Source organism: Carassius gibelio, chromosome A15 (genome assembly GCF_023724105.1).
Source record: "Carassius gibelio isolate Cgi1373 ecotype wild population from Czech Republic chromosome A15, carGib1.2-hapl.c, whole genome shotgun sequence".
NCBI classification, from domain to species: domain Eukaryota; kingdom Metazoa; phylum Chordata; class Actinopteri; order Cypriniformes; family Cyprinidae; genus Carassius; species Carassius gibelio.
The window spans coordinates 19571379-19859736 of NC_068385.1; the positions used below are offsets into that span (position 1 = coordinate 19571379).

General features: G+C 37.7%; 8 protein-coding genes and 1 long non-coding RNA gene across 10 annotated transcripts; 2 read left to right on the forward strand and 7 right to left on the reverse strand.

Moving 5' to 3' along the window:
• Positions 1-36530: 36530 nt before the first annotated feature.
• LOC128028714 (transforming growth factor beta-1 proprotein) lies at positions 36531-53451 on the reverse strand. The gene is made up of 7 exons (XM_052616031.1): positions 51553-53451; positions 43928-44191; positions 41880-41966; positions 41616-41763; positions 40657-40807; positions 38888-38998; positions 36531-38746 (listed from the first exon to the last, which is right to left on the reverse strand). The coding sequence occupies exons 1-7, from the start codon at positions 51872-51874 to the stop codon at positions 38699-38701; spliced, it is 1131 nt and encodes a 376-aa protein (XP_052471991.1). The 5' UTR covers positions 51875-53451; the 3' UTR covers positions 36531-38698.
• Positions 53452-57268: 3817 nt separating this feature from the next.
• LOC128028880 (cyclin-dependent kinase-like 1) lies at positions 57269-57652 on the forward strand. Its single transcript, XM_052616199.1, has 2 exons — positions 57269-57436; positions 57533-57652. Exons 1-2 carry the CDS (start codon positions 57269-57271, stop codon positions 57650-57652), a joined length of 288 nt encoding a protein of 95 aa, XP_052472159.1.
• A 10518-nt stretch (positions 57653-68170) lies between these two features.
• Positions 68171-157850, forward strand: LOC128028691 (mastermind-like protein 2). Its single transcript, XM_052615980.1, has 6 exons — positions 68171-68635; positions 69664-70089; positions 127907-129160; positions 146248-146415; positions 155672-155780; positions 156352-157850. Exons 2-6 carry the CDS (start codon positions 69688-69690, stop codon positions 157176-157178), a joined length of 2760 nt encoding a protein of 919 aa, XP_052471940.1. The 5' UTR covers positions 68171-68635; positions 69664-69687; the 3' UTR covers positions 157179-157850.
• LOC128028747 (uncharacterized) lies at positions 88148-89725 on the reverse strand. Its single transcript, XR_008187247.1, has 2 exons — positions 89511-89725; positions 88148-88804 (listed from the first exon to the last, which is right to left on the reverse strand). It is a non-coding gene; the product is annotated as an uncharacterized LOC128028747 (long non-coding RNA).
• A 2152-nt stretch (positions 157851-160002) lies between the features above and the next one.
• On the reverse strand, positions 160003-176458 carry LOC128028707 (inactive ubiquitin carboxyl-terminal hydrolase MINDY-4B-like). Its single transcript, XM_052616008.1, has 12 exons — positions 176051-176458; positions 175944-175971; positions 171845-172021; positions 171391-171513; positions 164233-164324; positions 163712-163877; positions 163559-163624; positions 163338-163408; positions 163007-163079; positions 162760-162924; positions 161478-161658; positions 160003-161372 (listed from the first exon to the last, which is right to left on the reverse strand). The coding sequence occupies exons 1-12, from the start codon at positions 176149-176151 to the stop codon at positions 161230-161232; spliced, it is 1386 nt and encodes a 461-aa protein (XP_052471968.1). The 5' UTR covers positions 176152-176458; the 3' UTR covers positions 160003-161229.
• Positions 176459-179735: 3277 nt separating this feature from the next.
• On the reverse strand, positions 179736-187200 carry clrn1 (clarin 1). The gene is made up of 3 exons (XM_052616057.1): positions 186431-187200; positions 184267-184446; positions 179736-181345 (listed from the first exon to the last, which is right to left on the reverse strand). The coding sequence occupies exons 1-3, from the start codon at positions 186681-186683 to the stop codon at positions 181080-181082; spliced, it is 699 nt and encodes a 232-aa protein (XP_052472017.1). The 5' UTR covers positions 186684-187200; the 3' UTR covers positions 179736-181079.
• Positions 187201-187275: 75 nt separating this feature from the next.
• Positions 187276-196273, reverse strand: LOC128028719 (G-protein coupled receptor 171). Of its 2 annotated transcripts, none has more exons than XM_052616042.1 (2): positions 196132-196273; positions 187276-189081 (listed from the first exon to the last, which is right to left on the reverse strand). In XM_052616042.1, exon 2 carries the CDS (start codon positions 188775-188777, stop codon positions 187824-187826), a length of 954 nt encoding a protein of 317 aa, XP_052472002.1. In that variant the 5' UTR covers positions 188778-189081; positions 196132-196273; the 3' UTR covers positions 187276-187823. The 2 variants fall into 2 exon arrangements, with proteins under 2 accessions (XP_052472002.1, XP_052472001.1); XM_052616041.1 differs by lacking the exon at positions 196132-196273 and adding an exon at positions 193232-193911.
• A 1439-nt stretch (positions 196274-197712) lies between these two features.
• LOC128028715 (P2Y purinoceptor 14-like) lies at positions 197713-207319 on the reverse strand. Its single transcript, XM_052616032.1, has 3 exons — positions 207204-207319; positions 199867-200300; positions 197713-198713 (listed from the first exon to the last, which is right to left on the reverse strand). The coding sequence occupies exons 2-3, from the start codon at positions 200298-200300 to the stop codon at positions 198017-198019; spliced, it is 1131 nt and encodes a 376-aa protein (XP_052471992.1). The 5' UTR covers positions 207204-207319; the 3' UTR covers positions 197713-198016.
• A 19019-nt stretch (positions 207320-226338) lies between these two features.
• Positions 226339-255342, reverse strand: LOC128028881 (P2Y purinoceptor 14-like). The gene is made up of 2 exons (XM_052616200.1): positions 255017-255342; positions 226339-226930 (listed from the first exon to the last, which is right to left on the reverse strand). The coding sequence occupies exons 1-2, from the start codon at positions 255244-255246 to the stop codon at positions 226339-226341; spliced, it is 822 nt and encodes a 273-aa protein (XP_052472160.1). The 5' UTR covers positions 255247-255342.
• Between the last annotated feature and the right edge of the window lie 33016 nt (positions 255343-288358).

Here is a 288358-nt window from a genome sequence, read left to right on the forward strand (position 1 = left end):
TTTAGTACAAAGTTCATGTTGCTATACGGCCACAGGCTATACACAGTAAGAACATATTTACTATTTGTATTCATTACTATGCTATACTTTATTATTATACTAGAAGATATATAGAGGATTTCATGTCAGGTCAACTGGGAAACCAATAAGATTGTTGTTGTTGTTTAAGATTGTCATTTTGTGTGTGTGGTGGATGTGGTGGATGTATAGCGTTTCTACACACCTCAAGAATCAACAACCTCCAATAAATTCCTTTCATTCTCTTTCACTATTCCTCACTCTCTCTGGTATTAATTAGAGGCTTTGGGATGGATGGAGGGTTATCTGCAGGAGGTCCCCTGGATGTCTGTCAGGGGCATTTATTGCAACCATATGCGCTTTTGGAGAGAGTGGGCGGAGCTAGATCTAATTTAAAACAGAGACTGAAGATAAGCCAGAGTTAAGTAGAGTACATGTCGGATGTTCCAGATTTGAAGTTTCGCAGGTCTTTCTTCTCTACCTTTATTTGTCCTGTCCCGCTCAAATGGTGTGAATGGGGTGAGATGGGAAGAAAGAGCACCCTGACTGCAGTTTTACATGATAATTACTGTATTTTCTTTTTAATTTGATTTAATTATTTGAGTTAATAAACTATTTTATGATCATTTTATTGAAACATTAATAACAGTTAAGCACATTTAATGCACATAATAACATTCTTTTTTTCAGCCGGACTATTGCTAGAATGAACCACAGTGGCTGGATTCAGTGTGTTGACAAATCTTTCTTCCTAGTGGATTTAGTGGGAGACATATACATACATTCTCTGAAATGGCTCTTCATTAGATACAAGATCACTGGAGTTCTTTATATGTTTGGGACTGATTATGGAATGGAAATGTTTATGTAATGATTATGTGCCTGAAAACATAGTTTGTCTTCGGGCTGAACTGAATGCATAGAGCAGGCAACAGAATGTGTTTATATTCTCTAGAGCTTCTGTTTACGTTGTCCATGGAACTGTTTAAGGCAAAGAAAAGTCTATTTACACTCAGGAGACACACTGAAATTCCCTAAAACTCTAAGGCCTCGTGTCCAGAGAGATTTTCACACATCATAACTGACACACGACCATCACCCTGGGTCTAAAACATACCTATATGTACCTATAAGTAACTATGCGCTCATACAGTACAAGCCAGGTCACCTTTATTTGTATAGCGCTGAACACAATACCGATCGTGCCAAAGCAGCTTCACAGGGATAAACAGGAAAATAACAGAAGCAGTTATGGAAACTCAACTATGGAGACAGGTCAGATTCTGTACAGCAACTCATTATTTAGCTCAAGTTGGTTGAGTTTAGACTAATAAGAGTGTGAAGTTCATCAAATTGGAAACAAGCTCAATGTGGCTATAAACAGACATTGTTATTCAAAATCACTTTATAATAACATGGTGATATTTTAATACATACAGCACTGTATTCTTCTATAGATTTCTTGGAATAGACTATTGTTTATGAATATAGCAATCTTACCCATGCACTAAAAATCCCATCTGCATTCAAATAATTTGTGTTTTACAGAAGTTTTACGTGTTTTTGTTAGTATTTATTTAGTTATTATTATTGACTTTCCATCCATCACAATGAACAACTTCTGACTATTTCATGGATATCAGCTAACTTCAAAAACAAAGCTGACTCTGTCTTAATTAATATATCATAACCTTTGGTCTAAGTCTTTTATTTTTTTATTTTGGATATGCTTTCTGATATTTAAATAACACATTTATTAAGGCCATTTCACACTGCCACAATAAATTCCAACGAAGACAGTTCTCAGGTCAGTGTGTTTAGCATGTTAATGTTTTCTGGGTCAGTGAACTGAATGCTGTGGTTTGTTGGGTCAGTGTGAATTTTCCCAATTATAAGAATCATTCATATTGTCTGAAATACCCAGTCAACAGTGAACAAGAGTGGTGATATTAATTATCCTAAAGAAATTGTAAGTATTACCAACATATTGAATGCAATCTTTAACTGAAAATTGTTTGTATGTTGATGATGCAATGATTATGTTCTTAGTTCAAGAAGTGGCTAATACCAAGTTACCCAGAGTTACCGCATGGATGGCAGATTGTTGTTATGCTCACAAGGGAAGTCTGTGCATTTATGGATGTTTTCCTGGGGTGTTAGGAATCATTCCAGAGCAGAGCACAGTGGACTGCAGTTTCAGGACAGCTGCAGTCTTTGCTGAGGAAATGACTAAGTGTCTTAAATTAGGGCTGTGTTTCATGTCTGGGTCCATTTAGCTTCTCCACCTTGACTCAGCATGTGTGTGTGCATATATCATGTTATATGTATCCTGTATATGTTGGTATCCAACACCATCTAAGATCCAAGATACTGTAATTTTCTTGACCAATAATAAATAAACATTTCTCAACTTGTGTCCACATCCCTTTATAAGAGACACATGTGCTTTTGCTCGGACTGTTTTTGTTTAGCTGACCCTGTGTATGCTCGTTCATATTCACATAACTCTGGGTTTCTGCACTCCGGTTGCAGGAAGTGGGCATCCGGAGTGCCTCAGCCTTTTCGTTTGCCATTACAGCCCCTTCACTCTCAAGGCATGATAACTGCTCTATATAGACCCCAAAAGTGGCCTTCAGTGTCATTTTTTGCTGGTCTCATAAAGGCGGCATCATTGTACCAACTTCAATCTTTGGGTTGGGTAACCAGTTTTTCTACATACATCACTTTGCAACTTCTTGTCAACCATCAGTCATTACAGTATTATCAGACACTGCTTAAAGGAGTAGTTTGCAGCAGTAGTAATGCACATGACGAAGTAGTAGAAAATCTAAATGGTATTTATTAAATCAACCAAGAGAAACACAACCAGTAAACACAGACTAAATTAGTATGTTGTACAATATGTTGTATATATACACAGAATATAGGAGGGAACTAATGAATAAATGAACAGCAGGTGAATGTAATGATTAACTAACCAGAAACTGATAAGGAACTAAAAAAAACGTGACAGTAACATGCAGACAAAATAGCTGTATTATTTGCTTCACTTGAGGGAAAGGAAAATGTGCTTAATCGTCACAAAAATGTTAAATTGCAACAAATTACTGCAATATTAAATGAATGAATCATCCAGAATACATTCCAGGACACCCTTAAGATGTTCAAATATGGACATGTTGGCAAAATTACATGAGCATACATACACTGACATGGAATGTTTGTGTGAACAGTTAAAAGGACAGCCTGGCATGACTGGGAATAGAAAGGAATGTGGTGTCCAGTGAGAGTGGGGGATTCTGAACATCCCTAGAGAGGAGGAGAAGTGATGAAGAGACATGAAGATGGAAAAAAAACTGTCACAACTGTAAAAATGTGCATCCAAACATATTGCAGTTCAGTGAGACTAATAGAAACAAAAGAAACATTACATATGTAACCTTTGTAGCTGATACGACACTCTCAGACATAAGGGCACAAAAGCTGTCACTGTGCACCAGTGACAGCTTTTCAAAAAGTACACTTTTGTTCCTATTAGGTTCTAATATGTACACTTTAAGTACTAATATATACCTTTAAGGTACCAAAATGAACTCTTAAGGTACAAATGTGTACTTTTTGAAAAGGTACTGGCCCAGTGACAACATTTTTATACCATTATTTCTGAGAGCATATGGCACATAAGAAACAGCAGCATTTAAAGCTTTATCCATCCATCCATCATCCATCTATCATCTTTCGCTTATCCGGGGCCGGGTCGCGGGGGCAACAGTCTAAGCAGAGACACCCAGACTTCCCTCTCCCTAGCCACTTCTTCCAGCTCTTCCGGGAGGACCCCGAGGTGTTCCCAGGCCAGCCGGGAGACATAGTCCCTCCAGCGTGTCCTAGGTCTTCCCCGGGGCCTCCTCCCGGTGAGACGTGCCTGGAACACCTCCCTGGGAAGGCGTCCAGGAGGCATCCGAAATAGATGCCCGAGCCACCTCAGTTGGCTCCTCTAGATGTGGAGGAGCAACGGCTCTACTCTGAGCTCCTCCCGAGTGACCGAGCTTCTCACCCTATCTCTAAGGGAGCGCCCAGCCACCCGACGGAGAAAGCTCATTTCGGCCGCCTGTATCCGGGATCTTGTCCTTTCGGTCATGACCCACAGCTCATGACCATAGGTGAGAGTAGGAACGTAGATTGACCGGTAAATCGAGAGCTTTGCCTTACAGCTCAGCTCCTTCTTCACCACGACAGACCGGTACAGCGACCGCATTACTGCAGAAGCTGCACCGATCCGTCTGTCAATCTCACGTTCCATCCTTCCCTCACTCGTGAACAAGACCCCAAGATACCTGAACTCCTCCACTTGAGGCAGGAACTCTCCACCAACCTGAAGTGGGCAATCCACCCTTTTCCGACTGAGAACCATGGCCTCGGACTTGGAGGTGCTGATTCTCATCCCAGCCGATTCACACTCGGCTGCAAACCGTCCCAGTGCACACTGAAGGTCCTGGTCTGAGGAGGCCAACACGACAACATCATCCGCAAAAAGCAGCGACGAAATCGTATGGTCCCCAAACCGGACACTCTCCGGCCCTTGGCTGCGCCTAGAAATTCTGTCCATAAAAATTATGAACAGAACCGGTGACAAAGGGCAGCCCTGCCGGAGTCCAACATGCACCGGGAACAGGTCTGACTTACTGCCGGCAATGCGAACCAAGCTCTTGCTCCGGTCGTACAGGGACCGAACAGCCCTAAGTAGGGAGCCACCGACCCCATACTCCCGGAGCACCCTCCACAGGATGTCGCGAGGAACACGGTCGAATGCCTTCTCCAAGTCCACAAAACACATGTGGACTGGTTGGGCAAACTCCCATGAACCCATGAATCCTCTCCTTGAACTGTCACCTTATCGTGGTGGAGAGGTTTGAGTGCCCGAATGATCCTGGGAGCTATGTTGTCTGGGGCTATATGCTCCTGGTAGGGTCTCCCAAGGCAAACAGGTCCTTGGTGACGGGCCAGACCAAGAACAGTTCACAAAACCCCTTATGCCGAAACTTAAATCAAGGACCGTGACGTCGCCCGGCATGGCGCAGCCGGGGCCCCACCCTGGAGCCAGGCCCGGGGTTGGGGCTCGTATGCGAGCGCCTGGTGGCCGGGCCTTCCCCCATGGGGTCCGGCCGGGCTCAGCCCGAAGGAGTGACGTGGGGCCGCCCTCCTGTGGGCTCACCACCTGCAGGAGGGAGCGTAAGGGGCCGGTGCATAGTGGATCGGGCGACAGTCATAGGCGAGACCCCTTACGACCCGATCTCTGGACACGGAATTAAAGCTTTATGTAATCATAAAATATTGTACTTTGATGGAAACATCAATGAAATAACTCAAAACAACTGGTGGCTCTTTCTATACCACTGTAAATGAACAGGAACCTTGGCTATAAGTCTCCAAAAAGGTTATTATTATTGTACCATACATACCATACATTATATTACTAAAATTTTGACTTCAAGTCTGCTGAGTATTTCTTCAATAATGCATTCTAGAACCACCACTCACCAAGTACTGTATGGAGAAGTCTGTGAAAAGAAGACATATAATCATAAAGCTTTTAAGTGACCGATTAAAGACTAATGTATAGCAAGCAATAATTATATTTCCTTGCATGTTTTTGGTTTAAAATCAATTTGTTTGTGTTGTCTCAGCAGGTTTTTCATGCTCTGCCTCTTCCTGCAAATCAATCAATGAAATTTAATGAATATTGCACATCAGTTGTGTCATGAGTTGCTGGCTGTAATGAACGCACAAAGAAAGGGAGTAACAAATTAACAGTCTTTTAATAGTAATGCAACAGGAGCATGTAGGACACATTCAGAAGAAATAGACAGCCACATAAATCACAAGATAGCACCCAGAACGATGTGGAAACTAAGGGCTTAAATAAAAACAGAACATAATGAATGGAACAAGTGCATTAATTAAGCATCAACCAAGGAAACTAATGATGACTATGAACAAACGTCAAAACGAGCATAAGAAACAAATCAAAAATAGACTACGTACACGACAATTTCGATGTTGTGTATAACAAGAATACCAAATGAAAACAGATATGCAGTAGCAGGAAATTGTGTTGTAAATAGTCATTATGTTGTTAGAGTAATTATGACTTAATCTGATCATTAAGTTAAAATGGGACATTTATGCTATTACTAATGTAATTACTAATAGTTTGGCCTTGCTGGAAGCTTGATTACTCACCCCCAATAAAGTGCACTAGAGAGGGATAATAAACAAGCACACAACCCCACACAGAAACCATGAAGAGACCTCATCCATACCGTGGACTCACTTTCTAAATGACTCAAGCACTATGGCTACATTCACACTATCATTCTTTGTGATTGAAAACTACAGTTACACACAGGTGAGAGTCTTGAAAAGCTCTGTTCTTATAGCTGCTTGCAACTTTCTTTTCATCTTCATATCGAGTCCTGAAAATCTAGTTTGGTTAATAGAATTTGTAAGTCACTGCAGTCAGTACCTGAACTGTGTTAGTTTTCCACGTAACTGTTTTAAGGACTCAAATACTCGACTGGCCACTGTCTGCTGCTGCTGGCTGAATGTGGTGTAGGTCTCATAAAATACATATATTTGAGATTTCTAAGTTTTGGTTTGTTAGTGTGGTTTGCTACTTGTACTTCTGTTATCTGGTGAATATTGGAGGCAGGCGGTGAGTAATGGGGTGATGAAGTTTAGGGTTAAATCTTGCTGAATGTTTGGGGTAATACAGTTCAGAAATGACATTTAGCAGCTTAGGGAAATTCCTGACCCATGTCACAACACTCTCCTGGCTCCTTCCTTCAAACTTTCTCAAATTAGTTTAATGAAACTGTGGGAATGGGTTTTTTATGACTGTCTAATATGCAATTATTCTCCCAACATTTCTACCATATAATGCCTTAAAAATTAAGATTCCAAAGGAAAAGTTTAAGAACCAGAATCTGAAATCATATTATCTTTAAAATGTCATGTGAGCTTGGTTTCTTTAGGTGTATTCAACTTGCAGTAGTGCTGCGCAGACTGTCTGAGTGAAAGCATACAGAGCGATCTGCTCAGCGCAATGCAGCGCCTATTTAAGTCTATACCTTTAAGTTCATCTGTCACATTCTCTTTGGTTCATTTCTGACCTTGTTATCAATTGTTTCTTTTCATTATTTCTTGTTTGATTAGTGCTACTTTGTCATTGGTTGTTTTTGTCACATTCCCATGTTAAAATATTTAAGCCCTAATGCTAGCCGTACGATTGGTTGTCATGCATTGATATTGTAACCTGCTGTCGGTGAGTGTACTCAGTTCTATTTCTGGTCAAGTTTTCATGTTCAAGTCAAAATTCCATGTTTGTGTTATGTTTTAGTCTGTTTGTTTTGTATTTGGTTTACATTTTACTCAAACTGCACTTGGGTTCAGAGTACTTGACCTCAGTGGAATCTGTTACAGTTTCAAAATAAAATGTGTAGTGAGTGGTTCTTAAAATGTTGAGTTTTCCCTGAAACAGATGACTGCAAATGGAGTAACGTTTTGACTGGTTGGTAACTGTACATATTATATCTGTACATATAGTAGATGAGTGGTGCTACCACTTAGAATACACATATGTGTAGTGGAGTGGATTACATATGTAATTTATAGTTTATATTTAAAAAAAAGTTTGTCTTGAGCAAACTTCCCAAAAACAACAACAGCAACAACAACAAGAAAACTACTAAATAAATAGGCTACTGAAGGCTACTCAAGCTATAAGATCAGCCACAGGCATTTTTCTGTGCAGTCACAGCAGCTTCAGTGAGGTGTCTTTAAATGTCATGTGTGTCAATGCATAAAGGAATCTGTGATGATTCAAACATCAAATAGACATGTACTGGTTGGCTGGCCATCCATCATAATATTTACACATAAATTATATTTTGCACAGGTATAAATACTGCACAGGTAAGCAGAGATTCCAGAGCTGGCTGGCAGAGACTGTGGACCATACGAGCTGCCAAATCTCTGGACTATGGATCCTGAAGCACAGGTGAACAGTGGGTGTGTAATGCTTGCACTTTTACACAAAACAGCAGAACACTAGAAGAGTCAAAACGATCTACTGCAGAAAAATATATGTAAGTGGGGAAATAAGCAACAGGTGGAAGAGAATCAGCTCAAGATCTGTGCATTCTCACAAACTCCTAAAATAGGTGCTGCTTCCAGAAGTCATAGAACCTCTTCTGACTATTAATTAATCATTGTCATTAGGATATGTCTCCAAAACCTTAAACTGGCAGTTATGAAGCGTCTCTGTAAAAAAAACACAACTAGACCCCAAGTAACTAATTAATTACAAACCGATCTCAAATCTTCCTTTTCTGTCCAAGATATAGAAAAGGTAGTTTCCTCACAATTATATTCCTTCTTAGATTCCTTAAAATTGGTATATGTGAGGATTTCCAGTCAGGATTTAGACCATATCATAGTACTGAGACTGCTTTCCTTTGAGTTACAAATTACCTGCTTTTATCATCTGATTGTGGTTTTAGCACTAATCTCTCTATTAGTGCGATTGGATCTTAGTGCTGTGTTCAACACTACTGACCACAACATTCTCCTGAATAGACTAGAACACTTTGCTGGCATTAATGGAAGTGCATTAGCATGGTTCAAATTGTACTTATCTGACCGCCATCAATTCATTGCAGTGAATGAAGAGGTATCATATCGATCACAGGTGAAGTATGTAATACCTCAAGGCTCAGTACTAGGCCTGTTACTTTTTCATGTTTTACATGTTACACTTGTGAAATGTAATCAGGAAGCACAGTGTTAGCTTTCACTGTTATGCTGATGATACTCTGCTCTATATTTCTTTGAGGCCCGGAGAAACATACCAAAAATAATTATGGAATGCATAGTCAATATAAAAACCTGGATGAGGAGTAGTTTCTTAATGCTAAATTCTGAAAATAAATAAATTAAAATAAATTAAAAAAAACAGAGGTGTCAATTATAGAACCTACAACTCTTCATGTAATAACCTAGAACGATGTCTAAGAGTTGATGGCTGCTTTGTCAATTCTTTGTCATGAGTTAGGAACCTAGGTGTGATATTTAATAGCAATCTTGCCTTTGAAAGCCACATTTCTAGCATTTGTTAAACTGCAATTTTCCATCTCAAACATATATCAAAATTACGAACTGTGCTCTCAATGTTAAATGCAGAAACATTAATTCATGGGTTCAGGACCTCAAGGTTGGATTATTGCAATGCTTAACTGGGTGGTTGCTCTGTACGCTTAATAAACAAACTCCAGATAGTCCAAAATGCAGCAGCTAGAGTTCTTACTAGAACCACTGCACTGGCTCCCTATCAAACATTGTATAGATTTGAAAATCTTGCGTATTACTTATAAAGCCCTGAATGGTTTAGCACCTCAGTATTTGAACGAGCTCTTATTCCACTATAGTCCTCCACGACCACTGCACAGAAAAATCCCCAGTGTTAATTTAACACTCTGAGTGTGGACACATATTAACACTGAAGCAGTGTTAAAAGTAACACTGAAGCAGAGTTGAAGTTAATGAGATAATTAAGAAGTTAATTGAGTTATGATTGACCATTATTGAAGACACCTGATGTTAACAAGCATAATCACCAACCGAGAAAAATCATAATTAATCATACTTGTCACCATTATAGTGGTCAGTGTTTGCTTTAGTTGGGATCTTGACCCTTCAATTATTAACTATAGATTTTGAGTGGCTGTGGTAACGCATTTATAACATACAGACAGACCAGAACTAAAGCAATCATGTGGTGTTGATTGTGGTTTGGACTAATTGTTATGGAGTGACCTAAATGCCTGAGTTCAGGTTTCTTTACTGTGTACATAAATTAGGTGAAAAAAAAGGTGATCCAGCATTTTTGCCATAATATGACAATTGTTTTTAAAAGTTAGTTCTACATAATGAAAAAGTTCTTTCATTTAGACACACAGACATCAAGAATGAGCCTGATCATCAAAAAAGCATTTTGTAGCCAATAAAAAGTCATCCATGGCTCCCATCATGCATTGCGGCATGAATAAATTATGAGCTGAACTGTCTTTTTAACTTTTTATTCTAACTATATATTTTTTTTTGTTTGCTGTTTTTATGTGAATTTTTTTGTATCTAGTTTTGTGATGTTCAGAGAAGATCTGTTTATCTGAATATGCTGTTTGTCAATGTTGTTGAGATTCATACGCTGATTCTTGTTATCTGTGTGTGCCTAAAATTAAAACTCTTTAATAAAAAATAAAAATCAGAATGGCTTGCAAGAGATGCCTACAAAATTTATAGAAAACTAAAATACTTTCATTGTGGAATCAAAGCTCGTACAACCAATAAAATATTAGAGAAGAGACTCTAAATGAGTTCAGTGATTAAGGTCAAGCAACGATTACATTAAAACATAATCATCAACACCCAATGATTTTTGCTCTTGGCTTGACACACAAATTTTAAATTTAAAAAGTCACAAGCCAAGATCCCAACTAAAGCAAACACTGACCACTATAATGGTGACACACAAATTGTGATTTTCTCGGTTGGTAATTCTACTTGTTAACATGAGGTGTCTTCAATAATGGTCAAAGAGCTACCTCTTTAACCTGGCTTACACATAACACACTAACACATTTCTAATATTCAAATCTGTTAAAGTATTTTTAGGCTGCATCAATTAGGAAAAGCGGGAACCAGGAACACTTCCCATAAAACACAATATACTTGCTACATCGTTAGAAGAATGGCATCTACGCTAATATTAGTCTGTTTCTCTCTTTTTCCGAGCTCACCATAGCCACCAGATCTAGTCTGTATCCAGATCAGATGTTCACTTCAGTTACCCGGATCCAGCCCAGATAGTGGATAAGAACCTATAGAGGACATCTACAGCCCTTAATGTCAGCAGATACCAGGATAACTAGATGAGCCCCAGAGACAGATCCACAGTCAAGACCTTGTCTCCTAGTTGGCCACCGGGACAAGACAGACAAGGAAACAGATAAGTCCTCTGGACAGTCTGACTTTGCTGCAGCCAGGAATTGAACTGCTGGTGTTGTCTGGCCAGAGAATAACTGGCCCCCTGACTGAGCCTGGCTTCTCCCAAGTTCTTTTTTTTCCATTCTGTCACACATGGAGTATTGTTTCCATGCCGCTGTCTTGCTCTGGCTTGCTTAGTTGGGGACACTTAATTTCCAGCGATTTCATCAACTTGATTGCACAGATACTATTTCAACTGAACTGAGCTCGATGAATTCATTGAATTCAGTGATGAACTGCATTTTTGCTTTATGGACACACTATTTTCCTATTTGGTGCTGTACAGTTGCTTTGTTACAATCTATTTTGTTAAAAGCACTATATAAATAAAGGTGACTTTACTTGACTGCAAGATCAGCACTGGTGGCCCAGACCACCAGCTGCCAAAAACACATACAAACAAGACGAGCCAAGATGCTTCTGCTGTCTCCGGAGGACACACCATGACAATGATAAAATTGATCAATGAGATCATGATTCACAATGTCTCGAGGTGGAATCCACCATCTCTCCTCCGGACCATAACCCTCCCAGTCTACCAGATATTGGTGGCCTTTACCCCTACACCTCACATCAGTGAGCTGCCACACAGTATAGGCAGGTGACTCCTCTATGAGCCTAGGAGGTGGAGGGTTAACATCAGGGGCTGAAGGGGGTAGCAAAGGAAAACTGAATAGATCTTCTTCAACAGGGGGTTTAATTTAGGTGCACAGACAGTGGACTGAGTACCTCAGAAATAATAATCGGTCCAACAAATAAAAAAAGTTGACATGATAGAAGTCTGACATAAATGACTTTAGAAGACAACCAGATCTTCTGACCACACATGTAAATTGGGGGCTTAGTGTGATGGTCCCCCGATGCCTTGTTCCTCTCACCAGTCCGAGTGAGGCTTTCTCTGGTGATCCTCCAAGTACGGAGGCATCTCTGAATAAAAGCATGCACATAAGGAACAATGGTATCAGTTTATTGGGAGGGGAATAATGGTGGCTGGTAGTCTAAACAGCACTGGAAGGGCGAAAAACTTGGAGGGAGTTATGCACATACTCAACCATGGATAACCTGGAATTTCAAGATGACAGTTCATCATATGCCATGCAGCTCATAACACTCTCCAAATCCTGGTTGTCACACTCTGCCTGACCGGTCTGGTGATATCCAAAGGATAGACTCACTGTCTTGCCACTAGATGAAGGGAACCCAATAACAAATTCCATCACTGTGTGTGACCAGGGCCATGAAGGGACCGACAACAGCTGGAGTAGCCCTGCTGGAGGTCGATTGGAACCCTTACCCTCAGCTCAAATCAGAAAAGGCCATCACGAACCATCGATCATCAAGTGCCACGGAGGAACACCAAAACTCCACGTATGAGTAGTTGCCAAGTGGAAAGCTAGTTCAGAAGCAAGGGAACAGTAGCGTCACATATCGCCATGCAAACCTTGGACTCCACCCCCCAGTTGACAACCGCTACAACCCATTCCACAGAATAGCCACAGGGAGGGTGGGACTAGCCTCAGCCTCAAAAATCCAAGACGTTGCATTGGGTTTATCATTTTCAGAGTCCAAGCGAAAGGAAATGGTAAACTTAAATCATGCAAAAAATAATTTCCAGTGAGCCTGCCATGAATGTAGTCTCTTAGAGATATGGATATACTCTAAATTCCTGTGATCAGTCCAAACAATAAACGGACAATAAACAATAAACCGCTTCTGAAGTAGATGGAGACAGTCTGCCACCATGGACTCTAGAGACGGTGGGCTGGAGTGAATTCCCGGGGGGACGGACAAGCTCACTGCCTGGGGTGTGGAGGGACGGCTGCCGTCTGTAAGCAAGTGGAAGAATCACCACCGTACACCTGGAGGCCTGAGCCTGCTGGCGTCTGCCATGACTGAGGAGGAGCAGGGAACAGGAGACTCCTGCTAGCTGCCCGACTTTGGAGGAGCCGTCATCGTCCACTGGGTGGCTGAGGAGTGTCCACCGAGGGCTCTCCAGTGCTGCCGGCAGGCACCGCAAAAAAGTTCACTGGAAGAGCACCGGAGGGTATGAAAGCCAGAATGGCATAACCATGGGTTATTCTTCCATTAATCCCTTTCCCTAATACAAACCACGTGATGAGCACTATGCATGTCCAACTTCCTAACGATGGTTGGCCCCTGCAAGATGGAACCACTAAAGCATGTTTAAGATCGGCTGGTTTTGTACCAAAACTAATTGCCGGAACACTATGCTCCAAGGTATCAATTATTATTATTTATTTTTTTATATGAGAGGGAATTATAAAAAACAAAAAAAAAGGTTGGTTTTAATTGAGCAATAATTTAAAGTAGGGCAGGCAATGATATGGGTTCAAAAACACTCCAGATGGGAGTGCAAGGTTTGCAAAGTTTGGAGTGTTAATATTTATTTTGACAGTCTGATGTTGCTGATCAGTGATCTTATTAAGGAAAAATTAGAGTAAGTATTCAGGTGTTAAAGATGATACTATTTGAACTTTTGCATGTGGATTGAGAACCGAGTCAATAATACAAAAAAAGAGACTTAGGTTTATGAAAATTTTGATTACTAATTCCTGAGAAATAATACATTTTAATTAAAACATTTTTAAAAAATTAGATAATGCAACATGCAGAGCTTCAAAGTAAACTTGAGGTTTAGACTTTCTCCATTTATGTAATTTATTTCTCCATCTAGACACTCACCTGCCCTACTCCCATCCCCACGTTGCACATTTTTCCCTGATACAGCCTTGGTCAGCAGCAAGCCACCCCCGTCTCACCGATGTTGCCGGTCGGGGTGTGACACCCATCACGAAGCGAGACCTGTGTGTAGGAAACCAGAGCACTGCGATGGTCCATCCCACGGCCCCCCAAGGGCTACCTGGTTGATCCTGCCAGTAACATATGCTTGCTTCAAAGATTAAGCCATGCTGGTATTAGTACACACGACCGGTACAGGGAAACTGGGAATGGCTCATTAAATCAGTTATGGTCACTTTGATCGCTCCACCCAGTACTTGGATAACTGTGGCAATTCCAGAGTTAATACATGCAAATGAGTGCCAACCCTCCATCGTGGGCAGGAAGACGTGCATTTATCAGATCTAAAACCTGTCGGGGATCCGGGGGTCCCTTTGGTGACTCTAGATAACCTCGGGCTGATCACGTGACCCCCATGGTGGCAAACACTCTTTTGAATGTCTGCCCTATCAACTTTCAATGTTACTTTAGGCCCCTAGCATGATGACCATGGGTAACGGTGTATCAGGGTTCGATTCCAGAGAGGGAGCCTGAGAAATGGCTACCACATCTAAGTAAGGCAGCAGGCATGCAAATTACCCATTTCCGACTCGGAGAATTAGTGATGAAAAATAACAATGCAGGTCTATTTCGAGGCCCTATAATTGAAATGAGTGTATCCTAAACCCATGGGCGAGGACCCATTGGAGGGCAAGTCTGGTGCCAGCAGCCGCGGTAATTCCAGCTCCAATAGTGTATATTAAAGTTGGTGCAGTTAAAAAGCTCACAGTTGGACTTCGGGAGTGAGCCACTGCCTGTCCTGGACCCTGCCTCCCGGCGCCACCCGGATACCCTTAGCTAGGTATCCAGTCACCTCAGGGCCTGGAGTGTTTACTTTGAAAAATGAGAGTTTTCAAAGCAGACTGCCTGTTGTCACTGAATACCACAGATAGGAACAATGAAATTTGACTCCTGTTCTGTTTTGTGGGTTTCTGTAACTCGGGGCCATGATTAAGATGGACGACAAGGGACATTCATATTGTGCTGCTTGAGGTGAAACTTTTGGAAGAAAGTTTTCATTAATCAAGAACGAAAGTCGGAGGTTCGAAGACCATCAGATATCATTGTAGTTCCAACCGTAAACGATGCCAACCCATGGTGTGAGGGAAACCACAAGTCATTAGGTTCCAGGGGGGTATGGTTGCAAAGCTAACCCGTGCGGACCCCTGCCGTTTACCTCTTCATGGTTTCAAGCCATCTTGAACTCTCTCTTCAAAGTTTTTTTCAACTTTCCCCCATGGTACTTGTTGACTATCGGTCTCATGCTGGTATTTAGCCTTAGATGGAGTTTACTACCTACTTTGGGCTGGCATGACCCCGGACAGGCACCTCTCGAGGAAGGGGGGACTTTGAGCCCACAGTCCCGGAGAGGTGAAGCACCGAGGCTGCTGGGCACCTGTTGGGGCCGCCGTCCCCAGAATCGCTCCACCAGTTGGCAAGGGTATGTCGCGGGCCAAGGGTCTCACGCTCTTCAGTTCTGACTCTCATGGACGGAGGACACTCTGGAGCCCCTGGCCTCTGAACCCCTTCGCTGATGGCATTTGCCTATGCCACGGCCAATCTTAATGATGCTTCTGGAGGATCACCTATGGAAACCTTGTTATGACTTTTACTTCCTCTGCTGAAGCACTGATAAGGCTTGTACTACCTTCCCTGAGCTGAATGATTGAAAACCCTGCACAGCTTCTCTGAGAATCCCTTAAAGCAGGCGTGGGGAATGTTGATCCTGGAGGGCCTGTGTCCCTGCAGAGTTTAGCTCTGAAACCCTGACCTGAAAAAAAAACCTACCTGTACCCTGAGCATCTTGTGTGACGATGGGGGGGTTGGGGGGGCGAGAGCCATGGGAACAGAGCGAGGCTGGTGGAGTGATTGGAAATCATCGACACCTGCAACACTCACCGGTCTCGAGTCCCATGGAGGAGATCAGAAGGATACAAAAGAGGACCGACAACAGTGAAGGACGAGAGAGGACCAGGCCTGGACTTTATTTTGTGTTTGGTTTGTTTTTGTGCGTGGCGGTCATCCACGAGGGGATGACGCTGGATGTCACGCTGTTTTGTGAGGGCTGTCGCGCTGTTTTGTGTTTATTTTTATTATTAAAGTTGTTATTTGATTGTCCACTTGCCTCCTTATTCCCATGATTATGGAGTTTGTACATTATTACATCTTAATTAGTTTGTTTAGGTGTGTTTTATTAGGTTTGGAGCTAAACTCTGCAAGGACAAAGGCCCTCCAGGATCAACGTTCCCCAACCCTGCTTTAAAGGAAGAACAGCAGTCATGCTCACTATCCCACATGGCCGTTCCACTCTCTGTTGCCTTACCCACCAAGAGCGTGATGATGAATGCCACCCTGGACTGCTCCATGGAAAAACAGGAAGGCTGGAGAGTAAAAATCAGTGAGCATTGGGACAGGAATGATTGGCATGAGTTGGGCTCAGCATGAGTTCAGCATGGAGAGGAACCGTTCTCTCAGGAGAGGTTGTTACAGCCCGAGCTGCAGGAGGCCTGCAGCTGTTCAAGATGTTCTACTAGCTGGTTGAGTTGGAGAGAGATCTCTGAATAGGTGAGCCAATAGGAATTTGATATCGCTGCCATAAAACATGTTACTATAGCTACAGAGGAAGGAGATACATATCGCCGATGAATGGTTTGAATTTGGATATGTTCCTGACACCAAGCATCAAATGGATACAGAGGATTTGAATTAAAAAGAGATAATTTCATAATCATTTTATTTAATGCTTTTGCATAACAGCATACTAAAAAAAATTATGTGCCCGCACTCTTTATTATAGATCACTGTGTGCCCCATTGTAAACCAAATAAATATTACATGATAATGGTTAAATGATCTCTCTCTATATATCTTTTCATGTAATGATTCTAAGATTATTTGTACCAAGAATTGATTTGCTTAATTTTGAAATGATGTTTCATTCTGTTTTGTCTTGCCATTTCAAAAATGCCATTTAACAATACTACACTTCATTAAAATGTATGTGATCATTTAACCATTATCATGCACTATTGTATTTATCTTGTTTATCATGGGTCAATATCTTGATCTGGGCCACATATCACTCGACTGATCTGGGCCACACTCCTCCAACCAACCATCGACCCTTATATTGTTTGCTGTGATCCACGTCGTGCCATTATTACCACACATAGCCCAGCTCTGGCTGAAACTGTACATGCCATTGTCTACAGGAGGCCAGCAGTACCAGCTTGAGGACACATTTTGGACCAAGTCCATGTGCTATGTGGGCAGAAAACACAAAGGCAGATGCTGCTGACCATACAAGGTGTCAGCCTATGAACTTTGAACTTCCGCCGCAAGATCAGCACTGATTGCCCAGACCACGATCTGCTGAAAAAGACAGGACAGCACAGACAACAAGAGGTGCCGAGAAGGCACCCTGAATCATGACACACTCATTCTGGCGGACGTAGGATATAGTTTAAGGTCCGGTCAAAAGTGATGAATGCTGAAGCACAGTAGAGAGAGCAACATAAAACACTGGCCATGAGTTAGAAGTACAAACAAAGATTAGTACAGACAGTTATTGGAGGATTTTGATATAAAACAAGAGTAGTGTTGGCGCTGCCATCTCAATTAGAGCTAGATAACCATTAATACATGACGAAGGACTTACAACTCAGACATTATCTGGTGTTTAGCCTGCACACCCACACAAGAGAGCAGCGGCCATTTTATTAATGATTGCACACCTGTGTGTGTTACTCCACCCACTTCATGAAAATAGATCACAGTCAATTAGAGAACCATATACAATTACATAAGTCAACACCCCCACTTGTTCTTAAATGGACAGAATAGAACAGTGCGACACATACATGCATTTCCGAATTACAATTAATTCTTCACACTCCAAATAAAAAACACATAAATGTATCCATTTTATCTTTATACACAGCTTTTGTTAAAATGTCTGCCACCATATAAACTGTAGGACAATAATGAAGAATTATTTAGCTGTCATTCAGTACATGTAATACTAGTAACAGTAATACTATGAATGTCATTCAAGTCTGCTGCCCAGTCTGTATCACTATAAGCCACAAGTTTCAGATTTACATCACTTCTTTTATAACATAATTCCAAGTCTGCTGTACCTGTCAAATACCTCAAAACAATCCTGAGCATCATAATCTTACTCACCCTCAAGTTATTTAATAAAATAAAACTTAGGAAATTCACTTTGAAAACAGAATACATATCTCCCAGTGATAATGAAAAGTTTAAAAAGGACAAGAAATTATTTACTGAAGTGAATTTTATTTCAAGTGCAAACTATGAAACTTCAGCAAACTTACAAGCTGTAAAATATGATGAGAGCGCAACGGTTATTCACATCCATCTAACGTTAATGTGTTTAAATAGAAAAGTAACGTCATTGTATATAAAATTTACTTAGAAGCCAGTAATTATATTGGTATGTTGAATCACATTAAATGTTTCATCATTAAAACATACATTTATATCTTCAGAGATAAATAAACATAGTTTTGAGCATCCAAGTCAGCTAATGTGAATCTAGCTAAGTTAACTGCTCGCTACGTTACCTCTTTGTTACACAGGAATATGATAAAATTTCAGACACAAATAGTCGAACGGAACTAAGATAATAATTTATGTAGCCCTCTGGAGTCTATTAACGCGTATACGCATTATGAGTCATTTTCTCCTGATAACCCCGAAAAGAACTTAAATTACACTTTCAGTTTTGATCGTACAGATAAGACCCATACATCAATCGAATCTGTAAAGGGTCTTCTTTTTTTGTATACAGACATAATAACAACAGAACTTTTTGCACTTAAATAAAATAAAGATAACAAACAAGGTGCGCTGTCTGCAGCCTTTGTCTGTACTGACCTTCATTTACAAACACGTCATTAAAATGAACTGTAACTCCGTGAATACACAACGAAAAGAGATATATCTACATGAGAGATATATCTATAGAAAGCCTGACATATCTTCTTTTAAACTAAAGAGGTGCCGCCAAAAACAAATATTCTGTGATAAAGTAATCCATATGAAAACAATGCGATGTTCGTTTTTCACGTCTCCCTTCATGATATCTAATGTGACTCTGCCCCCGCACTGAACGCTCTATTCAGATTCTAATGTTTCACTGAGGCGCGTGGCTTGAATACGCCCACACAGAAGAAAAAGAAGCGTAACTCACCTGAAAAGATGTGTTTGTGCTCACACACGAGTTGAAGCAAGGCACAAAAGTGAAGCTTCACTCCTCGTCTCTCTCAGTCCTCGACTTTTTACAAATGCTGGAAAGAAACTCGCACTATGGAAACTCTCGCGATAGCGCATTTGCCTGTAAGTGACAAGTGATTCAACTTTCGCGATAGTTTCGCAGTCCAAACGTAAGCATTTTGCCATGATCGATCGAGGTCATTTTGATCAAAATCTAAGAAACTATTATTATTATTTATAAAAGATTGCAATTACGATCGGCCACCCCCTAGCTCCGCCCCTGCCAATGTTGTTCTTTTTGTGCCCTTAGATATTGTTACAATGAAGCTCAAATCTGAGCAAGTACTTGTCATCATATAGATTAAACTGCCAATCACTTCTCGATACATTTTTAGGTCAACCATCATTGTGAAATTTTACTTTGATTTCACATGGGGTTGATCTTGGTTTGCAGTGAGTCATCTCAAATCTCTCCAAAAAAATTTAAACGTATCTTTCCTGATTCATTTTTACTGGTTTACTTTGCTAAAGTATGGAAAATTTGTTTCCTTTGCTCCTGTAATCAAAAGTCAGTTCTCGCAAGACTAGCATATTCTAGACCTGCTACGTCTATGACATCCGTCGGAATGAAAGCGTGTACGGCAGTTAGTGTAAGCTAGAGATTATGGTTTACAAAGCTTTAAATATTAATATTTTTATTACAAAACACATTGATTTGCTTCAGGAGACCTTTATTCATCCAATGTTTTTAGTTTTTAACAAAAAATATACTGGCACTTTAAATAACTGGTTGACATATCTTTTAATTGTAGCTTCCCAATACAGGTCAAGACACAAGGAGTAAAGTTTCAGGCAGCTCTAATCAATACCATACACACAGACAAACCCAAATACACATTGACACAATGTAATAATTTAGATAGCCTCCTTTTAATAAAGAAAAATAAATTAATAATAATAACAACAATAATAATAATTATAATAATAAAAATAAAAATAATAACGTGACTAGAATTCGATTCATCTTGTGAAACCATATCCAGGTCATATTTCTAACTCAAAACAGTAATACAAAGTCATTTACTTTAATAACAAAAATTACACATTACAGTAATTGTCTGTGTGTGTGTCTATCCGTCTCTGTGTGTGTGCAGATCTCACATATTACATTCAAAAACATTCCTCCCTCTTGATTCGCTCCTTTGATGTGAAAACTGTGGTTTCCTCTCTCAAAGATCAAAAGAAACAACACTTTGAACGTTAATATAAGAATGCTTAAGATCTTCTATGACCAACACAGTATAGTTACTGTATGTGAGTGAGACAGGCCAATTATTTGATAGACAATAATGGCATGCATACTGTGTTTTTATTTTTAATGGTCATCCAGTGAGCAAGTTTGTGTGTGTGTGTGTGTGTGTGTGTGTGTGGTTTTTTTCTTATTCTCATTTTATATTACTATCTCTATTCCCTTTCTTTGCTCTTCCCCTATCATACAGAGTTATGTTTAGGTGACAAAGAGTTAGGGAACATCTTCAAAGTGGCATTATGATTTGAAAAGAGAAAAAGACATGCTTTGTAAGAAAAGACATGCTTTGCTGTGCTGAATAAGTTTGTGATAGTTATCTTCCAGGTGTGAAAAGAAAGAGAAAAGGGAAGAAGAACCCTCCAGAAGAAAAGTGGATGTGTATGTCAAATTGGATTTGATGTTTGGTACATTTTATAAAGTTTGTTTTATTATAGTTTTTTAATTTTTATTATTATTATGCTAAAGGTGTCGTGTTTTTACCATTGTAAAAATGGATGTACCTTGCAGCAGTTCTGCACAGAAAGAATTTCTAAGATTTTCTAAGAATTGCATTCCATTTAGTACACTGTACAGTACATAACATATGACAATAAAGCTTTGACACTCAGATTCTCAGACAATCCGAAAAATGCTCAAATCCTGTCTAAAAACCAGCAATTTAAAAATGAAAGTTCTTCAATAAAGATACAATACCTTTCTGTTTTGAAATGTGGTCAGTGTATACATCAAGTCCTCTGCACACACATTTCTTCTCATTAACAAGCTTGACATTCTGAGATGCCGGGATGGGCAAGAGTACTTCTCATTTTTAATATGGTTGCTTACTGTGGCATTTTGGGTGGTACCTTGTGGTTTGATTGGTTAGATCTGAGACAGCAACTGAAGAAGAATAGTACACAAACTGAATGATGATACAACACTGTAAGCATGTACCTTGCTTGTATACAGTATATAATCTAGATGTGGTTCATTTTGTTTTAGATTACTCATTGATTGTTGAGTATGAGAATCTCTTGAACTGTATTTACAATGCACATTGTTCCAAAGCAACTTTAGGACAATATAACAATAAGAAGCCAGAAAAATAAATAATTAATCTTGGGAATGAAAAATAATACTTTACGACCCTTTAAATCTCACTGCTTTCAGCCTGGGATTAAAACAGTGAGTCACAGCCTTGAATGTACTCAAAATGAATTGTGATGTAGGAAAGTAGGGTACCTAAATAATTTCAGCATGTTTACTTGAGATTAAAAGGACAAACAAAAAAAAAAAAAAAACTGTTAATCTGTGAATACTTACTGTTAAACTCTGAACATACATGTAAAAGATTTTCTATCCAGAAATGTGTTTGTCTAAGAAGGTTTTTATTTTTTTTTTTTTTTACAATGCAGCAGTGTTTTGGCTGTATCATTCATTTTGCTCTAATGGGTTTGTGAAATGAGGACATACTCCCTTTCTATTCCAGTGAAGTGTCCTCACCACTCTGCTTTTCATTTTCCTCTGTGGCCTGTGATTTAGAATGATGGAACTGTGGGTGTCACATTTCTATAATTAAAAGCAAAGACAAACAACCACATCTTAGCAGGACAAGCACATGTTCACTTTGCGCTTTCTTGTAAAACCAAAACAGTGCAAATGTATTCAGCTGTTAAACATGATTTTTTTGGTCTGTTAGGTTAGTTTTTACAAGCACATGATTTGTTAAACAGAAGGGTGGATTTAAGGACACTTGAAAAAATACTTATTTTTAACTGTTTATTTTTATGAACACTTAAAACAGATCTCTGTTCCTGTACTGTATTTATAAGAAGCGAATGTTACCTGATTTCAAATAGCTTTAAAACAATGCTTGTTGGACCTGACTTATCAACTATAAATAAAACAAACCCCTCTGAAGAGAAGAGATGGTAGGCCTTGCAAGTAATGCAAGTCATGTAATCAATAGCCATAGACTTCCATAGAAGTTTTTTTTTCTATACAATGAAAGTATATGGCTACTAGGGGTGCAACAATACAGTTAGCCCACAGTTCAATACATACCTCTGTTTTGCATTTTTTTTTTTTTTTTTTTTTACCATTGTTTTCAGTTCGGTTCAGTTCCCTTTTAGTGGGTCACGTTCGACGTTACGAATGGGATCTCGCCCGTGAGCCCAATCACCTTCGAGTGGTACAAAACGAGCTAATGGTACACAAAGTACCTTGGTCTGCGGAATTTGCATCGCGAGCTCCGCCCCGCAGAGCGGGTATATAAGGAGAAACGTGAGCAACTCGCATTCAAGCTTTCGCTTCGGAGCCGAGCACATCGCTTGCTGCAATCACCGGAGTGTTTACTAGCAAGAACTGGTGTTGGTGTGACGGCGCGATTCAGCGGTTCGTCTGGGTTTCCTGCGACAGCTCCCGCGTTCCCCTGAGCGTTTCAACACCCCTAAAAGAGCAATTTCTCTCACAAAAGAGATACGGGTCGATTTGCGTCTTTTTAAAGATGTCATTTCGCCCGTGTGTTTCTAGGTGCGGTCGATATATCGCTCCTCGTGACGGTCACGATCGCTGTGTCACGTGTTTGGGCGTTGAGATCGAGACTCGATTACCTTAAAAGGTATAGAGTCCCCTCTGCAACACCCCGTTCTAGCTCTTCTTTTCGTAAGAGGGCTACTTCGGCTGGTGGCCAGGGTGATCTGAGGGTTACTGTGTGGGCTTTCCCGACGAGCGGACCTCCTCGGTCCACACCCCCCTCACATACGCCGCAGCCGGCTGAGTTCCCGGATGAGTTTGCTCATGCAGATCGCCAGCACCCCCCTCTGGTTCCTTTCTTCCCGGAAGTGCACCAGGAAGTAACTAGTTCATGGAAGGCACCTTTAACTGCCCGAAACCATTCTGGTTCTTCCTCCGCCTTCACTGCCCTTGATGGCGGAGCAGCCAAGGGGTATGCTGGGATTCCCCCGGTGGAGCATTCTGTTGCGATGCAACTGTGTCCACAGAGCGCCTCCACTTGGCGTGGTGGTCCCAAGCTGCCCTCCAAAGCCTGAAAGTTCTCATCCACGCTTGTGGCCAAGGCTTACAGAGCTGTGGGCCAGGCCGCTTCTGCCCTGCATGCCATGGCCTCACTGCAGGTCTATCAGGCCAAGCTGCTCCGGCAGCTGCACGAGGGCAGTGCTGACCCAGGGGATTTGCAGGAGGTGCGCACTGCTACCGACCTCACTCTCCGGACGACGAAGGTCACTGCGCGCTCCTTGGGTCAGGTGATGTCCACTTTGGTGGTCCAGGAGCACCACCTATGGCTGAACCTGGCAGACATGAGGGAGTCTGATTGGGCTCAGCTCCTCAACTCCCCGGTCTCCAAGGATGGCCTCTTCAGCGACGTGGTAGAGAGCTTTGCCAAGCAGTTCTCTGCCGCCCAGAAGCAGTCTGAGTCCATTAGACACATCCTGCCCCGGCGGCCAACTGCTGCTTCCACCCCGCCACCGGCGCAACCTCCTCCACTCCCGCTCGGCCACAGCAGCAGCCTTCACCCCGGCCGCAGCGAGGAGATGGCCGCAGAAGGGCGGCGCAACCCGTCTCTGCCCCTAAACCTGCCAAACGCCAGGCCAAGCGGCGTTCCTGAGACGGGCGACCCGGAGTTGGAGACGTCAGCTCATCAGGAGGTGGTAGCAGGACCACTCCTTCCCCTGGAGGAGGGCCGGGGGAGAATCCTTTGTTCTCGTTTTCTTTTTGTTCCGCCACTGGTCCTGCGGCCGGTGGTACCCAAACCTTCACTAAAAGAGCTGTTTCCTCTACCTCCGGGTCCCAAGATGCCGCGAACGGCAGCTGGCGACGTGCTTCCTCGCCGCTCTCGTTCTCCTCTCCTCTTGCCAGTTTACATGCAAAGACGGCTAAAGAACGCTTCGCCTTCTCATGCCCTCTTTGCCACTTGGAGTCAGACGAGTGCTCGCACTAAGCCCCCCCTAAGGGACGCTATGCCTCCCATGCCAGGGCTGTCTGCTCCACCACGCTGCCCCACTGTGCCTGGGTACGTGCCCAAAGTTCCCACCACTCCTTTTAGGGATCAAGTGGTGAACTTGCAAGCACTGCCCACAGAGGAGGCATACCTAGCCCTGGTGCTGCTCTGTCCAGTATGTGCGCTCCGCACCTATGTGGACAGAACTCGGTGCCTTAGGACCTCAGACCAGCTCTTTGTCTGTTACGGAGGCCAGCAGAAGGGAAAGGCTGTCTCCAAGCAGAGGTTATCCCACTGGATAGTGGATGCTATTGTCCTGGTTTATCAGGCTTGAGACCTGCCATGCCCCCTAGGGGTTAGAGCTCACTCAACTAGGAGTGTAGCTTCCTCCTGGGCGCTGGCGCATGGCGCCTCGCTAGCAGATATCTGTAGAGCTGCGGGCTCGGCGACACCTAAGACTTTCGCGAGATTTTATAATCTCCGCGCAGAGCCCGTGTCCTCCCGGGTACTCGCCCCTTCGGGCCAGTAAGAACCTGCTCAGTATCAATCCACTTGCTGCTCCGAGACTGGATGCGTGCGCTATTACCCTCAGGTGAGTTCCTCAGTCAGAACCCTGGGTTCCTCCAGCACTGTTAATGTCCAACACTTGCGTACATGCCCTTTGGTCAGCCATGTGTGGGACTAGGTGCCTCCATGTGTCATGATTCCCCTTTCTGGGTAATCCCACGTGTGTATGTCCACAGTAAGTCTCTCCGCAGCATGTGTCTTTCCCTTGGCAAGCCCCTTGCCAGCTCTGTCGTTGAAACTTCCACCCTGCGGGCTGGGTACCTCAGAGTTCTTATGTATCACCACCTTGGTAGATACCTGCCTTCTGTAAGTCCTCCCACGGGCAGGCAGTCTGCTAGCATACGTCCAGCTGGAATATGCTACCCAGTGTATTCTGTGCGAGCTATAGGCCCTCACTCGTGCTGGCCTCACGACAGGGTGCTATCACTCACACGGGTCGCTGGAAGACAGCCATGTGGCGTTTTGTAAGGGATCCCATTCGTAACATCGAACGTGACCGACTGAAAGGGAACGTCTTGGTTACGTATGTAACCCTCATTCCCTGAAGGAGGGAACGGAGACGTTACGTCCCCTTGCCACATCGCTGTTCTGCTGAATGGCCGGGTCACTGGTTCGGCTCCTCAGCGAAGACTTGAATGCGAGTTGCTCGCTTTGCTCCTTATATACCCGCTCTGCGGGGCGGAGCTCGAGATGCAAATTCCGCAGACCAAGGTACTTTGTGTACCATTGGCTTGGTTTGTACCACTCGAAGGTGATTGGGCTCTCAGGCGAGATCCCATTCGTAATGTCTCCGTTCCCTGAGGGTTACATATGTAACCAAGATGTTCTGTTAACTTGGAACATCGGAGTGTTAATAAAAAAAAAAAAAAGAAAAATGTTTTGTTTTGTCCCCAAAATAGGATGGATTGGCCATTTTCTGAGAGCTAAAAAACACATGTAACATGTTCTGCTATATTTTATGATAAGAAGCCACATCATATCACATGAGGAAGTTATTTCAAACATTCGACTGATGTTGTGGAGTCAAAACATTCTGTTTTGTTGGACAGCAGATTTAGAAACGCTTCTCAATACAAGTCATTACAAGGGAAGATGTTTGGTGTGTGTTGCTTTTTCAAATGCACGTTTAAACGGGGAGACTCACGAACACACAGACAGAGCCAGTTCAGAGAGAAAGAAAACCTTTAAAAAATGTGATTCAAAAGTGCGCATTGAACGATGGATGTCAAACCGAACAGTTTGGTTAACAACATTTTAAAAATATCTTCTTTTGTGATCAGTGTAAGGCAGAATCTGGTGCAGGTTTAGAACAACTTGAGGATGAGTAAATTATGACAGAATTGTCACTTTTGGGTGAACTATCTTCAAAGAAGCCTCCACTAATAACTGATAATTTCAGACAAAGTGTCAGAAAGAGGGTTGAAAAGAATAGTTTTTAATGGTTTTCATGGTTTTCACGTTTAAAACACGTTGAAAAAAACACATATATGCAGTATATATAAATCCATGTCATGGCCCCTTTAAGAAATTTAATACATGGTAGATGAAACACCTGCTTTGGCTTCAATCTGACCTCATCAAAAAGCTAATGCATCACTGGAACATGCCATCTGTGCATATATGAGTATTTCAGATGACAGTGTTAACTCCCCTGAAGCTGTCAACTGCAGTGCAGCTGTTGAATGAAGTTCGTTTGAGAACACAGAATGTTGCGGCTTTATCGGCCCACTGGGGCTCTTATATTAGCAACCTGAAAGATTCACATGACATTTAACAACCATGCCACTCTAGTTTATCATCAGTGGGACTGCGGAAAAAAGCATGTGCACTTCCGTAATGTAATTCAGCAATTTTTTTTTAAGCAAATAGAGCAGGATAGTTTCAAGCGTAACATCTTTCAAAAAGATTAATACTAACTTTGGTCGCAATTGGTCCAGAAACTCGAAAGCAAATAGTTCTTGACTTACCCTAAAGAAGTTTATTCAAGTGTTATTTCTTTTACACTAAAAATAATATACTAAAATAACTTTTTAATGTAATTCTGAAGTTAATTTCCACAACAGAATAAACATAAAAAGGTGATTATGACCTTTTTTTGCAAGTTTATTTTACAATTCAGAATTGAGAGATGTGCAGCAAAAAAAGAAGAAGTAAAAAAAAAAAAGTAAAATAACTTACGAGAGTGTTGCAATAGGGTCTGTTTTAATATAATTTTGACTTGAACATTTTCAAAGTTCTTTCATGCTCTGCAAGCACATTTTGTGCCTTGGCAAAGACAAAAACTAATAGTTTAGTTAATGTGTGCTTGTTAAAAACTCAAGGGGTGGCAGTGAAACAATGGTGTTTGGAGAGAAGGATTAATGTGGGATGCCTCAGAGCCAGAGTTTGATGACAAGAGTATGCAAAAATGTTTGTGAACAAAACAGTGTAGTAGATGATCGAAGCTTTTGGCCATTGCAGTCTGTATTCAGCTAATGTTGTAGTGTGCTGCTCGCAAGTGTGTGCATTCATGGACTTTTCCATGGAGTCATCACTGCAAGTTTTAAGAGCGGGTCTGGACATGCATCAGTTGTTTCCAGAGCCTGAGCAACCACATGTCAGTAATTTCCAGAGGGAAGTGGAGAAAGGACAAAGTAAAAAGGAAAAAGGGAAAGAAAGAAAAAAGAAAATTGCGAAGGACCATATAGTTAAAATGAAAGAGGTCATGACATGGATTTTCTTAGTATTATTTTATGTTCCTTGAGGGTCAATTATAATGTTAATAAATCACACACACACACACACACACACACACAAGATATATATTTGTGATCAATTTTCAACTTGACAGCGTGTGCTTTGGAAACAATTAAATTATTGCCATTTACTGTAGCTCTGAAACTATTCAGTGTTTGAAATTATTATTTTCCCCAATTCATTTTAGGTTTCTACTAGAAGTCTATGGCAGCATCATATTAAGGTAAGGCCATCTTTGACATTTCTCTGGAAGCTATTTCAGTCATGCAATTGCAGCTCCTAACTCTTTGAATTGGGAACTTCAAATTCTTCAAAGCTCTTCACCAAACCTAAAGTTCATATTTGAAAGCACAAATGAAATCTGACAACAACTTGCTCATAAATGTTGCTCAAATAGCTTTAAAAAAGTTTATTTGTAACGCTAGATGAGCCAATGCACATGTGCGGTCCTAGGTCTCAGAACGCTGACTGTTTCTATAGCTTCTGATGACAGCTGCAGTGACGCGATGATGACTTTACCGATTAACAACTAGCTCAGTCATTTCATCGAGCCAGTGAATGTGTTTGGGAAACACTGAAATTAATGAAAATAATAAAATAATTAGTTATTCCATAATTATTCATAACTACCATTTTACTGAAACAGTAAACATTTAGTGGAAAATACTGGTAAATCTTACTTCTCACTAATAATTGTGATCAAAGGCAGAAATCGTGGAGAGGTCAGGACCTACCCATCTAAAAATATAATAAAAAAACCTTGTTGTGTATTGTAGATCATATAATGACATGTACTTCAAATAATTCAGTAAGTAATAAAACAATACAAATGCAAAAAAAAAAAAAAAAAGAAAAAACGGTGTTTTAAGTTTTTTTAATTTATGTAGGAAAAGTAATCGATTAATTTATGACAAGAGTGCACCCTCAAAAATCTAAATTATAACTGGAGTTCTGAATTTTACAGCTATTATTTATACTCTAATAACAACATTACACACTAACTAAAGTTTGAAACATGGGATCACAAAGAACGGGACATTTAATACTACTAACAACTAACATGACGATAAGCCTGCGTGTGAACTGTTATTATAGGCTAATATTGCAGATCTACCCTTGTGTTGGGTTTTGCACAGTATGATGTTAAGTGGCAGATCAGCGAGCTTGCTGCAGTTGAATATCTATGACAGGGGTTCTCAGCTCTGACCCTCGTGGTCCGCTTTCCTGCAGATTTAAGCTTCAACCTTGATCAATGTCACTTGCCAGTAACCCTGTAATAATCCTTGATTAGACTAGATGTATTGTAATTATAGCAAATGGGACAAATGCACTTATACATACCTGGTTTACTGTAAGAAGAGTTGACCTTTGGTGATGTCAGGCTTGTCGTTGACAACTTCTCTGTGAGGAGAAAAGATTAAAGTTACAGTCTTTATAAGGGCATCTAACTTCAAGGTTTCCATTGAATTGTGCAGTGTACCTGTTAATAAAGTGATCCTCCTCAGAACAGCTCTCAGAACAGCTGTATGTCATGTTAACCCACATGACATACAGCTGATCTGGAGTTCTGATGTGAAGTTGGCATAAGTGTACAGTTTAGAGCATAATGTAATTTAAATGTATGTACACAGTCTATGATTTGCCTGCCTGACGGAGACAGGGTTTCAAAGACGGGGCTTAGCTTAAGTCAGGACTTGGCCTTGCATAAATTAGGATATTTAAAAAATATTTTATAAAAAGAACTTTACTGGTGTGAATCTTGAGACACGACAATGGCCCTGACATACTTTAATGTGTCCCAGTACTAGATATTTTCAGTTAAGACAGCTTGAACATGAATTTTAGTCTGAAACTTGTCTGTGAATCTGGGGGATAATGTTTATATAGTGTTAGCTGTGCTCTCTTTTGACAGTTATGTGGACCATACTTACACTTCCATTTCTTCTTCCTTCCAAAACAAGATAGTCATAAGAGGGGTCTGAACCTATAGAAAAGAAGTATAGTCATCTGTTTTTTGTTCTTATACCGTTAATTTACTTTAAACTTACTCTTTCAAACAACAGCCATGTCTTTTTAACGTGGACGTTAAATTATTGCACTCAACATTCTAGCTCCACCATCATCTCTACTCCGCTGCAGTCGCGGCTGCTGTATGAGTAAAATTAACTCACACTCCTCATAAACAACACTGAATGAAAAAGGGAAAGGAAAAGACAAAAATCATCTCAGTCGATCTTGCTGGTCTGGAGTTAAGCATGGTTTCATCTGATTCGGGCATTTGAGAAAACTAACTTGTTAACGGATGAGAAATGATTAGACAAAAAACAATTTTAGCTGATCACAAACAATCTCTCGAAGAAAAGAAAGAGCGAAAAAAAGTAAATGTAATTCACACACAATCACATTACTGTGACAAAATGTTAACGTACTCGCAGCACCAGTGTTAGGATCCGTGGTCATGATATAATCGAAATAATATGAGTTATGGTAACTTTGATATGCTACATTTGTCAAAACAAATATGACTTAGTTGAGCAATTTATCAATATTTTAAACAAAAAAAAATATTACTTGAAAAATAAAACAAATAATGATAAATTTAATTGAAAGACAAATTATTAATTGGATGAAGTATGGAAAACTCCCACGATAGTTGATTGACAAAGGTTAAAAACAGAGCTCATTTTGACAGGGTAAAAAAAGGTGTTTTTTACATTATCATTGAGAAATTTTAACCAAAGTATGTTACAGATTTTCATTAATTCAGTTCAATTCAATTCAAGTTTATTTGTATAGCGCTTTTCACAATACAAATCATTACAAAGCAACTTTACAGAAAATTATGTTTCTACAATATTTAGTTGTAGCTTATAAGTGGTGACTGGTGACAGTTTGTGCACATATGACAGGATTTTTGGAAAAATTAATACAAGACGTAGTCAGCCAGACGATGAACATTATTAATATTATTAATTATTATATGATGCAGTCACACTTGTAGCAATAATTGTTAGCTCTCTTTGTTGATTCAGGGTTAGCATCATCTGGGATTCTCTGAGGGTCAGCATCATCTCTTCTCAGGTGTTCTGGGTCCAGACTGGAGCTTGTGTAAATCCTAGTTACCACGGTATGTAAATCCCAGCAGAAACGGAGAAACAAATAGAGACATCATTAACATAGCTGCTGTTCCAACAAAGTAAAATGAATTTGTTTAACCCAAGCTAATGAATAAGAATGCACGTTTGATCAGATGACACTATTACTCACAATTTAAGAGATACATTATTCAAATTCTTGGCGAAAGAGATGTGTTTTTAATCTAAATTTAAACAGAGAGAGTGTGTCTGAACCCCGAACATTATCAGGAAGGCTATTCCAGAGATTGGGAGCCAAATGTGAGAAAGCTCTACCTCCTTTAGTGGACTTTGCTATCCTAGGAACTACCAAAAGTCCAGCGTTTTGGGACCTTAGGAAGCGTGATAGATTGTAACGTGGTAGAAGGCTAGTTAGGTACGCAGCAGCTAAACCATTTAGGGCCTTATAGGTAAGTAATGATAATTTTGTAACTGATACGGAACTTAATAGGTAGCCAGTGCAGAGACTGTAAAATTGGGGTAATATGATCATATTTTCTTGACCTCGTAAGGACTCTAGCTGCTGCATTTTGGACTACCTGTAGCTTGTTTATTGAAGAAGCAGGACAACCACCTAGAAGTGCATTACAATAGTCCAGTCTAGAGGTCATGAATGCATGAACTAGCTTTTCTGCATCAGAAACAGATAACATGTTTCGTAGCTTGGCAATGTTTCTAAGATGGAAGAATTCAGTTTTTGTAACATGGGAAATATGATTTTCAAACGACAAATTGCTGTCTAATATAACCACCAGATTTCCGACTGAAGAGGAAGTAACAGTAGATCCGTCTAGTTACAGATTGTAATCTACAAGATTTTGTGTAGTGTTTTTTGGTTCAATAATTAATATCTCTGTCTTATCCAAGTTTAATTGGAGAAAATTATTTGTCATCCAATCTTTTACATTTTTAACACACTCTGTTATCTTAGATAATTTAGAAGTTTCATCTGGTAGTATCATCAGCATATGAGTATCATCAGCATAACAGTGGAAGCTAATTCCGTATTTTCTAATAATATTACCAAGGGGCAACATGTATATTGAAAATAGAAGGGGACCTAGGACGGATCCTTGTGGCACTCATATTTTACTGATGCTCAATGAGATGACAGCCCAAGTAAACAAAATGGTAGTGATCAGACAGGTAGGATCTAAACCATCTTAGAGCCTGCCCTTGAATACCTGTATAGTTTTGTAACCTATCTATGAGTATGTCATGCCACCATTTATGAGGTAACACTGAAGCAGAGTTGAAGTTAATTGAGTTATGATTGACCATTATTGAAGACACCTGATGTTAACAAGCAGAATCACCTACTGAGAAAATCACAATTTGTGTGTCACCATCATAGTGGTTAGTGTTTGCTTTAGTTGGGATTTTGACCCTTGAGTTATTAACTTAAGATTTGTGTGGCTGTGGTAACTGAGTTATAACATACAGACAGGCCACAGCAAAGGCAGTCTTATGGTGTTGATTGTGGTTTGGACTAGTTGTCAATAAGTGGTCCTGAATGCCTGAGTTCAGGTTTATTTACTGTGTACATAAATTAGGTGGATAAAAAGTGATACAGCATTTTTGCCATAATATGACATGTTTTTAAAAGTTAGTTCTACATAAAGAAAAAATTATTTAGTTTAGACACACAGAGATCAAGAATCAGTGTGAGCATAACAACAATGGTGACCATCAAAAAAGCATGTTGTAGCCAATAAAAACTCATCCATGGCTCCCATCATGCATTGCGGCTTGAATAAATTATGAGCTGGTCTGTCTTTTTAACTTTTTATTCTAACTATATTTCATTTGTGCTGTTTTTACATTATTTTTTTTTTTATATCTAGTTCTGTGATGTTCAGAGTAGATCTGTTTATCTGAATTTGCTGTTTGTCACCGTTGTTGAGATTCAAACGATGATTCATGTTATCTGTGGGTGCCTAAAATTAAAACTCTTTATAAAAATAAAATAAAAATCTGAGTTACTTGCAAGAGATGCCTACAACATGTATAGAAAATACAGACTTTTCCATTGTGGAATCAAAGCTGTTACGATAATCTTAGTGAAGAGACTACAAACAAGTTCTGTGATTAAGGTCAAACAATGATTACTTTAAAACATAATCATCAACACATGATGTTTTTGGCTCTTGGCTTGATACGCTAATTTGAAAATTAAAGTCACAAGCCAAGATCCCAACTAAAGCAAACACTGACCACAATAATGGTGACACACAAATAGTGATTTTCTTGTTTGGTAATTCTGCTTGTTAAGATCAGGTGTCTTCAATAATGGTCAATCATAACTCAATTAACTTCTTAATTATCTCATTAACTTCAACTCTGCTTCAGTGTTACTTTTAACACTGCTTCAGTGTTTATATGTGTCCACACTCAGAATGTTAAATTAACACTGGGGATTTTGCTGTGTATGCACTAGCTGCAGAAGTTCAAATATTTCAACACAATCAAAGCATATGTACTGTATATAGTCAGGACTCCACGCATCAGAAATAATTGAAAGGTGGCTTATTAATTACACCCTGAGACAAGCATTACTCACTCATTCTCAGTTACAGTGGAAGTATGTGGGAGTGTCAAAACTCTTTTTCAACAGCTCTGGTACTAACACACTTGTTATTGCAAGTTAATATTTTACAGAAGAAACATTATCAACTTTATACTTACCATTTGCAATGTAGCTGCTCTCAGATCAAATACAGTTGGTTGCTTCATCTACAATGTTCCTCAATTACAAAACAGTATACAGTTTGTCTACAGTCTACAACTTGACCCCAAAGAACTAGTTAATTATAGACCGATCTCGAATCTCCCTTTTTTGTACAGTATTTGGAATCAAAGAATAACTATTGACCATGCCAAAAGAGTAGAAACAAAAGCTTTGAGGGAGGAAAAGAAGGGTTCAGTTCTGGCTTTACTGGCAGTGAGCATTAGGTTGCTTCCATCCTTAGAATTTCAAAGACAGCGGTTCAAAAGAACAAGGTCAAGCTGCAGACACTGAGGTCAACAAAGCTACATAAATACGGAACAAAAAAAAGTTATTTTTGATGAAAACCCAGAGCTTTCTGTCCCTCAAGGGTAATACCACAGTCAAGGCACAGGAACACAGTAAAATCATGGTTAAAATGGTCCATGTGACATTAGAGGTTCAACCGTAATTTTACAAAGCTACAATGATCCTTTTTGTGATCAAAGAAAAGAATAAGAATTGTTGAATAAAGGCATTATTTTTGGGAGGGTTTTTTTTCTCACAAAAAGTAGTTTCATTGCTTCATAAAAATACAGTTGAACCACTGATGTCACATGGACCATTTTGCCGTTGTTCTTGGTACCTTTCTGGACCTTGAACGTGGTAGTTACATTGCTGTCTTTGGAGGGTGATAGAGCTCTAGAATTTCATAAAAATAAATCTTCATTTGTGTTCATTTTCGGGTGAACTAACCCTTTAACAACCATAGGATGACGTCAAGTGACCAAAAAAAAAAAAAAAGGCAAATGGCAGCTGGGTGAAGTGCTCAGTGAGGACGGTTCAAAACAGGCTCCTAGGTGCTGGGCAAAGCTAAAAAAATAGTCCCTCCATCAATGAGAAGCAAAGAAGAGCAAGACTGAGGATTGGACCTCCTCTTTTTTCAGCTTTGCCCTAGAAATGGGTGTGGTCCAGTTCACTTTTAGACACAAACTCGAATACTTCCCTAAGCACTTCCCCTCGGGGGAATCCCCGGCACCATTTTAAAGTGCGTTCCACTTTGTCAAGTGGACGAGGGAAGTGTTCTTCCACACACCCTCGACCCTGACCAAGGGAGTGAGTTTGCTTCAGACTAATTTGTAAGGGGAAGAATGTAAACAATAAATCAACTCCATAGTGGATTCAAAGTGATAAAGGTTTAAGATGTTCCAGTTCAGCCCATTGCAAGGGTTCTGCCAGCATTGGGCACTCATGCAACATATTCAATAACATTATCCAAGAAAATGAAAGGGAGCGAAGTTAGCGAGTGAAGGGCCTAACTGGAGAGGCCAACTAGCCACAGTGTCTCGCACCCACTGTGAAATTTAGTGGAGGATCAGTGATGATTTGGGGTGCTTCAGCAAGGCTTTAATTGGGTCCATAGGGCTCATGAATCAAGACAGATACAAGGTTGTCCTGAAAGAAAACCTGCTTCCTTCTGCTCTGACAATGTTCCCCAACACCGATGACTGTTTTTTCCAGCAGGACAATGCTCCATGCCACACAGCCATGTTAATTTTCAGACCTGAACCACATTGAAAACCTCTGGAATATGATAAAGATGAAGATGCATGGTTGCAATTCATCAAACAAAGCCGAGTTGGTTGATTTTTTTGCACAAGGAGTGGCATAAAGTCACCTAATACCATAGAAATATGAAAGACTATAGTGGAGAGTATGCCAAGATGCATGAAAACTGTGATTGAAAATCAGGCTTATTCCACCAAATGTTGATTTTTGAAGTGTTGTTCAAAAATAAATGTATGAACTCTGCATTATTTGAGGTCTGAAAACACTGCAGCCTTTTTAATATTTTGAACAATTTCTGCAAATAAATGCTCTTAATAACAACAAGTGCATTTGGAATTTGGGAGAAATGTTGTGAGTTTACATTAATTGTTTTAAGTGCTGTTGCTTGTAAAGCACATCTTTCTGTAGAAAAGGAGCTGTAACTCCATTATTCCACCTACAAAAGACCTATTTGTATTTAACACTAATTTATACAACTTATTTTTTTTTTGTAAGACTGTTTTGTTGAGGTAAATGTGGAAATTGTATGTAACAAAATGTGTTACAACACTCCCTGCTCTTCCCTACTTAACTTTTGGACAGGATTCTTTACTGTACTACAGTAAAGAGAATGTACGATTCTTTACCAATACAGTATTTGACCATTACAATCTGTCTTTCTGTTAGATACTGAGGACTGACTTGTGAGTTTTGTTTATTGAAACAATTAATGTGTCACAATGGCATAAAATAAATGCAAACAAAGAAATGTAATTATATAATAAAACAATGCATGTATGTGAAATATTTGTCAAATGACTTTTGTTGCAATTTAAAACTGTCAAACTATAAAACAGAGGACATTATGAACAAAGGACTGAAGTATTAACTAGCCAATATTCTTCAGTGAAGAGTGACACTGCCGTTCATTTTGCGAACAGTGTATTCTCAGCCTTGTTGTCTTTTAACTAACACACAGAACATGATTCTCATTACTCAACACCACTGAAGTCTAACAGGGCAGAGAAAAACACGAAGCCTCTATAAATAACACATGTTCCTCATACTGATGTCAGCATGAGGCCAACACAGCTGAAGACTAAACAACTAACATGCACACGCATAGATAGAGACTCACTAACACACAAACATCACATGCACAAACATGGTTGAAATTTCACCAAAAAACTAAAAGTGGGAAAGTGTTTTTTGCATGAAAATCAAGCCTGTTTTTAGGACCAGATTCAGCACATTATTTTTAGCGTTATCAAAATGATTAATTACTTTAATTTAATAATTTAAGAAAGTATTTACTGATCATATATATGAGTTTATTGTACTGTCTTAACATTTACTGTAAAACAATCCTAAATGAATTGACCAGATGAATTACAAGTTGATCAAGGAAGTAATGGGCCTTAAAAACAACATTCACCGTTATTTTGTGAAATCATTTTATTGCATTAATGTGAAATGTGTTCTGGACATGTTTTGCTGAGATTGACCAACAGATCCCTTTAGCAAAGCTGTAGATATTTTTGAGAACTAACAAACCCTGACTACAGGAGGACCTGAAGAGTCAGACATTTTCTTGTGACACACAGTAGTGTGCAATGTGTGGTTAGGGAGCACATGGTAGCTTTGAAATGTTCATCATTCAATACTGTTCCTCTAGTTTTCCTCTTGCTCTTGGTCAATCATACACTGTTCACAGAAACACCTGTTCAGGTTTCAGAGGACAGCTGTGCACAACAATAAATCCCACCCGCACATTAAAAAAGTCTGATACTGTACGTCATGAGTCTTCACCTCCGTCGTCTTTTACGTGTTTACCTTTAATTGACATATGAAATGTTCCTTTGACATCATTTCCTTTATCACACAGCAAAAGCCCCAGTGTTAATTTAACACTCTTGAGTGTGGACTCATATAAACACTGAAGCAGTGTTAAAAGTAACACTGAAGCAGAGTTGAAGTTAATGAGATAATTAAGAAGTTAATTGAGTTATGATTGACCATTATTGAAGACACCTGATGTTAACAAGCAGAATCACCAAACGAGAAAATCACAAGTTGTGTGTCACCATTATAGTGTTCAGTGTTTGCTTTAGTTGGGATCTTGACCCTCCAGTTATTTATTTTAGACTTTGTGTGGCTGTGGTAACTGGTTTATAACATAGAGACAGACCACAGCAAAAGCAATCAAGTGGTATTGATTGTGGTTTGAACTTATTGTCATGGAGTGATCTGAATGCCTGAGATCGGGTATCTTTACCGTATACATAAATAAATACATACAGTTTTGGCATAATATGACATATTTTTTAAAGTAAGTTAGTTCTACAAAAAATAATTTTTAATAGTTTAGACACACAGACATCAAGAATCAGCGTGAGCATCACAACAACGGTGACCATCGAAAAAGCATGTTGTAGCCAATAAAAACTCATCCATGGCTCCCATCATGCATTGCGGCATGAATAAAGTATGAGCTGATCTGTCTTTTTAACTTTTTATTCTAACTATATTTTATTTTTGTTGTTTTTATGTAAAAAAAAATTAGTATCTAGTTTTGTGATGTTCAGAGTAGATCTGTTTATCTGAATATGCTGTTTGTCACCGTTGTTGAGATTCATACGCTGATTCTTGTTATCTGTGTGTGCCTAAAAAAAAAAAAAAAAAAAAAGATTTTTTTTTTTTTTTTTATCAGAATCACTTGCAAAAAGATACCTACAAAGTGTACAGAAAATACAAACTCTTTCATTGAGGAAACAAAGCTGTTACAATCAGTAATGGATGTTTTACTTAGCACAAAGAGTTTAAATGAGCTCAGCAATTCAGGTCAAACAACGATTTCATTAAAACATAATCATCACCACCCGATGACTTTTGCTGTTGGCTTGCCGAACACATTTTAAAAGTAAAAGTCACAAGCCAAGATCCCAACTAAAGCACTGCAATGATGACACACAAATTGTGATTTTCTCGTTTGTGATTCTGCTTGTTAACATCAGGTGTCTTCAATAATGCTCAATCATTAATTAATTAATTTCCTAATTATCTCATTAACTTCAACTCTGCTTCAGTGTTACTTTTAACACTGCTTCAGTGTTTATATGAGTCCACACTCAGAGTGTTAAATTAACACTGGGGATTTTGCTGTGCAGTTCAGCACCATTAGAAATCTTCAATGTACATTTGGCATGCAATGCTATGCACCTGCCTTCATGATACAATCAAATAATGAACTTAGCAAGCACAATAAATTATTAGGAAGTAATATGAAAATAAACGTTAAAAAAGATAACAAAGCATATACTTGGTTTAATATGGAGCTTGTTTTACAAATGTCTTTGTGTGCCATTGTAGAGGGGCATCGCTGAGAAAGTCTGATTGTTTTAGGATAGTTTATTTTCTCCTCTTTCCATTTGCCTCCACTTTTGCCCGAATGTCTTTTCTCTGTCAGTTGCCTCAGCTCCTGATTTTCTTTCCCACTGAGACTTTATGATCATCTCTCCATGCATTTGCTAACTCATCGTCCAGAGAGAGATAAAGCCATGGAGCACATTCTGAAGATAACGTAATGCTGTGCAGTCAGATGAACTCTAACTGCACTTGCAGCTCCTCACCACCATGTTGGACAACTGCTCCACCTAGAAACAGAGCCGAGACAAAGTAAATCATTCGCATTAATAGATTCAGGCGGAGATTCAGATTCAGTGCCTTCTCTGCTGGGATATCTATCCAATGCATGAAGTTGAGAAGTCATTAAAATGATAAAGGTAACCATTTACCTTGTTTTGTCTGCCCACATAGAACATAATGGGCAGAGGGTCGAGGACTGCAGGCACGCAGCATGGCTGAGCAGACGCACCAGGGTTGTGGTGTTTGTATAAGGCTAATATCTATGTGAAAAAAAAAAAAATACAAATACCAATTGATTCTGCAGTGAGACTGAGAAGCAGTGCATGTCTTATTATATTTTTTAGACATGTTTTATATATGTTCGCTCATTCACCTGATCTCATTAGTAGCCTATTAATTGGAAAAGTTTGCATTACATAATGGCTTATTTTAATTTGTGGAATATTAAAATAGCACAGTGAAACACAGCTACAACAGGTGAAACACCAATTAGAAAAGATGGACATAATTACAATTTTGTACATTAATTTATTTTGTTAATCACATTCACTTAAATATAAAAACATCCATTACAAAAATTATAAAATTTCCTAGGAACATCTGCTAATATTTAATTTTAACCATTTCCTACATTGTGACCAAATAACATTCGCAATGACAAAACTTGATCTTCTTCAAATTAGCAGGCCATAGATAGTCCAGCTCTGTGCACTCTGGCACTCTCTCAGACATCTTCATGGGGTGCATCTTTATTGATTTTAAGCAGTAGCAAAGCATTTGTCAAATACGTATGCTGCTTTTTCCTTCACTATCTAGTCCAACTTACCCAACTCTTAAAAATCATTAATACTTTTGTTAGTAAATTCAGTAACACCTTAGATTAGAGAACACATATTACTTATTAGTGAATAGTGTTCTCTAATCTAAAGTGTTACTGGAAATTCACACAGCAGACACACAATTTATATTTGTTTACAAAACTCTTTGCAGACGTTTAAGCATGAGTCTTCATATCACATGGGTTTTGTACTGTTGTTACACTGATCCTGATCTCTCCTCTTCCTAGTACCTCACATGTCCATCTGGATACTATCTGCATTGCAAATGAACTAATGTACTGCCCTGCTGTGCAGGAGAAAGTTTACCCAAAAAGTAAAAACCTATCATATACTTTACCTCATGCAATTCCAAACCTGTATGAGGTTTTTTTTCTTCAACTGAGCACAAAGAAAGCTATTTTGTGAAATATCTCAATGCTTTTGTCCACTCAATGTAAAAAAAAAAAAATAAAAAAAAAACTTCTCAAACCATTCTTTGAATTCTTAAAACTGGTGAAATTTGAAGCACACATAGGTAGAACTCAAAAAGCTAAAAAAGAAAAGCATCACTGTTATAACTTAATATGTAATGACATAAAATGTATGGCTTTTTAGCCCTTGGGGTGACTAGTCATTCAAAACTTGTTTTTGCTAACTTTTGCACTTCTTCCCCTCTATTACCCCTCTGGACAGTCCTGTGAATTGAAATTGAATGTATAGCCCATAACAACAGGTGCAACACTGCATTATCAATATTATGTAGATGCCCTATTCTAATTTGTTGATTGTATCCATTTTTTTTTTTCTAATGTGGGGGCAAGGGGGAAGGAAGTGGGTTATGGGATGTGTGGTATTGCTTTAGCATGCAGACTAAAAAACAACCCGGCAACAGTGTAAACGTAGCCCAATTTAACTGTGCAGAAAAAAAAAATTGCGCAGAAAACCTCAAAAAGTCAAATCCCACTTTGGCCTGGTTATGTTCTGAGATACTGCAGCTTTTGCTACACATACTGTAGACTGGTGAAGTACACAATTTTAAAGATGTGTGACAGCTTCATTGGTCTAATCTCTAATGGGACAGAGGTGAAGCAACACCCTACCTGAGAGTATTTGTTCTCAGCATTCCTGATGTATGTACAGGAGCCCATGCAGTAGTTGGCAAAGTATCCACTGGGCTTGTGAATCCACTTCCAACCCAGATCTTTCCGAAAGTCAATGTAAAGCTTCCTCATACAGCAGGTCTCGGTTTTTCTGTTAGGAAAGAGCGATATTTTTATTTATATTATATTTTTATTATATTATATTTTTGTGTGTTCAGTGGTGCCTTAAGTTACATTTTTACGTCTCGTTATTAGATATAAATAATTGATAGTGGGATTTTGGACATTCACATAATAATCAACATTTTATTTAGTTGCATGAACAGCAGTTCGATTGTCTTTTTTTTCTGGTTGTTTGTAGGACTGTGTGGCAGTCCTGTTGAAAAATATGTCAAAATGTCCATCTTGGTGAGTTTTTACTTAAATGCACTCAGTTATGGCTGAATATTAACAGTTGGGAAAGTAATCGAATGCTTGTCAGTATATTGGGTTTATGCATTGTCTTAATAAACCTGCTACTGTCTTTGTCATTTAAATGTTCTTCACTGAATAATTTTGATAACTTGAAAAACAATCACTCTATATTAAAAGATGTTAAATTACTATTATTTTTAGTAGCCTAAATGTATTATTTAATTTGTATCTTTTCTGTTTCTATTTAATTTGTCATATTGTTTTGAATTTTCTCCTTTTTTTGTCCGTGGACAGTGAAACTGCTCTAAAAGAACAAAAGGTGTCAGGGGTCATTTTGGAGTTTTTATAAATGCTCTGACAAGAGGCCCCCTGAAAAAATAATGTGCTTAGGGGACACAGAAATCTAGAACCAGCACTGCCAATCAGAATCAAGGATTTAACAATGTCACAAAATATAAAAAACATTCAAATTTGGTCCGCATGAGAAGATGACAAGTATTTGTTATCTACAAAACAAAAAAGTGAAAGAGAGCAAATAGACTTACTCATCACAAGTTTCATCAGCACCAACAGCTCGTTTCTTGCGAGCGGATGCAGGGGAGATGCCATTAGTAGGCAAAGATAAAGCCAGAATATAAGGCTTTGCCATCATCCCCGAGAGATTACCAGTGTCACCTCTCTGCTTATCTAGTCCTGAAAATACACACACGTACAGTACACAGAGATAAAGATTACATCAAAGATTATATCAGTTTGGATTCTTCAGGCATACATTTCCAGCACTAGGTTTCAGATTATGATGATCGTACCTGATATAGTGAAGAGGAATTTATCAGTACTCTGCTGGTCTGTCTTACAGCCACAGTATAACCTCAGCTCTAAACGTTCTTCCTCTTCTGTTAAACACACACAAACACACACAAGTTTATTTGGGTTTTGCAGGACTCTTCTGTAAAAGCCATTTAAGACATGCACTAACATCAAAGAAGGAAATAAATTGGTCACATATTTAATAATGAGTTGTGTAGTTGTTTCAGCCAGTTTTTATTAAGATACCATCGTTTATTTAACCTTTCAAATTAAGGAAAGGAAGCTTAGGTTTCCAGATGTTTACTACACTTCTTTGAATAGTGGCCATTGTATTTCTAATAAGACTGAAACACATAAATTCATAACTCTGGATTATAATGGTTATATTAAAATAACCATGACTTCTGTTAAACTGTTTTTTTTTTTTCTGTTTTTGATCTTTGTCACCAGCCAAGACAGGAAATGATTAGTCTCAGCCTCAGACAACAGAGAGCCCACACTCTGTGAGCTAACCGTCTGGTGCATACGGCACACTAAACTGGAGATGCTTTCTCTCAGTCTAAATCTTATTGGCTGACTTTTACAGGATTTCATTGAGACAGTCTGCCGAGAAACTAAACTGTGATTCAGAACAGTCTGCCAAAAGACAAGCAAATGCTTCAAAGGAGCAACAAAAAAAATAAATAAGATAAAAATGATGTCTTACAGCATACTTAAACTTTTAATCCTTTTTAAACATAGATGTGAAAATGCCTCTGAACTGAAGTGGTTGGTTAACTCATGAACGCTTTGGAATACAGACCTAAGGTCTCTTTAGTTTACAGTAAAAAAAATATACTGTCCATTTTTAATTGATCTAAAATAAATATTACGTAAAGTATTTTGGAATCTAAAAAGCCATAAGTCTTACTAAGTTATGTTCCAAATTTGAAGTTGATATCACAAAAATATAAAAAATAAGATTTTGTTTAGGTGCTATACCAAAAATAGACCTCACTGAAGTTTTTATGCATTTTTCTTGTCACAAATGTATACATTTCTGTCACAATATTAATAAAATAAAACAAAATAAAATAAAACAATAAAATAAAATATACCAACCAACAAACAAAGTGCAAAATATGGAACCCTTATATTCAAACTGTTCTAATTATATGTTTTGATAATGTTAGATAAAGTTTTGATTATAAAAAATTGTAGCAAATTTTGTAATACGACACTTACTGAGAGACAAACAGTTAAAAGGCACTTATGTGAAAATGTCAGCCCACAAGATTATGGCAAACTACAATATCTGTTATGAAAAATAATACTCTGAATAAACATACTGAAATTTCCATAGTTACTGGTAGAGTTTTTAATTTTACGAATATAAGTGGTGCTTGTCTGAGCATAAATTGTTTGTCATAATTATAGTGTTCTGAAAAAGCCCACGCTTAAAAATTTTCATTTCATGAAATCACTTTTATGCGTAAGTAACAGTACACCTCTCTGTACTGTATCACAGATTATTCATGTCTGTTGCACAAAGAATGCAAAATAATTTATATGCCAAATTTTCATACTTAGTGTTACAGATTAATTCAAATCCCTAATCATAAGTATGAGGAATAATAATAATAATGCTTTAGCAAACACCACTAATAAAACAGATTTGCTCACTTCCATAACATATATTTTAGTACAGGTAACATTTCATCCAAATTATGGTGCTTACTGTAGTTCTGACTATATTCATAATATAGCAAAGCCTCTTGTTTCTTGTTTATTAAGTATAACGTGCCATCATGATTATCATGTTTCTATCTGTACTGTAGTCTGAAAGTTCTTATTTGTTCTCATTTCGGCGCCAATAGCAGAATTCTGCATTGATGTCTCGCTGAGGTTATGTGAGGTTATCAAAAAGTAGACTGTTTTAACCGATTATGTGGAACATAATTTAGGAATAAATTCTTATGAGCACAAGAGGAAGGTCAATTCAAAATCAGTCATCAATGGCAATTGGGAATCTACAACTGATGTTAGCTGAATGCTGCCATGACGTTACCTGAACCCTGCAGCCATTCTATCATGGTCTGTTTCACGTCAAACGAGATCCAGCGATCGGACAAGTCCTTGGAGATAAAGCGGGTGCCCAGATATCGAGCCCGATCGCCCGTTCCACGATACAGCTCCAGCCTCTGCTCCTGGTCCATTGTAGGGCTCTTAATCCGAAGCCGTAACTCGGCTTGGGACAGCAGCTGGTGATTTGGAATACTCTGTTTCATCTCTGACACGTTAAAAATCAGCTGATGCTTTGTGTCATTCTGAGCTAGAGAGAAAGTGAGAGACAGACAAGTTCATAAATTCATGAATCCATACATTTGGACAACAGACCACTCTTTTGTCAGATGAACCATTAAAGCAAGGTAGTCATGGATTTACCAAGGTTTACCAAATATTAACCAAATCTTTGAAATATATTTAGAGTTTTGTTTGTTTTGATCAGTATTTATTGCATTGCTAGAAATTGTGAAATTATTATGAAAGGTACCTAGTTTTTCTGATAAACCCGTCCCTAAATGATGCAAAAATTGAACAGTGATTTGTTGCTTTCATGTCAGTCAGATGGTGGTTCTTGGCCTGTACAATAATGTCAAGGCAGCATTAGTGTTGTATATCTAAATGAGATGTATGCTGCCCTTGTCTGTATTTTGGCAGTAGCTGTGTAATTTAAAGAGAAAGCCACCATTAACCTGTATTTAGGGTTGCTATAACTGGTTTTACTGATGTTTAACATGGGGCCGAGGCCTATGGTGTGGGATGAGTTCCCTCAGTCTCGTTATGTTTATGGCCACTGATAAGCCAGCCATCTACTACTGGCTAAACTTCAGCTTTACATCAACCATTTTCAACCTGCGGTATAGACCACAACTCCTCTACCACCTAATTTCAGTGTGACGTGTCCCAACCTTTAAGCAAAACGAGCTGAGGCCAGTTGCATTAACATGGCCACTACATTAGGACCGTGTCTTATGAATTAGTGTGACCAACTAGCATTTAGCCATGTCCAAGCCGAACATGCAGAAAACGGGTTAATTCAAGTCCATGGATGGTCGATCGGTGCATTATTGTAACGGACATTACGATGTTACACAAACTGCACAGCAAAAAATCCAGAGTAAAATTAACTCTGCTGGGAGTACATGTGAGACCACACTCAAGAGTGTTAAAGTATTTAAATAGGAGTGTTAAAGTAACACTGAAGCTGAGTTAAAGTTAATGAGATTATTAAGTGATTAATTGAGGGATGATTGACCATTATTGACGAGACCTGATGTTAACATGCAGAATCAACAAAGATGAAAATCACTATTGTTTATGTCACCATTATAGTGGTCAGTGTTTGGTTTAGTTGGGCTCTTGAGCCTTACAAACAAATTTAAAGTGAGATTTGGTTTGGCTGTTACAACTGAATTGTAACAAACAGACAAGAAAAAATCAAATCATGGGCATTTGATCTGAATCACCAAACTCAACTAAAGCCTAAACAGATTTGATTGACCTCATTGATTATAACAACCCTGTGATTGTGCAGTACTTGCTAATTAAAATGATTTCTTGAAAGTTGTTCTGATAATTAAAAAAAAAACAAGAAACTTGTTTTAGGCACACACATACATCAAAGATTAGTGTAGGAATCTCAACAATGGTGACAAACAGCATATTCAGAAAAACAAAAACAACTCTAAACATTAGAAAACAAACTACTAAAAGTAACATAAAAAACATAAATAGAATAGTAAGTATTAAGGAAATTACTGAAACAATTCAGATAATAATTTATTCATGCAGCAATGCATCATGGGAGTCATGAATGAATGTTGATTGGTGGCACCCAGAATGCACTGCAACATGCTTTTTGGATTTTCACCATTGTTGAGATTCACAGGTTGATTCTTGATGTTTGCACGTCTAACGGAAAGACTCTTTTGAAAGATTTTTGAACAAACAACTTTTAAGAAATTCATCAGATTGTATTTAAAATGCTGGAAATACTTTGTTGAAGAATCATAGTGCTGCAATAATCAATGTAACTTCACTTTAATTCAGTAATTACAGTAGTCTTTGCTTGTCTATCAGTTTTATAACTCAGTTATGACATCCAAACAAAAATATACTATACTTTAACATTTTAGGGGTCAAGAGCCCAACTAAACCAAACACTTACCACTATAATGGTGACACCATTAAAATAGTGATTTTTGTCTTTGTTGATTCTGCATGTTAACATCAGGTCTCGTCAATAATGGTCCATCATCACTCAGTTAATCACTTAATTATCTCATTAACTTTAACTCTGCTTCAGTGTTAATTTAACACTCCTATTTTAACACTTTCACACTCTTGAGTGTGGTCTCACATGTACTCCCAGCAGAGTTAATTTCACTCAGATTTTTTTGCTGTGTGCTAAGACTAGTTAACTTTGTAAAAAGATAGATTTGAATCTGAAAACTAAGACTAATTACCTTTTGGATAGTCAAGCTAGTTCTTTAGACATAGTCTTAAAATATAGTAACTAGCCCCAGTATTGATAGAAAGAAAATTATGATTAATTTTTTAAGATTACTCTACTGTTGGATGAAAATTGTTCAATAATATCACACATGTGATTTTCCACATTTTGAAATCACACCATGCTTGTTCATTCAGCCAGAGAAGACTGAGCCTGGTTTAATCCCACTGATGCCATGGCCTTGTCTAGTTGGGGTTTAAAATACACTTAATATTCAATTATGACATTTGAACTAATTTGAGGTAAATGATTACACTATTGTCTTCTATAGAGCTGCTTACTGAATCATTTTCATAATTGATTAACTTTACAAAGTTGATGAACTTGAACTGAACTGAATAATGGCGCATGAATTTCATATTTGATGGAGTTTGTATCACTGATTCTGTTATTTTCCTGTTTGTGAAGCTGCTTTGACACAATCTGCATTGTATAAAGCACTACAGAAATACAGGTGACTTGACTAGACTTGAGAGTATTTATTAATTAGGGTTTCATTTAAATATAATTTGAAATAAAGCCTAATCCTAATATGATTTAGCAAACACTACCAATTACACACACATCAGACAAAAACTTAGTCCACGTTGCAGAAACATTCATCACTAATCCATGATTAGTAGAATATATAAAAGCAATGTTATAACTGAATTTAACGTGCTTAAATAGAACTTAAGGAGAAGGAATAACTAGATGACTTACAGTATTTAAAGAGCTTGTAGGGATAGATTTTAAGTAGCTAGCACTGACTGTGCTGTATGTAGATGCTACCGGGATCAGTTTAACTAGTTCAGTCTGGAAACATGAGATCAATACAATGTTAGTCACACCATCCAGTGTTACATCCAGAGCACCAGGGCACCATCTAATTAACTTCTTAATGTCCATTGTCCCAGGCAACTGATTTCCAACATTCTGTGCTAGTGTCTCTCATATAAATCCAGTCAGATAATAATCTTCAAATCTGTATTTAATATTTATTTTTAGTAATTTAGTATGTATCACATGTTCTGCAGGAAACCAACTACACCAACTCTACACATGACAGCAAAACAAGACTTTATTTTTGACATTTAAAGCTTGCCATTTAAGTGCAATGTTTGTCAGAAAGGGGACTTCCTGTGCTGGAGCTCAGATCAGATGATGACTGAAATCCATCAGAGGTTGCTGGAGGATGTAGGAGGATGGGTGGAACATTCTCTGTGGTTAATTCCACTAACTATCCATCTGCACGCAGAAACTGTCTTCAGTAACAGTTCAGATTAAGGTGCACATATTCAACTAAGAAGCAAACTTTTTTCTTTTTTTTCTCAGCAAACTTTTATTTTTGTTGCTTATTGAGAGAAAAAAAAGTAGTTGTTAAGTTTAGGAATGGTGTGGGATTAAGGGATGTAGGATATAGTTGTATAGTCTTATTAAATAAACACATGGTAAAATATACAGACACATTGCAGTAATGTAAGATTACTATATATATATATATATATATATATATATATATATATATATATATATATATATATATATATATATATATATATATATATAAATAGATTTTCTGTTTTTTCTGATTAGCTTGGTGTTACACATTGGACATGTTCTATTCACTGTTGAGGGATATATTGTGTTGATTTGGAAACTATTTTATTATGGGTCCTGTGTTTCATCACCTGTGGTCATATGAAAGGTGTCAAGGACTGAAGGCACTGCTCTTTGTCGATGGTGTTTGGTGGATCAGATGAGGGTGGAGAGGGATTTCTGTGTGTGTGTGTGTTTACGCAGACTGGCGCTCAGGTAAACCCAGGACAGCTGTCCTAACAGGCATTGAGACAGGCCTATCATTAGTTATGGGTGCAACCAGATTCCAACAGGCTTAAAAATCTGCTTCTCCAACAAACGCTTTACCCTTCTTCTCCTCTTACTATCACCATACCTCTCTCTTTCCACGTCTATCCATCCTACTCCAATCACATTAAGACATGTCATGTTTTCCCTGCAGATGAACTGTGCAGTCAGCACAATCTTTGACATGTGATAACATGAAATAAAACACAGCACACATGCAGCAGAACAGACATGTTAGTCTGAGGAGGACATGGAAACTTGGGCATGGCTGCAGGACATGGCTGTAAATTGAGTGCTCTTGATTTGACAGGATAATTTATGATTACACAACCGCACGGTCACTATTCCCTAGAAGACAATATCTCTTTCTACATCGCTTTCATCTACCTTTAAATAACAGATACTGTCAAGTCTAGAAAGCCAAAAGGAAAAATAAATCTTCCAAATAAAATACAATTTGGCAAACCTGCATTATAGCAAGTTACACATCTACATTATGCTACCGAAAAAAAAAAAGAAAAAAAAAAAATATATATATATATATATTAGATAATGAAAGTACAAAAACAAATGTGTAATCCTGAAAAATATTGCAAAACACACTCATTGCGAAAAGTAGTGGTTTTATCTATTTCAAAATGGATGGTGGAAATTGGTGTTCAACAAGTCAAGAGGATTGTTCTGCTTTTTTGAATGCATTTAAAAGTATTGCAACAATAAAAATCCACAATATAAAACATAAATGATTATAGGGGTTTCCGTAGACAAGCATAGCTATTTCTACTATAAGAACAAACCTTGATCTAACCTTAATTAATGCATTGTGTCTCATAAAGGCTGGAATACATTACACCACTTTTCCCCTGATTTCCAGTCTGGACAAGTTGATGCTATAGTTGCCAAAAGTCAGAATCAGTATGCAGATTTGAGCTGACAGATTTCATAGAATGTTTTTTTTTTCTTTAGCTTCTGACTATGATTCCGTCCAGTAGGAGGATATCAAAAATGTGGTGTAAAGTTACTTTAAAAGTAATGGATTAAAATCTTGATCTACTTTTAGATTTTAAAAGTCGTATAGTGTACTTCAGCCTTAACTCACCCAACAATGTTTATGCTACAGAAATGAATTATACCTCAAATCATAAAATTTTGTTCATAACCACCTAGCAGCATTGCTGAACACTTTAGCAACCACATATAAATGTTCTAAAAATCTTGGCAACTCAATGAAACACCCAGGAAACCACAAACTACACCCTAGCACTGGGGCCGTGACATCTGCTTGGTTTAAGCATGGGCTTAACCATAACGGCTAACGTTAGTTGACATACAGTACTTGCACAGCTACTTTTAATCAACAGAATTTCTAATGTGGACTATCAAAATGAAGATTAACCAAGCACAGCTTTATTCAGCAAATGTAAAAATCTAATTATTAATTTACAATTGTGGCTCCAACTTCACATATACTGTGCGTCAGTTTATTCTTGTGTAATGTAGTCTTGCCGACGTAAGCAATTATTACAGTATCAGACGGTGAATACTGAGCGTGGGAGGCCTTGCACTTGCATCAGGACTTATTTATTAAAATGTCTTCCACCTTAAACAAATGTAAGAAGCCTAACACAAACACAAGAACATAAAGAGGTCTGCTGTCCCAAGAGGGGGAATTCAACTTTGCTATTTGGGACTATTTCCTGTAAACCTTAGTCACACCTCAGAAACAAGCAACCCTCTTTGCTGTCAAATGGCCTGTCAAAAATAGAACAAAATCACAGAATAGACAGCTCAGTTACAGGAAAGCCCCTAACTCCAGAGGAATACACAAAAATAAAACACAATTAGTGAGAAGGACTGCATGTGAATCTGAATGAATGTTTTCATCCTTCGAGCAATCCCCATCTCCACAGAGGTCTTTATTCACTGCACATATCAGATCGCTGGCCTGATCTTTATGTCTGAAGTGTTTGAAGTGTTAAAAAGAGGGAAAGAGCAACAGAGGGTGAGGGATGAAAGCAAAGGGGTGGTAAGCATCAAATGTAAAGTTATTTCCCCATCAGAAAACAGATGTAGCATTAATAACAGATCTAACAGGTACAAGACAAAAAAAAAAGTCTCCAGCTTACTCTAGCAAGGACTTGTTATTAAATCTTTGAGTTTTACAATCTATCATGAAGCCAACAGCAAAAACAACTAGGCTATTAAAATACCACAGATAGTCTGAGGGCAACGCACAGAATCGGAGCAGATGGAGGATGCAATGCTGCCTAGCTCCTCTAGGGTCTGCATGAGGGGATTCAGGGGAACACATGTGACACAGAGCTACTAGAGCATGATTCATCACATTCAGTGTTTACAGAGAACCTAACATTAATTATCTGAACTGGGCATGTTGGTCTGCTTTTCAAAGAGGACTTTTAATACTTGAGTGTCACTGCTGTTTCTTTACCGAAAATACACAAAGGATAATACAAGATTAAAGGGTGAATCGCTATGAAGTATGAATATGAAGAGGTTTATTTTTTGTAATGCCTGAATGACTGTATAATGTTCCAAATTTTCCAAACACCAGTTTGCACATGTAATATTTACAGTATGTACATTTCTGTTTATGAAATAAACTGTCACATGAAGTCAAAACATATTAAACCTATTAGAACAATTTCATAGCCCATTCAAATATGTATGTTTATGTATGTGTAATAAATATTTGGACATATATAACATGCAGATGTTCATATATATATATATATATATATATATATATATATATATATATATATATATATATATATATATATATATATATGATTATATTATATTATATTATATTATGTATCTATGTAAAGCATTATAAGATGTTACTGACATATGAACATATACATTTTACTATTTGAATTTTATATATGTTATAAGCTTAATAAATGTATGAATGGGAAAATTATATAATCTTACAGTTTACATATACAGCAGATTTTCTCTTGATATTGGGCAATATTTATCATATATTACATTTAGATATAAGTAAGTAAATAAATAAATGACATGTAATTTTGGCTTGAAATAAACGGAGTGAAATGAGAGACATGACACTAGCACAGATTTGTAGGAAACTGTTTGCTGGGAAACAGATCAGTTATACAGCAGCCAATTGGAATTATAAATATAAAGGGATTATTATTATTATTATACAAAAATATTTCACCACAGAATGCTGACGTGAATGAACAGGACATTATGTTAGATTAAAGAAGTCCAAAAAGAACTCTTACATTGCTGGATGGTGAACTTGTGCACCTCCTTTCCAAAGTAGTCTTCATCTTCAGTCTGCACAGATACGGGCTTCATCTTCATTTCCTCGCTCAGTTCAACAGTGCTGTTGTACAAAGAAAGCAAGTCATCTGGGATCTTCTGTCCCTCATCAATCTCAGATTTGGGCTCTTTGGCCATGCGCAGTTTGCTGAGGATCTGACCGCGGATGGCCTCTATCCGTTTCTTCTTCACTTCCTCCAGGTCTACAGTTTTGCAAGTGGACATACCTCCTGTTCTTGCCACCATGCACAGGGCCGTCAGTACCAGGCAAAGCAACCTCATGCTGCCAAATCTGAGAGTAAACTGTCTTTAGGGTCTGTGAGTGATGCAGAGCGTTTGGATCAAACAGACACAGCAGTCTTGTTATTATGGAGGTGATGCTACCTGATGATGATTCTGGAAAGCACCTTGAATAATGAAGCCAAGAGAACAGCTGATGCCTGTCTAATAAGGTAAATTTCGGATACCTCACCTGTTTCAGAGGTCTGTCCAAACACAGTTTGGCCAAACAGGGCAAGCACTCCCCCACCTAAACAAGCTTTGAGGCACACAAAGACCATGCGTTCACTAGGCTACACCTGAACGCCTCCACATGCACTTTTACAAATGTATCTTAGCATACATTTCAGTAAGAAACTCCCACCTGCACACACAAACACAAGCTTTTTTTCTTTCCGGCACAGCTTTATCGTCGGCTCACTGCTGGCAGAAACAAGTCCATGTGTCTCTGGACTGTCTATTTTTCTCTCCTCTAGTAATGGATAATTCCTGCTGTGAAAACACGCGGAGGTCAGTGACACGTCTGTAAGCGTGTCTGCTCACTAACTTTCCTTTCTGTTCGCTGCTTCTCTAGTCTTGATGCTCCAGCAGATGGTTTGTCATCTCGCACAAGAACCTTTAAGAAGTCCTGTTAACTATTTGACTAAACCAGACCCCATCCAGCTGCATCCTGGCATTCGTAATGAGACAAAAGGAACGTGTCCAGCTCAGATTTCCTCAAAAGTTTGCTTTTGCCACATTAGGTTTCCCCTGTTGGTCAGACAGATTTCCCGGAAGCATTCAGAGCAATCAGATAACACTAACGGTGACTTGCAGAGTTTGGAAGTTCTTCATTTCAAATGCAAACGTTGTGTTAGTGAAACGAGTTGTTTCCAAAGCTCCGTAAACCACCCAAAACTGGTTAACTCTACAGCAGAGCAACGTCTTCACAGGACATCAGTAAAAATAAGTAACAGTGTTTTGTAGATGGATTTTTAAGGGCTAAAACCTCATTTTCTCTTCAAGCAAGCTTTTCCCACTATAACGACAAGCGGCTAACCAAACACGCTCCTTCCCTCCCAACCATGACACACACACACACTCACACACATTTCAGAGGTGAGGAATTGAAAGGAAAACAGATCCTCTCAGAAAAAACCCTGACGTTTTGGCCCCGATGATGTAATGTGTCAGGAAAATCAAACTAACCACGTCCAACCCACGAGTCTCGAGTGACAGAAGGAGTAAACAAAAAGAGCGAAACAAATGAACCGTCCAAGAGTAGCCAGGCAGTAAACGTGTGAAGCACAGAAGTGACAGCAAAAGTCCTTTTTTTCCTTCCCCGCTTGACTTTGTTCTCTTCAGTTTGTCCACTTTTATGCCTTTTGGCCTCAGTCTGGAGTAAAAAAAAGTCCTTCAGACCCTCCTCCTCTCTCGTGCAGCACTCTTTTTATTAGCTCCCTCTTGTAACACACTCCCTCTCATCGCTTGTCAGAGCTTGCTGGTGACAAAATGGTTTTACGTTCTAATAACTTCTCTCTCCCACTCAAGCTCACTCACTCGCTCTCCTTTCAAGTTGCCGTTGCTTCACTAGAGCCGAAAGCTCTCCGCCCAGGAAATGAGGCTAACAGACTCTCTGAAATCTGTTCTCACACAGTACTTCTCTTATACTGGCCAGGAAGCCCTTAGCAGCTTCTGGAAGAATCACACACACACAGAGAGAGAGTGAAAGGACAGGCAGGTAAATAACATGGGCATAACACTAATGTCTGGCCAAAACAACCACACACCTTTTTAAATGACTGCCAATGTAAGATGATGGCAGACACACTGGAACACTCTCTCAAAACGAACCTGACGAGCTGCACAACAAACAGCTCACTGTTATCAAGACCACATTTATGTCATGCGGTGAGCTGACGTCCACTTGGCTTTTTATTTTCTGGCATCTGTATTGAATGTTTTGATTTTTGAAGCAACCAAGTAGATGCGAGGCAGAAATGTTCCAAATACACATTTGGCTGGATTGAACAAGAAAACTAGTTTTATATATTTTTTTAATAACAATGACTTTACTGTGCCGAGATACCTAAACAGAATTATGTTTAATAAATCAAGCTGCACAACACACCTTAGCAATATTATAGCTACTAGTTATTTGCATGTTCTCATATAAATACGTTGAGTCAAAGGAAATCTACAGTAGGCTATAGTATAATGTGCTGGAAAATAATTCCATCATGCATCATGATCCACAAAGCAGTAAACGTTCTATAAAAGCACTGTTTATACGGTGAACTTCACTTATCAGCATGTTTTTCGTTTGATTTGGCTTGGTTGGTTTCAAACATCAGTAGCACATGAAATTAAACAGATCTCTATATTTCACATATGTTGTGTTTTCTGTGCTATCTCACATATTGTTCTTAGTCTACAGTAGCGAAAGTTTCGATATTGTCTCGGCAGCATCCATTTCTATGTGTTTTTGGCGCCCTCTTGTGAACCAAATGAGAGCTACTACTATTGTATAGCTAATAAACGACCATTAACAGGCATGTACAGTATAGACACAGACTTCAGGATTAAGTGTTTTAACCTCTAAATATTAGATTTACTGCAAACTATTTTATAAGTTTTCGTTGCAGGTCTGCGTCTTCTTTTCAGATATTCAGAATGAAAAAAAAAAAAAAAAAAAAACAGTAGCATCTTCTGTTTTGCAAATACTAAATCCCTTCTGTATCCTATATAAAAGTGAAATAAGTGACCCTGAATGTAATATGATATATCTGAATGTAATCCTTCATTCTTCCTTCAGGTTAACTGTGGGACAGACAATTTGGGTTTGTGGGTACAGCCAACACCACCGGCCTGCAAACTTTCTCACAAACTGAAACCAGGCTCCAAACCAGAGAGATGGCTTGCACCAGCACACACTTCTAGAGGCCACAAACTCAAGCGGCGCTGTGAAGCTGAATACACTGAACATGCTGTCTCAGAACCTGTGTGTGAATATTGTCATTCTCACTAAAGTGTCAAAGCTAGTGCTTACTGGAAGTTTCTTCACCTCTGGCAGCCCTAGTGTTTATTTATTCATTCATTCATTTTTATTTTTTATTTATTAAAGACCTTTAACCTTTGATTAATTATTTGGTAGTTTAACAAATGATATTTAATTAAAGGCTACTGAGTAAGAAACTACATAACACAAGTCAGAGTTAAACTGTATACAGAGATTGTAAAAGGGCAAAACATCATATCAAATTAATAGAAAATATAAAATTTTTTGTCATGTCTAATGTCTCCTTTTTAGTGAACAAAATTTCAAGTTACAGTTAAAGAGAGCTATTTAATCCAATCCCTACAAGTGAGGATCAATTGTAGAGCTTTCTACTGTAATTAAATTGTTACTAGTAAAAAAAAAAAAAAAAAAAACAATTACAGAAGCTGAAAGTAGTTTAAAGGGGTCATATGATGTGATTTAATGTTTTCCTTTCTCTTTGGAGTGTTAAAAGCTCTTGGTGCATAAACATAATCTGTAAAGCTGCAAAGACTAAAGTCTAAAATACAAAGAGATATTCTTTATTAAAGTTAAGAGTCATCCACATCCTCATAAAATGGCACGTTCTAACATGCCCCCACGTCTATACGTCATTATGTGCACTGTAAAAAATTACTGTGATTTTAACGGTAAAAAAATGTGAAAATGCTACAGTACAAACCTGTTAAATGGTTAACGGTAATTTCCTGTAAAATTTACAGTGAAAAAAATTGAACTTACGTACCCAGAATTCTCTGCGTTGCATTTAAAATTTTGTTTTTTCTTTGAAATGTCTATATTTCTTTTTCTGTATAACATCTAAATCTCTATTTATTCATAATAATATTTTTTAGACACATAAAATTCAAACTGTTAAGTAATGCACAAAGTTTGTGGAGATGATTTATCATCTGCTGAGATCTTGAGCCATTTAATATATTTTATTTCAGTTGATTTCTTCTAAGGCTGTGGCTAAAGTCAGTAGTTCTTGTGTTTCTCTTTTCTTCAGTAATTCTGCTTGTTAACATCCAGTGTTCATCACTTATGATCAATCAGCACTTAATTAATCATATAATTATCTCATGAATATTGACACTGCTTTAGTGTCACTTTAACACTCTTTTAGAGTGGGACCATATATGCTCCGAGCAGTGTTAATTATTACACTGTCTCAGTGAGCTCAAAACCCGACCCAGCCCACCTATACTGTTTTATTTCTTCACACAGTCTGCGCGCTAAAACTTTTCTTAAATGCTCGATAAATCGATGCTTGTCCAGTAACGTGTCCATATACCATCCTACCGAAATGACGGCTTATGGTTACTAGGATTCAGCTTTCTGCAAGACAATGCCTCAGGAAAGTGCCAGCAGTGAACTGAAAAAAATACTGCGTGTTTGGTGCTCATGAGGAATATTTGTGATGGTAATAAACATTGAAATGATGTTCACAGCCTGAGGAAGTACTGCTATTCTTTAACATGGAGGAGATGAGAAACTCTTTGGAATTGTAATTGACTCTAGTCGTTCCTCGGGTAAGGTGACCCAGCAACATAGATTGTGCTTTTAATTCAAATTTGGTATGTTCTTTTAACTATTTTGCAATATTGCACTGAATTGCAATTTTTAATGGCATGGTCTTTTAGGTCTTAAGACTAAAATTGGTTTTAGCAAATTTAATTAAAATTACCCATCATACTCGTTAGGTATTCAATAGGCATATTACAAATAAATTAATACATAAAAGCATCATTAAAACACAGTGAAAATGATCACATTTTATTTAGCTTTTTCATAACTTTGCAACTCTGTACTGTAATATACAGCCGCAGTCATTGGAATATTATGAGACTGTCTGCTTAGTTTCTGCTAACACTTTATTTTCATTTCCCCCAAATAGTAATTTTACTGATTAATTTTGCAACTTGGTTAGCATGTAGTGGTAAAATTATTATTATCATCAGAACTGCAGAAGGGGACCATCAAAATAGAATGTTACTGTTGAAATGAATCTTTGCCATTCAATGACATTCTACAGAATGTTGTACTTCAGATTGTTTTCGGAGTCTAACAGTGGGTAGGCTTCTGTTTCAGAATGACATTGAATGCCCTTGGGCACAAAGCGAGGTTCATATAGAAATGATTTGTTGTGTTTGGTGTGGAAGAAGTTGACTCACCTGCACTGTGATCCAGGCCCCATCTCCGTCTGAATTGGAGCAAATCAGTCAAGTTCCAGCATCTTTATTTTTCTGACAGATTCAGTTGTCCATACTAGTTGCCATATACTAGTGTTTCTTCTTAGTTTAAATTTAATTATTGACCTTTTCATTTTTACAGTATGACTGTGTGTGTTTGTTTGTTTGCAGTATGTACCTCTCTGGGAGATGGATAAGTTTGAGAAACTGGCTAAGATCGGCGATTGCTCATATGGAGTGGTGTTCAAATGCAGACACAGGGACACCGGTCACATAGTGGCCATTAAAAATTTAGTTGAGTCTGAAGATGATCTGGTCATCAAGAAGATCACACTGAGAGAAATCCCCATGCTGAAGGTAGATGGTAGATATGGGGATTGTACGCTTACTTATTGCAAATCCTCTATGTATTCGCACGCTAATACATAAACATTTTCATCTGTGTCCATGTAGCAGCTGGAGCATGTGAATCTGGTGAACTTGCTTGAGGTCTTAAGGAGAAAGAGACACCTTCATCTGGTCTTTGACTTCTGTGAGCAAACTGTTCTGAATGAACTGGACCCCAGTGGGTAAATCACATTTCGACTTTTTTTTTGAGAGAGAGAGAATTTACTTATACAATATAAAGGCTACTACTTGACATACAAATGCACCCATAGCAATGTCTACAGTAGAATATTATTTTTTAAATATGTCAAAGGATAAAAAACAAGATTTTTTTAAAGCTATTTTAGCCCTATTCTTCAAATTTTCTTCTTCTTTTTATTTTTTTATTTTATTTTTTCTTTAATTGAACATTTTATACTGGTGTGCTCTTTATGCAATATTAAATTGAAATAGCTATTTTTAAGTTCCTTAAAAAATGGGTTTTGATAGTGTCTATTCAATGCTTTTCTCATTCTCATTTTTTTTTGGGGGGGGGGGGGGGGGGTCAGGATTCATTTGTGGTTTCTTTGAATATTGAGCACGTCATGCAAGTATATTAAAATAGAAATAAAACAATTAACCACTTCACAACCCTATTATATATTATGATTATGCTGTTATCTTTAAAATTAACATGACATTAAAACCAACCCTCTTTATTTTCATCCCTGGTCTTCTCGCAAAAATTCAGTAATCTTCTGTTCAAATGTAATAACTTGTCTCACCCTTGAAACAACTTCACCAATTCCTCTTTCTTTTCAAGCTCTCCTCTCCTATGACTTGGAATGCCCATTTTTCACAGTGCAATCTTCTTGATGGATTTCCTGATTCTTTAATGTTATTTCATGCTGACTTCTGTATTGAGCTGTTGTTTTTTAGAGAAGCTAAACTGGTCAGACCACAAAGGCTGTGGCTGCCCAGCATTCTCTCTCTTTCCCAGAAGGCCTTTCAGTTGTAACCTTAGCTGCTTCTCAAAACAAAGGAACTGGTTGCCAGTGACTAAAGGCCCAGGGATAACGCAGATATATGGAAGCTGCACTGATAATTACAGGCCGTGAAATTCTGTCACAAACACAATGTCAGTATGTCCAGCCTCTCTTTTCCCGTCTACCAGTGTGTGTCACTTATGACTGCTACAGATAATTGTGAAAAGCCACACTATTGAAGAAACACATTTTTGGAATGAGGAGGAGATGGCTAACAATTACAAAAAATTCTTGGAATACAGTTGTTAAAATCTCATGACCTACAGCAGGAGTCACAGAATCAATGACAACGTTTACGTGCACCCTCAAAATGCAAATATAATGAGATTTGGTCAATGTTGCTATTAAATTTTGTCAATATTTCAATCAAACTGATGCAATTAAGCTCATAATCACAGTCAGCATAAATGAAATAAAATATGTGGTGAATGCCAATTTCAATCAGAATAAAAAATATAAATTAGGGTCGGGACTTTAACGCGTTAATTGAGATTAATTAATTACACAAAAAATAACGCGTTAACTAAGATTAATTAATTACAGGAAAAAAAATTCCCGCATTTTTAATAACTTATTTTTGCACCGCGGAACGTTTTTCACTGGATGAGTTTCAGCGGACCGATTATACTGGAGCACCAAGTAGCGTTCGCATATCACGCAGCACATCGAGCCTCAAGTATCACCTAAATGCAAAACATATAGCAGCTAGCGTGGACTTTACACTTTATGTTGAACTATGTATTATTTTGTTGGTGCAACAGTTTATGTTGAACTCTTTATTGTTTTGGCCAAGGTTATTGAGAGTTGGACTTAGTATGTTATGGCCTCTGAAGCAACAGAGAGATGTTTTCTAATAGTCAGTGTTTCCAATGTTCTGAATGTAATTGACAGTATTGTGTTTTACTTAAAAGCACTTTACAGAAGGTTCCAGCACCTATAAGCTTCCTGAATATCTGAAATGTACTATTTCTAAATTGTTTCTAAATATGCTATTGCTACACTTCATGGCAAAAATTGCACTGGTCTGCTAGACTTGGTTGAACAAAAATAAACAATATTTTGTTGCTTAAGCTTATGTATTCAGTCATTATTCAATGGTATACTATAAATCCATGTGAAAAAAAATTACTTATCACTGTTCTCAGGTCAAATATTTATATGCGATTAAAATGCGATTAATTTCGATTAATTAATTACAAAGCCTCTAATTTATTAGATTAATTTTTTTTAATCGAGTCCCGGCCCTAATATAAATATATTCATTTTGGTGCAGAAAAAAAAAAAACATTCAATGGATTCATAAAAGGTCTAGAGATACGTTATTAAAAAGTCAAACTTCTTTTCACTCGAGCATTATGTTTTTAGAATGCTTTTCATGGATGCTGCAAAGGATGCAAACCGTGAATGCAGTGGTCAAACACATCCATCTAGTACAACAAAAAACAACTGAGAATTAGCATTGATGAATGGAAAAATGCATTCTGTGTGAATGTCCCCTAACATTTGAAGAGCTTATTACTGTAAGTGTGAATACCGTATGTGTCATATGAAGGAAATCCAAACAAACTATATGTTGGAATTGTCAGTTGTGCCATTTCTCTGCATTTGCTAATCCTTTCCTGTTGCCTCATGGGACAGTAAAGTGATTTTTTGTGCAAGCAGTAGGTCATCTGGGTATTTTTTGCCTACTATTTTATGAATATTGCAAATTTTCACACAAGGAATGACTTTTACTGATTGAATTGTGTGTACTATGTGTGTGTAGCTACTTATATATGTTTTGGGGACACATTTGTACCCAGATGTGAATTAAAAGAAAAAACCTACGCCATGTCCCTCTGACCTCTACTACTATGCTCTCTATTCCAGTTGGTCTCTGGAACTGCCAGTCTGCAGTTAACAAAGCAGACTTCATTTCCTCTATTGCTACCCATTCCGGCCTCAACCTCATGGCACTGACAGAGACTTGGATCAAACCTGAAGATACTGCCACCCCTGCAGCCTTCTTTACTAATTTCACTTGTTCCCACACTCCTCGTACCACTGGGAGGGGTGGATGTACGGGTCTCCTTATATCCAAAGAATGGAAATTTGAACTTCAGCCATCACCTACAGGTACTGGTTCATTTGAATCACATGCCATTACTGTAACCCACCCTGTTAAAATCCACTTTGTGGTCATTTATCGTCCTCCAGGTCAACTGGAAAACTTCTTGGAGGAGTTGGATGTGCTGCTATCAAACTTTCCTGAAGATGGTACTCCTCTGGTACTGCTTGGCGACTTCAACATCCACTTAGATAAACCCCAGGCTGCTGACTTCAAAACTCTGCTCACCTCATTTGATCTCAAGCTAATGTCCACTACAGCGACTCACAAATCGGGCAACCAACTTGACCTCATCTACACGCGTGGTTGCTCTGTGGACACCTCTTCAGTTGCTCCACTGCACACCTCTGATCACTTCCTCATTACTGCTAACCTAGCACTTACTCCTGAAGTGGCACACACTCCAACGCAGGTCACCTTTCGACGGAACCTACGCTCACTCTCTCCATCTCGCCTATCTGCTGTGGTTTCATCCTCTCTTCCACCATTCTCTCAGTTTTCTGCTCTGGACACGAACAGTGCTACGGACACTCTTTGCTCCACTTTAACATCTTGCTTGGACAACTTTTGCCCACTGTTGTCTAGACCAGCACACACTGCCCCATCTGCCCCCTGGCTGTCCGAGGTTCTCCGTGAACATCGCTCTAAACTCAGGGCTGCAGAGAGGAAATGGCAGAAATCAAAAAACGGATCTCAGTGTGTATCAATCACTCCTCTCTTCCTTCTCTGCAAAGGTCTTAACAGCTAAAACATCCTACTACCACAACAAAATTAACAGCTGCTGTGACGCTTGGACACTATTCAAGACTTTCTCTTCTCTTCTTAATCCGCCGCCTCCACCTCCTCCATCGACTCTTACAGCGGCGACTTTGCAACTTTCTTCACAAATAAGACGAGATCCATCAATGAACAATTCTCCACACCACAGACTGTGGAAAACTTCACAATGACTGATGCACACTCTTTATCCTCCTTCTCCCCACTCTCAGAGATGGACGTCTCCAAAATTCTCCTGTCCAATCATCCTACTACTTGTCCACTTGATCCTATCCCCACTCACCTCCTTCAAGCGATCTCTTCTTCAGTCATACCATCACTTACTCACATTATCAACTCCTCTCTTCAATCTGGAATATTTCCCTTAGCATTCAAGCAGGCTCGGGTAAGCCCACTGCTCAAGAAACCATCTCTAAATCCAGCGCTTCTTGAAAACTACAGACCGGTATCCCTTCTTCCATTCATTGCAAAGACACTTGAGCGGGCTGTGTTCAACCAGCTTTCTATGTTCCTTGGACAGAACAACCTCCTGGACAGCAACCAATCTGGCTTCAAAAGTGGCCACTCAACTGAGACTGCTCTGCTCTCGGTTACTGAAGCCCTGCGACTAGCAAGAGCAGCTTCAAAATCCTCGGTACTCATCTTACTGGACCTGTCTGCTGCTTTTGACACTGTTAATCACCAGATTCTCCTGTCCACCCTTAGAAAGATGGGGATCTCTGGAACTGCTCTCCTGTGGGTTAAGTCCTACCTCTCTGACAGATCCTTCAGTGTGTCTTGGAGGGGTGATGTTTCTAAGTCACACCACCTTGCTACTGGGGTTCCTCAGGGCTCAGTACTTGGACCACTTCTCTTCTCCATCTACATGACATCTTTAGGATCTGTCATTCAGAAGCATGGCTTTTCTTATCACTGCTATGCTGATGACACCCAACTCTACTTCTCATTCCAGCCTGATGACCCGACGGTAGCTGCTCGCATTTCAGCCTGTCTGAGTGACATTTCTAGCTGGATGAATGACCATCACCTTCAGCTTAACCTTACAAAGACTGAACTACTGGTGATTCCAGCTAACCCATTGATTCATCACAACTTCTCTATACAGCTGGGCTCGTCAACCATAACTCCTTCGAGGACAGCCAGAAACCTAGGAGTTGTGATGGATCATCAATTAAGCTTCACTGACCACATTGCTACAACGACCCGGTCCTGCAGGTTTGCCTTATACAACATTAGGAAGATTAGACCCTTCCTGTCAGAGCAAGCAACCCAACTTCTTGTCCAAGCTCTTGTTCTCTCCAGACTGGACTATTGTAATGCTCTCCTGGCGGGCCTTCCTGCATGCACTGTCAAGCCTCTGCAAATGATCCAGAATGCAGCAGCGAGGGTTGTCTTCAATGAGCCAAAAAAAGCTCATGTTACTCCCCTCCTCATCAGGTTACACTGGCTACCAGTAGCTGCTCGCATCAAATTCAAGGTACTGATGCTTGCCTACAAGACAACCACTGGCACGGCACCAACTTACCTAAACTCACTGGTTAAATCCTATGTGCCCTCCAGAAGCTTGCGCTCTGCAAGTGAACAACGCCTTGTGGTGCCATCCCAAAGAAATTCAAAATCACTCTCACGGACCTTTTCCTGGACTGTGCCCAGCTGGTGGAATGACCTCCCAATCTCAATTCGTACAGCGGAGTCTTTACTCATTTTCAAGAAACATCTAAAGACTCATCTTTTTCGCCTGCACTTAACCAGTACATTTCCTTTTCTTGTCTTTTTCATTTAATTGAAAAAAAAAAAAAAAAGTATATACACCTGGCTATGCGTTTTATACTAGACTAACTGAGACTTGTCATGGCACTTGTATTCTGTTGTTGTTCTCTTGTTGACCTGACTGCTTCTATTGTTCTCATTTGTAAGTCTCTTTGGATAAAAGCGTCTGCTAAATGATTAAATGTAAATGTAATGTAAATGTAAAAGTGTCAAAACATCCTTTTGAGGATATCCTCATTTGTATAAATGTGATAAAGTAAACAAAGTTCTAAAAATGCAGAAAATGTTCTGTTAGGGATAGGATGTAGGTTAGGGTTAAACAGCAGAACTCTATGGAAGGTCCCCATTTAGATAGATAAGTAAAACAGTGTGTATTTCTATGTGTGTGTGTGTGTGTGTGTGTGCATGAAACCGCTGGTCCAGGTGATGATTACACTGATTATGTGGCAACACGATGGTATCGGGCCCCAGAACTCTTGGTTGGATATGCTCAGTATGGTTCCCCAGTGGATGTCTGGGCCCTCGGTTGTGTCTTTGCAGAGCTGCTTTCTGGAAATCCTCTTTGGCCGGGACGTTCAGACGTGGATCAGCTGCACCTCATACGACAAACCCTGGGTACTAAAAGTGAAAGAAAGTAGGACGTTTTGTTACTGAAGCTTAAAAGTGACCCATAATGATCCTATTTACAACATGTTAAATAAGTATATGATGTGCCCAGAGTGTGTATGTGAAGTTTTAACTCAAAATACTCCACAAATAATTTGGCACTTTTAGGGTATGAGCAAAAATGCTTAATTTTTTTGTTTGTCCCCTTAAATGCAAATGAGCAGGTGCTCCCGCCTCCCTTTTCAGAAGAGGGTGGAGCTTCAAGATCTCGTGCTCTGGCATACCAGCAATGATACAACAGGACAATATCATGCATTCTGTCTGTGCAGTAAATGCATTGTTTTAATTACACAGACAGGGAGCACAGTATGATAAAAATAAAGACATATCTGGTCTCATTGTATCTTGCTTTTACATTATGAGCTCGACAAATCCAAGTGGTCAACTTCACATTGCTTTTATATGCAATTGTTAACCACCACACTCTAATTTACTATCATTCTGGTAGCACATGAAGGCAGCATCAGTGAAAACAGGCAGAGACAATGGTAGCTTTGGCAACATTAGTCTTCCATAGTGGAACAAATCACTTTAGGAAAACAAATGATGCTGCAGGATGCTTACTTTGTCTGGAGCTGACCTTCATGCATGAAGCATTGGTCTCAATCCATCTTTAAGAAGCAATCTTTCACAAATCCAACTGACCCTCGTTTGTGAGGCAGTCCAGGTCTTTTCCGTTATTTTTTTTTTTTTCTCGGGACATTTCCTTTGAAAATGAAATTTAACCCTTGTGTCCTCAGCAGTCTATGGAGACTCCTAAATAAATAAAAACAGTTACACACTGACTCTTTACCTTTGAACTTTGACCTCAATAGGTGACATGATCCCACGGAATCAGCAGGTGTTTAGTCTCAGGCTGTTGACCCATTGAGTCACTTTAATTAATAATACTAACTAACACCATACATTAGTCTGGGTGAAACCATGTAACCAAACCAGATATGTGGTGATGTCTTATCCATCAGCAAGCAATCAGTATCATCCACATGTCCTCTTGCTGTTTTTGCCACAATAAAAAATACAGCAGCTAAAGATCAACACTGCCAAGCCAAGTGTCAAATTACACAACTAAAGCCAACACTTACCACCATTATGGTGACATCAAATCAAACTATTACTTTAAAACAGACATCAACATCTGAACCTCTGCTTAAATCTTACTTAGAATGTTAGGGGATAATGTTCTAATAATGTTATTAATAAACACTTTTGGAAAGTTTTTAGAGAACGTTATCCTTTCTTTTGAAAGAATGTTCTGGGAATAAAAACAAAACTACCCGCTAAAAACATTGTTAGAACAATGGTAATGTTCTTAGAACATTTTTAGAACAAAACAATTCTAGCTGGTAGGTTCATGCTCTCCTGTAGCGGCAGGCTCAGACTCATCAATTGTGATGGACTCAGGCATCACTGGGCTGGTGGTAGTAGTTGGAGTGCAATTTTATTTCTTACTCTTGCAGATGTTCAGCAACGTAGGTTGTTATTCATCAAAATGCAGAACACTGAAGAAAAGAACAACAGCTAAATACCCATTGTGAACTGACCAGTCAAATAAACAAAACACAGGACTTAAATACACAGGGAAACACCAAACAAGAATTAGCCAGACACAGGTGTAACACATGAGGGCATGAGATCACAGACCTGCCAACAAGCAGCATAGCCAGAAAAGAGACACTGTGAGTGCATCAGAAAAACTGGGGGTGCCAAATATGCTTTCAGATTAATGTAAAAATTAATAAAATGATAAAACCTAACTCTGCATATCACTTATGTTACAAAATAGATGTAACTTACTTTTACACCCAGGATTGAAAACATAGTAATAATACTTTAATAGTGCCTGTAACCATATAGCCTCTGAATGATTGAAAATGCATATTTTAAGTATTTTTATGTCTTTGCTGACGTTGAAAAGACGTCCACTGAGGAGCCAGAATGAAAGTTTTTATGACGTCTTTTTTGACGTCTTCTGTACGTCCGATTTAGACGCTCAGTGAACCTCCTTACATGGTTAAAAACTACTTCAAAGTGGCCAGTAGAAATATTTTCAACATCATTTAAGGTTCATTTAGGCATAATTTATACTGTTTCTGGACCAAATCAACACTCTCAGGATGCGTTAGATTTAGAGTCATGTTAATTCAATGTAATTTCCAGACACCGTGTTTGTCCTAAAATCAAGAAAATAAAATAATCTTTATGAAATAATGAAATAACTGGCAATAGAGCATATGGTAAAATCAACTTCAAATCAAAGACATTACAGAAGATCTCAGCAGAGGAAGATAAAACATCTCCAAAAACAAGGAACCATTATATTGATTTATTTCTGTCAGACATCTAGAGAAGCTCTTATTGAGAATTAACAGAGGTTCAAATGTTGATATTTGATTCATTTGAATTCACCATTGTGGTGGACAGTGTTTGGTTTAGTTGGGAACTTGGTCCAGCTACTTCTTTAATTAGCCTGTCTCTGACTGCTGTAACTCTGTTTTTGTGAAACACTGCAGTAAAGAGAAACTAACTTAAGAGAGCTCAGGTGGTGTCAGTTCTTTGTGATGATGAAAAAGTCATCACATATTAAGTATCTGAGGTTATGAAGTTATCTTTATTTTTATTTCATTTATAACCCCCAAGCCTTTTAAATCAACAGTGCAGAAACCAAGAGCAAAATACTTTCTTATTTTGAAGATGCACAAAATGCATGCAATTTAAATGTTTTGAGTGAAAGCATCATGTACTCAAACACAGACATCGATTCCGGATACGCATCACAACAATGGTGACAATCAAAACCGCTTCATAACACAAACTCATTCTTATTTTCCAGACTTTTTTGTTTTGATTGTCACCATTGATGTGATGCGTATCCAAAATCTTGCATGTTGTAAAAAAGTATGTACATTATTTTTTACAACAAGATTTCTCTCCAAGAAAATAAATATAGTTGTAACAAAACACTAGTATCTTATTTTGCTATAATTTTGTTAGCATTAACAGCAAGACGCTAACACTTGAACTCACTGCCCACTGCCACAACAGGAGTGCTTTATTATACTCAGGATGAGGACCAAGATCCCAACTAAACCAAACACTGAACACCACAATGGTGACTTCAAATGAATCAAATATCAACATTTAAACCTCTGTTAATTCTCAATAAAAGCTTATCTATATGTCCGACAGAAATAAAGTCAATCTAATGAGTGAAGCTGATGAAGCTGTTTGTGGAGATGTTTGATCCTCCTCCGCTGAGATCTTCAGAGATTTAATGTCTTTGATTTGCAGTTGATTTTACCACATGCTCAATCATCAGTTATTTCATTATTTCATAAAGATTATTTTATTTTCTTGATTTTAGGACAAACACAGTGTCTGGAAATTACATTGAAATAACACAAGTCTAAATCCTGAGAGTGTTGATTTGGTCCAGAAACAGTATAAGTTATGCCTAAATGAACCTTAAATGATGTTGAAAATATTTCTACTGGCCACTTTTGAACTAGTTTTTAACCTTGTAAGGAGGTTTTCTGAACGTCTAAATCGAACATACAGAAGACGTCAAAAAAAGACGTCATAAAAACTTTCATTCTGGCTCCTCAGTGGACGTCTTTTCAACGTCAGCAAAGACATAAAAAGACGTCCACTGGACATAACTTTGCCCAGTGGGAAACTTTTGAATGATATAGTGTATAATGTTGCAAATACTTTTTATTTCACATAAATGCTCTATTCATCTATTCATCAAAGAATACTGAAAAAATTTAATCATATGTTTTAAATATTGATAATCAGCAAATCAGCATATTAGAATGATTTCTGAAATATGAGACACTGAAGACTGGAGTAATGATGCTGAAAATTCAGCTTGGATCACAGGAACAAATAACATTTAAAAAAATATTCGAATAGGAAACAGTTATTTTAAATAGTAAAACTATTTCACAATATTACTGCTTTTGCTGTATTCTGGATCAAATAAATGCAGGCTTGGTGAACAGAAGAGACTTCAATCTTACTGTTATAAAACTGTTGACTGCTAGGCTATATAGATTACAGAAATTTTATATGGTAAAGTTTTATATTATATTGTAATGGCAGCAAAATTGATATAGTGTAGGCTATATATATATATATATATATATATATATATAATTTCTCCCTGGTTCTCATAGCATTTTAACTGGAATAAAAGAGTGACTCGCCGGTCTTCTCTAATAAGGTACTGTATATGTAAATGTATCAGAAGGGCTCAGTAGTCAGCTGCTTTCATGTAGTTCACTGCTGGCACCACTAGAGCCTGCAAAAGGACAGCGCACCACTCTCAAGACTGCTTTCGATCGAGAGGGAACCGCTCACACAAGGGGAGTCTGTAGTCAGCCTGGGGTAAGCCAGCCTCTCCGGACGAACCCCGTACGCGCCCGGACTGCTGACAGTCCTCCGCGCGGATAACGCCAGTCCAGTCGCGCGGCAACGCCACTTTTATTTACTTTCTTTGGCAATCTCCACAACGAACCGTTAACAGCCTCTCAAATGACAAGGATGGCAAGTACTCGGACACAGCCTGGACTCTCGGGAAGTTTGCGGATTTATGCCTCCAAGTAAATGGAATATAACTGCATGTATTATTTGTCAGCTGACAGGAACCTTGGGTTTAGGGTATGACCGACTATAACCGCATGCATTACCGTGATTGCGTTTACTGCAGGACTGCGTGAAGCGTTCTGAGAGTACACTGTGGATTTGGTACACCTTGCATGGAGTTGAATGAGCGCACGCGGCGATTTTGGCAAGCTGCAAGACATCCCAGTGCACTGGAAGGTAATGCATTGTAATAATGTTGCGTTATACTGCGTAGACACACAAAAATGAAGTTGTTGATCCTGAAAGCATATTTTAATTTCACAATAGATGCATTTTCACATATGTAGCCTACGTGGATAGAAATGTCCGTAATTTCGCGGGCGTCCATTATGTTTGTATACTTAACAAGTGGATTTATAAAACGTTTCCCAAACATTCAGTTTTGCTGTGAGAACGGCAACATGTTTACGCAATGTAGAAAGAACCATATTTGGCGCACGGTTCCCGAAATCTCTTTATCAACTTTGTAGTAACTAATTAGCACTGACAGTCAGCCTTTGCGCAACCGTTGCCAAAAAAGACATTTGTAACAACTTTTAAAAACCGTTTATCAGGACGCACTTTAATGAAGACGACTTTGCGATCAGGTTACAACATATTGTTTAACAAATCAAACAACGTTGCTTTAAGAACGTTCTCTCTAGGGCCAACTTAAATCAAACAAAAGCATTATTTGGGACGTTTTAACGTCAATCAATTAAAAAAAAATTATGTGGTCTTAACATTGCCTTGCTAAATTTTTGGGATAGCTTATAAGCGCCTGAGCTCTATATCGTTTTTTCAAGATTTTTTTTTCAAGGCAAGCATATATATATATATATATATATATATATATATATATATATATATATATATATATATATATATATAGGTTTGCTGAATATAACACATCAACTGCTTACAAAAATGTAGATGTCCATTAAAGATAGAAGTTCTGCATTAATATCACTGATTTTCACTTAAATAAATAATTTTGTTTAGATTAATATTTATAAAACATATTTTTAGAGGTGGCATGTATCAAGCTATCACAGTATTATTCCTGAGAACAGCTGAGAACATAATCTTTGGTTTCCAGGGTACATTTTTGAGCAAATCGATTAATTCCATGTTAAAAAATGAACAAAGTAAAACGTGTTTTTATTGCCCAAATAAATTAAATAAATTAATAATTCCCCTTGTTTTTCTGGGTGTTGCCATTAAAGGGTTAACAAAGGGAACCAAAGGTCATGGGAGAGGCAGCTCCGACCCAGACCAACCCAAGTGGTTTTGCACCCATGTTGGGAGTCGGGATGGGAGGATCAGTCACACCAATCACCACTTCAAGGGGATCAGCCGTTCCTCAGCTCCACAGTGCCATAGTGGAGCGCTTGCGTGCCAGAATAGAGCTGTGCCGGCGCCATCACTCCACCTGTGAGCACCGCTATGTGCGCGGACAGGCGGAAAGTTTGGACCGGGAACATGAGAGCACACTCCATCTCTTGAGCATCGTCCATCAGGGCCCTGTGAACAGGAAGAACAGGGGCAATAGATCGGCCTCTCAGCAGCCTCCTGGATTCAGCAGAGTGAACGGTGAACATAAAGCCCACAGTTTGTCGGAGGCGGAATCTAAAATTTCTTCTCAAATAGCAGTAAGTATTATGGGTGGCATTAAGTGTGCACACATAATAGATTTTATAATCTAATTCAAATGGGGGCACGTGTCAGAACAATTTCCCAGAGAATGACATCAACACACTGATATGATGTGATTAATATGGGTGTGTAAGGGAGATATGGGGGCGTCTGTTTAATTAAAAAGGGCCCTGCAGGCAGGCACATGATTCTTTAAAGGTCTTTTAAAAAAATAGAACAAAACAAAATTGAACTTAACAAGAGGTGGTGATTCAGTGACATCTGATTTTTCACCAATGCAGATTATACAGTACAGTCCCTCCATTTTCCCTCATAAGTCACATTAGGAAATTATAGAATGCCACTGCATTGGATACAATTGGATAACATACCAAACCACAAAACATTTATTTGAAGAAAGATAGAATACACACAAGTTTCAAGCAAAACATTACATCATTTGCTCACCAATGGAACCTCTGCAGTGAATGGGTGCCGTCAGAAAGAGTACAGACAGCTGATAAAAACATCACAATAATCCACAAGTTATTCAAACTAAGCCAGTCAATCACAGTCCATTAATAGAACATCTTGTGAAGACAAATGTTTAATGTGTGTAATAAACAAATACATCTGTTTGACAATTTTAATCCATTGCTGAAAACTTAAATACAAGTCCTTTATCCATAACATTCCTTTCTCCAGCGAAATATTTTTTTGCCTGATAGTACAAAACGGTTCTAAAAAAATATGGGTGGAACAGGGGATGGGATTTTTTTTTTGCTGGACTAAGTGTCTTTAATGGATTATGGACAGTTTGATGGATTTGTTTCTTACGAACACACAGGTTTTGTCTACTCCAGATGTTAACTGATGGACTAGAGTGGTGTGGATTATTGTGATGTTTTTATCAGCTGTTTGGACTCTCATTCAAAGGTGACTCATTCTGACGGCACCCATTCACTGGAGAAGGTCCACTGGTGAGCAAGTGATGCAATGCTAAATTTCTTCAAATCAGTTTCCAATAAAGAAATAAAATCACCTACATATTGGATGGCCTGAGCACGAGCACATTTTCAGCAAATTTTCATTTTTGGGTGAACTATTCCTCTAATTGTTGCTTAAGTTTCCGAATATTTTATCGTATGCATATTTTCACAAATATTGGTCATTAAGAAAGAAAGTTTCATAGAAAAAAAAAAAAAAAAAAACAGTTTTGTACTGTAGCCTCAGCTTTTGTGACGGACGGAAACACTTGCGGTCAACAGGTCAGTTCTGGGTCTTTGTTCTCCATCCTTATATTTGCCTCTTGGGATTCGACTGTTTAACACCACTTGATGTTGATTCATCTGTTTAGTGTCTTTGCTCATAGACTCAGATGATCGCTTTGCAGTAATTCTGAAACCCTCTGTTAAGAGAGCACATTTTGTAGCCATTTAGGGATATAGCATGATAAATCTGATTTATAGAATGTTTTGGAATTTGTCTTTTTTGTTTATCTAGACAGTTTATGTCTAGTTTATCATAGGGATATTCTTTCAAAATACAAAATCATAAGGTAAGGGGTCAGGTTTTCCTTTCAGCTTTGCCAATTTTGAAAGTGTTCACAGAGCCATTGTTTACTGTCAAGCTGCGCGAAAACACGATCATAATTTATTTTATCATATTGTTTTGCGCAGCTTGTTAGTGAACAACGGCTCTGTGTAGTTGAGTTGCTCCATATGAAAGCGTGCAGGTGATGGAGATTTAACACTGATTACAGAACCGGCTTTACTGACAAGATGCACATTAAATATCGCATGCGATTTATCATGCAGCCCTACCGATGGCACAAGGAGAAATTGATTGATGATGAAATCTTGCAATCACTGCATGAATGGCCTTGTGTTTTGTTCCATACAATGCATTGTTGTCATGCTCTATTATAAAAGGTTTTATAAATTGCTCTCAAAACACCTTCTTGAATGATGGTTTTCCCATAAAGTCGTTTGAAGCGTGCAGCCTGCATCTAAATGTTTAGAGTTATTTAATACATTTCCTGGTTTGGTTTACTTCAATTCAAACAGCCCTTGAAAACACGATTGTCAGAGGAATGGTCAGTAATTAAGTGTTACGAGCTTATGGATGAACAAGTTTTTTCCTAATTTTAGAGTTATGACTGACTTGGGAACATATAGGGGGATTGTGGAACATCCTCTCATGGAAGAGAAAATGAGGTTTTACAGTATGAATGCTCTGTTTGCTTATCTAAAGAGACCAGCCTCTGTTAAGCCCCGTTTATGTCAAGTAGTCTTTAATAGGGGTGGGTGATATACATGACTGACTGGTAGAAATGCATCAACTAGTGGAGATTTTGTCTATAATGTCTATAATGTTTAAATGCTCATGATATGTTGCTGTGCTACTGTATGTGGTCATTAAAACGCACTGTTTTTGTGGTTTAAAAACAAGTGATTTTTAAGCCATAGAAACACAATCAGCAGCAAAAGAGCTCTTATTTGGCTATATATATACGCACGCTGTCTGAGAGACTGTCTGAAAGGTGTGTGCATGAGAAAACAGTGGTCATAGAGAGCGGGTCTTTTATAATAACACACTTTTAGGTGTCAATATGCCCATTTTTGCAAGTATCCTCATAAACGTAGTCATTTAGTTCTGTTGTGAAAGCAAACAGTTGAGAAAGAAAAGTATACTGGATCTGGACAGCTCCTAAACTGACAGCAGTCTAATATTCCTGCTGCCTGTCATTTATGTTAATCAAAAAAGAAAAGAGAGTAAATCTCTCACTGCTCTTGACTGGTGACAATAATTATGAAATTTCTATAGTATCAACATTTTTGATGTCATAAAGACAAAGAAATAATCATATCGTGATGTAAGATTTTGGTCATGTCGCCCAGCCCTAGACTTTAATGATGCACTGTTCATTCAGGACTTCACAATTACGTTTCATCAGTCCCTTTGTGATAAATAAGTGCATTGTATTGAATGCGCACTTGTAGTTTACTTTATATCTTAAAAGTATGTATGAAAAATTGTGCTTTCAGATATTAATATTAATTAAATAAAAGGCCACTTAAATGCACTTAAAGGGATCATATGGCGTTGCTAAAAATAATAATTATATGTGTGTTCGGTGTAATGCATTGTGTTTATGTGGTTTAAAGTAAAAAAAAAAAACAACCTCTCTTGTTTTGTTTTCCAAAACCGTACATTATTGTTTCTTCTATTTTTACAAAGCTCATCGTTCTGAAAGGCGAGGTGTAAACATAAAACCATGTCTGCATTTGTGATTGGAGAAACCACAAACATTGTAGGTTACTCTCAGAGGAAATAGACCTTGTCCTCTGTAAAATGCGCAGCACACATCTGAATATTTGGGTTGAAATGTTCTGGAACAGTGTTTAGTTTCTCTTTCACCATGAAACACACTGCATCTCCACGACATGTCGCCAGCGGCAAAAGAGATAATAAAAGTTACCCCTTCTTTCTTTGCGTGAACATTTGGGTGGCGTTATGCGTTATCTTCCCACATCGGGACGTAGACGTGGTGGCGTGTTAGAATGAGCCGTTTTAGATAGGCGTGGTTGACTCTTAACCTTTATAAAGAATATTTATTTGGATTTGAGACTTTAGTCTTTACAACTTTTCAGATCTTCTTCAAGCACCAAGAGCTTGTAACACTCCCAAGAGAAAGGAGAAATTGCTTCATATGACCCCTTTAAACAGAGACACTTTCATGACAAGGTTTCTTAAATGCATGTTTCATTAAATGTTTTACTTTTTAATTTTCAAGAATTATTTTTTAATAATATTTTGTCGTCCTTATAGAAGTACACTTATTATGATGTTAACTAGCATACTAACGCAAAACACTTAATTGTAACTTTTTTTAATTTTTTTTTTACATTTTAACATTTAAAGTTAATATATTTTACTAAGTTGCATCTTCATCCTTACAAATGTGACCAAAAAAAAAAAAAGTTTTAACAATATAATTTTCTTAATAAGTATCCTTTTTAAAAGTATACTGAAGTATAATTTATTTTAACAGAGAAAGACCAATTTCAGTGTTTGCAAACAGTGATGACCTTTTTTGTGGGGAAAAATTTGGTGGGAAAAAATGATCATTGATATTAAGAAATATCAACTCCTCATTGTTTCTCTTTCCCCCTTCGGCTCAGAATCATGAGTTCATAATCAAACTAATTCTTGCTTTTGAATTTGACTGTGAATTTTGGACAAAAACATTTCTTCAAAACATCTTAAGTGTTAAGTAGAAGATTGAAAGCCATGTGAATTTGGAAAAGCATGATGGTGAGTAAATGATGTATTTATTTTTGAGTGAATTGTCCCTTTAAGCAATGCTTTTTGGAAAGACTAAACCTCTAAAACAATGTTTAAGGATGTAGCAACATAATTGGGCATAATTAAGAATGAGAGGCAGGCATTACTCAATAGGTGGAAGAAGGAAATGCCAACGTGTTTCCTGGTGTTACTTGGCTATATTGAAGCTGAAGGTGGCTTCAATTCACTACACCTGAATGTGGAACAATCAGTCCAGCTCATTGGAGGCCACTTGAAGCCCAGTAAATCTATCTGTGGAATATGAATGGGTCCCTAGACAGTTTTTCCCATGGTTGATATTCATGCTGAAATGACAATGAATTAGATGAGCACACACGTTTGGTCAGAAAGCATAAACAATTGGTTAGAAAGTCAAGGATAGGTACACATTTTTCACTGTCAGCATAAGAACTGTCCACTTTGACAGGACGTGTTTTTCTGACTGACATGTCAATTCAGCAACCAAAGTTTGTTTTGCTTCTGGGGTGATTTTGTGAAACTCTTTAGTGTCTTTTAAAGGGGGGGTGAAATGCTCGTTTTCACTCAATATCCTGTTAATCTTGAGTACCTATAGAGTAGTACTGCATCCTTCGTAACTCCAAAAAGTCTTTAGTTTTATTATGTTCATAAGAGAAAGATAGTCTGTACCGATTTTTCCTGGAAAAACACGAGCGCCTGGAGGCGTGACGTCTGGGCGGAGCTAAAGAATCACGAGCGCGAGTAGGCTTTTGCGTTGAGAGCGTTTGGAAGCTGTGGCATTACCGTGAGGAAAAAACCATCATCATCCAAAACAAACCATGGCTAACAGTCAGATTAAGCGTATATTTATGATCCAGAATCAGATCCAGAGGCTGAAATTTAACAAGAGCAGCGTCAGCAACGACGTCTCTATGTTAGTGCTGTGCAAAAAATCGAATGCGATATTCATGTACATCTCATCAGTAAAGAAGCTCCTGTAATTAGAAGTATGGCCGGTGACACACTGGCTGCGTGGCGTGAGCGCCGCATGTCTGAAGCGTCCCAGAAGCGTGGCGGATTCTGTGTCTTTACACACCAGAAGCGTGCCTGACGCGGCGCTGGCGCGCTGCTGCTGTAGAGGGAGACCGTTGACAGACCAGGCTCATGTCTTCATTACAACAATATATACTTTTTTCTACACACCTACACCTCAGCTACTGATAAAGGACACCGTCAAAAGTATTGACGGCGAAATAGATTATGTTTGACAGGTGCAATATTTGAAAATCGATAATTATTATTATTATTTTTTTATTAGCTTTTTAGCAGGGTTGCCTTGGTAAAATTCGAATTTTGGGGGCTAAATATCACATTATTTGTATTGGGGTCGCTGTGACCCGCGGACATGAAAAACAACCACCACAGACTTGGCAACACTGGTTGGCATTTACTACACAGAGCCGTAATTCACTGACAATCTACACAAAATCGATGTTAAAATCGCAAGCGATTCTTTGTCGATTTTGAAAGCGATTTTGCGTTAGCTGTCGGTAGACTACGGCTCTGTGTAGTAACTGCCGCTCCACCTGAACCAGTGTTGCCAAGTCTGCGGTTGTTTTCATGTCTGCGGTTTGAAGCAATCCCAATACCAATTACGTGATATTTAGCCCCTTTTTACCAGGGAAACCCTTCCCAAAAATGAATATTTTAACCCCGGGAAGCAATTTTTATCGGGGAACCTCCCGGAAACGCGATTGGGCTAGTTTTGGACTAGTTTTAAGAAGCAACTGGGCAGGATTTGTTGTGAAAACCTGGCAACCCTGATCTGAATGCACATGCTGGAGATATACTACTAATCACAGGAGCGTCTTTACTGATCTGAGGTGCATGGAAATCGCATTCGATTTTTTGCACAGCCCTAGTATGTATTGAAACGGTATATATTTGCTTAGCGGTTTTGGAAAATGACTTAAGTTCCACTTTATTTCGTCTTTTTTTTTTTTTTTTTTAAGCTGTACATGTGGAAAGTGCAGTTTGATGACAACATCGTATGTTGTTTACTTGATGTGCTTACACTCCTATAGCTAAGTTATCAACACTAAGATATTTTAATCAGTTTTAATCACCGCCTGCGGTTCCAACACACGATCGTGACCCTTTTTCGTTGGGACTGCATTATCCTTAAGAAATAAACGATGTGCAAATCCGGCGTCAAACTGGGCCTTGTTTGTAAAACAAGCATCTTTGAAATGCAGGGAACAAACAAAAACACTTGCACAACTCCGTTGATGCTCTGTAAAAATAAACTCCATCCACTGGTCCCTTAATGCTGTTTTTTTTTTTTTTTTTGGTAATCTGTGCAGGGTTGTCTTGCCCTGGCAACCAAAAACACACTTCTTTTGTGACATTTCAGTCTCTCGCTCTGATCAGTGAAGTCTGTTGTGCTCTCAGTGCTCTGCTATACGGGAGCGCGCTCTTCCGGCAGAAGTGCCTCAGGACCCATATAAGGAAATTCCGCTCCATCTTACGTCACACAGAGCCATACTCGAAAAAAACTTTCCGAAACTTGTGACAAACCGGAAGAGGTATTTTTGGAACAGAAATACTCCTTCAAACGTACAACTTAATTTTTGAAACTTTGTCCATGTTTAGCATGGGAATCCAACTCTTTAACAGTGTAAAAAACTCAGTATACATGAAATAGCATTTCACCCCCCCCCCCCCTTTAAAGATTTGATATCAATAATCTGGCAATCGCCATCCAAACCAATGAGACAATTCTCAAAAGCACTCATTTTATTTACCTGATACTTCATAAAGATGACATTGTTTCCAGACGGACCGGACCATTTTCTGTGTGTGTCATGCATTCGACAGGCAGCAGATAGATTGCGGTTGAGTATTTTGAAGGATAGAGGGCTTGTTGATCATTTTAATCTCAGTTACGTGCAGCAACAAATGCATTATACGCATTAAATGTGACCTATAAAACAAGATAAAATTATACAAGTGGAAGATTGAGAGATAACTAGAGTTTTTTCAGAAACTCAAGTAGGATTGCTCATGCTTCTTAAATCAAAAGCATTCCCTCCTCATCCACGCTGGCTCTCCTAGTGGTTTCTTTGTGAGGTGCGCCTTGTGTATACCTCATGTTTTATTCACAGTCTGAGACATGACTGGGGCTTTGAAGAGTGCTGAAACCATTCGCCATATACATCCCTACCTCCATTTGCACAACATAATGGCTGTTGGTAAACATCACCCCCTCAGCATGTAGTATCAGCCTCTGTTACCTAAATTCAGAGTTTTATTTTATTATAGTAAAACAAGGGAAACGATTAAACAAAAAACAAAAAAAAAAACTTCTAGGCTGTTGAAAACATGTAAAATATCTAAAAAAAACTATTTAATGACATCTTTTTACCAAGTACTATCAAGGTAAGTTACAGTTACCAAATGTCTGAGGATTAAACTAATAATTATAGCTATTCGCCATATATTTAAAATGCATATATGTGTGTATATATATATATATATATATATATATATATATATATATATATATATGATTTCGGGCAGTAATCTTTTTAAAACGCTAAGAATCGAATGAAATCGCGTATCTATAGCGATTCAATGCTTTCAACATATATACACATTAAATGACTAAAAGCACAAATTATTGGAGACATTGAACAGACAATATTGTCACCACTGGTGAGGAACATATGATAAGTTTTCATGTCTAAATCCTGTGCTGATAATTCTTTTTTTCTCCCAATATTTAAGCAGTATGACTTTCATCACAATTCTGTAAAGCTGAAAGCAACCGATAAACCAAAGACAACTTCATGATGATCATTCAAATGTTAAAAGAAAAAAAGTGTGATATAATCTGCTATCTCAAGCTTGTTATTCAGCAATACACAAATGCTTAAATGTTTGCTGTGAAATAATATTGTAATTGTTTAGAATCATGTTACTTTGAGTTATTAAAAGGGTCAAAAGCCCAACTAAAGCAAACACTTATCTCCATGATGGTGGCATAATTTTAACCAATAAAACATACACAACTGATCCTCTGTAATTCTAAATAACAGCAGGGGTTCATCACTAATGCACAATCATCATTTAATTAGTCACTTAATTATCTCATTAACTTTAACTCTTTGAGGACTTGGGATTTGACTTGAGACTTGCTTGTGACTTGAAAGGAATTAATTGGTTCTCCTCTGATGAAATCAGCTGTTGAGTTCATTGGTGCAATAAACATTTGGCAGGACGAATACTTTCTGACCCCTGGACTACCCACCTCTGTGGTTTATCCAAATTAGGATATACTTCAATTTTATGTTTTTGTTGTTTGTTTTGTTTTGTTTGGCAGCTGCTGCCATTCATTTGACCGTTTTTAAGAAAATAATAAATGAATTAGACAGGCAGTTCTAGTTCCCAGCATGCTTTGCATGGGACTGGATAAGGAAAATAAATGTTGAAATTAAGTGATTTTTTTTTTTGTTTTCATTGGGAAAGGGAAAGACCTATTAGTGTTTAATGCTGTTTTGTTTGACATTTAAAATATTTTTTATAATGCATAAATTTTGTAAGTTTTTGTAGTTACCATTGTGTTTTTGTGGTTACTTTTTTTTGGCCACCATTTACGATTTTGGAGATTTTTCTTTTACTGTTTAATTACAGATTATTTCTGTAATTTTACATACCTTTGTATGTAATTTAAGAAAAAGAAAAAACAAGAAACACTATTTCTCTACAAAAAAAAAAAGAAAAAAAGAAAGAAAATGAATTACTGTAATGTATTGTTAAATTAAATTCATGCATTTAAAAGACACTTTTTATCCAAAGCGACTTTCAGTGCATTCAGGATAACAACTTGTGTTCCCTGGGAATTGGACCCACAACCTTGTGCCACTAATGCAATGCTCTACCACTTGAGCCACAAGAACACTATTGTTACTATTACACTATTATTAATGTAACTTAAAATAACAGCTAATTTGTTAATTTACAGATACTGTTCATTTTACAGAGTTTTGACTACAGTTTAAAATAAAAGAAAACATCATCTTTGAACCACTCAGCAGCAGTGCAGTCCTTTTTGAAGCGAAACGCTTCTGATGCTGTCTGTAGTTCAAGAGTGTCTTGACACAAGGAATGCGAAGCTGAAAACCATGTCTTTCATACGTCTGTGTGTAGTGGTTCTTGAAGCACTGACTCCAGCTGCAGTCCACTCTTTGTGAATCTCCCCCACATTTTTGAATGGGCTTTGTTTCACAATCCTCTCTAGGGTGCGGTTATCCCTATTGCTTTTACACAATGCTTTTTTTTTCTACCACATCTTTTCCTTCACTTCTCCTCTCTATTAATGTGCTTGGACACAGAGCTCTGTGAACAGCCAGCCTCTTTTGCAATGACCTTTTGTGTCTTGTCCTCCTTGTGCAAGGTGTCAATGGTCGTCTTTTGGACAACTGTCAACTCAGCAGTCTTCCCCATGATTGTGTAGTCTACAGAACTAGACTGAGAGACCATTTAAAGGCTCTGCAGGTGTTTTGAGTGAATTAGCTGATTAGAGTGTGGCACCAGGTGTCTTCAATATTCAACCTTTTCACAATAGTCTAATTTTCTGAGACACTGAATTCGGATTTTCCTTAGTTATCAGTTATAAAAATCTAAATTAAAATAAATAATCATTTGAAATATATCAGTCTGTGTGTAATGAATGAATATAATGAATGGATATAATATACAAGTTTTAATTTTTGAAATGGAATTACTGAAATAAATGCACTTGATGATATTCTAATTATATGACCAGCACCTGTGTGTATATATATATATTAGTTGCTGCATACTTAATTTAAGTATTATTATATTTAATAATAATTTATTTCTAATGCAGTGTGGGGAATATTCCTGTCGGAATGCAGAGTGGGGAAGAGCTGTGTTGACTTTTCTTCGCACCAGCAAGTGGTTGTGAATTTGTAAGACACATTTAAGCTTAGTATTTAGCACAGAAAGCACACAGAGCACTCTGATGTCTGTCAGGTTTTTCCTGCCCACCTAAATAAAACAGAGCAGAATAAAGAGGTGAAGTGTTTGAGGGGGTGGTTCACTATATCTTTCGACAAGTCTTGTGCTCTGTAGAACTCACCTGAAATCCAACCCCTGTGGGAAACTGCATCCTCAGGTGTGTATGCAAGGGCCCTGAGTGGATGATAAAAATCTGTGGCTCTTTCCTGCAAAAACAACAACCCACAAAACCCCCAATCCCACAAAATATGTCTTTGTGAATGTTCAGTTCTGCATACAGTACGTGGGAGTTGCATAAATGAACAATATGACTCAAATATCCACAGTCCCCTGTGTAATCACTTACCCTTTCACTTTACATCATTACATAATTTAACTGTAAACAACATCAGATTAAATCTATTATCAAAGTTTTGTCATGCTCTAACCAATAACATCTGCATTTAATGATACATATGCACTAGATAGATATAGAATGATAGATATAGTTAGTGATTTTAAATGGTTTTCACACACAATTGGAGGTAATAGGAGAAAGATTGATGCTATTATTCCTAAACAAAAGGAGAGCTGACAATTATAGATGGTAAAGATTGTCAAACTTTGCCGTTTCTTCCTGTGTTTAGCACCTGCCAATCTGCATGTACTGTAGATCCCTGATCATTTCAATCTGAACAGTTTACATGACAGTTTTCAGATCAAAATTATTTTTTAATGGCGTAGAAATGTAATGCAGCCTTAGCATGGTGCAGTTAAAAATTAAGGGGTCAGCATCCAGTCCAGGAAATAAGAAAGTGGGGTCCTGATGTCAGTGTTGAACCCCTGGGTGGAATGCCAGGTCAGATCCGGGGCTCTCCGGGTAGATCAGAGATCAGACCTGTTTACATTTCAACTCAGGATATTTCTATCAGGCTGGCCAAACTGCTCCACGTTCCCAGGCTCCTCGCTCACAGCCCTGAAAAAGAGCACAAGCCCTGTTTGTTTCTCCTTTCCCTCCATGCTCTTGTCCCTCCCTCCTGCTTCTCTTTCTCCCCCTCGCTGCCTCCCGGGTCAAAGTCAAAGTACAGCTACAGCAGAGAGTGGGGGGCAAAAAGCCTCATTCCTTATATTCAGTATTGCTACGCCCCATCTAGGGTAAAGGTGCAACATGAAAGAGTACAACACAGAAGAATTGTTAAAAAATAAATAAAATGAATTAGCAGTATTTTAACGAGCACAATGGTTTTACAACTAGGGAATTTTAGCTTCAGGAGCCGACGTCCAAAATAACAAACAAAAAACAACTAATTTATACATCTCTAACTACATTTGTTCACAAAATACAATTACTTCCCTATACCTCTCTATCCATAAACAATCAATGAAAGGTTTTTACAAAAACAGCTTCTCCAGAACGTTAAATGTTGAAACATTCGTCAAAGTATTAAAGTTAGTTATTGTAAGATAACTTTTGGACAAAACTGTACTGCTCTGCAACCGGACTTCTGATTTCAGCTCTCATTTCCTGTAAAGAAAACCAACACCACACACTTGCAGTTCATAGATGCTTGTTCTAGTTTTTGTATGATGTTGCATCGATCATGAAACATGGCCTGTCTGTCAATCACAGAACACAATCCCAGTACCTTCATTAAGAGTATCAAAAAGTCCAACATTTTGACCTCTGGTGGCTTCTGCTGTTTTTTTGTTTGTAGTAATATGTCTATGGAGATGCTAATCTGTTTAAAGGCCTACACTGACATTAACCCTCAAAGACCGAGACAGCTGCCCACGGCTAAAGATAACTGTTGTTCTTAGATACTTAAAGGTCCCATGACATGGATTATTTCCTTTTCTTTAAATGCTTTTTAATGATTCCTTAGGTGTATTTATATTGTTAGTATGATTTTTACATTTAAAATTTAGAAATAAAAAGAGTTTTTATATCCTGACATTAGCCCTCTGGCTTGAATGCTCTGTTTGAAGGGGTGTGTCTGCTGTGAGACTCCGAGTAAACCACAACTGTTGTGATTGGCTGACATCTTTGCATTCGAAATGCATATTACATTTCGGAATATATATAATATATTACTAATCACTAATATATATATTACTATTACAGCTGTCGAGATTAACGATTAACGAATCGTGGAAGTGTTGATTATATAATTATTTTTTCGATCTTTTCCCCATCACATGAAAGGCTGCAGTGATGAGCATTGAGTAGACAGAGTCTGTTTATCGCGTGGATGCAGTGATCTCGTCATTATTGCAACACATTTTCTCTCACAAAATGCTTTCACTGCAGCTAACAGCAAACACATGGATACAGTAAGAGCTCCGTTGTGCAGCATAACAGCATCATTCATTGTAACGGCAGTTTGGGCAAGTGTGCAGATATACTCGCGATGTGTAACAGCTCCGGAAAAAAGTGAGCGTTCTTTGATCGCTCTCTGTAGTTAAATCACAATTTAAATAACAGATTTGTTTCATGCTACTAAGAGAAACAACGTGAAGTTGATCGTTTAGTCACTGGCTTGATTCACTGATGCATAAACAGTATAAAACGATTTAGAAAGAAAGTCTGTGTGAACTTGAATGATTAGCTACACATCAGAGATCACTGATCATCGATCAGGCATTAATGAACACTAGGGGTGTAACGGTTCACAAAATTCACATTTCGGTTCGATACGATTCACTGGTGTCTCGGTTCGGTTCGGTACGTTTTAGATACAGCAAAAATAAAAAATTGGCAGATACATTTCCTTGATTTAAAAAATATATATTTATTAAAACTAACAAAGTATGTTTTTTTGTTTTTTTACATTGAACAATGATGGAGCTATTCTTTACCCATCTTCTATGGTGTTTTCTTAGCAACATACTGTATAAAACAAAAAGGTCCTTATAAAAAGAAAATGAAAATGTTATATTGTTGTAGTAGTTATGAACAAATACAAAGATTTAACTTTTTATATGGAACTCTATAACTCTTTATATTGAGTGTGTTTTTACTCAATTGGTTCTCTATAGGGCTTATGTTTTTTGGAACAAAGCAGGAATTACGGTCTGGCTGAAATGGGCTCGTGAAGGAATATTGTAACGAGGCTCAATTACATTAAGCATGTTCTTAAAACCTTGCGCTCGCTCACTCAGTACGCGCTGAAGACTCGTTGCAAAATGGCTAAAGGGTCTTTCACACAGGACGCGGTATGCACGGCGCGGGACCCTGGCTCAGCGTTGCCTTCCAGATACAACGCGATTTGCGCTGCACTATGCCAAGAGCAAAGTAGGTGGAGTTTTCAAAACTGCCCGTGCATACGTTCTAACAGTTCTATCTAATAACGTGCAGGCCTGTTAATTGTATCGTACTGCTCAGGAAATTCCGACACAGTACAGTACTAGTCCATTTTGATTTCCGTGCTTGTTTGGATGCCCCGATCGATTGGTAAAGTGCACCCAAACACCAGACCTGTTGGAGGATCTTCTATTTCTGGTCTGTTAAACGCATTGGCCACCGCGTACCGTGCATGAACTGTTCGCTCACTCAGCGCGTACTGAGTGAGCGAGAGCCTGACTGAGTAGCCTAACATAAACATATAAGTTGGTGTTTTTTTCTTCTTCGGGGGTGTCAGGGGCGTTGCCTGTTACGTCGTTTGGGTTATTGGGCTACCTTGTTGAACGCATATCATTATATTTCACAATTTTTTATTTATTTTCCAAATATAATTAGTTAGTCCAATGAACCGTTCGAACGGTTCAATACGAATACGCGTATCGTTACACCCCTAATGAACACTGTTACTCACTGTTTGTGCCGGTGCTGTCGAATCCATATCATAAAAGTCTGTTTGTAAAGCCTATGGTGACATTGTGACTGAATTATATGTAATTATTTGGGCGGGCAAAGCAGAGAAAGGGGAGGTAACAATTCTCGTTACAACGTCACAACGAGGAGATTCAAGATCAACCCGTTTGAGCTTCCATTTTCTCAAAGGCAGAGAAAGATAGAAAAATCTCAATTTACACCAATTCAAATTTCTAGAAACTTGGGGACCATATACAGGCTAGGGGAACTCATATCAATGTTAAAAAACCTCAGAAAATGAAATTTTCATGTCATAGGACCTTTAATAACTTTTGAACCGCTAATCCTAATTGATTTGAAAAGTGCTGTAAAGCGGAGATTCTCTCTTCTCTCATTTGGATATTCAGAGGCTCCATGTACGTGATTACATCATCACATTTTGACAACATTGATTGGTCAGAAGAAACCAATGCATTTCATTCCTCTGAGCCAAACAGGAATGATTGTTGATGGTTAGTCCCACCCCGTGCCCAGATTGGTTCAAACTGTCCCATATTCAACCAAAAAACATATGTTTTGATCTTTTGAACAGCTTTTTAACATATTTATTTGGAAATATGAATGAACGCAAAGTTAAAGTGAAATTAACTCTGCTGGGAGTACATGTTGAGACCACACTCAAGAGTGTGAAAGTGTTAAAATAGGAGTGTTAAATTAACACTGAAGCAGAGTTTAAGTTAATGAGATAATTAAGTGATTAACTGAGTGATGATTGACCATTATTGACGAGACCTGATGTTAACGTGCAGAATCAACAAAGACGAAAATAACTATTTTTATAGTGACACCATTATAGTGGTCAGTGTTTGCTTTAGTTAGGCTCTTGTCCCCTAAAATGTTAAAGTCAGATTTTAACTGGCTGTTATAACTGAGTTATAAAGCTGATGGACAAGCAAAGACTATTGTTATTCCTGAATTACTGAGTTAAAGTTACAATGTTGATTATTGCAGCCCTATTATTCTTCAACAAAGTATTTCCAGCATTTTAAATACTATCTGAGGAATTTCTTAAAAGTTGTTTGTTCAAAAATCTTTCAAAAGAGTCCTCACGTTAGACGTGCAAACATCAAGAATCAACCTGTGAATCTCAACAATGGTGAAAATAAAAAAAGCATGTTGCAGTGCATTCTGGGTGCCACCTATCAAAATTCATCCATGGCTCCCATGATGCATTGCGGCATGAATAAATTATTAGCTGAATTGTTTCAGTAATTTCCTCTATTCTTACTATTCTATTTTTGTTTTTTACGTTTCTTTTAGTAGTTTGTTTTCTAATGTTTAGAGTTGTTCTGTATTTCTGAATATGCTGTTTGTCACCGTTGTTGAGATTCCTACACTCATTTTTGATGTATGTGTGTGCCTAAAACATGCTTTTTTATATATATAAATATATATAACCAGAACAACTTTCAAGAAACTCTTTTAAATAACTGGTGCTGTACAATCACAGGGTTAGTATAATCAATGAGGTCAATCAAATCTGTTTAGGCTTTAATTAATGGTGGTTTGGTGATTCATGTCAAATGCCCATGTTTTGATTTTTTCTTGTCTATTTGTTACAATTCATTTTGCAACAGCCAAACCAAATCTGATTTTAAAATCTAAGGCTCAAGAGCCCAACTAAAGCAAACACTGACCACTATAATGGTGACATAAAATAGTGATTTCATCTTTGTTGACTCTGCATGTTAACATCAGCTCTAGTCAATAATGGTCAATCATCCCTCAATTAATCACTTAATTATCTCATTAACTTTAACTCTGCTTCAGTGTTAATTTAACACTCCTATTTTAACACTTTCACACTCTTGAGTGTGGTCTCACATGTAGTCCCAGCAGAGTTAATTTCACTCTGGATTTTTGTGCTGTGAAGGCTGTTGTGCGTGCATGAAAACAAACACATATGACCATTGGCTTTATGCATGAGAAAACTTTCTGGAAAAAGCTCAGAAAAACACACGACAGAGTACTTAGACATTAAACAAACGAAAAACAATGATGAAACACTGGTACATGTCTGATAAAGCACTGGAATTTATGACTTCGCGTCACTAGGTGATGTCCCGGTAAAATCAATTATGAAGCAGATTACAGCCAGTGGATCGATCATTTATATTATGTATATGGAGTAAATAATTCTTGTATAGTTCATAAAGATAATTTTCTAAAAAAATTCACTCTGAAGTTTCTCACTCATTTTGTGTGTAATTTGTGAATCAATTGTATTGTTGCAGGAGACAATTTGTGCAATTGTTTTTACTACTTGCTGCATGGTTTGTGTTTATTGTTCATACTCGTATTGAAAATATATTTCTCTGAACAAAAAAAATATATATATATATATTTAATTTTTTGTTTGGTTCCTTCATGTTTTTGGACACATCTCTATTGTTAGTCAACAAAATAGGCCTGTTTTTCACATAAAAGTGCAGATAACAATCTTGTAATAAATGTCTATAATTTGCAAAATTTTATTTGGAAGTGAAAAACACTAACTTTATAAAGAAAAATATCCAAACTTTAGGAGTTTCTGTTTGAGTACACAGTAAAAAAACAAAAAACAAACAATTGTTGCTTGTGTTTCTATTAAAATTTTGTAATTTCATTAATTCTTAGAGAAAACAAAATGAAAATTAGGACTTTAAATTAGTTAGACTTAAACTTCAAGTTCTCCTGTTTTTAATGATATATGGCACTTGATGCTGACTGCTAGAACAGGTCTGAAAAACAAAGAAAAGTGCAGGTGTATCAGGTGCCCCAAACATGTTCTAGGGTTAAAGGGATAGTTCATCCAGGAAATTAGCCTTTAGAAAAAAAAAAAAAAGAATAAAAAAATACATAACAATACTCACCTGAATGTTTTTCAAAATCCAAATGACTTTGTTCCTTATGTGAAACAAAAACGTAAGAGATTTAACAGAATGACCTAGCTGCTCTTTTTCCATACAATTAAAAAAGTAGACTAGAGCAGGGACTGTCAAGGTCCAAAAAGGTATCATAAAAATCATAAAAGGTCTTTGTGCAAATGCAGAAAGGTAAATTTAAGGGCATGTTTGTTTGTCGTCTCTGAATTTTATGCAGCTGTTCTTTTATGCAACAGTTCTCAGCTGTTGACTTGCTGCCAAATACATTTGGGCATTCATAAGATTTGTTAATTTGTTCTGTTGGTTGCATCTAGGAGATATATATATATATATATATATATATGTATGTGTGTATGTATGTATGTGTGTGTTCGTGTGTGTGTGTGTGTGTTTCACTTTGTTGCCCGTTTTAGCATGCCAGAAGTGTGTAGGGCAAAAAAAAAATCTTAAGCATCTCCACTTTGTATCTCACATTCTTAGAAGCCTAAACAGTGATAGCATTTTCCCGCTCCCTTCAGAATGATACACTCTAAAAACTGCTGGGTTGAAAACAACCCAATTTGGGTTATTTTGACAACCCAGCGCTGGGTCAAAAAGGGACGAACCCAGCGCTGGGTTGTTTTAACCCAACCAGTTGGGTTATCATATTTAACCCAGCCTGCTGGGTTGCCTTTTTTATGGTTTAAAATGACTATATTGCAGGGTTTAAAAAAACAGAGCGGGTGTTTTTTTATCACTGTATTTCAGAAGGAAAACTACTGTATTTAGAAAATGTTCGATATCATTTCGCATGTGCTTGATAAGGCAGCGTTTGTGAGCTCAGCACCGCTCTGCAGCCGTTACCGGAGAAACCTACCTCCCGCTCTTAGCGCCTCCTGCTGGCAGAACATAAACTCGCACTCGAGTGCAGCCATGAGGGGAAACAATGCATTTCTACGTTAAAATTAACCCAAATTGAGCTAGGCATTAAACCTACAAATGTTGTTCATTTTAAATATCACTTTTACACACAAATAATAATTACCAAAAGGAAAATATTTATTAAAAACAAGAGAAAAGTCAAAAAGTAACATGTAAGAAGAAATGCAGAAAAGGATGGCATTAACAGCTACAGAGTTCATAAAGCATTGAACATTTGATGAATATAACTTAAGATCAAATTGGACTTTGTTCAATTGTATATATTGTATAAAAATATACGAAAACACATACAATAAATTTACAATTAGTTAGGTTTTTTTCCAACTATTCTGGCATGACAGTACACAAATAAATCACAACATTAACTTTGATATTATAACCTTTAACAGACGCATGTGTGTGTGTGTGTGTGTGTGTGAAAGAATGTGAGCAGATGTATGAATGACAGAGTGTAAACTCTTCTACTAAACAACACAGAAAAAGCATTTAACTTTTTTTTTTTTTTTACAAATTATACACTTACAGTTTGTTTCATAGTCCATGAATACAGATCATGCATAACGGTCAATTTTCATGATCTCTTTAGCATAACTGATGGAGTCATTAAGAAACCCCATCAGCACAGCATGTGACATCTTCTACATCATCCAGGGCAGCGTCCTCCTTTAAAACCACTGCTGTTTAGGGGAAAGAAGATTCTCCTCTCTGACCAGCATTCATCCTAGTCACCGCCTGTTCTTCATCAGTGGCCTAAGAGAAACACATTTGAAAAAATTAAACATTTAATTAAACTATCCATTTTCAGGTAGAGGTGTATTCACATCCGTAAGGATAGGTAAATAATCGGTTTTAAAGTTTCAACACTTTGTGCGGTTGTTTAATGTCTCAGTCCACCACAGCGCTCCAGAATGCTTTAATGGCAGCACTAGTGTGAGGACATGCGATATTGTTTGAATAAATATTGCTTTCAGAAAGCTTCTTTACTGAAACATTAAAACAGACATGACATTCACATACCTCACAATATTCATGTACATGGAGGGCTGCTCTTCAAACCGTTAGTTCAACAAATAATTAAAATGTTTATAATTTACTCTCCCCATGTTTTTCCAGACTCATACAAACTCTGCTCATTTTTTGGAAAACGTATGAATATATTTAATATTCTCTTTTTGTGTCCTCCATTGCTGGTCTGGGAGAGCAGTATTTTATTTTGAACATACATGTTTGCTATCATATAATTTAAGATGTATTCATATATAAATATCAGAATTTACTTCTACAATAACTCTATATTTATGAAGCTTGAAAATACTGATTATCTAAACTATAAATGGATTAACAAATATTATGAGAAAACTAAAAATATATTAATTTATGTTGTAAAGACAGACAAAAGTCTTATAGGTTTGGAATGACTTGAGGGCAAGTAAATGATTCTTTGTGTGAACTTTACCTCTAAGAGCGAAGACCAAGAATAATGACTCTCCAAATCAGACAACGCCAAAGTTGTTTGAGTTCTGCAATAAAAAACACAGACATCAATGGTCTTAATGAAATGAGCACGTAATCACACTGTTGTTGCATCAAAATGTGAAGTAAACTGGCAGGAGACAACAGAAAAATTTATTTTCTAAAAATAACTTACATAAAATCTCAAAGGAATGATGCTCTCCCATGTCTCTTGCTTTTAACACCTACAAAAACAAAAAACAAACATTATTTTACTCTTAGTAAAAAAACAACAACTGATAACATGAAATTATGAAGTTTACTTGCCTTAAACAATCTTTCCCTCTCTTCAGAAGAAGCTGAGAAAACCACCTCCTCACACAAGCAGACTTCTGTGTCCTTAACTCCAGTTAGTTTGAGTTCTGCAAAGAGGGGCATCAATGGTTTCAATAAAATATTAACATATACATACATATATAAAATCACACTGTTTTTGCATCAAAATGTGGGCAACACTTTAGAATAAGGTTCCATTAGTTAATGTTAGTTCACTACCTTCGTTAACATGAACTAAGCAAGAACAATCCTTCTACAGCATTTATAAGTCTTAGTTCATGTTAACTTCAACATTTACTAATGCATTATTTAAATCAAAAGTTGTGCTTGTTAACATTAGTTAATGCACTGTGAATTACCATGAACTAACAATGAATAACTGTATTTTCATTAACTAACATTAACGAATATGAATAAATACAGTAATAAATGTATTATTCATTGTTTGTTCATGTTAATTAATACATTAACTAACATTAACTAATGGAACCTTATTCTAAAGTGTTACCAAAATGTGAAGTTAACAGGCAGGACACAACAGAAACATTAATTTTCTAAAAAAAAAAAGTAATAATAATTTAACTTACATCAGTCTCAAAAGAATGAAGTTATCTTGTCTCTGGATTTCAACATCTAAAAAAAAACACACACATTATTTTAGTCTTAGTAAAAATAAAGATAACTTGATGTTATTCTGAAGTTTACTCTCCTTAAACCGTCTGTCCCTCTCTTCAGAAGAACACCTCCTCCTCATCCTCACACAGGTCTGTGACTCCTCACACAAACAGCTTCTGTGTCTTTAACTCTCGGCGCGAGGACAATGAAGACCGGAGCTCCACAAGTCTGAAATATTACATGTAAAACATACTTTTAACAGTTACCACTTCAACAGCCTCAAAATAATTATGCTAGTCTTTACTACACAATGCCGTTTCCTTTAGGAGACAAACATACATTCAGTTTAACCGCGAAAAAAAAAGACAAATTCACATGAGCGTAACCGTGACCATAACCGTCTGTTAACGCCTCAAAGAGAACAGATAATGTAAAATATTATGTAAATATGACAAAATACATTCACAGACGTTATATTAAAAGTACATCCTCCGTTCAGTAAGGTTACATGAGGCAGTTAAGACCTGTCAGAGGCGAAAACCGCGTCCGTTTTTTTTTATATATATATAACGTTAAGCTCCTTTGTTTCCGCCTTTCATAAAACCTTCCGCCTTTCATACAACCGGGTAAACAATAAAATATAACTTTACATTTTGAATATTTAACGTTACTTACCATAGTCTTTCACTCGCTTCTCACTTCTATCACGCTGAGAAAATGGCGGCTGCTCGCACTGGAGACGTACGATTTTGACGTGACGTGCGTGCTCTCCTTCACGTCCGCGTCCTCAACCCACCCCGCTGGGTTAAAAAAGAGAGTTATTTTCAACCCAAACTTGGGTTAAAACATCCCAAAGTCCTATCCAACGGCTTCAACCCAGCAGTTGGGTTGAAAAAACAACCCAGCGTTTTTTAGAGTGTATGCTGACTAAAGAATGCTCGATGTAGCATGACCCTGCTTTGGCACTGCTCTGCTGATATCCTCATGATACTTTGTGGGAATACATTATATAATTCATTTCAAAGTCATTACAAGAAAATTGTGATCACACGGAGTCAAACCATTGTGTGACTTTCCAAATTTGACATGTAAATTTACTTCGTTATTAAATATCCAGCTCAGCTCTATGACATGTCTGTGAGCCCTGTGAGGTTTCATTGGTAGTGTTTACTAAGGAAGGCATCACTACTACTGAGGACCAAAATCTTATTTCACGGTATGAGACATTTTATTTCCCGATAACGATATATACCTCGATATAGCTGTTTTTATTTTATTTTTTGTTATAAAAATGTAAGAAAAAAAAAGCAATTTACAAGTACAACAGAACAAATAAATATGAAATAGACTTTAAATTTATTCAGCTAGAGTGGGTTAGATTGATTTAAGAAATATTACAGAACCTGAATAGTGTATGAATAAAACACTGCATAGTTTTCAATTTATCAATCAAACATTATTAGCATTAATAATGACAGACAGCAGCAGGTAAATAAGGCTCCTGTCCCTTTAAGACCGACTGCACATACCCAATGTACTCAAATACATCCAGTTTTCACCCAACTGCTTACATTTACACATAATAAACACATAACCAACTGTGTTTACTTGAATACTCCACACGACGGGCATTATGTTATTACTGTGTGCATATTTGACCATTTAAGCACAATAAAAACAGAAAGAGATCAGTTTTTGCGATCACATGCTGTGTGACAGGGGCTTTTAGTGTGCACACTAATCATTGCGAGCAGCTCATTGAGCTTTTTCACTGCTTATTCTACTTGATAAGCTTATTAAACATCATGCATGTCCCAAATACGCGATCGCATCCTGTCTGAGAGAAGCACTTTCTGACGCGTTTCAGAAAGAATGTCGTGGAGACTGTAACAGCTGAAAGTGCATCCTGTTTGTTTTCTTTATTTTACAAAACCACAATCTTTTGGTGATATTGTGAGTGTACACAAATAAAAGTAGACTCTTCACAGATTCAGATTATATATTACACATATATGTACAATCACAAATGGCAGAGCATTTAAAGTTATTTTCATTGTTGTCAGGAAAAAATGCAGGTGATCACACCGACACCTCCACCTCCATCTACCCCGCGGAAAAAGTGAATTTAAAAGGCTTTTCTTTTTTTTTCTTAACTACATTTGTAACTTAATTATATTGACTTTAGTAACTGTAATTAAATTAGATATATTTAAAATGTAATTTGTTACAGTACTGTGTTACCAGAAAAAGTAATTCGATTACAGTAACGTGTTATACCCAACTCTGGTCAGTCAGTGCGAGCACAGTGTTCTTTTTCATTGCATATTGCACTTAATAACTCGATCAAGATTGGGTCACTCTTTATATTCTCATTCATGCATGTTTCCTTATTACTCAATGGGGAATATAACGTTTAAGCAGTATGTTACGCAGATATATTTGCATACTGCAGAGTACACGATATATAGCAAAATCTCTAATGATAGACACTTTATTCAAACTGCCCAGCCATAACTACTGCTACTGCTCATGATTAGGCTTTGGGATTTGAGCAATCTACCGGATTTTTCGGACTATAAGTCGCACCTAACTATAAGTCGCATTTATTTAGAACAAAGAACCAAGAGAAACATTACCGTCTACAGCCCTCTCATGGCTGTAGACGGTAATGTTTTCTCTTGGTTTATTTCTCTTGGTTCATGTCAAATTAATTTTGATAAATAAGTTGCACCTGACTATAAGTCGCAGGACCAGCCAAATTATGAAAAAAAGTGTGACTTATTGTCCGGAAAATACGGTAATAACCCTAAAGTTCTAACTTTTTTCTTACCCATCCTGTGCTGTTTGGGCTATGAACATGAATGATACCTCAAATCATGCATCTCGTTCAGGAGATGTGTGACGTCACTTTTCTAAGAAATGCGAGCCAGAAAACCCTTGCAACTGCAAAGCACCACACTATAAATCACTCAGAACATTAACAGCAGTACCCTGGCAATCACACCAATCATCTTGGATGTTTTGTTGTTGTTGTTTTTTCATAGACAAGCAGTACTCACATTATTATTTTTGTCATATTTTCACATAACATACAGATATCTCATGTGTTATTGCTTAATTCAGTTATTGCTTAATTTCAAGTGTGCAGAATCATACAATGGTTTTATATGAGTCACTGGCCATGTATCAAGACTGAATTCAAATAAAGGATCAGATGACTGGATAATGTAAAAGTTGCACAACCTATTTCCTGTCTTTTACAGGATGTTCAAACCACATTTATTCAACACCGCTTTTCACAAGAATGTCCTAATATATTAAGATGTGGATTTTTATTAAATATGTGAACTCAGGCACGTTTGTTTAAAATGAAGCAATGGTGGTGAATATGTAAGTCACATTTCACCCTACATATCAAACGTGAAAACAAGATTTAGAGTACTTTTACAGCAAAATTGCCGTAGAACAATTTTTTTTTTTAATTTTTTTTTTTTTTAAATAAGCAAAAATTAAAGGTATTTTGACATGCCATAATTATGTATGAACATTTTATGCTTAAAATAATTATAAATACATAATTTTTGGAAAGTCATTAACTAAAATGAGAGTTTGGGGGTGGAAAATGTTTAATTAAATTCAAAATAATGTCAAACAATGTGCAGAAAAAAAAAAAAAAAAAAAAAAAAAAAAAAATATATATATATATATATAATTAAATAAATAAAATAAAAATAAAAAACCTTAAAGAGCAAGAAAGAGAAATGTGGAGTGTGTAGGCTCAGGACTGGTGTTTGTTTTGTGAGGTGACAGTCTTGGCTCCTGTCAGATCTGATTCCTGGCGCCGGGTGCCCTCAGTCTCCCTCTCAGAAACACAGTCCAGCACTGTTTCACTGCAGCTCAGCGGAAGAACACACCTGACTGCGCTCTGTTTCATTGCTCTTCTCCACCTCCTCAGACTGAACCAAAATCTGTATTTCACAACCTCCCATTATTCACATATAAGCTGCATGTGTGCTTTCCAGAAGAGATTGTGCTGGTACTGTAGCTGAGTGAAAATATCAAATGATATAGATGCTTTTGCCATGGTACCATATATATATATAGTACAGACACAAAGATTGGACACAACTTCTCATTCAAAGAGTTTTCTTTATTTTCATGACTATGAAAATTGTAGATTCACACTGATGGCATCAAAACTATGAATTAACACATGTGGAATTATATACATAACAAAAAAGTGTGAAACAACTGAAAATATGTCATATTGTAGGTTCTTCAAAGTAGCCACCTTTTGCTTTAATTACTGCTTTGCACACTCTTGGCATTCTCTTGATGAGCTTCAAGAGGTAGTATGTACTTGTATTAGTAAACTATGGTATTTCTACATTTCTTCCTATGAAAAATATTTTTATAGTAATAATAGTAATTTGTTTGCAAGGGTTATTGTGAATGAACTTACTTACAAAATATAACATGGCATTTCCATTATTTATTTTGAGATATGGTACTGCTAACAATAGCTATACTAGAAGGCACAGGGGGTACAGAAAACAGTCTTTAATAAATCACATTGAATAATCACATTTAGTTGCTTTGCAGCATGAAATGGATGGACACAGTTTTTGTTTTATTCAGCTGTATTCACTCAGTGAGACTTATAACACCCAAGTGAAAAATATAACACAACATGTAACATATAACACACACACAAAACAGATTCACTGAGCAAAGCAACAAAATGTGATCATTTTAAAGTTGGATGATTCTTTCTTATACCCACTGTATATATAGCCTACTATAGTATATAATTTGGTATGGACCTATTTTATTTGATAAAAACAGTAACTGAAATGTACCCTGGTAATACCATAATATATAAGATGGTAATTCTTTAATGTACCTTGGTGTACATGTAAATACCTTGGTATTAGCATGTGATGTCACTTACCATGGTAGCACCAGTGTAAAGTGTTGTAAGCGTGTAGTCTCGCTCCACACTTTTCCGTCCAGCACTAATCACTCTGTATTAATAACCTTTCCAGGTACATTGTGTTTGAGTCTGTGTCGGTGCTGTTCTCAGATCAGCACCAGAAGTGTGTGCACAGTGATAAACGAGTGTGTTCTGCCCTGGGCCTCTTCGGCTACAGCGCCGTGTCAGTTTGACTTGTTGACTCATCAAAAAGAAGAACTTGTTCTGTCTAGTATCTGTCAGGCCTCTTAAATGTGTGAGGAGGAGGCAGTGCAAAGAGTCTGGGAGTCTGTGCATGAGGATCAGCGGCGGCTAAATGAATCATAAAGCTTGTTAAAGTTTCAAAATCCTGTATCTGCTGCTCATACGGTAAATAAGTGCAATGCTACAGTACATTCAACCCATAGTGTTTGTACAGACTCTTGAGTGTGTGTGGAGAGAGAGAATGGAGTGAATAGAGAACATTCCTCTCTCACTCCCACTCTCTCGTCCTCCCCCGCTGTCACCCCACCCCCTGCTTCCTTCCTGTTCTTATTTTAGCATCTATTAGATGTTTTTCCCACATCCGGCAACAAAGAGAAGCTTGTGCCATCTACCAACAGCATGTTCACGCATGGCAAGCGTTCAAGGGCACGATTAAATATTTTCATAAAATTGCTGAAGGTGCCTTTAGTCTTTCTGTGGGTCTCTCGCTCTCTGCATGTGATTGGATCTTCATACAGAAGCCTGGAGGGAGAAATGATTTTCCTATAAAATAATATAAGTACTTATGTAAGTTTTACGGTACTTGGGAAAAGTCTGGAAACATTATGATTTTTACATTTGTTTAATGAAGTCTCAATTGATCAATTTAGTAAAAACACAAAAATTTTGAAATATTACAGTTTTACAAACTGTTTGTAAAAAAAAGTTGGGAATCTGTACAAATTGTGAATATAAACAGAATTCAATGATGTGGAATTTTCAAATGTCAGTATTTTATTCAGAATACAACATAGATGACATATCAAATGTTTAACTGAGAAAATGTGTCATTTTACGAGAAAAATAAGTTGATTTTTAAATTTCATGGCATCAACACATCTCAAAGAAGTTGGGACAAGGCCATGTTAACCACAGTGTGTCATCCCCTCTTCTTTTTATAACAGTCTGCAAACGTCTGGGGACTGAGGAGACAAGTTGCTCAAGTTTAGCAATAGGAATATTGTCCCATTCTTGTCTAATACAGGCTTCTAGTTTCTCAACTGTCTTAGGTCTTCGTTTGTCACATCTTTCTCTTTATGATGCACCAAATGTTTTCTATGGTGAAAGATCTGGACTGCAGGCTGGCCATTTCAGTACCAGGATCATTCTTCTAACAGCCATGATGTTGTTATTGATTCAGTATGTGGTCTGGCATTGTCCTGTTGGAAAATGCAAGGTCTTCCCTGAAAAAGAGACTACGTCTGGATGGGAGCATATGTTGTTCTAGAACTTGGATAAACCTTTCAGCATTGATGGAGCTCATCTTTCCAGATGTGTAAGCTGCTCATGACACACACACTCATGAAACCCCATACCATCAGAGATGCAGGCTTCTGAACTGAGCACTGATAACAACTTGGGTTGTCCTTGTCCTCTTTTGTCCGGATGACATGGTGTCCCAGTTTTCCAAAAATAACTTCAAATTTTGATTCATCTGACCACAGAACAGTTTTCCACTTTGCCACAGTTCATTTTAAATGAGCCTTGGCCCAGAGAAAGCACCTGTGCTTCTGGATCATGTTTAGATATTTCTTCTTTTTTGACCTATAGAGTTTTAGCCGGCAACAGCGAATGGCACAGTGGATTGTGTTCACCAACAGTGTTTTCTGGAAGTATTCCTGAGCCCGTGTTATGATTTCCATTAGAGTAGCATAGGGCTGGGCGATATGGCTTAAAAAAAAAAAATCTCTGAATTTTTCACACCAAACCCGATTTTCGATTTTAATCGTTTTTTTTATTTATTTAATTTAAAAACAAACTACAACTGACAAATAAATTGCTCAAAACAAATTTATTTTGTTCTGATTTTCGCTTATGCAGTTTAATCAAAATTTCCCCTTTGTGCATAAGTGTAACAGGAAACAAGCCTCAAAACATGCTTGTAAACGAGATGGCACGCACTGCCATTGTAAACAGTGAAAATGAAGCTTATCAGTTTTATAATAACTTCAAACTTACAGTGGCACAATGCACCTTCAAAATAAATTAAAATATAAATAAAAAATTAAATTGTGTGTCCCTCTTTGATAAAACACTTTTGGTTAAATAAATGTAACAAAAATGACAAAATTAGATACAAAAATACATACTTGTCACAGTGGTATTCATAAAGTGCAAACAAAACTTTAAACAGTTTTCCTGAATCCCTGAAATTGTAAACAAAATGAAACATCTGCATCCATTACTTTAGTTTCAACATTCTTCTTTTATGCATTTTTAGCCAGGAAGTCTACTATCTCTGGCTTGAGGCATGCCCAGTTACATGTAACAATGCCCCCTCCCACACTGAAAAGCCTCTCTGATGGGGCACTTGTAGCAGGGACAGACAAGTGTTTTTGGGCCAGATTACTGAGCCTTGGGAAGTTTGGTTCATGATGTTTCCACCACTGAAGTGGATCAGTGTCTGGGTCTACCTCAGGGGTCAGTAGGTAAGTTGCCAGCTCTGTCTCTACTTTCACTGCCTCTGATTGGTGAGAAGATGACTCTGGCACATTCTTCTTGAAGAAAGCAGCTAAAGTCATTTTCTTATTGGGCGGAGGCTGTGCTTCTCCTTGGCTCACCTGGACTGCTGGACCAGGCTGCTGTGGTGTACTTTTTTCAGCAGGCAGACTCAGAGATATCAGCTCAGTGACAGCTCTTTTCTTGACTTGTTCCACCTTGTCTGGGTCAATGTAGGTTGTACGTTCCATAAGTGAGGACATGTTCTTCACAGGGTCACTGTATTTGTCATCAAGGTACTGCATTATGTTTCTTTTTATTGTTTTAGTGAGTTCAGTGTCTTCCTCCTCTGGCTGTAGGAGATTGGTTTTGAACAAATGCAGCACCGGTTTAATGTAGGAGACACTGACATAAACCTCCCCGGACAGGGCGTCTGTAAAATCTTGGAGTGGCTTGAAAGCTTTATTTACAGACTCTAAAACCTCAATATCTTGCCAAGTGGGCACAAGATGACGGCTTTTCTTGTCGGACCCCAGGACACGGACTATGGCCTTCTCCTGTTCGAGAAATCTCTCTATCATTTTTTGCCGTGAACCCCATCTGGTCAGGGACTCAGTTACCAGCTGATGAGTGGGTAGACCAAGCTCAGCCTGTACTTCACCCATCTCTAGTCTTTTTTTCCAACTATAGGAAAATGTAGCAACCACCTTTTTACAAACCCCAATGGCACGATCGATTCGTGGGTCCTTCACACCATTCTCTGTACAATAAATAAATAAAGAAAATAATTTTTAGTTTCACTATTGGTCAGTGTCAAAACAAGTCTTTTTCACATTTCCACGTTATTAATAGGGCTGGGCGATATTTCACATGACCTTATTAGGCGCATCTCGTTAGTAAAGCCTGTTCCTTGATTAGTAGTAAATCGCCATCACCTGCTTTCAGATGGAGCGGCATCCACTCCAAAGAGCCGTAGTTAACTGACAAGCTGAGCCATATCGCATTAATATCGCAGGCGATATGTCCGCGATATTAATGCGATATGACTCAGCTTGTCAGTCTGAAGGCAGATGCTTCGCAGAGTCCAGTTTTCAATAAAATGCACAGTTAAACTCATATAGGGCTGCATCGTTCGACTCGACCACAGGTCCGTTGTGGTGGAGTAAAACGACACCCCCTCCAGCTCTCTAGCGATCTTTTCACGAGTACTGTTGTACAGGTGAGGCAAGGCAACTTCAGCAAAATATTGTCCGGTTTGGTAGCACATACCTAGGTTCGAGAACTTTAATCATGTCAATAAACCCCTGGCTTTTCCACAGTGTATATGGGCACCATATCTTTTGCTATATATTTCGCCACTGAATCCGTGATTGCTTTCCACCGGGGCCCTTTCTTGTCATAGGGGTTACAATTCGAAAATCTTTCTGAGATTTTAGTTTGTTTTTTTGCGGGTGTGTGTGAACTGCGTTCTTGTTCTCTTCGTTGAGAGGCACACACCTCTCACTCGGCTGCATGCCTCTGTTTAAGATGCTGGAATAAATTTGTTGTGCTGCTACCTTTGGAAGCAACGGCTTTTAAACACACTTTGCAATGTGGCGTTATTTGTTCTGTGTCTGACACTAAAAAAGCAAACCAATTCCAAACAACGGATGAAACGGTGCCTTTCTTTGGAACGAGCTCTGCGCTGTTAACTGCCATGTTGTTTGTGTGCGGCTGTAAGGAAAGCGGGGGGAGGGCGAGCCCACTCTGAACTACGGAAGCCTAAGGAGAGAGCCGGTGGTGGAAGTTAAAGAGAAAATCGATTTTCATTAAAAACAAATTGCCCTTAACGTTAATCGATAAAATCGATTTATCGCCCAGCCCTACAGTATCATTCCTGTATGTGATGCAGTGCCTTCTAAGAACCGGAGATCACAGCATCCAGTATGGTTTTCCGGCCTTGACCCTTACACACAGAGATTGTTCCAGATTCTCTGAATCTTTGGTTGATATTATGCACTGTAGATGATGATAACTTCTCTGATACTGCTCCACTATTTTTCGCCGCAGCATTGGGGGAATTGGTGATCCTCTGCCCATCTTGACTTCTGATAGACACTGCCACTCTGAGAGGCTCTTTTTATAGCTAATCATGTTGCCAATTGAACTAATAAGTTGCAAACTGGTCCTCCAGCTATTCCTTATACGTACATTTAACTTGAAATGAAATCCAAAATGAGCCAATATTTGACATGACATTTCAAAATGTCTCACTTTCAACATTTGATATGTTATCTATATTCTATTGTGAATAAAATATAAGTTTATGAGATTTGTAAATTATTCCATTCCTTTTTTACTGACAATTTGTACAGTGTCCCAACTTTTTTGGAATCGTGTTTGTATATGTAAATATATTGTAAAATGTAATTTATTCCTGTGATGCGCAGCTGAATTTTTTGCATATTTCGCAGTCTTCAGTGTCACATGATCTTCAGAAATCATTCTAATACGCTGATTTGCTGATCAAGAAACTTCTGATTATTATCAGTGTTGAAAACAGTTGTGCTGCTGAGTATTTATGCAGAAACCATAATATACTTACATTCAAATGTTTTCAGTGTTTGTGTTTAATAGAAATTTATATTTTATTTAGCAAATATTCATTTAATTGATCAAAAGGGACAGTAACAAAAAAAAAGAAAAAATAAACTTTTATAATGTTACAGAAAATTCAGTTTTAAAAAAATGTTCTTTTGAACTTTCTATTCAACAAAGAATACTGGGAAGAAAAAAATGGAGGGGGGGGGGGTGCTTTCTACAATATAGTAAGCAGCAATTACTGTTGATAGTTGATTTTTTTTTATTTTTTTTTTTTTTATCAACAATGATAGTAAGAAGAACCATTATTAATAACTGAGTACCAAAACATTCACAAATCATAAGGTTTCCAAACTTTTGACACTTTGAAGTACTGTATATAAAATACAGCTGGATAAAACAAAAACTGTGTCCGTCTTCATTTCAGGCTCCAAAGCAACAAAATGTGACTATTTTTTAAGGTGGGATTTCTATACCCTCTGTATATTTCGTGCTAGCTTATATTTCATGCTGATTAAGTTCAGCTATACAAAAAGTGCAGATGAGTTTATTTTTATTTCTCCCATGTGAATTTTGTCTATAAATATGTTTTTATATGAAAAAGTCATTCCATTTATTGATAAATGAGTCTCTCTGTGGTTTTGTGTGAGAAACTCGGTCATCTCCGTTGGTGCTTTGGTTCCAATTCCAGTTCTGTTTTCAGAGGATTCGCAAACAAACATATGCACAAAATTTATGTGCATACTGTATTCATACATACAGTATTGTTCAAAATAATAGCAGTACAATGTGACTAACCAGAATAATCAAGGTTTTTCGTATATTTTTTTATTGCTACGTGGCAAACAAGTTACCAGTAGGTTCAGTAGATTCTCAGAAAACAAATGAGACCCAGCATTCATGATATGCACGCTCTTAAGGCTGTGCAATTGGGCAATTAGTTGAATTAGTTGAAAGGGGTGTGTTCAAAAAAATAGCAGTGTGGCATTCAATCACTGAGGTCATCAATTTTGTGAAGAAACAGGTGTGAATCAGGTGGCCCCTATTTAAGGATGAAGCCAACACTTGTTGAACATGCATTTGAAAGCTGAGGAAAATGGGTCGTTCAAGACATTGTTCAGAAGAACAGCGTACTTTGATTAAAAAGTTGATTAGAGAGGGGAAAACCTATAAAGAGGTGCAAAAAATGATAGGCTGTTCAGCTAAAATGATCTCCAATGCCTTAAAATGGAGAGCAAAACCAGAGAGACGTGGAAGAAAACGGAAGACAACCATCAAAATGGATAGAAGAATAACCAGAATGGCAAAGGCTCAGCCAATGATCACCTCCAGGATGATCAAAGACAGTCTGGAGTTACCTGTAAGTACTGTGACAGTTAGAAGACGTCTGTGTGAAGCTAATCTATTTTCAAGAATCCCCCGCAAAGTCCCTCTGTTAAAAAAAAAGGCATGTGCAGAAGAGGTTACAATTTGCCAAAGAACACATCAACTGGCCTAAAGAGAAATGGAGGAACATTTTGTGGACTGATGAGAGTAAAATTGTTCTTTTTGGGTCCAAGGGCCACAGGCAGTTTGTGAGACGACCCCCAAACTCTGAATTCAAGCCACAGTACACAGTGAAGACAGTGAAGCATGGAGGTGCAAGCATCATGATATGGGCATGTTTCTCCTACTATGGTGTTGGGCCTATTTATCGCATACCAGGGATCATGGATCAGTTTGCATATGTTAAAATACTTGAAGAGGTCATGTTGCCCTATGCTGAAGAGGACATGCCCTTGAAATGGTTGTTTCAACAAGACAATGACCCAAAACACACTAGTAAACGGGCAAAGTCTTGGTTCCAAACCAACAAAATTAATGTTATGGAGTGGCCAGCCCAATCTCCAGACCTTAATCCAATTGAGAACTTGTGGGGTGATATCAAAAATGCTGTTTCTGAAGCAAAACCAAGAAATGTGAATGAATTGTGGAATGTTGTTAAAGCATCATGGAGTGGAATAACAGCTGAGAGGTGCCACAAGTTGGTTGACTCCATGCCACACAGATGTCAAGCAGTTTTAAAAAACTGTGGTCATACAACTAAATATTAGTTTAGTGATTCACAGGATTGCTAAATCCCAGAAAAAAAAAAATGTTTGTACAAAATAGTTTTGAGTTTGTACAGTCAAAGGTAGACACTGCTATTTTTTTGAACACACCCCTTTCAACTAATTGCCCAATTGCACAGCCTTAAGAGCGTGCATATCATGAATGCTGGGTCTTGTTTGTTTTCTGACAATCTACTGAACCTACTGGTAACTTGTTTGCCACGTAGCAATAAAAAAATATACTAAAAACCTTGATTATTCTGGTTAGTCACATTGTACTGCTATTATTTTGAACAATACTGTATCACATTGTACTGCTATTATTTTGAACAATACTGTATCTCTATTTGTATGAAAATACAAGTGAGGTCAGTCTGTTAAAGAAGATTAAATGGTATTCTCAAACAATAGATCGCCAGTAAATGTGGAAGATCATTACCAGGTTTTCATGATTTCAGAGCATTTATTAAGTGTTCACAAATATTTAAACACTAGGCAGAAGTCATTTAGACTTTATCAATATTTCATTTTTTTGTGCTATCGAAGTGGAATTTGTCAGCAGAATTTGTTCATATTTAATGTTCTAGTTGCAATCACTGTACAATGTAGATTGTAAATCCCTGTCTTTTGACTCGTTATAACTGTGTTGCCCTGATATTTTTTTTCCCCTTCGACACATATTTACATGAAAACAAACAACACATCTACTCAGATATTGATTGTAAGAATTTTTTTTACAAAAAAAAAAAAAAAAAAAAAAAAATCCCATAATGCGTAAAGGTACATGTTGATGTCTCTAATCCTGAAATTATAACATTTTTATAATTTGTTTTAATAATATATAAACACATGGCTGTGGCATGTAAATGTACTGCATACAGGAATTACATTTTCCCCCCAAACTCCATAATAGCTATAAGGAAGCCATTCTGAACTTTGCCTGACTTGCTGCTAATCGACTGTCCGTGACAGTTCTCAGCGCTTCTTTCAAGGCTGTGGCCTTGTGGGATATATTCTAACCATTTGTGATTAAATAGGAAGTTCCTTAAGTGGTTGGGTCTTTGTTGCAAAACACATGCACACTTCCCTCAGGCATCTAATCCAGAGATGAATGTGTCATACTGTATGAGCACTTGTTTCTGAATGTGCATGCTTACATTATGCTTGTCATGAAGTTTACAGACTTACAGCCCAAGTCATAATTTTAATCACATTCAAGCTGGTCCACACTGATTGCTGGTCAATAATGTGCAACACTCAAGGTCCAGGAGAAGAAAAAAATTCTTGTTAATTTTCTCCAGTGATCAAACCTCTCGCTGATATGTTATTTAATTTTTATTAATGGCTATGGGGAAAATGAATGGGAAAGCTGCTTTACAAAGCGTGCAGTCACTGTAGCAGAGAAGATTGATTTCGGGCAGGATCACATGAATTCTTCTCCACTCCCTGTCACTCTGTTTTCCTTGCTTTCTCTCTCTCTTTCTCTCTCTCTCTCTCTCTCTCTCTCTCTCTCTCTGTCTTTCTTTCAGCTGTACAGTGTACAGACACTTTTGAAAGCTGCTTCACACGCAACCGGCCTCGCATGTACAAACATGCACTGATATGGAGAGTTGCTGCAACCTTGAACTCTCCGTGCAGCTATCAGAGCCTGGCTCCACACAGTAAAGACACAGCTGATGTGCAGTGATAACCCGCGGCATGCCTGCTAAAAGTGCTTTAAAAATAAATAAATAAATAAGTGTACTTAATTGTACTGAATGTGCACTTGTAGAGTACTTCAAATCCTAAACGTGTCTATTTTTAAAAACTATACTTGAAGATAATAGAATATGAAACATAAGTCCACTTAAGTGCACTTAAAGAAAGTTAACTTTCATGACTTCAACGCACTTAACTACACTTGTGATTTGTAATAATGTTGAATTAAAAATGTTTACGTTAAATTACATTTTAAATGATTCCATTTTAGTTTTGTTATGCTTTAAAGAAGTACAGTTATTTCGTTAACATAGTAAAGAACACATTCAAAGAACTTGATTGTAATTTTATTTCAATTATTTTATATATCGTCGGGCCAATGGCGAGCAGCGGTCGGGCTAGTTTGTTTGGTGTGTTCCACTCTTGCCTAATGGCCTAATGGTTAGAGGGTTGGATCCCAATCGAAGGGTTGTGAGTTCTAGTCTCGGGCCGGACGGAATTGTGGGTGGGGGTAGTGCATGTACAGTTCTCTCTCCACCTTCAATACCACGACTTAGGTGCCCTTGAGCAAGGCATCGAACCCCCAACTGCTCCCCGGGCACTGCAGCATAAATGGCTGCCCACTGCTCCGGGTGTGTGCTCACAGTGTGTGTGTGTGTGTGTGTTCACTGCTCTGTATGTGTGCATTTCGGATGGGTTAAATGCAGAGCACAAATTCTGAGTATGGGTCACCATACTTGGCTGAATGTCACTTCACTTTTTCACTTTTTTTTTTAAACCATAGTTGCTAACCTGTTAGGAACTTAGTTGTTTGGCAATGGGAAATTGAATTGCAACCAACAAAGTTGCTAACTTAGTTAGCAACTATGGTTTTGGGAAACGTAGCTCTGATTGGATGTTCAGTTTAACAAACGAGTCAGTGCAGAGAATAAAAAACTAAATTGATTAAAACAAGCATGTGAATGAAGGTGGTACAGACAGAATGCTGTTTAAATGTTACGTGATGTTCCCAATCATTTTAATATGCGGATGTTTTCATTTCAACGTTAAAATTAAAGTAATTAACGTTACTGATATTCAAAATGGTAAGCAAACGCTGCTTTGTTTTTATTTCGTATATCTGCATTTATCTCGTATATGTGTGTTTCGGTTTCTCCTCTTGAATGATGAATATATACTATTTAATAGCTGCTGATATGAACAGCTCGTTCCTCTTAGGCATGTACAGAATGTTAGTTTGCTGTCGGCTGTAGTCTGTGCGGTGTGTTCCAGCGCAGCCTTTTGGTCTAACGCTGCCGATGCGAGGCGACAACACCATCGGCTGTCGTCACCGCTTGTGCTTTGAAGATGGCTTGGTGTGTCCTGGCCTTAAAATTTATATGTTTCCATCCTCATCTTCATTCTCTGTGAAAAATGCTGAATTTCAAAGGACGTAACCCCTTACAGAAATGTCTGTGACTGATCTTCATCCAACAGCAGTATTGCTCTTGTGTTTGATGGACAGACATGAGATGATGATGAGGATGATGATACAGGTTAAGGGCATTGAAGGGAAATCGTGATGTCACGATTCTTCTGATTTCAAATCCGGATGTTTCAGAAAGGTAGAAAAGGATAATCCATATTTTAGTTAGTTTTCAGTTCTGAAACGTGCAGTATGTTTTTTATTGCAGAATAACCTCTCAGTTGTGTATATCTAAAACATTTCGATTTTTCATTAAATGACAACTTTAAGATATAGTTTTCCCCTCCAAAAAAATTAAATAAAAAATAATTGGAAAAGTAGTTGTTTTGAAAACAACTAAAATACTATAATGCTACTAAAAATGTTAGTTTAGTTATTCCTCGGCTACATGCTGTTGTAGTTGATGTAGCCTCCCTAATTTATGTGAACATTTGCCAATGTGTTTTACTTTCACACAAGCTTCAATGATAAACACATGGAGTTTAGGACTCATAAAGCCCTTTTTTTGGTTTCATCAAATCTATCCTCTGCTAAATTCTCACACTTGCTGTCAAAAGAGAGAGGTTTTGGCTGCTTGACAGCACAAAAAACCCAACAATTTTCTAGCCACAATAATGATGGGTCACTACCACTGAATCACTCCAAACACACTATCACTCCGAGCGCAGCTCAGTAAATGGCCGCTTGTTGATAGATGGTGAGGTTAGAAGTTGCTTTGTATGCGTGCCTCTATTTTCCCATGTTCTTGGCTGTGGGACCTCAGCCTGGGTTTGTGCATGCGGCTGCCAATATTGGTCTACAGGCCTTAGTCAGAATGTCAGAAGTGTGTGGGAGTTGAGCAGAGTTCAGTTCCTACTGCGTTCCCTCTCTCTCTCACATTGTGAAATCATCTCATAATGTGCTCCTTTGTTGGGGTTCTTAGCCCATATGTGGTGCACTGAAGGAATTATTGTGCAGTCCTAAAGTCAGTCAACTGCTTGAATCTCGTTTAAAATAGTTGGGAGAGAAGCCAGACTGTACGGTGAGCTGAGTCCACTGTAAACTTCGGCATTATGATAGTAAGCATTTTTAGTTGTGAGGACAAGAAAAGCTCAGGAGAGGATTTTATGGCTGAGATCCGCACGGAGGTGACTCAGACGAAGAGTGTGCACCAAAAATAGCTTGTACTAGTTCTCAGTATTCAGGCTTTTGCATTAAGCACACAAACTTGTTTATCACCCTCTTGTTGGTTATGAAAAGATGTTTTGTTGAATAAGTGATCTTGTTTGATTAAGAGATTTAAACAATGGTGTCTGAGCCCAAAATTAACCCTGCATCCCATGTTCCCACGGGAGATTAACTGCATACAAATTTGAATGAAGTGTTCAGGGAAGCATTATGGGAACTTGAGGCACTTTGAGCAGAATCATAACACGAAAGAAATCCATCATCCCACATTCCCGTTTTGATTACAGCTTCCGGAACTATTTGGAATTTTGAACACAGAATTTACATTCATATTTTGTGTTTGTTAGACAATACTGGAACATGTTCATAATTTGACATTTGATTTTATGTATATAACCATTTGGTTTGAGATAGGTATATGTTTTTTTTTATATATTTCATGTTCACCAAGGCTGCATTATTTGATTAAATATCCAGTCAAAAACAGTATGTAACATGTTTTGTAATATTATAAATTTTAATCTATTGTACATTTTTATGTGATGCAAAGCTGACTTCTCAGCAGACTTTACCCCGAGGTTAAGTGTCACATTTGTTTTGAAGAACAGTGAATATATTTCTTGATTAGAATAATTGAAGTGCATGTTTTATATTGCACTCTGTATAGCCTTTGTGGGCTTTTTGAGATCAGCTATGCAGCGTGTTATTTTTTATTTTTTATTTATTTATTTTTTTTATTTTTTTTGTGGTTTCTGAACGCATTCACATGGGGGCAGCTGATCCTGGATCATCAGCACAACAGAAAACAACCTCAATCAGGATTTTCCCTACATAAATCCTGCTGGGCCGAGCTATATGCCTGAAATCATTTAGTGGTCAACAGCATGGCTTATCTGAGCCATATGAGGCAGCTGTGCTGTTGAGGGAGAGACAGATGTTGAGATGGATAGAGAGAGAGAGAGAGAGAGAGAGAGACCAGGAAACAGCTCGGCATGCCACAGGAGTCGTCTTTAAAAACAGGAAGGCAACCTGTTCCCTGCTTATGGGCCGTTTCCTGTGGCAAGGGACTTTGGGGGTAGGCCAACTGTGGGCTTTGACATTTTACTGAGAAGGTGCATAACTGGAAATGACCATTTATGGGTCAAAGAGGAAGCTGGACTGGCAGCTTTTGCTCCAATAATACCCTTTTCATCAGCAAGTAGCTGTTTTTCTTTACACAGTTTACACAGTTGTTTTTTAACTTGGATTTTGAACAAAACACAGTTATTATTATTTATTTATTTTTTAATGTGTGGCTTTTACAGTGGGAAAACAGCAGCTGTGGTTGTTAGAAATTTACTGTAAAATATGCCCCTTTATACAAGATGTAATATAAGTCTCAGGTGTCCCCAGAATGTGTGTGAAGTTTCTCCATGAAGACGCGTAAATTTCAGCAAAGGATAAATGGATTTGCAGCACAAAAAATCGCTCGCAGTAGCTCTGCTACTAAATTTATTTCAAAATGGCAATCCATATACAACTATGATCAGCTGTTCCTTCATCTTGGCTGAGCTTTCAACGTTGTTATGGGAAAGGATGAAGCTGAATTTTTAGTTCTTGTCACATGACCTGCGGTGCGCTTGCGGCATTCTGAAAAGTTGAGATGTTTTTAACTCGATGCGGTGCTGATGCACCTGGAAACAACGGGCGCGTCGCATCCACTGATATATAGATCAGTGGTCGCACCACGTCGCTTCCATTATGAGCGCGCATACTGCGTGCCTACATTGGAAATAACGATTTTGAGCGCGCAAAAGACGCGATATGTGAACGGCCCCTAAGAACTGCGGTCTTCTACAGTACTTCAAATATGCCGTGGAGAGTCACAGAAAGTGACCGAATTCAGGAACATTGTTGCGGCATCCCTAGACCCTCGGCACAAACATCTCAGGTTTCTCGATGAAAACATGAGAGAAGTAAGAAAAAAAAACTTTGAACATTATCAGAACATTTTCCTTGATGTGAGTGGTGCGGATGCAGCCGCCGCGCGTTTTCTCCGCGGCCGGCCTTACTGTTAACAGACTAAGTAGGTGACTTTCCCCCAATCATGTTTACATGCCCGTATTTCTTAACAAGAACATGTAAAACAATAGAAAAAAAGCTAAAAAGATTTGTTGACAGTTTAAAAGTTTAAAAGTTAAGTGTAGGCTACGTTCTACAATAGCCTAATTGCTGCAGGCTGCTTTAAGTTGTAACTTTTTTTTTAAAATCTGTACTTTTGTTTGTTTGCACGCATTGGTAAAGGTTTTCAGCTACAAAGCTAATGTTCAAGCTTATTGTTTGTAAGCTGGGGACATTAAATTCCCTCACCTCCAATCCCTGCAGCTACCCAGACCCAAACCCGCTACCTTTGGGTTACAAGTCCGACTCTCTAGCCATTAGGCATTAACCATAATGCAATAAGAACTCATTTAACAACATAGTATATATTTTAAAATCTGTTCATAACTGGTAAGATAAAAAATAAGAATAATTTTCAATGAAAAAGCTTAAAATTTGTGCAGGCAATGTTGGTTTGACATTTTTTCATTATAAATTATAAGCTGTCTTTTCATTTAATTTTTTTTTTGTCAATTTAACAGCATTTTACTGTAAAATGACATGAAATGTCCTATTAGATGTAATACTCTATCCCATTGCTGTTTACTTACCATTAACCAATTGTCAGATTTTTTACTGGAGCATTTTTACAGTCTTTTACCATTAAGATTACAGTATTAAAGATAATTTTAGCTAAAATTAAAATAAAGATTATTGGATTACATTTTACGAGAAAATACTGAAAATAGATATTTCATAAAAAGGAAATAGGGCTGTGCAAAAAATTTAATGCAATTTTCATGCGCATCTCATCAGTAAAGACGCTTCTGTAGTTAGTAGTATATCTCCAGCATGTGCTTTCAGATCAGATTTGCCAGGTTTTTACAACAAATCCTGCCCAGTTGTGTCTCAAAACTAGTCCAAAACTAGCCCGATCGTGCTTCCAGGAGGTTATGTGTGTGTGTGTAATTTTTATATATACGATAAAAATTGCATCCTGGGGTTAAAATATATGTTTTTTGGCAGGGTTGCCTTGGTAAAATTTGCATTTTATGGGCTAAATATCACGTTATTGGTATTGGGGTCACTTCAACCCGCTGACTTGAAAAACAACAGAAGACTTGGCAACACTGTTTCAGGTGGAGCGGCATTTACTACACAGAGGCATAGTCCACCGACAAGCTACACATAATCGCTTTCAAAATTCGACAAAGATTAAAAATTTAATTTAAAATTGATTTTTTAAAATTTTAACATTTTTCATGTTCGCGTGTTGAAGCAACCCCAATACCAAAAACGTGATATTTAGCCCCTAACATGTGAATATTACCAAGGCAACCCTGCTAAAAACATGCATTTTTATCGCCCTGAACGAACTGTGCTTGGGCTAGTTTTGGACTAGTTTTGAGAAGCAATTGGGCAGGTTTTATTTTGAAAACCTGGCAACCCTGATCTGAACGCATGTGTTGGAGATATACTACTAATCACAGGAGCGCCTTTACTGATGAGATTCGCATGAAAATCGCATTCGATTTTTTTGCACAGCCCTAAAGAAGAATACAAAAACAAGATAAAGTGTGTTCAAAATTAAGACAAATGGAGCAGCTGTATTTATACATCCTCTTAAGTATGTACAGGCTGCCAAAAAGTGATTCCAGAGAAAAGGATCTGGCATCATTTGTTTATAGATGGCACATATTTTTGCTGTTGAGTAATCTGATACAGTGACATTTTTGTAAGTGTGACTTACGTTTACATTTTCTGAGGCCTCTGTTTCAGGGCAAAAGATCTGGGATAAATAGCTGCACATCTTTTTTTGCTTGTAATTGACATTTCTGCAGTGCATCTTAGAGCCTGGTCAGCAGTAGATTTGGTTTATCAAGTTCTCACTATTGAAAGAGTGAACACAGCTGTTCCTACAGCTTAACAGACGGACTTCTGCTGGCATGGCATGAGCCGTGGGGTTGAGCTTTAGTACAGTAATCTATTATACTTCCTTTCAGGGTGCAGCTTAAAATATGATTTTCATTTCCCCTCCTACACGCTCAGACTGTCTCATCTTGCAGATTCTTTGTCCTCCTGTCTCCCATCTCTGTTCTTCTGCACATGGCTCAGTTACCAGGAGAGTTTCCTACGCCAAGCATAACTTCTAATATTGCTCATTTTAAAGGTTAGGGATTTGGACAAAACCTTCGCTTTCATAAAGTGAACGTTGTCCTAATTCTGAGAATCTAAATATTTAGGGGCGTAAATGGGACGGTTCATCACAACACGATATGATATAGATTCTCATTCCCAGCGATACGATATTTGCAGATACCTCAAAAAATTATACGACGCGATTAAAATATGATTTGATTTAGGAGTGGATGATAGTATGTACCTATTTTAAATAGTCAGTTACATTTTTATTCACAAATGCAACCAAAATATTTAACGTGAACATTTATCTGAAATGTGGGGCATTCGAAATAAATAAATAAATACACGTTATTTTTATAATAAAGTCAAGAAAGTCTTTCAGTCTGTGCTAAATGTGCAATGTGTAAAATATAATTTTTGAGTGTAAATCCTCAATAGGATTCTCATTAATGCAGAAAAGTAAACATAAAAAGAAATAAAAAATTTTTGAGACCTTATTTTTATTTTTTTTGGCGGATTAATCCTTATTACATTGACAAAATTTAGTCAGTCAAGAGCAGTGAGATACTGTGGCTTTCTGTGTGTGCATGCTTCAGATATGAATGTACAGAAAACTTCTCACACAGCGCTTGAATGTTTCGTCAACAGTTTTTTACAATTGCCCTGGGCCTTCAGGCAGTCCTAATTATCGAGCCCAGACAGGGGAGTTTCACTCAGAATGCAGGCATTGGCAGTAATGCATAGATGTGGACAGTTGCAAAATAAAGGTGCCTGTATATACTACATTTTTTTACACACTACATTTAAACATCGTATTATTATACATTTGATTTTTACATTTTAATTAAACACTCCTGAGAATGCTAATCAGTGCCAATCAATGTCTTTGAGATCATTAGAAAGTCACAGGCTGGTGACTGATCAGGGTTGGAGCTAAACTCTGAAGCGCATTGGACCTCCAGGACAAGATTTGAGGAAGGGGGCCATGGGGACATCAGTATCTTTTCAGGAACTTTTGTATGGGCAAATTATGACTAAATTCACACAGTATCTGCACTTTCTAGTTGGCAGACCCACATTAGATGTGGTTTTCACACATTTGTCAGAACCATCTCTGTGCTGGTTAATGAGAGGGAAACGAGACTGTAGAAGAGACTAAACTCTGTTCTCAAGCCTGCTGGGGAGCATTGAGGCAAACGAGCATCCGTGTCGGAGCTGCCACTAAATTAAACCTTTTCAGCCTGAGTGCCTGCCTGACAGATCGCTGTTAGAGAATCAGACGAGAAGAGCTCTGGGAGGTCTTTCTCTCAACAGTTCTTTCCTAATCCGGTGCTCAAAGTCAACCAGAAAGAAGGGCCAGGTTGGGTCTAGGAAAATGGTAGCTGTTGTGTGTGATAGAAACAGTGACATTAAACACCCAGCTAGCACACAAGGGCAGAAATTGCCCACTGAACCTGGAACAGAGGTCTTTTGTAGCAGCTATTGTGAAGGAGATAGCACAGGGCTTTTGTTCAGCACTGCTCAGTCAAGCAGCTCCCAGCCAGCGGCGCAGCACATTGCCTATATTTCACATTTACCGAAGACACAAACCTATCATTAGGAGAGTCAAGCGTTTACTGCTTGTTCACTTGCTTGATTGTAACCCTTCCAATATTGCTTATACACCTTTGATGGTTTATAATGATGGAAAGACTAATTAAAAACGAAATTCTTCAAAAGAAAACCTTACTGAGTGGCATAATTGTTTGCATTTGGTTATAATTATTTTCAACATATTTTGGCCACTAAATCAGAGACATGTGAGGAGCTCTGCACACCCTTATGACTGTGTGTCAGGGTCAACAAGTCTTTAAAAATATAATAATATAATGACTGTGTCAAGTATAAAATGTCATATTGATTCCAAAACTTACAGACATACACAGCAAAATCCCCAGTGTTAATTTAACACTCTGAGTGTGGACTCATATAAACACTGAAGCAGTGTTAAAAGTAACACTGAAGCAGAGTTGAAGTTAATGAGATAATTAAGAAGTTAATTGAGTTATGATTAAGCATTATTGAAGACACCTGATGTTAACAAGCAGAATCACAAACGAGAAAAATCACAATTTGTGTGTCACCATTATAGTGTTCAGTGTTTGCTTTAGTTGGGATCTTGGCTTGTAACTTTTTACTTTTAAAGTTTGTTTGTCAAACCAAGAGCAAAATTCATTGCGTGTTGATGATTATGTTTTAATGTAATCGTTGTTCGACATGAATCACTGAACTCATTTACAGTCTTTTCTCAAAGTAAAACTTCCATTATTGATTGTCACAGCTTTGATTCCACAATGAACAAATCTGTATTTTCTATACATTTTGTAGGTATCTCTTGCAAGTGATTCTGATTTTTTTTTTTTTTATTAAAAAATTCTAATTTTAGGCACACACAGATAACAATAATCAACGTATGAATCTCAACAACGGTGACAAACAACATATTCAGATAAACAGACCAACTCTGAACATCACAAAACTAGATACAAAAAATGAACATAAAAACAGCAAAAATAAAATATAGTTAGAATAAAAAGTTAAAAAGACAGTTCAGCTCATAATTTATTCATGCCGCAATGCATGATGGGAGCCATGGATGAGTTTTTATTGGCTACAACATGCTTTTTTGATGGTCACCGTTGTTGTGATGCTCACGCTGATTCTTGATGTCTGTGTGTCCAAACAAAAGATTACTTTTTTACGCAGAACTAACTATTAAAAACATGTCATACTATGTCAGAAGTTCTGGGTTGCTTACTTTTCTTTTTCACTTAATTTATGTATGCAGTAAAGAAACTTAAACTCAGGCATTCAGGTCACTCTATAACAAAAAGCTCAAATCACAATCAATGGCACACATGATTGCCTTTGCTGTGGTCTGTCTGTATGATATAATTCAGTCACCACAGCCACATAAAATCTAAAGATAATAACTGAAGGGTCAAGATCCCAACTAAAGCAAACACTGAACACTATAATGGTGACACACAAATTGTGATTTTCTTGTTTGGTGATTCTGCTTGTTAACATCAGGTGTCTTCAATAATGGTCAATCATAACTCAATTAACTTCTTAATTATCTCATTAACTTCAACTCTGCTTCAGTGTTACTTTTAACACTGCTTTAGTGTTTATATGAGTCCACACTCAGAGTGTTAAATTAACACTGGGGATTTTGCTGTGTATAATATTATTTGTTAATTCAAGATATTTGTAAACAACACTTTTTAACCTGAAAACACATAATTTTTTTTTGAAAATAACAATTAAGATATGCAAAATTCATATATTCAAGGTGTTAGGATTTTTTTTTTATTGTTTACCTAGTTACACCACTTTTTTTTACTGTCATTTAATGTAATTAATTTAATAATTATTTTATGATACATAAAGGTATTCTACAATTGAAAAACAAAAAACATTAAAACAGTACATTTTTACATTACATTTTATGTACAAAAAATATTAACTCTGAATATGCAAATGGGTTTACTTTTTATATGCTGTATGTGTTTTATACTATAGATTGATTGATTGATTGATTGATTGATTGATTAGATAAATGCTGAAGTGAGTATTGTTTTGAACATAATCACATCAAATAACACTGGTGACCTGATGCTTGGATGTGTGCTTCAGCGCTGGGGGGATTTTTCATCGACTGTCCTTAGAGATGAAGGTGATGTAAAGATTGAGGGTGACAACAGTGTCATATCCGGGGCATGCTAAAAAAATTATAAAACAGCACTAGAGATATGGCCATTGAATGTGACGGCCTGTCACGCTGAGTTTGATGGACTGGTTTTTGGGAGGCTGGTGCCATGACATTGTCTAGCTGTGGGGTTTCGGCATGTTAATGTTTGTGTGTTTCTCTTGGTAGTTCTCATAGAGCATCTCAGATCAACCCACTGCCTTTGTGTACTACAATTTTACATTATACATTCACTTTTAGTATTTGCAGTAGATTAAACTCAGATCTCAGCCCGCTCTGCTCTATGGACAAACTAGTTTTATAACGCAAGATAACAAGTTTCAGTTGTGGAATGTTTTACCAGAAGATTTCGTGAAATACTGTGCGAGGCATAAAAACCCAGCCATTATGGACACATTTGATGGTTAATATACAATTAATATACAGTGTGTGAGATTTAACATTTACACACACAAAAAAATGAAACAAAATTCAGACATTGAAGAAAAGATGACAAACAAAGCAATTTATTATAATTTTGTTATCGTGAAATCATTGCTGAAAACAGCCCTATCCCCAGAGCAGGCCAGCACTGGGAATCCTAATGAGATCTGCACACATTATTTAACATCGTCTTCTCTTTTTCTTCCGTTTTCTGCAATGCAAGTCTGTCAGCTCCAGAGAAAAGAGGTGCTGAGGACACACATATTGCTTTCTTGGCTAGTTAATGTGGTCAGCTCAGCTCTGGATCTCTGGTTCGATGTGATGTGTGGACAGACAGGGGAAATGAGATGCTGTGAGTTACTGTTTAATAACACACGGCCCATAGTACACATAACGGATGCTCGACATCTTCAAAGAGCTGTATTATCAGCCCTCACGTTCTGTCTCTCTTGCTCTCCGAGGCTTCGTGATGGAGCTGCATGCCTCTCTTCTCTCCCCTCCTCTCCCTTTTTCATATGCTGCTGATCTTTCTATTCTTTTCCTCCCTTTTTCTCTCCAGGGAACTGCCTCAGTCTCTGAGAGAGAAGGTTCTGCTCTTTTTGTGCGCTGCTGCAGGCATCTCTCGTGTTTAGTATGCAAACGTACATACCTCACATCGTTTTATCGCAGATTTTCAAACACAAAGGAAAGCAGTGCTACATCTATATCAACCGTGCTTGTCTCTGACAGTCTGTTAAAGGCAAAATTTCACTCAAAAATGAAAAGCCATCTTTTACTCACCCGCAACCCCCAATCCCCAATGATGTTCTCTTTTTCCACAGAACTCAAAAGGAGAACATTTGTTTCCGTGCAATTTCAAAGAAACCTAAAATATATCCTACAATATCATAAAATCATAATATAATTAAATCAATGGTGTGCTGTATCCCATATCTGAGCATGTTTTTGTGAGGAATGGAGCAATATCTGTACTAGCTTTGCTTAATTAGTTTATGTGAGAAGAAGCAATGCCCCATTGTTGAACAGGTTGACAAATGTAGTGTGAATGATTTGTTCACATTCCCAAATTTGATTTATGTGCACTCTTTAAAATAAGGAGAACATCCTTGAACCTTTCAATTACACAAAATGTTATTTCGATTTTTTTTTTTTTTTATGTTCCTTGCACTAAGAAAAACTAAATTGTTCTTATGACATTGCAGCAAAAACCCTCTTTTTAAGAACCTTTATTTTTAAGAGTATGAAGCTATAAAATCAATAGTAGACACACAATCCCAGATGATTTGGTGTTGGAGTTCATTTTGAACTCTTTGACTTTTTGACTGCAGACTTTGGTATCTTGGCAAATCTGAGCACATCTCTTCTGAAATTCTGAACATTTTCTCAAGAGAAACACAAGAGAAACTGGACTACATCTGAAATCTAGAGGCGGTAAAACTCTGACACCTTTGTATTGCTTTTCACACAAATTTCCAGAGTTTTGATTAATAAAGAGTAATTTTTGCACAATTACTTGAAGAACATCATGGTATGACTCAAGACAATGATGGGAGATTTGAAAAATGATGCTTTTGAACGTTCGTATTTAGCTTCATATCTCTGGGTTTTCATGGACTGTAGGTTTGTTCGTTAGCTCACAGAGTAAGGAGATGCACTTGAGAGACGAGGAGATCCCGTGTAACCACGCTTCAACAAAGCAGTTCAAATCAGCCCATAAGGAAGTTCAAATGGCGGAGTTGCATTAACAAATGTGTTTCTTTATATGTTTTGCATTTGTTAACACTATTAGGTAGGTTTAGGGTTGGGTTTGGTGTGGGGCTTATTTCCAACACAATAGACTATTTACTTTTTCCCCAGATATTTGAATTCTGAACCACCGCAATACGTAGCATAAGCAGCATAAGAAAAACACGGCAATATTTACCTATTTCAACATAATAAAATGTGCCAGGGTTGACGAATTGAACCTGTGTTTTAGTGCCACTCAGTGGAAATTAATTTTTGAAACTGCAGCGATACGTGCATTAAGGAACAGTACGTAAAAACGGTGTTAAACAAAAAGTGCACAGAGGTGTGTATTTTTATTAAACCAAGTTGGATATTCCTTTTCTACAGGTTACACGTAGGCTAGTAATGATTAATGATGTTTCAGCATAGTTTGGAGGACATGTTTTGTTTCCATATTTGGTTCAAGAGAATCTGTCAGAGCAATAAAATTATGGCAAGAACAGCGAGCTCCACAAGTAATTTCCACCATGGCAACTCATACAGACCTTAATAACAACAAAGACTCTGGATTAATGTTCTGTTTTCCTCCCTCCATCACTTCTTCATCCACATTCCCAGTGGAATGAAAACATTTTATTTATTTATTTCTTCAATGAGCCAGTTACCAAACATATCTTTCTCTTAATATATATATATATATATATATATATATATATATATATATATATATATATATATACCACCCGCGACAGCGACTCGCGACAATAAGCGACACAAAATTCTATTTTATAAATGCTTTATATTTTCTGTGATGTTGCAGCGGGAACAACATACAAAATACGACAGTAATAATCTTAGATAATGATTATGTTTAAACGTTAAACTTTATTCAGTGTTAAAAGTGGCTAATGTGAGTTTAAATATAATTTTGTGTGATCTTTACAGCCATAGTAAAAGCAACAATAGATATTTTACCTTTAAACTTACAAAATTAAACTAAAAAAACTAAACTAAAGTGAACTTACCTTAAAACTGTGAACTGGACTTCCACACTGGACTTTCTGGATAATAATCAGATTTCCCCACTTTTCTGATGCTCTGCATTACAGCTAATAATGTTGCATATAATGTTTTGTTTCTTGCACAGGACAATCATTTAGCTTCAGAAGACCTCAATATAATATCAGCAGCCACAGGTGTTAATTTTGTGTGTGATTAATTTACCAAAATTTCACTCAGTGAACTGTAGGGGCCTCAGATGATGTAAAAATACACAAAACTGCATTCAGTTGCTTTAAAAGGGATGATTTTAGAGATGCAACTTTCCAGAGAGGGTTTTTCCAGTGAATACTGTCTATACTGTTACTGTAAGCACAGCATACATTGCTTTTTTTTTTCTTTTTTTTTTAAGAGAAATTGAAATCAATAATGAAAGATAACATCTTAAACAAGTCATCCTGATCAAAATAATAACCATATCAAGGGAAATAATCATCAGTTATGATGTTTTTATTATTATTATTGTTATTATTATTATAATTTTTTGCCATAATCATCTGGAATTTAAATGTCACTGTTCTTGAATCAGTATGTGTAGGCTCACTAACTGAGGGAGTGATTAGCATACAGGAACCAAAGCTGTTTGGTTAATAGACTTTATTGTGTTTATTATTCTGTGATAGCGGTTCTCTGCCTCTCTTTTCAGTTTTTGTTTTCCTCTCTCCACTCAGAGGCTGAATGTAATTAGTTCTCATGCACATGTTTGCAGGGAGTTGGGTCTATGAAACACAGGTTTTCAGGGCTCCGATTTCTTGCTTCTCTGTGATTGAAATTCCACCTCTCGGTGCTCTGCTCCCCGTGTAACCGATATAAATATTATGTCTCCCTAGGAACACAATAGTGGTGTTTCTTTCTTTCTTTTTTTATTATTATTTATTTAGGGCATGTTTTTTGCCAGGTTGGATTTGAGATGGTTTCATATTCTCACAGGGGTGGATTACAATATGCCTGAAGGGCCTGTAGAATAGATTAAAGAGCAGGAAAGCATAGACACTCTTGCACACAAAGAGATTTGTTTGTTTGTCAAACAGGCCGCAGCTTTCTCTTTAAATAGACAGTCAGTGGTCTAGAAGCTTTTGATACACAGTTTGAAGAAATCTAAGATTACAGTGAAATCTGCATTTTTTTAAATGGGTCATCGGATGCTACATGCACTTTCATAAGTTGTTTGAACTGAAATGTGTGTTGGCAATGTGTGTGAACACAACCAACCCTATAATGATAAAATGATGATTCTTTTTAGATCATTTACCTTTTCTCAAATAGAGAAAAATAGTCCCTCAGAAAGCAGCTTGGAAGAGAGGGGCGGGCTCAGCAGAGCTCATTAACATTTAAAGGAAAATGCTACAAAACGGCTTGCTCTGAAAAAAGCAGTTTTTGACAGGATAAAAATAGTGTTGTTTTACTCTACCATTGATAAATTTTAACCAAACTTATGTTACAGACTTTTCATTAAGACCCTAAAGAATCATATCAACTTAGGCATCCAATGACCCCTTTAATTCCTACTAAATTATAAGCAATGCAAACTTATGTTTTACATTCTGCACCTTTTCTAGGTCACTTGAAAAAGTACATATGCAACATCCCTTTGAGAAAATACATTCCAGCATACTTAAAAAAAAGTATATTATAAATGTGTTATGGAAATAATAGATTTGTGTGGTTGAGTCAGGTTTATGGTTCTGAAAGATGTTTTATGTATTGCTCTGCAGTTGCTCGGGATGTTTTTTACCCTGTATTTTACACCTTTGTGTTGTGTATTAGAATTGTCCATAAAACTAATGGATTATTAATGTCCTGGCAGAAAATTACAAGTATATTTGCCTTTTTTTTAACAGAGTGTGTGAGTCCTGGGTCATAGTTTATTTTTTTGCTTGTTGGTGAGTAAATTTTACAAAATGACTAATGTTTTGCATTCCATGAAAACTGAAATTTTGTGATATTAGTTATTTTGTAAGAGGTAACAAAAGTACAATAACATTCCCATGATGAGCCTCCACGTAATGCATTACACTCAGTCACTCTTTCATATGAATTCTTTGATGTATACACAGGCAGACACGGAGATAAATACACACAGAGCAGGGCCTGTAGGATGTGCCACAGGTCTGACAGCTGCTTCCAGGACCAGAGCTGTCACATCCTCTTGTTTTGATCATCCTGAGCTTTCTATCAGTCGGACTCAGAATCAGTGTGATGATCCTCTTGCTAGCAGCGCATGTTAGCAGCACACACACATACACACTGTCACCTCGCAGGACAAGATTCCTCTGTTTGGTCAGCGCCAGTGACAGCCGCACACTGAGGCACATAATAACAGATGTGCTGTACACCAGTGTTTCTAAAATGATGGGTCAGGTCTGTTCTGTCCCTAGATAGAAGAAAAACAATGCTAATTATAAAATGCAGCTAACCATTTAATCATGCAATTTTAGGAATGCAAACTGAAAAAACACCTCACATTGGGGATGTTCATACTGACCATTTAACTGTTAACAGAAAGTAAGAATTTTGTTTAATATTACCAGTTTAATGCAATATTTAGGAAAATATTCTATACATATTTGGTTAAGTTACAGGGGCATGTCAATACATGCAGCCACACATGCCTACAGATATATTTCACTGTGCTAGTACCTTCTCCACTTTCATTTAACTGAAGTAATAAAGGCAACACGACAAAAGCATATATTGGATTCATTGTTGTTTTACGATCTCTACACTACTGCACAATTCATCACTTATTTACATCGTCTGTACGTTTATTTATTCTAATGAGAGGACTCGGAGTGTGCACAACTCATAAACACTGAACAAAACTCCTGCTTTATGAGCGGTGAGTGGATTCTGACTAATACACCTCTGATTTGCCATTGCGTTCATGCAATCCACAGATATGTCTGGGATTAAAACTAGACCATTTGTGCACTGTGAGTTAAGCTGTTTGGAGTGATGCATGTTCGGGGGTTTTAGGACAATTTTAGCAACCACATGAAGTATACTTCAAAAGTTGTGTGCATACTGTACACAAAGCATTTCTGTCAAAAGTGAAGTATATTTCAGGTTTTAGCCATAACAAATATATGCACCCCTGTGGCTGCATGATTAATCGCATGCGATTGTCATGCGTGTCTTGTCAGTGAAGCCGGTTCTCTGATTAGCAGTAAATGTCCACCACCTGGTTTCAAATGGAGCGGCATTTCCCAGCTCGAATTATTATTATTATTTTTTTTCTAAAATGTTCTAAGAACATTCCCATGGATTGTTCTAACAATGTTTTTAGTGGGTAGTTTAATTTTGTTCCCAGAACTTTCTCTCAAAAGAAAGGATAACATTCAATAAAAACATTCTAAAATGTTTATCAATAACATTTTTAGAACATTATCCCCTAACATTCTAATTAAGATTCAAGCAGATGTTTAGAAGTTGATGTCTGTTTAAAAGTAATAGTTTAGTCTGATGTCACCATAATGGTGGTAAGTGTTGGCTTTAGTTGTGCAATTTTACACTTGACTTGTCAGTGTTGTTCTTTAGCTGTTGTTATCTTTATTGTGACAAAACAGCAAGAGAACATGTGGTTTGATGGTTTGCTGATTATTGCTGTATCATCATATATGTGGTATAAGCTAATGTGTGGTGTTAGTTAAGTATTATTTATTAAAGTGACTCAATGGGTCAACAGTCTGACACCCAGCTGAATTTAAAGCAGATCATTTCAGGGATGTAAAAAAAAAACTTTGCTTTGTCACACAAACATCAAGATTCAGTGTATGAATCTCAGCAATGGTGACAATGTTCATGCTGCAATGTATTCTGGGTACATCATGCAAAACTCATCCGTGGCACCCAGAATGCATTGCAGCATGAAGCATGTCACCATTGTTGAGATTCCTACACTATTTCTTGAGGTCTCTGGGAAAAAAAAAGTGACATAAATCGGCAGGACCTTGTGCATTGCAACACATCTTCTATAGTTATTAATATTTAATAGCATATAATAGACTCCTGGTAAAACCAGTTGATCAGATTGTTAACTTAACACATTTTTAATGTCAGCAAGTAACCAACATTAACTAATGACATCTTTCTGTCACTGTTTTTGCTGTAACAAATACAATTACAGCAGCTGAAAGAACAATAACACTGAAAAGAGTCATGCTGCCTAAGTACTGATCACCATAATGGTGACGTCAAACTAAACTATTATTTTCAATAAACCATCAATATCTCTGTTAATCTCAATAAGAACTTTTTTACATTTATGACAGAAATAAATCTTGTTTATAATAAGTGAAGCTGGTAATACTGTTTTTGGAGTATTTACGCTAGAGTTTGACACCAAACAGAGGTTGGGTTTTAACCAACATCTGACTTCTGAGCAATGTCAGTCCACATCTAGTGTGATGGGAAGCTGTAGTTCACTGACAAGCTGTGCAATATTGCGTTCATAATTGCAGATAAATCGTATGCGGTTATGAACGCGATATTGAATGATTATTGAGTGATATTAAGTGCGGTTCCATTTGAAAGCAGCTGATGGACATTTATCGCTAATCACATAACCATCTTTACTGACGAGACACGCATGACAATCACATGTGATTAATCGTGCAGCCCTAGCACCCCAGTACTATGCATTTAAAATGTCTAAATCTGAGAATGTAGACAGATTGGTAATATTTATCTATTTGATGGCTTTATTTTTAACTGAACTGAAATTTTATTTGGATCTACTGTAGCTCAATCTGATGGTGTTTAGCTAATCAACGTATTAATGGATTATTAGGTTGCATTTGGGAGATATAAAAATACAATTGGGAACAGAAACAAGTGGGAAAAAAACTTTGAAAAGCTTGAATGTTTAAACTTCAAACCAACAGCTCAACATTTTTTTTAGGTCTACTGCGAAATGGTTTATAGCCATTCATTTCCATTATTCCTAAACAAGAATATCCTTGTCTAATACAACTGTGGCCCAATGGAACGATGTTACTTTACAATATTAATCAGCTGTTGTGTTAATTTTCAGCAAGAGCAGTGTCACACGTGTGATACCTCGAAGCCTTCGCACAGTTTGTGCTGAGAGCCGTTTCTTCTCCTCCCTCCAGGAGTCACTTTCAAAGAGATCCAGAGCTTCTGAGCTCATTAAAGCTTAATCAGAAAATCTATTTTCAGGTCACTTGTAGCTCTGTCAGGAGGATTTCAATGAATAGAGGCCACTGTTTCTTTGCAGCCCCTTGCCAAAATGAACACGCAACTATTATCAGACCATCTGAAGTGTATTTGGCATACAGACAAAAAACATCAGGTTCCTCTCCACCTTAATATGTTACATCTGGTTAGTGACAGTTATCTGTGTCACCATGTGAATATTTTAGAAAAATTACTTATTTAATCTAGCGAGGGACTATTAAAGGGTAGTGACACACATGGTGCTTACTGGGGTCTTCTCTTAAAACGGGACACAGTTCCTCCCTGGATTATGTTTGGCTTTGGGTTTTGAAAATTGAGAGGATAAGATACACAGACAATATTGTACTATTTTGTTTTATTTATAATTGTACAACACTCTTGATGAAATATCAACTTGGGAAATAATCTACTGTTTACATGAAGAAAGGGACATGAAGAAAGTTTCTGGAGTGTTGCAATACTGTTCAGTCCACTAATATAAATACTGTTGAAGGAGGTGGCAAAGAGTTTGTGAAAGCACAGAAAGATTCACTGATGTTGCGTAAAACCCTGGCTGGTGAAGTGCTGTTCTGTGTTGTATCATTTTAGCAATCAACAGTATTGCTCCTACTTATGGTTGAGTGTTACATTTGCATGTAATCTGTCCAGCACTGTGTGTGAATGATGAATGATAGCTCAGTAGTGTGCACTTGCCAGCAAATAAAACAAGTGGAAAAATCTTATGGTCCGTGGAGTAGTGTTGGTTATTCAGTGGCTGATAATAAATTAATATGATGTGGCCATGTCAAAACTAAGTGAACCGAACATGTCCCCTCCCAGTCAATGTACTGTGAAAACAACAAAAAGCACAAATTTGTGAAAACAGTGATGCATATTATGTGTTTAGTCTACAGGAATGCGTATTTGCACAGGTGCGTAAGGTTTCTTTATAAAAAGTGACACTGCCAACTACTGGTCTGGCGTGCATAATACAGCATTTTTAATCATTCTTGTGGGTTTGTTTGAATGGGGATTGTCTTGATGATGTTGTCATCTATACATGAAACATTTGAAGAACGCAAAAGAAAAAACGTTACAATTTTTAGTAAAAAAGTCATGGTTGCGAAAACATACCCTAAGAGCAGCAAACCAACCTTCTTCATGAACCTTCTTCATTCTAAGTCTATGGGATTTGTTTTAGTGGTAGTCCTGTTTGGTACGGTGAGTATGGTAGTTTTTATCCTCGCATACTTTATGAATGGCATGGTATTAGCTTTGGAGTAATGGAAGCGTGCACGCTGAATGCCAGATGGGTGGCTGTGATTTCTTTCTTGGAGACGGCAATGGTGGTTTGTGCCAGCTTTGGAAACAGTTGTTGTAACTGTTGTTAGATGGCAATTATGGTTTGTGCCAGAGTTGGAAAACTGTTGCCGTAGCTGGTACTAGGAGCTGGCTGGTTTTCACTGGCCGGTTTTGAATTACTATTTATGTCTGATGTAAAGTATTGCAAATTTGCACATGATATATTGGGGGGTGTTGAGCCCTTCCGGTATCAACTTGCTACCGGCTAAGCTTATTTATGTTTTAGAACTTTTGTTGAGTTGTTAATAAATGACGTTGACCTGGACAATTTGAGTGGAGAAATCTATGGCTTGTCATAGATAGGCTTTATGTTCTGAGAACATTCCCATGGATTGTTCTAACAATGTTTTTAGCGAGTAGTTTTATTGTTGTTCCCAGAATGTTCTCTCAAAAGATAGCATAACATTATCTAAAAACATTAAGTAAAAATGTTTATTAAAGGGATAGTTCACCCAAAAATGAAAATGTGATGTCTATCTGCTTACCCTCGGGGCATCTAAGATTGAGGTGACTTTGTTTCTTCAGGAGAACACAAGTAAAAATTGATGAATGCACTGTAAGTCATTTTAGATAAAAGTGTCTGCTGTATGCATACATTTCAATTTAATTGTGTGTTACGTCGTTGTAGAGTAAATGCATCCCCAGGTGAAACTGGTCTATCGACTGGTTTTAAGGGGGTTTTGGACAACACATACTTACAGCCTAGAAACCTCATAGGAACCACAAAACAACACACAAGCATTGATGTCCAGCCTAATTCAAATCTTGCTCCATCACAGTGAAGTTGTTTGAACATACACAAATGCATGTCATATGTTATTTGTAACCTGGTTGACAGTGGGAAAATAATTTGATACTGATGTCAACATGCCATTCATAGCTAATTTAAATATCTTACTGGCTATTGAGAGACAGAGATGAGGGAGATGAGTGGTGAAGGCATAAAACATCCCAGCCCAGTAATATTCCCAGTAAATGGAAATGCATCCAATTTGCCGCTACAGCAAAAACTGCACCACACTCACCCGTCCCTGCACTGATGATGAAGTTGGGTTGAACACACATCTCTCTCTGTAGGCAATAATGTCAGATGGTGTTTAAATAACTATGCATATCCATGTGCAGGCAATATTGCAGCTGGGTGGAAATAGTGTTGGTTAGGGTGGATTTGGTCAGCACCTACTTCATGATTATTCTGTCCGATAAATTATATTTATCATTCTTCTTCATAAAACTCAAAATGTGCAGTTGTTGAGACAATTTCCACCTGATTTGAAATTTTGTTGGTGTGACACAATATAGTCATGTTTATTCATTTTTATATATGTGAATATTCCTTATTACATTAGGCTACACCAGAAATACTATATATATATATATATATATATATATATATATATATATATATATATATATATGTGTGTGTGTGTGTGTGTGTGTGTTCATTTTAGTAAATGTTTAAGCTACCTGAGAAAATATGTAACTATAGATTTATGCCTTTAATATAAAGTAAATGTTCATACATTTGCATCTATAACGTTACTTCTGAATTATTGTTCAAGCCTAATTTACATAAAATAAGACTTTAGGAACAAAGGGAACAGTTTCACACAAGGAAAATGCTATCTTTATAACAAACAAGCAGTGGGAAATGTAATTCATGCAAATGAGGGACACAGATAAAGCCTTCTTTTGTCTAACATCAATCTAATGGCTAAATTTATCCACACAGTTAATACCAGGTTTTGAGACAATCGTTCTTGGGAGTATTTTTATTTTATTTTTTGTTCAGCAAATGTTGGCCTGCTGCTAGTAAAACAGGTGGATTACTGAAGATGCAGGGATATTCATGATATGATTTAGATTGGGTCTCATTAACTGTAGTGGTGTACGTACACACATATTTGTGCATAAAACCTCAGAGGAAATATTTCCACACAGAAATTGATTTATCAGTAAGTCTGCAAATGGTAACTAACCAACAAACACAAATGCAAAAATCACTTGTAGTTTAATTAGAAATATGGGATGTGTTAAGAAAATATGTATATGTATGAATAATAGAATAACTAACTGACCATAAAATAGGTGTTGTTCTACAATAACAAAACAGATCATAGCAGTGAAAGGTGCTGCATAAAAATATAGCTGATCACATCAAGTCTAGGTCTCTATAAAAGTTGTTTATTGTATTTCAGCTGGTTTTGAGATTAGCAAAGAATTACTCCGAGATCTTGTTATGCATGCTATCAGGGCAAAAGCACATCTTTAGAGAGCAGTCCGTGATGTGATGAATGGCTGTACAGAAGATGGCTTGTGTATGTACTATACTAAGTACTAACTGTGGGCATGAGCTCCTTACTGTAAATGAATCTACATTAATCTACATTCACAAGGGTATAGTCAAATGTATGTATGTAATCACTTGTTGTGAATCTGGCAAAAAGTAAAATAAAATAATATAAAAAAAAAATGCACATGAGTTTTGTATGTGCACAACTTCCATGGAATAATTAGAAAATTAATCCAAATGTCTAGCACATGCATTCTTAGTAAGTAGGAGTTTAACCTATATCTGTAGATATTACCCTATTAGTGCCATGTGGGAAATTATAAACTTCCTATATTAAATCTAATTTTGAAGGCTAAAGAGTCAACCTGCAAAACTGTATACATTTTCGTAGAGATAATTCCCCCATAAACACATTTGTTATACACTAGTTTTAATTGGTTTGAAACATCAAAGAGTATTTTAATAAGAGTTCATTAATTAGATAGTGATGGTCTTGTTGCATTATGTGCTCTTGTCTCCCAGTTGAGAAGAACGTAAGTATATATAGGCTGTAGAAAGTAATGCTTTTGAAGAATTATTTTGATCAAATCTGTAGAGCTGTACACCTTTAATTGTCAATCAAACATATATACCTGTGTGTATATGTGTGTATATATATATATATATATATATATATATATATATATATATATATATATATATATATATATATATATATATATATAACCTGACTTATAAAACAATTGTTGAATAAAATTGACTTTCTATTCTTTGCATTTTCAGCAGGGACTGAGGAGAAAGATTGAAGCGCAGTCTCCTGGGTATACATCCAAGCAGAATGGCCTCTCCTGTGGGGCATCGGGGTCCGACTTCAAGCGCCTCCGCATGGAACCCAGCTCTTTTCGACCTGGTTCCTGTGCTTTGGCATCAGGGCAGACGCAAAGATTGGTAGGGGATGCCACCCAGGGTAACAGCCTTCGAAGAAAGGACACCTTCATGATGCCTCACGGAATCAGCAGTGATTTATTCAACATAACTCTAAGGGATATGAAGAAAGAACCAACTGAAGTTCAGACCTGTGGCCAGTCGTCCACAAATCTTTCGACGTTGACATTTGATTTCAAAGATGAAATAAGTGGACAGATTGACCCAGAGCTCCAGGATTTGTTCGATGAGCTCACCAAGACCGTGCCATCACTCAATGATCTAGAGCTGGAGAAGATGCTAAAGCAAGACGATAACTTTGTTCTAGATCTGGGTCGACCCAATTCAGCTGGTGAGGCCCCTCCTTGTATTCACCTGGATAAGCCAATCAAGACAGAGTACTCACCAGATTTTAGCCAGGCAGCTAGAAGCTCTCCGCAACTAAGACCAGCCTCTGCCGGACCTTCCTTCTCCATGGCCAACAACACTTTATCAACCTCATCCATCACTTCAGGACACCATGGACCTACTGGCGGTTCCTCTCAAGGTCTTCCAGCATGGCCTGAGATGTCACATGCTGAGCAGCTAAAGCAAATGGCTGCTAACCAACAGCAGACCACCTCAATGCTCCACAACCACCAGCAGACTCAAGCAGGAGGGGTTAGGAACTGGTCTTCTCCCTCGGGTGTCCACCGAGCCCCTGGCTCTTTTAATCAGGAGACTCTTTCAGGTAACGCTTCCCTTTCTCAGCAGAGACTCAGCGCTCAGAATGCTAGTCAGGCCAAAGTCATGTCCAACTGTTTTCTCAAGCCCAATGAATTCAACCCATCCCATCACATGGACACAAAGGTTCTCAACACTAAGCCGATGCTGCATTTCAGCCCTAAAGCACCACCTTCCACCACGGCCCAACAAATACCCATCATGGCTGTGCCACCAAACAAAACAACCATGCAACAGCAGCCATCTACAGCAGGCCAGGGCATGCACTTTCAGAATTGTCAACGGCCCATGCAGCCATCTGCTTGCCTACAAACTAAGCCTCTAAGTCAAAGGCCTCAAAGCAGTCAACATGGTGCTGGAATCCATTTCAAAATGGCACATCAGCGACAGGTAAGAAGTGTTTATTATTATTTTAACAGCTGTTGCTTGTCAAACTGTACGATATGTTCCCAGTGACTTCTTGGGTAATAGCCATGACACACTGGGACTCATTCCCTAACTGTTAAGGGTGTAATTATTAGGAATGGGAATTGAAAATCGATTCTGATTGCACAATCTGATACTTAAGGTCAGGAATCGGATACTTGTTGTCAAATTAAAATTTTCGCCTATCGATTCCTATGTGTTTTTTTCTTTTTTTTTTTAAAGCGATCTGCCAGGAGCTTGCTCACTAATCTAAGCCCTTCAAAGTTTTGCTACATTTGCGGTTAGAAGCCAAAAAAATAAATATGTTACAAGAGAGGTGTCACTACCAACATGAGAAAGCACTTTGATTTAATAGATCATTAAAGATCTACAATAATGTACAGTATTTGAAAAATATTGTGTTTTGATCATTAAAGCATGTCAACAGATTCTGTTACGCCAAATGCACAAAATATTGATCTTTAAAATAGCTTCATATGACCCCTTTAAAGAGTCCAGTTTTTTTATGTAGCATGTTGATTTTTTTTTCATGGTATTTAGCTCCAGTAAATGGTTTGAAAAAAAGAAACACATGAAAAATGTTTAATATCATTATTCAATCACATCAGAATCTATAAAATTAAAACAAAACCCAAACCTAATCTTGAGTGAGTCATTGAATAATTCATCCATAAATTATATGTGATTTTTTTTTAGTTGTCCAATGTTTTTTCTTCAGAATCATTAGAGAACCACAACTTCCATTGGAGGGGATAAAGCAGTGGATTTTTTTTTTCATAATTATGCAGTTCTATTTTCCACACAAACAGCTCTTAAAGATTCCAGTTTTTTTGTTGCATGTTGATTTTTGTTCATGGTATTCAGCTTCAATAGAATCAATTTAAAGGGGTCATATATTATGCGATTTCAATTCTTCCAAAATGTCTCTTTGGAGTGTTACAAGCTCTTGGTGCATAATGAAGATCTGTAAAATGACAAAAGTTAAAGTCTGAAATCCAAAGAGATTTTCTTTATCAAAGTAAATACTCTGCCATGCCCCCCAAAACACCTTGTTTAAACACGCCCCCACGTCTTTGTCCCTATTTGGAAATATTAGCATAATGCTGCCAAAATATTCACGCAAAGAAAGAAGGTGTGGTTTTAGTTACCGCAGTTAGTGTTGAAGCAGCCATGTCAGGCAGATGCTGTGTTTATCTAGAAGAAAGCTAGAGCACTTTATTTGGCCTTTGATGCATTTAGGAATCTTTAAGATTACTTACAACCTAGGAGAGGAGGTAATTTTGACTTTGCTACAACAATCTGGTGCTTCTGAATCAGCGAATGTAAGTATGTTTTCTTATTAGTTTAAATATTAGCTATGACTGTGCAAATGCAGAGTCTCTTTCGGGCTTTAACTGATGGTAAAACTAAGGATATTAATAACTGTCTTTACATTTATTTTGAAAGAAGAAGCTTGTGATTATGGAAAGGGTTGTTATATTTGAAACGAGTGCTTGCGGTGATCGACCAATCACAATGCACTGGGTCAGTTGGCCAATCAGAGTAGTCAGTAGTAGTTACACCAAAATAATGATCTTTAAAAAAGCATCATATGACCATTTTAAAATGCTAGAAATTGAATGAGACAAATTTCATCGAAGTATTATTTAATACATTAAAATATATTAAAATATAAACATAACGGTCACTGACCATCACATGAGCATATGACAGCTCTTTCACAACAGCTTTAGTGTTGAATCAAATGTGAAAAAAACATTGACTGCATGGCCACTACTATTGAAATAAAATGCTTGCATTGTGCAAACTAAATTTTATATTTACTTGAATCAAATTTCTTAGTTAATCAGATCGAATTGATTTAAATAATAAATTAAAAAATCATTCCTAAGCAAAATCTAAAATGTGAAAAGTGAATTGAATCGATTCATCTATCTGCCCTACTAACTATGCATACATACATTTTTGTGTAAATATCTGTGTATGAATGTTTTCATGTTTTATTGATTCACCAATAATTGTACATTAAATTTAATTCTGAATTTGATCATCCAACTAAAACCACAAATCTAAAAATCTAGTGGCCTAAATATATATATGAGGATGCAGTTGCTCAATGATCTTGCTGGACATACTCTCAGGCTAAAGCTCATCTATAGGAATTTTCATGCTCTGTTAGTGACGAATTGTTGAGAAATTGGGCACAATTTTTACTGAAAGATACTATGATATGTCAAATCTTCAGTCAAATAATTAGCTTATAAATAAATAATTTTCCATTTAACACTCGATCACATTTTCTCTGTACAGGGCTGGTTGTTCTTGACACAATGGAGTCATAGTGTCAAAACCACACACCCTGCTTTCTTTCCATCTGTCAGTGTGTTGTGTTAGCCGTTAGCATTCTGCCAAATGCTTTAAACTCATCGGCGCTACACTTTGCTGTAGGCCTGTTTTTCCTTTTTGTTTTTCAAGATTGTTGTTTGTGTCTAGGCGGGTGCAGGGTGCCTTGAATTTGTATATTCCCTCAAAGCAGTTTGACGGTAGCCCCGACTTGTTGGAGCATGGTGGATTAACATGCAAAACTTCTAATTTTTCTGCCTGTCACAGTCACTTGCTGTCAGGGCATATATGCACACAGAGGGATTTGCTAATTGGAGGTTGTTAGCTGCAAGGGACAAGTTACAGTAATCTGCTTAGCCCAGTGCCAGAGGTTTATCCACTGATTTGTTATGATTTGGGAGCTTTAGAACATCCCCTTTTTCAGTTTCATACAAACAGTATCTCTTGACTCTCTATGTGGGAACCGATAACAAGAACCACACAAGAGGAGTCATCCTTAGCCTCCCCAGAAGAAGGGGGAGAGCGTGGAAAGACATGCTTGATTTTGACATAAAGATATCTCTTTTTGCAGCCATTGATGGGAGAGTTGTTAAGGTTTAAGGTCCCAATTTCCCAATGGACAATAATCTGTGTACCCACAGTACAGAATAGGCTACCACTGTTTGGAAGTTGTTGTTTTTTTAGCTAGTTTTTGCATATCAAAACAATGACTGCAGTCACGTTTGCATTGTTGGGGAATCTATTCAAAAAGTGTAGCTAACTGAGCTAACAACTAGTCTTGAGATTAGTTAAACTGACAGCTACTGTGTAATAAACCCTTGTGAAAAAAGTGCACTTAATTGTGTTTAGTTTTGTGTTACTTGTTATGTACTTCAAATCTTAAAAGTAGTTTTTAAGCTTGCAGGTGATGTATTATTAATGAAATAAAAAGCCACTTAAAGGGATAGTTCTCCCAAAAATCAAAATTTTATGTTTATCTGCTTACCCCCAGGGCATCCAAGAGGCAGGTGACTTTGTTTCTTCAGTAGAACACAAAGATTTTAAATTTGTAAAGACAAAACGATCATTCTGTGCAAGAAACTGAACAGTATTTATATCCCTTTTTACCTCTGATTCACGCAATGTCTGAACTACTAGAACTCTCATAAGCGTCTCTTCCTGAGCGCGTTCTCAGCAGCAGGTGCATGAGAAGAAGAAGATGCCTCACACACCTGCTTCAGAACGTGCTCAGGAAAACATGCTCAGGAAAGTTCTAAAATGTTCGGGCAGTGTGTGAATCAGACGTAATTTTTTTTTTTTACATAAATACTGTTCAGTTTCTTGAACAGACCAATCATTTTGTGTCTTTACAAATCAATGTTTCGCCACGAGCCACACGGTTTAATTTGGTTTTGTTTGTGTATGTCTGTTTGTTTGTTTTATTGTATGTTTAAGCTGGGATTCCCATTCACATCCATTACAAGACTGACAGACTGCAACATTTTGAGTAAACCTCTGTTTGTGTTCTACTGAGGAATTGAAGTCACCTACAGTACATCTTGGATGCTCTGGGGTTAAGCAGATAAACATCAAATCTTCATTTTGGAGTGAACTATCCCTTTAAGTGTGAAGAGTAAAATTTTAAGTATAACATACACTGTGATGAAGTCAAATTCAACTCTTTAATAATCATTTAAATTAGACTTATTTTTGTGCTGATTAACATACTGAAGCACATGCAGAGTATTTGATAAAAAATGTTACTATAATGTGTTCTTTGATATTGCATATAAAGTTAATACATTTTAAAAATTAACAATTAATTCATTGTAAATTTATCATTAAAAATGTGTAATTACAAATATGTTTAAATACATGATATACATTCGTTATGATCTCCGTACAACTGGGGGGTGGGGGGGGGGGGGTGGGATCTACTATGTTCACGTTCAAGTTAAGCTTTATTGTCATACCCAGGGGGCAAGGAACTCGACCGGAAGTTGAAGTCGGGTGGGGGCTGCCATTTTTCGGCAGAACTTCACTTGCGTTAGCATTCCCATTGACTCCCATTCATTTTGGCGTCACTTTGACAGCGAATAACTTTACATCTGAGGCGTTTAAAGACTCCGTTTGTCCATTATTTATTTCTAAAGATACACGACAATGTATAAAGGGCTCCATTACCTTCTATGTTACATTATGGCCCCGTATAAACAGTTTTTGTAAAAAATAGGCTAACGATTGCGTCATAACCACTCGTCTCTCTGTCGCATTACCGTACAGACAGGAGGAGAAGCTCGCAGGCAATTAACTTAATATGGCGTACTGGCGTTACAAAATACTATACAAAATAATTAATCAGAATACTTACTCCTGCTCACTCAGGAAAAAGAACTCCCCGCTCAAGCTCGCCGTCTCTGCAAGATTAACGATGGCAGTTTGCACGCACAGCTACTAGAAGATTTACATCTGTCAGACAGGTTGCTGACGTCGTCAAGCTTCGTTTGAGTCTGCGCGTCAGAAACGGAAGTGCTAAAAAACGCAAAAAATGGACTTCACTTGTCTCGATTGAGTTCCAATAGGGATGCTGTGTCCATTTCTTTTACTGTCTATGGTCATTCCGCTACTAGGGCTGGGACAACGCGTCGAGGTCATCGATGACGTCGACGTATTTTTATTTCTCTAAAAAACGTTTGCAAAACATTTACCTTATGTGCGCTGAATATACACGATGGCCGGATCAACATTCTGTCCAACGTTATAGAACCAATCCAGGGGTTTTTCTGCATTGATCTTTTTTTTGGTGGCTGTCAAAGCCTTATTTGATCGGTGAGTGATGCCTGACAGGGCACGAACGAGAGAGAGCCCCGGCTGTGCGCGCACTCACAGTCTTCAAACAACACGAGCACTTCTTGCTCTCTCTCTCTCCCTTGTGCATATTAATCAAAATCATTAAACAGATAGAAAAAGGGCGAAACACCAAAGTTTCACGCGTGCTCGCGCACTCACAGTCTTCAAACTACACGAGCGCTGTCTTGCTCTCTCTCTCTCTATCTCTATCTCTCTCTCTCTCTCTCCCTCGTGCATATTAACCAAAATCATTAGACACGATGGAAAACGGGCGGAACGCCAAAGTTTCACGTGGAGCATTCTGAGATTTTTTTTTCTCCATGACAGGCTGCTGGCTCCCACTGTTATTTTTATTTTTTTTTTATTTTTTGGAAAAGCACTCTCTGTATTAGCTTAAAGCCCTCAAGTTTACATTGGTTACTGTATTCTTTCAATTGCTCTAAACAAGTATTTTGGGTGACCTTTTTTATTGAATCATCAAGTTATTTTTGTTATTTTCATCTGAAAGAAGAACTTTTTTCAGTAAGCTATGTGTTCAGTAAGCTTGTTTCAGTAAGCTATGTGTTTTCAAGGCTTCAAGGTTTTATTTAATGCTATCACTATACAAGTGCAAAGTAATGCATTCTTAGTCAGTCTTTTATTTTGTAATTTTAAGAGCAATAAACATATATTGCAATGTTAAGGAATTCATGTTTTTTTCATTCAGATATGTAAATCAACATGTATAAATTGTCAGTAGTCAATTAATGGGGAGATAATCGAAATCAAATCAGTCTGAAAAAATTAATCGTTAGATTAATCGATGCATCGGAAAAATAATCGCTAGATTAATCGTTTAAAAAATAATAGTTTATCCCAGCCCTATCCGCTACATGTGTGGACAAACAATGGAACAAAATGTTGTGACTTACAGGACCACAGTGCTACATAAATACAGACGAACAACAATGAAGTAAAACAATATAAACCTATACACAACTTACATGCTGGCAGATTATATATATATATATATATATATATATATATATATATATATGTTTACCTATACATAAATAAAAAATACAAACCATACGAATGCTTCACAGCTTCACAGGGGTTGGAGAAGGTGCGATGGTCCATGATACAGGAGGTAGTGAGTTTGCGTGGGGTTTCAGATGAGGGCAGGGTTATTTGAGTTCATTGCAGCAGTGTGCAGCTGAGGGTCTTGCGGTCTGATGCACTACAGTTCCCGTACCAGACAGTGATGCAGCTAGTCAGCATGCTCTCGATGGTGTAGAATGTGGTGAGGATGGGTGGAGGGAGACTTGCTCTGTTCAGCTGGCAGAGAAAGTGTAGGTGCTGTTGTGCCTTCTTGAAGAGTGACATGGTGTTGGTGGTCCAGATCGAGGGTGTTTGGGAGGCTGGTTTTGATATTGTCAAGTCAAGTCACCTTTATTTATATAGTGCTTTAAACAAAATACATTGCGTCAAAGCAACTGAACAACATTCATTAGGAAAACAGTGTGTCAATAATGCAAAATGATAGTTAAAGGTATCATCATTGAATTCAGTGATGTCATATCTGTTCAGTTAAATAGTGTCTGTGCATTTATTTGCAATCAAGTCAACGATATCACTGTAGATGAAGTGACCCCAACTAAGCAAGCCAGAGGCGACAGCGGCAAGGAACCGAAACTCCATCGGTGACAGAATGGAGAAAAAAACCTTGGGAGAAACCAGGGTCATCTGAGACAAGGTCTTTACAAGGGATCTGGATCTGGGGCTCTAGTTGTCCTGGTCTCCGCTGTCTTTCAGGGGTGGTCTTTTCTAGGTCCTTTTTCTAGATTTTTTTAGGTCCTTTCTAGGTGCTGATCCATAAGTACTGGATCCGGATGACTGCAGTGACCCTCTGATCTGGATACAGACTGGATCTGGTGGCTACGGTGACCTCGGAATAAGAGAGAAACAGACTAATATTAGCGTAGATGCCATTCTTCTAATGATGTAGCAAGTACATCGGGTGTTATGGGAAGTGTTTCCGGTTCCGGTTTACCTATGTTGTGCATGACTAACCTCTCAAAGCACTTCATCATGATTTGAGTCAGTGATATGGGATGGTAGTCATTTAGACAGGACACAGGTGATTTCTTTGGTACTGGTAAGATTGAATGTGAATTTGAGACATATGGGGACAACTGCCTGGTTCAGCGAGGTGTTGAAGATATCTGTTAGGAACTCTGTCAGCTGTGCAGTACAGTCTTTCAGTACACGGCCATGTATGTTGTCAGGACCAGCAGCCTTGCATGGGTTAATCCTAGAGAGGGTCTTTCTTACTTAATCTGGAGACAGACAGAGCGCCTGGTCGTTTTTCTGAAGATGTGTCATTCTGCATGTCAAACCGTGAATAAAAGTGGTTGAGTGCATCCGGGAGGGATGTGTCGTCAGTCTGTGCACTGAAAGCAGTCCTGTAGGGTTGAGATAGCATCATCTGGCCAAACGGTGATTTTCATTCAGAATTAGCATAACAGAGATGTGATCCATGTACCCAAGGTGGGGGCAGGTGTGTCCAGTAGGGCTGAACAACATATCGTTATCGTATCTATATCTAGTTATGAACTTTCAAGATATTACTATCAAAAAAAAGCAACAATATAGACAATGTAGATTTCCCCTCTCCGCGCTCGCCCTGCATACAACTCTGACAGTCACAACAAACATCAGTTTTACGAGTGCCCTTGAATGCAGCGCTAAAGCCAGCGCGGACACACTACCAGGGACGTGGGAACTATATTGTGAGGGGGGAGGGGTTTCCATGGTGACGCGTCATTGCTTGTCACGTGAACCACCGCAGCAGAAACGGCGCTGAATGAATGATGATCTTCTTTTGTGTCATTTTTCCTTTTTTATTCAGAATATTCACAAATGTGTTAGCTATGGCATGAAATATCTGATATTCAGATTATAAAATACATGCAAGTGGAAGTATATTGTTGTTTAAACACCTTTATAACGATCGCGTTAGTTGAGCTGTATGCGCGATGGGCGCCGCCATGTTAGTTTGTGGCGCAGATGCAGTCCAGAGAATCGAATTCATCCACTTCTCCCGAAATACTTAAAAGTAAGTGGCTGGTGAACTGGGAATAGAATAGAGTAAACATTGAAGTTACTTACACAATGTGTATCTGATATGAATAAAACGTTTCGAATTATAATGGAAAGGGTTATTATTACCTCTTCCATAGACATCAGTGTGTATTTTACAAACTCTAAATGTATTGTTTTTTAGTACTTATGTGAATTTATATTTGAAAACGAAAATTTCAAATATTGTATCGATATCGAGATATCTGGCATGAAAATCAAGATATGAAATTTTGTCCATATCGTTCAGCCCTAGTGTCCAGTGTGGTATTTTTAGGTTTGCTCTGTTGAATTCACTAGCTATTAAGGAAAAGCCGTTGGGTTATTTGTTTGTTGTTCACTGATGACGCTGTACAGCTCGCAGAGCCCAGTTTCTTTTAGTTTATTTTGAACAGACAGTAGTACAAATTATATTTTTTTTACCCCCATAAATATTATTACATTGTTAAATGTAATCTGCAGTAAATATATACATACAAGGAATAATAAAAAAATGTGCAACATGTAACGTAGACTTTTTATGCTGTGGTTCAGTTAATTTTTGTGACAGGATTAATTTGTTCACAGAAAGTAAACTCAAATAGCAGAAAACAACATCCCATTCGTTTTCTTTATTTTACAAAAGCACAAGGTTTTGTTTTTATTGTGAGTGTACACAAATAAAAGCAGACCTTTTTACAGTGATGCATTACTAATAAGACAATAAGTGTTTAAAACTTATTCTGCTAGTAAGGACACATAAGGACACAGTTGAAGTATTCACGCTGGGATGCACACACACACATACACACAAAACAAATCAGTTCCATTATTGCTAACTTGACAGCACAGTTGAAACTTTATCAAAATAAAATAGAGTAACCAGCACAGACCAACACTGCATTCTAGATTAATTGGTTTCATAATTAATATATTCAAATAAAAAACTTGACGAAATTACATGAGCTGTTTGTGATTGTACAGATCATATGGCATTGATGGGGTTAAGTATGCTGCACTAGTGGAAATGAAGCCAGAATGTCTGTTCAAACAGGGAGAAAAATAGGCAATGGACAGTCTTCCCACAGTGAACTGAATTAGTAATGCCATGAAAATAAAGGTTCCGAAATGGTGCCGTGACCCCACCAGAGTCCTCGAGAACTTTTGTTCAAGCTGAATTTTATCCCACTGGGTGCAATGCAAAAATTGCATGTAAAGAGACCAAAATGTGGAGTCTGTTTCTTGTTTCCTTTTTCTCACAGCCTGCTGATCAGTTGTCAGCCTGAGTATGGCAAACTGGGTATTTGTGATATCACAGACTGTCATAAGAGTTGAGTGGAAATCTTTTTATTGCATGTGAAAAAAAAAACACATTGCAAAAACATATCACATTGAGAGACCTGCGTGCCCCAAAAACTTCAAGCAGCATCTGATAGTTTCTGATTAAAGTGCTGTTATACTGACTAGTCTGTATCTGGAGAAGCGATTCAAGTATTTCTGGCTCTAAAGTTAGACTGTAGCTGTGCTCCAAAAGCCAGTGAACTGCCTAGATACTCACTGCCTACATAGCAACCAACTATAAATGCATTAGACAGTAATGGAAGCTCTTAAGTGCCTGAATTAAAACACTCCTTACATAGGCAGTAATGCTGTGCATCACACAAAGAGCGCTCCCTATGGGAGACTCTACTCGCAGTTAATTTCGATGATGGGAACAGTGCAATATTTGAAGTCAGTTCAGTGTAATTTAAGATGAACTGACTTTTGCAACCAAGTTGATTATACTTATAATCAACTTGCTTATACTTGGTTATAATCAATTGATTATACTTCAAATTTAAAGCCATTTTTATATATATATATATATATATACATTTTTTTAAATAAATTATTATTTATTTTTTTACAATGACCAAAAAAGCATATTTTGTTGTATTCTGGTAATTTTCTGGTCAGTTAATATTATAGCACTGAAATAAAACCTACTGACTTTCCTCACATAGGGTATGAGCAAAATGTAGATACTTGTTGTACTTTTGTTTTGTTTTCTCAATTAGTTACTCATGTGGTTTCCCTGGTAAAAAATGACTATATAATGAGACATCTGATATACTGTGTGCATTTATGTAAGTAGTCTTTTCTAAAGCTCTCATTGACTTGCATTACAAGATTTACAAATCAGGATTCCATCGTACTTTTCGGACACAACTATCAGCATCTATACCAAATTCCTTTTTTTTTTTTTTTTTTTTTTTTTGCTCAGTTTGGGCCTCTTAATAATACTGGGGTGATTTTGTTTTCTTTCAGTGTTATCACCCCAGTATTCCCATATATCATGTTTTACAATCCTGATGTATCAAATATGACACTCTAAATATGAAATATAATTTCTAAAGGTTTGGTAAACTCTTCTATTTAAATAAATAAATTGAACGCAACTATTAAATGTAACTTCTATTTCATATGTCAGATTTGAAATGGTTAATTTTTATCTTTTGAAAAATTTTAGTAAATATGTCCATTTGTAGAAAACCCCCACATTATTATTATTATTTTTTTAGTAAATTTAGGGAAATAAGAGTTTGAGGCTCAGGATTGTGTTTTGTGCTGCTCGTGGCTTCGCTGAAGCTCTTCATTACTGGGAGTGGGAATAAGTTGGTTTGTGGGGGTTGGTGTAAAGTGCCAGTTTGTTGTAGCCTTGCTACAAGGAGCGAATGTTTCCTGGGAAAATGATCTGGGGCCAAGTCCAGATGCCGGGCTGCTCTCTGGGGATGGCGTCCTGCCTCCAGTCGGCAGGAAGTGCTAAGAGAGCGCAGCGGGGCCCGGGCCTGCAGTCTTGTCAACTGCTTGTAATGCTGGTGGAATGGGAGCCTAAATCACATCTCTCCTTCATGAAGTCGGCGTACACATGTGGTATTCATTTAACGATGCACTGGTACAGAACGAAGAAGGAAAGAGAGATGGAAAACAGCTTTATGACACATCAGGATCACAAAGAGTGGATTACAGAGACGGCCACACTAGTAAGGCTTTAGCTCCCCCACATAACAAAGTTTTTTACTAAGGCAGCCGATTTCAGTCAAATGAACACAGTCTGGCTTTGCGGTCACAACTTCTGAGAATTTTTCATGGTATAGGCTAATGGAGCAGCTTCAGATGTAACTTTCGGCACCACCAGAGCATTTTACAACAATATGACCTGAACTTTCACCATAATAGCATGTGTGGAATGTGATGAGGCTTTATGTTATTCAAATATGTGGCATTTTTCTTTATGAGCCTTGGCCAGCACCACTTACGCTTTATGGGTAAAAAATAATAATGCTATTTTTTGGCCTATCAATAAATTTAAAAACAAACTGAATATATAATTCATACACACATTGATCTGAGTGCCTTTTCTATGATGTTTTGACAGAGTGATCTGTCATTGCAATTTGCAGAAGCATTGGTTAAACACTTTCCCTCTGCTTACTCTCAAGTTAATTGATTTTGATTATTTTTGGTGTGTGTGTGTGGGGGGGGGGGGGGGGGTTTATAGAGTCAAAAATGTCAGACATCATAATAACGTAAAAAAGCATCATTAATGAGAATCTTAAGCAGTTTGTCATAACCATTATTTCTCTCTTCACAGTATGTTAGAACTAATTTTGTCTGCCAAAGGTCATGTGGTGCAACCAACATGAATAAAAAGGGGAAATTATATCATAGAGAGCTTGACTGTGTGTCATGGTCAGTGCAGTAAGTCTCTTAAAATATAATTTTAATTGACCTTGTATGAGAAGAAAAGTTCAGACTCTAAAATTTCTGAAATATATGATTAAAGTATTGCTATTACTAATAATTCAGAATATTTGTCAATTTGGAAACATCTTTTTATATAATTAAATGTAAATCTAAAACAAAAATATAACTATTATGCAAGTGTTATTTTAGTATAATTGAAATACTATTAGTTTGAATTATGTTTAGCATTGTTATATATTTTCATAGTTTTATAATTTTCATTTTACTACAGTTTTAGTACTTTTGTTGTGTTTTGTCATTTCTATACTTTTTCATGTCTTTATATTTTTTTTATTACATAAAATGTTTTTTTTTAATACTATGTTTATTTTATTTCAAGTGACAAAAAATATTTAAATGGTTTTAGTTTGTTTCAGCTGACTACAGTAATAATCCTGATACTAACATGCATATAAAGAGAACAATTCTAAGAACATATACAGATCTTTTTTAAATTATTATTATATTTTCCTTTTCTTTACCATGCTCACTCTTATTTGTTACTGCCCATCATAAAAAAAGTCACCACCTGGATTTAAAGCTGCAGTAGGTAACTTTTGTAAAAATATATTATTTACATATTTGTTAAACCTGTCATTATGTCCTGACAGTAGAATATGAGACAGATAATCTGTGAAAAAATCAAGCTCCTCTGGCTCCTCCCAGTGTCCTATTGCCATTTGCAGAAATACATCGCTCCCGGTAAAAAATAACCAATCAGAGATGCGGCCCGTAACTTTGTTTGTGTTCAAAATGTAGAAAAATGTATATAATAAGCGAGTACACCATGAATCCATTTTCCAAACCGTGTTTTTAGCTTGTCCTGAATCACTAGGGTGCACCTATAATAAGTGTTTATATTCGGACTATTTCAGATTGCTTCGGGGATACTGCGGCGGAGTAACCCAGTACCTTTGTGATTCTTCATAGACATAAACAGAGAGAAGTAGTTCCGGCTACGATGTTCTTTTGCAAGACGCAAGCAGTTCTGTTTATTAACCCCTAGAGCATCAAAAGTTACCGACTGCAGCTTTAACTAAGCAAATAGAGCCTCCCATTGGATAATTACTGCATGGATGATTATGTTTCAGCTGGCAACAAGTTATTTAACCCTAGCTGATGCAGTGAATAGCTTATCATTTATTAAACAGCCAATTCAGAAAACACATCCTGTGGTGGTGTAAAAGACTTTAATCTGTTTCAGAAGGGTCACATTATTGGCATGCATCAAACAAAGAAAACATCTAAGGAGATTGCTGAAACTACTGAAACTGGGTTAAGAACTGTCCCACACATTATTAAATACTGGAAGGATAGTGAGGAACTATCACCTTTGAAGATGTGGTCAGAAAAAAATCTTGAAGGATCATGATCATGTTTAATAGTGAAGGTAAGAGTATTTCCACATGCACAATGCAAAAGGAACTCAAGGGATTGAGACTAAACCGCTGTGTAGCCGTTAGAAAACCCCTTATCAGTGAGGGTAATCTTTAAAAAGCCTTCAGTTTGCTAGGGAGCATAAGGATTGGACTCTGGAGCAATGGAAGAAGTTGACTACACCGTATTTAGGTGCCGAGTCCTGTTGGAAAATTAAATCTGCATCTCCATAAAGTTGGTCAGCAGCAGGAAGCATGAAGTGCTCCTAAACTTTCTGGTATACGGCTGTGTTGACCTTTGACCTCAGAAAACACAGTGGACCAACCCCAGCAGATGACATGGCACCCCAAACCATCACTGACTGTGGAAACTTTACACTCAAGAAACGTGGATTCTGTGCCTCTCCTCTCTTCCTCCAGACTCTGGGACCCTGATATCCAAAGAAAATGCAAAATTTACTTTCATCCGAGAACATAACTGTGGACCACTCAGCAGCAGTCCAGTCCTTTTTGACTTTATACGCTTCTGACGCTGTCTGTTGTTCAAGGGTGGCTTGACACAAGAAATGCGAAGCTGAAACCAATGTCTTGCAAACGTCTGTGTGTAGTGGTTCTTGAAGCACTGACTCCAGCTGCAGTCCACTCTTTGTGAATCTCCCCCACATTTTTGAATGGGTTTTGATTTACAATGCCAGGATTCATCAGACTCAAATTATAAAAGTGTGTTTCATGGTGAATGAGACATCAATTTCACACATGGATTGGCCACCACAGAGTCCAGACCTTTAACCCCATTGAGAATCTTTGGGATTTGCTGTAGAAGACTCTCCCATCATCAATACAAGGTCATGGAGAACAATTAATGCAACTCTGGATGGGAATAAATGCTGTGACATTGAAGAAGCTTATCAATGCCACAGCAAATGTGTGGCGTAAACGATGCTAAAGGCTGTCCAACTAAATATTAGAGTGTGTGACTCTTTTTTTGTTTTTGGAGATGCATAACTCATCTGCTACCAATTGTCCAATGTGCAGTTTTTATCACCAGTCTGGCCTACGATATTGACAATATAAATGTTTTCTTATTATCATGGTCTTTTTATATATATATATATATATATATATATATATATATATATATATACATACATACATATATATTATTATTTTTTTTTATAACTGTCTCCGGAAGAGATTCATCTTTACATGGTGAAAAGAGCTTGTCAGTGGTCCGGAGAGAGCTCACTCGCCCTCTCGTTAATTAGCAGATGTCCCAGTACTGATCCATCAGGCAATCCATCTAGGGCTCCACTAAGAGAACACTTTCTAGAGATAACAGTTTGTGTTACTTGCTCTCATATTGGTTCTTCTCTGTGGTTCGACTGTGGAATCCCTCCCACAGCTCTCTGAGTGTTTTTCTTTCTGGACCTCTCGAGTGGGGCTTTAGAGGCAGTTTCTCTCCTAAAGACATCTGTTCTCAAATTAATAGCCTCGCGTAACGCAGTGGTGTTTCATTCAAATCCTTTCTGCCATGGGAAATGTTTTGTGTCAACACTGTGATTGACACTGTATACACTGTGTGTTTTTGGCCGTCCTGGCTGACATGTTCTCAAACAGAGATTGCTGAGGACAGAAGCTTAGAGCCTCTGCTGTTTTGCAGGTTTTGACGCTCCTGCGAGACCAGGGCACTTAAGACGTTTCTCAGGTTCAGGCTTGTTTAGAAGTACTTCACTTTACTGAAGCTATTTGACATAGAATTATTACTTTTGGTTTAGTGCAAAGCTCTTTTTCTTAGAGGTTCATCATCATTTATTACTCTGTTTCATTTCAATCCTTATGACTTTATCCCATGGAACATGAAAGGAGATATTTGAAATAATGTCCAATCTGCTCTTTTTCATAACTTGAGAATAGACTGTGATTGCATGTGATGGTCAGCAAAAAAAAAAAAAAAAAAAAAAAAACATAAAAGTAGTTCATACTGACCATGCTCTATATTCCGTTCCATATTCAATTTGATTATAAATTGGCATAAATGAGATTTGAAGGGTATGGTGGATTTTAAGATAAAAATTACTTAATTTTCAGTCTGTGCTTCACACCGTATGGCTTGCATAAAAATATAGAGCACAATTATTTTTAACTGCTGTGGTGTTTTTGTGGTGCTATGTGTCCTATTTGCATTTGAACTAAACATGTTTTGTTTTTCATGGAATAAAAGAAAGTCGTACAGGTTTGGATTTTACACTTACAGTCTTTACATTTAATCCAAAGCTATTTACTTTGCATTTAAGGCATACATTTCATATGTTCATGTATTCTCTGGGAATCCAACTCATGACCTTCGCATGACTGGTAAATGTGTAATGTGTGAGCTACATGAACACAATTGCAGAATGTCATGATGGTGAGTAAACATGACAGAATCATAATTTTTGGGTGAACGATTGCTTAAAGGTTACAATTAATTTGAATGAGCTCTGTATAACACCTCCTCACAAATCAAAGAAAGCTTAGAGGACACTCAACTTTTCCAAATAAACCGCTCAGGCAGACATGGGCAATTTGATCCTTAATAGACTAAAATAGACTAATTATTATATCAAAGAGAAATTCTTAGCAATTATGTTTCCAAAGCTTATTACAAAGGAGGAAAAGAAAACGATTTTAAAAAAAGTGCTTAACTTTGCACTTTTGTAGGTGACCAGATTTTTCACAAACTTTCACAAACGTTTTAAATTGTCTGCCGAACATTCTCTTACTCAGTTCAGGCCCTGTTATAAACCACATGCAAACAGTATTACTTTGATTTAACATGAAATGTTAGTACGTGACTACCTTGACAAGGATAACTGTGTCCCTTTTTCTAAATGATGATAAATGTGCTCAGCTGTCATTCAATTTAAGTTCTTTATGGCAAAATTAGCAGCATACAACCACGTAATCAGTGCTTTAAAAGAGCAACTAACATGAAACATGACAGCCTGTATAAGAGTGCATTTCAGGAAAGTGCAAAAAAAAAATTAACTGGGTAAATAGGCTTATGAGATGATCTGTTATTGCATGCCTCTGCCCTATGGCTGAATAAATCTCTTATTTGCTGGCAGCAATTGGGTTGCGCCCCATAGGATCAGTCTCAAGAGTAAAGGAGGGCTTGAGCGCGACTATCAGTCTTTCAGTAAACCTTTGCAACTGTGTTTAAATAACAGTCTGTAGAGACAGTGTTTTGTAAATAATATTAGAACCAGCATTTGCTTACAGTGTTTACAGTGCATGTGTCACTGTAGGCATATTAAAATGAGACGATGTTTTGCGAATTTTAGACAAATTTATTCTCCCTTAGGTACCATTACGTCCCCATTATGGATATAGCCATAGATGTGTTTTCTCTAAGTGATAGAAAAGTGTGGGAAAGGCTATGGAAAATCCCTATCACCACGCACAGGAAGTCACATGTGAACAGGGAAGGTGTACCATCAGATTGACTGTAAACAAAGCTTGCCCCCTAGTGGACTAACTGTTCAATCACAGCAGGGTGTAATGCAGTGGCTAATGTGCCATTTTTTTGATGTGCAATTTAAATGTGAATTATAATTATAACATGCTTTCCATTTGCAGGGAATTTCACAAGGGCCTCGTTTACCAGCGAATGGGTGTTCTGTAGATATAACAGGCCCAGCTCAACAGCAGAGGCCTCCGGTTCTCAGTTCTCCGCAGAAGAACCCAGGCCAGGACCAGAACCTTCAAAGACCACTGGGTCAACCGCAGCTCAACGTTTCTGATCCAGTGAGTGCTGCCATTTGGAAATGTTGTTCATGCCTAATTACCTATGACTATGAGGTTTTCTGATGATAAAAATGTCTACTGAGAGGTGAATTAATTTTGCAGCCCACAGAAAGTGCATTACATTTTATAAATTTTTAAGTGTCACACCTTTTTACTCAGGGTAAGTTTATTTTTCAACAAAGTCAATTTCTGTATAGGCATACATGTCATGGCTGCAAAAAAAATAAATAATTACTGATTCTGTTCCACTTGTTATCACCCAAGTTCATTTAGCATTGTGTGACAACATGCCTCATATGTATGTCATATTGTACAGAGCAGGTTACTATTGGAATAACTGATCAGAGAATAATAACTATAAAATTAAACGGTCCTTCCGGTAAAAAAAATAAAATTGTCCTGAAAGCATTCATTTCACCGGGAGAAAATCCTGCTGCACACGCTTCTTCCAAACCCCTCTGCGTTTGGAAGAAGCGAGGAATGTAAGACGGGCAAGTCCCTATCTTCTTTCTTAGCCACCAGATCCGGCGCCCGCTCTCGGTGGTCGGAAGCCTGCGTTTGCGGTACTTTCTCCCCGATGAGAGGGCGCGACGGCGCTGCCTGTCTTTCTCTGAGGAGATTGATGTGGAAAGGCGTCGATGAGCTCGCCAGTTACACAAGCACCAGTCACACAAGCACCATTTACACAAGCATATTATGCCTAATATTAACATAAGCAGCATTAATGAAGAGTGGAGCTCGCGCAGCCAGCTCTCAGGGGGCTGACTGTGCTTTTCTCGCTGTTAAGCTCCCCGCTCTCGCCGGGCACGCTCTGAGGAGTGTGTCCATGCATGCGATCTTACAGTTGCGGTCGCGCTGTTGCTAAGGCACGGCAGCGACCGCGATAGCCGGAATCACACATGATCTAGCGAACGGGTTGGAGACGGCTTATCCTATCTCCGCCCGTGTTCACTAGATCTAGACCTCGTGCTCGAGGCTTGGAAACCAGCGCTGCAGTTTCTTCGCCCTCTGAGACAGCTCGCTGCAGTATCCATCTTTCTCTGAGGAGATTGATGTAGTTTGTGTGACTGAGTAGCATAAAATAATATATATATTTGAGTCAAAGTGGCGCTCCCAGGCCGAAGGCTTCTAGAGGAAAGGAGTTCTACGGACCGTTGTTTTCGCTGGATAGCCTTCATCATAACGTCCTGACGCCTAGGACATTTTGAGGGCCAACTCCCTCTGGGGAAGAGTGGTGTACACCGCATTACATGGTGCCCGTCTCTCCTCAGTGCCCTCAGGAGATCATTCTGCCAACCCTGCCGGTGTTCCAGGGCGCATCAATCTCCGGCGAGCGCTACTCTCAGTTACCGCCTGGAAACGTAGTGGTGCTGAGAGGCTCGCTACCTCTACAGAGGTCTCTAGAGCAGCTAGTACGGACGTCCCCTGCTGGTCCACCGCTTCAGGGCACCAAGCTAGTGGCTCTAGGCGCACCAGAGGCCAGTCTCGCGTGACTGGTTCCCTTAGGAGGTCACATGGCAGTGTGGGAGCTCCTGCCAAGTGTACTTCACGGGGTCCTGCCCCGAGCAGGCTCTGGTCTAGTCTTCCTAGCAGACGATGTGGGTCTGAGGACCGTCGTTTTTAGGAGACTTCAGCTACGAGAGTCCTGATGCTGTGGCTCAGGAACAAATGTCTCTCAATGGGTCCTGCACACTGTAGTGAGAGGCCACAGAATCCAGTTCTGGTGGGCCCCAAGCAGGCTCTGGTAATGGAACAGAAGTAGACTCTCTCTGAGGATGGAGACCATCTAGGTGGTCCTTGGATCACTGTTCCGAGGAAGGATGAGGTGTTGTGTCCTTTTCTAGATCTGTGCTTTTTGAACCTCTCAGTCAGGGGACTGAAGTTTAACACGCCTGCACAGGCCAAGTCCGAGGACTGGTGTGTCACGATCTATCAAAAGATGCACTCATCTCCATCCTTCTTCATCGGAAGTTCCTGAGGTTTGCTTTTGGGGGCAAAAGCCTACCAATAAGGATCTTCCACTGGCCTTGCACTCTCACCCAACACTTTCCCGACTCAACCACATTGATGATTGGTTGATATCAGCTGAATCTGAGCAGATGGCGGTTCGGCACCGAGGTGTCGTTCTCGCTCACATGAAAGAGCTGGGGTTAAGACTTAACGCCAAGAAAAATGTGTTTTCTCCAGTTCAGAGAACCACTTATCTGGGCATGGTGTGGGATTCGACCACAATGCAGGCACGTATGTCACCTGCTCGGATCGAGTCGATCCTCACTGCAGTCGCGAGAGTGAGAGAAGGTTGGTCACTCACTGTCAAGCAGTCACGAAGATTGTTGGCCTACAGTGGTGGCTCAAGACCAAGGGGTTCTTCCTGAGGGGAAACCCACCTCGCATGCTAAAGGTCACACAGCGCTGCCTACGTGCCTTGGATATGTGGAGGAAGCCTTGGTTCTTGTCCCAGGGCCCGGCGCTGGGAGCTCCTTGTCTCCGCGGTATGCTAGCGACGGACGCGTCCCTCACCGGCTGGGGTGCGGTCATGAGTGGCCACCCTGCCCATGGTCTGTGGAGTGGTCGCCATCTGACATGGCACATCAACTGCCTGGAGATGCTGGCCGTGCTTTGTGCACTTTGTTATTTTCTCCCAGACCTAAGAGGTCACCATGTGTTGGTGCGCACCGACAACACAGCGGTGGTCTCTTACATCAACCATCAAGGAGGTCTGCACTCACGCCGTTTATACAACTAGCGTACCAGATCCTTGTGTGGGCCCAGGACGAATTCCTCTCGCTAAGAGCAGTTCACATTCATGGTCATCTTAATATGGGAGCAGACATCCTGTTGAGTTAGGGGCCGAGGCCCGGGGAATGGCGGCTTCACACTGAGGTGATGAAGCAGAGTTGGAGATGTTGGTCAGACTAGGGTGGATCTGTTTGCGACTCGAGAGACATCGCACTGTCCCCTCTGGCTTCCTCTGACTCATCCAGCTCCACTGGGGCTGGACGCCATGGTACAGACATGGCCAAGGCTTCATCTGTACATTTTTCCCCCGATTGCTCTGTTCTCAGGAGTTCTGGAGAGATTGCGCCGGGACGAGTCCAGCTGCTGTTAGTACCCCCGTTCTGGACTGGCCGGGTATGGTTCCTGGGCCTGATTTCTCTTTTTGACAGCACTCCATGGGAGGTTCCCGTCAGGAGAGATCTCCTCTCGCAGGCGGAGGGTGCGCCCCGCATGGAGCTTAGAGGCTGTAGGTGTTGTCTCTGAGGAGGCACAACTCTTAGCTTCCGGTCTCTCAACCGAGGTTGTAAGACTGTTCTCCATCCAGAGCTCCCTCAATGAGGAAACTGTATGCCTTGAAGTGGAAGCTTTTCACTTCTTGGTGCGGAGACCGCCAGCTCGACCCAGTTAACTGCCCGGATGGTACTGTGCTGGAGTTCCTGCAGGGTTGACCCACTCCACCCTGAAGGTCTACGTGGTGGCCATGGAGGCCTACCACACCCCTCTCGGTGGCCAGTCAGTGAGCAGAAACCCTCTGGTTACATGTTTCCTCCATGGTGCGCTGAGGCTGAGGCCTCCGGCCAGAAGAAGCTTATGCTAAGCGGTGATCAGGATGCTGTCCTAAGCCTCGAGTCCTCTGTTCTCCCCTGTCCTGGGGGTCAAGACTCACTTTCTTCTAAGTTTGGCTTGGACGGGTTGTCCCCGATTTCTTTCAGGCTCCTCTCCTTCTCTTACTTTAGCTGTGCTCTTCCACACTAGGCAGAGATTGGAAAGTCTGGCGGCGTGGGCATTCTCGTTCCCCAAACGTTCTCGACGCAGCTCGAGTTCCTGAAGAGGAACGTCTAAGGATACGTATGTAACCCTGGTTCCTCGAAGGAACAAGACGCTGCGTCGCAGTGCCACACTTCCGGCATCTCTGGCTGGCGCTTGCTTCATTCTTTGAGGCTGATATCCGGCTTCGCCGCTCATGCTTTTATGCTTCCTGGTCTCTGACGTCACCCGCCTATGACGTCTCGCCCTTCCTTTGGACTGATTATACATGTTATTCAGAGACGTCACGCTGGACGCGTTCCCCAATCGTTCTCGACGCAGCGTCTCGTTCCTTCGAGGAACCAGGGTTACATACGTAACCTTAGATGATTTTAACTCTTTAATTACCAAGTTCATAAATGATGTCACTGATTGAAAAAAAAAAAACACAAAATGACTTATATAAAAAATCATTATATAAAAAGTGATTGTGGACTGGATTTTTTTTTTTTTTTACCTTTTATCACAGTCTTTGGGCAGGTCACAGGGCATGTCAAAGATTAGTAACACCATTGGCTTTGATGCATTGTTAGTTTTTGTGCAGCATTAGATTTTAATTTTTTCTTCCACATTTGTTGTCCGTGGCTGTTTTTGCCCCATTGACTTCCATTATAACAAAATGTTTTGATTGCAAAGTCATGACACCATTTAATCATGAATTCTGGATTGCTGGTGGTTTTCCCTGTTGGGAAGAGATAAAAAAAAATTATTTTTATGGTTGATCACTAGGTGGGACCATTAACCCTTATATAGGCATGTGCAAAAAAAAGCTTACTTTCTGATTTGTATATGGAGCTATATGGAGTATAACAGCATATTATGTTGTGTGTGTGTGTGTGTGTGTGTGTGTGTGTGTGTGAGAGAGAGAGAGAGAGAGAGAGAGAGAGACCTTTACACACTTAGCTTGATGTATTTGAGAAAATCAAAATGTGCACCTCAGCTCTCAGAACTACATGGTGTAAACAGAAATAAAGTAAGTATATTTAAGTTGATTCACCTGCTGCATTTTAATGGTGGTGACAAATACAGACTAAACAAAAACAAGGTACGAGGATTTAAACACTTCCATGCCATCCTGCTGGTCATTTGATTGTGAGAAGAGCAGCAAGCAACACGAGAAAGGGCTTGACTTGTACCGAAGTTTTAGAAATGATTATGCAGCTTGACCCCTCCAGCGAGCTGCAGTTTATTTGAAGTTGGTGTTGCATTTTGGTTCATAATAAATTATGTTAATAAATCTGATGTAAAGTAGATTTATTTTACAGAAAAATCAAAAAGTGTATCATTGAAGAGTTTTAAGGTTTTAAACTGGCTTTACCATCAAGAAAAGACAAGCATTTCACACATAGGTCGTCCATACTTCCCACCATCAAAAGGCAGCAGGTGCATAAATACACTTACTTTGTTTTTGTTTACTCCATGTAGTTCTGGGAGATGAGGTGCACATTTTTTTTTTTCAGGTACATAAAGTTAAGTGCACAAAAGTCTCTCTTTCTCTCCCTCTCTCTCTCTCTCTCTCTCTCACACACACACACACACACACACACACACACACACACACAAATACTTCTGGACCCTTGCAATGGTGTAACATGTCGTCCCTGAAGTCACGCCTCTGGTAGGCTGATGGAAGTGAGTTGTCTCCACGTTGGTGGAAAACCATACTTCACTGTTTATCCCAATCCACCCTGATACAGGGTCCTCTGAATCCTCCTCGCCTTCAGTGGAAGCTGGAGAGGATGATGAGGGCGCCACAACAAAATCAGGATCTGACACTCCTGAGTCTGTGGTGTCAGAGGGAGAAGACAATACATCCTGCAGCTCGCTGGAGTGGTCGAGCTGCACAATAATTTCTAAAACTTTGGTACAAATCAAGCCTTTCTCATGTTGCTTGCTGCTCTTCTCACCATCAAATGACCAGCAGGATGGCATGCAAGTGTTTAAATCCACTTGGTTTTCTTTGGTCTGTACTTTTCACAATCAAAAGGCAGCATTTGTATAAACACACTTCTTTTTTATTGTTTACTCCATGTAGTTCTGAGAGCTAAGGTGCTTATTCAGATTTTTTCAGATACATCAAGGTAATTGTGCAAAGGTCTCTCTCACACTCTCTCTCTCTCACACACACACTATAATTTGCTGTTATACTGCATATAACTCCTTGTATGTTACGTGGATGGACTTTCTGTTCCTTTTGAGTTTCCTTATTTGGTCATGTTCCTTTTCCTGTTTTTGGTTGTTTTTGATTAATCCCTACCTGTCTCCATTCCCCTGATTACTTCCCTTGTGCTTAAATACACCGTCTGTTTAGTTCCTCCTTGTCCATAGTTATCGTATCATATTGTATTGTTATGTTGGATGGGGTCTTATTCTCCCGCGACCATTAGAAGAACCCTTTATATATCTTCTTCCTCATGCACCTTCATTAACACACCAGCAGCTGTAACAATATACAAGCCAGAAACTAAGCTTTTTTTTGGCACAAGCCTATCTAAAGGGTAAATGGTCCCACCTAGTGATCAACTGTAAAAAAAAATAACAAATTGTACCTCTTCCCAAGAGGGAAAACCACCAACAATCAAGAATCTCACACACACTATAATTTGCTGTTATACTCCATATAACTCCATATACAAGCCAGAAACAAAGTTTTTTTTTGCACAGGCCTATCTAAAGGGTTAATGGTCCCACCTAGAGATCAACCATAAAAATTACAAATTTTACTTCTTCCCGACAGGGAAAACCACCAACAATCCAGAATGTATGATTATATGGTGTCATGACTTAGCAATCAAAAAATGTCATTATAATGGAAGCAGTGTTTGGAATAACGGTGTTTAAAAGAACGGCGTTAGGTAACGATGTTATTTTTTCAGTAACGGGGTAATCTAACTAATTACTTTTCCCGTCATTACAACGCCGTTAACGTTACTGAACGTTAAATGCGGTGCGTTACTATGCATTGATTTAATAAACTATGCAATCTGAACGCACCTCTAGCTCACACAGCGAGTGAGCAGGTGGGTTAATGACGAGATAAGCGATTATGATTGGCTAAGGCAGAGTCATGTGTTTCATGGTAGCCAATCAGAGCCAGTGTTTACACACATTCCGGCACACGCGGCAGTGCCAGCAGCGCCAAACACACACACCAAAAACACTTTTCTTACAAAGATAATACTTGAAGTGCAGGATAAAACTCTTGCTGTCTGTTGAAGTGCAATAAATCAATAAATATCGAAAGTTATGTACAAACACTTGTGAAAAATGCAAAAAAAATAAATAAAATAAAAATACAAATTCTCTGACATATAGCAACTTTTTTTTAGTACAGTAACGCAAATAGTTACTTTCCCTGGTAACGAGTTACTTTTATTATAGAGTAATTCAGTTTTTCACAAAAACTAACAATGCATCAAAGCCAATGGTGTTACTAATCTTTGACATGCTCAAGACTGTGATAAAAGGTAAAAAATATCCTGTCCACAATCACTTTTTATATTGAAAATAATTCATTTTGTGTTTTTTTTTTCCCAAATCAGTGACATAATTTATGAACTTGGTAATTAAGTAGTTAAAATCTTTATTTATTTGTAAAAATTTTGTAGTTTTGATCAGGACTGAGGTTGATTAATAGCTTTATGCAAAAAAAATTTGGAAAAAAAATATTTTTCTCATACATTTATACAGCAGTTTAATTTAGTCGATGTTTTCATCCACGGACATAACGAAAGGGTAGTGAATTTGCCCACAGTGTACTGTTGAGTTTTTGAAAATTTCAAAATTATGTGTCTAAATAATATTTGTCACCTAAAACCATTCCATTTGCTCAAACACAGAGAAAGTTGTGGCAAAAATAAGACTCAACTTTACCCCCTAGTGAACGAAAACGTCCCCAAAAATGTATAAGGGTTAACACTCGATATATAGTTTTTTCCTCAAGGCGTGTTTAACACATTTCATACACAGTCCTTCTACTCCCATACAATGTACATATTTTACTTGCAGTCCTCCATACACATAGGAAACATATGATCATAATAGTAGAATAAATTGATTACACACAACACTCTCCTGGAGGCCTCCCTACATACAAGAAACACATGATCATAATAGTGTATTACAAACATGGCTATACTCACATGGATTAAACTTGTTTAATTCATTTTTGATTAATAAAAATCTTCTACAATGCTGGCTGTCACGCCGTGGCCTGCCTGAACTACGTTTGAGCTCCATTTGTCACTCAAACTAGATTTATGAAAACTGAAGAGTATCGTGAAAATAATTTGACCCTTAAAATCTACCTGTATACTAATATTCTTTACTGTAATATTCTTGAAATAAGTCTCTTAGAGGTAGCATTTGTTTAATCAAAAATTGGTTATTTTTTCAAATTCATTTAAAACAGGAATATTGTGAAATATTATTACAAGTTAAAATGTATGTCTACTATTTTGATATACATTATTCCTATGATGGTAAAGCTAAATTTTCAGAAGCCATTACATGATCCTGCTGAAATAATTCAATTTTGCCGATTTGGAAATCAAGTACCGTATTATTCGGGCTATAAGTCACACCTAAGTATGTCACATCAGTCCAAAAATACGTCATGACGAGGAAAAAACATATATAAGTCGCACTGGACTCTAAGTTGAATTTATTTAGAACCAAGAACCAAGAGAAAACATTACCGTCTACAGCCGCGAGAGGGCGCTCTATGTTTTCAGTGTAGACTACAGGAGCACTGAGCAGCATAGGGCACCCTCTCGCGGCTTTAGACGTTAATGTTTTCTCTTGGTTCATTTCTCTCGGTTCATGTCAAATTAATTTTGAAAAATAAGTCGGACCTGACTATAAGGACCAGCCAAACTATGAAAAAAAGTGTGACTTATAGTCCGGAAAATACGGTAATATTTATTTTTCTGTTGTCATTATTATTATCAATGTTGAAAACAGTGTTTGTTGCTCAATATTTTTTTGGAAATCATGATATATTTTACAGCTTTTATTTGAAATATAAATCTTTACCTATACCTTTTTTACCTTTGATTGACCACTAGACCTGTGCAATTAATGAAATGTGATTGTTGTGTATCTCGTCATTAAAGCCGGTTATGTTAATAGTAGCATTTACTACACAGAGCCGTACTGTTCTGACAAGCAATATCGTGTTCATTATCGCAGATTGAATCGCCTGCGATAAGGAACATGATATTGCATAGCTTGTCAGTGATCTACCACTCTGTGTATTAAATGCCACTCCATCTGAAAGCAGGTGATGGAGATTTACTACTTATCACTGAACTGACTTTACTGACGAGATGTGCATGACAATTGAATATGATTATTTGCACAGCCCTAATGATCACTGATTATTTGGTCAGTTGTAATCTATGGGACTTTTATTCTTAAACTACTAAATGTACTTTTGCTGTAAATGTTTCAGGAGAAACTGAGCACACAGGATCAGTTCAGTCTTCATCTAACACGACCTCCACCAGACTACAAACACCCATGCAATGGAGTTGGTGCTCAACAGCCAAGCTTATACTCAGGTGTGGATTGTATTTTCAGTGTCAAATAATATGAGAATGAAATATCTAGTTCAGTCATGAAACTCTAGATAGAGCAGACTAATAGGACCTTCACATGTAATCTGTTAGCAATCACATCATTTACTACACATACTGATTGGCCCCTGCTGATTCTGCAGCAAATGAGATTGCTTGCTCAACATTAAAATAGGCTGTTCTAGTGTTCACCATAAGCTCTTACTGCAGCATGCTATCATAATTCCTGTAAAACCCTCCACCTCTTAGAGCAACTACATGCTTGCTTAGCAACCCTAGCATGCATAGGAGATTTAGTCTGCTAAGACCAAATATATTACTGTTGCCATATCCATTAGCATGCTAAAACTATTCAAAGAGTTGTCATGATTGAACTACATTTAATTAAGTAAATTAAATGAATTATACTCACACTGATGATGTGGTACGATTAATTTAACTCAGGTTAGGAATAAGCAACTACACCAAACATTGACTCAGATATTAGTCATTTGCAATATGTCATTGCTAAGTAAATCAATATTTTATGTCACATAATTGTATGCATATGTAACAGGCAATGGGTCAAACCAAAGTGGCATCCAACACTTGTCATGCCAACTACCCAATGGACAAAGTTCCAAGATGGTGCCTACCTCAGGAGAGAGAAGGTTTCCACTTGGACAAGCCCCTAATTCAGGACCCACAGGCTCTCAAGCTTCCACAAACCAGCTCCGACAGCAACCCAACAGCCTGATCCAAATGGGGCTTCAGCAAAACAAGCCTCAGTTCCATGGGACAAACAACCAGAGTGCCACTTTTCAATCAGGCACTCAGCATGTGAGGACGAGCATCCGTCAGGATTCCCTGCTCGGGCAAAGATTGGGTGAAATGAGCACCAATACCAGCAAGATGGACACTGCTTTAAACTGGACAAACAGCGGAAAACAGAGTGGAGCTCTGTCAGGACTAGATGTCAAAAGGCTGTCCAATACAGTGATGCCCCAAAGTGACATTCATTTTCCTCCAAGGTCTATTTGCCCACCTAACCAGGTGGCGCCTCATTCTAACCTAATATCCATAAACCCTGCAATCAGAAGCTCTGCTCCTAGAGCCAGTCAGCCTAGGATACCCCCTCTACCTGGGGTGACTTGCCTGACTCAGTCATCCCCAGAACAGCAAGGTTGCACGACAACATTTGGAGAGCTGAGCCAAAGCCCAGCAACTTATCAGAACAACCGGGCAGGTCAGTTGACCTTTGACTTCTTACCAGAGGACGATAACACGGTACCAGGGATAAATGCTGACTCTGAATTCATCGACTCCCTGCTTAAATCAGGTTCAGGCAATGATGACTGGATGAAAGACATCAACCTGGAGGAAATTCTAGGTGGACATTCATAAAACTTCAAGTTCAAAAATGTAGTTTGAACTGACTGTATTAGGAGCCTGATGTGAATGGCCTTTTCAAATATTTTATTACTCTTCTATGTGTGTGGAAAACAAATGTATTATATGTTCTACTATATTCTTGGGTTGTTTCTTCATATAGTCTAATAACATGTTGTAAAGTTGTTCATGGTTTCAGTGTTTTAAATCAACCACAGAGTACATACCAGAAAAAATCCATACCAGTTATCATTAAAATGAAGTGAGAGCTTTTGTTACTGATGCATTAATGCAGATATTCATGTAAAAGCGCCTGTGATTTGACTGCAATGATAGAGACACTGAGCATGACATTGGCACATAAAAATCTATTTATTACACTGTAAAACCTGACAAGTTAACTTAACTCAAACCGTTTGAGTAAACAGATTGCCTTGATTTAAACCGTGTAAGTTTTAAAACTTTGCATTCAAGTAATTAAGTGATTAACTAAGTGCTGATTGAGAATTAGTGATGAACAGCTGCTGCTAACAAACAGAATCACTGAAGAAAAGAGAAACACAAGAACTACTACAACTGACTTCAGACACAGACTTAGATGAAATCAACTGAAATAAAATACATGAAATCTCTCAAGATCTGATGAAACAACCCACAAACAGCATCACCAGCTCCACTTATTAATAACCAGACTGACTTTATTTCTGTCAGACGTCTACAGAAGATCTTATTGAGATCTGAACTAAGGTTTAGATGTTGATTTATTGTTTCATTTGAAGTTACCATGTTAGAGATCAGTGTTTGCTTTAGTTGGGCTCTTGACCCTTGACTTCTGTCTTAGTCTTTTCTCTGGCTGTTATAACCATGTGTTTCTAAAGCACATTTGTTGTAACTCAAAAGCCCAGAAGAAATGCCATCAGGTGTTAACCTGTACCTAGGGGTAGGTTGTTATACTGTATATTGGTATAACAACCAATTATACATATATTATTATGCAACTGCTAGGAGTCTAATCTCTGATGAAATATGGGTTGTGTAATTAAATTGACTATAGTAAAAGTGATTCTTAGAGCCAGTGGTTCTGTAATAATCAGTTAATACAAAGACTTTCCAAACAGTGTGGTCTTCTATGGTGTCAGTAAGTCACACACAGACATCAATAATCAGAATATGACCCTCAACAATGGTGACCATAAAAAAAAAAAAAAAATGCTGCAGAGCATGCTGGGAGCCATGGATGAGTTTTGTACTACAATAGTACCCAGCATGCATTGCAGCATGTTTTTTTGTCACCATTGTTGAGGTTCATATTCTGATTATTGATGTCTGTGTGTGACGAGCTACTGGCGTAGAAGACAAATGTATGTGTACAAAATGTTTATGAAATCATTTTTATATTAACTGATTATCACAGAATCACTGGCTCTTAGTGTCATTTTTATTAGGTCCACTTCTACTAATTACACATTTGTTTAATCAGAGATTAGACTATGTATAGATCAATATTTGTGAATAATAATGAAAAATTATCATCACAGCTATAAAGTACAACAATCTACATGTAGGTACAGGTGAACGCCTGATGGCATTTCTTCTGGGCTTTTGAGTTACAACAAATGTGCTTTAGAAACACACAGTTATAACAGCCAGAGAAAAGACTAAGACAGAAATCAAGGGTCAAGAGCCCAACTAAAGCAAACACTGATCTCTAACATGGTTACTTCAAATGAAACAATAAATCAACATCTAAACCTTAGTTCAGATCTCAATAAGATCTTCTGTAGACGTCTGACAGAAATAAAGTCAGTCTGGTTATTAATAAGTGGAGCTGGTGATGCTGTTTGTGGGGTTGTTTAATCAAATCTTGAGAGATTTCATGTATTTTATTTCAGTTGATTTCATCTAAGTCTGTGTCTGAAGTCAGTTGTAGTAGTTCTTGTGTTTCTCTTTTCTTCAGTGATTCTGTTTGTTAACAGCAGCTGTTCATCACTAATTCACAATCAGCACTTAGTTAATCACTTAATTACTTAATTGCAATGTATATCTTCTTTCAATGAACTCAACTGAATTAAGTTCAGAGTACTCGTAACTATTAGTTTTTTGAACTTAAATGGTTTAAGGCAATCAGTTTCCTCAAATGGTTTGAGTTAACATAACTTGTCAGGTTTGAGTGAAGCTGTGTCTGAAGTCAGCTGTTGTTCCTTTCTCTCTTTTCTTCAGTGATTCTGTTTGTTAACAGCAGGTGTTCATCACTAAAGCTCAATTAATCACTTAATCACTTAATTGCAATGTATATCTTCTTTCAGTGAACTCAACTGAATTAAGTTCAGAGTACTCATAACTGTTAGTTTTTTCAACATAAACGGTTTAAGGCAATCGGTTTCCTCAAATGGTTTGAGTTAACATAACTTAAGGATATCTGTTTACTCAAACCGTTTGAGTTTAGTTTACTTGTCAGGTATTACAGTCAAGGCAATCAGTTTACTCAAACGATTTGAGTTAAGTTAACTTGTCGGGTTTTACAGTGTATGATAAAGACTTTGTTCTGGCTCTTACAGATCAAGGTTTTACATCTTAAATATTGTAATATTGAAATTATGTTGCATAACACAAAAGACCAGATCTGTTTTCACTATCAATTCCCAAATTATATATTAACGGGTATTGAAAAATAGCCATTTATGTGTCATCTTATTACACATCCAAAAGAGAAAATCTGTGAAGGGAATACATATATGCTCAGAATGTTAGATGCAGTTGTTAACTGATAAAGTCGACCTTCTTTAGAAAGACACATTAAGTTTATAAGTTCTTATTGGCAATATTGTATTTATACACCTGTATCTCAGTATATAAAATATGTTTTCTATTTCTTTTGTATAATGCACTATAATTCTGTCATAAACGTGTATATCCTATTATGTCAATATAGCCTTTGATAATAAACTACATCAAATAAGAACCTTTACTGCATATTGAAGTGATGTGCCACAAGGCTTTGTCTTAAGTCCTCTGTTGTTTTTACCAAATTCAGAAAATCTGATATTCAGTAGTAATCTATCATTTCTATACTGAACACCTGTTAGAGTCCTGAACAGTTAAAATATTGCTACAAGTAAAGCTCCTTATAATGCAGATCTTCAGTACTTTCTGTCTTCCTTCAATCACCCTGTAGGCCATAACTCACTGAATTTACATGATTTTTTATTTTTAAAATATAACTTTACTGTTATTTGTTTGCCCATTCTTACAAGTAAACCAAATGTTACAGTCAGGAGTTCAATCTATAAACAATCAAAAATATGTTACATAGATATCAGCTTTTTTAGGGGAAGTCGTGGCCTAATGGTTAGAGGGTTGGACTCCCAATCGAAGGGTTGTGAGTTGGAGTCTCGGGCCGGATGGAATTGTGGGTGGGGGGAGTGCATGAACAGCTCTCTCTCCACCTTCAATACCACGACTTAGGTGCCCTTGAGCAAGGCATCGAACCCCCAACTGCTCCCCGGGCGCCGCAGCATAAATGATGAACACTGCTCCGGGTGTGTGCTCACAGTGTGTGTGTGTGTTCACTGCTCTGTGTGTGTGCATTTCGGATGGGTTAAATGCAGAGCACAAATTCTGAGTATGGGTCACCATACTTGGCTGAATGTCACTTCACTTTCACTTCACTTTCACTTTCACTTTTTCTGTCATGACTTGAGACTTGATACTAGCAATCTGAACCCATGTCAGATACAAATAGAAGGACAAAAACAGTATGGGGGCTAATATAGGCCCGGAAAGGGACATGTGTACCAGATTTGAATCTATTTTTAACAAACAAAAGATGTTGTTTTACAAAAGACATGTTTTACATATTTAAGGTTTTCATGTATTAAATGCTCAGATTCTGAGATGTTCAAATGGACAGGTTGTGAAGGGTAATCGTGTTATTAAGATTCGCAAGCCAAACTGAAAGTCAAAAGTAAAGCCCAAATTTTAACCTACAGTATGTTAGTCTATAAAATACTCTATTTCAGGCCAGGAGATGTATGCTACAAATCAGGTGACCCTGCTTCAAATCTCTTCAGAAAAAAGGCACTGTCCCATTCCAGTCAATAACTGCTCCCTCCCACTTGGTCCTAATGGTCATCTCTACAGATGGAAACTTTTTTTCAGGGTATTCTTGAATATCATTATGTTCAGCCTCCCAGTGATGGGAGTGTGTATCTGAAATACAAAAGAGCAATACAATTCATATATTTAAAATGTTTGGTTCACACAGGCAGGTGGCATCAATGAGAAAGACGTGTGGGCAGCAGCTAACGACTCTACCTATGGTGAGCATTGTTGTGCTGAGCTGAGTTGGATAGCCATTGTAGAAGTAAAGCTGGAAAAGATGCTCCATTTTCCAGTCTGAGAGCAGCGAACGGTTTGGGCTGAATAAAACACTGTAGGTGCCATTGATGTTGCACACCCAGATAGGCAGCCTGGGGGTTTTCAGCATGCTGCCCACCTTAGGAGAAAAGTGTTCAACTCAATGGATGTGTTCAAAATATAACAGATTACAGTGCAGTAAAACAGGAATTAAGAAGCCCAAAGTCCTGTGGGAGTAGATAAAGCAGCATTTTTTAAAATAAAGCCTTACAAAATGAAACCAGAAAAACATCAATACAAGCTGGGGATTAGCTTCAAACAGAGCCCATGAAATGTGGTGCAAACAACATGCAGAAAGCAACAAAGCAGAAAATTATTTCACAGAATGGACCCCTTATGTCCGTGTGTCAAAGGTCAGTAATGCTGTTTGACTTTTTATTACAAGGAAATGACAGTAAAGGCTGTAATATGTAAGTTGGTGTGGTGTGACGTGAATACATTTATTAATGTTTGTACACTCACATATATCCAAGGAGTTTACTTGCTGGTTTTAGAGTCATATATTAGATGTGTGTTTCTAATGAACTACTTTATCATTGAGACATGTATCCTTTTTATTTAACTGCAATTTACATTCAGCTAAGTCTGAAAACATTACATTCATTATATTATTTCCAAAAGTATTCTTAAAAAAAAAAAAAGAAAGAATAGTGCGCTGCTTTTTGACAAAGTTTGTCACTGATCTATTAGCAGACCTCTTTGGTGAACGTGTTGGGAGCCATTTTAGGGTGCCTCAAGTAACCTCAGTATTTAGTCATCTCCAAGAACCCCCAAAACAGAGAGGGACCTGTCTAGCCATGTTACCTTGATAGAACCAACTCGGAGGGACGCGAGGACACAGAACACATCTTTGTGAGAATTGAAATGTCATAACCTATTAAAATATTTACTGAATTTTTTTTCATATTACTTTATAACTTTTATTTTACAGCATGTATTTGTGACAATGAGTATGTATATTTAATGTTACTTATATTTTCTCATTGTTAAGATTCTTTTTAATGTGCCTATAAAAACTGTAAGGTTTCTCCAGGTCTTTATTAAAATTATGCAAATCAAAATTTTAAATGTTTACTTTCACAAACCATCACTTATATGTGAGCTTGCATATATTCATATGTTGCCTACAGTAATGTAAAGTTTAGAGTGAAAGACCAAACCCATAGGATGGGTTCTGTACCAGGGGGAGCTGTGCATGGTTGAATTGTTCTCTGTTCCAGAGCAGATATCCGACATGACTGCGTGTCAGAACCCCGTGGAGAGCTTTGTGTTGCTCATCGTTCAGTGATGTACCATTGAAGACTTGAGGAGTCGCGTGGCCGGTCAGCAACAGGTTTAATAAAGCCTAATGGATGTAGAGACAGTTTGATACAATTAAATGCTAACAAGTCAAATGAACAAAAATCTCGAAAAAACCCCTTCCTCACCTGTCGACAAACAAAGTTCCCCAAGCTCAAATGCAAAAGATGAGTGGTGGTACAATCAAAGTCTGCCCGAATCCTACAAATTCAGAGACTGTTTAATTCAATCACTCACTTCATTCATTTAAAATAGCCTACTAAAATTCTCTCTGATAATTCTCTATTTTTTTCATATGGCAGATCCATATTATTTTACGAACTGACTGTATTATGACTTTTTTCTTTTCTTTTCTTTTTTTGTAACAGTGTAAATGTCTTTACGCTCACTTTTGATCAATGTAATGCTTCCTTGCTGAATCGAAGTACTCATTTATTTCATGAAAACCTGTAAACATACTTGTCAATAGTCCTGGAGAAGATAAGACTGTACAGAAAAAGTATGATGCCATGGCTTCCTTCTTCCTTAAACTAAAGACATTCAGGTGAAAGTAAAAAAAAAATAAAAAAATGGGTAAGTCAAAGAAAGTGTGATTATAATTATCAAGTACATTTATTAAAGTTATCATAGGCATAAATTTACCCATTAATATATAATTTGTGTTATAAAAATATACTCACACATTGGATGTGCTCCCATATAAATGATCTAACATCTTCTTTCTCTTTAAAGGTGAAAATCTGCAACTGTAGAATTTTCAAAAAGTAAGAAATTAAAAAAAAATAAAAATAAAAAATAAGCTGTATGTTAACGTTTTTATAAACTGCATGTACCCTCTCTGTGAAGTTGTCCAGTTTGTAGTCCATGTGGGGGGTAAAACAGCGCTCTGATGTGACCAAGCAGACGGTAGCGGTCTGCTCCTCACCAGCTGTCCACAAGATGTCAGACAGAGCGGCTGCCAGGGCCTTCCTCTGCTCGTTCTCCCCTACCGTCACCATACTGAGAACGAGAGAAAGAAAGAGTCTGTCAGAGCTGTGATACACTGGACTGCAGTACCACAACATTCTCATTTCAGTTCAGATGATTCAGTCAAAACCATCAAAAAACTTTCATTTGAATGACACAAGTGATTTCAAATGCTAAATATGTATATTAATTTTATTTGTTATTGTTATTAAATTTATGTAATATAGAAATAGCAATATTTTGGAGCTATTAATACCATTTCTACCCCAACCATAAATGTTCTGAAAGAAACAGATTGAAATGCAAGTTATTACTGACTAAAAATTTGAAATCTTTCCCCTCTGCCATGGTTATATCCCAATTATACATCCTTGAAAAAATGTATCACCTTCGCATTGTGCATGAGTTTACTGACTGGTCGAAGAGCAAATATTTAATAATATGACCTTGAACCACCATCTGAATAGTACACGCTCCTCCCTGTAAGTGAACAGAAAGAGAAAACGCTGTTTGAGCTCACTTATGTCATGCATTTCTCTCACTTAATTCCACATTTTAATTTCCTTTAACAGTAATCGACATTTCAGAACACAGGACTTCCATGTTAATGATGAAACACAACAAATACACATATGACTTGTCCAAAGGTTATAATTAAAACAGATTGTACCAGCCTTTGTGTATATAAAGGGACAGTTTAGCCAAATAAAAAATAATCAGATACTTAAATCGCGAAATGTTCATTTTTGGCAGAACTAACACAGAACTGTTTTCAACATTATTTATAATAAGAAATAAGTCTTTAGTAACAAATCAGCATTTTAGAATGATTTCTGGAGGATCAAGTGACACAGAAGATACTAGATCCAAACATCTCCGTTACTACTGTAACCTTTGTTCTCTGATGGAGTGACATTAGGGCGACTGGGAACCCCAAACTCCATACGGTTATAAAAGGTGATGCCGTGCTCCACTCATTTAGGTTTGTTCCAAGGAGCCAAAACAGTGTCTCTGTCATTTCAGTGGGTTGTTCAGTGTATGACAGGAGGGACACAACATATTGTTCCCTCCATCAAGAGAACAGAGGTAACAATAGTAACCAAGACATTCCCTCACTCACTTGATATTGTGTCAAATTAGTGACACTAGGGGGCCCTATATTAAATGTTCAACCATCTGATCTGTGTTACGAAGCCTTGCCCAGTGGAAGACACACGGTTTTCCGACAGTGGAAAATGGATCATACGGGATTACCAAGAGGGAATCAGCACATATGGAGCACTTAACCCAAGTACATGGGCTCACTTGAAAAGGGGCACACCATGAGTAACTTGCCTGGTAGTGAATTTCTCCGCCAAATTAGGTACTCATACTTGAAATTAGTACTCATTACCGTGCTGGCGAAACATGATGGTGTTCAGGGTTCGCAGGAAATGGAGAACTCAAACGGACAAAAAAAGTGCACATTTTCACCTCAGAGAAGGGAAAGGCACTCCGTGCAAGTTGTCAGCCAGTTGCCTAATGCTAACCTGTTCATACCCAGTAACATTTGTGACAAAACTGGCTTAACATGGCGATTGTAAAAATCTCACAAAGGCATTGGATATAGCCCAGCAAGGACATGGCTGTGTCTGTCTTGACACAATGGAGCGCTTACACATTCATCACCTGATGCCTGAAAGGAGTCGGAGTCTCAGAGAGTATTTTGGGCAGAACTCCATTCACATTTTGCTAACAAAGAAAAATATAAAATATATATATATTAGTCATTAAAGCTCCAATATGGAGGAATTTTATAATAAATTTCCGAAAATAACTTGCACAGTGTGATATATTTCCTCCAGTTGTGTACTTACAATATCTCAAAAGTCTCCAAAGATTTTTTATTTCAGAGAAATTCCGATTTTAAATAACTGGCCGTCCCGGACAAGAAATGTCGCCTCTCAGTGACGCAATGTCCGCTCTATACTTTGTTTCCAGTGTAGACCATGTGATGTTCCACCACACCGGAATATCACATGGTCAAATGCATAAGTGGTGGTTATGTTATTGTTATGGATCACGATTACTCTTTGGCGAGTATTGAAGTGCCAGGAAAACGTAAGCGTCCATATTCGGATACACGCAGACTGTGTGACAAACGGAGGAATAAACCCAGGATAAATATCAGCCAGGCGTTTACGAGATGGAGAGAGCTGTGCGAAAATCTTGGACTTGACAGAGACTCTGCTCTCGCGAGTGTATTGATAGACAGGTAAGCAAATCAATTATTTATTTTGTTATTGTACAAGTAACGTAATAGTTACAGTAAAGATGATTTTAATAGATATGAATTAAACCACATGCCTGTACATTCTGTCACTGTAGCATTTTTTTATCAATAACGTTACCTGTGAGAAAATAACATAACGTGGCAAATGGACTGTTTAAGTTTCAATAATAGCACTTATAAACAAAGTTATATTGCTCTTTTTGCTAAGGTAAGGATTTTTATCACGTGTGGTGACCGAGATTATGGCAGTACAATTAAATAAAATCGGATATGTGTTGTTAAAAATATATTTAGTCATTACTTGCAAATGTTCGTTCAAATTTACTTTTAGAACGATTGGTTTGAGCATGTTAAACAACACGGCATTAACCATAAACACGTAACACTGCACAACATTAACCCAACAAATCATTTAACAAATAGCTGTAAGTTGTAACGGGATAATATATGTAACGGAGGCCAGCGAGTAGTGCTGTGCAGGTAAACCTCACTCCCCGATCTCAAGAGACGCACTAGCGACAGATGCTAGTGGCTGTAGCCATTTAGCCTCCTTGTTAGTGCATCCGCCTCCCATGCCGAAGACCCGGGTTCGAGCCCCACTCGGAGCGAGTGCGAGGACCGTCAGAGAGGACCCGGGAGAGAGGGGTATTATTACATAAAATAATTCGATCAGATATACAGGTAATACAAAAACGAATAAATTACCTCATCCGTGATCATGATTTGTTTATCCAATTTAGATACATTGCTATGGTGAAAACGCAATAAAAACGACATCTCCCATCGTCACCTGCTTCATATCGTCATCAAGCTTCGCCTTTGTTATTGTTGGAAATGCGCCCTCTTGTGGTCAATTACAAAAATCACATATTGCAGCTTTAATATATTTATATGACACTGAAAAGGCACTAATGACAGGGCATGTCGAAACTTAAAACCCCCCTCAGACCCCAGTGGGTTACCCTCCACACATTTCTGAGGAAAATACTGACCAGGTTGTGCTTTCCTATGTACTAACCATCTACTCTGTCATAATGTGCTTCTACATCAGCCACGTACAACTTCAAAGTGAAGGGGGATTATTATTCATTGTGTGTTGCCACAAACCATTCTTGATTTTGATGCATGTCAAAATGCAGTTCTGCATCAACATCAAAATGAAAAGGTGCTTATGCAGTCCCTGATTCAAAACTTGCAGATCTTAGACTGGCCCTGACCCACAACCTTTTCTTTTGGGTTGAATTGTTCTGATGAGCCAGCATGATAGAGTGGAAGTGTTAACCATGTGTTCAGACTCTACAAGAGGAGCACCCAGGTAACAACCTGATGTCATTGCTTTGGCTGTAAAGGTGTCGAAACACCTACCTTGCTCTGAACAAAGGGCTCTTTCTTGGCATCCCTCATCTCTGCAATGTTGAGCCATGGATGGATTATTGGACCACCTGGGTGGACATTGCCTGACCAAGTGTCTGTGCTGTGACCTCCGTCATCCATAGACCAAGAGCAGTTGCCACTTGCAGCTCCTGCATGCTACTGGGTCAGGGCTAACTTTGTGCATCTCTCTCAGTGTCTGGCCCTGCATGATGACCAGGCCATGCAGGGTGGCGGCGGCATGTCTGACAGCGCTGTAAGCTCTTGTCATCATGGATGATGTGATTTCACAGGTTTTGGATAGGAAACTTGGACTAAAACTTGGAATTTAATCTTTAAAAAGATGTTTTCTACAGTGTTGCTCTTAGGGGAAATGTCTCTTTTATGGGGAAACTCTCTTGTTAGAGAATGTTCTCTTATGGAAATCTCTCTTTTAGTAGCTCATTGAAGCACCCAGGGGAACTCTTTTGCACTTAACAGTGCATGTGGGAAAGAGAACAACTGAAATGTGCCATACAGAAATCCAACAACGTTTCTAGGCAGAGGCGAATGGAGAGAATCTCAGAGAAAAAAAAATAATGAATGTGAAAGCCGTTTTTTTTCACATTCTTTATCCAGGAGAGTGACATGCAAATTCCACTTGAAAAATCTCATTGGCCTTTTCTAAAGTATCAGAGGTGTTTGGGGCTCCCAAATGTTACCCCTGATGTCACTGCATTGACCTTGAGTGAGAGATGGGAAACCACATTATTGAACCAAACTCAATCAACAATGAACTTTTTTTTCTAACTGATTAATGAATCAATCATTATTTTCTTGTTTATCACAGTAAAGTTGCTTTGAAACAATCTGTATTATATAAAGTTCAATATAAGTAAATGTTACTTGACTAGAGAATAGTGGTTTTAATTTGTAATAGCATTTCATGATATTACTGCTTTTACTGTATTTTTGATCAAATAAATCCACCCTTGGTGAGCATAAGGGACATCATTTGGATGATGGAAAGCATGTTAACTTAGCTGCCTTAGTTTAAGAGTGCCAATGATCTGTGGATAAGAAAACAGCCAACATTTCAAGCTCATTATGAAATAATGAGGTGGCAGGTAGTGATGCAAAGTTCAAACAATAGTGAAGGGCTAATCAATCTGAAGTCATGACTTCTCCATGAAAAGACCTATGAGAAGTGATCTACTTAAGCTTGTAACAAAATCCTTGTTCACATATTTAACTTGCAGTTCTGGCAAAGGGGAAGTAAGTTAGATAACGTGATCACACATCAGGTCAACTGTCTCCAGTCTGGGCTTTGCCAGTATTTTTAGTAAGTCTTTTTCCAGTTCTACTTACAACAGCTTTTTTAAGAACTGTTAAATCTGTTCAAGTGTCAAATAAGAATACAATACCTAATCAAATTGACTCAGTTTAAGGTAATTCACCCCCCAAAAAAGTTCTTACGATGTACCAGTTTTAAATTTAAGATGTGAATGTGGACTAGATTGTCATTTCATGCACCATGGGAAATAACGTGGTCTGAAATGACAAAGGTGAATGAATAATGACAAAACTTTAATTTCTGAGTGAGTAATGCCTTCAATTCCAGAATGCAAAAGCATAATGATGACACATCTGACAAGGATTCTGACTGTCATAGTACCAAGTATAGAGATTACTGACTCAGAAAAACAACATTCAAATAATAATAATAAAATGTCATAACCACCATAGTTTCTATACGATGAAGCTCAAACAAATAATACCAGTTGTGTAATTAATTTCAAAGATGATTTTGGAATTATATATATTTTTTCATTATAATTGATTTTATGTATAATAGTATGGAGCTCTTTACATGCCACAATTGGCTATGATTTAAATAAATTAAAATGAAGGGGGAAACGTAGTACAATGTGGCCACAATTGAATTTATTATATATATATATATATATATATATATATATATATATATATATATATATATATATATATATATATATATATATATATATATATAGCATGTGCCTTTACTATACTGTGTGCCTTTTGCCCCATGTTTTTTAAAGGTCCCCCTTGCTACCTCATAACAATATTTTTCTGCAATCACATTATGGGCATAGTGAAAAGCTATTTTTTTCTTAAGGTGTGCCTTTAGTCCTGTTATAGGTACCCTATTTTGTTTTTCATATGGTGACTGTGAAACACTTCACTTACATGATTTTATGGTGAAATATGTAATTTTTTTATGTTAATCAGGTAAAAGTAACACAGCAAAAGTAGACTCTGCACTGAAATGATTGTGGCACCGTTGCTTCTGCTCTGCTCCTGCTACACATGTCTGAACTGCCTCTGCGTGTGGTGTGAATGCGCTAATCTGTTAACATGTGCACTGAAAAAAATACTCTCTGCTTAAGGCGGGCGTACAGGGTGCGAATTCGGATGGTCAGAAGATCGTATGTCCACGCACACGGCACGAGTGAGTTTATCTGAAAATCTTACGGACGAGATGATATACGACACGATTTTACAACCTGCGAATTCCAGAAGCAATCGCACGAAGTTGACAGACGCGTTCGACTTGAAGAACCGCTGCACGCACAGAAGCATCACTGTATGACATTAAAGTACCGCAAGAGCAATAAAAGAGCACACATATCCAATGCATTCGAATCGCTCTCGCGGTACTTTGATGTCATACAGGTGATCATTCTGTGCAGCGCTGCTTCAAGTCGAATGCGCCTAATATAACTTCTCTCCCTCTCTCATAACTGCATATAAAATATTGATACGAGCCGTGACTGTTTCCTACACGTACAGGTTATTTTTCAGCAATAGGAAACTGGGACGTTTGGTCACCCTGTGTGTGTGTGTGTGTTCTTGCATATGGTTTATAAATATCTGAAATAGGTACTACAATGTAAACATGGTTTGTGAGGACAATTACTGTGCCCTCGTAAACCAAATGGCTTTAAAAAATACTATATGGTGTTTAATAGAAATTTTAAACATGCATTTTCCGTGATGGATAGAGGTAGTGTATGGGGATATACAGTATAGAATACCGTTACGTCTATCGAGAGTCCCTGTAAACTACATATGCGTGTGTGTGTGAGAGAGAGAGAGAGAGAGAATTAAAAAGGCATTGGAACACGTTGCTAGAAACTCCGTACATCGCTCACTGTTCCTGTCAGACTTCAGTGAGTTTATCCTACGGGTCACATTCGCCGTGGACTATTATCTTCGTCTTTCTTCTTCTGTGGTTTTCCTAGTTCGTGATTGGTCAACTTCAGATAAATCAACAAATCAGCTCGTTCAGCCACACACGTCACAAATTCAAATCGATAGCTCACAAACTTTTTAGACATGTTTAAAAATGATCGGGAGGTCGGGAAGAGCTCGTAAGCCACTCTGCTCGGCTCGTAATTCATTGCAAATGATACGAGTCGCGACCATACAAGCATTGAACCTCACCCATCATCCTTGTAATGGTTACTAATTAATTCATTGCTTCTGCTCAGTATATATACCCCTTGTGTTTCCCTTGTTCTTTGCCTGTTTCTGCTTGTTTGTTTTTTTTAGTTTTGGTTAATGTTTTGTCTCAGTTTTCTTCATTAAACAACCTACACTTAGATCCTTGCCTCGGACAGTTTCTTTTAGTATATTAATTCATGTTTATCACCAACATGCCTTTAACCATTTCAACCATAGATTGTTTTGTGTTTGTTTTACTTATGTTTAGATATACACATTTACTTCACTTACACATCAAACAGAAAGGTTTTGTCCCCTCAATTAATTTATATGAATCTGAATTTTCATGTTTTAAAGAAAGTTTCAAGGGTTTAAACCCAAAACTAAGACAATAAGGAATGACTTATAATGACAGGTATGAAGATCTCTTATACTCACCAGCCTCTCAGTCTCCAGAGCATATGCCATTTCAGAGAAAGGCTCCCGAAACTTGAAAAATGATTTCTTCCACTCATAGTTGAATACATGGAAGGTGTTTCCAAACAAAATATTTCTTAGACTCTGTATGAGAGACAAAGCTAAATGAAATGTAAAAATAATGATAATAATAAATCAAGTGATAGGACAATTAAGTCAAGATTTTTGATAAAAATCAACACCCAAGTTCCAGCTAATATCATTGAAATGTAGGTTTATTTTTTATTTTTTAAAAACATAATTGCATGTTCCATGGAATTAGCAGTAGTTATGACTATATGAGACCAACTTGATCTAATGCTTAAAGTCCTAATAAATAAATGATAAGTCAATATCCTGTCTTTTGTCTTCGGGACACACAGCACAAGTCAATAGAGCAGCGGATCAAGTGACAGGGTCATGTTCCACGACTCACCACCGCCAGCTCTGGTGACAGCGGTTGCCCACCCAGACTCAGAGACACTGTGAGGGTTTGAGGAATGGAGTAGGGTGCTGTAAACTGCTCGTTCTGTGCGCTGACGTGATGGGCCGAGGTGGCCGGCCTTGAAGAGTCCTCACTGTCCTCTTCAGATTTGATCTTCTCACTAGGTCTCTGCAAGTGATAAAGTGAAAATGTGCAGTTGCTACAGTATACCTTCTACCTTGTCTTACCCGTAAAATGAATGTTATTAAATGATAACGAAACATATTTTTAGGCTTCCTGACAAAACATTGCTTATACCGGTTGTTTTGTTTGTTTGTTTTTTTCTCCTGTAACAGTGAAAACTATTTTTGTTTAATGTTGTTTAATATTTGAAAACATTGCTAAATTCAAAATAACTGTTTTCTGTTTTACTTTAAAACCTTCCATTTAGAATCTGTTTTTTATATATATATAAAATACTTTACTTTTGATCTTAATTTTAAATGTGCAATCAATCAATCAATCAGTCAGTCTTACCCTAAACTTACCAGTTTCTACATAACTCTTCAGTCACAGAAATCCCAATGCACAGTTACTAATCTTATGAATATGAAGTTGCCAGGCTTGAGTTGAAAGAGCCATCAGCAGATAACTCACATCTTGGTTTCTCTTCACCTCCTCTTGAAGAAGTTCTATGTAGCTCAGTCTGGAGTGCTGCAAACTCTTGATGGTACGCAGAAGGTCCTGATAATCTGTCATGATGGCCTTTACATGCACTCTATTATTGCATGTAAATACGATTTCACCCATGGCAATAACAATATGCCTGGTAAAATGTCTTCCAGGAAATGTGGTAGCAAACACACACCTCTCTTCCAGTCTGTGATATGGAGTTTGTTGAGAGGATTGCAGCTACGCAGACACCCACTTACTCTCATCTGATTGGCTGACTGCATGCCATGGGAAAAATGACATACAGCCACCTGAGAGCACAGTGTCTGAAGTATCGATTATGGAAATATTAGACTTAACCAAATAAGTGACATTGGCAAACGGAATGTTACATTTCCATGCATTCTTGCATTAAAAACAGCTAAAAGCACAGAAGAATGCATCAGAACACGTTCATTTGAAATATTTAGCAGAAACATTTGGCCACAAAATTAAAGCTCTGTCATCATTTACTCACACTTGAGCCATTTCAAACTTACTTTTCACAAAGGGATGTCCACCTAATCACTTCACAAAATATTTGCTATAAGCCTCCAAAAGTATTCCAATATACTAAAAATTAATTCACAAAACAGACTTTACAACCTTGACTAGCTATTTTTAATAGTTCGGTCTGTTCATCAAAATAAAGCTGTCACAATCTCCTACTGTAGTTCCTATGAACTCCACCAGATGGCACGCCACCTCTGACTTTTGCCAACCTACCCCAGACTACATTTCCCATAATCCTTTGCTGGACTCATCATCATTGATTGCATTCACCTGTGTCTTGTTAGCTCTTCTATCTCACCCTATTTAAAGCCTGATGCAAAACACACACATTGTTCCGTATTGTTAGCCTGTAGCATTCCTCTGTTTTCCCAGTTTTGCCTTGCCTTGCCTCGCCTCTGGACCCTTTCATCTGGTTGTTTTGCTGCTTGCCCTGACCTTTGCCTGTTTTTGGATTACAGTTTTGTCTCATCCTGGATTATATCTTTTATGCTGTTCATTGACCTTGCCTGTCCTGGCCACTCTTGTAAATAAAGCCTGCACTTGGATCCTCATCCCTGTTGTCACACGCCAATGTTACAATAGCACAGAGTTTATTACTTTGATTTAGATTTTTCATTTTGAAGCTTGAGTCACCTTTAATTAACGTTAAGTCGTTAACAGTCTGTGGCCTCAAGATGGCACTACTGGCCTTCTGTCTGCAATGGCATGTACCTTTTCAGCCAGAGCTGGGTCGTATGTGGCAATGATGGCACAGCGTGGATCATGGCAAACAATATGAGGGCCAATTTCTGGTGGGAGGAGTGTGGCCCAGATCAGTTCAGTGATTATGAGGCCCAAATCAGGCTGATGATCTGACAACATATTATGTGACCCAAGATAAAAAAAGATAAATAAAATTTTGCATGGTACTGGTTAAATTATCACATACATTTTAATGAAGTGTAGTATTGTTTAAATTTAATATTTGAAATGGTAAGTCATAACAGAATTAAAAATTATCATTTCAAAATTAAGCAAACCAGTGAATCAGTCAACTGCATTAAACTGCACTTAATTATAATTTTATAAAATTGTATATTTTTCTCAGTACAAATAATATTAGAATTCTTACATGAAGAAAGAGAGAGAGAAAGAGAGAGATCATTTAACCATTACCATATAATCTTTATTTGGTTTACCATGGGACAAATCATTAGTATGCTGTCATGCACAAAAAATAAATAAAATTATCATACAAGTTTTTTTTTTTTATTATTTAAATCCTCTGTATCCATGTGAGGCTTTTTGTGAGGAACAGATCAAATTTTAAACCACTGATCTGCGATATGTATCTCTTTCTTCTGTAGCTTTAGTAAAAATTTAAAATTTGCCGTTAAGAAGTTTTACAACAATTTTTACGTCAGCAATATCAAACACACATTGGCTCTCGCCTGTTTCGCCAAAGATTTCGCCTTGCCGTGTTTCTGGTGATGCGTGTTTTGAATGAGAAGTGTGGGTTGGGATATTATTTCCTGCGTTTAACCACTTAAATTATGGCCTGCTCATCACACCTTATATTCTGCCAGAGTGGACTGCAACTAAAATGAATCATCATTTGGACTACTGTGGTACTTCTTTTGACACATCTGTAATAACTTCTTATTATTAGAGTGTCTGTCTGTTACGCTTCTCTAGACTGTATAACGCTACTTTATTATCCACTTCATTAGTTGATTTGTTGTTTATAAAATTATAGATGCCTGATGAAGATCATACGATCAAAACATTGCTATTAAAGTATTTATTTTACTGTTTTGCAAGTTGATAGTGTGAGTGATTTTCTTGTTTTCTCTTGTTTATAAAATATATTTTTAAAAATAAATGCAATATGTTTTTTTATTGCACATTTATGATGTGTGGGTTTTAAGTCTGATTTTCTTTTTAAGTTTAATTTTCTTGGCATAGTTTGTGTGTACATTACCAAAACATTTCACAAAATGAATAATGGTGTTTATAGTAATACAGAATACAAAAATATCAAATATTAATATTCTGTTTTGGGTCTGGGCTATATAAGGCTCAGGTGTGGCTCAGATTTGAGGATTCTGGTTTACTTGAGATTTGGTACCAGTAATAAAACCTGTTTTGGCCCAGTTCAGGGCCAGCTAACGGTGATTAACTGGCTGAGATTTAGGACGGTTATGGCCCATGTGTGACCCTTGTCTTTAATCCAGTTCTGGGCCACTCCAGGGCCCTCATTCTATGCAGCACTTGGGCTGAGGGAAAAGTGATTGTGTGGCCCGGAGCTGGGCCAGAAAAGATTTGCTTTATGGGTTGCTATGTGAACAAACATGCAAAAACAGAAAAAGAAACATTGACATTATTCAAAAAGGTTAAACTTCCATTGGAAATTAATTTCATCTAGTGGAAATGTTCATTCAAGTTCATTTTAAGATATCAATCTCAAATTTGGAACACAACTTGCTTGTGTATTTTGTTTTTGATTTTCTAACAGTTTTAGAGAAAACAATGTTTTGGTATAACTTTTTTTCCACTTAAACAATAATCTATATACAGTAGACTAATTTCTTTAAAAAAAATAAAAATGCATGAATAAAAATACAAACAGTATGCCTACCTGTGGGTTAGTGCATACAAATGTTTGGCTGAAAGTTTTCAAAATGATCTTTCTTCGTTTCAGAGATGGAAAATGTTAATCCTTACCCGTTTGGAGCAATGTGAGGGGAAAATAAATTATGATAATTTTGTCGTTTTGAGCTGAACTACACCAGCAGTAACCATTTTTCTTTCTCTAGAAAACACTTTGCTTGCATCGCAAGATGTCTAAATTAGAAATAGAAACATTGCGCAATCCAAATATAAATAAATAAAACCGATTAAGACTTACTTTAAGATAGCCCTGTGGTAATTCCGACCTGTAAGATAAAAAACAGGTTGAGTAAACATGGGCCCTGGGCAGCAGAAGCAGACAGCAGTGAGCGCGCGCACGCGTACCCGCGGGAGTTAAATATCTCTCTCCATTTATCCAATTCCGCGATCTGCTGGAGGATTTCATCTATTTCACTGCTCGCCTCCACATCAGCGTCCATCTGCATGTGACAGGAAACATGACATTAGTGTTTAGTTCGAGTCCCAGCTGTCCTGATCGTGTTCAGTAAGACAGTCTCACAGCAGCTCCCCCGGGAACACAAAACAAAAGAATAGATACAGAGACAAGCGCCTTGTTGCTTAGGCTGCGTGCAGACAGGACGTATTCTGGCGTTTTTGTTTATAATAGAACATGTTTCTTGAGTTACTTGAGCACTTTTTTTTTATGTAAATAACAATAGGGGAATACAAGTCGTACAAAAATACACGAGTCCATAAAACATTACACCTAATCTCTTTTGAGTTCTGTTACTTTGCATTGTGTGAGCGCCTTAATGTGCACATGAAAGCAATCGTGATGTAGCTAAATTTATGGTTATGTAATAAAGTAGTAGTTTTAAACATTATTTTGTGAATTAAGCAAGTTGTGGTAGGCCTGTTTAGATACAAGGTTTTGCATAAATAAACAACATCAAATGATTTAATGACCTGTTTTTCTGTACAGTACCATTCTAAAAAAGCAGGTAACGAGTCGCAGTGAATATATGAACCTTTGCCAAGAATCCCTCGGTGCATTAGAGTAGAATTTTATGGTTGTTTCAGATTATCTTGTTATGGCCTATAATGAAAGGTTATTTCAGTAATAGTAAAATTGTTAAATCAGTAACAGTTTTAATTAAACTTATTGTTTAATGTGTAAATGATCATTAAGCTTTCATGATTGTTTTTTTTTTTTATATATAAGACCCAAACATTTTATCGTCTCTCTCACACACTGTTCTCTTGAGTAACCTAATGTCTTCCCTATTCAACTTCTACTACTACAACCAGAATGTGGAGAGGAGTTGACTGCTTTAAAAGTTGATTTATTGGTGAAATGTATATGAACTAAAACTGTAGCTTTAAGATATACAAGGTTCATTTATTTTATTAATACAGTAGTATATAATAATAAATAAATAAAATAGTATTATACTTTTTTCATTATTATTATCTATTTTTAGTTTTTTTTTCTCCTGATTTAATGAAAATGTATATGTGATCCTGGACCACCGAACCTAAGTATCTGGGGTTTATTTTTGACAATGCTTTGATAACGAAACCAGCGAGGTGGAACGCAGGGACTCATCTCGGGAGGCTTGTGAGCAGATCGGAGAGGTTTCTGAGTGTGCTATGCAACACTTACCTGGCTGCATCGCCTAAGAGGCCCGTCTGGGACACAGTGGTATTAAGGAACCAAACTTTGGATCCAATTCAAGCATTACAAACATGTCCCTCATATCGACCAGACAAAGCCAGATATGGTGCTCCTGGACCACAAGTGTGGAAATTGCACGATCCAGAGAACTTGCGGTGACCTTTGTCACTTGGAGCACAAGGTCAGTGGCAGTTCTGAGCTCTTTCAGAGCTTTTGCATCGTGACCACTCTCGTGCAGGTCAATCAATCATCCAACCTCGAAGACCCGGGACATGGTGGAGGTTTCCACTCAAGCCCTACCTTCTCAGTGTCCCAGGAAAGCAAAGCTGTCATATCTGGATCCAATTCAAGCATTACAAACATGCCGGTGGCAGCACAGCCGAATCTTCCTCAGAGAGCTCTGCCTTCGATCGACATCTGGTTACCCGGAGAAGCACAGAGGATACCGCTGGTACGCTCTTTGAAGAGGGCCCAGCATGTTTCTTTGGCTGCTTTACTGGATCAGAAGTGCAAGAGGACTGGTGGACTCCCGAAGGTTGGTTCTCTGAAGGGTTTGCCTACTCCTGTAATCCTCAAACCACCTGTGCTATGGCTGGAAGTAGCCTTTACCTGGCAGCCTCCAGGACAAGCACTAGATTGTGGGAGAGGTAAAGGAACTCCGAGCCCTTGAGGAAGTGAAGCCAGGTCCGCAGCTCTGACATGCTCATATTCCTGCAATGGGAACATGACTCATCCGCAAATGCCACCTCATCATGTTTAATGCCCAGACATGTCAGGCAGCGATTTTGAAAGTCATCCGGTGTCAGGTACAGAAATGCATGGGTGAAATGGCATCTTTAAATAGACAAGTAAAATGGTATGCATTGCACCTGCTGCCTTTTTATGCTCACACTGTGATAATAATTGCATGCCAATGTGCATTGGCTAGTAGTAGATCTAGATCTAGTAGTAGTCCCTGACGTGACGTCGAGAGTGACCGACTGAAAGGGAACCCCAGTGATAGCATCTTGTACATGGCAAGGGTTACAACCTCTAAGCCGTGTCACAGATTTCAATAACAAATGCACAAGTGCCGAAGGGAACATGCATTTTGCATTTAGAGGAAGTCGAGCAGTAAATGCACATGCAGATGCATATCAAATGTTATCAAAAATACAAAATGCAAATGCTGCCATATGATGAGCATATTTTCTGGTTAACCAACAATCAAGACAAATATGACTGTGCACTGTATTCAGTTCTGTAGTCCGGAAATGTGTAAAAAGATTATGGGGTCTTGTTTCCACTTTCCCACGGAATATAATAGAAAATGAAACAGATATTTTTTTTTTTTTTTTTTTACTACCGATACTAATACTGAAAACTTTGAATATTTGACAGGCAACAAATAATGTAGTTGTAAGATACTGTATTTCAGAATGATTCTGAAAACAATCTAAGCAAGAAAAAAATAATAATAATAACCAAATTAATGGCTTAATCTATACTGTTCAGCCAGTACAATAGAATTCAGTTTTTTCAAAATAACTTTGAAAACAATGTTGAGCTGTTTGTTCTGAATTGCTTTAATGCAGATAAAACCAATGATTTCATTTCATTTATAATAAATTTATTTAGACTCTGAATCACTTTTAAATTGAGTCAACCTAACCCTGTCGCACAACCACAAAAAGAAAAGCCATACCTTCTTTATCACTTCTTTAGAAATGAGTGTCAGACTGCGTAGCTGCAGGTTCAGATGAGAAGCCTTTAAACTCTGTTTAAAGTTCAAACCTCAATGTGAAGCAGGCCACCAACACATTGCTTATACAGTATATGTGAGAGACTTTATATACAGGAAGCAGACAGACACATGGCTGCACAACATGACAGAGAAGCTCTTCATTTTACAGTTTCCTGGCAGCAGGTGGAGTACTTGGTTTCTTTTCTTTTGGTCTAAATTCTGTGCGTACAAAGCAGTGCTCTTTCATTATGTCTGGAGTGATGAGAGCCGCTTTTCTCTTCTTTCACAGCATTGTTCCCGGATGCTTGAAGCCTTCTGTGTCCATAAAATGTATAAACTTCGTACTGTGCTGTCATTGTTGTCTGTTCATGCAATACATATAATAAGCAATGCGTTATGAAGAAACCGAACCTAGAATAGTTCATATCATTTTATTTTGAATAAAGGCACAGAAATTCATAGTGACCAGAAAAGCTGCACTCCCATAAACATTGATGAAAAAAAGGGAAAAAGTCAGAATTTACACAACATGTGTAATACATAATTGTGTATTTTGTGTGTATGTGTGTGTGTGTGTGTGTATATATATATATATATATATATATATATATATATATATATATATATATATATATACATATATACATATATAATATTTATATAGTATTTTTGGCCCCTCTAATTCTACAACCTAACAGTCAGGATCCACTCTATATGCCAAATACCTAAAAATACATTACAAGCGTTTTTATTACTTTTAATTAAATGATCTATTCTTATATTCAATTAGTTTTCATTGTTAAATGAAGTTTGAAAATTCAATTTAAGGATAATTTAGTGTTTCCAAACCTAAAACTGGTTTATTAAATTGTATATCTATATAATGAAAAATGTGGCACATTAGCACTGCATGAAGAAACACAAAAAAAAGATAATAAGATTTCGATTCTAATAAGATTAAAACATATTAGTTAAACATGGAAAAGTTAATGACAACATTAAATCCATGATCATCCAATAATTGATAAATCAGTAGCAATTGTTACTTCTGTCTGATATTCTAAAGCCATGGCTATAGTTGGATGTATATGCGTGCAATGACATACAACTATATTATTTTTTTATGTTGGCTTATATAAAACTAGAAATTGGAATATTACTATACAGTGGCCCTAAAAAGTCAAGAAAACATAAAATGGATTAATGCAATTGCATTAGAAAACAAAATAATGAACCAATGCATCAGTGATATACTATTACACTTTTGTGTTAATATTGTGAATTATTTATTTATTTATTTTAATTTTAGGTTTTGTCATTTTTGGTTATTTTACTCCAAACTACTTAAAATGAGAAATGTCTTGACAACTAGCTGAAATTAAATATATTACAAGTTTTTTAAATCAATATGTATTTCCTTTTAAGTACTGAAAACTTTTTTTTTATTGCTTTAGCCATTTTCGCTAACACTTTTAATCGTCTGTTGTTGTTTTTTTTTTGTGGATGTATGAAGTCAAACACACTTATTTTTGTGCAATATTCTGTTTGAAAAGCTTGGTTTGACAATTTGTTATCTAATGCAAAGACATTCATACATATTTAAGTGTGGCTTAAGTGTCAAAACTTTCTAGGGTCACTGTAGAATTGCCAACTGTCACATCCCTTTGTGCCACAACTGGATTACAAAAGATCCACAACCAAAGGAAACTGTCATGTCCCCAGCCAGACTGGAAACTAGAGGGTGTTTTCATCAGCCGTTTGAAATGGTGAGCGTTAATTGTTTGAGCGATTGACAGAATGAATGCTCCATCCGCCTCCCTCCCGCCTCCCCGCTGCGAGATAAGAACCCTTCTCTCCAAACACACAGGCATCTCCAAGTTCATCACCACACGTGGTCTCAATAGCTTAAGAGGCTCAGATGTGTTCAGCTGTAAACAAAACGGATGCAGCTCATGGGAAGACTCCTATTGAGAAGTGCTAGTCGCTGCGGGGGGAGCAGCAGAACAAAGGACTGGTCAGTACATGAGATCCGCCGCTCCTGTGCTCGCGTCAGGCTCTTTGGCCTCCTGAAAGGGGAACTGGATCCCGGCCAGGCGGATGAGCAAGATGTTGAGACCGTGCATGAGGAAGGTGAGGAAGATGAGCCAGAAGGATCTGTCGTACCTCTCGTTCTGCGTCTTGTAGACAAAACTGGCCTCGTTGAAGTTGAAAATGGTCTCGGTCAGGTGGTGCAGTTTGACCTCTGAGGAGAACAGGATGAGGATCATGCAGGCACAGAAACCTGACGGGAAAGAGTGATAGATACAAGCATAAGTAATAATAGGAACATTTCTTCAGGTGATAGTTCACCCAAAACCATCTGTCATTATTGACTTCCTCACAGAAGAAAGAAGTTCATACAGGTTTGTTATGATGCAGACAGATCAAATTTTTGGTTGAACTGCCCCTTTAAAAAAGAAAAGCCTCAGAGCAACCATTGTTTGAGCGAGCTGTATTCTTGACACTTAGGTTTTACCACATCCCTTCACTATATAGGAACTTAGTTTATCTTGCTATCTAGAAGTGCATTTCAGCTTGGCATGTATAAGCAACACATTCAATCCATTTAGCTTTTTAGGACCTTCAAATACTCCCCTAAATAAAAATCTCTCTTTCTTTTTTTTATGCAATGCTTGTGGATTGTTATTTAAACTGTCCGTCTCCAAAAAGGGCAAAAAAATACCATTAAAAAGTGAGCATGAATACAACAGTCATTACTCACTGAACGCCTGGCCCTTTGATGTAGCTGTTCATTTTCATTCATTTCAAAGCTTTGAATACATGCGAACACAAGTGTGAGCGCTGCCATGGACTGAGAGGTTTTCATTATATAATTACGCATGACAAACTTGTCCTTATCAAAAACTAATGTATGAGTTCATAATACTTGCTATCACATGTAAAAAAAAACTAAAAATACTGAGAAAATCACCTTGAAAGTTGTCCAAATGAATTCTTAGCAATGCATATTACTAATCAAAAATTGAAAATTTAAATTTACCAAATATTTTCATGGAACATGATCTTTACTTTATATCCTAATGATTTTTGGCATAAAAGAAACGTCGATAATTTTGACCCATTCAATGTTTTTTTTTTTTTTTTTTTTTTTTTTGGCTACTGCTAAAAATATACCCCAGCGTCTTAAGACTGGGTTTGTGCTCCAGGGTCACATATTTACACCACTGTTCAAAAGTTTATATAGATTTTAAGACAAAATCAATACTTTTGTCCATTAAGAATTCATTAAATTGATCAAAAGTGACATTAAAGTCTTACATTGTTAAAATGTTTTATATTTGAATAAATGCTGTTTTTGAACAATCTGTTAATCTATTTCTATTCAAAGCTTTGCATTACATTAATGAATTACATTTGAAAATATATTAAAATAAAAAACAGATATTTTAAATTGTAATAACATTTCACTATTACTGTTTTGACTGGATTTTTGATCAAATAAATGCTCACATGTGAGACTTATTTAAAAAAAAAATCCTACCAACCCCAAACTTCTGAAATTAAAATGTATGCATTTAAAGTTAAAATAAACTATGTTAAAAATGTACAACTCAATATTTTTTTTTGTTTTTTGTTTTGTTTTTTGACAGCATTGGATTACTCACTTTAAAAATTAAAAGACACTGTAAAATAAAGCATTTAGGGTTCTCCAGATAGGTTTTTGTTTGAACAAGAAACATATTTAAAGGTATTTGTTTGTTTGTTTTAACAAGATTTGACAGAACACCAAACAGGCGTCCACTTATAGGTTGTTTCAGTACTCGCTGCTGTTTGGTCAGTACAGTGTTTCAGCCAAGCTTAAATTCATGACACAGTAACAGACATGTGTTGAGTCTAACAACAACTTTCCATTATCTGCAAGCGATCCTGCTTTATTTTTTGACTTAATGGTGTTCAGTTGTGGACAGGTCAATGGCCTATTAGAGTGCCATCATTACACACACAACAGAGGCAGCTGACACTAGAGATGGAGTGGAAATCTGGCCAGTTCCACCTACCGCATTCATTTCCATCACTTTACTTATTTATCATGTAATTATCTATTCTCAGGACAGATGAGATCACGTTCTCACTACTTACAGAGAGTTATTAACAATTGCAGAGGCTCGTTTTTACTGTGCTTCAGTAAAGAGCCGGTCTGAATGGATGTATGTGTGAAATATTTATCACATTCTGCCTTCAAGATCTGGATTTTCTCTCAAGATTCAAGAATTCAAGCCGCTATTGACCTGGTAAAATCTTTACATTAACATAATATTGCCTAGTTTTATTTTTATTTGTGAAATTAATTGTGTTGTTTTGTAATATATATTTTTATGAACTTTTGAATTTTTATGTTTATATTTACCAAGTTTTTTTTTTACTGAATTACATTATTATTATTTAGTTTCATTTTTTTTTTTTAAATGATTTGGATTGGATACACTGACAATAATTACTTTTAATTAATTTTTGCTTAGAGATTTCCAGTACATTTCACAAATAATTACAGATAAACAGCAAGTATCACACTGAATTAAACATTACATTCTGAGGGAATAGAAATAGTATTTTCTTGTAAAACATAATTCAAAAATCTTTGTTTTATTTACATCTTTGATTTGACTACAGCAAACCTTTATTTTAGAATTTTGAATAACTGTCATTCTTTTGAACGTTCTATTCATATCTTTGACTTGTTTTATTTACATCTTTTCAAAAAATGTTTTTTTTTTTTACAGTGTAGTTGAGGAAATTTAGCAAATAGTATATATATATGGTCATTTTTATTCCTGTTTACAAAGCATCTCAAAATAGACTTTATGAAGATGGTAATGTCCTAAGTTAGAATCATTTGAGTTTTGATTGGTTTGATAATAATTTGATGCATTTAATATTAGTAGTAATAAATACTAATATTGATATTTTATCAATATTAATATAAAGTATAATTAATATAATAAAGTAAATGGGTCAATCACTATACAATGTCACTTTTTTCTGTAATTATATTTTAAAATTGACTACACATTTCTGAGTGAAAGAAGTTTAGTGATTAGTGTTCATTGTAGGTACAGTAGATGCGACTGTGTCCAAACGCATCTGCTTGTGTGTGTGTGTGTGTGTGTGTGTGTGTGTGTGTGCATCTGAGCACAGTCTTACAGCTTATCATGTTCCAGAGGTAAAGGCCCTGGGGTCCATGCAGCGTCTCATATGGGCTCCCGAAAGCATTGTAAAAGAAGAAGGCACAGGACACTGAGGAGAAGACGATGAGCACCACGCAGAAGAAGATCACGCTCACATGAAGACTGGCTGGGACCACATCCATCAGGTCAGGGAAAACTACACACAATAAAAAGATCTCAAACATGATCTCCATCATTTGAGTTTAAACTTAGATTTGGCGAGTATATGAATTATTCTTATACATATCAGATTTTCTTCAGGCTATTGTGAGTGATTAGTTATTGTTTCATTCTGAGTATTATCTCTGAATAATTCTGAGGATAAGATCTGAGTACAGTATGTATGATAAATGATTTCACTCATTAAAAGTAATCTCTGATCATTTTCTGCCACAAATACCTTGCTTCTTACTGTGAGTACAAAATCATTTACGATGACAATATTCTTTTGTTCAGCTGAAAGTCTGGCTCTCGAATCTGGGGCTTTTCCAAATCTCATTAGGAAAGAATGAATCATTGTACATGAAGCTGTCACAGAAGATCCATCTGAGCCCCATTCAAAGCCACATCAATGAGACCCTAGTGAAAAACTCAAATCTGATCAACTGAACAGTGGATCTGATGCCTCATGAAACAGCCCCTTAGACTCTTTCAGATCTATTCATTCTATAGAAGTAGTTTGAAGGGGTTTATAGGAAAATGCTTTAGATTGATGAGAAAATAATAAAATGGGACGTGTTCGTGAATTAGTTTTTTATATATACATATATATATATATAATATATAATTAAAATCATTTGAAATAGGCTCATATTCATCAGTGGCCTCAAAATGTATTTGGACCTTTAAAGAGAACTCAGTTGAAAATCCTGTCATCATTTACTCATGTCATTAAAAACCTGCAAACCTTTCTTTCTTTCAAAGAAAACAAAGAAGACACTTTGACTAACATATTGGGTGATCTTTTTCCAATCATCTACAAAAGCTTTAAGGCTTCATAAAGGATGCAATTATAAAAATATAATCAAAATAGACCATATGACTCTAGGCCTATATAACAAACCTGCTGATACCATATAAATACATTAAGGATCAATAAAAAATAAAATAAAATAAAAAGTCCACAATACATTCATTATTTTGTACAGCATATCTATTGTTTTATGGTTTAACATACATGTGTTAATTGTTATGCTTATTGTTTAATGTAATGCAACAATGCTAGTACAGTTTCAATGGCTCAATGATAGCGTGTTCCTGTGGCGTGATGGTAGAGCATTGCATAAGGTTGTGGGTTCGATTCTCAATGTCACAATTTTACATTTAGCAGAAGCTTTAAAAGCAACTTACATTGCATTCAAGCTATACGTATATATATGTATATATATATATGTATATATATATATATATATATATATATATATTTTTTTTTTTTTTTACCAGTATGTGATTTTCCTGAGAATCGATCCCACAACCTTATGCAATGCTCTACCATCACGCCACAGGAACACGCTAAGCCATTGAAACTGTACTAGCATTGTTGCATTACATTAAACAATAAGCATAACAATTAACACATGTATGTTAAACCATAAAACAATAAATATGCTGTACAAAATAATATTTATTTGATCCTCTAACTAGCACTCAATATTATAATTCTATTCTTTAAAAAAAAAGAATAAATCTAACTACCTTTAATATATATATATATATATATATATATATATATATATATATATATATACATAAGACCTCTAACACTAGCTTGCTCTTTTCTTTTTCTATTCTATCTGGTTTTTTTTATTTTTATTTATTAAATTATTTAAAAGTCCTTGTTAAGTGTACTATGTTAAGCTAACCCAGAAGTACTATTCATATCTCTACATGGTGTGTTTTACATGTACTGTCATATTCTTATATTTCTAAAGGTGACTTGACTATTTTAACCAAAAATTAAAATTCTGTGTCTTGTGTTTTTATTTTTTTTTATTTTTTTTTTATTCACTCTCAACTTGTAGGCAAATCAGGAATTTTTGTCAGTAGAAGAAATAAACTCAAACAGGTTTGGAACAAGTAAATTATGACAACTTTGGGGGCGGGAGGATGGGGGGGGCTATCTAGAAGATGAAGTTACTCACAAGAGAAATAAAAGGGTCTGTCTCCCAGACCACACTGTTTCATCCCCTGGCCTTGGAAAAGCCCGTAGTTCGTCCTCCCGATGAACTTGTCGAGCTCGGCCCCGGACGCGTTGACGATCTGCGCGCCCGTCCTGCACAGCACCGCCGCTTCAACCCAAAACTGCGTCCCCATCGCGGCCGCCACGACCAGAACACAACCAAAGCAAAGCACGCCAGAAACAGAGAATATTATTTTCTTTTGAAGACTAGGCATCGTGTTATAGACGACGAGCACAACCACAGTAATCACTGGATATCCACACGATCATTCCTGTAATTCAGCATGGAAAAGGACATTGTGCTGTTGCCGATTTCCCCTCATGTCTAAACCACGAATGCTATAAAACGATCTCAAGTGCTAGACAGCAGATGCTGGAAGAGTGAAGCTCGATCCCCGTGTCTTCTCTGGATAGGGTTACCCCAGGCGCGTTCACTGTGCTCCGTGTCCAAGCAACGGGTTGAGTGTCTCGCTCCAGTGATCAGGCAAGATGTGACCTTACATCGGATTGGCTATTAGCTCATCATCTCTGGCTCCATTTAATAAAGCTACAAGTGAACTTTAAATACAGAGTTTATTGTGTGTGATGTAATGGAGAATTAAGCTAAATATATTCATATGAATGAATATCACAAGTAAATAAAAGCCACAGATCTGTCCGTTTTGACTGACTCAGCCCACACAAGGCTTTTCATACAGTTCATCTCATCAGAAACATGACTCACACTTTTCTTTCAGTCATTTCTAGGAAAAATTACCTAAAAGGTCATTAACCAAAAAGAGATAAGGAAGACTCAAGAGATATAAATAATTTATAACGTTTATTAAACATTTAAAGTATTAAAAATGTTATTATAAATAAAAATCTTTATAATCAACCCTCACAATGTCAGAAACACACTTCATTTTTAGATTTTTTTGATTAGGAATTTGGGATATGGAATACAAATTATACAAATAATATCCCAATTAATTATAAATAAATATCACTAAAAACATTCATTTCATGCCTGAGGTGCGGTTGTCCTCGAGGTGATGTAGTCCTGGCTCTTGGTTATAACTAACACTCGGAGCATCCCTGTAAAGTCCACCTTCTGTAGATTTAGTCATATTAGAAAGATTATGTATACATATATACAAATTTTGCTCCAAAATGTTTATGAAGTAGAATTTCATCTGAATTCTTTTTTTTTGGGCCGTTATGGGCAAAAGGTCCTTCTCCACAGACTTCAGTCTTCTGCTTTTTTTTTATTGATTTTCCTACATTACCTATACCCAGTTTCTCAAGCAACTCTTTCTTGACCCTACATTGACATTCAGCACTGGTACTTGGTGCATAACTCTCCTCCGGTTGAATTATGATCCTGTGTCTGTGGTGGGAACACTGCCTCTCTTTGAAAAGGCCTTTGTGATCTGATGCCTGAACGCACGGCAGATGACAAAGTACAGCACTGGGTCGAAGCACAGGTGCAGGATGGCGAGGAGAAGAGTCGACTCTTTAGCCAGGAAGAGACTCTTCTTTAATGCACATTCTGTGATGACCTTTATCTGAGTAAAAGTGTATGGCATACGCACAATGTGGTAAGGCACGAAGCACACCACATATGCCAAGGTCACCAATGCAATGTTTATGAAGGCATGTTGGGCATTATCCTGTTCCTCAGGGTCAGATTCACGCCGACCCCAGAGCCGCTTCAAGACCAATCCATTGGACAACAGCACCGCTACAGAGGAGTTGAAGAAGATGGCCATTCCCAGAAACACAGACAAAGCGTGCCAGTGCTTGCCCAAATCACCTTTTAAGTCTGAACATGTTAGCCTAACTTTGTCTTCAATGTTTTCTTTGATAGGGATGGCCATGTTGGGCACGTTGATGAAGAGCACCAGGAACCAGACCACCAAAGACATCAGCACCGCAAAGCCCACTTCCTGCAATCGTAGCAGTTTGGAGCTGCGGGTGATCTGAAGATAGCGCTGTACGCTTACAAAAGCTAGAAAGATGATAGATGCATACATGTTGATGTAGATGAGCGGCGCACTCACTTGGCAGTAAAAGATGGTCAAACTCTTGGAATCGTTGCCCAGATCTTTGGCAATCTTGACAGGTAATGCCAACATGAGGAGGAAGTCAGACGTTAGAAGATTAATGAGGTAAACATTAATGCACTTTTTAGCACTTCGGCTGGTTATGAAGGCCCACAGCGCCACCAGGCTGGCAGTCATTCCAATCAGGAAGATGAGGATGTAGACTGTGGCGAAGGGCACCATGTTGTCATTGACAACACAGACACTGGCATTTGCACTCTCCATCCTTTGGATCTGGACTGTGTGAACTTTAAACTAGGCCTAAATAAGTCAAATCAAGATTATCAGATAAGTACGTTTAAGTTCTCCTTTTCGTCACGTGATTTCCTTTTAGGTCTTGTCAGACCACTGAGAATAATCGAAGCTGATCTGAATACAGTTCTGCCTTTCTCTTCACCGGAAAGTAGAAGGTAGCAGAGGAGGAAGTGGTAAATCCCCTGTTCAAGCACGCAGACGCATTTTCCTGTTTGCTTGCACAAGGTTATGATGTCATCTATCAGCATCAATCAGAAAATGTTATGAGGCAATCCTGGAAGGAGACAGAAAGAAAAATATTCAATTTTATGAATTCAAAATAAGCATACTTATTTCTTGATATTTTCACAGCATGATCACAGCATGTTTAGTTTAGCCCTTTAATATATTCCATAATAGATTAGTTGGTAATACTTTATAGTAGGTTCTATTTATTAACATTAATTTATTACATTAGTATTTACAAAGTTACATATAGTGTTTAATTTACACTACTCAGAGCATATATGGTGCAAATCTAAAAGAGTCTTAAGGTAACACTGAAGTTAATGAGTTAATTAAGTGATAAATTAACTGATGATTGAGCATTAGTGATGAACAGCTGTTGTTAACTTTAATGAAATCAACTGAAATAAAAGAAGACATTAAATCTCTCAATATCTCAGCAGAGGATAATTAATCATCTCCACAAACAGCATCACTTCAGGCATTACTAACCAGTTAGACTATCTAAAACAGAAGTTCTTTTTGAGAATTAATATTTAGATGTTTTTTTTCTTCAACTTACAATATATTTTTAATAGTGGTTGTTTTAGTTGCTTCTTGACCCTTGACTTTTTAAATGTAAAAGTTTCTTTGGCTGGCTCAACTGTGTGTATTAAACACATATGCGATTGCAAGGAGCTTGCAATAAAGTTATGTGTCTTAATCTCTGATTGCAGTTTTATTTCAAACTGTAGTGCTTTTATTATTTATATGTTGTTGCACTTAAATTAAATAAATTAAATTTATGCATTTAGCAGACGCTTTTATCCAAAGCGACTTACAGATGAAGACAGTGGAAGCAATCAAAAACAACAAAAAGAGCAATGATATATAAGTGCTATAACAAGTCTCAGTTAGGTTAACACAGTACACGTAGCATGGGATTTTAAATAATATAATAAATAAAAAGAAAACAGATAGAATAAAATAGAATAGAGCAAGCTAGTGTTAGGTCTTTACACACACACACACACACACACATATACAATTGCATAATAAATGAAAAGAAAATAGAATACAAAAAGATTAGAAAGGTAGTTAGATTTTTTAAAGAATAGAATTAGAATAGTGAGTGTTAAAGTTAGAGGGTCAAATAAAGATGGAAGAGATGTGTTTTAAGCCGATTCTTGAAGATGGCTAAGGACTCAGCTGCTCATTGAGCCGAGTTCATTCCACCAGGAGGAAACATTTAATTTAAAAGTCCGTAAAAGTGACTTTGTGCTTCTTTGGGATGGCACAATCAAGCAACATTCACTTGCAGAACGCAAGCTTCTAGAGGGCACATAAGTCTGAAGTAACAAATTTAGGTAAATAAAAAATAACAATAACTAATGTTTAATGAATAAATACAGTAGGCCTAACCAACTGGGGGAAGTCATCGCTTAAGGGTTAGAGAGTTTGATTCCTAACCCTTGGGGTTTCGAGGCTCGGGCAAGCAATATCACGACTGAAGTGTCCTTGAGCAAGGCGCCAAACCCCCAAATGCTGCCCAGGTGCCACGACATAAATGGCTGCCCATTGCTCTGGGTGTGTCGTTGCACACTTTGGATAAGTTAAACGCAGTATGAGTCACTGAACTTGGCTGTATGTCACTTTACTAATGTACTCCTAATTGATAACTAATGCTAGTTAATGCATTAACTGATGGGATCTTATTGTAAAGTGTTTCCAATAAATGTATACCAACTTCACATACAAAAGCTTACAGATATTCAACTTTGCAAACAGACATGTTAAAATATGGTAACTTTTTTTTCCAAGTGAATTTGCAGCAGGAAATGTTCATCACTGTCTAATAAAAAGGTTGCAAATTAAATCATGCTCCCTTCACATTCCGTGCTAATAATACAGACAGTCAGAGTTCTTAAAGTGTATGTATGTGTATATATATATATATATATATATATATATATATATATATATATATATATATATATATATATATATATATATATATATAGTATTGTGTGATAATAAAACATTAATTTTATGCTTTTCTTTTGATAAAAATATGACAACCTCTGTATCATTTAATTGCCATTTGTGTGCATTTTACAACATCTGGTAAAGAGACTCCTCAAGAGCTTACAATTTATCCCTGGAATACCAAAACTTAGTTTGTCTTCATACTCAAGTCACTGACCGCAACATTATCATTTCAGGACAACACCGAAAATGAAAAACATAACTGTATTTTTCTCAATGTAACCCACAGCTGCAATACAATCTGTTTGGATTTTTGTGGGGTCCAAACAGGTATTTTCCTCAGAACTCATCAGTTAAATTCAAATTTACAACGATTATATATTGTTTTGACAAAAATACAGGTCTTTGTTAGCATATTCTACAAATGATGATGAGAAAAACCTTGAATATGCTCTTTAGGGAAGTGAGTCAGATTGTGGTCATCAAATAAACTGAAAAAAGGAAACTAGTCAAAATTCTTGGACAGTTAACTTGGAATTTTTACAAGGTAAAACTTGGAATTCTGTCTTTTTAATTTTATTTATTTTACTTGAAACTGTTTTAGTTTACTTAAAGAAATAATTATTATAATAATAAATTCAGTTATCCTTCATTGCTCATTAAAGGGTTAGATCACCCAATAATCTAAATTATGTCATTAATAACTCACCCTCATGTCGTTCCAAACCAGTGAGACTTCCGTTCATCTTCAGAACACAGTTTAAGATATTTTAGATTTAGTCCGAGAGCTCTCGGTCCCTCCATTGAAGCTGTGTGTACGGTATACTGTCCATGTCCAGAAAGGTAAGAAAAACATCATCAAAGTAGTCCATGTGACATCAGAGGGTCCGTTAGAATTTGTTGAAGCATCGAAAATACATTTTGGTCCAAAAATAACAAAAACTACGACTTTATTCAGCATTGTCTTCTCTTCCGGGTCTGTTGTGAGACAGTTCAAAACAAAGCAGTTTGTGATATCCAGTTCACGAATGAATCATTCGATGTAAGCGGATCTTCTTGAACCAGTTCACCAAATCTAACTGAATGAATGAAAAATTGACTCATTCATGAGTCAAGAACCGGTTGCATCGGTTTTCGGATCACCAGTAGTTCTTTCGGACAGTTCGATTCAATAAACCGGTTGAAGAAAACAGTTCATCGGTTCTTTTGCGCTCGACGTGATGGCGCCATTGGTGACGAATGACCTTGATTCAAGCCTTCGGTTTACCCGCGCTCATAACACTAGCACAGAATCAGTTCAGAATCAATCACCAAAAGAATCAGTTCAGTTCAGATGCTCTGTGTGTCTGCTTCACGCTGAATCACGAATCGGACGCGTCTGACAGAAACGGTTCTTCTCTCGTGAACGAGTCAGTCTATTGTTCGTTATCTGGCTCGGCTCGGTGTTCATCTTCATTTCTCTCTTCACAGCAGTTCAGTTAATGTACTGTTTGAGTAAATGAATTACTCCGGGATATTGGTTTGTTTTAACTCAGAGGGAGTGTCAGCCACATTAAAAAAGGTTAACATCTTAAGTCATTTGTGGATTAATGCGTATTGGAGACGCAAACCGTTTAAAACGATTCAGTTCGATTCGTTCGCGAACCGGATATCACAAACTGCTTTGTTTTGAACTCTCTCTCACAACAGACACGGAAGAGAACACAATGTTGAATAAAGTCATAGCTTTTGCTATTTTTGGACCAAAATGTATTTTAACTGACCCTCTGATGTCACATGGACTACTTTGATGATGTTTTTCTTACCTTTCTGGACATGGACAGTATACCGTACACACAGTTTCAGTAGAGGGACTGAGAGCTCTCGGACTAAATCTAAAATATCTTAAACTGTGTTACGAAGATAAAAGTAGGTCTCACGGGTTTGGAACGACATGAGGGTGACATGTAATAATTAATTATTGACATAATAATTATAATTAATAATTAAATAATTAATGACATAATTTTGATTATTGGGTGAACTAACCCTTTAATATAATGCATATAATTGTAATTTCCAAAACCTGTCTCTTTATGTACTATCAGGTACATCAATCATTATTCTGATTACACATGGGGATATCAAAAATTTGTCCTCAAATTAACATTTTAGAGTAATTATCAGATGTCTAAAATCCCAGGAAGAAACAGACGCAATGTGGCTTGTATCAGAGTTCGATTTTGAAAACTCACCGCATGACCAGACAGGCTTCTCCAGCAGACATCAGATCAGACGCTGGAGTAATGTGATTCTGCTCTCCAGCTGTATACTTTCTAACTGTAATCCAAACAGCTACTGAGATACTTGCTCTGAGAGTTTCTTTACTGCCTCAACTACATTATAAATCCAGTTTCCGTTTTTTTGGTTTGGTTTCATTTATATCACCCAATGGAGGAAAGCACTTACCATACCTACAGTGCTGTGAAATGACGCTGCGGAAACGTGAACTTTCCAGATACTATGTATGTAGATGACCACAAACCACTAGTCGATTACTCTCATTTGCATGTGCTCTCTGTGCTGTAAGTTCCTGGTTTGAAAGACAACAGGTGGGTTTTGACTTTCCATTCGATGTGTTGGACATAGGAGTTGCACTGTGAGTGTCATTTAACATCAAATCGAGTGTCTGTAGCCCAGTGCCAAAGTCATTTTAAAAACACAAACAAAAAAATTCATATCCACCAAACAGAGGATTCAGTAATATATGTTTTTCAGATGCAGTTTGGCAAAGTGTTACCAGGACTAATTGTTTGGCCTTAAACCAGATATAGTCAATAACGTGTAATGCTTCCATCAAGGTATTTCAAAAAAGTTCACTACACGGTTACAGATTTAAGAGAAAATATCTAAAAATACAATACTTCCAGTAAAAGGGAAAGCTATTTTAACCCTCTGGAGTCTAAGGGTATTTTTGGGGCCTTGAGAAGTTTTGTCATGCCCTGACATTTGTGCTTTTTTCAGTTTCTTATAAATGTCTAAATGGGTAAAGTCTAATATCACTGTAATCAGCACAAACTGGGCTATAATAATATGTGAAATGCATGCATGTACATGATTGTATTTTTGAGAAAAAAAATGTTATGCATGGTTAGTGAAAAACTAAAAATGTTAAATCACTTGAATAAGGCAATAAAACACATACATAAAATTGGTTGCCGGAAAAGTTGAGGACTGGAGCTTGTAGCCTAGAATTTTTCTTTCTGAATGATGTGAAAATCATCTTGTTTACTCACTCACAGAAAACAATATATTGATTTAAATTTTCTAAAACACTTTTTGTTGGTAAAAGTCATATGCGAGTAGGCGTCAACTATCATGAATATCATTGTGATTTACACCTGAGAGGACAAAGGCCTGCATAATGAGCTGCATAATGAGCCTCTCATTCAACTGTGCCACTGAGGGAGGACTTACAAGAAACAATGTGAGAACAAAATAAAAGTATATAATTTTATGTTTGTAGTTTATTAAGAATATATTTAATTATCCCACAACATAATTTAATATCCACTTGGGGGAGCAGTTAAACAGTTTATTAGGAACAATCAAGGCTGACTTTCAAATTTTTTGGCATCCTTTCTCTAGTCACACAATCCTTCAGAAATCCTTTTAACAATCTTATTTTCTACCAAATAAACCCCATTTATTATTATCATCATTATTATTATTATTATTAATGTTGAAAAGAGCTGGGGAATATTTTTCAGTTTTTTTTAGGGGGGATAAATTGAAAGAACTGCATTGTTTTTTACATTTGTTAGAGTTTTCTCTATTTGTCACATTTATATTATTTACATCAAGCTTTTGAATGGTATAGTATTGTATATTGTTATTGAAACTTCATAATGTTTCACTTGATTATACATTTAGTCAGGAATTATAGTTTGGAAAAAGTATTTGGAAAAAGTCTAACTAGTAAAATGTTTACACGTTATGTGAAAACTAGTACAAATAAATAAAAAGAGACTTACTCACGTTTATGATCTCTGCTGAATAAAGTGCTTCATTCTTTTTTCTGAGGAAATCCATTTCTCAAATCCTCAACCACATCACATATTTTTGGGGTGATTTATGTCTTATTCCTCTCATCGCGAAGCAAACAGTAAAATAAAATAAAAACTTGAAGAATAGTCTGGCTGCTTTTTCTTCTGTGTGTGTGTATTCAAGCCGCGCGCTTCAGTTTGAATCTGAATAGCGCGTTAAGCGCGGGGGCGTGGTCACATTAGATATAATGAGCGGAGATATGAAAAACAGACATCGCGTTGTTTTCATATGGATTACTTTATCTCAGAATAAAGTAATTTCGGCAGCACTTGTTTAGTTTAAAAGTAGACATTCCAGGCTTTCTATAGATATCTCTCTCATGTCTCTTCGTTGAGTATTCACGGAGTTACAGTTCATTTTAATGAAATGTTTGTACATGACGATCAGCGGAGACAAAGACTGTAGACAGCGCACCTTGTGTGTTATCTTTATTTTATAAGTGCACAAAGGTTTTTTGTTATTATGTCTGTATCCAAAAAAAAACTAGACCCTTTACAGATTCGATTGATGTATTGCTCTTATCTGTACGATTAAAACTGAGAGTGTAATTTAAGTTCTTTTCGGGGTTATCAGGTGAAAATGACTCAAAACGCATATATGCGTTAATCGACTCGAAAGGGTTAATAGGAAAGGAGCCATTTCAAAATGTTTTTCCACTGTAATTAACCAGTGTTTTGATAATTCACCACCAAGGCTTGACAGTTCAACAAATTAATGCACAGTTATATATACCTGTGATGCAAACTTCCTGTTTGTTGTTGACGGCTGTACTGCATTTGAGCTCCGTCACTATATTCTTTTCATTGACTATTTTTAACTTAAAAATCAATTTTATACATCATCGTTTCCGTTTATATAGCGTGTGAATATATCCTCTATTGTATTCTACAACAAAAACAATCAGAGCGCCTCGCTATCACTAGTTTTATTTTGATCTCCCGGGTCCGCTATTAGCTTTTAGCCAGTTAGCATCAGCAAGCGTGGTTGCTGCTAACTGCGCTTACATTGCTAATACTCTATTCACACACATTACCACTGCTGTACTCACTGTTATTTGCTTTAATGGCGGGTGAATGTCTCCACTCTGTGCAGCTCGAGCTCGAGGCCATGGGGAAGCAGATTCGCGAAATAAGACAGAGATACTAATTATTGGACCAAGAAACACTACACAGAATCTTGTAGATTACAATCTGCAACTAGACGGATGTACTGTTACTTCCTCTACAGTCAAAAATCTGGGTGTAACATTAGACAGCAATTTGTCTTTTGAAAATCATATTTCCAGTGTTACAAAAACTGCATTCTTCCATCTTAGAAACATTGCCAAGCTACGAAACATGTTATCTGTTTCTGATGCAGAAAAGCTAGTTCATGCATTCATGACCTCTAGACTGGACTATTGTAATGCTCTTCTAGGTGGTTGTCCTGCTTCGTCAATAAACAAGCTACAGGTAGTCCAAAATGCAGCAGCTAGAGTCCTTACCAGGTCAAGAAAATATGATCATATTACCCCAATTTTACAGTCTCTGCACTGGCTATCTATTAAGTTCCGTATCAGTTACAAATTATCATTTCTTACCTATAAGGCCCTAAATGGTTTAGCTCCTGCGTACCTAACTAGACTTCTACCACGTTACAACCCATCACGCACCCTAAGGTCACAAAACGCTGGACTTTTGGTAGTTCCTAGGATAGCAAAGTCCACTAAAGGAGGTAGAGCTTTCTCACATTTGGCTCCCAAACTCTGGAATAGCCTTCCTGATAATGTTCGGGGTTCAGACACACTCTCTCTGTTTAAATCTAGATTAAAAACACATCTCTTTCGCCAAGCATTCGAATAATGTATCTTTTTAATTCTGAGTGTAGTTGCATCTGATCAAGGGTGCATTTTTATTCATTAGCTTGGGTTAAACTAATTTTACTTTGTTGGATCAGCAGCTATGCTAATGATGTCTGTATTTTGTTTCTATGTTTCTATGTTTCACATCCCGTGGTAACTAGGATTTACACAAGCTCCAGTCTGGATCCAGAAAACCTGAGAAGAGATGATGCTGACCCTCAGAGGACCCCAGATGATGCTAACCCTGAATCAACAAACAGAACTAACAATTATTGCTAAATGTGTGACTGAATCATATAATAACTTAATTAATAATATTGTTAGTTCATCGTCTAGCTGACTACGTCTTGTATTATTATTATTATTTTTTTTAAATCCTGTCAAATGTGCACAAACTACTAGCTACTACTAAATATTGTAGAAACATAATTTTCTGTAAAGTTGCTTTGTAACGATTTGTTTTGTAAAAATCGCTATACAAATAAACTTGAATTGAATTGAATTGAATGCAAAGCTGAATGTTCAGCATCATTACTCCAGTCTTCAGTGTCACATGATCTTTAGAAATCATTCTAATATGCTGATTTACTGCTCAAGAAACATTTTCACTCCTACACATTATTTTCAGGGTTCTTAAGTTTGTTGAATAGAAAGTTCCAATGAACAGCATTTATTTGCAACAGAAATATTCTGTAACATCATAATGTTTTTACTGTGACCTTTGATCAGTTTAATGCATCTTTGCTGTTTAAAATTGCATTTCTTTAAAAAATATTTTTTAACAGTATGTACACACATTAACAATATTTGTTTTATGTTTTTTCATATATTATAATATTGCACTATAACTTATGAAAGCATATCCACAATTGCAGTTTCTGGTTTGGTGGTCAATTAAAACAGGTCATAATATCAGCTTGCTGTAATCAAGTGATAACAAAAACAGAAATTAAAAATGTTGCATAAGAAAAAGGAATAAATCTAATGAATGAATGTATTACACTATGTTAGATTTAATGAGCCATCATTGACATCTCACAGTTTGTTTCATTGTTATTAAGACAAATTTAAATCCCTCCAGGGAATTTCTGTATTAAATGACACTTTCATGTCGTAATGTGGATAGCTTTGTCTCAATGTAGCTCATCATGTTGTTCATTCTTCTTGGCTGACTTTTATCGTCGCTGTGTCTTGGAGAATCTGACATCTTCCTGAGGCTTAGCTGAGCTCTGAATGCCTTGCAAAAGATAAAGTATATAAGAGGATCCAGACAAGCATTGAGCACCGATAGCAGGATGGTCAGCTCCTTCAGGACATAGATGGCCTGCACTGAGCAGAGTTTCATCTGAGGTTTGATGAATGTGTAAGGCAGCCTAACCAAATGGTAGGGTACAAAGCACACACAAAAAACCACCACGAGCACCAGCATGTTACGCTTCGATTTCATGAATTTATGTCTTCTGGATGTGATCTTTGTGGACAACTGAGCCTGTTTGATCTTTTGCAAAGTCCCCCAGTACATAACAATCAGAGACACCAGCACAAAAGTGAAGAGCACCGCAGACAGACTGTGCATGATTTTGTAGACCACACTGAGCTGGGGACTGTGTAAGGCCTCACAGCCACTATTATCAGACTTGGGAACATGACCCCAAGAGGTCATGAGAAAGAGGATCAAGTAGATGGAAGATGTGGCTAACAGTAACACCCAAGTTCCTATGGAAATGTGTCGAGCGGTACGAACCGTCCGCAGAGCATGAGTTTCCAATGGCCGGACAATCTTCAGGTACCTGAGGTGAGAGTAAAAGATTCATATAATGTCATGATACATAAATAAATACAAATTCAATACTTATTGACTTGACTTGACGTTTCATTCTGGCTCCTTAGTGGACGTCTTATCAACGTCAGCAAAGACATAAAAAAAGACATCCACTGGACATAACTTTGCCTATAATTTATTTATTTATTTATTTATATTTTACAGTACACTGACTGCATACAGAATATATTTTCATGAAAATTGTTAGGCCTGTTAGAGTTTAAGTTTTCAATGTTTAGTTTTTTTGAACATTAAAAATAATTCAAAACAACATATTTGTTTTTTTTGTTTTTTGGTTACCATTGTGGTGAAGAGTGGAGCCTGTGCTTAGGTTGTCAATAGCTATCATATATGCATGTAAATGTCGCATGATTGTTTGATTTTGAAGAATAGAAATGCTGACTGTAGAAAAATTGTTGTACCATGCAAGTGATGATCAAATAAAAATTTTCTCATGACTTTAGCACAGTTGCAGCTCATGTAGCCTACAGCCTAACAGCAGAGTCTATACTTTGCCAAAATGGTAACCCCAAAAATAAACATAAACTTTTTTTAAATGTAAAAAATAACTAAACAACCAACTTAATATGTCTTTACCTTTACCAAAACACATTAAACAGCACTTAATTTCAACATTTATTCTCAATTCTGAGGTTAACTTAAATGGTTTAGGTTAACATTTTACAAATGTAATTTCATTTAACATAAAACTGAGTGCAAATGACAACTGACTAAAAAACTAAATATTTTTGCTGTTTAAGCTTATATTAAGTAAACTGAGCAAACAACTATAATCTATGTTCATTCAAATCAACTTTTACCATATGTTTATTAAATATTTCCTGATATTAATATTTTCCTACTGTTTTAATATTTAACATATCCTTGAAACTAATCCTGTGTGACTGATATCTGCAAATTAGGTGATTTCAGGTCAAGGTTGTGGCGGTCAATCAAGATGACCTCTGTCAGTAGGTAATAGCAATATGGCTTGATCACCCTATCAGGGTTTATTTTGCTATAACAACTGGATTAATGTAAATTACACATCCAAAAAAAAAAAAAAAAAAAAATGGCACACCAATTACTTGTAAAGTAGGTTGCATGCATGAGTTGCATACCTGTTTGCAGCAATAAAGTCCATGAAGAGAATGCTTGCATACATGTTTATATAGAATGCTGTTGCTCCAAAGCTGCAGTAAATATCACGCAGTAGATCTGAACTGTTAGCATACTTAGCAATACGCAAAGGCAAACAAAGGCAAAGGAAGAAGTCAGCTGCAGCCAGGTTCTTCATGTAGACTGTTACGCTGGACTGGACACGCTGATTGGTGCAGAAATACACCCGCATTGTGATGCAGTTAAGCCCCAGGCTGACAAGAAACAGTAGTGAGTATGCAATTATGAAAACGGGGTGGGAGGGGATCTTTGAAAATTCACAGGAAGCCTTTGTTTCAGCTTGAGTCGTGTTTGCTTCTGTGGTTTCATTCAGGACAGTGGTGAAGCTGGTTAGTGGTTCTGCAGTTCGAAGAATTTGTGAAACTGCTGACTCCATCTATTAATGCATAAGACAAACAGGTTAAAGTCACCATACAGTACGTTGTAGAGTAGAATTTATTTATCCTTAAAGCTTAACAAGTGAACATTTTCTTTGAAACTGCAATGTTCTGGGAAGATTTAGTTTATGTCTATAAAAATATAACATAAAAATAAACCCTTAGAGAACGGTGGATGCATCCAAAATCGAATTATTCTCTGTGCAGGCACTTCTTTTAAATAAGTTATTACTTTGTGACTGTTAAAAAAAGTATGTTTTATATACAGTAGGTTGAAAACCAAAATGGGTAATACCGCGGCGTGTAGTCGTGTGTTAAAATCTTTTGCAAAACTACCGCCAGGTGGCGCAAATGGTTGAATTGCACACTGAATGTAATTGTAAAATGAAAGGAAGACGTAAAACAACAATAAAATTATAATATATATAACATTAAAAATATATTTTTGCTCATTATTATTTTTTTTGCATAGATAGGCTACCGAAACACGTGTGAAATCCAAAGCTTATTTTACTTAATGAATAAGAGTTTAGCTTTTTATTAAATTTATTATTATTATTATTATTATTATAAGCCTATATTTGTAACAGACATGCCAAGCTCCAACACTAACCAATCACAACACACATCCTCACTCCTCAATCCTACCTGCTCCTCATCCACCTACAATCAACTACTCCTACAAATACCACACACACACGCACTCAGTCACTGTCCGGTCTCATTCACAACTACTGTAGGTCAATACCTACCTGCTTACTCTAAGAACTAACCCATTACTCTGCTTACCTCTCTCCAGCGATCTCCAGCGGCTTCCTGTCTCCATCGTGTGCGTGTGTCAACTACCTCCAGCTTCTTGTGTTCCCTACCTCTGGATCCATTCTACTCACCAACCTCCAGCACCATATGCCCACTATCACTTCCTGCTCCTCTGCTTGTGCCTAAATAAACCGTGTTCTCCTGTTATTACAGTCTCCTGTCCCTGAATACCGTAACAATATTATATACTGCAATTATATTTAACCATTAGAATTATATATTTGTAATTCTTGTTCTGTTCTGATGAACCTCCATCTGTCAAACCTCCTCCTGCCCAAACTAAAAAAGCTCTCCGTGCCCACCTCCGTCTGTCAGTGGATCAACAGCTTCCTGACAGACAGGCAGCAGCTAGTGAGGTTGGGAAAATACACATCCAGCACCCGTACAATCAGCACCGGAGCTCCCCAGGGCTGCGTTCTCTCCCCACTGCTCTTCTCCCTGTACACTAATGATTGCACATCTAAGGACCCCTCTGTCAAGCTCCTGAAGTTTGCAGATGACACCACACTCATCGGCCTCATTCAGGACGGTGACGAGTCTGCTTACAGACAGGAGGTTAAAGAGCTGGCTGTCTGGTGCACTCTCAACAATCTGGAGCTGAACACGCTCAAAACAGTGGTGATGATCGTGGACTTCAGGAGAAACCCCCCTGCACTCTCCCCACTCACCATCATGAACAGCCCTGTGACTGCAGTGGAGTCATTCAGGTTCCTGGGAACCACCATCTCTCAGGACCTGAAGTGGGACATTCACATTGACTCCATTGTGAAAAAGGACTAGCAGAAGTTGTACTTCCTATGCCAGCTGAGGAAGTTTAACCTGCCACAGGAGCTGCTGAAACAGTTCTACTCCACCATCATTGAATCCATCCTCTGCACTTCAGTAACTGTCTGGTTCAGCTCAGCTTCTAAATCTGACCTCAGAAGACTACAGAGAGTAGTCCGGACTGCTGAGCGAATCATCGGTTCAACTCTCCCATCTATTCAAGAACTGTACTTATCCAGAGTGAGAAAAAGGGCTGTCAAAATCACTCTGGACCCCTCACATCCAGCACACTCCCTCTTTGAACTGTTGCCATCTGGTCGACGCTACAGAGCACTGAGCACTAGAACGACCAGACACAGGACCAGTTTCTTCCCTCAGGCAATCCATCTTATGAACAGCTGATAATAACGGCGAACACACTACACTTTATATTTATATACACATACACTTTATTTATCTAACACACATACTTAGTATACACTTAAATTTTGCACATAATATACATACATACATAACTGCATTTTGTAATATACCTGCCTACAATTGTCAATTTGTATATTGTCATTCACTATTTACTTATTTGTATTTTTTATTCTTTTATTATGTGTTTTATGTTCTGTCGATGTCATTCTGTTCATCGTACAAACAAATTCATCGTATGTGTAAACATACCTGGCAATAAAGCTCATTCTGATTCTGAATTTGTTGAATTTAAAGGATTTGTTGTAAAGTGAAGAGGAACTAAAAAGGTCCTGTTGGTACATTAGCCTATAACACGATCAACCTGCCTCCCACGATACTCAGCTGTGGACGATTTCAGAATGTTTGATATAAAGGTTGCTGTCACATTTTATACAGGAATTGTTCATTAAAAAAAAGCTCAACATATATTGTTAGTTTTATGCTAACATCCAGTCAAGGTCTTCAGATACTATACAAGATACAAGATCATTTAGTCTACTTAACATGCACTGTAACATTTTACCGTTTCAACTTATAAACTCCTTAAGATTAGTCAGTTTAATAGTATTGAAATTCAAGTTGAATATGGCATTAAAAATAGGTGGTAATTGCTTAAATTATTTCTATGAATTAATTATATGTTATCATGACTTTTTCATCATATCATTTTTTTACGAGCTGTGTTTGTTTTCAATTTCGGACAAAGACTTTTTTTCTTTTTTTAAATCTATTAATCGCTCACATAGCTTTAACAAGGTTTTATTTATTTATTATTATTATTAATTTATTTTATTTTTTTTGAGGAACGTGCCACTGTCTGGGTAGTCACATCATCAATAGAGTCACAAATTAACTTCAGAAATGGAAAATAAGGGCTAATAGAGGATCTTTCTTTTATTCTTTATTTATAATGTTTACTCTTGAAGAAAATAGGTATATATTCTTTAAAGAGCCACATAGATGGGAAATCAAAAATAACCTGTATTACAGTGTATGATGTAGCTGTCCATCAGTGTAAACAATGTGCAAATAATTAAACCAAAAAGTACACCATTTATAAAGTTATTGGCTTCTAAAGTAAGGAGTCGACTCTGAATTGCTGAAACCAGTCGTTATAGATTTCAAATCTTTTGCCCATCTCTATGTACGTCACTAGGAACACTTTGCATAATAATCTCCGCCTACCATCTTGGGAGAAACGGAACTATTTTGTGATAAAGTAATCCATATGGAAACAACGTGATGTCCGTTTTGCACGTCTCCCTTCATTATATCTAATATGACCAACCCCCCGCCCCCCCGCGCTGAACGCGCTATTCAGATTCAAACTGAAGCGGTGGCTTGAATACACACACACAGAAGAAAAAGCAGCGAGACTGTTCAAGTTTTTTATCAAGTTTTTTTATCAAGTGTCAGTGGGTGCGAGTCACGAGCGCTGTGAAGCGGGAGCAGCTGATGGAGGATTCCGCTTGGTCTTAAAGCCTGCCTCAATCTCCTGCATTCACAAATAACAATGATTTTCACACAAATAATGTTAATTATTAATTGAGAATTTGTTATTATTTTGGTCTAGTGAAAATAATAATATGGGCTGTGAGAAAATAATGAATACAAAGAGTAGGGCTGCTGTGAGTGCAGGCATGTTTCAACCCATTAATATGACACTGTTCCTTTCAGCCAACAAACAGACCAAATTCAGTTACGCTGGAGAGGGTAGTTCTGTATAGCTTGTGAGGGTAGAAATAAAGGTGTGAATCTCTTTCATATGGACAGTGTCTAATGAGGGTTTCAAACTTGCTGAGCAGGTTTAGGACATATTGGTTTTAGAACAACTTTAAAGAAAGGTTTGATCCACTTCAAATGTTGACTACTGTATAGCGCAATAAAGTTTATTAGTTATCATAATTTAATTACAGAGGAAGTTGCCTTAACTAAAATACAACAACAACAACAACAACAACAACAACAAAACTGTTCCATTAGGACTGGGAGATGGCCTAAAAAAATCCCAGATTTTTTTCACAAAAAAATTCAGATTTACAATTTAAATCGATTTTTTTTGCCTCCCTAATTAAAATCAATATTCAGATGACAAAATGTTTTTATCAAAAAAAGTTGTAATATAATTATTTATCATTTACCAGTCAAATTTATAACTGAAACAATATGATAAAAAAGCAGTAGTGTTATTACCCTAATGCTGGAAAGACCTTTATTTTATTTTATTGTTATTTATATATGTTTTAATACTAGCCCAAAACTGGCAGCTCTGCAGTCAGCCAATGTCATGGATGGAGGACAGAGCAAATGTACATATATTTTTTTGTGTAATTGTAAGTCTATATTCATCATATCGTTATGCCGCTGGTTTAGGTTATGTATTTATTTTTATTTCCTATATAAATTATTTGTAAATATAGCAGACACTGGGTGGAGCAGCAACAATTTCCCCTCCACGCTCAGAGCATTTAATAATCACTCCCCTCCACGCTCACTGATACCAGAAACACTGCATCGCTCCGCCTTCGCTCCGTTATGTTCATAACGTAGCCTATAAATAAATAAATAAAATAACAGGAGAGTTTCAAAGTGGCTTAGGCTATTGTGTGTAAACTTTTTTTCCTACCAAATGCCAAACTAATAATATTGTCAGCATTAAATGGTATAACTGCTGCTTTCTGCTATTTTTGTTTGTGATGAATATAACAGTACATTTTACATCAGTTGTTTTATCAACAGATCGATGCATTTCTTACAGATTTTAAAATCAGTTACAGATGAAGTAGCACTGTAAGATTACATTTGTTTGAATGTATTATTGTGACAGCGATTACGTGTGAATGTACTGTACCTTTTTAAATCATGCTTTAACCTGAAAATAATCAGTAAAAGGAACAGACAATCTCCTTGAGAACTAGCCTATAACATCCCGCTCGACTATTACCATCATTATACCCTTCTGATCAGAGAGATTATGTGTATCAAGCTATAGCTAAATATGTTTATCATGTGAATTCTTGCTAAATATGCAGTTATATTATGGGCCGTTGGCATGAATTGTACTAGTGATGGAGCGGTGGTGGAGAACTCTTGGAGCAAGTGAAAACCACGACGCTCCAAGTTAAAAAAATCCACTCCTCGCTCCAGTCTATTTGCGAAAATGTGCTTGTTTGAAAGCTTATGATTAAAGTGCCACTCAGCGGTCAAAAGATGCAAATGCACTTTGCAGAAGTCGCGGCGGCGGTAGAACCGATGTTTTGGATGGCCACCTACTGTACTGAATGTGCATAGTATGATTTGAATTGGAGCCAGGCGTACTACATTTGATGCATTGTCATTATCATTTGACCTAGTGTACCAGTGTCGGTTGAGTAACTTCACTATCACTCACAAATCATCTACTGTGGCCTCATACGATTGTAAAGTGTCCACTGGATGTACACTTTAAAATAACTGTGATTGTAGAAAGTTATCCAGGAACTTTTCTCCTAATGTTTTAGGAATACTGTGAATTGGACATACTACTCTTTTCACATTCTGTTTTTTATCTGTTATAAACGGCAGTAGGGAAGAGTGCAGCCATGCATTCCTGCAATGTTAGAATGGTTCTCAAAAAAATAAAATAAAATAAAAAATAAAATAAATAAATAAAAATAAAAAGGAAACATATTCTAAAAACTTAAAAGCTGTAGTCACACAGGATGCATTCTTGTGTTTAAAGACAGAGCTGAGTAGAATGAAACTGAACATGAGATCCTCGATTCTCTTATAACTATGCAATAAAACAGCTAAAGTCAGCTGTTGGTTGTTATTTGCACACTGACCAACCATTTTAAAAATAGCAAATACGATAGATGAATCCTGTACTAGCAAGACCTGAGTCGCTCTTTATATTAGTTTGTTCCATTTCTACTTTCTGTGCTCACATATTGCATTTTAACACATTGTATTGCTGTGATTTCAGTTAAGGTATATTTACATGTATAATTAGCAACAGAATGTCCTTTTTTTCTTTTTTCTCTTTAACATAGCACACATCCTCATTCTGGATGACAGACCATAAAAAAAAAATATTCCCATTTCAATCAGGGATGATTAAGCCTAATCTGATCCCATCTGCCCGTCTGTGTCAGCTGCTGCATGGACTGTTAATGAGCAAAAATGGAAAAATATTTTGAGCGATGAAGTCAAGAAATGTTCAAATTCCAATTCTGAAATTTTTCGATCTTAAATGACTCAATACCACCTCTGACGGTTATATCATTATTTTATAATACACTGTTGCAAAATCAGATCTCCATCATTCTCTTGCAGTGCTGAGAGCTGCATAATGTGATATTGATTCAATTCAACGACTCTTTAATAAAGGTCAGAGTCACAGGGGCCACTTTAATGTGATCTTGTCTGTGACATAAATGTTATTGGCATCATACTGACACTCTCACTGTGCTTATACTGACGCTAACATTGTTATGTACTGTATAATTCTAAGCATCCAAAAAAAATTGAATTAGCAACTTACTGAATTATCTGGTACATATCAAAAAAAGAGTAATGTATTACTCAGTTCATTTGACATTTAGAACAAAATAACCACAAAATGCACTTTGAAGCACAAGCCATTTCTTGGTATTTACACATATTACATTCAAACTTTAGGACGTTCCTTAGCACTGAGAGGTAAAATAGCTTAGAGAAATTAAAAATGTCCTGTCTTATATAACAGTTAATGCATGATATAAGCAATAACTGCAAACTCTTCCCTGAAATGGACCCCTCAATGTTTATAGAAGAACCATAATTGCAAGAAACTAAAAGCTAAAAGCTATTTAATTATTTAATCATATTTAACTTACTTGAAATCCTCACTTGTAACCAAGCTGTCCACTGAGCTCTGATCTAAAGTTTGTCTTTTTCATTCACTCCCTTCATAAGTTCCTTTTGTAACATGTAAAGAGGAAATTGGGTTTTGTATGTATCTCTATGTGTGTCAGTGTATGTGAAACAAGTCAAAGAATGAGAGAAAAATGCAAGCTCCAGTGATTGGGTGATTTTGTGATGACACATGAAAGTCATTGACTCTATAGATTAAATGAACAGTTGCAGGACAAATCTGTGGGGTGTAATAATATTCAAATGTTTTAGTCATTTGCAAGTCAAAGTTGTTTGGTTCCCATTTTGTTTAGTTTTTTAGACACAAAACAAAATGCAGGCTGGTGTGTGTTACCTTAAAAGTACTTTAAAAACCCAAATTGTTGGAGCGGTTTGCTTTGGATGTGATTGCCTTTTAAGGTTTGTGTTATGCTGTTGTGAGTTTTATTTCCAAAGTGAATAAATGAGTCATGCACAGACATGATTCATGATTCATGCCTGTACAACACCCTGTTCCCTCCATGCAAATAACTTGCTGTAGCTTTGGGTCATTCTGCATAATTAGCTAAGTGTCAGTGCCTCAGCCGAACAAAGAACCTTTCACTGAGTAATGTTCAGTAAAGTGGTGAGAACCCGCTAAGTGCCTGTCACTTCCGACCTGCAACTTGAGACTACTCACTTGTGCAACTTGTGTGAGTATAACTGCTGATGTACATATAGTCACGATGGTTTGCTGCTATCTAGTGAAGTCTCTTTGAAACTACATTCATTCAACTGCATCACAATGGGCTGGAGTTACTTGTGACTAATGTGGAACTAAACTGGTATCCCCTTAAAATTGTGATAGTAGTCTTGACCTTAACTTTATCCAGAATTGTCTTTCTTTTTTTCTTTTCTTTTGCAATATTTTATTGAAAAATGTTTTACACATAAAGGAATGAAAATAAGCATATTTGCTTTTATTGCAGACCAAGAAATTAATGTTGAAGTTGCAACCGTTGTTAAATAAATCCACGAATCTATGGCAGAAATTTTAGTAGGTCTGTGATACTGTGAATTAAGACATTATCTTTCACATACTGTCTTGGCCCACTATATTCTCGAGAAGTATACAATTTTAGATGAAGCCTCACTCTATGACTGAGACCCTGCTGGTAGATGCCTTATAGCATCACAAGCAACAATCTTCCTTTTTCATTAATGGCCGTTAAAGGTGCATTTATTAGTTCTGTGTTAGAACCCATCATTTTCAAGTATGGAAAACAGTCAAACTGTTGTTCCTAGGAATAAAATAAAACTACAAACAAAACATCTATTATTCTTTATAAAAAAACAAACATATAAATAAACATACAGTAAAAAGTATATGTTATTTGATATCCATTTAGCTCAAACATCTTTGAATGGGCAAGACATCTCTGCTCTTCTTGAGAGGGTAGGCTACTCTCGGTTGCCAGAATGCTCCAGCTACATTAGATTTTAGTTCATGAGGTGTGTTCACTGTTGCCAACGATCATGAGAATTTGGTTAATATGTTAAAGTAAATTGCTGATGCATCTACCATGAATGATGACACTTTGCTTTAACGGATATTTAAACAATTCTGAGTTCATGTTTATTATTATTATTCATATTAATATTATTATTATTATTTTTTTATTGTCAAGTAGTGAGTATCTCTTAATTCCTGTAAGGGTCCTGTCACCTTGGTTGGTCTTGTTCTTGGTTTGGTGACCGGAACCTGACACTCATGTTTATTGTCTTGCCTAGGGGTGTCCAAACCTGTTTCCCGTGGGCCAACATACTGCAGAGTTTAGCTCCAACCAGCTCCAATACACTTGCCCAGAAGTTTCATGTGTTTATTTAGAGTTTGAGCTAAACTCTGAAGGACAGTGGCCCTCCAGGAACAGCTTTTTTAAACACCAGAGCAGTGTCTGAAATCACTTACTCGTTCACTCATTCTCTAATATAGTTTATGGCAGTTGAGTTCACTATATTAGGAAGGAGTGAACAAAAAAGTGAACTGATTCAGACGGTAACGTATGCACTGTGCGTGAGACTTAGAGCTGTTGCAAAAACATTGCCATATGTACTTTAATATTACATGAAAATAATATTAATAGAATAATACTCAAAATGACTTTATATTGCTATTATACATACCTCTGCATCAGTTTTGTGGTTTCATCGATGGTATATAATAATTTTTTTGAAATGCTTTTATGTTCATAATCATTGTTCATAATCATCTCAAAATATTGAGAACAAAAAATAAACACACATAAACACGTTCATAATTATGTATTTATTATTTTTAGTATCTTGACTCTCACTCATGCCGCGTTTTGAGCTCAGATAAGATGGTTTTAGAGCATCCTCAGGCCACAGTTAATTTGACATCAGAAAGAATACACAAACATTTTTTAATTATCCACCAAATTATCATCATTTTTGTAAGTTAACAACAATGCCTCCACACTAACTTAGTAAAATATTAAACTGAGTTATTGCCTACATAACATATTTAATATAATGTATGAATAAATGTTAAAACAGAAATAATAAATATGTAAATGTCTTCTCTCATTCATACTCGCAACGGTAAGTAATCATTGTTGATGAATCCCACATGTTCTTAAGCACCATGCTCGTTCATGGTCATGGTCATCACTAAAATCATGGCAAAGAAAGCGGTACCTACTGAGAAGCCATTCTGTGCTCTAACTAAACAGATGAGTGTGCTCTTTGAAAACGCGTTTTCTGCACAGCGCGCTGCAAGGAAATATTAGCTCATTTATTTTTGAGAAGAATCAAATCTAAAGATTCAAATTGCTTTAATTGAACTGAGTCCAAATTGATTTAGTTTATACTTCATCAACGGTCTGTCCACTGAACTTAAAATTCAGTATATCCTTAAAATTCTGTGTAAGTTTACTTCATGAACAAGATAATACAAACAGAAAGATAACTTATACGCAACACGCTAGGTAGCACAGGATCTGGGGCAAAGTTTAATCTTAAAATACACCACACAAGACAATACTTCTTTATAAATGAAAAATTTATTGAGCTATTCTATAGATCATATAGATCTATATAGATTCTATATGGATCTAAAATTAATGAACACACACAGTTGCAACGGATTTATGAGGTGAGTTAATGAGAAAATCTCTACTAAATTCACACACATCAAAATCCCCAGAGTTAATTTAACACTCTGAGTGTGGAAAGATATAAACACTGAAGCAGTGTTAAAAGTAACACTGAAGCAGAATTGAAGTTAATGAGATAATTAAGAAGTTAACTGAGTTATGATTGACCATTATTGAAGACACCTGATGTTAACAAGCAGAATCACCAACAGAGAAAATCACAATTTGTGTCACCATCATAGTGATCAGTGTTTGCTTTAGTTGGGATCTTGACCCTTCAGTTATCAACTTTAGATTTTGTGTGGCTGTGGTAACTGAGTTATAACGTACAGACAGACTACAGCAAAGCCAATCTTATGGTGTTGACTGGACTAATTGTCATGGAGTGACCTGAATGAATTCCAGTTTGTTTACTGTGTACATAAATTAGGTGGAAAAAAAATCATAATATCACTTGTTTTTAAAAGGTAGTTCTACATAAAGAAAGAGTTCTTTAGTATAGACATGTGTATTAAAAAAAAAATAACATTATTTTTCACACTTCACTTATCTGTATACCGCTGTTTTCACTGTAATAAAAACGGGCTGATGTCTTCCTTGTTCTATAAAGCCCCTCCTTCAGAAATACGTAACGAGTTCTGATTGGGCCAGTGGTTCCTGTGTTGTGATTCGACACCAGCTGAGCGCACGTTACCCACCTGGATACGCGATTGGGCTAGTTTTGGACTAGTTTTGAGAAGCAATTAGGCTGGATTTGTTTTGAAAACCTGGCAACTCTGATCTGAACGCATGTTCTGGAGATGTACTTCAAATCACAGAATGCCATTACTGACGAGATGTGTATGAAAATCGCATTCGATTTTTTGCACAGCCCTACCCTCTAGTTAACAAAGCTAAACAGCGTTGCCATGTAATAAGTTACAGAAACTGTTAAACGCACCAACTTAAATATTAAAATACATTTACGAGTTGTGGTCCATAAATAACGCCATCTCCAGACAAAGAGGGAACTGCTCCATCTTTCAAGAATAATATTTGTGCGAATCCGGCATTACACTGATTGAGATTGAAGAAGCTTTTCTCAGCAAAATGTGCTACACATAGTTTTACATCTGGATTATAATTTTCGAGAACTGAGTTAAACATAAATTGTAACCATTGATCTCTAAGTACAGCATCCCTGGGAAGCCTAAACGAAGATGATTGGACTCAGAGATGAAAATAACAGCATTTCGACGACATGGCGACAAACACACTCTACAAATGCAACTCTTCCTACTTCTCCGTGGGAACGCAAAAAGACCATGCCTCCTTTTTTGTGTATACATACAGTCGGCATTTAGTCATAGTTGGGGGCGTGGCAAGGGTGGAGTCGGCATGGGGGAAAACGCAGCAAACATTGTGTATATGACGTCTGACTGACGTTGGATTAGTTGGAGTCCAACGTCTTCCTGACGTCACATTGATGTACTGTGCCTGCTGGGAATTTTTTACGTATCCTCACACTTTTTTAAGTCGGTATACGGAAATCCTTGGCCTTTTCTACACTGTAAAAAAATTTGCTGTTAAATAACAGTAATTTTCTGGCAGCAGGGGTGCCAGTAAAGTACTGTTAATTTACAGCTCTTAACCATTAATTTACCACTCTTATTTTTTAACAGTATTTTACCGTAAATTCTACCATGGAAATTAACTCCACTCCCACTGCTTCAAACAGTTCAAGTTTTTAAAACTAGCATTCCTACGATGTTAGTACTATGAACTTATTTCATTTGAGTCCACTGAGAAGGAATATTTCTTAATATAACGATGCAAACACTTAATGTGCAGTAATAAAGTAACTAAATACATGACTTTTACTCAAATCACTGCAGCTCATTGTCAGCTATAGCACACATGTATGTATTGAAGTACTCGACACAGAGATCATCACTGTATCAGCGACTCCACATTTACTGTCTTTATATAAAGCAGCAGAAGATCAGAATTTGTGGCTCATCATTGACTGAAGCACCGGCTCTACTCTCCAGCACAATGGTGAACAACAAACCTCATTCACTATTCACTACATGAGTTTACTATTATATTCCACCTGACAGAGAGAATGAACACTAATGAGTGAATTCAGACACTGATCAACAGCTGCTGTTAATGAGTAGAATCACTGAAGAAAAAAAAACATAACAAGACAAACACATGAAATACAACTGACTTCAGCCACAGCCTTAGATGAAATCAACTAAAGATTTAAACGATCAACAAACAGCTTCACCAACTTCACACATTACTAACCAGACTGACTTTATTTCTGTCAGATCAGAGAACAGAGATCAAAAGATCTTACTGAGAATTAAAGAGATTTAGATGATAATGTTACTGTTTCATTTAGCGTCACCATTTTGATCAGTGTTTGCTTTAGTTGGGCTCCTGACCATTGACTTTTGCACTTTAAATTTTGTTTTATTGCTGTATTTGTATCTTTATGATGCATCTGTTACAGCAGTATTAATTTTGATAGTCAAGTGATTATGGTTGTTTCTAACAGGCATGATCTACTAGACTGACTTAAAGTGTTACTATGATAATCAAATATTAATTTGGTGTTGAAATATTTGAGTGAATGAGACTTCAATTTTGTAAGATTGAAAAGTAGTGTGATAACCAGTATTTATGGATTTAACGACTAGTTTTAGTTAAAAAGTATTTCGGGCAGCAGTCCCCACAACACTCAAAGAGAGAAATCAACAATCAGCATATGAATCTCAACAATGGTGACAATCAAAAGGTTCACGATGCAATGCATGCTGGGTACCAGCACAGGATAAAACTCATCCATGATTCCCAGCATGCATTGCGGCATGAATAAATGATGCCCCTGAATTGTTCACTTATTTTCTTGAATTCTTATGTGCTTATAATTTTGCATTTGTTTTAAGTTTTAGTAGCATGTGTTGTGATGTTAAGAACTTATCTGTTTATTTATTTTGTGGGTTGTCACCATTGTTGTGATTCATACACTGTTTCTTGACATTTCTGTTTTAGTTTTTGTCAATTGATAAACAACAATACCAGATTTTTTTTCTTCTGTTTACTTTTTTTTTGTTATAACAAATTCTAAAGAAGCATTGTTACGGCATGTAAAAAAAAAAACCTTAGTTGTTGAAAAGTCACGTTTAAGAGCACACCTAAAGTAAACACTGATCTCCATCGTGGAAGTGAAAAAACATCTAAACCTATTTAACTCTCAATAAGATCTTCTTTAGACATCTGGCAGGAATAAAGTCAGTCTGGTTAGTAATGTGAATCTGGTGAAGCTGTTTTAGGAGTTGTTTAATCAGATTTTATGTATTCTTTTATTTCAATTGATTTTATCTAAGGCTGTGGCTGAAGTCATTTGTAGTTCTTGTGTTTCTCTTTCCTTTAGTGATTCTGTTTGTTAATAGCAGGTGTTTATCACTAATGCTCAATCATCAATTAATCACAGAATTATCTCATTAACTTCACTGATTCAGTGTTACTCAAACAATCTTCATTTAAAACTGTGGATTTTGTTGTGGATTTAAGATGAATAAAAACAGCATGAAACATAATTTAACAGTAATAAACTGTAATTAATTTAAAGGAAACATACTGTAGAAAAACAGCTACTTACTGGCACCCCTGCTGAGAAGCACCCAGCTGCAGCCTGCAGATCGAGGCGGGGCTGCACCTGGGGTGGGGTTGCACATGCAGCCCCGCCCCACACCTACTCTGATTGGTTCAATCGTCTTTCATAGACTTACATGATAGGAAATGTGTGCGTAGTTGGTGTAGGACGGAGAATGCTGTCTAAAAAGCTAAAAACGCTGTACAGTTTTATAAAGCCTTCATAATGCACAAAAGAGGAAGAAAAAAAAAAAACATTAGCCTGTAACTCGCCATGTCCCTGTAATGATTGTTTTGTTAAATTAAGCTGATCTTTAGGCTAACATAGGAATTTAGTAAATTATTTGGGTTGATTATCCACAGTAAGACGATCAGGTCTTCAGATAGAAGAATGAATTATGAATTAAATTATTTTTAGAAAATGTCATTATTTCATATCATTAGAGTATGAGAAAAGAAAATGAAAGGGGTGTATCATTACTGTTTTAATTTATATAGCATGACGAGACAATTATTGTTACATATAATTATCCGTCATGCAGTTGATAAATGACACTGCAACAGGCACGTGCACAGGTAGGGCTCAACCTGTGCAGAGCACATGCCCTTTTTGCCCTTACACTCCGAAGTGCCCTTTTTTTGGTGGTGTTTTTTTTTTATTTTTTATTTTTTAATCAATGCTATTGGTCACCCTTTACGTCTGTCTGTCTGTTTTACCAAATGAAAGTTCTTAAAACGAGCTTGTGTAAATCTTATTCGATCCTCAAGCTGTCAGTAAGCTGATAACTCCGCCCCCTCTATATTCATTGAATCAACTGAAGTTCCACAGCAGCCGCACAGTAGACACCACCTGAGCTGAACAAAGTTTTGCGAAGGGTAAATAAATATCTTGTTGTTTGAATAAGTACTACTAAACATTGTCTATAAAGGCTCATATTTTATTTATTTGATGTCTGACTGGCTCACTGACTGAGACATGTGGGATGTCGCCTGAGAAAGAGGGCTAGCATTTGCCATCTAGTCATAGCCAATACATAGCCAACACAGCCTGTGCATACAGTTGCATTTCATCTTTTATAAAATGCTAATTTGGCCAAATGCATTTTACCACAGGAAAAACTGAGCGCTCCGTCTATATAGCAAAAAAAAACTAGTTTGTAACCTGTAGATGAAAATGTAATGTGATGCCCGCAGCGGCAGGCGCCGTCGCCGTTTTAATGACGGACAGAAAAAAAAATCACATTTGCACACATTCGCTGGTCAAAAATGATATATTGATAAGTAATACAACAACATATAATTTGTTTTTACCATCGGAAAATCATAACAGGTGCGCCCCCGCGCTGTTTCGTACTGGAACTTACACAGCGACGAGTGATCCTCGGCACCTAGATAACATATATTTCTAAGAAATTTCTTCTTTGATTTATGATTGCTGATACACTTAATTTATTAACATTTAGGCTAATAATGTTATGGTATACTCTCTGTATACTCTCTGTATAAAATGTTGTAAAACATAATGTAGTAGTAACTAAAAAAAAAATTTGAGAAGATCACTGAAATCTTTATATTTTATCATACAGAATGTAATTCATGATTCATTCCAAGTCTTCATTTATTTGATCCAAAATACAGCAAAATCAGTAATATTGTGTAATATTTTTACAATTTTAAATAACTGTTTTCTATTTGAATATTTTAAAATGTAATTTATTTTTGTGATCAAAGCTGAATTTTCAGCATCATTACATCAGTACTCTTCAGTGTCACATGATCCTTCAGAAATGCTTTTCACTGCAACTGTACTTTTCACACTATTTTTATTTATTTTTTCATTGCTGGCTTATTTTAGGGAAAGTTTAGTGAATAAGAGACCTTCAAGAGACCAACATCCCTGGTCCACCACAGTATAAAATTTTTGCCAGATACACGGCTCACAGAAGGTTGCTGTTGTATTAGGTTTAAAGAAGCCCTTAAAACCCTGTTTATCTATATTATCTAATTATCTAATATTATTATTATGGTTGTTATTAATCGTGAATAAATCTAAAGCTTTTGAGACTATTATTTTGTGTCATTGAATTTGTCATGAAGATGTGACCATTTCTTCCTTTTATGCAGGCTTAATAAATAATCTTGATATAAAAAAGGGGGGGGGGGGGGGGGTGCCCTTTTTCAGTTTCAGCACATGCCCCTCAAAAGGTCTGTGCACGGCCCTGCACTGCAATAGTCTAATGTGTCTGCCAATTCAATTTTTATGAAACTTTTAATTTTCTTTAATACATTGCAGAACATAGACTTTTTCTCCCCTTTATTTCAGGAACATATGCTGCTCCTCGTTATTTTGAAAGTGATTAAATCGATAAACTTTTATTTCTATCGGCCAGTGATAATTCTGAAAGGACATATGCATTAAACACATTTTAAAAAGACCAAACTCAATAAACATTTTTAATAACACATTTTATTTACAGACAAGCAGGTTATGGGTGGAAATGAAACGCTTTGTGTTTGTATTCTGTGCTCATATCTGCTTGTCTGTGAATAGCAGAGGTGGGCTTTTCAAGTCACAAGCAAGTCTTCAAGTCATATCCCAAGTCCTCAAAGGGTTAAAGTTAATGAGATAATTAAGTGACTAATTAAATTATGATTGCACATTAGTGATGAACATATGCTGTTAACAATAAACATCATTGAAGTAAAGAGAAACACAAGAACTACAACTGAATTTAGCCACAGCCTTCAACTGAAAAATAAAACAACAACAACCCTATGCCACCATAATTGTGGTCAAGGTTTGCTTTAGGTAGCCTCTTGACCCTTTTTACTAATTCAAAAGAATTTGATTCAAAACAATTGCAATATTGTTTTTGCAACAAACATGTATGTATGCTGAATCAGACCTTGCAGTAACAGATGATTTAATGCCTTTCTGTTTCGTAACAGTGTCATGAACTGTACAGTTTTAAATGGGTGTAGTTTTCTTCCTCACCACCAGGGGGTCATAGTGTGCTCCATGGGTGCTATAAAAGCTGAGGAAGTAGTAGAGTGAGACAGAGGACAGCATGGTGTGCCTTCTCTGTACTGGGAGATCATCCTTATTGAGAAACTTGGTTGTTTGCTGCTCAATTGTAAGTAATTCTTGATTGCAACTACTAAATGGTTTTCTGAATAATTTTGATGTTCATGCTTCTATGTATGTGTCAAATGTAGTTCTGAGGCAACATTAATTGGAGGTTGTCAATCACAAAACTTAAGAGTCGGATTTCCCTGAATGTTTGTATTTTTTTTTTTTTTTTTTTTTTTTTTTTTTTTTTTTGTAGAAGGATTTTGGTTATGGGCTTCCTTTTCCTTATACATCAACTCATGCTATGGGAATAATGTGGAGGTGCTATCATTGAAGAAGAGACTGATGTGCATGGGCCTATGGGACATGTTATGTGTCTGGACTTTATCACAACAATCAGTATTCTTACCAATTATAAGGGTTTCTGGGGTTTATTTTACCTTGGGTTAATGTTTGATTTCTACTACTGTTGTTTTATTTCATTTTTGTTTTTTGTTTTTTGTCCCCAAACAGGGACAAATCTGTATTCATTCTTAATTACTCTGGTAGGCAGAATAGGAAATGGAAGACTTAAGTCCTGGTGAGAAGGATGAGAGCGTGCCCAATCCTGATTTTACAGCTGGCCCATTTGTGACACGTAGAGAACCTGTTAAAGAACTCATAAATACATCGAGTGAGCTGTATATTAATTCTGAAGAGGATGATTCCATTGCAGATACAGATCCACCACCTCGTTCTACAACGTCTCTACTACCTGATTAAAGGGAGGGAACTGACTTGAACTTGTCCCTACAGGCAGTAATAGAGGAGATAAAAGGACGGGTTGTCATCCTGGAGAAGTGCAGTGCAGATTTTATTCAGAAGGTAAGCCAGTGCTGTTCACAAGCAGATCTTGATGTTCAGTGTAGATCCCTGGAGGAAAAGTTGGCCTATCACATCGATAGAGAGTGTGACAGAGTTAAACAAATCGTAGAACTGAGTATACAAGACTTGGGGAAGTCTATGGTTGACTGTCTAAAAAAGAGAGATCTACAGATTGATAACAAGCTAAGATCCTGGGTACCAGTAACATCAACTCCAGTATCTATATCTGCTCCTGAGCAGTATTTGACCATAACACGTCAAGGTGTGAGGAAGACCCATGTCATTCCATCATCTCAGCATATATTAGCCAACGCTGAAACTGTACCTGCACCCATGTATCTTCCCCCTTTTAAAGTAGAGTTTCCCCATTTTGGAAGTGAAGGAGAGACTGATCCGGTGTCTTTTGTTGAGCGGTGTGAAGAATATTTGGCCATTCGACCCTTGAGTGACTCTGAAATTCTCGCTGCTCTTACTTCAGTATTGAAGGGTACGGCAAAAGATTGGTGGTTAGCAGAGAAAAGAACTGTATTGACATGGAGTCAGTTTAAAGAAATATTTCTTCGCTCATTTTGAAATGACGATTATGAAGCTGAAGCTGAAAGAAGGCTTCTGGAGAGGAAACAGGGGTCTAAAGAGAGTATACGTGACTTTGCATTCCATTACAGGGCATTGTGCCTAACATGGAAGAAGGACATGCCAGAGAGAGAAATGGTACAAGCCATATTAAGAAACTGTAATCCTCGTCTTGCCAGCTTGTTACGTGGAACAGTGAGAGGTGTTAGTGAATTGGTCAGGATAGGGACCCAAATTGAGAAAGATTTTGAAGAATCCAAACGATATTGGAGCCAGGCTATTTCTGAGCTGCAGAAGAAAAAGACTCCTAATGACAGAGACCCTATCAATAGGTTGACCCATGCTAACACTCGTGTAGTTCAGTCTGTTTCAATTCCAAGTCAGTCTGAATTGAAAATGGTGACTTTACCCATATTACTAAGAGGTCGATATTTTCAGGCAATGGTAGATCCTGGGAGCACCCTCTCTCTAATTCAAGAGTCCTGCTGGAATCAGCTTAAAGGACAGGAACAGTGGAACCCAAGCAAAGGACAGACATTCATGTTAGCAAATGGGCAAATGCATTCTTCCATAGGCATGACAAACTGGGAATGTGAGCTGCAAGGACAAAATCTAAAGTTAAAGTTGTATGTGTTAAGAGATTCAGATCTGACAGTACCAATAATTCTGGGAATGGATTTCTTAACTTCAGCTGGGATTATGCTGGATTTCCGGAGGGCCCAGTATGGCATAATATCTCAAGAGGAAAATGAGAGCGAGAAGTTTCCCCTTTTGCCAGCCAAATCCCTTTCCGACTCCTTGGTGTCCTTTTATCTGGCTTTGTCTAATGAAGAAGTAACATCAAAAGTCCCAGGGGATGTTCAATAGCTAGCTCTCCAAGCAGATACCACCTCAGAGTTCCAGAATCACTTAGAGAAGCTGATGAGTGAATGGCCTACGGTTTGCACAAATGTGGTAGGACACTCTTCTGTAATCAAGCACTGCATCAACACTAGATGAAATTCCTATCCGTAGGAGAGCCTACCGTGTATCTATGGAGAAACAACGATTCATTGACAAAGAGATTAAGGAGATGTTAGCCAATAATATAATTCGACCTTCCAACTCCCCATGGGCTTCTCCTGTTGTTATTGTTCCCAAGAAAGATGGTGGCTCTAGGTTTTGTGTAGATTTTCGTGGATTGAACTCAAAAACTCATTTTTGATGCTTATCCGATGCCCCAAATCCAGGACATTGTGGGATCTTTACATGGAGCAAGAATATCCAGTACATTAGATCTCAAAAGTGGATACTGGCAGGTGGAGCTGGAGCCAGAAAGTATACGTAAAACTGCTTTTGTGACATCTTCAGGGCTATTTGAGTTTTTACGTCTACCTTTTGGCCTCAAAAATGCTGCAGCCTCCTTTCAGTGTTTAATGGAATGTGCACTGCGCGAAATCAAGGGAAAGTGCTGTTTTGTATATATAGATGGTATTGTGGTATACTCAAAGGATGAGAATGAACACCTGCTACACCTCGGACAAGTATTCCGCTGCCTCCATCAAGCTGGTCTGACGTTAAACCTTAAAAAGTGTAACCTGATGAAAAAGTATCTTACTTTTCTGGGCCATGTGATCTCAGGCGAAGGCATTAAGACTGATCCTGCTAAGATAGTATCAGTAAGTCAGTTTCCTGTGCCTCAGTCTCTGAAGGATGTGCAACGGTTTTTAGGACTTGCTGGGTGGTATCATCGATTTGTACCCCGATTTTCAGAAAAAGTGGCCCCTCTACATGCTTTAAAAAAGAAGGGAGCCACTTGGGCTTGGACAGAATCTTGTCAAGATGCATTTGAAATAATTAAGAATGATCTAACTCAAACCCCTGTCCTGATTTCCCCAGACTTTACCAAGCAAATTAAGGTCCAGACAGATGCCAGTGAGAAAGGGCTGGGAGCAGTTTTGACTCAGGACGTAGAAGGAGATTAACACGTTATAGCTTATGCTTCACGCTTACTTCAGGGGGCTGAAAGAGCATACTCTGTATCTGAGAAAGAGTGCTGTGCTGTTTTGTGGGCTGTGGAGAAGTGGCGACCCTACTTGGAAGGTAGACCATTTGAATTTATAACTGATCACGCAGCGTTGACTTGGGTTTTTAATCACCCCAAACCATCATCAAGATTGACCCGTTGGGCTATACTGCTGCAGGAGTTCGAATTTACAGTTCGATATCGTAAAGGTCAATGCAATGTAGTCCCGGATACATTATCCCGAAGTCTGGAAGATAAAGCGATGGTGAACATGGTGCGGCAGGTGAGGTCTGCAAGTTCACTAGTAACACTCTCAAGTCTACCTGTGGATTGGGAGGAAATTGCCAAAGCGCAGCAAAAGGATACTGAAATAAAGGAACTAGTCGATAAGACATGCACTCAAACAGATATCGATCCATCAAGAATCCATTATGTTGTAAAGAATTGCTTTTTATTCCGCAGTGTCCCTGATGGACAGAAAGGTCAGAAATTTCAGTTGGTGGTACCAGAATGTTTACGTGAAGACTTCTTGAAATATGCCCATGACAGTCCTTTGAGTGGTCACTTTGGTCGGCTCAAAACCCTTTTTAGATTGTTGGATATGGTGTATTGGCCCAGTTTACGCTCGGATGTTTGGAAGCACTGTAAAGAGTGTCAAGTGTGCCAAATGTATAAACCCTCTATATCCAAGTTGTCTGGTTACTTGCAGAACACCCCAGTGGTGGAGCCAGGATATATGCTCGGAGTTGACCTGATGGGACCATTTACTAAAAGTCCAAGGCAAAACGAGTATCTTTTGGTGGTAGTAGACTACTGCTCAAAATGGGTTGAGTTGTTTCCTCTTTGTGTAGCTAAAGCGCCACAAATAGCTCATATCCTGGAAACTTTTCAATCTCTCCCTGACACATGCCACTATTCCCACATGTCTGAAGGCCTCCATTATTATTCCCATTCCCAAAAAACCCACCATAGACACCTTAAATGACTATAGACCCATCGCTCTGACGTCTGTAATTATGAAGTGCCTGGAGCGATCAGTCTCCCAGCACATTAGAGACTGCCTACCCCCTTTCTTCGATCCCTACCAGTTTGCCTATCAGGCAAACAGGTCCACAGAGGATGCTATCGCCCTTACACTTCATACAGCGCTGAGCCATCTGGAGAACAAGAACAGCTATGTAAGGATGCTCTTCGTGGACTATAGCTCAGCTTTTAACACAATTATTCCGGACATTCTTCACAGTAAACTGTTACAGCTGCAGATCCCCCTCTCCACCTGTAACTGGATTAAAAACTTTCTTACGAGCCGTCCACAATCCGTGAGATTCGGCCCACATCAATCCTCCACACTAACGCTGAGTACTGGATCTCCTCAAGGCTGCATTTTGAGCCCACTGCTGTATGCACTGTACACCTATGATTGCTCTCCAATTTATCCAACTAACCATATTATAAAATATGCTGATGACACCACAGTGGTTGGATTTATTTTTAATGGGGATGAGTCAGCTTATGGGGCAGAGGTGAAGGTTTTATCGTGCTGGTGCTCAGAAAATAACCTGACTATAAATCTTTCAAAAACAAAAGAGTTAATTCTGGACTTCAGGAAGCACAGACAGGATTACACCCCCCTCCTCATAAATGGAGCCCAGGTGGAAATTGTCACCAACTTTAAGTTTCTGGGCACCTACATCTCTTCTGACTACTCGTGGACCCACAACATCAGGGCCCTGGTTAAGAAGGCCCAGCAGCGGCTACACTTCTTACGTGTCCTCAGAAAGAACAATATGGACACAAAGCTGCTGCTGGCTTTCTATAATTCCTCTGTGGTGAGCATATTCACATATTGTTTAAGCGTTTGGTATTCAGGCTCAACCGTTGAGGATAGAAAAGCGGTGCAGAGGGTCATTAACACTGCCCAGAAGATAATTGGCTGTACTCTGCCCAGCCTGGAAAACATATCCACATCCTGCTGTCTCAGAAGAACCAAAGCCATCACTACTGATTCCTCACACCCTGCCTACCGCTTGTTTGATCTGCTGCCCTCAGGGAGACGGTACAGGTCAACCAAATCACATTCTAGTAGGATGACAAACAGTTTTTTCCCCTGGGCTATACGAACTGCAAATACTCATGGTTTTACACACACAAGCTCTTAAATGAAATTAATTCTTAATCGCCCCAAGGCAATAAGTCAAGTACTTTTGCATTCTCTTGTTTTTAAAATAACTATAAATAATCAAAGATTTTTATTAGCTGCTATGTATATGAAAAATGTTAGGAAGACATAGGTGTATATATATACTTTTTATACTATTTTGCACATATTTATTACTGTTTATATTAAATTATTACATTTATGAGTGAATATTGTTTGTTTGTCTGCCATTGTTTTATGTATGTTGTTTTTATGTATCTTGATGGGTGAGGGAGCACCCCTAATTTCGTTGTACCTTCACAGTGCAATGACAATAAAAGGCTATTCTATTGTAAATTAGATTTTTACTTGATGGGGTACTCCACTCTATTTGGTTTCTGATAGAGGAGCACAGTTTACCTCGCACCTCTTGAATTTAATATGCAAGCAATGGGAGGTAACCCAAAAACTTACCACTGCCAGTCATCCTCAAACTAATCTCACAGAGTGTATTAATCGTACGCTTAAAACTATGATAGCCTCTTACGTGAATGAACATCATCGTCATTGGGATCGATGGTTTGCGGAATTCCGATTTGCCATTAATACAGCCTGGCAAGAAAGCACTAGATTTACACCTGCCGAAATCGCTTTAGGGCGAAAACTGAAAGGACCAGTAGAGCGAGCCCTGTCAAGTCCACCTGACCCCAGTAACCCTGCTTATGCAGTACTGGAACGATATGAGAACCTACTGAAGTCGGTGAGAGAGAATGTGGAGCAAGCTCAAAGGAAGCAAAGGCATTATTATAACCTTCGGCGAAAACATGCTAAGTATCAAGTTGGGGAGCTGGTATGAGTGCGCACTCATCCCTTGTCACGGGCCAGTGAAGGTTTCATGTCAAAACTAGCTGCCAAGTGGAAAGGTCCAGCCAAAATTCTAAAGTGTTTGGGTCCAGTTAATTGTTCTGTTGCATTCTTGGATTACCCTGACCATCCAGACACGTTTCATGTACAGAATCTGAAGCCTTTCCATGGTTATGTTAAGCCTTCCAATGAGGGGAAGGGTATGTAACAGTGTCATGAACTGTACAAGGTTTTAAATGGGTGTAGTCTTCTTCCTTACCACCAGGGGGTCATAGTGTGCTCCATGGGTGCTATAAAAGCTGAGGAAGTAGTAGAGTGAGACAGAGGACAGCATGGTGTGCCTTCTCTGTACTGGGAGATCATCCTTATTGAGAAACTTGGTTGTTTGCTGCTCAATTGTAAGTAATGCTTGATTGCAACTACTAAATGGTTTTCTGAATAATTTTGATGTTCATGCTTCTATGTATATGTGTCAAATGTAGTTCTGAGGCAACATTAATTGGAGGTTGTCAATCACAAAACTTAAAGAGTAGGATTTCCCTGAATGTTTGTATTTTTTTTTTTTTTTTTTTGTAGAAGGATTTTGGTTATGGCCTTCCTTTTCCTTATACATCAACTCATGCTATGGGAATAATGTGGAGGTGCTATCATTGAAGAAGAGACTGATGTGCATGGGCCTATGGGACATGTTATGTGTCTGGACTTTATCACAACAATCAGTATTCTTACCAATTATAAGGGTTTCTGGGGTTTATTTTACTTTGGGTTAATGTTTGATTTCTACTACTGTTGTTTTATTTCATTTTTTTTTTTTTTCATTGATTGTATTGATTTGATTTGAGAACGTTTACCATTTAATGTGGGTCATTTATGTATGGTAGCAATGGAAATCTTTGTAGTATAGAACTGTATTGACAAGTGTTGGTTTTGGATATGTAATGTTTGCATGAAAACAAGATCTTAATTGGCAAACATGTTTGAGAGAAATCTTTATTGATGTAGCTGAGTGTAATATGAAGAAATACAGTTGATCCCTCCTTCTAAAAATTGTATAGCTGTTTTATTGTTTGTTTGAGAGATCAAGAACCAGTTATAGTTTATAACTCATGATGATTGAACATCATGAAATAGTATTTATTTTTGGATTGTTGACTTACACTTTATTACTGCTATGACTGAATAACAAAAGGCCCCACCAAAACAAACACTACCGCAATGCTTCAACGTTGAAAGACAAAGGAGGAGACTACCAGTTCAGGCTTTTATACATGTACACTTATCACACGATTCTCAACAGTGGTGACAATTTGTCATACTGCATTGCATGATGAGTTTTTTTTACTATGGTGTTACCCAGCATGCAACATTTTGTTGATTGTCACCACTGTTGAGAGTCATATGCTGGTTCTTGATGTCTATGTGTGTCCACAAGGTAGTGAAGCTCAATTTTTGTGTGCACTTAATAGAGTTAAAATTCAAAATTTCTGTAGTTTTACTGGGTTGGTTCTGCAAAACTCAAATAAAAAAAATGTTTGTTTTTTTTGTCAACAAAAATTTATTTTACTGTAATCAGACCAGGTCATGATTATTAGCTCTGCTTTAAAGCACTTCATGCAAATGCTACAGAAGGAGATCTAAGACATCAGTTAAGGGTCAAGAGCACAAATAAATCAAACACTGATCTCCATGATGGCTGCATCATTTTAACCAATAAAACATCAACATCTGATCCTCTGTAGTTCTCAATAACAGCAGGCGTTCATCACTAGTGCACAATCATCATTTAATTAGTCCCTTAATTATCTCATTAACTTTAACCCTTTGAGGACTTGGGATATGACTTGAAGACTTGCTTGTGACTTTAAAGTCCCACCTCTGCTTTCAGCATCCAACGACACACGTATTAACAGCTGATTAATATGTGGTATGTTAATATGTGGTATATTTAATGGTTTTAATTTATTTCTTTAACCTTCCTCTTGTGGCCCAAACATAGCGAAAACAATGAGAAGAAACATCATTCATGTTGAACAGGTTGTTGTTGAAAGTCGGTGCATAAAATTAGCTGCTCTTTTGCTTCATTGATTAAGTGTTACGGAAGTGTAACAATTTTATTTAGGGTATAGGCATATAATTCATTGTAGGCTATAATAAACCTGCTTTAAAATACTTTTTTTTTTTACATTTTCATTGAGGAATAGCCAAAGCTAATCGCCTATTTTTTTTTTCCTCACTGTGAGTCACAGTTATGAGGTGTTTGTTGTTGAAATTGTTGTGAAGAAACTTAATTGTATTATTTAATAATAAAAGTAATCTAATAGCAATAGCGAGAAAATAACAGGTCTACATTAATTGGCTATAGTCCTTACATGCTGGACCTCTTTTAAAACAGTCCATTGTCTTATCACCGTATATATTTTTTTTTTACATGTTAAGTAATTTTGTCCAGTAACTTGTTTCCATTATTTAAGCATTATTTTATTTATTTGTAAGGCTGCTTTATGTTTGATTTATGTTGAAGTGTTTAATGCTTTTTAATAGTGACTTTTTTGGTAATCTGGCTCTCAAAAATTATGTGAAAATGTGGATTTAGATTTATTGGCCAACATATTGATTAGCTTTTATATTTAAAGAATTATCGATTCTCGTATCTGCCAAAATTTTCATATCGACGCATCCCTACTTTTTACACAACTTTTATTATTTAGTAAAGATACTCATATCCACTGGCAATTGCAAAACAATAAAGAAGCACATCACAAAGCACAATAATACAAAAACCATAAAGTAATCATTCACAGATAGGTTAGCGACTCCTTGCAGTACATTTCAAATGTGATCTAAAGGTCTTGCAAAAGAAAAAGTACATGAGTGGATCCAATGAGGCATTTAGTGCTGCTAACACGATGGTGAGCTCCTTCAGGATGTAGAATGGCTGGGCTGCTGTACAATCGTGCAGCAGGGGTTCAATGAATATGTATGGTAGTTTCACCAGGTGATATGGAACAAAGCACACACAGAAAATGACCACTAGCACTAGCATGTTGTGCTCAACAGTTTTAAATGTTTGACTTCTGGAACTGACCCGTGAAGAGGACTGAACTTGTCTGAGCTTTTGGTGAGTCTTCCAGTATAGAAGAATCAGAGATACCAGGACAAAAATGAAGCCTGCAAAGGTCACACAGTGGATGATTTTGTAGGTCACACTGAGATGGGAACTGTTCTGGGATTCACAAGTAAACGCATCAGGCATTTGACCCCCGAAGTTCTGCAGAAAAAGGATCAAGTAGATGGAAGCCATGGTTAACAAGCACAGCCAAGTTCCTGCAGAAATGTAGTGGGCGGTACGAACTGTCTGTAGAGCATGAGTCTCCACTGGCCGGACAATCTTTAGGTATCTGAAAAAAAAAAAAAAAAAAAATATATATATATATATATATATATATATATATATATATATATATATATATATATATATATATATATATATATATATATATATTAGTGCTGTCAATCGATTAAAAAAAATTAACTAATTAATCGCACAATTTTTTTAAATTAATCGCGATTAATCGCGATTAATCGCGATTAATCGCAATTAAAAGACTGAAACTTTTTGGATATGTAAATGTAAAATGTAAATAATTAATGTAAACTCAAGACAAAGAAACTATTTAAATTCTAAATATGATTGTTTATTGAAATTTTTGTTTAACTTGTAACACAGATTTTCTCATGTAAACAACATACCTGCAATAAACCATCAATATCCTCCAAATTAACTGTTGGCTTGAAAGCCATATTTATTACAGAAATAAAAACACAGGCATGTAAGTACCATTTGAATTTCAAAACAATCAATGCCAATAAAAAACAAAAATGATTTCTGTTATGTTGAATTCTAAGTGGACTGCAAAAAAATTCCAAAGTATAGTCATTGCCAGTGCTTTAAGTGGGCTGGTATGCACTCAGTACCGCCACTTCCAAATATAGCTCTTGAGCGTACCGCCACCTCTCCGTGCGCCCAGAACGTGCTTGTAGCGTATCGGTACGCTCATCTGGACATCTGTTTTAATAGAGGTTTTAATCTTTTACCTGCACTGCCGATTTTCAGAGCGCCCTTCACAATGCAAGCTTCTTAATTCATCCCACCCAGAGCAGAAACTACATTACCCATTCACCCTTAAGTTATACAAGTGAATAGCGCATGTGTCGCTTTTCCCACTGTTAAGTGTCAACAACTCAACGTGGCCGGAGAAGGTGTGTGAAACTCGTTGTGAGTTATACTAAAGCAAAATCTTGAGTATTTATTGTCTGATAAACATTAAAAACTGTCTGCGGAGGTTGAGTCGTCCTGCAGCCCCCGCTGGCTGCTCATTGGCTGCAGCATCTTTTTTCTAAGTTCTAAAAAAATACCGTAGACGGCAAGGCACAAATTTAGATATTAATTTATCTAATTAATCTATAGCCCATGCACAAAGACAATATGATCTTTTTGTCCCCTTTTTGTTTTAAAGCTTGATGAAGAGAGAGAGCGCAAGTTGCTGCAGCTGCGGGGAGGACAGTGATGCACGCGCACAGGAGTGATTGACAGTTCGCGGCACTGTGTACAAAAAATACTCCGCTACACAATTATTTCGTTATTTTCGTTTAAGCTTATTAACGTTAGCGTTACAGAAAGGTCTGATTTACGCACTGTTACAGTCATTGTTTTTTTTTGTTTTTTTTAAACAATGACATTTGAGTTCATGATTTTAATGTTGCTGTTTCTTGTGGCAGATTGAAGAGTAATCCGGCAGAGTTTTATACTGAAACTTTCCGTCTAAAAGTCCTTCCTTGGTCTTATCCATATTTCTTTGCACGTTGAACACACATAGACCACAACTGGAAATAAAAAAAAACTGCAACCGCGTTAATTGCGTTATTTTTTTTTTACGCGTTAAATATTTCAAATTAATCGAATGCGTTAACGCGCTAATTTTGACAGCACTAATATATATATATATATATATATATATATATATGTGTGTGTGTGTGTGTGTGTGTGTGTGTATATATATATATGTATGTACACAGCAAAAAATACAGAGTGAAATGAACTCTGCTGGGAGTACATGTGAGACACGTGAGAGTGTGAAAGTGTTAAAATGGGAGTGTAAAATTAACACTGAAGCTGAGTTAAAGTTAATGAGATAATTAAGTGATTAATTGAGGGATGATTGACCATTATTGATGATACCTGATGTTAACATGCAGAATCTACAAAGATGAAACTATTTGTATGTCACCATTATAGTGGTCAGTGTTTACACTTTTAATGTCAGATTTGGTTTGGCTGTTACAACTGAATTGTAAAAAACAGACAAGAAAAAAATGAATCACCAAACTCAATTAAAGCCTAAACAAATTTTATTGACCTCATTTATTATAACAACCCTGTGATTATACAGTACGCTCTAGTAAAAAGTTTTCTTGAAAGTTGTTCCGATAAAAAAAAAAAAAGAACTTGTTTTAGGCACACACATACATCAAAAATTTGTGTAGGAGTCTCAACAATGGTGACAAACAGCATATTCAGAAAAATAGAACAACTCTAAACATTAGAAAACAAACTACTAAAAGTAACATAAAAAACATAGAATAGTAAGAATAAAGGAAATTACTGAAACAATTATGCAAATAATTTATTCATGCCGCAATGCATCATGGGAGCCATGGATGAAGTTTGATAGGTGGCAACGAGAATGCACTGCAACATGCATTTTTGATTTTCACCATTGTTCCGATTTACAGGTTGATTTTTGATGTTTGCATGTCTAATTGAAAGACTTCATTTTGAAAAAAATTGAACAAACAACTTTTAAGAAATGCCTCAGATTTTATGTAAAATGTTGGAAAGACTTTGTTGAAGAATCATAGGGTTGCTATAATCAACAATTTAACTTTAACTCAGTAATTCAGGAATAACAATAGAATTGCTTGTCCATCAGAACTCCATCATTGCAGCCAACTAAAATCTGTTTTAGGGGTCAAGAGCCCAACTAAAGCAAACACTGACCACTATAGTGGTGACACCATTGAAATTGTGATTTTAACACGTTCACACTCTTGAGTGCGGTCTCACATGTACTTCCAGCAGAGTTAATTTCACTCACATTTTTTTGCTGTGTATGTAACCATGTACACAAACTGTATAATAATTTAAATATTATTTTTTGTCAATTATCATACGACTGTCCCCCTGGAGTGTCATGGGTTTGCACTTGGGGATTACTTTGATCAGATACAATGCTTTCGTGGATCACACTCTTTCAAGTTTAAACCTTTCAATTAGAGGTCGAGCTATATTGGATTTTACAGATTTGATAGTTTTTTTATGTAGAATTAATGAAAACTACATTAGTGCTGAACTTAATTAAAGGGGAAAAAACTGAACCATACTTTTTAAATAGAATAAAGATTTTGACAAATGTGACATTGCACTTTTGGGTCAGAGTTCCTTGTGTTTTGGGCACATTGGTTGTAGCCTTCCTTAAGTGTTTCCGTCCTCAGCTTTGAAAGTAATCATACTGTTGTTCTCTCTATACTAATGCAGCATCTAGTCAACAAATGGACTCTTCTTAGCTACTCAAGCACCAGACGTAACCTGGGAAAAATGGATAAACAGTAGTTCCAGCAATTGACTATTGTTGCTGATTAATCCGAAACAATGATTAACTGATCAACCTCTACTTTCAACTACCATTTGACTAAACTTAGTGGCAAACCTTAAACCATACAAGTGTTGTCTTGCAGTCTTTTAATGAAATGCAAGAGATAATGTGCCATATACAGACATTTTCAAATTTGCTGATGATCAGAACTAAGGGTGACCCTGAATAGTCGATGATTCGATGCTTCGATTCGAGGAGCCTGATTCGACCACCAATCTCACAGTCGAATATTCACAGGTGTTATTGATTATGCCATTCTGACTATATGTGAGTGCTCAAATGTCTGATTTCACATAGAACTTGTGGTTTTCTCCCAATAAGTTAATAGGCAGCCTATTATGATAAAGCTGTGAATAAGAATCTGAAAATAAGAAGCTTCAAATTAATATTTTAAAGTGCGTGAATAAATCCAACCACTGCTATAGATTTAGGTTTTACTTTCAATAATCCGTGACAGACAGAGGAGCATCTTGGCTGCAGGGATTTAAAACTTTACCAAGACTCAAAATGACACAGGCAGAGACTGGATTTTTTTCGAACAGGTAGGGTATAAGTTATTTCAAAACATTTCAGCCGGTGTATATATATCTTGAATATATTATTTACCTGATATAAAATGTGTTTGGTTCAGTCAAGCGCTTCGTTGTAGTACTATGTTGATATCTCTTCAGCGCGCAGTGCGAGCAGGTCAAACTACAATGCAGAATATTAATAACTTGACTGGACTGTCACATCCATACCATTATAATGAGAAGACCATTATAATAAAATGCTGTGACTCTTTAGAGTTTGGGGTTAGACAAAACGTTTCAGGACCTACACAGCAAAAAAATCTGAGTGGAATTAACTCTGCTGCACTGTAAAAAATTGTGCCGTTAAATAACAGTAATTTACTGGCAGCACACTGTAAAAAATTTTGCCGTTAAATAACAGTAATTTTCTGGCAGCAGGGGCGCCAGTAAAGTACTGTTAATTTACAGCTCTTAACCATTAATTTACCACTCTTATTTTTTAACAGTATTTTACCGTAAATTCTACCATGGAAATTAACTCCACTCCCACTGCTTCAAACAGTTCGAGTTTTTAAACTAGCATTCCTACGATGTTAGTACTATGAACTTATTTCATTTGAGTCCACTGAGAAGGAATATTTCTTACACTTAATGTGCAGTAATAAAGTAACTAAATACATGACTTTTACTCAAATCACTGCAGCTCATTGTCAGCTGTATTACACATGTATGTGCTGAAGTACTTAACACAGAGATCACCACTGTATCAGCGACTCCACATTTACTGCCTTTATATAAAGCAGCAGAAAATCAGAATTTGTGGCTCATCATTGACTGAAGCACCGGCTCTACTCTACAGCACAATGGTGAACAACAAAACTACATTAAACTAAACGATCTCTCTTGTGCAAACACACATTAATACAGTCAAGTTCAGTATTTACTCTCATTATCAGTGTATGACTTTGCCTAATTTTTTTTCTATGGATGTTCACAAATATTTTAGTTAAATTAACTTTTTTTTCATTTGGTAAATCTGACGTTTACATTTTACAGTATATTACTGTTTTTCCTTGACTTGACGGCAAAAAACTGTAGAAAAAACACTTTTTTTTGCTGGCAACCATTAATTTACGGCAAGAAACAGTAGAAAAACAGTTATTTACTGGCAGCAGGGGTGCCAGTAAATAACTGTTTTTCTACAGTTTGTTTCCTGTAAATTAATTACAGTTTATTACTGTTAAATTATGTTTCATTCTGTTTTTTCTTCATCTTAAATCTTTAACCCTTTAAACCCCACAAGAAAATCCTCAGTTTTAAATGAACACTTATAATGTGTGCACACTACAGAGTGTTAGAGTAACACTGAATCAGTGAAGTTAATAAGATAATTATGTGATTAATTGATGATTGAGCATTAGTGTAGTGATAAACACCTGCAGAATCACTGAAGGAAAGAGAAACACAAGAACTACAAATGACTTCAGCCACAGCCTTAGATGAAACCAACTGAATAAAAGAATACATCAAATCTCTCAAGATCTGATTAAACAACTACTAAAACAGCTTCACCAGATTCACATTACTAACCAGACTGACTTTATTTCTGTCAGATGTCTACAGAAGAACTTATGGAGAGTTAAATAGGTTTAGGTGTTTTTTTCACTACCATGATGGAGATCAGTGTTTACTTTAGTTGGGCTCTTGAACGTGACTTTTCAACAACTAAGGTTTTTTTTTTTTTTTTTTTTTCATGCTGTAACAATGCGCCTTTGGAAACTGTTATAGCAAAACAAAAGTACACAGAAGAAAAAAAATCTGATATTGTTGTTTATAGATTGACAAGAACAAATACTATTATTTCTGATCTAATCCCGTATCTCTTCTCTTATTGAATATTGATACTACAGCATGAGAAGGAACACTGCTGAGCCATAAGTTATGAAAGACTGTTAAGAAAATGTCACTCATAAAAAAAAACCTTTGCTGAAATTTAGACAGAAATATCAAGAATCAGCGTATGAATCACAACAATGGTGACAATTCACAAAATAAATAAACAGATCAGTTCTGAACATCACAACACATGCTACTAAAACTTAAAACAAATGCAAAATTATAAGCACATAAGAATTCAAGAAAATAAGTGAACAATTCAGGGGCATAATTTATTCATGCCGCAATGCATGCTGGGAATCATGGATGAGTTTTATCCTGTGCTGGTACCCAGCATGCATTGCATCATGAACCTTTTGATTGTCACCATTGTTGAGATTCATATGCTGATTGTTGATTTCTCTCTTTGAGTGTTGTGGGGACTGCTGCCCGAAATACTTTTTAACTAAAACTAGTCGTTAAATCCATAAATACTGGTTATCACACTACTTTTCAATCTTACTAAATTGAAGTGTCATTCACTCAAATATTTAAACACCAAATTAATATTTGATTATTATAGCAACACTTTAAGTCAGTCTAGAAGATCATGCCTGTTAGAAACAACCATAATCACTTGACTATCAAAATTAATACTGCTGTAACAGATGCATCATAAAGATACAAATACAGCAATAAAACAAAATGTAAAGTGTAAAAGTCAATGGTCAGGAGCCCAACTAAAGCAAACACTGATCTCCACAATGGTGACGCTAAACGAAACAGTAACGTTATCATCTAAATCTCTTTAATTCTCAATAAGATCTTTTGATCTCTGTTCTCTGATCTGACAGAAATAAAGTCAGTCTGGTTAGTAATGTGTGAAGTTGGTGAAGCTGTTTGTTGATCGTTTAAATCTTCAGTTGATTTCATCTAAGGCTGTGGCTGAAGTCAGTTGTATTTCATGTGTTTGTCTTGTTATGTTTTTTTTTCTTCAGTGATTCTACTCATTAACAGCAGCTGTTGATCATTGTCTGAATTCACTCATTAGTGTTCATTCTCTCTGTCAGGTGGACTATATTAGTAAACTCATGTAGGGAATAGTGAATGAGGGTGTAGGGTGTGATTTGAAACACAGCCGCTGAGTGTCGAATTTGAACGTTGTTATTTTACGATATATAGCAGCAGGCTACTTCTCGAAAACGATGAATATTACCCAGAATGCACTGTTTAAATGAAAAACAGTATTTTACTGTCGAAATTTGGCCGTTTTTTTACAGCGATTTTTAACAGTGCAGGGGCGCCAGTAAAGTACTGTTAATTTACAGCTTTCAACCATTAATTTACCACTCTTATTTTTTTTTTACAGTATTTTACCATAAATTCTACCATGGAAATTAACTCCACTCCCACTGCTTCAAACAGTTCGAGTTTAAAAACTACACTGTTAAAAATCGCTGTAAAAAAACGGCCAAATTTCGACAGTAAAATACTGTTTTTCATTAAAACAGTGCATTCTGGGTAATATTCATAGTTTTCGAGAAGTAGCCTGCTGCTATATATCGTAAATTAACAACGTTCAAAGTCGACACTCAGCGGCTGTGTTTCAAATCACACCCTACACCCTCATTCACTATTCCCTACATGAGTTTACTAATATAGTCCACCTGCCAGAGAGAATGAACATGAATGAGTGAATTCAGACACTGATCAACAGCTGCTGTTAATGAGTAGAATCACTGAAGAAAAAAAAAACATAACAAGACAAACACATGAAATACAACTGACTTCAGCCACAGCCTTAGATGAAATCAACTGAAGATTTAAATGATCAACAGACAGCTTCACCAACTTCACACATTACTAACCAGACTGACTTTATTTCTGCCAATCAGAGAACAGAGATCAAAAGATCTTATTGAGAATTACAGAGATTTAGATGATAATGTTACTGTTTCGTTTAGCGTCACCATTGTGGAGATCAGTGTTTGCTTTAGTTGGGCTCCTGACCATTGACTTTTGCACTTTAAATTTTGTTTTATTGCTGTATTTGTATCTTTATGATGCATCTGTTACAGCAGTATTAATTTTGATAGTCAAGTGATTATGGTTGTTTCTAACAGGCATGGTCTACTAGACTGGCTTAAAGTGTTGCTATAATAATCAAATATTAATTTGGTGTTGAAATATTTGAGTGAATGACACTTCAATTTTTTAAGATTGAAAAGTAGTGTGATAACCAGTATTTATGGATTTAACGACTAGTTTTAGTTAAAAAGTATTTCGGGCAGCAGTCCCCACAACACTCAAAGAGAGAAATCAACAATCAGCATATGAATCTCAACAATGGTGACAATCAAAAGGTTCATGATGCAATGCATGCTGGGTACCAGCACAGGATAAAACTCATCCATGATTCCCAGCATGCATTGCAGCATGAATAAATTATGCCCCTGAATTGTTCACTTATTTTCTTGAATTCTTATGTGCTTATAATTTTGCATTTGTTTTAAGTTTTAGTAGCATGTGTTGTGATGTTCAGAACTGATCTGTTCATTTATTTTGTGGATTGTCACCATTAAATTTTCTTAACAGTCTTTCATAACTTATGGCTCAGCAGTGTTCCTTCTCATGCTGTAGTATCAATATTCAATAAGAGAAGAGATACGGGATTAGATCAGAAATAATAGTATTTGTTCTTGTCAATCTATAAACAACAACATCAGATTTTTTTTTCTTCTGTGTATTTTTGTTTTGCTATAACAAGTTCCAAAGGCGCATTGTTACAGCATGAAAAAAAAAAACCTTAATTGTTGAAAAATCACGTTCAAGAGCCCAACTAAAGTAAACACTGATCTCCATCATGGTAGTGAAAAAACACCTAAACCTATTTAACTCTCCATAAGTTCTTCTGTAGACATCTGACAGAAATAAAGTCAGTCTGGTTAGTGATGTGAATCTGGTGAAGCTGTTTTATGAGTTGTTTAATCAGATCTTGAGAGATTTGATGTATTCTTTTATTCAGTTGATTTCATCTAAGGCTGTGGCTGAAGTCATTTGTAGTTCTTGTGTTTCTCTTTCCTTCAGTGATTCTGCAGGTGTTTATCACTAATGCTCAATCATCAATTAATCACCGAATTATCTCATTAACTTCACTGATTCAGTGTTACTCTAACACTCTGTAGTGTGCACACATTATAAGTGTTCATTTAAAACTGAGGATTTTCTTGTGGGATTTAAAGGGTTAAAGATTTAAGATGAAGAAAAAACAGAATGAAACATAATTTAACAGTAATAAACTGTAATTAATTTACAGGAAACAAACTGTAGAAAAACAGTTATTTACTGGCACCCCTGCTGCCAGTAAATAACTGTTTTTCTACTGTTTCTTGCCGTAAATTAATGGTTGCCAGCAAAAAAAAGTGTTTTTCTACAGTTTGTTGCCGTTAAGTCAAGGAAAAACAGTAATATACTGTAAAATGTAAACGTCAGATTTACCAAATGAAAAAAAAAGTTAATTTAACTAAAATATTTGTGAACATCCATAGAAAAAAAAATAGGCAAAGTCATACACTGATAATGAGAGTAAATACTGAACTTGACTGTATTAATGTATGTTTGCACAAGAGAGATCGTTTAGTTTAATGTAGTTTGGTTGTTCACCATTGTGCTGTAGAGTAGAGCCGGTGCTTCAGTCAATGATGAGCCACAAATTCTGATTTTCTGCTGCTTTATATAAAGGCAGTAAATGTGGAGTCGCTGATACAGTGATGATCTCTGTGTTAAGTACTTCAGCACATACATGTGTGCTATAGCTGACAATGAGCTGCAGTGATTTGAGTAAAAGTCATGTATTTAGTTACTTTATTACTGCACATTAAGTGTAAGAAATATTCCTTCTCAGTGGACTCAAATGAAATAAGTTCATAGTACTAACATCGTGGGAATGCTAGTTTAAAAACTCGAACTGTTTGAAGCAGTGGGAGTGGAGTTAATTTCCATGGTAGAATCTACAGTAAAATACTGTTAAAAAATAAGAGTGGTAAATTAATGGTTAAGAGCTGTAAATTAACAGTACTTTACTGGCACCCCTGCTGCCAGAAAATTACTGTTATTTAACGGCAACATTTTTTACAGTGTACACTGTTAAAAATCGCTGTAAAAAAACGGACAAATTTCGACAGTAACATACTGTTTTTCATTAAAACAGTGCATTCTGGGTAATATTTATCGTTTTCGAGAAGGTAGCCTGCTGCTATATATCGTAAATTAGCAACATTCAAAGTCAACACTCAGCGGCTGTGTTTCAAATCACACCCTACACCCTCATTCACTATTCCCTACATGAGTTTACTAATATAGTCCACCTGATAGAGAGAATGAAAACTAATGAGTGAATTCAGACAATGATCAACAGCTGCTGTTAACCATTAGAACTACAACTGACTTCAGCCACAGCTTAAAACGAAATCAACCGAAGATGTATACAATCAACAAATAGCTTTACCAACTTCACTCATTACTAACCAGACTGACTTTATTTCTTTCAGATCAGAGATCAAAAGATCTTATTGAGAATTACAGAGATGTAGATGATAATGATAGTTTATTTTAGCATCACCATTGCGGAGATCAGTGTTTGCTTTAGTTGGGCTCCTGACCCTTGACTTTTGTACTTCAAATTTTGATTCATTGCTGTATTTGTATCTTTATGGTACATCTGTTACTGCAATGTTAATTTTGATAATCAAGTGATTATGGTGGTTTCTGTTAGGCATGATCTACTAGAATGACTTAAAGTGTTACTATAGTAGTCAAATATTATTTTGGTGTTGCAATATTTGAGTGAATTACACAATTTTTTTTTTTTGTTTCTCACATTTTATGATAATGAACCGTAATGGGATGATCTGAACATATTGATTTAATAACAGTTTGAGTTTTAAATATTTTGGCCAGCAGTGTCCGCAAAACTCAAAGAGACACATCAACAATCAGCATATGCATCTTAACAATGGTGATAATCAAAAGGTTTATGATGCAAAGCATGCTGGGTACCAGCACAGGATAAAACTCATCCATGACTCCCAGCATGCATTGCGGCATGAATAAATTATGATGCTGAATTGTTCGCTTATTTTCTTGAATTCTTATGTACTTATAATTTTGCTTTTGTCTTAAGTTTTAGTAGCATGTTTTGTGAAGTTCAGAACCTATCTGTTTATTTATTTTGTGGATTGTCACCATTGTTGTGATTATTGATGTTTCTGTCTAAATACCAGTGTAGGTTTTTTTTATGAGTGAAATTTTCTTAACAGTCTTTCATAACTTAAGGCTCAGCAGTGTTTCTTATTTTGCTGTAGTGTCAATATTCAATAAGAGAAGGGACACGGGATTGGAACAGAAATAATAGAGTATTTGTTGTTGTCAATCTATGAACAGCAATAACAGATTTTTTTTCTTCTGTTTACTTTTTTTCTCCCCGCTATAACAGGTTCCAAAAATGCATTGTTACAGCATGTAAAAAAAAAACATAATTGTTTTAAAGTCACGTTTAAGAGCCCAACTAGAGAAAACACTGATCTCCATCATGGTAGTGAAAAAAAAAACCTAAACATATTTAACTCTCAATAAGATCTTCTGTAGACATCTGACAGAAATAAAGTCAGTCTGGTTAGTAATGTGAATCTGGTGAAGCTGTTTTATGAGTTGTTTAATCAGATCTTGAGAGATTTTATGAATTATTTTATTTCAGTTGATTTTCAGTTGAATTATTTTGAAGTCAGTTGTATTTCTCTTTCCTTTAGTAATTTTGTTTGTTAATAGCAGTTGTTCATCACTCATGCTCAATCATCAATTAATCACATAATTATCTCATTAACTTCACTAATTCAGTGTTACTCAAACACTCTGTAGTGTGCACACATTATAAGTCTTCATTTAAAACTGAGGATTTTGTTGTGGGGTTTAAAGGGTTAAAAATTTAATATGAAGAAAAAAACAGCATGAAACATAATTTAACAGTAATAAACTGTAATTAATTTACAGGAAACAAACTGTAGAAAAACAGTTATTTACTGGCACCCCTGCTGCCAGTAAATAACTGTTTTTCTACAGTTTGTTGCCGTAAATTAATGGTTGCTAGCAAAAAAAAGTGTTTTTCTACAGTTTGTTGCCGTTAAGTCAAGGAAAAACAGTAATATACTGTTAAATGTAAATGTCAGATTAACCAAATGAAAAAAAAATAATTTAACTAAAATATTTGTGAACATCCATAGAAAAAAATGTATGCAAAGTCATACACTGATAATGAGAGTAAATACTGAACTCAACTGTATTAATGTGTTTTCACAAGAGAGATCTGTTAGTTTAATGCAGTTTTGTTGTTCACCATTGTGCTGGAGAGTAGAGCCGGTGCTTCAGTCAATGATGAGCCACAATTTCTGATTTTCTGCTGCTTTATATAAAGAAGCTGATACAGTGGTGATCTCTGTGTTAAGTACTTCAGCACATACATGTGTGCTATAGCTGACAATTAACTGCAGTTATTCAAGTTAAAGTCATGCATTTAGTTTCTTTACTAATACACATTAAGTGTTTGCATTTTTATATTAAGAAATATTCCTTCTCAGTGGACTCAAATGGAATAAGTTCATAGTACTAACATCATAGGAATGTTAGCTTTTGAACTCAAACTGTTTGAAGCAGTGGGAGTGGAGTTAATTTCCATGGTATAATTTACGGTAAAATATTGTAAAAAAAAAAAAAATAAGAGTGGTAAATTAATGGTTGAAAGCTGTAAATTAACAGTACTTTACTGGCGCCCCTGCTGCCAGTAAATTACTGTTATTTAACGGCACAATTTTTTACAGTGTACACTGTAAAAAATTTTGCCGTTAAATAACAGTAATTTTCTGGCAGAAGGGGCGCCAGTTAAGTACTGTTAATTTACAGCTCTTAACCATTAATTTACCGCTCTTATTTAACAGTATTTTACCGTAAATTCTACCATGGAAATTAACTCCACTCCCACTGCTTCAAACAGTTCGAGTTTTTAAACTAGCATTCCTACGATGTTAGTACTATGTCCACTGAGAAGGAATATTTCTTACACTTAATGTGCAGTAATAAAGTAACTAAATACATGACTTTTACTCAAATCACTACAGCTCATTGTCAGCTATAGCACACATGTATGTGCTGAAGTACTTAACACAGAGATCACCACTGTATCAGCGACTCCACATTTACTGCCTTTATATAAAGCAGGAGAAAATCAGAATTTGTGGCTCATCATTGACTGAAGCACCGGCTCTACTCTACAGCACAATGGTGAACAACCAAACTACATTAAACTAAACGATCTCTCTTGTGCAAACACACATTAATACAGTCAAGTTCAGTATTTACTCTCATTATCAGTGTATGACTTTGCCTAATTTTTTTTCTATGGATGTTCACAAATATTTTAGTTAAATTAACTTTTTTTTTCATTTGGTAAATCTGACGTTTACATTTTACAGTATATTACTGTTTTTCCTTGACTTGACGGCAAAAAACTGTAGAAAAACACTTTTTTTGCTGGCAACCATTAATTTACGGCAAGAAACAGTAGAAAAACAGTTATTTACTGGCAGCAGGGGCGCCAGTAAATAACTGTTTTTCTACAGTTTGTTTCCTGTAAATTAATTACAGTTTATTACTGTTAAATTATGTTTCATTCTGTTTTTTCTTCATCTTAAATCTTTAACCCTTTAAACCCCACAAGAAAATCCTCAGTTTTAAATGAACACTTATAATGTGTGCACACTACAGAGTGTTAGAGTAACACTGAATCAGTGAAGTTAATAAGATAATTATGTGATTAATTGATGATTGAGCATTAGTGATAAACACCTGCAGAATCACTGAAGGAAAGAGAAACACAAGATCTACAAATGACTTCAGCCACAGCCTTAGATGAAATCAACTGAATAAAAGAATACATCAAATCTCTCAAGATCTGATTAAACGACTACTAAAACAGCTTCACCAGATTCACATTACTTACCAGACTGACTTTATTTCTGTCAGATGTCTACAGAAGAACTTATGGAGAGTTAAATAGGTTTAGGTGTTTTTTTCACTACCATGATGGAGATCAGTGTTTACCTTAGTTGGGCTCTTGAACGTGACTTTTCAACAACTAAGGTTTTTTTTTTTTTTTTTTCATGCTGTAACAATGCGCCTTTGGAACCTGTTATAGCAAAACAAAAGTACACAGAAGAAAAAAAATCTGATATTGTTGTTTATAGATTGACAAGAACAAATACTATTATTTCTGATCTAATAATTGATACTACAGCATGAGAAGGAACACTGCTGAGCCATAAGTTATGAAAGACTGTTAAGAAAATGTCACTCATAATAAATAAAAAAAAAACCTTTGCTGAAATTTAGACAGAAATATCAAGAATCAGCGTATGAATCACAACAATGGTGACAATCCACAAAATAAATGAACAGATCAGTTCTGAACATCACAACACATGCTACTAAAACTTAAAACAAATGCAAAATTATAAGCACATAAGAATTCAAGAAAATAAGTGAACAATTCAGGGGCATAATTTATTCATGCCGCAATGCATGCTGGGAATCATGGATGAGTTTTATCCTGTGCTGGTACCCAGCATGCATTGCATCATGAACCTTTTGATTGTCACCATTGTTGAGATTCATATGCTGATTGTTGATTTCTCTCTTTGAGTGTTGTGGGGACTGCTGCCCGAAATACTTTTTAACTAAAACTAGTCGTTAAATCCATAAATCCTGGTTATCACACTACTTTTCAATCTTACAAAATTGAAGTGTCATTCACTCAAATATTTCAACACCAAATTAATATTTGATTATTATAGCAACACTTTAAGTCAGTCTAGTAGATAATGCCTGTTAGAAACAACCATAATCACTTGACTATCAAAATTAATACTGCTGTAACAGATGCATCATAAAGATACAAATACAGCAATAAAACAAAATGTAAAGTGCAAAAGTCAATGGTCAGGAGCCCAACTAAAGCAAACACTGATCTCCACAATGGTGATGTCAAACGAAACAGTAACATTATCATCTAAATCTCTTTAATTCTCAATAAGATCTTTTGATCTCTGTTCTCTGATCTGACAGAAATAAAGTCAGTCTGGTTAGTAATGTGTGAAGTTGGTGAAGTTGGTTGCACTCACTGTTAAAAATCACTGTAAAAAAACGGCCAAATTTCGACAGTAACATACTGTTTTTCAGTAAAACAGTGCATTCTGGGTAATATTCATCGTTTTCGAGAAGGTAGCCTGCTGCTATATATCGTAAATTAGCAACGTTCAAAGTCAACACTCAGCGGCTGTGTTTCAAATCACACCCTACTCCCTCATTCACTATTCCCTACATGAGTTTACTAATATAGTCCACCAGACAGAGAGAATGAAAACTAATGAGTGAATTCAGACAATGATCAACAGCTGCTGTTAACGAGTAGAATCACTGAAGAAAAAAGAAACAAGACACATACAAGAACTACAACTGACTTCAGCCACAGCCTTAGATGAAATCAACTGAAGATTTAAACAATCAACAAACAGCTTTATCAACTTCACTCATTACTAACCGGACTGACTTTATTTCTATCAGATCAGAGATCAGAGATTAAAAGATCTTATTGAGAATTACAGAGGTGTAGATGATAATCTTAGTTTCGTTTAGCATCACCATTGTGGAGATCAGTGTTTGCTTTAGTTGGGCTCCTGACCCTTGACTTTTGTACTTCAACTTTTGTTTCATTGCTATATTTGTATCTTTGTGATACATCTATTACAGAAATATTAATCTTGATGGTCAAGTGATTATGACTGTTTCTGTCAGGCATGATCTACTAGACTGACTTGTTGTTATAATAGTCAAATAATAATTTGGTGTTGAAATATGTGAGTGAATAACACTTTTCTTTTGTTTGTTTCTTCAAATTTATAAGATTGAACGGTAATGTGATTATCTGAATATGGATTTTTGAGCTTTAAATATTTTGGGCAGCAGTCCTCACAATACTGAAAGAGAGACATCAACAATCAGCATATTAATCTCAACAATGGTGACAATCAAAAGGTTTATGATGCAATGCATGCTGGGTACCAGCACAGGATAAAACTCATCCATGACTCCCAGCATGCATTGCGGCATGAATAAATTATGCCACTGAATTGTTCACTTATTTTCTTGAATTCTTATGTGCTTATCATTTTGCATTTGTTTTAAGTTTTAGTAGCATGTGTTGTGATGTTCAGAACTGATCTGTTCATTTATTTTATGGATTGTCACCATTGCTGTGATTCATACGCTGATTCTTGATGTTTCTGTCTAAATTTCAGCAAAGGTTTTTTTTTTATTTTTATTATGAGTGAAATTTTCTTAACAGTCTTTTATAACTTATGGCTCAGCAGTGTTCCTTCTTACGCTGTAGTATCAATAAGAGAAGAGACATGGGATTAGATCAGAAATAATAGTATTTGTTCTTGTCAATCTATAAACAACATCAGATTTTTTTTCTTCTGTGTACTTTTGTTTTGCTATAACAGGTTCCAAAGGCGCATTGTTACAGCATGTAAAAAAAAAACAAAAAAAAAAACGTAATTGTTGAAAAGTCACGTTCAAGAGCCCAACTAAAGTAAACACTGATCTCCATCATGGTAGTGAAAAAAACACCTAAACCTATTTAACTCTCCATAAGTTCTTCTGTAGACATCTGACAGAAATAAAGTCAGTCTGGTAAGTAATGTGAATCTGGTGAAGCTGTTTTAGTAGTTGTTTAATCAGATATTGAGAGATTTGATGTATTCTTTTATTCAGTTGATTTCATCTAAGGCTGTGGTTGAAGTAATTTGTAGTTCTTGTGTTTCTATTTGCTTCAGTGATTCTGCAGGTGTTTATCACTAATGCTCAATCATCAATTAATCACCGAATTATCTCATTAACTTCACTGATTCGGTGTTACTCTAACACTCTGTAGTGTGCACACATTATAAGTGTTCATTTAAAACTGAGGATTTTCTTGTGGGGTTTAAAGGGTTAAAGATTTAAGATGAAGAAAAAACAGCATTGAACATAATTTAACAGTAATAAACTGTAATTAATTTACAGGAAACAAACTGTAGAAAAACAGTTATTTACTGGCACCCCTGCTGCCAGTAAATGACTGTTTTTCTACTGTTTCTTGCCGTAAATAAATGTTTGCCAGCAAAAAAAGTGTTTTTCTACAGTTTGTTGCCGTTAGGTCAAGGAAAAACAGTAATATACTGTAAAATGTAAACGTCAGATTTACCAAATGAAAAAAAAAAGTTAATTTAACTAAAATATTTGTGAACATCCATAGAAAAAAACATTAGGCAAATTCATACACTGATAATGAGAGTAAATACTGAACTTGACTGTATTAATGTGTGTTTGCACAAGAGAGATCGTTTAGTTTAATGTAGTTTGGTTGTTCACCATTGTGCTGTAGAGTAGAGCCGGTGCTTCAGTCAATGATGAGCCACAAATTCAAATTTTCTGCTGCTTTATATAAAGGCAGTAAATGTGGAGTCGCTGATACAGTGATGATCTCTGTGTTAAGTACTTCAGCACATACATGTGTGCTATAGCTGACAATGAGCTGCAGTGATTTGAGTAAAAGTCATGTATTTAGTTACTTTATTACTGCACATTAAGTGTTTGCATCGTTATATTAAGAAATATTCCTTCTCAGTGGACTCAAATGAAATAAGTTCATAGTACTGACATCGTAGGAATGCTAGTTTTAAAAACTCGAACTGTTTGAAGCAGTGGGAGTGGAGTTAATTTCCATGGTAGAATTTACGGTAAAATACTGTTAAAAAATAAGAGCGGTAAATTAATGGTTAAGAGCTGTAAATTAACAGTACTTTACTGGCACCCCTGCTGCCAGAAAATTACTGTTATTTAACGGCAAAAATTTTTACAGTGCTGTTAAAAATCGCTGTAAAAAAACGGCCAAATTTCGACAGTAAAATACTGTTTTTCATTAAAACAGTGCATTCTGGGTAATATTCATCGTTTTCGAGAAGTAGCCTGCTGCTATATATCGTAAAGTAACAACGTTCAAAGTCGACACTCAGCGGCTGTGTTTCAAATCACACCCTACACCCTCATTCACTATTCCCTACATGAGTTTACTAATATATTCCACGTGACAGAGAGAATGAACACTAATGAGTGAATTCAGACACTGATCAACAGCTGCTGTTAATGAGTAGAATCACTGAAGAAAAAAAAACATAAGACAAACACATGAAATACAACTGACTTCAGCCACAGGCTTAGATGAAATCAACTGAAGATTTAAACGATCAACAAACAGCTTCACCAACTTCACACATTACTAACCAGACTGACTTTATTTCTGTCAGATCAGAGAACAGAGATCAAAAGATCTTACTGAGAATTAAAGAGATTTAGATGATAATGTTACTGTTTCGTTTAGCGTCACCATTTTGGAGATCAGTGTTTGCTTTAGTTGGGCTCCTGACCATTGACTTTTACACTTTACATTTTGTTTTATTGCTGTATTTGTATCTATATGATGCATCTGTTACAGCAGTATTAATTTTGATAGTCAAGTGATTATGGTTGTTTCTAACAGGCATGATCTACTAGACTGACTTAAAGTGTTACTATGATAATCAAATATTAATTTGGTGTTGAAATATTTGAGTGAATGACACTTCAATTTTGTAAGATTGAAAAGTAGTGTGATAACCAGTATTTATGGATTTAACGACTAGTTTTAGTTAAAAATTATTTCGGCCAGCAGTCCCCACAACACTCAAAGAGAGAAATCAACAATCAGCATATGAATCTCAACAATGGTGACAATCAAAAGGTTCATGATGCAATGCATGCTGGGTACCAGCACAGGATAAAACTCATCCATGATTCCCAGCATGCATTGCGGCATGAATAAATTATGCCCCTGAATTGTTCACTTATTTTCTTGAATTCTTATGTGCTTATAATTTTGCATTTGTTTTAAGTTTTAGTAGCATGTGTTGTGATGTTCAGAACTGATCTTTTCATTTATTTTGTGGATTGTCACCATTGTTGTGATTCATACGCTGATTCTTGATGTTTCTGTCTAAATTTCAGCAAAGGTTTTTTTATTTTATTATGAGTGAAATTTTCTTAACAGTCTTTTATAACTTATGGCTCAGCAGTGTTCCTTCTTATGCTGTCGTATCAATAAGAGAAGAGACACGGGATTAGATCAGAAATAATAGTATTTGTTCTTGTCAATCTATAAACAATTTTTTTTCTTCTGTGTACTTTTGTTTTGCTATAACAGGTTCCAAAAGCGCATTGTTACAGCATGTAAAAAAAAAAAAACCTTAGTTGTTGAAAAGTCACGTTCAAGAGCCCAAATAAAGTAAACACTGATCTCCATCATGGTAGTGAAAAAAACACCTAAACCTATTTAACTCTCCATAAGTTCTTCTGTAGACATCTGACAGAAATAAAGTCAGTCTGGTTAGTAATGTGAATCTGGTGAAGCTGTTTTAGTAGTTGTTTAATCAGATCTTGAGAGATTTGATGTATTCTTTTATTCAGTTGATTTCATTTAAGGCTGTGGCTGAAGTCATTTGTAGATCTTGTGTTTCTCTTTCCTTCAGTGATTGTGCAGGTGTTTATCCCTAATGCTCAATCATCAATTAATCACCGAATTATCTCATTAACTTCACTGATTCAGTGTTACTCAAACACTCTGTAGTGTGCACACATTATAAGTGTTCATTTAAAACTGAGGATTTTCTTGTGGGGTTTAAAGGGTTAAAGATTTAAGATGAAGAAAAAACAGCATGAAACATAATTTAACAGTAATAAACTGTAATTAATTTACAGGAAACAAACTGTAAAAAAACAGTTATTTACTGGCACCCCTGCTGCCAGTAAATAACTGTTTTTCTACTGTTTCTTGCCGTAAATTAATGGTTGCCAGCAAAAAAAAAGTGTTTTTCTACAGTTTTTTGCCGTCAAGTCAAGGAAAAACAGTAATATACTGTAAAATGTAAACGTCAGATTTACCAAATGAAAAAAAAGTTAATTTAACTAAAATATTTGTGAACATCCATAGAAAAAAAATAGGCAAAGTCATACACTGATAATGAGAGTAACTACTGAACTTGACTGTATTAATGTGTGTTTGCACAAGAGAGATCGTTTAGTTTAATGTAGTTTTGTTGTTCACCATTGTGCTGTAGAGTAGAGCTGGTGCTTCAGTCAATGATGAGCCACAAATTCAGATTTTCTGCTGCTTTATATAAAGGCAGTAAATGTGGAGTTGCTGATACAGTGATGATCTCTGTGTTGAGTATTTCAGCACATACATGTGTAATACAGCTGACAATGAGCTGCAGTGATTTGAGTAAAAGTCATGTATTTAGTTACTTTATTACTGCACATTAAGTGTAAGAAATATTTCTTCTCAGTGGACTCAAATGAAATATGTTCATAGTACTAACATCGTAGGAATGCTAGTTTTAAAAACTCGAACTGTTTGAAGCAGTGGGAGTGGAGTTAATTTCCATGGTAGAATTTACGGTAAAATACTGTTAAAAAATAAGAGTGGTAAATTAATGGTTAAGAGCTGTAAATTAACAGTACTTTACTGGCACCCCTGCTGCCAGAAAATTACTGTTATTTAACGGCAAAATTTTTTACAGTGTGTAGTACACTGTTAAAAATCGCTGTAAAAAAACGGCCAAATTTCGACAGTAAAATACTGTTTTTCATTAAAACAGTGCATTCTGGGTAATATTCATCATTTTCGAGAAGTAGCCTGCTGCTATATATCGTAAATTAACAACGTTCAAAGTCGACACTCAGCGGCTGTGTTTCAAATCACACCCTACACCCTCATTCACTATTCCACATGAGTTTACTAATATAATCCTCCTGACAGAGAGAATGAACACTAATGAGTGAATTCAGACACTGATCAACAGCTGCTGTTAATGAGTAAAATCACTGAAGAAAAAAAAACATAACAAGACAAACACATGAAATACAACTGACTTCAGCCACAGGCTTAGATGAAATCAACTGAAGATTTAAACGATCAACAAACAGCTTCACCAACTTCACACATTACTAACCAGACTGACTTTATTTCTGTCAGATCAGAGAACAGAGATCAAAAGATCTTACTGAGAATTAAAGAGATTTAGATGATAATGTTACTGTTTCGTTTAGCGTCACCATTTTGGAGATCAGTGTTTGCTTTAGTTGGGCTCCTGACCATTGACTTTTGCACTTTAAATTTTGTTTTATTGCTGTATTTGTATCTTTATGATGCATCTGTTACAGCAGTATTCATTTTGATAGTCAAGTGATTATGATTGTTTCTAACAGGCATGAGCTACTAGACTGACTTAAAGTGTTACTATGATAATCAAATATTAATTTGGTGTTGAAATATTTGAGTGAATGACACTTCAATTTTGTAAGATTGAAAAGTAGTGTGATAACCAGTATTTATGGATTTAACGACTAGTTTTAGTTAAAAAGTATTTCGGGCAGCAGTCCACACAACACTCAAAGAGAGAAATCAACAATCAGCATATGAATCTCAACAATGGTGACAATCAAAAGGTTCATGATGCAATGCATGCTGGGTACCAGCACAGGATAAAACTCATCCATGATTCCCAACATGCATTGCGGCATGAATAAATTATGCCCCTGAATTGTTCACTTATTTTCTTGAATTCTTATGTGCTTATAATTTTGCATTTGTTTTAAGTTTTAGTAGCATGTGTTGTGATGTTCAGAACTGATCTGTTCATTTATTTTGTGGATTGTCACCATTGTTGTGATTCATACACTGATTCTTGATGTTTCTGTCTAAATTTCAGCTAAGGTTTTTTTTTTATTATGAGTGAAATTTTCTTAACAGTAGTATCAATATTCAATAAGAGAAGAGACACGGGATTAGATCAGAAATAATAGTATTTGTTCTTGTCAATCTATAAACAACAATATCAGATTTTTTTTCTTCTGTGTACTTTTGTTTTGCTATAACAGGTTCCAAAAGCGCATTGTTACAGCATGTAAAAAAAAAAAAACCTTAGTTGTTGAAAAGTCACGTTCAAGAGCCCAACTAAAGTAAACACTGATCTCCATCATGGTAGTGAAAAAACACCTAAACCTATTTAACTCTCCATAAGTTCTTCTGTAGACATCTGACAGAAATAAAGTCAGTCTGGTTAGTAATGTGAATCTGGTGAAGCTGTTTTAGTAGTTGTTTAATCAGATCTTGAGAGATTTGATGTATTCTTTTATTCAGTTGATTTCATTTAAGGCTGTGGCTGAAGTCATTTGTAGATCTTGTGTTTCTCTTTCCTTCAGTGATTCTGCAGGTGTTTATCACTAATGCTCTATCATCAATTAATCACCAAATTATCTCATTAACTTCACTGATTCAGTGTTACTCAAACACTCTGTAGTGTGCACACATTATAAGTGTTCATTTAAAACTGAGGATTTTCTTGTGGGGTTTAAAGGGTTAAAGATTTAAGATGAAGAAAAAACAGCATGAAACATAATTTAACAATAATAAACTGTAATTAATTTACAGGAAACAAACTGTAAAGAAACAGTTATTTACTGGCACCCCTGCTGCCAGTAAATAACTGTTTTTCTACTGTTTCTTGCCGTAAATTAATGGTTGCCAGCAAAAAAAAGTGTTTTTCTACAGTTTTTTGCCGTCAAGTCAAGGAAAAACAGTAATATACTGTAAAATGTAAACGTCAGATTTACCAAATGAAAAAAAAGTTAATTTAACTAAAATATTTGTGAACATCCATAGAAAAAAAATAGGCCAAGTCATACACTGATAATGAGAGTAAATACTGAACTTGACTGTATTAATGTGTGTTTGCACAAGATAGATCGTTTAGTTTAATGTAGTTTGGTTGTTCACCATTGTGCTGTAGAGTAGAGCCGGTGCTTCAGTCAATGATGAGCCACAAATTCTGATTTTCTGCTGCTTTATATAAAGGCAGTAAATGTGGAGTCGCTGATACAGTGAAAAGTCATGTATTTAGTTACTTTATTACTGCACATTAAGTGTAAGAAATATTCCTTCTCAGTGGACTCAAATGAAATAAGTTCATAGTACTAACATCGTGGGAATGCTAGTTTAAAAACTCGAACTGTTTGAAGCAGTGGGAGTGGAGTTAATTTCCATGGTAGAATTTACGGTAAAATACTGTTAAAAAATAAGAGTGGTAAATTAAAGGTTAAGAGCTGTAAATTAACAGTACTTTACTGGCACCCCTGCTGCCAGAAAATTACTGTTATTTAACGGCAAAAATTTTTACAGTGTACTATGAACTTATTTCATTTAATTCCACTGAGAAGGAGTATTTCTTAATATAAAGATGCAAACACTTAATGTGTAGTAGTAAAGAAACTAAATGCATGACTTTAACTTAAATCACTGCAGTTAATTGTCAGCTATAGCACACATGTATGTGCTGAAGTACTTAACACAGAGATCACCACTGTATCAGTGTCTTTATATAAAGAAGCAGAAAATCAGAAATTGTGGCTCATCATTGACTGAAGCACAGGCTCTACTCTCCAGCACAATGGTGAACAACAAAACTGCATTAAACTAACAGATCTCTCTTGTGAAAACACATTAATACAGTTGAGTTCAGTATTTACTCTCATTATCAGTGTATGACTTTGCATACATTTTTTTCTATGGATGTTCACAAATATTTTAGTTAAATTATTATTTTTTTTTTTCATTTGGTAAATCTGACATTTACATTTAACAGTATATTACTGTTTTTCCTTGACTTAACGGCAACAAACTGTAGAAAAACACTTTTTTTTGCTGGCAACCATTAATTTACCAGTAATTTACCGCTGGTTCTTGATGTGACTGTGTGTCAAAAGAAAGCTCCCCTTTCTCTGTTTTAAACAGAATTCTCAAACTCTGGTTTACACTGAAAATTCCACTTCTTTTTTTGCTGAATCACAGGGCTGCCATAATGAATGTTATCTTGACTCAGAGATCAGACTCTGAATGAGTTCAGATATTCAGGAAGAACAAAGATTATGTAATAGCATGACCAACACTACCTGATCATCTTTATTCTTAGTTCATCTAGCTGTTATAACTGAGTTACAACAGCAATGCAAAACGTAACATTAAATCATCAAGTGTCAAGAACACAACTAAAGCAAACACTGACCACTGTAATGGTAACCAACAATTTACCCTTTGATTCTGTTTGGGAACTTTAGGTGTCTTCAATAACTCTGTTTGGGGGGCCTTAAGACACAGCCTTTTGAACATGATGCCTGTATCATATCAATGTAAGCAAGAAAAATGTGAATTTGTAAAAGGGCTGATGTCATGTGAATGCATATAATGTTTCATGATCGCCAACTACTGGCCTGGCATGCATAACATAGTATTCTTTAGCATAGTGTTTTTTGTTTGTTTGTTTTTTGTCCAATAAAATCAATATTTTCATGTAAATTTTACTTAATTTTTTCATGTTATTCTACTCATTTTTAATGATTATTTCTAGTTAATTAAAATGTGTTAAATTTAATTAATAATATTGCTTGTAAATTTTTGACACAATTTTACTGAAAAAATATAGGGAAACACTTTTTACAGTGTAAGCAACAAAAATGCGAATTTGTAAAAAGGTTGACATCATGTGCATGCATATAATGTTTTCACAGGGTGTTTCATGATCGCCAACTACTGGCCTTGTATGCATAACATACACTGTAAAAAGTAATTCTCTATATTTACTCAATAAAATTGTGACAACAGATTACTTAACTTGTCTAGGTGTTATAACTGAGATACAACAACCATACAAAATGTGACGTTAAAACGTCAAGGGTCAAGAGCACAACTAAAGCAAACACTGACCACTGTAATGGTAACCAATAATTTACCATTTTCTCCTTCAGTGATTCTGTTCGTGAACTTTAGGTGTCTTCAATAACTCTATTTTGGGGGCCTTAAGACACAACCTTTTGAACATGATGCCTGTATCATATCTATGTAAGCAACAAAAATGTGAATTTGTAAAAAGGTTGACATCATGTGCATGCATATAATGTTTTCACAGGGTGTTTCATGATCGCCAACTACTGGCCTTGCATGCATAACATAGTATTCTTTGGCATAATGTTTTAAGGAAAAACAGAAATTGTGGTATTTGGATATTCAAATAATTAAATGGACTATCACCAATATATCTTTCTGATTTAATACATCCACATGCTCTATCAAGTGCACTTTTTGTAGCTTTGCTGAGCATTTCCTTTTATCATCCCCTTGAGTAAGGCTGAAAAGCAGGTATGATTATGATTTTGCAGTTGCAGCCCTTAAGCAAAAAGTAGTATACGTTAAGTTTATTTTATTAAGTTTACTTAGGTAAAGTTCAAGTATACTTTTAAGTATACTCTATGTAGCAAGTATACAAAGTGTTTTAGTGTTCTAGTAGTATATTTGTAAGTGTAATGTTTCAATACTTCTTGGGACTAAATCGGCCCACTTTCTAGTATATAAAATATACTTTTAAATATACTCTAAGTATAACATTAGCAAACTTTGAGCACACAACTAGTTTACCTCTATGTTTGTAGTTTGTACTGCAGTTATAATAAAAGTGAACTTGATTTGCTGATAGTTTACTAATTAAATACTTTGTACACAAACTGCAAGTATACTCATAAGTTTTTTAAAAGTGAAATTTATACTTTTAGACTACTATGTACCTATTTAGGTTGAATTTGTATAAATTTTGTTACATGAATATCTGAGCATGCAAAACATACAACGAAAGAACAGTGTATCTGCTTGTAAACAAAAATATTTCATTCTAGCTTCATGCATTATTTAACACTTTAATGTGGGTAAGTTACAAAAAAAAAGTTGATAGATGCAGGCTATGCACACTTTAACTACACAGAAATCCTTGCAATATTCCAATCAGACAACGGATGAGGAGATTTCGTTCAAGAGCAATTGATTACATGGCTGAGAAGAAAATATTTAAGTGTAGCTATTATCATGCTTTTTATGACCTAGATGTAAATTTTACCAGTTGTTACCTACAGTTTCTTCAAACATTATGGTCTTCAACGAGTGATTGATAGCTCAAACATTATAAACGCGGGTAGATGTTGGACTTTGTTTGAAATTGAAAATCTGGTTGATGTCCAAATCCAACGACTGTTTGATGTCAAGCTCCAATGTTGGGCAGATGCTGAATTTTGGCTGGAATAAACACCCCCACCCCTGCAAAAAAAAAAAAAAAAAAAAACATAAAAAAACAGTGAAATGCATGGCAGTACACGCATTACCAGCTTCACTTATTACTAGCCAGTTTGACTTTAGTTCTGTCAGACGTCTACAGAAGTGCTTTTTGAGAATTAACAGAGGTTTAGATGTTGATGTTTTATTTGAAAATGTTTGGTCACCATTATTGTGATCAGTGTTTGCTCTAGTTGGGTAGTTTGAATCTTGGCTTAGTAAGTTTGTGGTTCCTGTAATAGTGTTTACCAAAACACATAATTTGTTATAAAAGGAGCCATAAACAAAGATAAGGTGATATAGTTTTCATCATCATTAAGAAAAATGATTGAGGAATATTATTTTTATTGTCATTGACCCAAAGTGGTTATTTATTATTAATGAACAATATTCAAGAGACAATACTTTCTTCCCTCAGATCAGACATTCTGAATTTTTATTTTTAAATACATTTTGGGAGAAAAAGCTTTCGAGACACATAGACATCAATAATCAGTATGTGAATCTCAACAATAGTGACATGCTTCATGCAGCAATGCATGCTGGGAGCCACCATAGTATAAAACGCATGGCCCCAGCATGCATTGCAGCATGTCACCATTGTTGAGATTCATACGTTGATTGTTGATGTCTGTGTGTGTCAGTATAAGTTACGTTTTTTGAGCTCATGTTTGTAAAAAGATTTTAACTGATTGTTATAATGCTGCTGGATCCAATATGGCAGAAACACAGGGTTTGTAATATGAATGTACTAATGGAACAACATAATTGTTAATTAAAAACCATCAGCGAATCAGGTTATTCACAATGATTATAAAACCATTAACAGGTAACAGCCATCACTTTATCTCATGTCACTTTAGCTTTTTTGATGCTGCAAATGTGCTCGACAAACAAACAGCAGCCACAATAGCCAAAACATATAATAAGTGTTAAGAGCTCAACTAATGGAAACACTAATCACTGTTATGGTGTTTAACTGTTATGCTTTTATGGAAATTAAACACATTAGAGTTAAACCCCTGTTAATTTTCAATAAGAGCTTTTGTAGATGTCTGACAGAAATAAAGTCAGTCTGGTTAGTAATATGTGAAGCTGGTAATGCTGTTTGTGAAGTTGTTTAATCCTCCTCTGCGGAGATCTTGAGATATTCAATGTGCTTCCATGCATTTCATCCATTGTTGCAGTGTGGTGCTTATTCCAACCAAAATTCAATGTCTGTCTGATGTCGGAGTTTGACATCAAACAAAGTTGGGTTTAGACGTCAACCCGACTTTAATTTTCAACCGAAATATGACGTCTGACTGACGTTGGATTAGTCGGAGTCACTTTGATGTACGGTGCCTGATGGGTGGTGTTTCTTTTTCTTCTTCACTTGTGTATTTTTGAAAATTTTGTACAGAAGATGCATACTAGCACCCTCTACCATAAAACAGTTTAGTTTTAAAGAAGTATACTAATAGCACACTTGAATAAACTTCTTTTTCGTAAGGGGCCCCAAAACTTTGGAATAATTTAACCCCCCATGTTTGTCAGACCAAAACACTTTCTGCTTTTAAATCTAGCCTTGAAACATATTTCCACTCATTGGCGTTTCACTGAGTATGAGAACTGTTTGCATTACTTTGGTTTTATGTTTTGTTTTATGTGTTTACTGTTCTATTCTGACTATGTCGTATAGTACTTTGGTAGAGACTTGTTGTTTTTAAAAGAGCTCTATGAATAAACTCTGACTGAAATCACTTGAAATATATTGGAGACTTCAAATCTCCAATGTGTTGACTTATGAAGACTGTGAGTGGATTTGGGACATCAATTTAAGATTTGCCATCTTTGCTCACTTGGTGGTCTCTTTGAAACTCTGTTGTAATACCACTTTTTTTAAACCAATGAGCTGAGCTTTAATTGCCATGAAACTAATGTTTTGTATATAAACTTTTTTTTTTCTTTTTGAGAAATTAAGCAATAAATTAAGCATTTGGTGTATACCTGTTTGCAGCAATAAAGTCCATGAAGAAAATGCTTGCATACATGTTTATATAGAGTGCTGTTGCTCCAAAGCTGCAGTAAATATTGTTTATCATCCCTGAATTATTAGCATACGCAGCAATGCGCAAAGGTAAACAAAGGCAAAGGAAAAAGTCAGCTGCAACGAGGTTCTTCATGTAGACTGTGACACTGGACTGGATACGCTGATTGGTGCAGAAATACACCCGCATGGTGATGCAGTTCAGCACCAGACTTATGAGAAACAGTAGTGAATATGCAAATATAAAAACCTCATTAGCTGGGAGTTCACAAAAATCTTGTGTTGTGTTAGTAGTGTTTGGTTTCATAGTGAAACTGGTGAAAATTGTGAAGTCGGTTGCAGGCAATGGAGACTCCATCTGTATAAGACCAAAAACATAAAAATAGAATATTTATTTGAACACTTGTTTTGCTGCATTATTCTTTCAAAATTCAAAAAACAAAAACGCATTTTTGAAGAAAATAACCAGAATCAATTGCCCATAATTACACAGATATTTATCAGCACTAATTTATAGAAAAGGAATTTATCATATAAAATCATTCACTAAATCATTCTTTATAGAAAAATGTAACTGGTATTTACAAATTTGCTCCTCTTAACAGCAGAACCTCATTTTTAGTCACAGGAAGGACTGCATAATAAACTGTTTTAGTTTATATATATATATATTGTTTAGTGCAATTGTTAAATTGTGGATTGGTTCATGTTCAGTGACTCAAGCTGTTCTGAGATGCTGATACAATGCCTGTTAATGGACACTACACAGCAAAAAAATCTGAGTGAAATTAACTCTGCTGGGAGTACATGTGAGACCACACTCAAGAGTGTGAAAGTGTTAAAATAGGAGTGTTAAATTAACACTGAAGCAGAGTTAAAGTTAATGAGATAATTAAGTGATTAACTGAGTGATGATTGACCATTATTGACGAGACCTCATGTTAACATGCAGAATCAACAAAGACGAAAATCCCTTTTAATGCTGTCACCATTATAGTGGTAAGTGTTTGGTTTAGTTGGGCTCTTGACCCCTAAAATGTTAAAGTATAGTATATTTTTGTCTGGATGTCATAACTGAGTTATAAAATTCATGGACAAGCAACGACTACTGTAATTACTGAATTAAAGTGAAGTTACATTGATTATTGCAACACTATGATTCTTCAACAAAGTATTTCCAGCATTTTAAATACAATCTGAGGAATTTCTTAAAAGTTGTTTGTTCAAAAATCTTTCAAAAGAGTCCTCACGTTAGACGTGCAAACATCAAGAATCAACCTGTGAATCTCAACAATGGTGAAAATCCAAAAAGCATGTTGCAGTGCATTCTGGGTGCCACCAATCAACATTCATTCATGACTCCCATGATGCATTGCTGCATGAATAAATTATTATCTAAATTGTTTCAGTAATTTCCTTAATACTTATTATTCTATTTATGTTTTTTTATGTTACTTTTAGTAGTTTGTTTTCTAATGTTTAGAGTTGTTTTTGTTTTTCTGAATATGCTGTTTGTCACCGTTGTTGAGATTCCTACACTAATCGTTGATGTATGTGTGTGCCCAAAACAAGCTTCTTGTTTTTTTTTAATTATCAGAACAACTTTCAAGAAATCATTTTAATTAGCAAGTACTGCACAATCACAGAGTTGTTATAATCAATGAGGTCAATCAAATCTGTTTAGGCTTTAGTTGAGCTTGGTGATTCAGATCAAATGCCCATGATTTGAGTTTTTTCTTGTCTGTTTGTTACAATTCAGTTGTAACAGCCAAACCAAATGTCACTTTAAATTTGTAAGGCTCAAGAGCCCAACTAAACCAAACACTGACCACTATAATGGTGACATAAACAATAGTGATTTTCATCTTTGTTGATTCTGCATGTTAACATCAGGTCTCGTCAATAATGGTCAATCATCCCTCAATTAATCACTTAATAATCTCATTAACTTTAACTCAGCTTCAGTGTTACTTTAACACTCCTATTTAAACACTTTCACACTCTTGAGTGTGGTCTCACATGTACCCCCAGCAGAGTTAATTTTACTCTGGTTTTTTTGCTGTGTAGTAAGCAGCAGAACTGTTTCCAACTTTGTTAATGAATCATCATATTAGAATGATTTCTAAAGGATCATGTGATAATGATCCTAAAAAATCATAGAAATAAATGATAATTTAAAGTATAATAAATTTAAAAACAATTATTTAAAATTGTAATAATATATCACACTATTAATTTTTTTTCTGTATTTTAGATCAAATAGATACAGGCTTGATGAGCAGAAGAAACTTCTTTCAAAAACATACACAACATACACAACGTTTGTATTCTCCTCAACAAAACCACATATACCACATATTATGCATTTGACCAGTTTTAAAATGCAAAATCATCTCAACACCTCAACAATATATTTGTCTTTCAAATTAGTTCTAGTATACAGATGAAAAATACATGAATAACACACATTAACTTGATTTCATTCAGGCAAGTTTAATTGCTCTTAATTAGCCTACTTTTTTTTACTATTAATTCATAGATTTTCTTTTTTTGTTTTCTTTTCTTTTTTTACACAAAAAAGAAACAGCGCACATTTAAAGATAAATTATACATTGAGAAAGTATTTCTTTCAGTATCTACATAATGTTGCATGAAACATGGAAGAGTAAAGAGACTCAATGTGCTAAAGAAGCAACATGTAATGAAAGCATGGTGTAGCATTTCTTACCCCAACAGAGATTAATAGAACTTAGTTAAAAACAAATAGCCTATTCCGTATTTCTGTAATGACAAACCATAATCAGTCACACTGGACTATGCTGAATGGACATGATGATATATATATATATGTTTATTTTAGACAGACAGACTATTAAAATAATATATCCTAACTTATTTTAATTATTTAATGCCAGAAATGCAAAAATCCCCAAAGTAGCAACCCTGGTTCCCTATCTGTTGGTTAAAACAAGTTATGTCGTGAAGTCATTTTGAGATCTACTTGGGACCCCAATCACCATTGATTTTAATAGAAAATGCAGGCTTGATGAGCAGAAGAAACTTCTTTCAAAAACATTAAAAATAGTAATGTTTCCAAACTTTTGGTCTTTACTGTATATATATATATATATATATATATATATATATATATATATATATATATATATATATATATATATATATATATATATATTTGTTTTTTTTAAGTATACACACAAACACACATATCCTCCCAATAGCATGCAGCTTTCTTATATCATTATACATAATTATTTCCATTAATTAGCTGGTTTATCATATTTAACTTACTTCAAATCCACTTGTAAGTGTTTGATCCAGCAGTTCCTACAGCTTTTGGCGTGCTCACACAAAAATGAACGAAAGAACATACACAACGTTTGTATTCTCCTCAACAAAACCACATATACCACATATTATGCATTTGACCAGTTTTAAAATGCAAAAGCATCTCAACACCTCAACAATATATTTGTCTTTCAAATTAGTCCTAGTATACACATGAAAAATACATGAATAACACACATTAACAGTATGTACATAATGTTGCACGAAACTTGGAAGAGTAAAAAGACTCACTGTGCTAAAGAAGCAACATGTAATGAAAGCATGGTGTACCATTTCTTACCCCAACAGAGATCAATAGAATTTAGTTAAAAACAAATAGCCTATTACGTATGTCTGTAATGACAAACCATAATCTGTCTGACTGGACTGACTGGACATGATGATATATATGTTTATTTTAAACAGACAGACTATTAAAATAATATATCATAACTTATTTTTATTATTAAATGCCAGAAATGCAAAAATCCCCAAAGTGGCAACACTGGTTCCCTATCTGTTGGATAAAACAAGTTATGTCGTGAAGACATTTTGAGATCTACTTGGGAGCCCAATCACCATTGATTTTAATAGAAAATGCCAATGAAAATCGGGTAATGGATTTTGCATGCAGAGCCACTCCCTGTGTCTACTGATATATAAGGCGACAGCGGGCATCCACTCATTCAAATTTTTGCTTCGGAGCTGAGTGGCTCATGTTTAGAAACATTTACAACAAAGCCATTCACCTTTGTGAAGAGGAGCTGTTCCAGGGTAGCGTGATGGCGCAGTACAGCGGTGTCCCTGCAGCAATGATTCCCCTGGGAGCTTCAACTGAAAGAGCATTTTTTTTCCTCTAAATGAGCAAATCACGGATAATTTGCATCATTTTCAAGATGCCATTTAGTCCATGTCTGTTTGGATGAGGTCGTTTAATGTCCTCTGTTGATGGCCACGATAGCTCTCTTCAGTGTTTGGGCCGTCAGAGAGCTTCTCCACCGGGCCATGCCCCATGAACTTTTCACTCCTTCCACAGCGCATGCTCGTGCGGCTGCCATATGGTTCTTCTAGGCCATCTCATGGTGGTCCCAGCGTGGCATTTGGTCATCTTCCGAAGGATCAGTTTTTGATTGCAGCATGGGGGGATGGGCTATCGGCCTCTGAGGATGAAGAATCAGTTGGGCTGACCCCTTCAGATGTTATCACCACTGCTGAATCTGACCCAGAGCTGTTGGCCATGCAGGCCAGGGCAGCTGTGAGCATTGGGCTGGAGGTGACTACACCACCCAGTCCTGAGTGATCACGGCTGGATGATTGGTGACTGGGTGTAGAGCCCGGCTCAAAAACATGTCATGTCCCAGTTCCTTTCTTCACGGAGGTGCATGAAGAGTTTACGTATATATTCCCCAGGTGGAGAGAGCAGTTTACAGTTCAGTTTATTGTGCTGCATGCCATCTGCCCTGCATGCAATGGCTGTCCTGCAAGTACCCCAAGCCAAGGCATTAAAACAAATGCACAAGAGTAGCACTAATCCAACATTGATAAAGGAGCTACGCACAGCGACTGACTTCACCCTTCAGGCAACAAAAGTCATGCCTTAATGAGATGCCTACCGCGGTGTGAGTTCATCACCGCACATGATTTTTTTTTTTTTTTTTTTGCCGAAAGTTACAGGACTGCATATGGTGTGTGATTTGAACTATAAACACATTCATCTTTTCTAATAATTTACCTTTTTCCCCCTTCTGGGGAAAAAGCCCACATCCTGCGCAAGGGAGGGACAGTCCATTAAACATATGGGGGATTTTTTTGTATGTGTGTCTGATTTTTATTTAACTGCTAGCCATGTTTAAAAAAAAAAAGTAAATTATTAGAAAGTTAGAGCTCAACTAATGAAAACACTAATCACTTATGGTGAAACACATTAGAGTTAAACCTCTGTTAATTCTCAATAAAAACTTTTGTAGATGTGTAAAATAAATAAAGTCAGTCTGGTAAGTCATAAGTTAAACTGGTAAAGCTGTTTTTGAGTTGTTTAATCTTCCTCTGCTGAGATCTTGAGCGATTTAATTTCTTCTTTTATCTTCATTTGATTTCATATAAGGTTGTGGCTGAAGTCAGTTGTAGTTCTTGTGTTTCTGCTCATCTCTTTTTCTGTTCTCTTCTTTCCTTCAGTGATTCTGCTTGTTAACAGGCTTATTAAGGCTGAAATTACTTCATATTTAATATACACAGATTTTGTGGTTCAGATAAGGTCAATTTTTGTTTAAATACTCTTGGCTGACATGTGGCATTGCTATGACCTCCATTCCACCATCCTCCTAGACTGTATGGAGTGTCTGGGAGCTGCTCCTTTTGGGGGGGGGGGGGGGGGGTATGTCACAATCTCTAGCTCGGGTCTCCACTCAGGACTCACTCAGGACTTATTCAAACTCCATTTCCTATCCTGCCTCATTTCTGGGACTGATTGCACACACACACCTGCATCTGATTTCACACCTGCATCTGATTGCACACCTGCAGCTAATACAAACCCACCCATATAAGCAGCACACTCTCACCAACTCACTGTGAAGTCTTGTTTAGCCTGTCTGACATTTCTGAGCGTTTCTTCCTTGTGTTTGTTCTTCCCGTGTCTGATCTTGGATTTTTTTAACCGACTCTGATTCTCTGCTGCCTGCCCTGATCTCTGCTTGTTACCGTTTTAGATTCTGGTTATCCCTGACATACCTGACGCCGTTCCTGAATTGTGCCTGTTTGACCATTCTTAAATAAAGCACTGCATTTGGAACTGAACGACTCTGAGATTCCTTGTTACAGTTACCTGTAGCCAAAGAACCGCTTCTCAATATTATTAACTCATCGTTGTCTTTAGGTCACTTCCCAATACCACTTAAGCTGGCCGTTATTAAGCTTCTTATTAAGAAACCAGTAATTAGATCCTAGTGAACTGGCAAATTATAGGCCTATTTCAAATCTTCCATTTATGTTATAAAAATTAAGAAAAATTCATTCTACTACGATCATTCTACTTTCATTCTACTACGATGCACCTGTATAGTTGAGTATCATCAGCATAACAGTCGATACTAATCCTGTATTTTCTAATAATATTACTAAGGGGCAACATGTATACTCAAAATAGCAGAGGACCAAGGACAGATCCTTGTGGCACTCCATATTTTACTGGTGATAAATGAGATGGCTCTCCATATAAATAAACAAAACTGTAGCAATCGGACAGGTAGGATCTAAACCCCCCTTCCTCAAATCTTACCCTGGAGGTCCAATGCACTGCAGAGTTTAGCTCCAACCCTGGTCAACGTCACCTGCCTGTGATTTTCTACTGATCCCAAAGATTGATTGGCATTGATTAGCATGCTCAGGTGTGTTTGATTAGGGTTAGATCTAAACTCTGCTGGAAAGTGGATCTCAAGGTCCAGATTTGAGGATCCTTGATCTAAACCATCTTAAAGCCTGTCCTTTAATACCTGTATATTTTTGTAATCAATCTATGAGTATGTTGTTCTCTACTAGCACTAAGATCAAGTAAAACTAAAAATGAGATACATCCTTGATCTGATGCAAGAAGCAAGTCATTTGTAATTTTAACAACTGCAGTTTCTGTGCTATGGTAGGGCCTGAATCCTGACCAAAATTCTTCATACATATGCAAATGAAGGGATGCCAATTTACCTAACTATTTACCTAATTAATGCAGTCTAAAAATCCTTTAATGGATTTGGATATTAGAAGCACATTAGTGTGTTATGTGTAAACTGGATTAAAGAGATGGGTCTTTAATCTAGATTTAAACTGCAAGAGTGTGTCTGCCTCCTGAACAATGTTAGGTAGGTTATTCCACACAGCAAAGTCTCCAGTGTTAATTTAACACTCTGAGTGTGGACTCATATAAACTCTGAAGCAGTGTTAAAAGTAACACTAAAGCAGAGTTGAAGTTAATGAGATAATTAAGAAGTTAATTGAGTTATGATTGACCATTATTGAAGACACCTGATGTTAACAAGCAGAATCACCAACCTGAGCTCATTTACAGTCTCTTCTCTAAGATTATCAATCATTGTTGATTGTAACAGCTTTGCTTCCACAATGAAAGAGTCTGTATTTTCTATACATTTTGTAGGCATCTCTTGCAAGCGACTCTGATATTTGTTATTAAAAAGTTTTAATTTTAGGCACACACAGATAACAAGAATCAGCGTATGAATCTCAACAACGGTGACAAACAGCATATTCAGATAAACAGATCTACTCTGAACATTACAAGACTAGATACAAAAAAATCACATAAAAACAGCAAAAATAAAATATAGTTAGAATAAAAAGTTAAAAAGACATTTCAGCTCATAATTTATTCATGCCGCAATGCATGATGGGAGCCATGGATGATTTATTATTGGCTAAAACATACTTTTTTGATGCTCACACTGATTCTTGATCTCTGTGTGTCTAAACTAAAGAATTTTTTTTTTTTTCCACCTAATTACACAGTAAAGGAACTTGAACTCAGGCATCCAGGTCATTTCAATTCAATTCAATTCAATTCAATTCAAGTTTATTTGTATAGTGCTTTTTACAAAACAAATCGTTACAAAGCAACTTTACAGAAAATTATGTTTCTACAGTATTTAGTAGTAGCTAGTAGTTTGTGCACATTTGACAGGAAAAAAATAAAAATAATAATAATAAAAGACGTAGTCAGCTAGACGATGAACTATCAATATTAATAATTATGTTATTATATGATTCAGTCACACATTTAGCAATAATTGTTAGTTCTGTTTGTTGATTCAGGGTTAGCATCATCTGAGGTCCTCTGAGGGTCAGCATCATCTCTTCTCAGGTGTTCTGGATCCAGACTGGAGCTTGTGTAAATCCTAGTTACCACGGGATGTAAATCCCGTGGCGAAACATAGAAACAAAATACAGACATCATTAGCATAGCTGCTGATCCAACAAAGTAAAATTAGTTTAACTCAAGCTAATGAATAAAAATGCACCTTTGATCAGATGCAACTACACTCACAATTAAAAAGATACATTATTCGAATGCTTGGCGAAAGAGATGTGTTTTTAATCTAGATTTAAACAGAGAGAGTGTGTCTGAACCCCGAACATTATCAGGAAGGCTATTCCAGAGTTTGGGAGCCAAATGTGAGAAAGCTCTACCTCCTTTAGTGGACTTTGCTATCCTAGGAACGACCAAAAGTCCAGCGTTTTGTGACTTTAGGGTGCGTGATGGGTTGTAACGTGGTAGAAGGCTAGTTAGGTACGCTGGAGCTAAACCATTTAGGGCCTTATAGGTAAGTAATGAAAATTTATAACTGATACGGAACTTAATAGGTAGCCAGTGCAGAGACTGTAAAATTGGGGTAATATGATCATATTTTCTTGACCTCGTAAGGACTCTAGCTGCTGCATTTTGGACTACCTGTAGCTTGTTTATTGAAGAAACAGGACAACCACCTAGAAGTGCATTACAATAGTCCAGTCTAGAGGTCATGAATGCATGAACTAGCTTTTCTGCATCAGAAACATATAACATGTTTCATAGCTTGGCAATGTTTCTAAGATGGAAGAATGCAGTTTTTGTAACATTGGAAATATGATTTTCAAAAGACAAATTGCTGTCTAATATAACACCCAGATTTCTGACTGTAGAGGAAGTAACAGTACATCCATCTAGTTGCAGATTGTAATCTACAAGATTCTGTGTAGTGTTTTTTGGTCCAATAATTAGTATGTCTGTCTTATCCGAATTTAATTGGAGAAAATTCTGTGTCATCCAATCTTTTACATTTTTAACACACTCTGTTAGCTTAGATAATTGGGAAGTTTCATCTGGTCTCGTTGAGATATACAGCTGAGTATCATCAGCATAACAGTGGAAGCTAATTCCGTATTTTCTAATAATATTACCAAGGGGCAACATATATATTGAAAATAGAAGGGGACCTAGGACGGATCCTTGTGGCACTCCATGTTTTACTGATGATAAATGAGATGACTCCCCATTTAAGTAAACAAAATGGTAGCGATTGGACAGGTAGGATCTAAACCATCTTAGAGCCTGCCCTTGAATACCTGTATAGTTTTGTAATCGATATATGAGTATGTCATGATCTATGGTGTCGAACGCAGCACTAAGATCAAGTAAGACTAGAAATGAGATGCAGCCTTGGTCTGACGCAAGGAGCAGGTCATTTGTAATTTTAACAAGTGCAGTTTCTGTGCTATGGTGAGGACTGTAACCTGACTGAAATTCTTCATACAGATCATTTTTATGCAGTGTTACGTCCAAGGACGTATATATATTTGTGAGACCTGCATGGTACTGTGGTATGTGTTTCTTTCTTCCTGTGGTTTTTGTTTTGTGTATCCTGCTCTCCTTTGGCTCCTTTCACTCTGGCAGGTAGCTGATTGCTTCCCCAGCTGCACCTGCTTACCAACCAGGAGGGAAGCAGCATAAAAGACAGCAGAACTCTCAATCGGGGAGAACTTTTCTCCAGAGCTTGGTCTGTGTCCTGCCCGGTCCAGTTGTTTGAAGCTGTTGTGTTGAATGCTGTAGTCTGCTCATTGTTGAATGCTGTAGTCTGCTCATTGTTGAAAGCTGATGCCTAGGAGCTCTGTTGCTGGTGAGACGCCCCTAACATTTCACTGTTATAAAGCCACCCCTTTTATTTTCCTTTTCAAGCTGTTATTCTCCTGATTGTTTACTTTTTTTGTGTTACTTGGGAACTGTAGGGAGGTGGTCGCCATTTTGGTTTTGTAATCCTGTTTTCTCCTGGTTTGTGGTTTTGTAATCCTGTTTTCTCTTGGTTTGTGGTTAGGTAGGGAGTGAGTGTACATTTCTGTCATTTATTTGTTTGTGAAGCTTATTAAGAATTTAATTCCCAGGTAGAATAAACTTTTGTTTGTTATTTTGGCATTGCCCCCTTCTGAAGTCTTTGTTCCCCTAAAGTTTTGACATGGATGTACACATTCTTTCTGTTCTGTTCTTTTAAATAAAAGCCTTAAAATGATTCTTGCTGTTGTGGTGCTGTGGCAGGGCCCTGACTAATGCTCTTTAAAATCCTAATTTTGTTACGTTCAGACAAGAACCCTAGACACTAGTGGGACGTAACAGCAGGTTGGTGCTCAATTGAGCAGACACAACCTTTTCTAAAATTTTAGACATAAATGGAATATTTGAAATAGGCCTATAATTTGCCAGTACACTAGGATCTAGTTTTGGTTTCTTAATAAGAGGCTTCATAACCGCCAGCTTGAATGGTTTTGGGACGTGTCCTAAAGATAACAACGAGTTTATGATATTGAGAAGTGGTTCTTCGGCTACAGGTAACAGCTCTTTCAGTAATTTAGTGGGTACAGGATCTAATAAACATGTTGTTGGTTTAGATACAGTGATAAGTTTATTTAGCTCTTCCTGTCCTATGGTTGTAAAGCATTGCAGTTTATCTTTGGGTGCGATGGATGAAACTGAAGTGTCAGGTGTTGTAGAATCTACATTCGCTATTGTATTTCTAATGTTATCTATTTTATCAGTGAAGAAATTCATAAAGTCATTACTATTTAACGTTGGTGGAATATTTGAATCAGGTGGCGTCTGGTAATTTGTTAACTTAGCCACTGTGCTAAATAAAAACCTTGGATTGTTTTGGTTATTTTCAATGAGTTTGTGTATATGCTCTGCCCTAGCAGTTTTTAGAGCCTGTCTATAGCTGGACATACTGTTTTTCCATGCAATTCTAAAAACTTCTAAGTTAGTTTTTCTCCATTTGCGTTCAAGACTACGAGTTACTTTCTTGAGAGAGTGAGTATTACTGTTATACCATGGTACAGTACGTTTTTCTCTAACTTTTTTCAATTTGATTGGGGCAACAGCTTCTAATGTATTAGAGAAAATAGTTCCCATGTTGTCAGTAATTTCGTCTAATTCATGTGTATTTTTGGGTACAAATAGCAGTTGAGATAGATCAGGCAGGTTATTTGCGAATCTTTCTTTGGTAGCTGGAACAATAGTTCTGCCCAGACGGTATCACTGCGACATATAGTTAATATCAGTTATACGCAGCATGCACGAAACAAGGAAATGGTCTGTAATATCATCACTTTGAGGTACAATATCTAAAGCAGTAAGATCGATTCCATGCGATATAATTAAATCTAGTGTATGATGCTGTAGTCAATTGTGTCAAACGCAGCACTAAGATCCAATAAAACTAATGGAGAGATACACCCACGATCAGATGATAAGAGCAGATAATTTGTTACTCTAAGGAGAGCAGTCTCAGTACTATGATACGGTCTAAATCCTGACTGGAAATCCTCACATATACCATTTTTCTCTAAGAAGGAATATAATTGTGAGGATACCACCTTTTCTAGTATCTTGGACAGAAAAGGGAGATTCGAGATTGGTCTATAATTAACTAATTCTTTGGGGTCAAGTTGTGGTTTTTTTATGAGAGGCTTAATAACAGCCAGTTTGAAAGTTTTGGGGACATATCCTAATGACAATGAGGAATTAATAATAGTCAAAAGAGGATCTATGACTTCTGGAAGCACCTCTTTTAGGAGCTTAGATGGTATAGGGTCTAACATACATGTTGTCGGTTCAGATGATTCAACAAGTTTATACAATTCTTCCTTTCCTATAGTAGAGAATGAGTGGAACTGTTCCTCAGGGGGTCTGTCAATCCGACTCGCCCTCAGCAAGTCCCCTCTTGGGACCTCGCAGTGGTTCTATCAGCACTGCAGAGAGCTCCCTTCGAATCCTTGCTCTCAGTAGAGCTAAAGTTTTTATCTTTGAAAACAGCGCTCCTGACGGCTTTGGCTTCAGTGCAGAGGGTCGGGGACCTGCAGGCATTTTCAGTTGACGAACGTGCCTGGAATTCGGGCCGGCTTACTCTCATGTTATCTTGAGACCCCGGCCTGGGTACGTGCCCACAATTTCCACCACTCCTTTTAGGGATCAGGTGGTGAACTTGCAAGCACTGCCCCTGGAGGAGGCAGACCCAGCCCTGGTGCTGCTCTGTCCAGTACGTGTGCTCCACACCTACGTGGAAAGGACTCGGTGCCTTAGGACCTCAGACTAGCACTTTGTCTGTTACGGAGGCCAGCAGAAGGGAAAGGCTGTCTCCAAGCAGAGGTTATCCCACTGGATAGTGGATGCTATTGTCCTGGCTTATCAGGCTCAAGACCTGCCATGCCCCCTAGGGGTGAGCGCTCACTCAACTAGGAGCATAGCTTCCTTCTGGGCGCTGGCGCATGGTGCCTCGCTAGCAGAAATCTGCCTCGCTAGCAGAAATCATTCAGAACCCTGGGTTCCTCCAGCACTGTTGATGTCCAACACTTGCGTACATGCCCTTTGGTCAGCCATGTGTGGGACTAGGTGCCTCCATGTGTCGTGATTCCCCTTTCTGGGTAATCCCACGTGTGTATGTCCACAGTAAGTCTCTCCGCAGCATGTTTCTTTCCCTAGGCAAGCCCCTTGCCAGCTCTGTCGTTGAAACTTCCACCCTGCGGGCTGGGTACCTCAGAGTTCTTATATATCACCACCTTGGTAGATACCTGCCTTCTGTAAGTCCTCCCATGGGCAGGCAGCCTGCTAGCATATGTCCAGCTGGAATATGCTACCCAGTGTATTCTGTGTGAGCTATAGGCTCTCACTCGTGCTGGCCTCATGACAGGGTGCTGTCACTCACACGGGTCGCTGGAAGACAGCCATGTGGCATTTTGTAAGGGACCCCATTCGTAACGTCGATCGTGATCGACTGAAAGGGAACATCTTGGTTACGTATGTAACCCTCGTTCCCTGAAGGAAGGAACGGAGACGTTATGTCCCCTTGCCACAACGCTGTTTCGCTGAACGGCCAGGTCACTGGCTCGGCTCCTCAGCGAAGACCTGAATGCGAGTTGCTTGCGTTGCTCCTTATAAACCCACTGTGCGGGGCGGAGCTCGCGATGCAAATTCCACAGACCAAGGTACTTTGTGTACCATTGGCTCGTTTTGTACCACTCGGAGGTGATTGGGCTCTCGGGCAAGATCCCTTTCGTAACGTCTCCGTTCCCTACTTCAGGGAATGAGGGTTACATACGTAACCAAGACGTTTCACGTGTTCGCACATACATAAGTTCTTGCATAATTTTTTTTGTTAGTTCTTAGTTATTGCCTTGATAATAGAAAATAGGGCTAGACAACATGTATGACAGTTGCCAAAGTGAGATATGAGCTACAAAATGACCAGATCCTGCCATGAGCTATATAGGAGACAAATATTGTATAGGGCTTATATGTGGATATAAAGAAGCAATACAGGAGACCTATATGGCCTGTATATGTACATATATGCACCTCAATTTTGCCTATATGTGCATATAGGTTTCATATATGCGCATACATCCTCATATAGGTTCTTTTAATATGGGTCATCAGTAAAGCCGGTCCTGTGATTAGAAGCAAATCACCATCACTTCCTTTCAGATTGAGCGACTTTCACTACACAGAGCCGTAGTTCACTGACAAGATAGGCGATATCAGATTTGAAATCGAATGCCATTCATTTGCGATTATGAGGGTGATTTTGCCTTATTGTCAGAGAACTACTTTTTCATGTAGTGAAAGCTGCTCAATCTGAAAGCAGGTGATGGTGACTTACTCATCACGGGACCAGCTTTACTGAAGAGTGAAATGTCAGTGTTGCATAAGGATGTGAGCATGTTAGCGATTTCATTTTAATGACATAAAGTTAGAAGTTTTGTTTTTTAATTTAATCTGTAATCTTTTGCTACTACTCTGTCAACATACGCTTTTAGGAGTGCAAAAGGTCATATTGAGGTTTAATTATTAAAGTACTGTATACTGGAAATATTGTATAATGTCCAATGTTCTCGTAGACTATTTGTTTATTGCTGATTATTCTTTTGCATCGTAGTGTCTTATTAGTTTGAGCTGTTACATTTGAAATACTATCATTTATATGATGTATTCAGACGTCAAGAAATTCTCACTCCAACCAGGCAATAAAACTTATTACATATTCCACAAAAATAATGCTCTTGCTGCTGATTGTTTTTATCATGCTGATAATTTTATTTAATTTAGTTAACATAATCATCTAACATTTAAAATTGGAAATACATTTTTAACAGTCACCAACTCTTTCAAGTGTGACTTTTATAAACCAGTTGAATGTATGCAAATGAAAATATGAATTAATCCAAATAAGTGTACATTCTTTATTCTATTCAGAATATGTTTATAAAATGCTTTTAAACACTGCAATGATCCTTTCAACAGTGCTGTTACAGTAAAAACAGTCAATGAGTATGTTATGTAATGGAGTGCAATACCAGTCTTTACATGGACAGTCCACCCACCTAAAAATGAAACTTCTCTCATTTACTCACCTTCATGACATTCTTTCTTGACATAAACAAATGATTTTTAAGAAAATAATCCATCTCTGAAAATCCACATAACACAAGTCAGTTGTAACCCATGCATGTATTAAGTAAGGTTTATGGAAAGGGATTGTCAAAAGTTAAAAATGTTTTAATTGAAATGTATTTATTTTTTATTCAACCTCCAAGGTTAGATGGATTACGGTCATGGTAGCTGTGTGTAGCTTTTAAAGAACCTTTAGGACTGACAGAGACTTGCCTAAAAATCGTAATTTGTGTATACCTGTCCAATAGAAAGAAAGCAATATACATTTGGGACAGCATAAGGGTGAGTAAAAAATGATCACGCACTCTGTATGTGTGCATTGCATATAATCATTCGGATTGATTACCATTAGTCTTATTACACAATAAATACTAATAGCTAGTATAGGAAAACCATGTTAATGTATGGTTTCTTTAGTTTAATTAACTTTCCCTTTTTTTATTTTTTGTAGTAGTAGCAGGCTAAACCCATGTTTAATTTTCATAAAGGTACATCTGTAATTAAAACATTATGTAATTTAGTGCATAAATAAACGTGAGTAATCTTACCTAATACTGACATTACAATAGCCAGTATTAACAGTTTACGTGATCTGGCTCTTGATTTTAAATAAATTATTATTATTATTATTATTATTGTTGTTGTTGTTATTATTATTATTTCTTTGCCGGGAAGCAAACATGCGCGGGGTAAGTGCATCTACGGTAATTCACGTTGGCCAAAACACAGGGAAACATGTTGTGAAAAAAAAAAAAAAAATGGCGGCAATCACAGACATTCACATGGGATTGGTTTTCTCAAAGGATCACTGAGTTTTCTGAAAAGCTTTAGGTAATTTGCTATGAAATTGTCACAGAGGTTGTGTGAGAAAAAAACAGATGTGGCAGATTAGGGCAGGATTAAAATCACCAAGCACGTCTGTGAAACACAGATTTCTCTAATGACCACCAGTAAAACTCGTCCTGTCCGAATATGGCTTAAGCCAGTAAATGCAAAAGTTGCCCAGTATAAGTGATAGGAAAAAAGCAACGTACCTCGTTCATTACACACAACATTACAGTCAAAAAGGTATAATTTATTGATACATATCCTACTGTACGATAATACGACCAGTGATAGAGCCTACTGGTTCTACTGAAACTGGTTCGGATGGAAAAAATACTGGTTAATAATGTTATTTTTTAAAACAATATTATGTGTCTATAATTTGCCTAATAATAATGTAAGGCATGTCATTTCTATATGCAGATCATAACACTTGATTTATTAAACATGGAGAGGTGAACATTAGGAATTAGCCACATCTGATTACACGTCATCTCGTCATCTCTCTCTCTCTCCCTCTCATAACTGCGCGCAGACTATTCTCTCCCGCGATTCTACTCGCGGGTCTCTGTTCTCACGATATTACCTTTATATCTTATTTAAAGGGGGGGTGAAATGCTATGTCATGCATACTGAGTTTTTTACAATGTTAAAGAGTTGGATTCCCATGCTAAACATGGACAAAGTTTCAAAAATTAAGTTGTACGTTTGAAGGAGTATTTCTGTTCCAAAAATACTCCTTCCGGTTTGTCACAAGTTTCGTAAAGTTTTTTTTGAGGATGGCTCTGTGTGACGTTAGATGGAGCGGAATTTCCTTATATGGGTCCTAGGGCACGTCTGCCGGAAGAGCGCGCACTCCCGTACAGCAGAGCACTGAGAGCAGAGGCATTCAGTGATCAGAGCGAGAGCGTCGCGAAATGTCACAAAAGAAGTGTATTTTTGGTTGCCAGGGCAAGACAACCCTGCACAGATTACCAAAAAAAACAGCATTAAGGGACCAGTGGATGGAGTTTATTTTTACAGAGCATCAACGGAGTTGTGCAAATGTTTGTGTTTGTTCCCTGCATTTCGAAGATGCTTGTTTTACAAACATGGCCCAGTTTGACGACGGATTTGCGTATCGTTTATTTCTTAAGGATGATGCAATCCCAACAAAAAAGGGTCAAGATCGTATGTTGGAACCGCAGGCAGTGAGTAAAACTGCTTCAAATATCTCTGCCTTCTTGTTAGTGCGTCCGCCTCCCATGCCGAGACCCATGTTCGAGCCCCGCTCGGAGCGAGTCATTGCTGCTGCTGCTCTCGTTCAGTTTCAGCCTCGGGATCGGGATTCAGTTTGGCCCAGTTTGACGACGGATTTGCGTATCGTTTATTTCTTAAGGATGATGCAATCCCAACAAAAAAGGGTCAAGATCGTATGTTGGAACCGCAGGCAGTGAGTAAAACTGCTTCAAATATCTCTGCCTTCTTGTTAGTGCGTCCGCCTCCCATGCCGAGACCCATGTTCGAGCCCCGCTCGGAGCGAGTCATTGCTGCTGCTGCTCTCGTTCAGTTTCAGCCTCGGGATCTGATTCTGGAACATAAATATACGCTGAATCTGACTGTTAGCCTTGGTTTGTTTTGGTTGGTTTTGTCCTCACGGTGTCACAGCTTCCACATGCTCTTAACGCAAAAGCCTACTGGCGCTCGTGATTCTTTAGCTCCGCCCACACGTCACGCCTACAGGCGCTCGTGTTTTTCCGAGAAAAATCGGTACAGACTATCTTTCTCTTATGAATATAATAAAACTAAAGACTTTTTGGAGTTATGAAGGATGCAGTACTACTCTATAGGTACTCAAGATTAACAGGATATTGAGTGAAAACGATTATTTAACCCCCCCTTTAAGGTTATAGAACATTAATTTTAACCTTAAATTTAACTCCCTAGAATAATAGTAATGTAATTTTAATAAAGTACAGCATTTTATTTACTCAAAAAGAAAAAGAAAAAATAGAGATCTAATGTTAGTCAATAACCCGCTGTGGTTAGTCATCTTTTCTAGATTTTGACCAAATGTAGGCTACTAAAAAAAAAAAAAAAAAAAAAAAATCTATCAACACTTTAAAGACATCAAAGTTATTTTTAAGATATTTAAAAATATTTGGTTCATTAAAAAAAAAGATTGCGTTTTGAAAGTGAAAAAAAAAAACTAAAGTTGTGGCATTGCATTTTATTAGCCCTATTACTTTACGAAATAATGAAGGCTAAAATGTCTAGTCTAAAGCAAAATGTTTACAAACATTATAAAAACAGCTATTAGTATCTCTCGAAAACAAAACAAGTTTAGGCTATAAAAACCTCAATCCAAAAACAAATTAATTTAAGCTGAAGCTGATGCCTGCATCTCTCATCTGGCACGAATCCAAATGCTTCCATGTTCCCGACGTATCTGGATGCTAAAATATTATTTATCATATAGTGTTTGTACTTTTATCTACATAAAACATCATCCTTCAAATCGGCTTTACCACCACAGTGAGGTGCGGTTACTCTGAAAGCAACATGTTGTACAATGGAGCAATCTAACTTTTTATTTGTTTCTTTAACTCTATTTTATTTTGTTAATGTACAGGCTTTAATAAAGCAAAATTATGTTGTGTCAGCGCGATGGTCATACCAAATCTGGTTGATTATATAGAAGCGAGACATTATTCAAAGCTGTCAGCTTTTGCAAAATAATTTAAACTGTAAAACTTTTGCAAAATAAAGAAAACTTCTCTCTGCAGTTTCGTTTTCCTTTCCGAAAACTTTGGAACGTGTCACAGTGAACAGTAATTTAGAACACTTTTTCTTTCATTTTGTTAATCTGTCAATATGATTTAAGTTAAATATATTTAGTATATATGTCACACCCAGGGGCGGCTATGCTTTGACTAAGCCACACCCCTTCTCAACTTCCACCTCGAGGAGGTCCCCAAAGCCAAACCAATGGCCAAACAACACGAGAACAAGTAAGTGATAAAACAATCTTTATTTAAATATTTAAAAATAGCTTGGGGAATAGGGAAAGGGCAATTAAAACTAAACTCCGACTCGGCCCTCCAGATGGGCTATGGCCGGGAAGAGGTCAGGGAGCAAGGGGGCCACGGGGATCCGGGGCGTGGGACTCGGGGCCCGGCCAGAGTCTTAGGTATCCGTAGCGCCCTCCTTCTTCCTCCTCTTCGCTGAATACAACTCACGGTAAGTACTGGTTCCCACAGTTCGTTCTCGGGGTGCTCACTCTCTTTCTCTTCCTCCACAGGCAATGGCTGGGACGCAAAGGCACAGTTAATTCGGCTTGGTTTTGCTCTCACCTCTTCGCTGATTGCAGCTCACAGTAAGTACTGGTTCACACAGTTCGTTCCTTGGGTGCTCACTCGCTTTCTCTTTCTCCACAGGCAGCGGCGTAAGTACAGGTTTCCTCGGTCTCTCCTCGTGTTACCCACTCTCTCTCCTTTTCTCTCCACAGGTATCAACTTGGGCACAATAGCACAGTTAGTTTGCTTTGAATGGCTCTCACCTCTGGGCTGGACACAGCGTACTGTAAGTACAGGTTTCGCTCTATTTCTCCTCGCGTTATCCACTCTCTCTCCTCCTCTCTACAGGTATCAACTTGGACACAAAACACAGTTACTCTGCTTTGGATGGCTTTCACCTCTTCGCTGATTGCAGCTCACAGTAAGTACTGGTTCACACAGTTCGTTCCTTGGGTGCTCACTCGCTTTCTCTTTCTCCACAGGCAGCGGCGTAAGTACAGGTTTCCTCGGTCTCTCCTCGTGTTACCCACTCTCTCTCCTTTTCTCTCCACAGGTATCAACTTGGGCACAATAGCACAGTTAGTTTGCTTTGAATGGCTCTCACCTCTGGGCTGGACACAGCGTACTGTAAGTACAGGTTTCGCTCTATTTCTCCTCGCGTTATCCACTCTCTCTCCTCCTCTCTACAGGTATCAACTTGGACACAAAACACAGTTACTCTGCTTTGGATGGCTTTCACCTCTGGGCTGGACACAACGTACCGTAAGTACAGGGTTCCTCGGTCTCTCCTTGTGTTACTCACTCTCTTTTTCCTTTTCTCTCCACAGGTATCAGATTGGACACAAAGCACAGTTAGTTTGCTTTGAATAGCTCCCACCTCTGGGCTGAACACAGCGTACTGTGCTATCTCCGGAGATCTGAAGCACGCTCACAACATATACTGTACTGAACTAGGCTAGAACCAGCAGTCTCCTTGTCCTCCCGCGACGGAGTGCATGAAGGCGGGGGTTTATCTGACAGGACACACGGCAATACACAGCAACCCACAGCAATATACAGCACCACGTCAAAATTTTAGGTTTTCACAGCACGAAGACTCACCCACCACACTCAGTGTACGAAAAGGACACCCGTCTTCCTTCACTTCGCTTGGTTCGGATCTGGCGATGGAATATGCGGCCTAGCTAGTGATGTCGTCGTTGTGACTACTTCAATAAGTATTCCTTCGGCTCTCCCACCACGCTATATTAGGGGTAGGGCCGCCCTCCTCCTCCTGGGGAGATCTACACAACGCCAGGTCAATATACAGGGCACTTTCGGCTTGCTCTTAGTACTCACATCAATGCCGCTTCCAATCCCCTTTTTCACGTCGTCTCAATTCGCCGTATAATCCGTTCACTTCTCAACCTTTAAGGTTCGCGATGTCTTCACAATCATACAATTCCAGCCTGAGGGAGAGAGAGAGTTAGACAGCCACCAGCAGCGCACCAAGACGGGCACGACACAGTGCTTCACACACACCAGAAAGAGCTCTCAGACTGTGAAATAACTTGGCCTTAAGTACTGCCTTGTCCAGCGTATCCTCCAATCACCAACCGCTGTCCCTAACTAGGCACAGGTGCATCGAATTCCCTGATTTTCCCTCTTACGGCGCTACCGGACGTTCCGGTGTTCTGTTTTTCCGGTCCGGGCGGAAACACTTCCGGGCGGAACCAAACTTCCCGAATTTTGGTTCCGCCCCTAAAGATCGTCACCTTGTGACATCCTCCCCCGCCAATCCGTTCTAGTCCCTAGAACGTCCTCGGGCTGTCCACTCACCATAGCGGGCAGGGGGTCGGCCTCGGTTCTCTCGCTGGGATCGTCTCACTGGTGAATCGGGCTCAGCTTGTTCAGGGGCTGCTTCTGGTTCTCTCGGGGCGATCGGGGGTGGTGCCACCACGGGTCTCCCTGGTACCACAGCCCAACCTTCAATCCAGGGGGCCACTGGTACAGGTTCCGTGGGGACTTCTTCCACGGCTTCAGGGTAGTTAGGGCATGGGCGAATCATGTTCCGGTGCACCACACGGTCGGGGCCTGACTTCCCTTCTGGCCGGATGGTATAGACCGTCTGTCCCGGCCTCTGCTGCCGGCAGACTACATAAGGGGTGGCCTCCCAACGGTCACTCAGTTTCCCCTTCCGCCGATTATCTCTCACCAACACCCTCTCTCCTGGCAGTAGAGGGGCTTCTCTAGCAGTCCGATCATACAACCGCTTACTTTTCTCTCCTGCCGTCTGTATCCTCTTCGACACCTGCTCGTAGGCGAAATGCAAGCGCTGGTGATGGCACCCCACCCACTCCGTTACACTTGCTTCCTCTTGGTCGGCTGTCACTCCTAGGACCAGGTCAGTAGGCATTCGTATGTGTCTGCCAAACATCAGGTACGTGGGGGCGTAACCCGTAGTACTATGTATACTGTTGTTATAGGCCTGTAGGAGGTTTGGCAATGCACTCACCCAATCGTCCTGCCGTTGTTGGTCCAAGGTCCCCAGCAGCCCCAATAGGGTCTGATTGAATCTCTCGCAGCCGCCGTTCCCCTGAGGATGATACGAAGTGGTGTGAGTTTTCGTGCAACCGTACAACTGGCATAGTTCTCTAATTACCCTGGACTCAAAGTTGGCTCCTTGATCGGAGTGCAGAAACTCCGGGCATCCGAACGTCTGGAAGACGGCCCGCCATAAAACTGTAGCGGTGGTGGTTGCAGTCTGGTCGAGGGTGGGGATAGCCCAAGCGTACTTTGTGAACAAATCCGTTATTACCAAGATGTTCTGGTAGCGATCTCGTGGTCGGCCCAGTGTCAAGAAGTCCATAGCCATGATATGAAGGGGGGCCTTCGCATGGATGGGTACCATTGGCGCTCGGACCTCCCGTCTGGACTTAAACGATATGCATCTCGGGCAAGCTTGAATTAGGGCGTGCACCGATGCCTCTAGCCCGGGCCAAAAGAAGAATCTCCTAAGCAGGGACACGGTCCTCTCCTGTCCCTGGTGCCCCAACTGGTTGTGGTACGCCGAAACTAACGCCGTTACCTCATCTGCGGGTACCACGATCTGGCGTACTTCTTCGCCCAACTTCGGGTCACTGACCCTTCTGCACAGAACGCCATCTCTCAGCTCCAGCCTGTCCCATTGCCCCAGCAGCCTCCTCCCAGTATCCGTCTGGGCTAACCTCTCCGCTGGCGTCAGCCGTCGGCCCTGTTCCAGCCATTCTCTTACCAGCCGCACATCTTGATCCCTGGCCTGTCTCTCCCTCCTCCGACGGGGATCCCATCCCCAGTTCTCAGGCACGGCCTCTTGTCTGCTGCCTGGTGCCTCTACTGCTCCTACCATATAGCCCTCCTCCGGGCTGGCCCCTCCGGGGCTTTCCGCTTCGGGCAGCCTTGAGAGGACGTCCGCGTTCGTGTGTTCACGCCCTGGTCGGTACTGTAGTTGATAGTCAAAGTTGGCCAGTTGGGCCACCCACCGCTGCTCCACGGCTCCCAGCTTCGCCGTCTGTAAGTGTACTAATGGGTTATTGTCTGTAATGATCGTCTCCTTGGCACCCCAGAGGTAGTCTTTCAATTTCTCACTTAGGGCCCACTTCAATGCCAGCAGCTCCAATTTGAAAGAACTATAGTTCGCATCGTTCCTCTCGGCTGGGTGGAGGCTCCGGCTGGCGTACGCGATGACCCTCTCGACTCCGTCCTGCCGTTGAGCCAACACCGCTCCCAGCCCGAGATTGCTGGCATCTGTATACAGAAGGAATGGTTTTGTGAAATCTGCGTATGCCAAGATAGGGGCCTGTAGCAGCTCCTGCTTCAATGTCTGGAACGCCGACTCACAATTTGCATCCCAGTCTACGTTGGGCGACCCCCGGCCCCGGTTACGACCTGTGCCAACCAGCAACTGATTAAGGGGTTTAGCAATTTTTGAAAAGTCCTTTATGAAACGCCTATAGTATCCCACAAATCCTAAAAAGGATCGCACTTGCCTCACTGTCCTCGGGGGCTTCCAGTCTTTCACGGCCGATACCTTTCCAGGATCTACGGACACTCCAGCCGCACTGACCACGTGGCCCAAAAAGTTGACTTCTCTCCGTAGTAAGTGACACTTATTGGGCTGTAGTTTCAATCCGTACTTCTCCATGGCCCGAAAGACTTCCTCGAGGTGCCTCAGGTGTGAATCAAAATCTGGGGAGTAGACAATCACATCATCCAGGTAAACTAATACTGACTCCATTAACTGACCTCCCAAGCACCGCTGCATCAGCCGCTGGAAGGTGGCCGGAGCGTTACAGAGCCCGAAAGGCATCCGGTCCCATTCAAATAGTCCAAACGGGGTTGTAAAGGCAGTCTTCTCCCGGTCTGCTTCGGCCACCTGCACCTGCCAGTAGCCACTGGCCAAATCTAGGGTAGAGTACCATGCCGACTGCGTGAGGCTGGCAAGCGAATCTTCGATCCGCGGCAAAGGGAAGGCGTCTTTCTTAGTCACGAGGTTCAGCTTACGGTAGTCCACGCAGAATCTCCAAGCCCCCGTCTTCTTTTGCACCAGCACTATGGGGGCCGCCCACGGGCTGCTGCTTTCCCTGACAACTCCTTGCTTCAGCATGCCTTGCAGGAGTGTACGTACCTCGGTATACAAAGTGGGCGGAATTGGGCGATACCTCTCCCGGCTGGGCCCTGCATCCCCGGTAGGTATATGATGTTGTACCACCTGGGTGCATCCGTAGTCTTCATCGTGGGTGGCGAACACATGCTGCCATCTCCGAAGGAGGGCCTGTAACTTCTGTGTCTGTGCTTGTTCTAAATCCTCCCCTTGTAATGACTCACCCGCCAGGTGGCTCGGCACACTCCTCTCCATACCACCCCATGGGGTGTCTACTTGTGTCAGGGCCACCTCGATGACAGTGGGGCACACCTGACGAAAACTAATATCCCTCTCTTCCCTTACTTGGTGGGGTGTAACCGTTGTCAGACGGGCTAATCGTTGGTGCCGATGTATTTGCACCGCGTATGGGTGTACATTCCGTATCCTCACGGGGACTCTCCCCCGCCGGACCGTCGCTAGTCCTCGTGCCACTTCCACTTGTGGACAATCCACATGGGGCTCCACCAGCACCCACTCTTCTGGGCCCGCTCTTCGGGGCGGTACTCGCGCCCACACAACAGCCTCACTTTTTGCGGGGACAGACAAAGCAAAACGACACATCACTCTTCCTACCTCTTCCTGTTCTCTGCGGACTTGGCTCATTTGCACCCTTCGACAGTCAGCTACCACACACTCCCACTTGGGCCTCTCTGCAGGTGGTATCTTCGATACGGGCCTAGCCCGAAATAGCTCTTCCCAGCAATCAGCGAGGACATTCATGCCCAACAGGGCTTGATGTGCACCCAGACAATGGTCTTGCACGATAATCACACCTTTCTGGGGGACCATCACTCCGTGAACCTCTAGGTCCGTCAATCGGTAGCCAATATATGGGATGTCGAGGCCGTTTGCGCCCTTCAGAGTAAGCCAGGGGGCCTCCGCCCCTGGTGCCCCTTGTTTCCCAAACACTTCTTCGGATAAACTCTCAGCAAATAACGTCACTTGGGAGCCTGTGTCTACCAGGCATTGAATCTCCTTGCCGCACACTCTCACCTTCGCCACGGGGCTACGCCCAATCATCTGGCTCCTAGAGCCATATCCTCTTCCAGGGTCTTCTCGAGGGGGCCCGGACACACGACCCACAGTGGCCGGCCGACCTAAAAACCCCCTTCTGACGCCCTGCGGGGCCCACACTGGCGGCTATAGTGACCTGGTTTGCCACAGCGGTTGCAGATGGGTCGCCCCTGCTCGTCCCATTCAAAACGGGGCCGATTAAAGTGGTTCGGGCGCCTGAACGGCTCTCGGCCTCCCTCTGAGTACACTCGGTCTCGGGGCGCCGGCCGTGGTTCCTCCCGCGCCCGTCCTTGGCGCAATTCTCCTACGAGGGCTTTAGACAGTTCAGACATCTGATCGCGGACATCTTTCAAAAGTTCAGCCTTCAGTGCTTGCTTCCAGTCAGGGCCTCCGGGTTGTGCTGGTGCTACTTCACTGACGGCCGCACACACTGGGGGACCACTCACCTCAGTCTCATCACCTTCCAGGGCCAGTGCCTCTTTCTTCAGATCTTCGAACGTAAGACCCGGTCCCTTCGAAACTGGATACGTAGGCTCTGTCTCACCGGACCCTCCTTCAGCCCCAGAAGAAACTGGTCCCGCAATAGAGTCTCTCCATCTCCCAACCCGTGGTCCTGACGGGTCTGTAGTCGGGCGAATTGCTCTCGCAACCTCAGGGCGAAAGCTCTAATCGGTTGACGGGGGCCCTGCTTACAATTGAAGAACTGGGAGCGAAGGACAGCTACGGGGGTGTGGTCACCATACTGTTCAGTGAGGAACTGGAACACGGTTTGGGCGTTGGCTCTAACGGCTTCGGGGGCGGCATGCACCTCTCGCTGCGCTTCTCCATCCAGGGAGTTTAACACAAATTGAAGCCGCTGGGCTGCACTAAGGCCCTGTAGGTCGGCCAGGTACTCTAGCTGGGCCTTCCATTCAGACAATCGTACCTCGGATTCTGTCCCCCCATACTTTTGGATCCAGGGGCTCCCCATAAAAACGGGCATAGCACGGGGTTGGGCTGAAGGCCCCGCGTCGTCGGTCATTGGACGACCTTGGTTACTCAACTCGAGGTGGAAACCCTGCCGACTACGCCAAATCTGTCACACCCAGGGGCGGCTATGCTTTGACTAAGCCACACCCCTTCTCAACTTCCACCTCGAGGAGGTCCCCAAAGCCAAACCAATGGCCAAACAACACGAGAACAAGTAAGTGATAAAACAATCTTTATTTAAATATTTAAAAATAGCTTGGGGAATAGGGAAAGGGCAATTAAAACTAAACTCCGACTCGGCCCTCCAGATGGGCTATGGCCGGGAAGAGGTCAGGGAGCAAGGGGGCCACGGGGATCCGGGGCGTGGGACTCGGGGCCCGGCCAGAGTCTTAGGTATCCGTAGCGCCCTCCTTCTTCCTCCTCTTCGCTGAATACAACTCACGGTAAGTACTGGTTCCCACAGTTCGTTCTCGGGGTGCTCACTCTCTTTCTCTTCCTCCACAGGCAACGGCTGGGACGCAAAGGCACAGTTAATTCGGCTTGGTTTTGCTCTCACCTCTTCGCTGATTGCAGCTCACAGTAAGTACTGGTTCACACAGTTCGTTCCTTGGGTGCTCACTCGCTTTCTCTTTCTCCACAGGCAGCGGCGTAAGTACAGGTTTCCTCGGTCTCTCCTCGTGTTACCCACTCTCTCTCCTTTTCTCTCCACAGGTATCAACTTGGGCACAATAGCACAGTTAGTTTGCTTTGAATGGCTCTCACCTCTGGGCTGGACACAGCGTACTGTAAGTACAGGTTTCGCTCTATTTCTCCTTGCGTTATCCACTCTCTCTCCTCCTCTCTACAGGTATCAACTTGGACACAAAACACAGTTACTCTGCTTTGGATGGCTTTCACCTCTGGGCTGGACACAACGTACCGTAAGTACAGGGTTCCTCGGTCTCTCCTTGTGTTACTCACTCTCTTTTTCCTTTTCTCTCCACAGGTATCAGATTGGACACAAAGCACAGTTAGTTTGCTTTGAATAGCTCCCACCTCTGGGCTGAACACAGCGTACTGTGCTATCTCCGGAGATCTGAAGCACGCTCACAACATATACTGTACTGAACTAGGCTAGAACCAGCAGTCTCCTTGTCCTCCCGCGACGGAGTGCATGAAGGCGGGGGTTTATCTGACAGGACACACGGCAATACACAGCAACCCACAGCAATATACAGCACCACGTCAAAATTTTAGGTTTTCACAGCATGAAGACTCACCCACCACACTCAGTGTACGAAAAGGACACCCGTCTTCCTTCACTTCGCTTGGTTCGGATCTGGCGATGGAATATGTGGCCTAGCTAGTGATGTCGTCGTTGTGACTACTTCAATAAGTATTCCTTCGGCTCTCCCACCACGCTATATTAGGGGTAGGGCCGCCCTCCTCCTCCTGGGGAGATCTACACAACGCCAGGTCAATATACAGGGCACTTTCGGCTTGCTCTTAGTACTCACATCAATGCCGCTTCCAATCCCCTTTTTCACGTCGTCTCAATTCGCCGTATAATCCGTTCACTTCTCAACCTTTAAGGTTCGCGATATCTTCACAATCATACAATTCCAGCCTGAGGGAGAGAGAGAGTTAGACAGCCACCAGCAGCGCACCAAGACGGGCACGACACAGTGCTTCACACACACCAGAAAGAGCTCTCAGACTGTGAAATAACTTGGCCTTAAGTACTGCCTTGTCCAGCGTATCCTCCAATCACCAACCGCTGTCCCTAACTAGGCACAGGTGTATCGAATTCCCTGATTTTCCCTCTTACGGCGCTACCGGACGGAAACACTTCCGGGCGGAACCAAACTTCCCGAATTTTGGTTCCGCCCCTAAAGATCGTCACCTTGTGACATATATGCCTATATTCTTCTTTTATGTAAGCCTTTATGGGTTCGTTTTTTCAGTTTTCTCCATTCAGAGAAGTGCTGCATGTGTGTGATCTGTTGAATTCATCTCACACTATCAATCAATCAATCAATCACCTTTATTTATATAGTGCTTTAAACAAAATACATTGCGCCAAAGCACTGAACAACATTCATTTGGAAAACAGTGTCTCAATAATGCAAAATGATAGTTAAAGGCAGTTCATCATTTAATTCATTGATGTCATCTCCGTTCAGTTGAAATAGTGTCTGTTTTAATTTGCAATCAAGTCAACGATATCGCTGTAGATGAAGTGACCCCAACTAAGCAAGCCAGAGGCGACAGCGGCAAGGAACCGAAACTCCATCGGTGACAGAATGGAGAAAAAAACCTTGGGAGAAACCAGGCTCAGTTGGGGGGTCAGTTCTCCTCTGACCAGACGAAACCAGTAGTTCAATTCCAGGCTGCAGCAAAGTCAGATTGTGCAGAAGAATCATCTGTTTCCTGTGGTCTTGTCCTGGTGCTCCTCTGAGACAAGGTCTTTACAGGGGATCTGTATCTGGGGCTCTAGTTGTCCTGGTCTCCGCTGTCTTTCAGGTCAGTAGAGGTCCTTTCTAGGTACTGATCCACCATCTGGTCTGGATACGTACTGGATCCGGGTGACTGCAGTGACCCTCTGATCTGGACACAGACTGGATCTGGTGGCCACGGTGACCTCGGAACAAGAGAGAAACAGACAAATATTAGCGTAGATGCCATTCTTCTAATGATGTAGAAAGTACGGTGTTATGTGAAGTGTTCCGGTTCCAGTTTACCTAATTAATGCAGCCTAAAAATCCTTTAACGGATTTGGATATTAAAAGCATATTAGTATGTTATGTGTATGCCAGGTTAAAGAGATGGGTCTTTAATCTAGATTTAAACTGCAAGAGTGTGTCTGCCTCCCGAACAATGTTAGTTAGGTTATTCCAGAGTTTAGGCGCCAAATAGGAAAAGGATCTGCCGCCCGCAGTTGATTTTGATATTCTAGGTATTATCAAATTGCCTGAGTTTTGAGAACGTAGCGGACGTAGAGGAGTATAATGTAAAAGGAGCTCATTCAAATACTGAGGTGCTAAACCATTCAGGGCTTTATAAGTAATAAGCAATATTTTAAAATCTATACGATGTTTGATAGGGAGCCAGTGCAGTGTGGACAGGACCGGGCTAATATGGTCATACTTCCTGGTTCTAGTAAGAACTCTTGCTGCTGCATTTTGGACTAGCTGTAGTTTGTTTACCAAGCGTGCAGAACAACCACCCAATAAAGCATTACAGTAGTCTAACCTTGAAGTCATAAATGCATGGATTAACATTTCTGCATTTGACATTGAGAGCATAGGCCGTAATTTAGATATATTTTTGAGATGAAAAAATGCAGTTTTACAAATGCTAGAAACGTGGCTTTCTAAGGAAAGATTGCGATCAAGTAGCACACCTAGGTTCCTAACTGATGACAGAGAATTGACAGAGCAACCATCAAGTCTTAGACAGTGTTCTAGGTTATTACAAGTAGAGTTTTTAGGCCCTATGATTAACACCTCTGTTTTTTCTGAATTTAGCAGTAAGAAATTACTCGTCATCCAATTTTTTATATCGACTATGCATTCCATTAGTTTTTCAAATTGGTGTGTTTCACCGGGCTGCGAGGAAATATAGAGCTGCGTATCATCAGCATAACAGTGAAAGCTAACACCATGTTTCCTGATGATATCTCCCAAGGGTAACATATAAAGCGTGAAGAGTAGCGGCCCTAGAACTGAGCCTTGAGGTACTCCATACTGCACTTGTGATCGATATGATACATCTTCATTCACTGCTACGAACTGATGGCGGTCATATAAGTACGATTTAAACCATGCTAATGCACTTCCACTGATGCCAACAAAGTGTTCAAGTCTATGCAAAAGAATGTTGTGGTCAATTGTGTCAAACGCAGCACTAAGATCCAATAAAACTAATAGAGAGATACACCCACGATCAGATGATAAGAGCAGATCATTTGTAACTCTAAGGAGAGCAGTTTCAGTACTATGATACGGTCTAAATCCTGACTGGAAATCCTCACATATACCATTTTTCTCTAAGAAGGAATATAATTGTGAGGATACCACCTTTTCTAGTATCTTGGACAGAAAAGGGAGATTCGAGATTGGTCTATAATTAACTAGTTCTCTGGGGTCAAGTTGTGGCTTTTTTATGAGAGGCTTAATAACAGCCAGTTTGAAGGTTTTGGGGACATGTCCTAATAACAATGAGGAATTAATAATAGTCAGAAGAGGACCTATGACTTCTGGAAGCACCTCTTTTAAGAGCTTAGATGGTATAGGGTCTAACATACATGTTGTAAGTTTAGATGATTTAACAAGTTTATACAATTCTTCCTCTCCTATAGTAGAGAATGAGTGGAACTGTTCCTCAGGTGGTCTATAGTGCACTGTCTGATGTGATACGGTAGCTGACGGCTGAATGATTGCAATTTTATCTCTAATAGTATCGATTTTAGAAGTAAAGTAGTTCATAAAGTCATTACTGCTGTGGTGTTGGGAAATGTCAACACTTGTTGAGGCTTTATTTTTCGTTAATTTAGCCACTGTATTGAATAAATACCTGGGGTTATGTTTGTTTTCTTCTAAAAGAGAAGAAAAGTAATCAGATCTAGCAGTTTTTAATGCTTTTCGGTAGGATATGCTACTTTCCCGCCAAGCAATACGAAATACCTCTAGTTTTGTTTTCCTCCAGCTGCGCTCCATTTTTCGGGCTGCTCTCTTTAGGGTGCGAGTATGCTCATTATACCATGGTGTCAAACTGTTTTCCTTAACCTTTCTTAAGCGTAAAGGAGCAACTGTATTTAAAGTGCTAGAAAAGAGAGAGTCCATAGTTTCTGTTACATCATCAAGTTGTTCTGAGGTTTTGGATATGCTAAGCAATTCGGATACATCAGGAAGATAACTTAAAAAGCTGTCTTTTGTGGTAGAAGTGATGGTTCTTCGATACTTGTAACAAGAAGTAGAATTTACAATTTTGGCTATATGAAGTTTACACAGAACTAAATAATGATCTGAGATATCATCACTTGGCTGAATAATTTCAACACTATCAACATCAATTCCATGTGACAGTATTAAATCTAGAGTATGATTTCGACAATGAGTAGGTCCTGAAACGTGTTGTCTAACACCAATAGAGTTCAGAATGTCTATAAATGCTGATCCCAATACATCTTTTTCATTATCGACATGGATATTAAAATCACCAACTATTAAGACTTTATCTGCAGCCAGAACTAACTCGGATGTAAAATCACCAAACTCTTTAATAAAGTCTGTATGGTGCCCTGGTGGCCTGTATACAGTAGCCAGTACAAACATAACAGGGGATTTATCATTAACATTGGTTTCTCTGGATAATGTTATATGAAGCACCATTACTTCAAACGAGTTATACTTGAAGCCTGCCCTCTGAGAAATCCTGAAAACGTTATTATAAATTGAAGCAACACCTCCCCCTTTGCCTTTTAGACGCGGCTCGTGTTTATAACAATAATCTTGGGGGGTGGACTCATTTAAAATAATGTAATCATCAGGTTTTAGCCAGGTTTCTGTCAAGCAGAGCACATCTATATTATGATCAGTTATCATATTATTTACAAAAAGTGTTTTCGTAGAAATGGATCTGATATTCAATAAGCCAATCTTTATCATTTGTTTATCCATATTGCATTTGTTTTTTATTTGTTGAACCTCAATTAAATTGTTAACCTTAACTTGGTTTGGACGTTTTTTGTATTTTCTAGTTCGTGGAACAGACACAGTCTCTATAGTGTGATATCTAGGTGAAAGAGTCTCTATGTGCTGAGAATTAACTGACCTCTGTGACGGGAGGCAGCTAGCAGACGGTCGGTTTAGCCAGTCTGTCTGCTTCCTGACCTGGGCCCCAGTTAGTCAAGTATAAACACTAAGACTATTTGCCATATTTCTAGACAGAAGAGTGGCGCCACCCCAGGAGGGATGAAGACCATCTCTTTTAAACAGGTCAGGTCTGCCCCAAAAGCTCGTCCAATTGTCTATATAACCTATGTTATTCTGTGGGCACCACTTAGACATCCAGCCATTGAGTGATGACAATCTGCTATGCATCTCATCACCACGGTAAGCAGGGAGGGGACCAGAGCATATTACAGTGTCTGACATCGTGCTTGCAAGTTCACACACCTCTTTAAAGTTATTTTTAGTGATCTCCGACTGGCGAAGTCGAACATCATTAGCGCCGGCATGAATAACAATCTTACTGTATTTACGTTTAGCATTAGCCAGCACTTTTAAATTTGCCAAGATGTCAGGCGCTCTGGCTCCCGGTAAACATTTGACTATGGTGGCTGGTGTCTCTATATTCACGTTCCGTACAATAGAATCACCAATAACTAGAGCACTTTCATCAGGTTTCTCAGTGGGTGCATCACTGAGTGGGGAGAACCTGTTTAATGTTTTGATCGGAACAGAAGAGCGGTGTTTTGACCCACGACTACGCTGCCTCACCGTCACCCAGTTGCCCTGCTGCAGGGGCTCTGCTGGAACCGGACAATGTACAGGAATCCCTGAGCTAGACGCATCCAAAGCCATATCTAGAGCCCTAACATTCTTACTGTCCTCAATTAAAGTTTGGATGCGTGTCTCTAATTCTGAAATCTTCTCTGTCAGCCTAACTGTTTCCCTGCATTTATCACATGTGAATCCCTCATCAGCGACAGAGATAGATAAACTGTACATGTGGCAAGAGGTGCAAATAACAATTGTAGGAGAAGCCATTACTCACCGTGCTTGATGAAATATTCTTACTGCGGTTGTTTGATGAACTTGTGGAAAACTGCAGCGTGTGAGAGGAGAGGAGAGGAGAAAAGAGAACGCTAATGACAAGCTAACGAGTGCTAACGCTTTGCAGGTGTGCTGCAGTCACGGAAGAGTGAACGATCAAAGTTAATCTGATAAGATTGATCGGTAATATCAGAAATATGGTGTGAATTAAGTTATATTTTACAAAAAAAAAAACAAACAGACAGTGATAGTAAGAAACTATCCTCAGATAAACTCTAAGGGCGGTGCATTGCCATTGCGACATGAGTTCACTGCTGAGTGGACATTTCACTCACTGGCTTCAGCGTCACATTTGCATATGCTGTACTACTGGAATTCATGTTTCATTGACAGCAAATTTCAAATATTAAATGGAACGATAAAATAAAATTATTAACCGTTTAATGGCCATTTAAAATTTTCGATTCCGTTCGGAACTATAAAGTTTGATTTCGTTTCTGGTTCTGGTTCTGTTCCTGTCAAAATTTAGTTTGTTTCCAGTTTTCGTTTCCGTTCCTTGAACCGGTTCAGAGCCCTGCTAAGAACCCAATCAATTAAAAAATGCCATTCATCCATGACCCTTACCTTACGTTCTCAAAACTCAGGCAATTTGATAATACCTAGAATATCAAAATCAACTGCGGGCGGCAGATCCTTTTCCTATTTGGCGCCTAAACTCTGGAATAACCTACCTAACATTGTTCGGGAGGCAGACACACTCTTGCAGTTTAAATCTAGATTAAAGACCCATATCTTTAACCTGGCTTGTACATAACATACTAATATGCTTTTAATATCCAAATCCGTTAAAGGATTTTTAGACTGCATTAATTAGGTAAACCGGAACCGGGAACACTTCCCATAACACCTTGCTACATCATTAGAAGAATGGCATCTACGCTAAAATTAGTCTGTTTCTCTCTTATTCCGAAGTCTCTGTA

Excerpts from the sequence above, each read along its gene's own strand:
- LOC128028714 (XM_052616031.1), bottom strand. The coding sequence starts at position 51,874 with ATGAGGTTGCTTTGCCTGGTACTGACGGCCCTGTGCATGGTGGCAAGA. Across the intron at positions 44,192-51,552 it reads CAAGTTCACCATCCAGCAAT|CTCAGAATGACACAAAGCAT; the intron begins GTAAGAGTTCTT and ends CTTTCTCTCTAG. Across the intron at positions 40,808-41,615 it reads GCTGATGAAACTTGTGATGA|AAAAACCGAGACCTGCTGTA; the intron begins GTAAGTCTATTT and ends CTTTCCTAACAG.
- LOC128028880 (XM_052616199.1), top strand. The coding sequence starts at position 57,269 with ATGGATAAGTTTGAGAAACTGGCTAAGATCGGCGATTGCTCATATGGA. Across the intron at positions 57,437-57,532 it reads GAGAAATCCCCATGCTGAAG|CAGCTGGAGCATGTGAATCT; the intron begins GTAGATGGTAGA and ends GTGTCCATGTAG.
- LOC128028691 (XM_052615980.1), top strand. The coding sequence starts at position 69,688 with ATGGGAGAGGCAGCTCCGACCCAGACCAACCCAAGTGGTTTTGCACCC. Across the intron at positions 70,090-127,906 it reads AAATTTCTTCTCAAATAGCA|CAGGGACTGAGGAGAAAGAT; the intron begins GTAAGTATTATG and ends TTGCATTTTCAG. Across the intron at positions 146,416-155,671 it reads AGCTCAACGTTTCTGATCCA|GAGAAACTGAGCACACAGGA; the intron begins GTGAGTGCTGCC and ends TAAATGTTTCAG.
- LOC128028707 (XM_052616008.1), bottom strand. The coding sequence starts at position 176,151 with ATGCAGATGGACGCTGATGTGGAGGCGAGCAGTGAAATAGATGAAATC. Across the intron at positions 172,022-175,943 it reads TACCACAGGGCTATCTTAAA|AGACCTAGTGAGAAGATCAA; the intron begins GTAAGTCTTAAT and ends TATCACTTGCAG. Across the intron at positions 163,878-164,232 it reads AACTCATGCACAATGCGAAG|TATGGTGACGGTAGGGGAGA; the intron begins GTGATACATTTT and ends TCTCGTTCTCAG.
- clrn1 (XM_052616057.1), bottom strand. The coding sequence starts at position 186,683 with ATGCCTAGTCTTCAAAAGAAAATAATATTCTCTGTTTCTGGCGTGCTT. Across the intron at positions 184,447-186,430 it reads CAGACCCTTTTATTTCTCTT|TTTTCCCTGACCTGATGGAT; the intron begins GTGAGTAACTTC and ends TATTGTGTGTAG. Across the intron at positions 181,346-184,266 it reads CCTCTGGAACATGATAAGCT|GTTTCTGTGCCTGCATGATC; the intron begins GTAAGACTGTGC and ends CTTTCCCGTCAG.
- LOC128028719 (XM_052616042.1), bottom strand. The coding sequence starts at position 188,777 with ATGGAGAGTGCAAATGCCAGTGTCTGTGTTGTCAATGACAACATGGTG.
- LOC128028715 (XM_052616032.1), bottom strand. The coding sequence starts at position 200,300 with ATGGAGTCAGCAGTTTCACAAATTCTTCGAACTGCAGAACCACTAACC. Across the intron at positions 198,714-199,866 it reads GACTTTATTGCTGCAAACAG|GTACCTGAAGATTGTCCGGC; the intron begins GTATGCAACTCA and ends CTCTCACCTCAG.
- LOC128028881 (XM_052616200.1), bottom strand. The coding sequence starts at position 255,246 with ATGCGGGTGTATTTCTGCACCAATCAGCGTATCCAGTCCAGTGTCACA. Across the intron at positions 226,931-255,016 it reads GACTTTATTGCTGCAAACAG|ATACCTAAAGATTGTCCGGC; the intron begins GTATACACCAAA and ends TTTTTTTTTCAG.